This window comes from Manacus candei, unplaced genomic scaffold (genome assembly GCF_025592945.1).
Source record: "Manacus candei isolate 608988 ecotype Guabito, Panama unplaced genomic scaffold, ASM2559294v1 h1tg000022l, whole genome shotgun sequence".
In the NCBI taxonomy this organism is placed as follows: Eukaryota; Metazoa; Chordata; class Aves; order Passeriformes; family Pipridae; genus Manacus; species Manacus candei.
This window is the reverse complement of record NW_026138070.1, coordinates 3,374,345-3,649,383: the sequence shown is the minus strand read 5'-3', so window position 1 is coordinate 3,649,383 and position 275,039 is coordinate 3,374,345. Positions and strand designations below refer to the sequence as shown.

The 275,039-nt window shown below is 48.8% G+C and overlaps 10 protein-coding genes and 3 long non-coding RNA genes across 36 annotated transcripts in view; 8 read left to right on the top strand and 5 right to left on the bottom strand.

Moving 5' to 3' along the window:
• Positions 1–48,240: 48,240 nt before the first annotated feature.
• LOC127470590 (uncharacterized) lies at positions 48,241–74,846 on the bottom strand. The gene is made up of 3 exons (XR_007904335.1): positions 72,104–74,846; positions 70,409–70,480; positions 48,241–48,336 (listed from the first exon to the last, which is right to left on the bottom strand). It is a non-coding gene; the product is annotated as an uncharacterized LOC127470590 (long non-coding RNA).
• A 43-nt stretch (positions 74,847–74,889) lies between these two features.
• LOC127470587 (uncharacterized) lies at positions 74,890–84,964 on the top strand. The gene is made up of 3 exons (XR_007904331.1): positions 74,890–83,560; positions 83,640–83,698; positions 84,378–84,964. It is a non-coding gene; the product is annotated as an uncharacterized LOC127470587 (long non-coding RNA).
• Positions 84,965–86,049: 1,085 nt separating this feature from the next.
• DISP3 (dispatched RND transporter family member 3) lies at positions 86,050–125,012 on the top strand. Of its 7 annotated transcripts, none has more exons than XM_051786212.1 (23): positions 86,221–86,327; positions 86,749–86,975; positions 90,933–90,995; positions 103,092–104,031; positions 105,297–105,516; positions 107,017–107,153; positions 107,573–107,707; positions 107,935–108,095; positions 108,483–108,622; positions 109,350–109,495; positions 110,913–111,074; positions 111,471–111,632; positions 112,046–112,168; positions 112,770–112,906; positions 113,392–113,573; positions 114,016–114,146; positions 114,239–114,417; positions 115,369–115,495; positions 116,349–116,494; positions 116,830–116,989; positions 117,341–117,454; positions 118,431–118,597; positions 119,597–125,012. In XM_051786212.1, exons 4-23 carry the CDS (start codon positions 103,101–103,103, stop codon positions 119,957–119,959), a joined length of 4,023 nt encoding a protein of 1,340 aa, XP_051642172.1. In that variant the 5' UTR covers positions 86,221–86,327; positions 86,749–86,975; positions 90,933–90,995; positions 103,092–103,100; the 3' UTR covers positions 119,960–125,012. The 7 variants fall into 7 exon arrangements, with proteins under 7 accessions (XP_051642177.1, XP_051642175.1, XP_051642172.1 ...); XM_051786214.1 differs by having other exon boundaries at positions 86,234–86,327; positions 86,752–86,975; XM_051786217.1 differs by lacking the exon at positions 86,749–86,975 and having other exon boundaries at positions 86,050–86,327.
• A 707-nt stretch (positions 125,013–125,719) lies between these two features.
• LOC127470586 (uncharacterized) lies at positions 125,720–179,417 on the top strand. Its single transcript, XR_007904330.1, has 3 exons — positions 125,720–125,922; positions 129,324–129,458; positions 179,270–179,417. It is a non-coding gene; the product is annotated as an uncharacterized LOC127470586 (long non-coding RNA).
• FBXO2 (F-box protein 2) lies at positions 174,590–179,473 on the bottom strand. Its single transcript, XM_051786246.1, has 5 exons — positions 179,224–179,473; positions 178,024–178,150; positions 177,832–177,927; positions 177,371–177,506; positions 174,590–176,982 (listed from the first exon to the last, which is right to left on the bottom strand). Exons 1-5 carry the CDS (start codon positions 179,471–179,473, stop codon positions 176,848–176,850), a joined length of 744 nt encoding a protein of 247 aa, XP_051642206.1. The 3' UTR covers positions 174,590–176,847.
• A 1,813-nt stretch (positions 179,474–181,286) lies between these two features.
• On the top strand, positions 181,287–184,594 carry FBXO6 (F-box protein 6). Its single transcript, XM_051786245.1, has 5 exons — positions 181,287–181,730; positions 182,358–182,484; positions 183,181–183,276; positions 183,591–183,726; positions 184,409–184,594. The coding sequence occupies exons 1-5, from the start codon at positions 181,472–181,474 to the stop codon at positions 184,553–184,555; spliced, it is 765 nt and encodes a 254-aa protein (XP_051642205.1). The 5' UTR covers positions 181,287–181,471; the 3' UTR covers positions 184,556–184,594.
• A 362-nt stretch (positions 184,595–184,956) lies between these two features.
• MAD2L2 (mitotic arrest deficient 2 like 2) lies at positions 184,957–191,599 on the bottom strand. 9 transcript variants are annotated; one of them, XM_051786256.1, is made up of 9 exons: positions 191,524–191,599; positions 189,110–189,161; positions 188,756–188,874; positions 188,135–188,206; positions 187,221–187,321; positions 187,010–187,104; positions 186,832–186,905; positions 185,746–185,838; positions 184,957–185,454 (listed from the first exon to the last, which is right to left on the bottom strand). In XM_051786256.1, exons 2-9 carry the CDS (start codon positions 189,147–189,149, stop codon positions 185,413–185,415), a joined length of 636 nt encoding a protein of 211 aa, XP_051642216.1. In that variant the 5' UTR covers positions 189,150–189,161; positions 191,524–191,599; the 3' UTR covers positions 184,957–185,412. The 9 variants fall into 9 exon arrangements, with proteins under 9 accessions (XP_051642216.1, XP_051642213.1, XP_051642209.1 ...); XM_051786253.1 differs by lacking the exon at positions 191,524–191,599 and adding an exon at positions 191,496–191,515; XM_051786249.1 differs by lacking the exon at positions 191,524–191,599 and adding an exon at positions 191,460–191,505.
• Positions 191,600–192,105: 506 nt separating this feature from the next.
• DRAXIN (dorsal inhibitory axon guidance protein) lies at positions 192,106–204,774 on the top strand. The gene is made up of 7 exons (XM_051786237.1): positions 192,106–192,341; positions 198,618–199,099; positions 200,388–200,575; positions 200,945–201,056; positions 201,414–201,503; positions 201,724–201,813; positions 203,748–204,774. Exons 2-7 carry the CDS (start codon positions 198,640–198,642, stop codon positions 203,858–203,860), a joined length of 1,053 nt encoding a protein of 350 aa, XP_051642197.1. The 5' UTR covers positions 192,106–192,341; positions 198,618–198,639; the 3' UTR covers positions 203,861–204,774.
• A 6,041-nt stretch (positions 204,775–210,815) lies between these two features.
• Positions 210,816–220,342, top strand: AGTRAP (angiotensin II receptor associated protein). Of its 2 annotated transcripts, XM_051786259.1 has the most exons (6): positions 210,818–210,941; positions 216,184–216,218; positions 216,428–216,539; positions 217,148–217,346; positions 217,568–217,606; positions 219,451–220,342. In XM_051786259.1, exons 1-6 carry the CDS (start codon positions 210,915–210,917, stop codon positions 219,555–219,557), a joined length of 519 nt encoding a protein of 172 aa, XP_051642219.1. In that variant the 5' UTR covers positions 210,818–210,914; the 3' UTR covers positions 219,558–220,342. The 2 variants fall into 2 exon arrangements, with proteins under 2 accessions (XP_051642220.1, XP_051642219.1); XM_051786260.1 differs by lacking the exon at positions 217,568–217,606 and having other exon boundaries at positions 210,816–210,941.
• A 111-nt stretch (positions 220,343–220,453) lies between these two features.
• CUNH1orf167 (chromosome unknown C1orf167 homolog) lies at positions 220,454–239,782 on the top strand. Of its 5 annotated transcripts, none has more exons than XM_051786206.1 (20): positions 220,454–221,199; positions 227,151–227,194; positions 227,733–227,952; positions 228,130–228,305; positions 228,854–228,948; positions 229,310–229,496; positions 229,933–230,114; positions 230,436–230,622; positions 230,775–230,997; positions 231,563–231,741; positions 231,907–232,003; positions 232,286–232,428; positions 232,950–233,158; positions 233,884–234,028; positions 236,228–236,495; positions 237,062–237,170; positions 237,412–237,634; positions 237,743–237,878; positions 238,555–238,665; positions 239,394–239,782. In XM_051786206.1, exons 1-20 carry the CDS (start codon positions 221,182–221,184, stop codon positions 239,451–239,453), a joined length of 3,012 nt encoding a protein of 1,003 aa, XP_051642166.1. In that variant the 5' UTR covers positions 220,454–221,181; the 3' UTR covers positions 239,454–239,782. The 5 variants fall into 5 exon arrangements, with proteins under 5 accessions (XP_051642166.1, XP_051642165.1, XP_051642161.1 ...); XM_051786205.1 differs by lacking the exon at positions 220,454–221,199 and adding an exon at positions 221,893–221,940; XM_051786201.1 differs by lacking the exon at positions 220,454–221,199 and adding an exon at positions 222,322–226,602 and having other exon boundaries at positions 229,313–229,496.
• Positions 239,783–240,772: 990 nt separating this feature from the next.
• MTHFR (methylenetetrahydrofolate reductase) lies at positions 240,773–251,440 on the bottom strand. 3 transcript variants are annotated; one of them, XM_051786225.1, is made up of 12 exons: positions 251,277–251,440; positions 248,625–248,876; positions 247,288–247,526; positions 246,884–246,994; positions 246,529–246,722; positions 245,791–246,041; positions 244,919–245,053; positions 244,455–244,635; positions 243,878–244,060; positions 242,450–242,551; positions 242,088–242,207; positions 240,773–241,605 (listed from the first exon to the last, which is right to left on the bottom strand). In XM_051786225.1, the coding sequence occupies exons 2-12, from the start codon at positions 248,864–248,866 to the stop codon at positions 241,408–241,410; spliced, it is 1,956 nt and encodes a 651-aa protein (XP_051642185.1). In that variant the 5' UTR covers positions 248,867–248,876; positions 251,277–251,440; the 3' UTR covers positions 240,773–241,407. The 3 variants fall into 3 exon arrangements, with proteins under 3 accessions (XP_051642185.1, XP_051642187.1, XP_051642186.1); XM_051786227.1 differs by lacking the exon at positions 251,277–251,440 and adding an exon at positions 250,946–250,970; XM_051786226.1 differs by lacking the exon at positions 251,277–251,440 and adding an exon at positions 248,472–248,528 and having other exon boundaries at positions 248,625–248,756.
• Positions 251,441–251,517: 77 nt separating this feature from the next.
• Positions 251,518–268,296, top strand: CLCN6 (chloride voltage-gated channel 6). 2 transcript variants are annotated; one of them, XM_051786222.1, is made up of 23 exons: positions 251,518–251,726; positions 252,456–252,515; positions 253,539–253,604; positions 254,152–254,217; positions 254,901–254,967; positions 255,366–255,472; positions 255,703–255,829; positions 256,340–256,407; positions 256,504–256,562; positions 257,231–257,363; positions 257,720–257,833; positions 258,111–258,277; positions 259,155–259,281; positions 259,401–259,527; positions 259,840–259,993; positions 260,094–260,253; positions 260,391–260,497; positions 261,070–261,256; positions 261,673–261,830; positions 262,609–262,765; positions 263,361–263,468; positions 263,871–263,996; positions 265,342–268,296. In XM_051786222.1, the coding sequence occupies exons 1-23, from the start codon at positions 251,649–251,651 to the stop codon at positions 265,420–265,422; spliced, it is 2,604 nt and encodes an 867-aa protein (XP_051642182.1). In that variant the 5' UTR covers positions 251,518–251,648; the 3' UTR covers positions 265,423–268,296. The 2 variants fall into 2 exon arrangements, with proteins under 2 accessions (XP_051642182.1, XP_051642184.1); XM_051786224.1 differs by lacking the exon at positions 251,518–251,726 and adding an exon at positions 251,755–251,918.
• A 4,710-nt stretch (positions 268,297–273,006) lies between these two features.
• The window catches only part of LOC127470581 (natriuretic peptides A-like), a 3,101-nt gene continuing 1,068 nt past the window's right edge, over positions 273,007–275,039 (bottom strand). Inside the window, exons 2-3 of one of the 2 annotated variants that reach the window (XM_051786262.1) lie at positions 273,642–273,927; positions 273,007–273,447 (exon numbers count right to left, since the gene is read on the bottom strand). In XM_051786262.1, coding sequence (XP_051642222.1) covers positions 273,431–273,447; positions 273,642–273,927 — 303 coding nt within the window. In that variant the 3' untranslated portion in view covers positions 273,007–273,430. The other variant, XM_051786261.1, reaches the window with a different exon arrangement.

Here is a 275,039-nt window from a genome sequence, read left to right as displayed (position 1 = left end):
TCCGAGTGTCCACAGATGGCAGCATTGCTCTTCCATCACTCCTGCAGCACCTCGTCCCTGCAGGAAGGAACACATCAGCTGTGTTTGCAAGATTTTCGAGTATTTGGTTGTACCTCATTGGGTCTCCTCTGGTGTAAGGAATCTTGGAAGATAAATGGCTGCAGATGAATTTCTGATGTGCAGGTTATGGCTGGACAGATGCTCCTGGCCCAGGCAGGTACAGGCAGAAAGGGGCATTAGAAGAAAGCCAGTCAGCTCTTAAGTTTTAAAGCCTTTGCTGATGGCTTTGTAAGCTCATTCTGGTCAGATGGTGAGGGCTGAGCTTTCAAAAGTGTGGGCAAGCTGTGCATGAGGGGCAGCACACTCATGGGGGGAGGAATGCAGTGTCTGCACACTCTGTGAGATGGACTGTTCAGTCAAGTGCTTTTAACACATCTTGGATCCCCAGTGGAAAACCTTAATACTTTCATAGTGTTTTTAGGAGCCTGGACTATATTCTCCCCATTACTTGGGTGAGTGGACTGTGTCACTGCTGCTTAATCAAGGTCATGCTCCTTGGAGGAGAATACAGTCTGGTACTTTAATAACTAGTCCTTTTCCCTCACATCTTGGTTTGTCTTTTAGGTCACTGGTAGATTATTTTTTATTTAAATCACCTTCAGTCACTTTATACTTGGAGTTTGAGCCTGCTGAATTACATTTTTAAGGAATGAAATGCTGCTCTGGCTTCTTAAAGCTATTTTTCATTTTAAGGGGGAGTTAAATATCTAGCCAAGATAAAATCTATAGCTCCCAGCACTGCCTAAAATGTGTAACATTCAATAAAGCTCAGCAGGGCCAGCTTATTGCAGCTGTATGTCTACAGGAAGAGGCCCAGGGCTGGACAGGATAATTCCCGTGTTTTACTGTCTGAAATAAGGTCTTCGTGCTTCTGTGGAGCTCAGAGGAGGACACAAAATGAACACATTTGTCAGGGGGTTTTTTACATCTTCTTCTGACAATAAATAAGTGGTCAATGCTCAGTATTGTCAGTGCTTACCCTTGCTACAGAATTAGATCACAGGGAAGCCCATGTTCTAATCCAGCTGTTTCAGTGGCCACAGGGGTTTGTCTGAATGGCAGCTGCTTGAAGGACATAGCTGAGCATTGCTCTGGGGTCAGCTGAGAGAGAGAGACCTGCTGCAACATTCATCTCACTGATCTGCAGGCACAGTGGGTTATCAGCCAAGTGTATCCATTCCCTTGGAAAGAAACCCGTGTTTGGGCATCTGTCCCAGGTTTCCTGCATGCACTGTCCTGAGAGAGTTCACACACCACAGTTCACAACCTCTGCACGTGAAGACTCAAATGGTTTTTAAAAACCAGAACAAATCCAAAAAAAACTATAAGCCATGACTGTCCTCTGCTGACTTCCCATCAGCCTGCCAGGGCCTGAGTGATTTGAAGAATTAAAAATCTATGCTGCTGCTTTCTCATGGAACAACAAGGAGGAGAATTTGCTCATTAATCAGATGGCTCTGTCAATAATGGATCAAGATGAACGTGCTGGCTGAGAGATGTGTCACAGGCAGTTTGTCAGGGAGCAGGGAAAGCAGGGAGAACCTCACTAGGACACAGGATCTGGATGCTGCTCTAAGAGCTTGGAAGTGTTGAGAGCTCAGCAGCAGGAGAGGTTGGGGTCTGCCTCCTCCAGTCTTACTCATGGGTGGCCTCTCTCAGATGTCTTGTCCTAGGCTAGACAAGCACTGGTCAGCTCTGCTGTTCTGGCAGTGATTTTAGGTGCTAATTGAGGTGGGAGATCCTGGCACCTGCTCTTTGTTCTGCTGCTACATCCATGGCCAGTTTGTTAACTGGGGAATGCAGAATAGCCCAGCAATTTTAATAAAGCCTGGTCTTCCTCAGAATGGATAGAACACCACGTTCTTTTAGGGAGGGGTTTGGTTTGTGTGCCTTGTCAGTGATTTAGCACAAAGAATAAAGATGCATGTTTTTAGGTGTCCCAGTAAGCCAAGAAACAAAGCCTGCGCCCCAAATCATCTGACTTACAGTGGTAAGGGAATAAACAAAATGCCTGCTTGATATAAAGGGCAAATTCAGACAATTTACATCTCATGCAGTGTTTGCAAATACATCTGCAGACATAATCTGCACAAATCATCCTGCCCTGGGAAATAAGCAGTTTCTCAGACTTTGACCTAATGGAAAGAGGGTCTAATAAACCATCTTCCCGGTCTCGTTAGCCATTGTCCCAAAGGTTGATGAAATGACTTCAGATAGAGCATAAATTACTTTCTGTATGGCATAAGGCCACTGTTATGCCACAATTGAGTCATATTTTAACCTGGGGGGGATAGCTCTACTACTGTATAAACCTGAGCTCCAGTCAATATAAATAAAGGGGAGGTTGGGAATAACATGCTAGAGATTCGTGTGCTGTTTTGTGTGTGTGTTCTAGAGCTCAGTAAAGCCTTAAGAGTACTCTTGATGCTGTGCCATACCACTCTTCATCTGGTCTTTCTTCCTTAAATTAGTTCTTAAGTAGAATTTAATTAGCCACTCAGAAACACAAGGCTCCCTCCCCAGTGATGTGCTGCAGGCTTTCTGTAAAGCTCCTTTCTCAGTGAATCCCCTGTTTTTCCAAACCTTTGTAGCTGAGGTTTCCAGAGAAAGTGGAACAACATTTGCACATGTATGGGGAGAGAAGAATTAAGGGCAAAGATCAATAAGGGAGTTGGAGAGGACAGATATATATGAAAGAAATTCAGAAGCTGAAATCCTGGTTACTTTATGTCAAAAGATTTTTCTCACAAGGCAGGAATCACCTGCTGTTCTGTGAGCAATAATGGGTCATTGTGGCACACAGAGCTTCCCTGCCTCTGTCCTCCTGGGTTCTAAAATCCATATCCCAAATTACCTAGTTTTTGAGGATCCCAGGATTTTAACTTATTGAAATGCAGGAGAAAGGATGAGCTGGGGAAGCTGAACCTAAGCCACTCCAGGTTTAGTAGTGGCTCTGTCAGTATTCCTGCATAAGATACACAGAAATTCAGGTGTTCTAGAGAAAAAAATAATCTCATATATGTAGGGTATTTTAGCATTGTTTTAAAGTGCTGCTTCATCCAGAGATATTCAGCATTTTCACAAAGCTGATGGTGTGACTCCTATGACTGGAGAGCCTGCGGTTGGGAGAAGGAGGTGACTTGGTGTATGAATTTGGCACGTGGCTCTGAGATTACAAGTCCCATGTATTTGTCTACTGTCCTGCTCCTTGTCTTCTGATGTCCTGGGAAACCCTTAAGCAGGAAATTGGTCTGTTCCCAGTGTCTGTGTGTAGGAACCTCCAGTTTTGAACAATGTTCATGGGCAGAAACAACCGAGTCCTAAATTCCTCTGGCCTTTTCTGCAGCCTCTGTAGATCACAGATGTGGGGTAACCCATGGAAGAGGAGTGCTGGGCCAGGAAGGGTTGAGTGCAGGTACACACCTGAGAGTGGGGAACGCTCCCACTGAGAGTTAACTCGTCTCCAGATGGTGAAGAAACAAATTTAAGTAATTTAGGAGCCCTAAATGTCTCCTGAGGATTGAGACATAAAAAGAATATCAATCTCTCTAGCAAGCTAACCCACAGGAGAAAAAAAATGGTTGTTTTCTAGAGATCCATATGTTTTTTGTGTGTGGGAGAGAACATGTGTTGCATTCTGACTTGTATGAAAAGGCATCTTCTGGAGGAAAAGTTAAAGGGAAGAAATGTTTTCAGTATTTATTGAAGTAAGGCTTTGCACTTTTTAGGGAAAATGGAATTTAATGTACATTGTTTCTCTTACATTGAAAACCTGACCATCCCAGTCACAATTCTCCTGCTGACAGTTTTGGGGGGAAAACTGAGATTCTGTGAATCCCTGTCTGTCTATGGGGAAGAGACAGGGAACAGTTTGAGTCCCAGGGAGGCAGAGCTGTAGCAATGTCTGTGCTACAATGGGAACAGTGGAATTGGACTGTTCAATTTTCCTGTCCAGAAAAAGAGTTTTAACAGCAAAGTTGTTCCAGATTGTCAGGGTATGAGGGGTGCTTACAGAAATGTGGCATTTGGAGCTCGTGTAGCTTTAAGCAGTTTGCCTGAAATAGTATCACAAAGCACTTTGGGACTGGGGCTGACATTGATGGAAAGGGCCACTATCAAATGGTGCCAATCCAGGTGTGAATGTCAGAAACTGGCTCCTGTGACAGGAGAACTGTTCACAAAACCAGCACAGGCATTTGTAAAATGTCAGCAGCCAAAGAAGCCTGGGCCCCATTTTTTTGTCCTTGATGGGAGACAGCTGTGCAAAGAGAATATGGTGTTCCATGGTTCCAGCAGGCACTGCTTCCCCTTCCCTGGGGTGACAGCCCACTTGGACAGGAAAGGACGTGGGAGTGCTGGGAGCTGGGAGCTGTGCAGGGGATACCTGGCTGTGCAGGATGCAGACAGCTGTGTTACTGTGTCCTTGTGGCAATGAATCAGGAGGAGTCGTTTACAGTAACAAAGCTGATGGGGGTGGGCACAGAAGTAAAGGCATAAAGGTGAAGGCAGTGCCTGGTGAAAGTCTGATGGTCTCACAATGTATTTCCAGAGCCCACTCCTGGCTGCAGTTTTACAGGTGGCAGCTGAATCAGAGGTGGAAATGAAATAGTTTCATTATCAAGCCCTTACCCTTCAATTTGCTATAAATTGTTCCAGTCACTGCCAAGTGAGTGACAGTGAAGAGAGTCCCCTGGCTTGATGCCTGGCCCATGAATATAATTTCAGTCAGTACTGAGCATTCACATCCTGGATGGGCAGAACAGCACTTATATGTGGTTACAAGACAGGACTGAAGGGAGCTGTACATGGGGAACCAAGCCTGGAACTGGAATAGGGCTGAGGGGATCTGGCAGAGGTGCTGAGCCCTGGCTGGGATGTGTCAGGGGCCCTGATCAGAGGGAGCTGGCTGGCAGCAATCCACTGAGCTCAGCCCTGACCCCTGTCACCTCACTGCATCACCAGTGTCCCTGTGCTCTGTCCTGGAGCAGGGCGTTGGGGCTGATGCTGCAGTTTGTCTTACTGCCTCACAAATTGGGATTCTGCACTTGCTAGAGTTCAAGGCTGGGCTATAAAAATCTGTTGAAGCCTGAATTCTGCCATAAAACTTGTTACACACGAATGGATGTATTTACCAGGCTGCAGGGGGAAATGAGCTCAGCCACTGATGGAGGAGAAAGTCTTGGTTTCTGACAGAGTTTTTTGTTTTGTTCCAGTATAACCTTAAAACGTCTCCATAATTTTCTCATGCAAGCTGTTAGCACACTTAATAGAAATTCTTTTCACCTAATGGAGTGCACATTTTCGTGGTCTGCAATGAAGGGAAAAAAACCAGCAAAATGTCATCCCTGAGACAGCACTGGTATGTGAGAGGATTCAGACAAGAAGTAGTTAACAATTTGCAAAATCACCTGGGTGCAGTAACCCTTACCCACATTAACAAACCAGTGGGTTTGGTCTATCTCCAGAAACTACAAGGGTTGAATTTTCTTTTTACAGTGTCCCATGTGCTGCCACAACCACTATAGGTGGCCGAAAGGTGACATCATTTTGTCTGGTTGTCCATGATCTTTATTCCTCTCTTGGCACCAGTGTCTGTCCAGTGTCTCATTCCTCATCCATTGGTAGAGCCCTTGCATGGAACATTCAGTGGTTGCTGAAAACATGACTACTACAACGAACACACCAGGTATAATCTGGGCTATGAACATCATGGACTTCTGTGAGGTGATGCTTACACACCATTGCTGATTTTGACTCATATTTTTGTTTGTTTAGGCCTAGATTTAAGCCCACTGATGGTTCCTGTAATTTCCTGCAGATTTGGGGATAGTGTTTGACTTGCTCTCTACGTTTTGTTCTGCACTTGTGAAGATGTTTTACAAGAGCTTTGTTCCACTGTATTTACAAGCTCCTCTGTGCTGCAGCCAAATGCTTCACAGCCCTTGAGAGATTCTTTTGTGATTTAATATGGGTTCTCTGTAAAGAATAGAACACCTCCCCTTCCCCCTGCTAATACTGTTGCCTTGCACTGCCATAACCTTGGAAAAAAGCTGACACCACAGAGCAACAGTGCCCAGCCCAGGTGGGCTGCCAGCTCTGGGCTGCAGAGGTTTGTGCCTGGCTCTGTTTAGCCTGGAGCAGCTCTTGCACACCAGCCTGCCCGCCAGCACCCTCTGGAAAATGGTCTCCTTGTGTTTGTGGATGTTGTGAGCTGTTGTTTTACACTGGGAGAAAGGTGTATCCCACTTTCTGTTCCAGTGGGAAGCACAAGGCAGATGATCTATCAAAGCCTGACTTCCTTGTGTCTGCAACATCTTTATTTTTTTCCCTGCTGTGATGATTTGCAAACTGTCTCTCGCAGGCAATGCCAAAGCCTGCACTGGATCATGTGGTAAAAGACTAATTGGGCACCTTCTGTCCCAGCAGAAAAAACTGAGATCGTGACCTTTCAGGGATTAGGAATCCAATTACCTGGAGAAACAGCTCCCAGATTGAACTACCCTTCTAACCTCTTATTGCTTAGTATTCCAAACCTGTACCACCTCTCTGTACTGGAAGTTTCAAAAGTCATCTAATAACAAAGATTGGAATTACCTTAAATAGCTTCCATAAAGGTTATTATTATCCAGTGATAATTCCATTTCTGAGCCTGTCTTGAGTACTTTCTGGATACAGTTAAGCCAAAGAGTGCTGATGATTTTAAAAGACCACTGGCCCTTTATTTATAGGCCCTCTAGGATGGGGCAGTGTGGGACCAACACATTCAGGTGCCTGAATTCGCTTCCTCCAGGAATTGTTGTTTTCTTTAAGTTTTTAGAGAACAACACAGAGAAATGTTTTTATTTTGTTTGCAAGACAGAAAATATTAGCACAACAGGCAGTGTACAGTGAATTGTTCCTTAACCTGGCCACTGCTGGTTCTCTGTAGGATACTGGTACCTAGTGGGGAGTTTACCACCAGAAGAGTTAGGAATATACACAGTTTGTTCTTGTCTGGGTTTTGAGTACAGAGGTTGTTATGATGGTTGTTTTTTATTAGTTTAATATATGTTGAAGTCTACAAATATATGCTGGGACCCAGGTGGGACAGATGAAATGTGACTAAGTTCTTGGATGATTGATAATGAGCAGGGACTGGAAAATCAATTGTGTTAATTCCTGGCTTGTCACTGGGACGGAGAATTAATGAGAAAATCCGTCTAACTTAATGGTATTTACACATTATACAGACTGTGATAAAATGGTCTTCAGCCACTGCTTGGCATCACAATTATGGGATTATTGTAGATCCAGAGGCAGGAGCAGAAATCCACGAGCACAAAAACTCCCTTCATGAACAGCCACTGAGTGATGACATGGAGCAGCTACGAGGCCTGAAGAGAAAACAAAGAGGAATCATCTTTTGCTTCTTGTACTGTGAGCTTAGAACTTACTGTAGGAGTTGTGGCACTGGGGTGTGAGGATTCATATTGTGTGTGGTGCTGTGACTGTGCTAAACTCTGTGGCCCATGGGAATCCTTCCCTCCAGGAGTCTTCCAGCACTCTGCAGGAGCAGGGGGGCTGCTCATCTTGCTGTGCAGTGGTTTCTAGGAAGCTGTTGAAAACACTTGAAAGACTTTAGTCCCCATCTTCCTCTAAGCTGGGGATTGGTCTGTAATTATGCCCACTGAGCATGAAGTTTGTGTCAGAGCAGCAGCAGTGTTATGGCACTGAGGGGGAAGCAGTGGTGCTGCCTTCCCCAGCAGGTCAGCAGGGAAAGAGCACAACAGAGCACTCATGTACCTGCCTGGGCGGGTGGGGAGCGCTGCTCTTGATCATGACTGACAGAAAAGCAGATCCATCTCCCCAGCTGCCTCCTGTCTGCCAGGAGCTGGCCCAGCTGAGGCAGCAGCAGTGCCGTTGATGGTGTGTGACTGAGTCAGTCATCCATAAACCCTGTGTGCTCCCAACACCTGCATCCCTCCCGCTTTCCTCCTCAGCCTCCCTGTCCTTGCTGCTGTGCTTCACGTGCCCTCCCCTCCTCCCACCTACACTGAAGGATGCTGAGTGCCTCAAATCCCAGCAGCTCCCAGGGCTGTCAGAAAGGGGAGCAAAAGGAGGTGCTGTACAGACAGTGACACTAAATTTGTTTTGTGTTTTCTCTCTGAAGATTTGGTGCGAGTCCTTTTCTTTCCATCTCAGTGTGTCAAGGTTTTAGTTGCGATGGAAAGTTTTGGTAGTGAATGATTAAAAGTTCCCTTTTCTGACAGGCAGACAACTACAGGGATGGGAGTCAGAGGAATAGGCCAGACCTCAAATGCCCCCAGAGCTGAACTCTACAGGTTCTGGAGCTGCCTAGGTTGCCTCTATATAGCTGCCTCTATAGTCTAGAGCTCCCAATTTGCAAATCTACCCTTTTTAGGAGAATTCCTACAGGACAAATCCTAATTATATCCTATCATTTATGTTATCCCCAGGTTTTCTTAAAGAATCCCTGAACTTCCAGTGCCTTTTTTTTTTTTATTAGCCAGATCCTATTACTACCAAGAGATGTAAGGAGCATCTTTCTACTACAGCCTACTCAGCAAGAAAGGTCCCAGTTTTTCCACAGTTCCCAGACTGCTCTAGCAAAAATTCCCAGGTTGTCTTCTCTCTTTGCAGGTTTTGAAATTACAGCTGGGTTGGATGCACTGTGAGAGCTGTGTGATAGTGGTTATTTCAGGGATCACACGTGGACATATCCAACGTACTGGTGAGCAATGAGCAGGGACAGGCTTCACAGAGCTCTGCTCTGCATAATCTCCTATGAAAGGAGAGAATAACATCCAGAATGAAACAATGTGGGACTTTTTGAGATACAAAGGGGTGATCTTTGTTGAGATTCAAATTAAACTGAATTTTCTCACAGGTGCTCAGTAAAATCCTGGACTCAGGCAGAGACAACCTGTGCTCTAACTGTGTTTAAATGCTGGAAAGGAAGGACCATGGTGCCATGAAGAAAAGCAGCTGAGAGCTCCCAAATTTGATTTCTGTCTCATGCACAGTTGCATTTCTTTCTCTGTGTGTTGCCTACCTGGGAGGAATAGATAAAACTGCAAACCAGTATTTCTAGGCTGTGATTATGTTACGCTTGGCAAGAGATGTAAAATTAATTTCTTGCAGCTCTTAAAACATCTAGGAGAATCTCTCTTAAATGCCACTATAAATGCACTTGTAATACATGGCTTGACTTGTTCTGATTCTCTCCAGTGGAGGATAAGGGCTTGTCTGCAGCCTCTCAGCTTCACTGCACATTCCACAGAGCCAGCAGGGAAATTCAGGAGCAGTGGGCTGGAGCAGAGGGTTTTGGGTGTCACAGATAAAAGAACCAAAAAGTGAAACTATTTGATGGTCCTTTACTTTTTTTGGTTGTTTTAAGATGGGCTCTGAGGTAAGGAGAGCAATAAAGGATCATTCTTTGCCAAAATGCACTGAGAAATCTCCAATCCCAAAGGTGTTTGTTGCTACACTATTCCTGGGAATTCCTCACAAAAGAAGCAGCTGTCCAGAGTTGCTCTGAATGTGTGTCCAAGGTGATTTGATTTAAGGAAGGTATGTTGTTTCCCCTTCTGAATGTAATTGAGTTCGACCCTGACAAAGCCAAACAAGGTGGTCACTGTGGCTGCCAACTGTAATTAGGAACAGAATGCTCTCTGAGTGAAAAGAAAGTGAAACCCCAAGCGTTCCTAATTCTCATGATTTCTGACAAGTTTGTGGAAAGCTGGCTCCTTAATCCCCAGGATGTGTTCTGCTTGGAGTGCCCCTGCTTTCATGAGCCCCTGCTATGCCTGGGTCACACAAACATCAGGCAGGAGGATGAGTGAGCAGATTGTGCTGTGCCTTCATGCTCTGGCATCCAGGTGAGCTGCCTCACAGTGCTTAAATACACCTCTGGATGGCCCCAGGCTGGGTCACTTGGGTGCAGAGAAGGCAGGAATCATGAGGCTGTGAGATCAATCCGTAATGATTCGTGTTCTGCTTGGCTGATGATGCCACCACCTGTCAAAATGACACTGATGCGTTGTGGGAGAGGATTCTCAGCACTGAAAGCCTCAAACACAAAAACTCAGTGCAAATCTGTGCCCACTGCAGTGACCTGTCCTGGGAAGGGGAGCAAAGTGTTACTGAGGGAGAAGATTTGCTGCCTGCTGAGGTTTAGGATGTAGAGGAGGAGCCAGTGGTTAAGGCATCAGTCTGCAGCTTGTAAGTCAAGCTAAATTCTTTGCTCAGGAACAGGTTTTGCGTCTAATAGTGGATCAGATGTTTCCCTTTCCTGGTCTCATCTGTAAAATAGGAATAATTATCCTCATCTTGCCAGAGCCCTGTCATGGCAGGTCTGTTAAGACTCTGAGGTACACAGACACTGTTGTGATGAAAGCTTCTGTCAGTAATTAAGGTGGCAGTTTAGATGTTTTCCTCGGTGATCTCCCCAGGCCTGGTTCTAGGAAGGACTTGCTGACAAGAGGCTGAATCAGAACTTCCTTTCTTTTGTTCTGCTCTCATCTGCAGGGGAATTTTACCTCCTTCTATTTTGGGCTTAATCACTGGAAATGCTGCAGTGCATGATAAGGCTGTGAGGAAAAAGAGATTTAAAAGCAAAAGGATTAAAATCTAAAGGGCTTATCCACTGTGTGCTCTGGAGAATCTGCTCAAACTGAAGCCTCTTGGAGAAGCTGCACATATCTCTATATTAGTTCTGACAGGGAGAATGTCTCTGTATCTCTATTACTAAGGCTGAGCAGCTGTGTTCTGGACCCTGGACAGCTCTTCAGACAATGCCTGGAGGGAACATTGAAGATATAGCATGGAAAGCTGGAAGCTTAAAATCTAGATTGTGGGTAATGGAATGTATTTGATAGGGTTAACTTAGTTTTATATTTTCCTGGGAAACCATGGCCAGAGCTCCTCTGATTTGTTGTTTGTTTCCTTTTGAAAATATCTTAAACACTGTGGAGTGATGATAAGCCTGTCTTGTGGCTGAATGAGGGCAGCTCCATCCTCTGGGAAGTGAGTAGGACTCAGATCAAGCACTGCATCTCAGCTCTGAGAGTCTGGAGAAGAAGGAAGCCTCTGGTCTGCCAAGGGTAGAGTTTGTGGCTTATCCACAACCCTTGAGAGATTTCCTTGAGATCAGCAGTATGAATTGCTAAGGAATTGAGAATGAGTGGTGACAGGGGGAAAGGAGGGTGTGGAAACAGGTCCAGGAAGAGACTCTTGTCTTTGAGAACAGTCAGTAGTCAAATCTCAGCATTCTTACACTTGGATGTCTCCTCAAAAGCCTGTGAAGACTTTTATTTGGCAGAACTGAGTGCTGGCAGTGCATCAATAAGTCATTTGTGGTGAGAATAGTCCTTAATTTACTCTCAGGAAAAGCTACCTTTGCTGAATTCTTTAAGGGCTGCAGCACTTGTAGAGATTCATTGTCTGGTTTCAGAGGTTCCCTTCATCCAACTCCACTCCTGTCTTGAGGAGGGATTAATGTGCCTGGCTCCTAAGTTATGATGGGAAAGTGGAAAATGATGAATATGATGGAATGGAACAACTTGATGTTCATCTTCGCAAAGCAGATATTAAAATACTTCGACAAAAAAGAATCTCTCTATGCTTCAAAAGCCTGAAATGGCTGATGAGATGTAACAATAGGAATAAGGGGAAAGTTTATTAACAATATCCCAGGAACTCAGAGTAGCTGAATAACTCGTGAATCTTTCATGCATTTTACAAAAATGAGGGATGAAATCCTAAACACTGTGATAGATATATGGAGAGATATATTTCTTTTGCCTGAGAATATCTTGGTAAATTATTTTCTCTGGAAATTAAGGAACTATCTGGTTCAGGCTTATATTATTCTTCTGCAGCCTGAGAATCTATTGAACACTTTGTCTCAGAGTACTGTGGTCTCCCTCAATAGAAGGAATGGGGAGGAAGAACATTTTAAATACTAAACAACAGATTTGACTGTGAAATTGCTACTCCAAAGTGGGAATGGGCTAAAGCAGGTAAATGACGTTGCACTCCAATTTATTGTGGAACTTCTGTGATTTCAGCTCGCAGTAAATAGTCTCATTTACACTCCTTATTCCCTGCTGATGGCACATTAGAATGTCTTCAGGAAGCCAAATTTGCCAGTTTCCCAAAGAGGGAGAGACTGGGGAAGAGCAGCTGGAGGACACCTAATGTGCATTTCTCTTTGTATCTGCATTCTTATGCTACAGTTGTCATTTTAAAGCAGTCTGAGCCAGATCTCACTGAAGTCTGTGCTCAGAACTGAGTCCTCTGATGGACTGGGACCTGGCCAAAAAGAGAGGAGAGGCAATGAGGCAGGACAGGATAACTCCATGGAAACCACAGGCTGAGGGTTTAGTGGAGAAGGACCATTAAAGAAAGGAAGCTATTTGGAGATTTGCAGGCCTACAGGAAAGTTCTGTCTTATTCCAAGGAGTTACATTTCATCCCCTCCTGGGAATCTGATCCTCCTTGAAATTCAGAGCTTTGCCTGTGACTCCAAAAGTGTGTCAGCCTCAATGCCAGCTTGCTAGAAGTGTGGAGGGGCAAGTGGTCAGAAGTCAGAATGAGATATGGTACAGCAGCCCTGTGGCACCCACAGCAGTTTGAGAGCCTCCACCAAATCCTGGTCCCACTGGAACTGTCCTCTCAGGGCTGTGCCTTGCACAGCAGTGTTACAAGCAGTTATGAAGGCAGCCAGATATGCAGGGAAAAAACTGCTTTATTCTTCTCTGGCATCTTTTTATTGACCTCTAATGCTCAGTTTTAATGAGTGCTGATGGAAAGCTTTGCTCTGGCAGCAGAGGAAGCCCAAGAGCTGCTGCACGAGATGACTGGAAACAACAGTTCCCCTCAGGCTGCTCAGTCCCTGGGGTTCAACCAAATCCACAAGCTCGTTCTGCAGCACCAGGATCCAGCCCATTCTGAGTGGGACTGCTGAAAATGTGCTGCTCCAAAAGGATTAGCTCCTGACAGATGCAGCAGGAAGCTGGGGTGGGAGATCTGTCTCACTGCAGACAGCTGCCAGGATCTGTCCATGCTGGATATGGAGGCAGCCCTTGTTTTCCTCTAGATTTCTGCCTGGCTCCCCAGCTGGCTGCACTGCCTGTGCCACACAGCAGCTCTTGGAGTGATCTGTGCAGAGAAATTCCACCAGGCAGAAAGGCTTTTTATCCCTGTGCTGTCCAATCCCGGATCCCTCGTGCCCAGCACGCTGTGCCTTGTGTGCAGGGTCAGGACTGGCTGGAGATAAGGCTCCGGGTACATCACTAGATGGAGCTCACAACATAAGAAATACTTCAGAGAACCAAATGCTGTCGTTGACTAAACTGGCTGGTTTAGGAGAAGCTGGTGTGGGAGGGTGGCAAATTTAGGTGTGGTGGAAAGATGTGATGTGAGGAGAATGGATGGAGCACGTGTTAGAGGAAGGGGGGTACTGAAGAGCAGGGGATGAGGAAGCACGAAGGTGAGAGCTGTTGCTTTGGGGTGAAGATTTAAACTGCAGTTCAGTGAGACACATTGTCCTCTGAGGATCTGCTGTATCCCATATTTGTGGGCAGTCTGGGCACCTCTCCTAAGAGCATGTTGTGAGAGTATGACAGGTGAGGACAATTGCTACAGGACAATGACATCTTCTCAAGCACAGGTGTATGTGAGTACATTGTGAGTACATTGTCTCTTCAGGCATATGCCCATCACAGAATAAAAGGACAAATAGTCATCTGTTTGCATCTGTTTTGGCCTTTCTCACACCCCAGGCAAGTTGTCTCACTGACATCACTGGGAGGAACATACTTTCTTTATGAGGGAGGTGTCCAGATTGATTCCTTTGTGTTCACTTTCTATAACATCCAATCACACTAGGCAGGAGGAAATGAAATTTTATATTCAATTTCTGTCAGCATCAACATCAGAATCAATCAAGGAACTCATCTTTTGTCGAGTCATGGAGCAAAAATAATTCCAAATGACAATTGTAACTAAGCAACCCGGCGTGACTGGTGAGTGGGAATGAAAATGAAATTAGTGAAACATTTTACTAACTGATTTCAAGTAACAAGTCTGTTTGGTAAAAAAAAAATAATAATCTCCCTCTCTCCAGAGACATTTTGCAAAAGAAGGAAAAGAAACTTGCTGTGATTTAAATGGTGAGCAGGGTCTTTGGGGCAGGGATCATCAGGGGCCTCTTTTTCCGTGGTTGGATTGCACTGAGCACATGAGCTTCCCTCTGCCATTGGGAATATGCCTTTAACTACATCCAAACAAATAAAAATGGACTACAGCCAGATTAAGGTACTGGATAAACAGGTTGTAAGGGCTCAGCTGTGACTCTGTAACATGTCTAGTGTCTGAGTATTACATCTGCAGGGTTGGTATAAGGCACTTGCATCATGATAAAAGTAGATCAAAATCTGCCACTCATTGATTAATAGATAGATCTTGGTAATCACATTATTAATGCAGTTCCAATATAAACTCCACAGGCAACCCAGGCTATGTGACTGGAGTTCTCTTCACATTTGAATAATGCTGGCTTTTCTAGGTATAAATCAAGATGGAAACCTCGTGGGCCGAAATAATTCCTGCCATGCTTGAACTGAATCATACTAAGGATGAATTTGTTCTTTTCTGCTATTTCTCAGCATCCCAGGGGCTTTAAAGCCAGCATGGTATCTCTTGCTGCCCTCACATCTCTTTGAAGTTGGTGTCTTTCTTAAGCCTTGGGCATTAACATCCTCCTCCACAGCCAGACAGTGACAGCAGCACCATGTAGTGGCTGTAGTATCATTCTTTAGCTTCTTTATAGCAGAGTATAATGACTAGCTCTGTTACCATATCACTGACACAGAGCGTTACTAATTATGATGATTAATGGGTTTAATTTACTTAGAAAGAATAATGTGCAATAATTCCATTGTCAAAGCTGAAAATCTGGAGTTCCAGCTTCAGATCCTGTCAGCAATGTTGTTACAAACCCTTTTGTGCCAGGGAAAAGTCATTGAGGGATGTTATTTCCCACATGTTGTAGAACACAGGCTGCCTTGGGAATTTTCCTTTCCACTGATAAGCCTGCTTTGCCATGAAAAAGGCTTTTAGGAGAAATCCTGCCTTGCTTTTTCTTTACTGCACTTAAAATTTTCTCTAATGATGCTTTTATAAACAGGAAGAAATATTTATTACCTATTGTGTGGAGGTAAAGGAGTCTGTGGGGGGTTTTTGTAGTGGTAGCTGAGAGACAGCTCTTGGTGGTAAGGAATATGAGTGGCATTGTTCCATTTGAGCTGGACAGGCCCTGTAGTGCTGCTTTTTCTGGCTCCCAGGCTAACTGGTGCTGCCTAGAGCAGGTCTGCCTGGGTCCAAACTGGAAGGAGCAGTATTGGAAGGGATTCCTTGCACCAGGGCAGCTTTATGCTATCTCTGTCCATGTGCAGTTTGAAAAAATCATTACAATTTTTTGCAGTGTCGGAGCCTCCTCAGATGATTTGGGCTCCAGCTGAGCTGTCTCAGAGGTGGTGTAGTCCCTGCACACCTCACACCTCTCCAGGACAGCTTGGCTGCTTTTCCAGCTTCTTCCCACCACCCAGGTTTGGCTGGCTGTGATTTCCATGCACCAGTTAAGCTTCTTAGATCAGCAAGATCAGCTCTGCACTCCCAAAGCAAGGCAGGAGAGGTCAGGTACAATGCAGCATTGTCTGTGATTCAGGAATCTTTATGGCTTTAATTGTTGATTTAATTATCTCTTCCTGTGAGCAAGAAACATCCCCCAGAGGTAAAATAATAAAAACTCCACATTTCCTCTCCCTGCTGTCATTCTGAGATCCAGGGACTTTGTGCTCACAGCAGCTATAAATAAACTGTGCTTTAAGCCCTGGTGACTATTATGATCTAGTGAGTCACCCAAGCTTTATTCTGTGTGTCTCTGCCTCTTCCCATTACTACCCAGCATCACATTTTGGTGTGATCTGTGCTCGTGTCAGTATTTTGCATCAGGAAATAGCCAAAGAAGCAGCTCCCATGCCCACAGCATTGCCTGTTAAACCTCAGTGCTGCAGAAGCATTAACAAATTAATTGCCCTGTGATTGAGGGGAAACTGAGGCAGGGAAAGGTCACCCAAGGCTTCCCAGCTGATTGTTGGCAGGAACAGCAGCAGGGCCCCCTCAGTCACTGAATGCTGCTTTTTAACTTAGGTCTTGTCTCATCTGTGCTGCACATGACATAGGTGTTCAACCTGTCTTCCAAAATCTCCTCTTAAGCTGCTGTCCAGAGCAGTTGCCCTTTAATATTGATGCACATGAAGGTCACAGTTGCTTGATCATGATCCTTGAGAGGAGAATGGTATTTTTCAGGTACAGCAGAGGAAGGCAATCTGAGTTATTTACAATATTTAGCATGGAGTTGTCAAAAATCTGTGATTTTTCCAGCCAAGCTCAAGTCTAGTTGAAGCCTATACTTACATTTTTCTGGCTTCAACAAAGTTATATGAAGCCATTATGATGCCAGCCATGGTGTGGTGAGGTGCTTAATGCATTTAAACAGATTGTGTTGCTCCCTGTTCCTGCCCCTCACTGGACCAGCATCAGAGGCTTGTTGAGGTGGAGGCTGAGAATCAGAAATGAGCAAAAAGGTGCCTGATGTCCTTTGTAAGGCACCTCCCCATTTTTTAATTCACTTTATAGGTAAGTCTCTGAAGTGTTGACACAGAGTAGTGCAGAGGGGCCCTGATTTCATCTGAGCTCTTTAAGAATGCTGTAATATCCAAGGGGATATTTCACGGCAGAAAAGAAGATGATGTTGAACTCCATGTGGTTTCTTACTGGCTCAGCTCTTATTTAAGTATCCATTAAATCTGTCTCCCATCAAATGAAACAGAATCTTCAGTATCCTCTCCCTCACGCTCCACTGAAACAGTTAATAGCTGATGTTCCTGTTTGTAGTCCTGCCAGGATATTTTTAATTACCTGCATGGTTTTATTACATAACGGTGATGTTTGCTCCGTCGGGCTATTGGCATCTTTGCAGGAAGCAAACAAAGCTACTGGCATCCATCACGTTGACTAATTACAGAGAGTTTGTTTACTTTTCCCAGGTTTCCTGATCAATACTGGCAGTGGCTCTGCAGCCCAGACTCCCAGCCTGGCTGCTCACACAGCTTATCCTGCCACCCTCCCAGGCTGGCTGGGGCATGGTGAGGGTTTGATCATCCTGAAAGAACAGCAAGGGGATGACAAATGATATAGAGGATCATCCTCGAGGGCCTAGGCACAGGAAATGTCCTGATCTCTTCCTGTAGGATTTTCCAGCTAGAAGGTAGACTTTTGTACCACAGGGAGCTGGGAAGTGCCTTTGGCTGGTTGTGTTTAGTGGTATCTGTGGTGAGGCCTTCTGGCTCAAACATCTGTTTCACTCACACTCTCCGTTGTAGGAGGCTGGGTCCACTCAGGCCTGTGTTTAGAGGAAAAAACTAAAAAATGAGAGCCTGAGTGTGTTCCCCTTCATCCCCTCACGTGCTCAATTACACTTGTCCAAACGAGGTGTGAAATGCTGCCTGGCAGAAGGGAAGCTTTTTGCACTGCAGTAGCAATAAGGTGCAAGGTGGGAACAGCCTAACCCAAGGCATGGACACAGTGTCACTCTGTTTGTCATTGCAGTGGGATTCGTGCCAGCCTGTCACCTTTAACAATTAAACACTTCAGTGACAGAGCAAATACATCCATAATAGTGAAAGCATTAGACATCCTTGTGGTAGAAGTGGCATCTCGTGCACTCAAGCCCCTTTCATGGCTTGTTCAGACCTCAGAGTGGGTCACTGCCGGGTTGTGGAGATCAGGAAAGGCAGAAGACCCTATTCAGCAGGAGATGGAAGAAGTTAGGGAGAGCAGAAGGTTCTGACTCCTCTTCTAGTGAGTGCAGAAGGGAAAAGAATGGACCAGACATTGAACTAAGTGGTTTCCATTGCAGAAAGAAACAAATTCTGTGCGCAGAGACAGAAATCCATCTGTGTTAGGATTTAAGTGGCAGGGCTTGGTGATGTGGAAGGATTGTGTGGCCTGACCCTCATCAAGTGGAATGTGCTCATTATTGAGAGAGTGCAGTGTCATCACTGTCTGAGCAGAGAGATGTGGTCTGATAGCAATGATTTCCTCAAGAGAAAGGAGGGCGCAGAGAGCTCTGAGAGGAGCTGGGGAGACTGAGCAAGGATGGCAGAGGAGGTGAATAATTCATATAAATGGCAGTGCTTTAACCCTCCTCTCCAAGGTGTGATGAGGCCAATGTCCCAATACAGGAACACGTCTGTGGAGATAACTACAAAAAGTCATATATTCCCCCTCTCAGTGCCTGTTGCATTTCCTCCCCACAATGAGAGCCTGTGGGAAGTGGAACAGGGCTTTGTGTGCTGACTTGCTGTTGATCTGAAAAGTGCTGTGTCGTGGAAAGTCAGAGCAAAGGCTCATAATTGAATCCAGCAGGCTCAGGAACCCAACTCGAAGGCTGATTGGTATTCAGCTCTGGTGCAAAGTGCTTAAGAAAAAACTTATTAATTTCCCCTTCCACAAAGAGCAGGAGTGCGACAGTAATCACAGTATCAAGTCATAATAATAAAAAAAACTCCATTGAAAATAGCTGTTAAGACTCTGGAGGGTTCAGCAGGGGAAGATTGTATTAAGATAAAGTAGATTATAACACCGGTGGACATTAAAGGTTGTCATTGTATGGTAAATCACATCAGGAAGTCACAAAAGCTGCTCTTTACACAGTCAGGGATAGAACACTCTGATATAGCACCTGATTTATTCTCTGCCCCTGTTACACCACCCCCAGCAAACACACAGGTAGAGAGAGGAGAGGAAGAAGAAGGAGACTTGCCAGCTGGACTGGATTTCTGGGCTCTGGGTTTGGGGAAGATGGGTGTGACTGGGGTGGAGCCAGACACATCCATCCCTTCCCCTTGTGCCAGGTGCTGGGGCTCTGCACAGGTTCTGCATTGCAGAGACATGGATTGGTGCTTCCCCCAAACCCCTTCTCTCCTGTGGAGTGATCTGAGCAGTGATCTGAGTAGGATCCACGCAGTTCTGAGCTGTACAGTGGAGGCTCCCTCACTGTTCACACTGCCTCATTGCCACCACAGAGGCAGCAGCACACCAGCAGTCCCCAGTCCCAAGTATGTGTATATCCAGCACAACCCAATCCATGGCATCCCTGAAGTGTCCCAAGCACACCTACCTACCTTTCAGCTGTCCAAACCCTTTTGAAAGCTGCCCTCTCCCTTCTCTGCCCAAAATAAATTGCCAGAATCTCTTTACTTGTTGCAGTTACAACCCAGGAACAATGCAAGAACACACTTAAACCTGCCAGACACCTCCTGATGGGACTTCACACTTTACATAGCTTTAGAAAAGCTTTTTCACAGTTAGAAGTGTGCTGGTAAATGAGACAAAGGCTACTGTCTCCCTCCTCCCTGGCCAGTGCTTTGTGAGCATCTTCCCAGGAGTGCGACCCAATTCTGTCTCAGATATGGATTAAACTAATGCCTAAAATCACCCCGGTCCCATTTTACAGCTGAGTGCATTCAAACTCTTGCCTGTCATCGTTCTGTGTCCTTGACAGATATGCAGTTGAAAGTCACTTTGTATTCTGCCCCAGATCTAGAGTGTTTACCAGACAATCTTACCAGGAAGAGATGTGAAAAATCACGGACAGATCCCGTTGTTTTCTTCTGTAGAGACACTACTGACACCTGCAAAAGTGTCTTTTGCTGGTGCAGCTTGTGTTGGTTTTGCAGGTGGTTTAACCATAGCAGCACTGAATTCCTCCCAGTGGTCAGAGCAAGCATTTTACCCTCCAGGAGCCTTGGCAAAGGCTGGAGTGCTGTTGTCTTCCTTGCACACCAGCAGTGACCTGCTCTGTCACCATCCTGGACACCCAAGGTGTTGTCCTGTTAAACTCAGTGTCCTGTTAAACTCAGCAAGGTCTGTTAGAATCTCCAGGCTGGTCCTCAGGTGAGGCAGAGCATGACAGACTTGGCTTTTTTGGGGTGCAGTTATATAAAAAACTTACCCCAAACCACCAGTTTTTTTTTCAGCTTGCTCTAGTTCCAGGTAAAGAGTCAGTCTGCTGGTTTCATTAGTGCTTCTGGCTGTCACAATCCTGAGAAATGAAGGAGAAGGCACATTAAATATAATAGGCTTTTGCTGAGATGAATGTTAGCTTGTGTAGATTAGCAGAGTAAGTTGTTTCACCACCTAATATGCACATTTAGAAACAATTTTGGAGTGTGAAAACATTTAAAGGGAATGCTAATTTCAAGCTGAGGGAGGTATGTTTGTTTAGAGAATAAGAAAGCCGAGAATGGCCAGCCAAGAACTGAACTAATTCTGATTTTTCTGGTTCAGCTGCATTGCTCTATTTGTTAAAGTATTTCAGATCTTTTGCCTGTCGTGCTGCTTTATGAGCTCTCGTGTGGTAGAGGGGAAAGGGAAATAAGTCTCCACGTTCCTGAAGGATGTCAGGGGAAAACATGTGAAGAATAAAATGAAAGCTGTAACAACAGCTGGAATGAGGATAGAGTGCAGGCTGCATATTGCAAACAAGCACTATGATTAAACTGCATGATTTCAGGGAACCTGCTAGTGCATGGTTTCCCAAAGAGCAGCCTGGATTCACCCAGGTGCTGAGCTCTGAAAGCTGTTGTGGGCACCGAGTGTTTGCATGTCCTGCCAAAATCGTATTGCCCCTCCTGTTCGAAGCAGAAGAATATTAGGGAAAACCTGACTCTGATTTTGCCCCAATACTTCTTTTCCCAAATATTTAAGCAGGTGCATTTTGCTGGCATAGAGGTTTTTTGAAGTAATTTGAAGCTTCATGCACAAGCACTCAGAGGAGTCAACTTGAACATTTACACACTTGCATGCCTTTCAATTGAAACTGTTCTATCTGACTTGGCCAACAGCAAAGGAATAACTGCTCAAGCCAGTGAATTTTTATCAAAATTTTATGTCCAGTACAGATAAACCCAGTGAACAGCTCTGAATAATGGCTGCACTTGTGGAAATTCTGTCTTTCATCATGTTAGGATCACAACTTGTGTATATTTATCCTCATACATCTCTGTGATATGTGACAATGCCAAGAAGTTGCATCTGGTTTATACAAAGGAAGCTAAAGAGGTGACTTGATCATGGTCTGTAAGTACAAGGAAGAGATTTCTGATAACAGAAAGCTCATTAATCTGGCAGACAGTGGCCACAGTGAGATCCAGTGCCTGGAAGCTGAATAGCTGGAAGTGTGTCTGACTTTCTTAGGCTGGGAATAAAACATAAACAATGTGATAATTAGGTATTGGAGCAACTTGCCCAGGACTGTGATGGGATGACTGTTGGTAGGAGTCTTTGAATCAGGATGGGGGGAGGGTTTCCAGAAGGTGTGTGATCTCTTAGATGGCCTGGCTTGCTGCAGAAACATGTTGGTCTGTTTTGACCCTGTGATCCATCAGAGGCTGCTTTGGGCTGTAACAGCTGGAGCCTTGCTCTTGCTTCCACACAACCTCTGCCTCCCTCTGGCATTATACAGGGCGTGCAGAGGGGCTGTGGGTAGTGTCCCACAACTCCTTAAAATCAGTGGTGGGTTGGTCACCAGCTTCAAAGGGATCAGGATTTTAGTCCTTGTTGTTTTATTGGGGGATTTGGTCTGTGGCATAATGGTCCTGACAGGAGAGCTGTGCCCTCTGTCCTTGTTGTCTTCTGCTGCTTGGTGGAGGGACTGGTCTTTCCTCGTGTGAAAACCACTTCTAAGCTTGCAGCTATTGAGATGCTTTGGATGAAACTGCAGCATGTCCCTAACTGCACTCTGGCTGTCCACTGGGGCTCTGCTCTCCATGAATGTTTGTATTTGAAGCAACAGAGAAGCCTCAGAGTCAAGACTCTGGGATAAGAAGAGAGAAGTTATAATGCAGGATAGAACATCTGGAAGTGGATGTTTTGGAGTTTCCCTGACAGAACTGAGCTCTGGCTGCTTTCCTGACCTTGGGAAGCCAAAGAAACTGTCTGATCTAGGTCACCACTGCCTGCTTCATGTAAACTATTTCCCAAACAGTTTTCTGACCATTCTGTCTTGTTCCCTCAGGGGGATTTCTATATGGTTTTCCCAGGAAATTGCCCTCTGAATCTTGTGCCAGACACGTATTCCTCACATGCTGGAAGTATAGCATACCCAGCCTAAAACTGCACATGCAGGTAGACTCATGAGGGTGTATGTTTGAGGCCTTAGTTCCATCATCTCCTGTTGTCAGAAGCCTAATGAGCTGTGTTATTAAATGGCTCTACATTGTTACCTTGTGCTGGTGACGAACGTGGCCAGCAGGCAGTGGTGTTGATGGCCAGCTTCCCAAGGCTATTGATTTCTCCAGTGCTCACAAACCTGGACTGCATCACTGGCAGGGGTTGGTTTCAGGGACTGTCCAGAGCCTCATCCCACCCAGGCAAGGCAAACGTGACCTACACAAGTTGCTACAAATTAGGCCGAGGAAGGAGCTCAGCACATCTGTCTCAGGAGAGAAAGTACTTGGTGTGTTCTGGTCCAGCCTCAGAACCCCCTAAGGTGCGAATTTCTCTGAAGATGGTCCCCTTGCTCTTGTTTTGCCAGGATTTGAGGCTAAGTTATTGCTGTGATTTCTGCTGTGACTCCCAAAGGGCAGATTCCTGTTCTGTTGGACACTGGGAGACATTGTCCCTTCCCCAGAGCGTGTGTGGTTGAGGTGAGGGAGGAGAGGCAGTGAAATAGAGGTGTACACTGGCTTGCTTGTCCATTTTATCTCACCTTGGTTGGCTGGAAGGTGATTATTCCAGCTCAGCTGTTGCATGTTGTATTGCTAAGCCCCAGTTCATAACTCCCTCACGTGTCTGAATGCCAGGGAATTCTGTGAGGGTTTGACTGGGAACCTGAGGCTGGTGAGGTGGTCACAGTAACACCCAGGCATGCACCAGCTTATTGCAGCCCTCCAGAGAGACAGCCAGTGTCCCATGGAAGGACATGTGAGATCCTGCTCAGGGGGCAGAAGGTGTGTCAGCACTTGGACACAGAAAAACAAACTAGGAGAGAGTTTGCCTCATTTCTGAGCAGCCAAGTTGTTGATAACTCCCATTCCTGCTGGCTCAGAGGGAAGGAGACAGTGTCCAAGTATTTCTCTCTGCTAAGGGCAGTTTTGATTTAGGAGGAAGGAAATAACCGTGGTATGAGACACAGGTAATGCCATTATGATGATATAAAACTAGCAACAGGCACATCCTGAGTGACAGAATGAGGTTGAACAGTGTCTGGAGTGTGGCAGAATGCTGCCTAACTTTCCATCTGCCTCTGTCTCATAGTGGGATGTGCTGTAGGGAACTGGAGCACCAGCAAGGGGGTGACAGGGCTGTGAAGGAAATAAATGTACCTGTACAGAGTGCTGCCCCCGGGAATGGCTGGCTATTAATAACAGTAATAACATATGCCAGGATGTGGAAGAAGCATCTTTTGTAAAGTGCTGATCACCGCCGCATTCTGGGGTAGAAACAAATTGAAAAAAACCTGGTTTCATTATTTTACAATGCACAGTAATGCCTCTTTTGTATTTTTTATTGTTTCCTTGTGTTTAAATTTTGCCTGCAGGAGAGCTGTTTGTTTTTCCTGGGCCGTGCTGCAGACTGGCAGGTCAGTGGAGGTGCTGTGTGAGGGGGGGCTCAGCGGCCCCACACTGCCACCACTGGAGTGGCCAGGACACAAAGGTCCCAGAAACTTGCTGCTCTGGAGGCTTATCCACTGAGACATGGCACGGTCAACTTGTCCTCCCTCTGCCCCAGATATGCTGCAAATGGAACAATTTGGAATGCAGCCCAAATCCCACTGGAACCATCGGGATGCAGATGGCGAGGAAAGCTGAAGGTGATTTCCTCCTCCCTTTCTGCCATACTAAATAGAGAGGGTGCAAAGAGAAAAACCTTCCCTATGAAAAGGAAGGAGGGGCAGGGAAAGAGATTCACAGAACTGAGACAGTTCTAGGACCAAGGGCCATGCTGGAAGTGAGCTGCCTGCAAGATCAAGGGATGTCCATCCATGGGATTAAAGCACATGTGGATACAGTGAATTTCCTAATAATCCCAAGCAAGTCACAGTGCCCTCTGCTATGGCACTTTGGCTCTACCACAGGTGAGCAGTGCCCTGAGAGCCCATTACAGGTATGAGATGTCAAAGGAGATACCAAGCAACTTAATAAGGTTTCCTGTCTCTGCTCTTCTCTCAGGCAGCAGCTGAATTAGCTCTGCTTTTTCCTACTGTGCTGCACCCACCAGAGCTGAAAAGGTCCCCTTACCTGTGTTATCCATGTGGACATATGGAAGTAGCAGCAAGAGACAAACAAGAGGGAGTTTCTCCATTTTCCTGGGGCTGAGACAGACACAAGGCTCTGTGTGTGCTTTTCTCTTTTCTCTTTTTTTTTTTTTTTTTTATTTTTTAAAACTCTTTTATTTTAAATGATATGCACAATGAAAGGAGAAAAGGCAAATTTAATTATAAAGCCATGCCTCCCTCCCCTCTCAGTCTTTCCGGCCTGGGAAGTGCAGTTATCTCCCCTTTGACGCAAGAATGAATTCAGCAGCATACATTGTTAAATTATTATTTATTTAAAATGAAAGGAAATTACTTTCAGTTCAGTGCCAGTTTCTAGCTCAGTGAGGACAGCAAGGGGAGGAAATAAAACAGCAGCACTTTCAGAGGCAATACCACATACATGTATATGTACAGCTGGTAAAGGGGTTGGGGCAACTGCACTGAGGGGTCACATACTGCCCCAGACATGGATTCCCTCTTGCTAACACACAGCTGCTAAAAAGGCAGAGGAAGGACTCTCTTTTTTAACCCTCTAGAGCCCCCTTTACATGCTGAGTTGCACCATTCTGGCACTTAGACCATTTAAAATAATCCACTCTAATTGTAAGACTCCATTTTGCAGAGGAGGAAAGAAATGCAAAGACAAGTGAAGAAATATGCTCAAATAGGAAATATTAGTAAATAGGCTGTGGGTCAGTGCAAGAGCTAGGAGCAGAATTCAGTAGCCACAGCCTGCCATCGTTATAGCCTGCAAGTGCCTCACATCTTTAAAACACTGAGAACATTGGATGTGTTCCCTGGGATGGGAATCCTCTTGGTATGTCTTTGAACAGCACTGAGGAGTCTTGGCTCACCAGGTAACGCTGCTGCTGCTCCCACAGTGGGAATAGCAGTATTTCACCAAACCAGAACCAGTCTTGATTGTCAGAGCATCACATTTCAGAGCAAACGTGGGTCTGAGGGAAGGGTAAGTGTCAATGCTGCATTTCTCTTGAGCCATCATTTAATTTTCCTGGTTGTGAGCCGGACATCCCCTCATCCTTGCAGTGCACTGTTAAGAAGGGGGACAAGGCCATCCAGCCTTCAGTGCCTCTGTCCCACTTTATTTCTCTAAGCTGTGAGCAGCCTGGGACTTCGTGTAAGGCCTTAATGAGGCCCAAGCAAAGGTTGACTTAAAAAATAAAAAATTCCTTTATGATCTGTGCTGCAGATGAAGCAACAAATGGATAATAAAAGGACTGGAGACTGAAGGCAAATCCTCCCCTTAGATTAAGGGAAATTAAGTCCCTTGGGGGATGTGTGATGTATGAGGCTTCATTATTCTTCTTGGGACAAGCAGCGTATGATCCCCTGGTCAGAGAGATAAAAGGATCATAAACTCAAATGGCTCCACGCAGTCCGTGTGACTCAGATGGCACCAGGGAATCCTGGAGGTAACTGGATGCAGCTCAGCCTGCCTTGTGCTGGAAAAGCAGCTCCCCTGGCACTGGAAGTCGTGTTGTGCCCACGCTCTCCTGTGTTCTCAGGGCAGGCAGGCACACAGTGCATGGATGGCTTAGCTGGGGACAGGGTCTTCTGGAGGCAAGTAAAGGACCCCAGAAGAGACATATATCAGAAACAAGCCTGGGTCAGGGGGTCTGTAACCCCTCCTTCACAGTCCCAGGTACCTGCTCTTCTCCTGAGCTGCTCCAGCTCATGCCCACCTCTGCTTGCTTCCCACAGAGGCTCTCCCTGATCCCCCCATCTCACTTGCACCTACTGAATGTTATCCACTTCGTGATGTCCAAATACATTTGTTGTCCCTACTTCCATCTTCTGAACCCTTTTGTTCATCTAATATTATTTTTTTGTCACATTTTCAGCTGATTTATGCTGCTCTGACAGGTCCCAATACACCCTCCTCCTCTCCTGAGCTTTGGGAGCACATGTTTAACCTGTAATCAGCATGACTCAGAATAACAACGGTGTCTGTCCCTGGAGCAAAAAGAAATAATGTGCTTTGTTCTGCTGCTCCCTATTCAAAGGTAAATTGCTTTTCTCTCCTCCAAGAACAGATGCTCTCTTCTTTTCTTTACCTCTCTCCCTGGTGCCTAACACAGATTTAGGAGAAATCATGCTCTCTGGGTTTTTTTTTTTTATGGACTTTGGGGATGGAGAGAAGTTGTGTTGATGGAGAACTTGATATATCTTGTATTATTGAGTTGTAGATCAAAGACAGGACACTGTGCTCTTGTGCTCATCATGGCACAGCACAGGGGGTGTTCTGTGCATCTTCTGTATTCCTGCCACACCTGTAGATTCCAGAGACTTATATTTCTGTGTCTGCCCCTTTCCTTGGTGTGCGCTGACCTGTTGTACATAAATTTTCCTGAACTTTGGTGTCTATATGGGGTTTTTGTAAGTATCCTGTGTGTTTTTGTGATTTGGTCCATGCCTGTGGCCCCGTTGGCCTGGGGTATGTGTATCTGTGTACCTGCTTTTCTTGGAGGAGCAGGTTGGCTCCTGCTGAGGAGGCACCACTAAGTTAAAATACAAACTCCAGTGCCACACAGCAAACTGCTGCAGCTTGCTTTATACTTCTTGAAGTACAGGCATCACCTTTCTCCCCTGTAGTGAAGCTGGGGTTGATTACTGAGCAATAAAATGCCCTTACCTTCAAACCCATCCACTCATCATACCTGGGAATGAGTAATACCTACCAGCAAATGGGAAAGCAATTCCTGATTGCTGCTGACAGCAGAAAGCCCTGCTCAGCTCTGTGAGGCGTTGCAATTTGTGGCTTTAAACCAGGACCACCTCAATTGCTACAAGCACAAAAAATGTGTTTCATGTTGCTTTACCGCTGTGTCTCTGGAGTTCTGAGAAATCCTGGGTGGATTTTCCACTCTGGGCTCAATCTGTCTCCGTCTTTTCCCTTTATTCCTCCTTCTGCCTCTGCGAAGATGTCACCATGATGAAGCTGCTGATGGATTCCTGGGTGACTGTGGCCCGGTGCTGATGGATGGCTGCTCTTTGCTGCACGCTCCAGCTGTCTGTGCAGCTCAGTCTGCTGGACTGACAGGGCCCATAAATCACTCCTGGAAGGCAAAGTGCTCCCAGAGCTCCGGCCCCATTTGGGATGTGCTGGTGCGACACAGCCTTGCCCACCCCCATTGCACGTGGACAGCAGCAGGTTGAGGGGGATGTGGATCTCAGATCTGGCTGCCAGGCTCTCATATGCCCCAATTTGGGTTGGAGGAGGCTGTGTTGGAAGGGTTGGGACCATGCTGTTTCTCCTGCTGCTGTTTCCCTGCTGTGCATGCAGTGCTTCACAGAATTGGAAAAGGAACTGTGATCTAAAGAAATTGTAGAGGAGAATTGGGACAGTGGCTTGTGCAGCTGTGGAGCCTCCTCACAGAAGATGTGGATGGCAAACAGGGAAAGGGAACAGTTTGGATAGTGCTGCTGCCTTTTGCTTAGTCCTCACGTTGCCTTTTTCTGTGTGTGTGGAATAGAAGGAGCTGAAAGGCACAGTAAAGAAAGAGCCTTGGGGGGAAAAGGGGGAATCCTAGCAAGGCAAGCAAGTGAAGCTGCACATTTGACTATCCTGGGATTCAAGAGATCATTGACTGTGTCAGGAACTTGCCAAAGTTGTCCTTGGGAGCCTCTGCAGCAGCAGCACTTCATCCTCCTGCTGACATGCCCCCTTGTGCACCACAGGGATGGCTCAGACACCATCAATCCCTCCTGTAAAGCATCCAAACAGCTTCCTTGCAAATCCTGAAGTTATTGAACGGAAATTCCCTGACTTCTTTACCTCTGGGTCTCACCGGGACAACGGCAGCCTCCCATAGCTCTTTGACCACCACACCAGCTGTGGCCTTGGGAACATCTGGAGCGGTCCCCAGCACTTGGGGGCCGCCGTTTTCCACAGGGTGGCAGCAGCACGCTTCCATTTTCCATGAGGGCCATCCCACCCGGGCGCTTCTCCGGCGAGGCTCTGGCTGGGATGAAACCTGAAAAGAGAAATGTTTCCAGGAGGGAGAGAAGGAATTTGCATGAACTCGGTGCAGGCAGCGTTCATCCCCAGATGAAGCGTCCTGACAGCGCTGAGAGACGGCAGGCAGAGCTCCAAGGCGGGATGTTCCCACTTCTTCCCTTCCAGATTAACCCTCCTGGTTTGTGTCCCCCCTGCACAGAAAGCCCTCAGGGTGGGAGAGAGATTGAGTTTCCCAGAGGTCGAAACCGTGAAATGACAGATGAAATTTTTATTATGATGGTTTTTATTTTCGTGTCTGGGTTTGAAACGATGGTGAAAATTCTCAACAAAAATACCTCATGAATATTCAATTACAGTGCCAGCAACACTTTGCAGTCATGGATTATTTATATACGAAATAACCAAAGCTTCATAAATAATGAAATAGCAGCAATCTCCGCTGTGTTTTATGTTCCCCATAGCCAGCACGGGGGCGGGGAGGATGTGTCTGTAGCACATTTACATGCTGTCTCAGCCCCTCGCAGGCTGGGAGGGGCGGGGAGGACGGAGCCAGCAGAACAAAGTGTGCAGGTGAAGGCACTGGAGGCGTGGATGTGCACAGGGAAATGTTTCCTTTGCTCCAGCCCTTGGGGGTGCAGCCGGTGCAGAGGATTTGTGGTGTAGCGTGAAGCAGGGCTGGGTTTGAGGACAGAGGTTGAGCACGTGCAGAGGGGTTGTGGCAAGGGGAGAAAACTTTCAGCAGGACATGTTGCTTGTGGGCAAGGAGATGGAAACACTTTGGCTTGGTGTAGCTTGATAGCAGCTGTCCCTGTGGCCATAAGCATATGGGATATGTCCATAAAGGACTGCTATTACTGTCAAGGCATCAAGGTTTTTAAGGAAGGGAAGCCCTCACTTCTCAGACTTTGCCCTAATTGTTCCATGCTTGGAGGTTTTAGATCATCCAAAAAGCCCTGTGTTGGCAGAGCTAATGATCCCCTCTTGGAAAGGTTTGAGTTGGCCTAAGGGGGCACATGTAAAGGACAGGGCAGTGGACTTTCCCTCTAGCCAGAGCAGCAGCCACTTGCAGGCTCCTCTCCTTTAAGCAAAGCTGTGCTTTAATTCCCAGGACAAATCTCTCACTCCCATTTCCCAACTGAACAACAGGCATGTGCTACTCAACTGGTTATACCAGAAAGAAGCATGATTTTGGGGAATGTGTAACAGGGCTCCCCTCCTTCAGTCTAATCACACTGTTCAGTCAATAATAAAGCAGAATGACACTCATCTCCTTATCACCAGACAGCAACGTGAACACATGATCTTTGCAGACTCCACTGCTCTCAGGAGAAAGGTTCTCCTGCCCAGATGGCTTTGCTGGGTACTTCCCAATCCTATGGGGATGAACAGGGAGAACTGAGCCCTCCATTACCCATGGTCTTCCCTCCTTTCCTGGAGACTTGTGTTGATGTCCCTGTCCCTACCACTTCCACTGGGAAGGACTACATGCCAAATCAGTGAAAGTGTCATCTGAGGGATGATTCATCACTCCAGTTTGGTGGCAGCATGTTTATCCCCCCACCAGCCCACCCGGCAAGAGAAGAGAGATAAATTGCTGTCATCTCTTTTTATGGAACATATAATCAGGTGGTAACATGGAGCGTTGCCTCGGCTCAAAGTCATTCAGGATGAATTATTCATTTGCTTAAAATGTCTCACAAAGGAAGGGGGACTGTCTCCCTGACACAGCAGCTCTTCCTGGCATTGCTGCAGGTGGGCTTTGCTTGAGGAGCCCCCTTCCAAAGAGGTGTGGAGAGTTCCCCACCAGGTCCCAGGCCCTTCTGCAGCTCTCTGAAGGCTGACACAGCACTTCTGCTCCCAGGGATGAAGACAAATCTCCCTGCTCAAGGTTTGGGCACAGGCTCAAATGTTTCTCAGCATCCTCCTGAGGGTTTGTCAAGGGGGCTTGGAGTGCACCTAGGCCTTCCTGGGCTGGATCTTTGCACATGGGAGAATTTTAACTCCTCTTTAGGGTCCTCACTGAAGGATTCTCTCTTTTAGTCCCCTGGGATGATCTGTACCATGAAAGCTGTCCCCTCCTCACAGTGAGCTTGACAAGGCCAAGGTTCTCTGAGAGAAAAGACTGATGAAAGCTCTTCTGAAAGAGCTTCAGAAGCAACTGTCCAACCACAACTGTACCTCTGTCCTGCAGGAACAGGGAACCAGCTTTTTAGGGATTGCGTTCTTGCTGCTTCCCGCTCTGTGTATGAGGACAAGGGATAGTCTCTGATACCTTGAATTCTAATGTCCTTGTTCTGGATTCCTCAGTCGGAACGGACAAAAACCTTGACTATTTTTCTTCCCCTAAACCATCTTCCATAGTGAAAAGTTTCTTGAAGAGGGAAAAGTTTATATAATAGTCCTGGAAGAACAAGCAGCAGCTTGGAAGTGTGTCTGGGGCTGCTGAGTCACTGGAGCGGAATTGTACATCTCCCATGGAACAGGTTTTCTACTTGTCTTGCCAAAAATTTTACCCAAGACTCTTTCTCAGTATTTTTAGCATTTTGCTGGGAAGTATGGTGGTTTTACCCACTGGAAATTTGGTTTTAATTAAAAATTTCCTGGAAAATGTTAGTAATTGACAAAGATGGACTTTTCCGTGATTCTCCATCTGGTTGTTTGGAATAATAACAACCAGAGTTTTATATTTACCAAAACAGAACTTTTCAGGGTAAAACATGGGTTTGTTTGTCTGTGTATTGAAAAATATTGATTGTGGTTCTGTGAAAAGAACTGTAAATCAGCTCTTTCATTTCCCATCTCAGCTGACAAGGAAGAGGAAAAATGCTCTTGATACAGAGAAAATTCCTCTGTACCACTTTGTCCATGTAGCCAATTTGATGGTCATCTTTTTCCAGAGGAATAGTGTTGGGAAACAGAAGTTTCTGTATCTTTATTACTGGAGAAGGAAGAGAAAAAGATTCTCTGCATATTCCAGTGCTTTCAGGAGGTACATCACATAGTACAGGTGGTTTGGGGTGGTTTGGTTGTGCTGTTCACTCTTTTGGGGAAGGGAGTCTTTTTTATTCGCTTTCCACTAATTTATCTTCACTTTAAATCAAATAAGAGGGAAAAAAAAAATTCTCTCTGCTAAGAGCAGGGCCACGTGTCTGAGCTCCACTCAGGAGCCAGGAGAACTAGGGCAGTTTCCCCTTTGCCACACAGGTAATTCAATTTACAAGGAGTTTGTGAGGAAATGGTGAGTGAAGCATGAACTTGTTACGTCCGTGGAGAAATTAGTTCTCGAAAAAACACTGCTGAAAGAAATTGGGAAGGAAAAATGAGCAAAACAAAATGAGAAAAGTTATAAACACATTCAACTGGGCTTCCCTAACTCAGTGTTTGGAGCTGTCTCTGCTACAAATTGTATTGATTAAGAAACTTATTGGAGCTACCTGCTGCTATCAATTACTTTCCACTTACTGCTTTCTTTACCTGCTGGGCAGTTGATGGTCTGACAGAACTGAAGCCCCAAATCTTCTTAACCCAGAGCTCACGAGAGCTGGAAAACAGAAGGAACTAATTTCCCCTGCTGCTGTTTCCTATTGGAAAGACAAGCAACCCACCTGGTTCCTATGGCTGGGCTTTTTCTGGTCTCTGGAACTGGGATGGGAGAAGTCTGTAGCCTGTAATTCTTGACCCTTCCTTCAGGCTCTCTGATGCTGAAGGAAATGATCAACTGCTTTTTCTGATTCTTTATATAGATCTCTCTTTCTCTCTAAAAGATAAAAAAATAAAGCAAAGTCTAGCTTCTCTTTTCCGAATTCAGACCTCCAGAATCAGAGCAGCCCACAGGATTTTCTTGGCTACAATCCAATAAAATGGAAATGAACAGCCTAGTTGTTGAAAAGGCTTTGAAAACCTCAGTCTAAGCCTTTAAAAGTCTATTTACTTTCTCATTGCCGTGACTCCAGGTCAGCCTGGGCTCTTGACTTCACTAACTGCCTTCAAACTACCTTGAAATTCTCATCTCTTTTATCCTATGGGATTTTTCTTTCTCTACCTTTTTCCTCTGGCCCTCACAAATCCTTTTTTTTTTGCCCTTCTTGCACAGACCTGGGCAGGCAGAGGTGCAGGGTGGGGGCAAGTGAGGGTGTGCCTGGTTCAGAAAGGTGGCCCTGGTGTGCCCCACGGCCACATCACCTCAGGCTGTTGTCAGGTCCTGCCTGCTAAGCACAACTGGGCTGGATGAGAGGTGCTGAAAAAACTTGATTTTATAGGAGACACTGTCCCTATTCTCTGTTGGGAATCTGTCAGCTTTGTCTGCACAAGGCTCTTAATGTGACACCAACTGGTTTGGTCCCAGTGTTGCCACATGTTATGGGGAATCAGTTGAAGAACCAGTGATTTTGCTCAAACATTGACCCTTTCTGTGGTATTTACTGTGAACTCAGCATTATTTCATCTTCTTTTTCCAACCCTGCAGATCCTAGAGGAGCATCATGCCACGAGCTATTTTGGTGTGTCCAAAAGTCAGTGCAGCCTTTCACAGTCGCAGTGAAGAGCCTGAACATTTGACCCAGGTGCACTTCTAAAAGTTTCCTGTTTTCTAAGCCAATTTCATGAGTTATAAAATTTTCAACTTAAATTTGAATTCAAGGGACTTAAAAAAGTTTTCCTTTAGGGGCACTGTTTTTAATTTCCTGTGTTGTGACCATGGTTCAATACAGTGCAAAGGCACTGGAAGTTCATCCAAAGTCTTCCCCTTGCACTTTTATCTCAATATGTGGGTCTTTAGTTTTTTACTGGTCTTTTGTACCAAGGGCTCTTGTGCTGTTTTCTGCTGAAGAGACAACTGCACTCTATTTATGTGGATAAAAAGCGACTTTTTAATGTAAAAAGCTTATAATGACTATATATTGCAAAGAGATGTTATTTAACATGAAAAAAAAAAAGCCAGTCTTATTCTGGGGTGGTGGCAATTTGTTTTCACTTGTTAAAATGCAGTATGAACTTGTTAATTTGATAGAGTATATAAGTGTTATCTTCCTGTTTAGAATTGTGACAAATTCACACAGTTACTGCTCAGCCTCAAATCTTTGCATCTTGAAAAGTCACTGTGGCAAAGGAGATTGGGCGCAGATCTGCCTGGTCCAGAATTAATCACACTTCACACGTGAGCTAAAGGAATTTGCTGAGGTCCTTTATGAGCAAGACAGAGGTAGGGACTGAGGCACAGATTAATATCTCTGATATTAATATCTCTGTTAGAGAGCAATGAAATGCTCTTGTGGAATACACTGGCACATGCACAGGGCCCCTGCCAGTTCATCTGCCTGGGGTGTATATCTCTCAACTGCCACATTAAAATTGTAATGCCTGTAACAAGGCCTGAAATTACAGCCACGAGCTGTATCCCTTTGACCTTCTCTGTGTTCTGTTTGGATTCACTCCCTCTGCCAATGCAGTCAGACAGCCAGAATGTAAATAAATACTCCCCACCTGGCAGGTGCAGAAAGGTTAGATTTGCATAAAGTGGACAGTGTAAATTCCTCCTGTTTGTTGTCACCTCTTCTCTCCAACTGGGAATTCCAAGGCAGAGACAAATGTCAGTTGGAAATAGCACTTTAGTGTCAGCAGTAAATCTCTTCCTGCTATTTCCCTGTAGCCACTTTGTGCTGCTCTTTACCACATGGATCAGCCAATCTCCTCTTGCGTGAACCTCTCATTACTGGGCTCTTCTGTTATTGCCTTGTTTACAGTCTTTTCTTCCCTTTTATGTTTTCTGTTTGTAAATTAAATTCTTCTCAACTGGTAAATCACTCTGCTGAAATGGTTGTGTGAAACAGCCTGCTACCAGTTTCAGTCCCTGAATGGTTCAGTGTGTCTCTACCCTGTGTTCCTGAGCCTGGGTGGGTGAAGAATCACAGAGATTCTCTTTTATGTGTTCATCATGCAGCAATCTTGCTCAGGAACTGTTGGCTCATGGGGATGTTGCTGCTGAAAAGAAGGAGAATGAGAGCCTTGTGAGTGAGGCCAGGTTTTCAGGTCTTTGATTTGGACACTCATTCAAGGACCTGCTGCTGGTGCCCCCTGTGACACGTTAGGCTATAATGGTTGGAAACACTTCACTTGATGAGAGCTGGGACTCCCAACTCCTGCTTCCCCGTTTCCTCTGCTTTTAACTCTCTGGCTGTCAGTGCCCTTTAGGAGGCAGAGGTCTCTTTAATGACCCTTTACTCTGGTACCATCTCTCTGACATTTTTTCAAGTTTCACGTGCTTATTCTGATTCTTCCCAGTGATCTGCTCCAGCTCTGGTTATTCTTTTTTCTTCATCTTTTTCTCTTCCCTGTTTCTCTTTCACACACACACAGAGCCATTAGCCTACAGCAAAGCCATGTAGCAGCTCAGCTCAGCTCAACCCTCGTCCTTGTTCCTCCATTGCTTCAGTTTGTACCACATGAAGAGACACAGAAGTGTTCTTTGATTCGCCTGACTCAGAGACAGCTGCTCTTCCCACTGCTTCCAAAGGGATTTAACCCAGCCCACAACCACCAGGTCCATGCTGCCACCTCCCTTCTGCTCTGCCCATGTGCCACAGCCATCCTGTCTTCCAAACCCCCACCCGCCCTGTGTTTTTCCCTCCATCTGTTCTCAGTGGAGTCCCCAACTCCTTAAGAGCCTCCTCCACACCCTTGAAATAAACTTGTACAATTGTTTTGGCCCTTCCCCAAGAACAGTCTGGCCCCTTCCTGTTGGCCTGTGCTGGGGGGTGGCTTCCTGCTCTGTCTCCCCTTCTGGAATGTGTTAAAAACACTCAGTTTTAGGCGGCCTCTCCGGGGCTGCTATTGCTGCTCTCAGTGAGAGGGAGGAGATGAAAGGAATAGATCAGTAATTTGGTTCTAAATCACTTCCCCAACAAAGCTGGAGCTGAAGGTCACTGGTAATGAAGCTGTCACACGGGTGAGGCCTCACCGTCGGGGAGAAAAGGAGAAAAAGGAAAATGAGGCTGGAGATGAGTTCCTGGCAATCTTGACTCAATTTCGTTGGGATGTGGCTGTTTGGATTGGGGTGATAACAGGAAGGTCAGGAGAGAGAAACTGCTTGTCTGGAGCTTCTCTGCCACGGTAGGAAGGACTGCAGAGCCCTTTGGTGCTGCTCAGCCCTGACTGCATGGAAACCCATGAGCAGGGTCCCATCCCTGAGCTCTCTGGGGGAAGGAAAGGATGAGGTGGAACCATTGTGCCCCTGCCTGCATTCCTACAAAGTGACCAGGCATAGATTCACACCCTCTGAGGAGGGTTTGCATGGAGGTTTGGAGCCCTAGTTTGGAGACCCCAAATCCCTTCCCATATCAGAGTGTGAGTGTGCAGAAAAGGAGTCCTGACTTGCAGGAAAAGGAACAAATAGTATTTCTTAACGAAAAAAAATCATAAATTGTTGAAAATACGTCTTTTTTTACATTTAGAATTTATGCTTTCAAACACGAAATTTTTTTGCCAAAAATAGTAAGCACGTCTTTTAAAGGTTGACATAAAATGACTCAATGTAAAACTATTGCAAGGAAATCTGTGAATTGACCCAGCTTGAATTTTTTTTAGATGGGAAGTTTAGGTTCAGGAATATTTTTTGTGGTATTTGATTTTCCATCTGGCTTCAGGATGGAAATCACTGTTTGCCAAGTCTGACATTCTCTGGCTCCCATCTGAGGCTAGCACTGTGTCTGGCTGTGGGCTGCCTACAGCTTTGGAGTCCTGATCAAATTTGTTGCCTCTTTTCCAGAATTATTTCCCCCAGGGTTTCCCAGAAAAGCACTGCAGTAGGGAGGAGTGGGAGTGAGGAAAGGAAGAACAAACAAGGTTCCCTCCCTGACATGCAGCCTAGAGAGCTACAGAGATGTTCAAGGGATGGATCTGCCTTTATGGTGACCCTGCAGGGTGCATCACTGTAACTGTTCACTGAAACCCAGGGGAGGAGGTGTGAAATTTAGTGTGAAAATATTCCCAGTTGGTGTTCCTGGATCAAACTTCCTCCCTCCTCCTCACCCACCATGACAGATTCCTTGTGATCTCTGGAGAACCCAGACCCCCAGCCCAAAGAGAGCATTATTTTAACTTGGCACTGAGCCCCTAACTCAGGGTGATATTTATACTGGCAGTGGTGGGAAGAAGAAGAGAAATGGTGAACATGCTGAGTTTTACAATGCCTGTTTGTCATAACTGAAGTTCTTTGGGAAAAGACTTCAGGAAAGAGAAGCAAGAAGTAAATGTCTTTGTTCTCTGGGGAGAAGAATTTGTTTTGTTTTGTGAAAGATTTCCATGGCAAAGTTCAGGAGGAACTTTTTGAGCTGCCAGACAGGGGAGTTTTATAGTATAACCATGGGATTCAGACAGTTTCCTCAAAAAACAGTAGTGTATCTCTTGGGTGCAGTGCCCTCTGGAGAGGGTGTGGGCCACTGATGATGAAAAGACATTGGTCACCCTTTCTGTCAGTGTTTGGCAGTTGCTAAACCGTGGTGTGAGAAACTGCATGAGGAACCAGGCATGAACTAGACCTCTTAAGTGTCTTTCAGGGCTTCTGGAATTAACCCTAAAAGGAAAAGTCTTGAGGGTGTTTTGTCTGTCGTGGGCTTTTGGTGAGGAATGATCTCAAGTGCCCCTGCTCTGGACATCACAAAGGCAGTTCCTTGGAGAGCTTGTTATCACAACTCCTTCAACAACAGGCCACTCCCAGAGGGCTGCAGGTAGGATAATGTAATGAAGAACTGCTTGCTAGAGCTTTTCTACATCACCCCCTGCCTCTGTGTAGAGCTCTGGATGTGTGGCCTTTGTTTGGCTAATGAAGCTGTCTGGGGCTTTGAAAGCCCAAGCAGCTCCTGGTGCTCATTCCCAGGCAGCAGCCTCACAGAAATACCTGCTACTGCACAGGAAACAAAAGGGTCGCTGCAACTGGGAAAGTGAGCTTGGAGATGCAAAGTGATTTCATGGGGAAAACAGCAAAGGCAATTAGACTTGACAAAACCAGCTTTGGAAGGGAAGGTGATCTCCTTCCCCAGGCATCATGTCTATACCCTGGTGGGTGTCCCTTGTGCATGTACAGACCCAGTGGCCCTCGTACATTTGCCTTGAGCACATGGCAATGTATGTGCAGTAAACACAGCTGATATACAGTGTCATGCAAGAAACATCATTCTTGGTCATAATTCTACACAACATTGCCCTCATGCATAAGGTGAGGTGGACACTCGTGACAGAAGTTTGGAAATGATAGAGAAGTAGTTAATAACTCCCATGCTTTGCTTGCATTTTCTGCAGTCACAAAATATGCTGTAGCCAAAAGCCTTGGTTTATTTGCTGGAATTTTCCGTCAGCACCCCTTTGTCTCAGTGTTTGTTTTTATTTCACTTATTTATTTGCCTGTCACACCTATGACAATGCCTTTGTCAGCAATCCAAAAAAAGCCTGCCAGTGTAGTGGACAAATAAATAAGCCTTCAAGATCTAACTTTGCACGTTCAGATAAACAATCTCCCCAAAGCCTACTTCTGAGTGGTGTTGCCTGGTGTGGCACAGCAGTGAAAGTGGATCTCTTCCAATATTTTTTTTTTTAAATCTGAAATTTTTCTGCAGAGTTTTTGTGTCAGAAAATCGTGTCCTTGGTTGCAGGCTCATCTCTTAGACAATGCACCTTGACGTCATATATACCCTCAGCCAAGCTGTGGTCCCTCTTTTCCTGCTAGAACACATAATTGGGCTGCGGAGCAAAAAGCAGTTGTGGGATCCAAACCCAACTCTCCACGGGACTCTTTACAAAGATTTTTCACAGTGGGAGCTGGCCACGTTCCCCTGAGCTGCACAGATGCTTAAAAGGGAGGCTTGAATTTCCATGGCAACAGGCTGCATTCTGCTGACTCCGGGAGTCTGTCACTCTCCGGATCTGTCTGTCACCCCTGGTGCTCTGAGTTTCAAGGCCAACAATGTGTGATGGACAAAGACTGGAGTGGAGTTGTGCTGGAGCTCAGACATCCTGGCCAAGGGAATGCCCCCCAAACACGCCGGGGGAGAGGCACTGCGGGGTTCAGAGACACCGGCGCGTCCCCGACCCGGCTCACACATCACTGACAACAGGCTCGTGCTAGTTAGGCCGTTGTCTGGTTAGCAGGAAGCTCAAAGGCATCCTGTCACAGTGTGATTGCGTCCTTGTCTGGCTCCTCTCATCTGAAGAGCTCAGTTTTTTGTGTGTCAGACAATTAAGTCTCACAGTGTCTCTGTGAGGAAGAAACAGTGGGGAAACTGAGGCAGCCCTGGGCAGCAGCTACTTGTACAGAAAATGCCAGAGCCAGGGGCAGGATCAAGAGCTTCTTGTGTCCTTTGTTGCCTTTACTTCCCCACCTCACGGTGAGGAGCTGTTGCCTCTCATGGAACTGGTAAAATATAAGGACATTCCTGGTTATTTCTTGAACCACTTCTATGAAGAAAAAGCTTTTAATGTGCACATACTCAAAATAGGAGGCAGAAATGTTATAGTGGGATAGAGGGCAGCAGATCTGGACAAATCCAGGAAGTGTGTGCTCAGGGAAAAGGGTGGGGTGGGTTGAGGAATTTAGTGTTTCTGGGTGCAGAGGAGGAGGGGAAGGTGCACCAACAGCAGTGTGAGGCTGAGCATAAACCCAGAGGGGAAGGAAAGGGTCTGTCCATGGAGTTTATCCTGAGTTCAGTGCAAGCTCAAGGGCTGGCCCAAAGTTTGTTTCCTGTGCCCAGCTGCAGGAATGACATGGGTTACAGCCTGAAGGGGAGTATTTCCTGAAAGGGCTGTGCATGGCTGGAGCCAGAACTGAGGGAGAGGGCAGAGAGGCTCCTGAAGAGGGTTCTGTGATGATCCTGGAGGTCTTTGCCAAGCTGAAAATGTCTTCTTTTGACATGTATATGAGGAGCCTCCTATATTGTCACAGAAGCCATTCCAGCCACCTGTGGCAGGCTGGGCTGGGAGGAGGAGCTGAGGGAAGGGATGGTGTGGTGTCCTATTCCATCCTGGGGGAACATATTGGTGTGGCTGTGCTGCAAAATGGAGGGGGCTGGCAGAGCACCAGCCTCAGCTAAGGAAGAGATATGCAATGAAGACATCACTTCTGTCTGCAAATGGGAGAAGAGTGGGATGGAGAGACCTGCAGCCCTTGGAGAAGTGGGTTATCCTTAGTGCACTGGCAATCAGGGAGGCTGAGCAGCTGGAGGCTGGCAGGCAGCCTTTGCCTCCGCTGAGCAAGTGGGTTTATCTCTAGAGTTCTCAGAAATGTTTATGGCTGAGGAAGAGTGTAAATCTCACTGGATTCAAGTCCTTGGTGGATAATCATTCCCTCCTCTTCTGCCCCCTCTTCCCATGCCCTCCTGCCCTGCTTATGAGACTCTGCTCACAGGCTGTAAGTGGATGCAATGCTATGCCTAATGTGGAGAGACACCTCATAATCAGGTGAGGCACAGAGGGGGAGGTGAGGCACAGGGTGGGAGGCAACTTGCCAATTCCTGCTCCTTCTTGCTGTAGTCAGTCCCTGAGCCTCCTATCACGCTCATCTGTGGGAAGCTCATTTCTTCCATTTCCCCTTAAAATGACTTGTAGCCTATAAAGCCTGGAGCAGGGCAGCTGCGTGCTCAGAATCCTAAGGTGCTGTTCCTAACAGGAGAAGGTGGTGGGATGCAGGGAGGGAGCCTGTGCCACTCTAATTCCACATCAGGACTCTGGTTTGGCTCTTGCTGCTTATGAGGCTATCAAAGCTCTCACTTAATTACAGCCTTAGCAATCAATCTTTCCTCCTGTTCATTATGCTCCCAGCCAGGGTTAGCAGTATTTTTATTCTTGAGGCCTCAGGAGAATTTTCAGCTCTTCAGGAATCATAGCCAACCCATAGTGACTGGTGCAGGTCGTGTCTGTGGGAACTGGCTGGAGGAAAAGCGAGGGGCAGCAAAGCTCGGGATGCCTGGCACTGGGAGATTGGCGTCTGTTTTGCAGGATGAAGGTCCACTGAATGGTCCCTCTGCCTGGAGGGGCAGAGAGGGCTTTGCATTGCCTGGCCATGACTGGCTGAGTTGGCAGAGCCCTGCAGTGGCACTGAGTTGTTCCAAGGCATTACGGCGGGGCTGAGCGTGACATACCAAGTCATTATGGCATTATCTCTTCATTACCACAAAGTGCTCTGGGAGCCCGGGGAGGAGCACAGGGACAAAGATGGAGAGGAGGGAAGCAGCTCATTAACTGCCCAAAGGGATCAGAATGAACATCTCTTTTTCTCAGGGAGAGGCTCTGTCAGCACCCAAAAAGGACAAGTGTATTAGGAACTGGGGCTTGGCTCGGGGACAGCTGTGTATCAGTGCTAGGACACAAGCAGAGCCTGTCACCTACATACGCCCCTGGCCCTGCCCCAGCTAACACACATGCAATGCACATCTTGGATGCTCCCTCAGTGCAAGGACAATCATCTTCCCTTCCATCATTGCCCACTTAAATTGAGAAACACGTGTTCCAAAACATGCTCTTGCATCTCCACACCTGTTCATCTGCTCTGTAGGGACTGCTTACAGCCACGTCCAACACAGTTACATCCACCAGTCCCACATGGGTTTACCCTCCTACCAGAGAGCAGGCACAGCAACTGCACCCAGCCTGCTCCTCGTGGACAGGGAGTTGTGCCTCCCCCATATTCTTTGCTCTCTGCTCACACTGTTCTGTCCCTTCAGCTGTGAAATCTGCTCCTATGCACGTGCATTCACAAGTATGTTCTTGCCTTTGTCTTCCTCTCAATTACCCTTTTTCCTGGTTTCCATGAGTTCTGGCATGCACTGGGGCTCCGGCAGGTTTCCCCCCAGTCATGGTTCCCTGTGAGAACCAGCCAGAGCTCTTGCAGCAAACAATGACTGGCAGAGTGGGCTGGCAGGCGAGTTTTGTGGAGTAAGACCTCGTTCTTGGGGGCCAGGAAGTTTTGCAACTTGCATGTTACTCTGGATAACAAATGTGAAACATGTGGTCTCTCAGCTCACCCCCCAGCTGCTGGACTCTGTCTGCAGTGACTTTGCAGCACTCCTTATCCCTGCTGCTCTCCCTCTTCGGACATGGATCAGGGAACCATTACCTTGTTTACTCCACACAGGCCCCAGCCCCACAGACTTCTTGCCGGACAATATATCAACAAAAAGCATTTGGCAAGATTTATGGGGCTGTTGCTGCCAACTGTGGACTGTGGAAAGTAAAAAATGTCCTTTCTTAGGTAATAAAATATAAAACGGGACCCAATTTCTCTCCAGGGTAGGAATCATTATGTTTGACAATGCTGTAAAACACATGGTGCTACAGCAGGGGGGGAGAGCCAGAGCGAATGCTGCCTTTGGAAAGCTCATTCATTGCAAAACTGGGATGTGTGAGTCACTGCACAACAAGATAGGAAGGGTCTGGGGTGGAGACAGTCTCCCTCCAGCCTTTCTCTCCTCTGAAAGAACCGGAAATCCCTCCAAGAGCTTTGCACAGATTTTCTGAAACTGAATTTAAATTCATTCAGTTAAATTGGAGCAAGTACTCTGGGTATACACAGCAAGACTGGTTTGCTCTTTTATTAGATCAGTTTAGTTTAATTGGCTCACAGAATTATTAACCTGATGAGGGAGTTTTCACTAGTTAAATGTACCAATTAGAAACCGGGCCTGATAGACCTGAATCCTCTCTGTGCCAGAGACTCTGGGCTTTGTACAAAGGCATTGTCTAGGGGAGAAAATAAGTACCAGGTCTCAGATGATGAATTTCCCCTTGTGTGTCTGCCTGTTTATCCTTAATTTTGTCTATACCAATTACTGTGCTGGTCTGTGTATGCTGTGCATCTCTGGCAATGTCACCGTGGTGAAAGCCTGGCTGCAACACTGTGATTTAAGTTACACCGTGCTAGGCAAGACCTATATTTCTAAAATCCATCTGAGGCGAGGGAAAGAGGAGGTGTTATGTCAGGCAGGAATAGCAAACGAAGGAGGGATGAGAGAGATGTAGCTGTAGGGCTCAGTCGTTCCCCTGGGTGTGGATGGGAAAGAGATGTTCACACCAGAAGCACAGTGCAAAGTGCATTGTCTCCTCCCCTGTGTGCTGTGCTCACAGAGTGTGTGTGCTCAGCAAAGCTGTGCCAGCCCACGGGGAGAAGCATCTTCTCCAGGTCCTTTTAGCCTCGTGTCAACATTTGTGATTCTTAAGAAAATCAGATTGCCTCAGGACTGAAAACTCTTGATGTTCAGTTCTAGGAGGGCAAAAATGAAAAGAAAACCCTCTGAGAGGAAGAAAAAATTATCCTGGGCAAGTCTGAGATTTCTGTCCTTTTTTTCTAAGCTGACTTCTCCAGGAAATACAGCCTGTTCTTGCTCTGGGAGCACTGAGCACTGGCTCTGCAATAGTAGAGTTGTCCCAACAGCCTTGTGTTTGGCTGAGCTTGATGCTGGATGGCCCTTGGTAGCAGGAAGTTGTTTTACAAAGGGGGCTGGAGAAAACAAAGGGGGTCTGCCCTTCCCACTCTATCTCAGGACATTCAGTGTAAATGCAAAAGGCTGTGAGATCAACTTAGGTCAAGACGGAGGGGAGGGGGGGGGCTTTTGGCTTGACTTACCTTGTACAAGTAGAAGAGGGAACATTCCAATAAGTGGTTCATTTGACTGCACTGGTGGATGCAGATGTTTACCCAGTTTGGGGCCCTGTAATCACTGACAGCTCCCAATGGCACAGGAATCAAATTTGGAACAAATGCTATTCTGGATTAATGCCTTTGGGTAGCACCACTGCCAAGGCCAAGACTCCTCTGATCCTCAGCAGTGCACTTTATTGTTAGGTTTTTCTTTCTTCAGTGGCTCCTTCTTCGATAAATAAGTTTCTTTTATGAAATATTCTTATACTCTGTTTATCTGGTGTCAAATGCTTTGTATCCAGCTAGGGCATAATTTACACCAGTGCTGAACACACCATATAGCCTGTAGCATTTGTCCCATTATATCCTAATAAATCTCTGGAATATGGACTATATGGGCTAAATTTTCACATGGTCACAAGCTAAGGCCAGACTATTTGAAAGAGGAAAGCACTCCCTTGATATCTCAAATGCTGAGCTATTGGGGAATTCTGATCCATGTGGTAATAAACTGCATCTCCCTGCTACAGCCTCCCCTTGCTTCTCCCCAGCTCCCTCCTCAGTCTGCGTTTTGCAGGTCACAGGCACTCTGGTAAACATGCAACAGGACCAGTCCCCACTGGCTCTAAAACACTCTGAACATTTTCACACAGCGACTGCAGCAGAATAGGTAAGTGTGTTACATAAGGCACACTCAGGGGGTGTGAAAGAGAAAGCCAAGAACCCTTAAAAACTAAGGGAAAAGAGGTGAAGAGGCCACTCTGAGGGCAGCAGCTTCTTGTTTGGACAAAACCCACTTTCAGTGAAGGACCCTCCTTTTATTTCCCCTGGTTCTCCCAACACAGTATCTCCCTCTTCCATCAGGAACCTGCTCTGAGGTTTATTCTTTCCTATGCAAGCTTGTCATGTCTGTGTTTAATGAAGTTTAATTATCTTCTGAGATTCAATGAATAATTATAAATCTCTTCAAGATGCAATCACAAGCACTTCACGGTTCATTAACAGTGGAAAATCAATTGTAATTCAGGTAATCCCTCTCTCCTGACCAGCCATATGCTTGTCCCCCTGTGCACCTTGTTGTTCCTCCCTCATTTCAACACCAGGGAATACGTTAATCTATTTTCCTTGGACACAAGGTAGGGTTTAGGGCAGGGTGAAAGAATTGTGGAGTGCAGCAAGAGGGAAATGGGAGGCTAGACAGGAGGTTAGATAAGCCCACAGGTGAACTCTGAGGGTGGTTTGGAGATGTCACAAGGTCCAGATTCCCAGTTTGGAGACTCTCAGTGCAGTGGCCTCCCCTTGGGCATTGCCTGTGACCTGTTACATGTCTTGTCTCCCTCTTGATCCGGTGTTCAGTTTGAACTCAAGTTACAGTTCTCCCTGTTGAAAGTCTCCTGAGATCTGTGAGTCTTTGCACTATTTGAAGAGTGAGGCCTGAAAGTTTATTTTTGTTGGGACTGAAGAAGCTGGAGATGTCAGCCCTGGCACAGGAAGCAGCTCAGTGCTATCTTTATCTTTCCAAATGCAGGCAGCATGTGAATCCAGCTGCACAATCATCCTGGAGTGACCTTTCTAATTGAAACTCTTTAACCTTTCTGCACAGTTATAGCTGAAAATTTTTACTGAATGCAGAAAAGACAGTTGTTTTTTAATTTTTTTATAAAGGTTAAAAGATTGAAAAATAAAAGAGAAAGTGAGACAGAGAAAGAGGGAGAGAAATTAATGCAGTTGAATTGCAGTTTCCAGCAGCCCCAGGAGAGCTCTGCAATGAAGATGACATTTCCATACAATTGACATTTCCCGGCTGGAGCAGTCCTCTGATTTGCAGCTGCTTGTGTGCAGAGACCATCATGAAGAGGATCATTTAGTTTCTCATATTCATCAAATGGGATTTAATTTTCCCCCATCCCCACACACCCCACATCTCCTTCCCAGAACTGGCACAAGCTCTGAACTTTGCCCTTCCTTCACCTTCTGTAGGGGTGACCTTTGCCAGACCTTCTGCTTTTTCAGCTCTCTGTGGAGCACAGTGGAAGTGAGAACGTGATTTTTACTGGAAAGATGGAGCAATGGCTCTTCTGATTCCAGCTTCCAGTTTGGGGAGTGAGATTTGTTTGTTTTCCCATTTATTTGTATGTTTATTATTTGTGGTTTTGAGTACAGCTCATCTTGGCAGAAGCTGTTGTACATCACCAGGAGGACTCCTGGCAGAGCAAGGCTTTGTGGCTTTCAGGGTCTGCAGGCTTGTGCACAGGCTTCCAGCATCCTACACACAAGTCCTTCATGGGTGACACTTCCTCCTGGGCCCAGGTTTTTGTGGAACAGAGCAGCTTGTCTTCCAGATTGCAGGAATTCTTCCAAAGTGCATGTACCAAACAGGAGATGGATGCTCCACGACACTTCATCGCTTTGAATCTGCCTGATTCAATTTAGATGAGTAGGATATGCATCTTCAGCTGAATTATTCCTCTTCAATAAATATGTTGCTGCACTAATCAATTGGCACGTAATTAACAAACAATAACTATCTTATTAAATCTAAATGAAGTGCAAATGCAACCCGGATTTGTTTAGATCCTCGGTGATGAGTTCTGTGCTTCCCCCTCAGCCACCGCTCCTGTCGAGCTGCTGCCGTGGCTGTCCCGGGGTACAATTGACCCTCTAATCCTCATGTTTTCCTTTGGGGGCGCTTCAGACAGCACAGAGCTCAGAGACAGCCCTTTCTTTTCACTCCTTGCCACCAGTGCTGTGTCTTCTGCGTTTGCCCCAAAGCGTGGCTGTTCCCAGACTCAGCCCCAGTCCCTTTCCGTGCCGCTGCAGCTGCAGCCCTTCCCTGGACTGAAGGCACAGCTGCTCTGGGTGTGCTGCCTCCTGTCCTGTCAGCCCCCTGTCCCCTCCTGCAGCTGCTCCCCTCCTGCCTCTCCAAACTGGGATCTCCAAACCCTCCTGCTCGGGGCAGATCAGCGCAGTTCCTGGCTGGGAGCTGCTGGGAGCCCTGAGGGATTGGCGGATGGATGAGTGTGAACGAGAAATCCCTGTGAAAGTGGCTTTGCCAGCAATCAAATGATGTTATTGTCCTGATCAGGTGTACTGCAGAGTAGGATGTGGAATTGGATAACAGAAATTAGAGACCACATCTAAGTGCCAGCTGTCCTGAATTGCTGTGTAACATTGACAAGCAGGGCTCAGGTTCAGCTGAGAACTGATTATGTTCAGTAGTGAATGAGCTGATCTTTACCTGGTGTCATCCAGGGCATTGAAGCAACACTTGAGGCACTTGAATTTGCTTCTGGCTTGGCCAGTAATCTGCTCTAATACCTTTAGCAAGTCATTTGATCTCTCTGTGCTTTCGTTTTCCTGTTTATAAGTGGCTATAATGATACACACTTTCTGCATAAAAAGCTTCAATACCTTTTGCTGAAAGGAGCTGTGCAAGACTAGATGTTCTGTTTAATATCCTCTAGTTTGATGTTTTGCTAAAATAAAAGACATAAAGATGAGATGATTAGATACAAGTTTGATAAGTGTTGACAGATTGTTATGAGCAAGAAAGCCACTGGAAAGCATTGCTTGCAGATTTTGACCATCAGGGGTAAATTCTTTCCTATAAATGTACCACCCAAATCTTACTTGAGCACAGGTTGCCTTTTGACCCTGCTTACACTGAGAGACTTGATGACTGACAAAGAACTTAATCATTTAGGAGGGAAGCTGATGATGGGAGTGGTAAATTGGTAGATAATTGTGCTCTGTTACACAGAGTAACAAAGACTTTGATGAGTGGTATTCCTGTTGTCTTAACCGTGTCTGCAAAAGAAGGTAAAACTAAATTGCCTCTGAACTTCTGTCAGAGCAGAGACAGACATTCGTGGAATGACAGGAACTCTTAGATATCTTTTAGAGAAGAAGTGCCAAGCAAAATGGAAACTTCTGCCTTAAATTTCCAGACTAGGATCTCCAGGCTGTATTCACAAAGCTTTTAATTAATTGAAGGTTCAGTTTTTGGCATCTTCCAGGTGCAAGGTAAGAGAGTCCAAAAGAACATCTCAGCTGTTCCTCTATTTCTGGCCATACCAGGAGCAGGTGTATTTTTCCCATGTATGAGGGTAGAAAGAGAGAGGGAGAGGTCACCTTCCTTCCCTGTAATCTGGATGACACCCTGGAATGTGTCCCACCAAGGGGAGCAGCCCCTGGGCCCATTTCTTTATTGCTTTTTACCCACTTTCCCCATTTTTAGCAGGATGAGGTAAGTGTAACACAGTCTCACTCCCGTGGTGACAGTTCCCACCTGCTTTGCCCTGATATAAACTGGGATATGGGAACAAGGTGAAGAGCACACAAGGGCAGTGCCTGGTAGGAGTTTGCTGTACATCCTGGAAGTTCCCTGTCCTGCAGGCTCCCACCCTGCTCTTCTGTGGGATGGGGGGTGAGGGATGGCTTGTGTGAAGTGAGGGAGCTGCTGTTTGGGAATCTTCTCTATTACAGAGCCATTAGATAGATGTTCCTGAAATAGCAGCAGATCAATTGATTCATAAGTAATTAATGCATCCCCCTCCCCTTGGGCAACTCAAAATCTATAGCTCAGGAATTAGATAACACAGCTCAGCTCTGTTCAGCTGAGAAAACATTGACACTTGTGTTCCTCCTGGCCCTGCACATACTACTGGGAGCACCATCTCTTTTACTGCAGAGACCTTCCCTTCTCGTGCTGGGAGCCCTGGCAATTAACTTCTGTGTGAAATGGAGCATCTCCTTCTGTAGTTACTGGAGAATCCTGGTTTGAGCTGTTTAAATGGATGAATCACCAGCCCCCTCAAATGCTGCAGTGTCTCACCTTCTCCCTTTTGCCTGGCAGAGTCACTCTCAGTGTGTTGCCTGTAGTGTGCAGAGGGAGACAACAAGAGATGCTTCTCATCACCACCAGTGCCGGTGAGATCAGAATCAGATCCTTTGCAGTGCTGCAGCAAAAGCTTTGCAGAACTTTAAAAGGGAACAAACTGGTGCATCCCTCCATGGAGGCTGGGGCACAGCATCAGAGGTGGGCTCCAGCTCTGCCTGGGTTTCTGTAGCTCTCAGTGGAGCCCCAGATGTGCATCCAGGAACAGCATTTCCCAGGCTATATTGCTTCTGGTATCAGAATTCTTTTAATTCCTGATCATAAACAACCTGTTTGTGGCAGTGGTTCTTGTATGAGAGCAGATGAGCAGCATGAAACAGTGACCCTGCAGTGTGACCCGTCTGGGTGGATCTTGGGAATTCCAGTGGTGTTCTCTCTGCTGGCAAGGACTGCTGGGAAACCAAGACATTTAAAGACTTAGTCTGAGTTACTACAGCTTTCTAATTTTCTCAGATACTCTGTTTAAACTATCTGGGCATGCACTGGACAGAAAGGACTGAGAGTCCTACAATTTCTAAGGCTTACAGGAATATTATTGTTTTTATTTATTATTAGCAGTCACCACAAACACTAATTAGCAGCTTCCCAGGGGCATCTGCTAGCTGTGTATCCTGCTGGGCTTGATAGCTACAGCATTCATTTTGTGTTTAAGTTGATGTTTTAATTAAACTGCCCCCTAATTATCTTAACTAGCTTTTAAATAATAACTTTCCACGGAACCGTTCACATCAGCTGCTAATTGGCTGCCTTCTGTTTACATGGGTCTGGCTGGCTCAGACAAATGTGGCCATGGGATGGCAGGTAGGTTTGGGAAGGGGGCTCCCTTTCTTACACTGTGCTTCTCTGTGTTTGCCCTCAGGCTGATGAATCAGATGCCAGGGTGAGATGGCTGGCAAGTGCTCCACCATTTATTCATGAGCTGTGTGGGATGAGGGTACTATATGCTCATGTTTCCAGGAGCTACTCCCATCTTCTGATCACTGGCCCTGTGGCAAATTTTTCTCTTTCTGTGTTCACCCAGTTTGAACTAATTCACAGGGCATAATCAATGGACCCTGACCCTGGCTGGGAGCAGGGTCAGTCCCTGGCACAGGCAGTGCTGTTAATAATGTAGGCAGTGGTTGCTGCAAATGGTAGAGGTCACCACATGGGTTCAATAGCTCAGGGTTTGCTCTGCCTTGTGCTCAGCAGGACTGGAAGGAGAAGCAATATATCCATAACTCCAGCCACCCCTCATCATGCTGACGTTGTGCCTCCCCTGGGGCTGTATTTCCTGTGCTGGTGTTGCCTGACTCTCTCCCACTGCAGCTTTCTCCCTGTAACCCACAACAACAGTTGTAGCTGAGTTGAGAAGAGCCTGGACTGTGGATGTGACACCAGCTGCAGTGGCACAGCACATGTGCCTTTGGCTGAAGGTGTGTGCTGGGCCTTGGGGCTGTCTGTGTGTGTGCTGTGGGATCACTGCCTGCAGGATTGGAGGGGGGGTGGGTTCACACTCGGTGAGTGGTGCCTTTATGTGCACCACAGACAGACCTGGGTGTTTCTGTGAGCAATACAGACTGCACACAGGCATCACACTTGATTCAGAGCTCTGTAGCCCTGTGTTATTTAAATGTTCTCTGCTGGACTGCATTCCCAAGGTTCTGATCTATGTATTATATCTCATGCAGTTCATCAACCTGCTTTTCCCTTCTTGTTTTCTTGTGTTTATTTAAAACCTCTACCACAAACCCAAGAAAACGTGGTGAGAAGAAAAGCAGATGAATGTGTGTCATCCTTCATTGCTTGTCACCATTGCAGAGCCATCCTACAGTGGCATCAGCTCACTGAGAGAGATGGGTGCTAATTAGACTTTTATTACAATGTGTATTTGAAAACAATTAGCGTTTCAGTGCCAGCATGTGGCTGATTCAACCTCACAGTGTTGATTCAGTGCAGTCAGCAAGTGGTGACTTGGTTTGATTGCCAGAGGGGGGGTGTGAGTAGCCTTTGCTCAGGTGCCACTGCAGCCCCCTGCCCTCAGAGAGGGACACACAGTGCTCTTCAGTGCTCCTTTGCATCAGGCAGGGTCCTGTCTAGATTTTGGAGGCATAGCTGTCCCAGTGCTGTTGCACTTCTGTGTTTGGCCATGAGAAGACAGTGTTTATGGTGGGGGGCTGTCCTTGACCTTGCCACAACCAGCATTTCCTCTGGGAACAGCGGGGCTGCTGGTGGTGTTGGCACCGTGTGCTCCAGGCTGTGGGGCACAGATCATCCACACATCTCTGCCACCTTTCTTTGGAGCCAAATCTCCAGAAGTGCTTTAGAAGGCACAGCCCTGGAATTACTGCTGTGAGCTTGTTTCTGTGGTTCCCTTTAGCATTTTGGAACAAGACAGGACTGAGACAACCGGCTTGTCTGACCTGAGGCCATCGACAGACCTTGGGGCAGTGATCACTGCTGGCCAACCAGAACTATTACCTGGAAGAGAAAGGTTTTCCCTTCATTGCTATTCCACTGATTAATCTGCCATTGCTCCAAAGATGTCCCTTGCCAGAGGATGCCGAGTGGAACATGTTCTTGGAGATAAGTGATTCTTCCCCCCCCACCCCGAGGAATTTTTATTCAGCAATCCTCATCTACTCATTAATTTCCATGTCACAAGGCAAAATAAAGACCTTCATGTTCTACATTTCCAAACAGCACAGAGTTTTGCTTGCCTTATAGGAGAAGGCTCTTTTTGCCATCATCACCATCTGTTTTCAAATAAACTGTCTGGAAATCAGGTTTTGTTTTAGTTTAACAGAGAAGTCTTGCTGTTTGTCTGTAAATCCTTTTATCTGTCTAAAGGTAGCCCTGTTTCACATCATAATAGTGACAGGTTTAAGCTCTGCAGCTGTACTTTCATGCTTTACATCCTATATGTGCTTTTTCTAACCTGTGGCTGTTAATTCTGGAGCTCTGGAAATGTGGGAACAGAGGGGAAAAAAAGGCCATGTGTAGCTAGAATCTATGTGCATGGTCTCCCCAACCTCCTCCTTTGGGTGCATTGGCAGTGCCACCTTTGGCAGCCCCTGGCTGGCTTCCAGGCTCTGTGTGGATTAATGCAGTGGTACTGCAGGTTTTAAGCACCTTGCATGCACATCAGTGGCTGTAATTGCCAGTTAAAATTTGCTACTGGAATAATTGAAGGTGTAAAAAACTAAAGCTGGAGATAAGGAGCTGCTTTATATTGACTTTCATTCCAGAGACTGGAAGAAGAACATTGTTTTTTTTGTCATCTGAGCAAAGCCTTTATGCACCAAAAAGGACAAAAAAGCAGAGGAAGATATGGAGATTGATGGATGAACCAGAGGAGAGTGGGGAGGGTGCACAGAAAATAGATTGGTGAAAGGGATGGTTTCCTGTGATTTCAATTCTATATTAACAGACATTAAGTTGCTTCTTCTAAGGGCACCTTCACAATTCCAGAGCAGTGCAGATGTGAGCACAATGGCCCTTCAGCATTTTGCTGGCACCTAAGGGGAGCTTGTGGGGCTTGTTTAACAACACACACAGATGTCTGATGAGAGAACTACCAATTTTGGCATGCAGGCAAGAAAATGAACGGCATGAGCTTTGTTCCCCCTTTGTGCATCTTCAGCAGAGCACAGTGAGCCGTGCCTTTTTCAATGGGGTCTTTTTGTCAAGGATATGAGGAAAGCTGAGGCTCTGATGTGCTCAGTGCCCACCCTGGTGAGCTGTCCTGACTGATCCCAGTGCACAGAGCACAGCCCAGAGCCGGCAGTGGAGAACTAGGGTACAGTTCTTTTGCTGGAAGTCAGTAAATCAAGACTCAAGCATAAGTTCTGCACTGAAATTACTGAACGTTTTGGCAGCAGGTTCAATAGAGTCGGGGTTTCACCTTAGCAGTCTCTCTGAAAGGCACACTCTAAGCTAAGCACAGGCTCTTGGACTCTGTGCAGCAATGTCTGGCTGAAGTGCTGATCACTGTCTTCCCCACGTTAGATTATTGCAGGGTTTTAGAGCTGATAGCACCTCAAAATAGCCCAGACCATACCTCCTTCCTTTTTATCAAAATGCCACCTCATTATTCTCAAGTATCTGTGCCAGTGGATTTGAAAGTGCAATGGGAATTGCATTGCACCATCAGCTGGGCCCTATGATTTCCTTCCCTCCCTCACTCTACCTGCCTATTTTAACTCTTGCTTTGGCTGGAAGCCAGAACGTCCTGAGAGCCTCATTTTTCTAGACCACAGCCTCACGTTCTCCCTGCTTTTTCAGGGCAGCCAACAGAACTGAATTATACTGTCCAACTTCCTTACCTTTATTTCAGACAAGCTGTGCTCGTTTTCTCTGTTAATCAGTTTGAGATTAAACACCACAATACAGAAACTGTGGGACTCTGTGCCTGGACAGGAGTCAATTAATGAGTGCACTGGAGCTATAACACAAACGAACTTTGCCATGAACACAAATCTTCTAAGCTCATGTGAGTGCCAGGTGTTATCCAGTGCTCTGCTATCCTGGAATGATGGAGGTGGAGAAGACTCACTGGATTTTGCTGTAATGGAGAAGTGGGTCTTTGGGGAGGGTTTGATCTCTTTACAGCTCTAATGCTGGCAGAATTTACTCATTTTGGCCTGACTGTTACACTCCTTGTACAGCCCAGCTTCCTTGTTAAAATGTTTTAACTGAGAAAAAATGGAGAAAGGAAAAGATTGGGTTTTCTTGGTCACATAATTTTCTCTTAAAACAAACAAACCATTTCCAGCTGACAGAATTTATGGAGGTGCTTAGTCTGGAGCCAGTCATGATCTCCAAAAATGCATCTTCCTGGGAGCTGGTTTGCTGTAATACCTAAAGTTTCTAGAATTGGTGCAGCCAGTCTGGGACCCTCAGAGAATTTTATCACCCCAGTTCCTTCTGCTGAGAGAAGCAGCTTGTTTCTTTTTATGACGTTCTCCCACCCTTTCAGCTCCCTTGATTACTGTTTTCTTGAAATTATCTCCTTAAAATTCTTACAGCCAATCTCCCAGACCTCCCAGCTGACACATCTATCTTGTGCTGCTCTTCTCCTCCTTCATAAAAATTCACACAGAGCATGTGAAGCACTCCACACTTTGTTTGCTAATAAAGACCACGGAGGGATGTTAAATGAATAGAAACCACCTTACGACAAGATGGGTTGAAAAAGATTATACGGTCATATCCTCCCTTTGATTCATAAGCTCAACTCCCAGTCTGGCAAGGGCTTAAAGCTCCGTGTTCCTAAGAAAAACAAGGAGGAAAACAAGGAGAAAAACAAAAGAAACACAAGCAATAGAAGGCACTGTGGTTTGATGGTGAATGCACCAGCTGCCAACACTGCCACCCGCTCAGCTCTGTGCCTTCAAACCACGCAGTGTCTTTGTGTGGTTTTGTTTTCCTGTGTGTGAAAAAAAACAGTGATATACTGCTTTTTTCCTTCCCTCTCTTGTGGTAATCCCTTCTCCAAAGTACTTCTGGTATTTTACTCAGTGCACTTTAGTAAAGCTGTAGCGTGCAGACCTGCTTTAAAACTTGAACTGCTGTGGAGATGATTTGGTAATGTCTTGCAGTTTTTTTATCTTTTATTTAGGACTCCAGGGTGAAGCATCTGCCATTCCCTCTGCCACACTCTTGTCTTTTCATTTGGTTTAGTAATTAAATATTTCTTTCTTTACTACTTCAGATTTTTAGTTGTCTCTCACATCTAGAGGAACTGAGAGAAATATTTAATTCATTGCCTCCTGCATGTGCTGTTTCTTGGGGAATTCCTTCTGAAAGTGCTGGGCTCCTTTGGTGCTTTGTTGAGTAGCCATTTCTGAGGAGTTTTATATTTACTCTGTGAGGCAAAAGTGATTATTTATTCAGCCAGAAGAGAACAAAACCCTCCTAAGCAGCTGGGAAGCTTTATTTGTACTTGTGTTTTTGGTCTCAAATCTGCCGTTGTTAAAAACCTGCTGTATGAGTATTTAACAATCATTTTTTCCCTCATGCATCCCTATTTATGTGAGGAAAAATAGACACTGATTGCATGGTGCAGCTGATTAGTTCAACAAATGCTCTGCAAGCCTCAGCCATACTGGAGCTTTCCACAGTGACCCCATATACTATTCCTGTGCACAAAACACACACCAGAGTGCTCTGTGTTCACACTTGGCATAAATTGGCACAGCAAGTGATGCTGATTTATGCCACCTAAAGATGTATTTACCCTGCTAATAATGATGGATTTTGCCAAAACTCCTGATGCCAGTAGCAGAGCAGACTGTAATGAGAACAGGATGGGCTGGGATCAATAGCATTTTGATTCCCTTAGGTCTGCAGTCCTGTAGCAAGCACATTTTTTTCCATTATTATTCTTTCAGAACCATGGCTGGCAGCCAGAGTGCTTCCACACAGTGCACTGAGCTCTCTGAGGTATTAAGCTGTGTCTCCTGGTTACTGACAATGGCATGTGAGTCTCTGGTGGGGCTGCACAAACTCACTGCAGGCCTGAAAAACGAAGAAATGACTCCCTGAATACATTTTCCTATTTCAGAAACGCAGCAGAGCCAGAAGCACCAAAAGAAAACGGGTTCTGCCCTTGCTCTAACAAAGTTCTGCCTTCCCTGTGTCCCTGGGGATGTGGTATTCCCAAAACCCCGAAGTGGTGGCAGCAGGAGCTGATGGCAGCAGGAGGTTGATGGGGGTGCTGGTGTGTTCTCACCCAGGAGATGAGCAGGCAGGGAAGATGCAATGCTGCCACCCCCAACTGCTGCAGCTTGTAGACACAGCTTTAAAAGATGTTCCCAAGTCACAGCCAGGGAGGTAATTAAATAATCCTGTCAAGAACATCCTGGTAGCCAAGTACGTTGTAGGTAAGGAGCTGAAAAAGTAACTTCTGTCCGTGGCAGGGGGTGGGCATGAAATATGTCTGTTGTCCTCTCTACCACGGCAACAATTTGTAAAGTCCAAACAGAACTAAACCAAGGAGAAAGAATCGTGTTGATATCATTAAATATCATTACTGACTCATCTAAGGAAACTTGCAAATGACCATGTAGTTACACAGTGTTTGCAGCACAAACACCAATTAACATTGTAGCTGTAGCTGTTTGTGCTCAGTAGATTCTATCATCAGGGAATCCCACAGAGTGGGAAGGAGTGTCAAATGATCTAAGACAGGAGCAAACGGTGATAATAAGAATCTGATCATTAAGGAAATTCTTGGTCTTCCCTGTGATGCATCTGCTAAAGCAATAGGGATGCTCAGGAGTCATATGCAGAAACCTGGAAAGCAATGTGTATGTGTCTATATATACAGCCATCCATCTGTCCCTACCAAATTAGGCAAGATAAAGGAATTACTATGGCAGTTTGCTCAAGGAATTTTGCTTTAGCTTTACCTGCAGAGCCTGTATTCTTGGAGTTTAATGCTTGGGACTCTGGATTTTGCTCTCAGTGATTTATACAGTAATTGCCTGCAGCATGCAGCATATTTATTTCAACAGGAAGCTGGAATGTGCTCTAGTGCAAAGATACCTCTGGACTCTTTCCAGAGCTCCCAGTGAAGGCCAGTGAGTCTGTCACAGTCAGAAGCCACTGTGCCCTGGGAGCACCACAATGACACACCAGCTCATCAATTCCAGCAGAATTCTCTCTGTCCCATGCCCTTGTCATCTACTGGGTTTTTGTCACTCTCATGAAAAGGGAGAAGGCAGCCAGTTAGCCAGGGTTGGCTTCACAAGGAAGATTGGGAAGAAGAGTTTGTATTTCATTGCAGTCAGAAATTGCTGATGCTGTTTCTTTCCCCTTCCCTTGGCTATAAATGAGACCCAGAGAGAGGGACGGAGAGAACAAGGAAAAAGAATTGATAAAGTGCTGTGCTGATCTTTGGTCAATAATCCTGTTGCTAATGAGGAGCTGCAGCAGCAGCAGGTGCAGGGTGGATGTGCCTCTGCAGGTTCTCGTCCTGACACATTTTAATATTTGCATCAGCATGAATGTGAGGTAATCCCAGTGAAATCGTGGTGTTTATCCTGGATTTGTACCAGTATCAAAGGAAGCAAAATCTTCCTGATTTATGTCAAGGACCTTCTTTACTGTAATGATTGAAACAGCCCTGTGTTGCAGCTTCCCTTTCTGCAGGCTTAAGGATGCTCATCTTTTCTTTAGCACAGGGTTTGGGGATTTCATTTCTTGGCCCAGTGGTAAACACTCTGTCCTTCCCTTCAGAGATGGTGGCCACTTTCCTGATTGGAATTCTTGACTTCCTGTTCAGTCCTAGTGTATGTAGGAGTAACTCCACCACAGGTGCTGGAGGTAACATCTTTTATACCTGCCTGGGTTTCTCTGTTTCCCACTGAGGTCAGCAGTAATCAGGCATTTGTATCTGAAAGAAAGAAGTTGTCAAAGGAATAAACAAGTAGAATGGTGGAGTGAGGGTTGCAAGTTGTATGGAAGAGGCAGCAAAAAGAAGAGAAGAAAGATGCAGGGGAAAATTGAAGTGACGGGGTGGGGCATGAGGTGATGCAGGTGAGCATCTGGATCCCTTCCAAATCACATCAGAAGAGGCCCTGTCCCAGAAGTCCCACCTCAGTGACTGGTACATTAAAAATCTGTCTGGTGAATCTATCTCAAGTGAACACTGTCAGCAAAAGTCATGTTGTAAGGTAGAGTCAAAAGACCTGGATCGATAGATGTGAATATCAAATGCACATAAGAGCTGGAAAAAGGCTCTCAGTGTGGGGACAAGGACATGAGCTGGAGAGCAGTACAAGGGAGAGCAGTACAAGGGAGAGCAGCACAGACAGCACTGCACTCTCTCCCTGTGTCAGTCCCAGGTGACAGCTGTCAAGGCAGATGACAGTCTGAGAGATTGTCACCTGCACTGACAGACAAATCGGCTCTGCTTATTATGTAAGATTTTATTTTAATGTTGTGCTGCTTTTTTCATGTTTTCCAGAATCAGAGAGCTGGTTTGAATTCTGATCTCTGTTAGATGCTGTTAGTGGTTTCCACTGAAACTGAAAAGCCTTTTGTGTCTCATCAGAAGCACAATTTGGCTCCAGCTCCAACGCTCACTGGAGCTGCTCTTCTCTGAGTGGAGTTAGAAGGATCCTTTAGGCACAAATGCTCACAGAACCTGGGGATTAAGTTAGTGTAACCCTGCAGTTTGGAGAATCCACTCATTTTTGCTTCTCTCTTTTGTCCTTTCTCCCCTGTGGAGCCGAAGTTTAACTGCAAAGCTGACCACTAACCCAGCACACATTACCAACACCTCTGCTTTAATAAGCTATTCAGTTCTGCATAAGGATTAAACAACTATCTCTGCCAAAACATGCCTGTTCCACTCAGTGTGAGGGCTGACAGACAAGAGCAAAGAGCCTTGGGAATGTCTTGGTCATCACCAGACAGGCACTGAGACACCTCCTGTCCCCAGCACTTTCTGGAGCAGATCAGAGGGACACCAGTGACATGTTGATGTTGTTGTGTCTTTTTTCCTGCTAGAGAAATTACAGCTGAAATATATAGGTGATTGTTTAGTTCTGTCCCAGTTAGGAAGGGAGCAGAGCCATACTTCAGTCTTCTTTCATTATTTTAAGCTCACTGAGCTCATTGTTGTAGTATGTTTATTTTTGTGTGTGCATTTAGCCCTCCATAAGCATCAGCAAACATTTCTGCACACCTGCAGGGTCAGTTGAGTGCGAGTAGCTCCTTAACCAGGTCTTGGTTCTGTCCTGGAGAGGTGTTCTGTAGCAGGAAGGATTCAGGGTTTACACCTGACCCATTCCCTCCTCAGCCCTGCCATCTCTGCAGGCAGCTCCAGGTGCCATCTGCAGCTGTAATTCCACAAGCACTGAACGAGATCAGCACAATCCCGGCTCATCTGGCAGGACAAATTTGATTTTTGCTCTGTGTTACACATGGCTGCATTTCAGTTGGATTAGCCCATGCACGGAGCTCAGACTTTATCCAGGTTACACTTTTTTTGTCAGCTTACACTGCCCGTGGGAGGACAAGCAATTCCAGCATGAAATCAGAGCAGGGCAGGCAGACAGTGCACACGTTCCTTGGCAATGGGATACTTTGTCCAGGACTGGCCTCCCAGCTGGGATAATACAGAGTTTGAACAGAAGGGACATTGTGGAAGATACCTGGAAAGGGAGAGGGAGACTGGCTAAGCGGGAAAATGGCAGGAGGAACTGGAGAAAAAAAGTAGGTGGGATCTAATCCTGTACTGTCCTGAGTTGCCTTTAAGAAGCAATGACTGCCCCAGCTCCCAGCAACTGCAGTATTTATATCACTTTTTATTATTCTCACTCCACAGTTACAGACAGGATTGGGATGGAGGCAGGAAATGCTCAGTGCCAGGCAGGACCTGACCCTTGGGGCAAGGGAACAATAAGGGCACAGCTCAGGGGCTGTGAAGAGTCAGGGTCTGGGGAAGGGCAGGAAATCTACTTTATCATTTATCATTCCTGCTCCATGGCCTCTTACCAAACATCAGCAAAAATCCCTTGCTCTCTCCAGAGAGCAGGAAGCCATTTAACAGGAGGGGAAACAGAGGCAGGGAGAGAGGAAGGCTCTGTGTTCCAAACGAGGGTTTGGATCCATTTTGGATCACTCTGTTTCCTCCTAAAACATGCACCAGGTTTGTGTGAATGTTGCCAGATGACAGCCAGAAATAGAACCCAGGAGACCAGACTGTCTTAATAGGGATGCATTGTCCCATCCCAAAGCAGCTGAAGATAATGATCCCTCCATTGAAGGCAGGGAGGAATCTGCAGCTGGAGTGGCAGCTGAAATAGTTAATGGCAGACAATATTCACCTAACCCTTAATTATTTAGAGCCAGAGTTAATTTTGCAGTTCCTCTGGCAGGTTTCTGGTCATTAGGGCACTGGCAATGAGTCTTTCCCAGCAATCCAGCTATCGATCACTCTGGGAAGGCTGATGTGTCACTGGGAGGTTGGAGGCAGCTGTGTCTCAGGGCTGAAGCTGAGCAAGGCAGAATTTACCCATGCTCTTAAACTTTTCTTTCTTTCCTTCCCCTTGTCTCAGAGAGATGATAAAAACAAAGGCATATAAACTCAAAAAGAAAGAATAATGGCTTCATCCTGCAGAGGGACTGTATTTGGAGATTTTGGCTAGTTTTCGTCCTAAGTGCTGTTGACTTGAAGAAATTCTTTTGATCATCTAAGCCTTGGCTGGAGTAAATTGCTAAATCCCATTAGATTCCTTGGGATTTACAACAGATGCTGGATGAAAGATTTATCTGTGGCCCACCAGGCCTTCATGGCCATTCAGAGCTCTGCTCTCCCCAGAGGCAAAGGGCAGTGTTGAAGGAATCATCTTTAACCCCTCATCTATTGTGCAGAGGGCTGAGAAGGTGTAGGGATCACCTGATCCTACCCAAGGCACAAGGATAACTTCTAATGGAAGGAGATCCTGAACAGGGACATTTCAGCATTCCTTGGAGAGAGAAAATCTTCCCTGGAGGGTCAGGGTAGCTGTGTATAGGAAAAAGGAATTAATTCTGGGCAATACTCTGCAAGATTTGCTTGCATTACTTTCTTGCTTTCTCCTTCTATCCACACTTGGTTTGGGAGTAGTGGGAATAGTTTATGTGTTATTAATGCTTGTAACCAGTGGCCGGGCTAGCCCAGCCATTACAGAGTCAGCTCCATTTCATGCCCTCTTTCCATTTTCCCTGCCTTGACTTTTCTGCTCTATTTGTCTGAAACGAACAGACATGAAGTGAAATGACTTACAGCCTCTCCCTCTTTCATGCTGGAGACCCAGAGGGAGAGTGGACTGTTGCTGTGTCTGGCTCACAATTTGTGGCTCCACTGCAGCACAGCCTTTCCCTAACAAGTGCCAGCATGCCCAGAATCCCCCTCTCCCACTCCAAACCTAATATGCATTCACCACCACCCTCCTTCCTGCTCTTGCTATCCCTATGCTCTGCACACTCTTCTACCACAGGCTCGAATCTGCCAGATGTTGAATGTTCCCTGGGAATTCCAGCAGTGCGCCAGACTTCACAGGGAGCCCAGATGTGATAAGTGAACTAATAGTTTCGTGCCCCCTCACTCAGACCCAGAGGGAACTTGGGAACTCAGGGGGATCCTTGCTCAGCCTCCAGGGAATAAGCAAACAGGCTACAAGGAGAGAAGGACAGTGACATTCAGTTTGATGAGGCTTTTCCCTCTGGGATGCAGCCGTAGCTTGAACTGCCATGGTGAGGCAGACACAGCACCCCTGCCCTCCCCTGGGAGGAGGTGTTAGAGCATTGCTGCCGTTGAGGTTTCTGCCTCACCGTTTTCAGTGAAGGAGGTGGGAGCTGTGCCCGGAGTCACCAGCAGTGGGAAGCCACCACCCACTGGGATTGCACTGAGAACACCCACCAAGCGTGTCTCCTGTCTCCTCCTGCGCTCTGCCGGTGGAGAAATTGTTCCGGCTCTTAAGTTTTAATCCTTTTGGTGTAGAAGCTTCCAGCTGCTACGGCTCATTCTTCCTGCTCAGCTCACTGTGTTTTCAGACACCAGCCTGAAACTTAGCGGATGGTAATTACACTTTGACATTAATATTTAAACCACAAACACAGTTAGCACGCTAATACCATCCCCAAAGGCTACTGCTCATTTAAGTTTCCTCCTTATGAGACTTAATTATTGTCAGGGATGAATCCTAAAAGGCAAGAAATATTACAGCTCAAAGACTAAACATTCCCTTGATTATTGGAGCTACAGGATTGGGGCACAGAGTATGCAAACGGCCTTGGCTATGGTGGCAGCACTAAGACTGTTACTAAAATCCACTGAGTTTTTAAATCCTAAAGCCTGATTTTAAATAGCTGCTGAGATTTGTTTGTAATTACAGTTATACAGAGATCTCAGTGTTCAGTTGGTTTAGCCAAAGAACGACTTTGCAAAACTTGGGTGTCATTACCTGTTGCACAGATGGAGGCACAGCAGTGCTTTGAGGGCCTGACCCAAGGCAGCATCAGGACTCTGTGGTCTGAGCTGGTAAGAACAGCAAGTGCCTGATGCTTCCAGCCTGTAACTTAACTATTCTTCAAGCTGTTTCTCCAACCTAACCTCTTTATAGACCTTTTCTAAGCAAGAACCCCAGGATCACACATTTTCAAATCAATTTGTGCAGCTGCAGTGAAGTTCCCGGGGTACAAAGAGCTGGACAGCCATTTTGGGTGCTTCCCAGCATTCTGAAACACACTGTATTGTGTACAGCACAATAGCACAGTCTGTCACAGAAACACCAGGAAAAAAAGTTGGATTTTCTGCTGGTGTAGCTGCAGGAGTATCAAGAAAACTGAGCTGCGAGTTTGATCCTCAGGCAAAAGCCAGTCTGTTCAATCACCCTGCAGTTGTCTCCTGTCCCTGAGATAAAAGCTGGGGGAGAGAACAGTGAGCTGGAGCAGGGAGAAGAATTCCTTGTGTGTCCCTCCACTGACAGGGAGCCCTGGCAGACACCACCCAGCACTGGATGCCAACTGGTGTGGAGGAGCCAGGCTGCTGCTGACAAAAGCTCCTGCTCCCAGGCTCATCACAGGGAAAGTATGAACTCCAGCAAGTTCTGCCCTGAAAATCAGACACTTTGAGAGGACTTTCTCAATCAATGGTCAGGGTTTGTCCTCCTTAGCAGGCTTCAGATGAAGACCAAAATCAGAGCCAAATCAGGTGCAGGTTTCTGTCCTGCTGCATTAAAGGAGTCGCTGTGGTCGGACTGGTTCATGGATGGAGAGTATCAGGATCAGGGCAGGTGGGCAGAGGTGACTCTCCTTCGGTTCTCCTCCAGCTGCACTTTGCTGAGGATCTCCCCATTTTTTTTTTTTTGAGTGCAAACAGATAATTAGCTGAAATTGCCAATTCCACCTGGCTTAGCAGCAGCTGTTGTAGAATGGCTTGTTTCCAGTCTTCTGAAGGGAAATCATGAATTTCCAGAGGTCTGATCAGAACTGATGCCAGGTTTAAATTTGCCACCTTCTGTTTGAAATTGGATCTTGGACGATGTTGCACTGGACCCAATCATCCTTCAAATTTTTGCAAGTCTTGTCAAACCCCTGGCTCAGCCTGGGATGAATTTCAAACCCGAGGCTGTACCCTGAAGTATGTGAGCTTTCCTATTCTTAAGTTATGTATGATTCTAATAAAAACCAGAGCCAGGAAGCCGAAGTTTGTTTTTTCTTGACACGCAGAACCCACAGAGGGAAAGAAATCTTTTGACACACATCTTTAGATTAATTACTAGTTTCTTTAACGTCTCGAAGCCTTTAAAGAAGGGTGGTGCAGCCTGTACCACTTGTGGCCAAGAAGAGGCAAGTCTGCTGCCATCTGTTCCCTCAGCCTAAAACTAATGAGTGCATTAAGTTCAGAGAGAGATTCATAAGCTCCCACTGCCCGAGGATGCCATGAGCTGTTGATGTTTAAAGAGTGGCCTCCAAAGATTTCTTTAGCCACCTGTGCTCTGTTTTATTTAGAGAAATCCATCAGAAGGCTCCCGTTATTCACAAAAAGGTGTGTGATTTTTCCAGGGGTGATGGCTGGGTTGTGGTAGATTAAATCCATCATTTACATTGCTCTGGAAGCAGGGCCGGTAAACTCACTGTGACCTTTCTGGCAGATTTAAAAAATAACAAATATGGGCACAGTGGATGTGGAATCTGTGTCTCCCTGCACAACTGGGGTGTGTGTAGGATGCTGGAGCACCAGGGGCTATTTGCATACTGGTGTAAATGATGACCCAAGGAGCAGAGAAGCCAGGAGGGTGCAAAGGACAGGTCATGTTCTGCTTCTGCTTTAACCAGCACAAAAGGCTCCTTTCCCTACTGCCACAGCACTGCATTGATTTCTCCATATCCTTCTAGTCAAATTAGATTTGTCCTCTCTTTGAGTGTCTAATTAGTCTCTATTTATCATGCAAGTGCAATGTTTTGAACGAGATGCCTTGATTTGTGGAAGGGGGCATTGGCGTTCCATCTGTATTTCTATTCATGGACTCAGACACAACCTGACAGAGCCACTGAAGTCCCCAAGGAGGCTGACACTGAGGGCCTGAGTCACTGGGGTGTTCACCCCATAAAATCATGGTTTAAATGCAGGTTCATCCAGGGGTGACTCAGACTCTCTGTCTTTAACCCCTGTGGTTTGGCTGGTGTAGAGGGGAGGTGCACAGTGTCTCCCTTGGGTGTCCAGCTGGCTTTGCCTCATGTCCTATTTGAGCCTTCAGGCCTTCCAGTACCTGAAGGGAACTTACAGGAAAGATGGGGCAAGACTATTTACAAGGGCATGTAGGGACAGGGCGAGGGGGAATGGGTTCAGATTGAAAGAGAGTAGGTTTAGATTAGATATTAGGAAAAACTCTTCCCTGTGAGAGTGGTGAGGCCCTGGCATTTGCCATTTGTCCAGAAACTGAGGTTGCCCAGGGAAATTATGGTTGCCCTACACCTGAAAGTGTTCAAGGCCAGGTTGGACAGGGCTTCAAGCAACTTGGTCTAGTGGAAGGTGTCCCTGCCCATGGTCTTCAAGGTCCACTTCTAACCCACACTGTTCTGTGATTCTGTGGTTCTATGAATGGTGCCCTGAACAGTTTCATGTACATTTTTTCTCATGTTTAAACACCAAGCCTCACCATTTTCCAAACATCTCTTGGGAGCTTTAGCCATGTGACTCCCACTAAGGGCAACAAGCAGTCACGTTCCACATCCTCGTGTGCACATTTATCCCAAAGCACCCAGGATGAGCTGTGGGGAACCATCCTGCTCCTTGGCTGTTGACAGTCAGGGAAAGGTGGGGAATTTCTCTGTTGTGTTGTCTGGTGAAATGTTGTGCTGTGTGAAGTTGTTGAGCACCTGCTTCTTCACACAGGGAGAAGGTCGAAGCTGCTCTCTGGTGCCCTGCAGATGCTGCTAAAAAGATAAAGAGGGAGTTGGGGTCAGATGGGTAATTGCTAAAATGAGCAATATGCTCAGTGCATTGGAGCTTTATGCACACTGAGTTGAAATTAAAAAAGGAGGGAAAGGGAGGTTCTGCTGTTGCTGTTGCTGGAGCTGGTGTGCTCACAGAGGGTGTGATGTCAAGCACTAAGCAGAGCAGAGACCATTTGCTCTGCACAGTCTCTCTCATCTGTTATACACAACTTTCCAAGGCTGCTCTACTGGCCCCTTGTCTGTCAACCAGCTGCGTGTCAGCAGATGTGTGGGGAGCATTTTGGTAACATTTGAGATGCTGCTGACCCAGTGGTGGTTGGTGCAGGAGTCTGGACAAGGACACAGCCTGTCAAAATGAGAACGATACGGCGCGGTTTTAAATCTCATTTTGTGAGAGACACGGCACATTTCTGAGGGGCAAAGGTTAGTTTTTTCCCCTTGGATGAGTGTGCCTGGTGCTTTAAAGAAAATAGTGAGCATTTCCCAAGACCTGTTTCTTCTGTATGTGGGTGAGAGGTGCCCTGGGAATACTGATGATCAGACCAGCTCAGTGGGGGCCCAGTTCTGTCATAGCACCCGACTCTATTTGAGCAGCTAGATTTGTTGTGACATAAAATCCTATTGATGACTCCGAGAGAGACTTGCCAAGAGATAATAAAGAATAAAAGTGGAAGAGTGTTCATCTGCAATTACCTTAGATGCTTTTAGTAACAAAAGAATGAATAATTTTGCATGCAAGTGAAGCTACACAGAGATTAATTTGGCCTACAGTTATATTTTTTTGAGTTCTCTGTACATTTTTCTTTTCAAAGTCTATTTTTCTGCTCACTGTGTGCAAAAAGAGATTGACCATGACACGGAATGAGCACATGGTAGTTTTATGAGTAGGCTGACATGGCCTGTTTATCCCTTGATTTCAAAAGCACACCAGATAGAACTATCTCATCCTCCTTCTGTAATTCTCTCCTTTTCCTGCCTTTTTTCCTCTTCTTGGAAATTGTAATAGCAAAATTGTATGGGAGCTCAGATCTCCTTGGCCAAATTGCAGCCCATGAGTAAGCTTTCTGTGCCAAGACATGTAAAAGAAAACCTCAGAGGGAAGGATACAAGGAGTTAAGATGGAAGTGCTGATATGACCTTAACTCCCGTGTCATCCACAGCAGTGCTTTAATTTATTCAATCAATTGCAGGGCCCTTAGGCTGGGAGAGGATAACGCTGGGATATTAAATCTGTCCCTCTCTCCAATCTGTCTCTGGTGTGTCAGAATACATTGATTCCCCTAGTCCTGCTTTTATTAACTGTCTCCTCGGCGTGGCCTCTCGGTCCATCACACACTAACCTGCAATTGCTTGCTGAGTGCAAGACCCCTGGAAAACCTCTGGATTTTCTGCTGACCCCATTTTCTAGCACTGTCAGTGCAGATGTAATGACCTGCTCTTACTGTATGTCATTCACCCCCACATACCTGGGGATTGCCATGGGAGACTGGACTGGAAGTCTGTTCCGCCTTCTGCTCCCTCCCAGGGTAGTGATACCACAAAAGATGTACCACAACCTGTGCTGGAAACCCCTTGGCATAGGAGAGGGTGGTGTGAGGGATCCAGATCCTCCCAGATCCACACTGGTGGTGGTGTCTGGGCTGCAGGTGGGAGCTGATCACCCTGTATTTTGTCTGCAGCTCAGTTCCTTTAACTGCACTTGCCATTCCTGCAGATGGCATTTCCAGCTCCCAGCTGAACTGGGCCCTGGGGCAATCTCTGGCAGGCAAGTGGTTGCCCAGGGCAGAAAAAGGTTTAATAGTTGCTCACTGTGCAAATAGCTTGGAGCTGAAGGGCTGGCATTTCCCAGTCTGACTGAAGTGTTAGAGCACCTAAAGGCTGGCCTGTCTCTGAATTAACACTGTGCTTAAGAGTATTATAAAAGGGGCTAAACTCATCCCTCCTGTAGCTTGCTTAGCATGGATTCAAGTCCTTTTTAAAGGCTAAGGCTACTTGTGAGCATCCTGTGGATTGGTTTCCAAATGTTCTGGTGGTTGGTGTCACTAGTTTTACGGATGATCACCACATTGATGCCTCTGCCCAGCTTTTCCTTAGTGATTACTGACCCCTAATAGCACAGTGAAGCACAAACATTAAAGCTGGAAGCCCTGTTTTGGTCACCCTGGCCTTTTGCCTAACACAATCTCAGGACTAACCCTCTCTGCCTGTCTTCTCAGTTTGGACTGACTTATTAATTTTGGGTTTAGAAACTGGCAGAGCTGGAAAATCTACAAAGTGTCTTCTGTACAAGTCGAAATGACTCCGATTAATCAGAGGAGCAAATTGCCCTGGAGCTCAGCAGGGTGTGGGAGCTCCGTGTGCTGCACACCCCCTGTCACAGCACGAGACAGAGCCTGGGGAAATCCTGCCTAACACCCTTTGCCACGATGCCTTCATGTGGCCCTGATGCTCCTGCAGGATTTGGAGAGAGGTTGTTTAAGGCTCCCATCATCTCCTTCCCAGCTGCAGCATCCAAATCCACTCGCAGCTTTGAAAATGTCAGCCTTTTGACTGTCTCTTGATTACAGGATATACTGCTTTAGAGACTGTCCCAGAGTTTTAAACACTGCAAAGCAGTGGGCTGCTTTGAAAAGTGATGAATTTTTAACTTTACTGAAAAGCCTCTGTTGTAAAAAGAAGTACATTCCCCTCTGTAGTCTGAGTAATTGAGACACTTCTCTTTCTTGATTTATTTGCCCATAAAAATCCAGGTGGTTTTGGCACTGTCTCTTTCCCCAGTAACATGAGCAAATATTTAGCAGCAAATCTTCATCCTTAATTTCATTAATTATCTGCTAGGGCTGGAAGCCTCTGAAATAATGTCTGATTTTAATAGAGGTCTCACAAGCAAAGTAAGCTCCCAGTGCCTCCACTTCTTTCAAAGGTCTTTTTCTCCTTTTACTTTGAATCTGGTTTTAATTCCCTCTCCTTCACCTTCCGAGGACTTTCAGGCTTCTTTGTTCTCATCTGAGATGGAGAAGAATAGGTAATTGTGCTTCATTACCATGTGCAATACAGTCTGCTCCACAGTAAGTTTCTCACTCCCACAAATAAACAATGAAATAAAGTCTCTAATTCATCCAAGTGATTTTTCTTTTTAGTGCCTGCATGCATAATTATTCCCTGTGTCTGTCTGTGAAGATCAGGTTGGAAAGGAAGGAGCCATCTTGCTGCACTGTTCACATCCCAGCATGAATAATACAGGGTGAGGAAAGGAGGTGGAGGAGAAACAGCTGATGAAAGTCTTCTGAAATGATCCTATTCGAGATGCAGACTCCTATTAGCTGAAGTTCTGGCCAGGGACCCTAAAACAGCTGAGAAATCAAGGTTTCTTTTTACTAGAGAGATCCTTGCTGCCTGGGATCCTTCTGAAGCTGAATCTCCCTTTGATAATCTGGGCAAGCCCTGATGTGTTCTGCTGCCCCTCACTTCCCTCCTGCTGCTGCAGGGAGGAAACTGGCACAATAAAAAGGCTCCCAATTGTTTCATTAAAAATTAAATATTCATGGCCTGGGGGATGGTGCTGAGTGTCCAGATCCCCTCTGGCTCACTGAAAGAAACACCCATGGACCCAACTAACAGGCACAGAGGTGAGCTGGGTTTCCTGCTGGTTTATTCCCCAGGGTGAGGAACAGTGCTCTGTGTTTACAGGCATCCTTTGGGTAGGAATAGGAGGCTGTTCAGGGCACTGCTGGGTTTCCAGATAGAGAAGCTGGTGGCTGCTACAGAAAATCAATCTCTTGCACATAAAATATGACAATAAAGAGGGAACACATCTTGTCAGTCTTTCTTCTGGGACAAGTGGGCAGATCAGAAGTCCCAGGGAAATGAAATACATGTTGCAGAGGGCAGATCGATGTGCTCGTTTCTGGGGAGGAGCAGAGGGTGGGCTGTGTGCAGGTGTAAAGGTCTGACAGCTGCTATCAAATGCCTTCCAAATCCTGTCAGAAATGTTGCACCAAAGAGTTGGTGGGTAAGGCTCTGTGAGAAGAGGGATGAGGGAGCCAGAGAAAGGGAGGAAAGCAGGTTTCATTGAGCAAATTTTCTTATTATCACTCCTGAGAGCAGTGTGTGATATGTATGAAGATGTGGTAGATCGGTGTGTTAGTGAATCTTAAGTGGGAAAAATCACTTTTGCAGGAAATGCTCTAAGACAGGATTTCAGTCACTGTGAGCATGGAGAGCACAGCTATTTGCAGAGCATTTGTAACTAGTTAAATATGCAGAGGAAGGAGAGTTTATCAGCCAGGACTGTAATCCCAGAATGAGGAGAACTCAATTTAAGGAAAAATCATTTAGAGGATCCCCCAGAATAGTTAAGCACTGTCTCTCATCTTCACTCCTAAATGTATTTGTTGGTTTGTCTCTTTTTTTATCTGAATCTCATTTTCCCATACAGGGGATATTAGCAGGGAGCCTTTGGAGACTAAATATATCAGGCACTAACACAGCCCACAAACGTCCTGGCTGGAAGGGCACGAGTGGGTGAGTAGGGAGTGGTTGGTAGATGGGGAGATAAATGAATAGCCAGGCAAACAAATCACTCTGTGCTGCCTGGTTTGCTTCTACAGCTTATCTGAGACTCCCTGTGGCAAGTCAGTTCCTGAATTCCTGCTCTCCTTGGAAAATGAGCCTGTGGTTTGGGACCCAGACACCATCACACTGATGTTTAAAGGCCAGAGTGAAACTGGGTGTTTGCCTGTTTAGTGCTTGGTTGGAAATTCCTTCCAAACTTGGTGGCTCTATCAAGTTAAAAGGAGAATTGCAGCAATTGTTGCAATCAAGTGATAGCAGCACAGATTTCTGAAGAAGCACATTCCTTGGGTGGAAAAATAAGGGCTAACATCTGTTTCTAGGCCTTGAAGTGTATGGCATGGGAGAGAAGGGTGCAGCTCCCACGAATAACTTTGCAGGCACTCACCAGCACACATCCACAGTCTAGAACATGTCCCTAATTGTCCCTCATCTGAACAGTCACAGCCCCAAATTGAATTCCTAGTTAGGTCATCCTCTGTGTCTCCTAATCATGTGTGACATTAAACACTTATTCAATGAAACTCTTTTCTCTGCACTAATTATTAAGCATGAAAAGTTGATATTGAGCGAGGCCATTGAGCCAAGACGATTCAATAACTAGCAGGGAGGAGAGATTATTTCAATAAAATAAGTTCACTTGAGCCAGATGGAGTTCCCAGGATGCTCTGGGACAATATGACACATGAAATTGTCCTCTGGCTTGTGTGACAATTCTAACTGTGCTATTAAAAAGCCATCAACTAGCTGGAGTGAGGTGTTGCAAGAAAGGACACAATGAGGGGGAAATTGAGGGCTTTTTAGACAAAATGTGGGTAAGTGGCGGATATAAAATGCAGCAAGGCATGGCTGGGAGACTTGGAATGCCCCTGTGATCCTCAGTGACAGAGATCAGAGAAAACTGCTGTATTTCTGCAGGATCCACAGGCAGATGTTATGTGACCTGCTCCTGCTCAGGAGGACAGGCTTGTCTCCCCCGTGAATTTGTAGCTAAGAGACCTCTGCGTCCCAGCTCCCAATTTAAGGAGAAAATGCTTTGTGTTTGTGCTGGGGAAAAATCTCCAAGTAATCAGCCCTCCCTACTCTTTCTCCTTCCTCTCCTTTTAGATTTGTTCCCTTTCAGCTCTTCGTCTCGTTCTTGCTCCTGTCCTGTTTTTCACCCTCTCTGTTACTAACCCGACCCTGAGAGATCCCGTTTGGAACCAGGACTGCTTGGAGCCAACACCAACTCCTCACTTTCCACCCCCCCCCGGGACCTGTGCCTCGTGCTCTCTGTCCTGGGATGCTGCTGATACCCTCCCTAGGGAAGGAGATGCCACCCCATAACAAGTCTGGTGGTATATGACATCCAATTATCCAAACAGAATATAATGTAATTTCACCCATGGGCAGCGCTGAAAGGAATGAATTTCCTCTGAGTGTGATGTATGAAGCTGCCTCTGCTATCTCTGTTTGCTGAGCCTCTTGCTTCATTCCCAGCTCCCCGGCAAATCTCTAAAGCTCAGAAGACACTGGAGCACAGCACGTTTCACAGCTGAGGAACCAAGATAAACCAGAGACATTGCAGCTTGTTGTTTAAATCCCACAGCAAACAGAGGCAAATTAATGGGTCTATCTATATCCCTCCCTTTCACTCTTCTGTTTGTCTTTTCCTTTCTTGTTTTCTCTCCTCTTTCCCTTTTCCTTTGTTCTCTTCCTTCTTTGTTTCTTGTTATGATAAACATGATTCATGCCACAGTGAGACTTTGCTTTACATCAGGGGAACTGCTAAGGGCAAGGCAGGCCAGTTCAGGGCATTCAGAAACTTGTATCTGACCTGCTTTTTACTGGGATGAGGTGCTGGTTGGGGAAAATAGAGCTATATCAAGTTAAATCCCAAAGAGAAGGGCCAGAAAAAGTGCTGAGCTTCTTCCAACCTAACATCTCACAGATTATTAGGATATTATTAGTACCTACCCTCCAGTGAGGAATTCTGTAGCATTCCTGACTGACCATGGTTTGGGACAAAATTCAAAGATACAAGGGCATCTGTAGGAAGAGAAACACATCCAGCAACTTGTTCAAAGCACCCAAGCAGTTTGGGTGTCTGACTGTGAATAGGAAGGGTCTCTCAGCTCTTTGGATGCTTTTGGGGTCTTGCTGCCTGAGCAGCTGCACCATCAGCTGCCCCCAGTAACTCTGGCTGTGTGTTTGAGCTCTGGCAGGGGGATGCAGGAGCCTGTTGTGTTCCCTCAGCACTTGCACCATGGCTCTGCCTGCACTAAGCACCACAGTGCTGCTCCTGGGTTAGAAACACAGAGCAAATTGTATTCCCAAGAGTGCAGTCCCTCAGGAAGCTTTGGGAGAGGTAAACAGAGACCTGGGTGCTATATTAACATGGTACCCTGAGCATTTAAACCTTCCCTCTTAGCAGAGAATGGCCCAGGTGTGATGAGCAGATTATGCTGTGATTAGTGAAAAGAGAAGGAGGGAAGGAGAGAGGGGTTGCTGTGAAGGAACACGGGGCTGTGTGGCTGATCCCTGGGCCCAGCTCTGCCCCCAGACCAGCTAAGTCCTGCCCCAGGGGCTGCTGTGGATTCCTCAGGCCAAGAGTGGGCCCAGCTATGGGACAGCTTCCAATCCTCCTGATGAAATGCCCTGTTGCAGAATGGAATTAGTGGACTATGGGTTCATTTTTGTCTTTGGATAAGCTGTGCTCTTGGATAAGCTTTAGGACTTTGTGGGCTGTCACTACTTTTGTGAGCTGAAGGTGGTGTCATACATGGCAGTACCAGGTTAGAGCCACTCAGACACCCAAGCAGAGGAGTTGCTTTGAATGTGCTCTGGTGTGTCTGAGATCAGCTGAGGGGGTACCAGAGTGTAACAGGGGGATGGTTTGTCCAGTCCAGGGCGGTGCCACTGCCAAAGGACAGTGCTATGAACTTCAGAGGGAAACACAAACTGTGTACACTGCACAGCACCCATCATGGGAAGGCATGCAAGTGGAAGGCTGAGGACTGTTTGCAGGACACTTTCAGTGGGAAACTGCTTTGATGAATGCCTGTGTCTCCTCTTGGGCATTCCGGGATTGGCACTGGCTCTGTGTATGCTGATAAATGGGCACAGACACCTCTCTGCCCCACACCAGGTCATTGGTAGGGCTTTTTTTCCTTTTGAAAGTTTGGAAGGGGGTGAGAGGAGAGTCTGCTCTTTGCAACACTGGTGGGAGATTTAGGAAAGGCTGTGCAGGAGTGAAAGGAGCACCAAGCAATAGCCTGCACAGTCAGGAAACATGAAAGGAAAAGTTGTGTTAACCCTTCTGGGCTGGACTGTGATGAGCCTTTAATTGTAGGATCACACACAACCTCCTGCATCATGGAACACATCAAACAGCATGTCTGCAAACTCCAGCTGCATTCTACTCAGCTGCTGCCTTCATGTTTATTTAAAAGAGCCGACTGTGAAGCTTGTTTAAAAGTACATCCAATGGAAAATGACAGCAAATGGTGCTGAGAGCAATTGTGCAGATCCCAAAGGCCTGAACTTAAGGGAAACCCCTTTCCTATGGGAACAGCACGGAGAGGATTCAGGAGAGCCGGTTCTGCCAGCCCTTTTGATGTTTCTCTTCTCCTCCCCTCCTCTGCCTCTCTCCTTGCTGTCTAAGGTAAATACCAACCGGTTGCTGCAGGCGTCGCTGGCCCTCTGAAGTGGTGCTGCCCGTTTGATCTGCCGTTTGAAAGGACGCTGTAGCGGTTTGGCGTGTGAACGCCTTTCCTGCTTCCTTGCTGTGTCTTTGTCAGGGGTATAATTTGGGACTAATTAGTTCTCAGCTCTCAGGCCTCACAAAGGAGCATCGGCACCTGGTGGACTCTATTTGCTGAAGCCCTTATGAAATGGGAACACGTTGCTCTTTCATCTTACTGCACAAATAATTAGAATAACTTAGCCAGAGTCCCCTGGGATGCAGTTTGTGTTGAAAACACTTCCCTGCAGTGACTGGCTACTTTGGCAGCCAGTACAGAGGAGCTGGAGGGGCTGAGACCTCTCTTGCCTGTGGACAGTGCCAGCCTTTCCTCTGTGTCCCTGTGGGCTCCAATCCTTTCTAATCCAATCCCTCTAATCCTTCCCTGTGTTTCAGAATTGTGTCTCTCCCAGAGATCAGCTGAAAAGAAGGGTGGCACAGGATGTTTGTGAATGCAGCAGCTCCTCTGATGACCCTTCCAGCTCTGTGGTGTGGCACATGGTGCGTGCCCTGGCCTGGGGGACACGGGAGCCTCTCGCCTTTGTCAGACCCTTCCGCTCTGGGTGGTTCTGGGTCACCCCAAAAGCTCTGCACGACAGAGTGCCCAGTGCACTCACTTTGCTCTGGGGGACCTCAGCATCTCTGAGGCCAGTGGAGTTCAACAGTAAAGGTAACACCACCTGAGTCAAGTGATTCTGCACACTACGAGGTTGAATCCCATTTTTGTCCATAAAGAGCAAGATCTTTGAGACCTCTTACTTATTTTCGGTGTGACATCTTGTCACAAACAGACGAGGAATGTTTCACATCTCTGGGATTTCAACCAGTAGCAGAATCCCCTCACACCCATTCGATTGCTGCCTTGGGTGATAATTTCCCTGCTTTTAATGGATGTGCACATTAAGGTTGAGTTACGGTTGCTGTGGGAACTATAACTTTGAGTTTTACGATTCAAAAAGAAGGGAAAGAGTGTATTTATATACTTTATTTTGCTTATGAATCAACATGTTAATATTGATGCAATGGGAGAAGAAAGAGAAACAAACTTCTAAACAAAAAGCGTAACATCAAACACTGATCTGTTTATTTTCCCTTCTGCAGTGTTCCTCTAACAGGCAGAATGCCCACAACAAAAAGGAACAATTATAAACTAGGAAGCACACAAAGTGGAAGAAAGAAAGCAACAGACAGCTGAGAGGTTAAATGAAGTTGTTAAGAGATAAAATGTTTGCACTTACCAGTCATAGGCTGCCACATGCCAGGAACCTCAGTGTAAAACCAGCCAATAACTTGAGACACTGAGATTGGCGAGTCCAGGACTTACTGTGGGCAATTCAAGTCACGCTGCTGATGTTCAGGGGAGTTGTGGGGATGCAGGGAAACAAAACAGACACTGAAAAGCACATCAGGGAGACCTAAACTCTGTTTATGGTGCCTCTCCCACTGCCCTGGGGGAGCTCACAGGTTTGTGAATTCAAAGCAGAAAGGTTCATTCCTCACAGGCTCAGAGGAGCTGGAACATGTTTGTGGGAGGCTCAGGCAGAAGACTGCATTACATTCCCATTTTCCATGTCTCAGAATGAGGAATCTGGGCTTGGTCTCGTACTGGTGTTAAGTCAGGAGGAACTTTCTTCAAGTTAATGGTGTTAGATGGAATAAATCAGGAGTAATGGGAGAGAACCAGGCTGTGCAGTGCACTACACAGTGGAACCAATACTGTGTCCTAGTCACGGGCTGATATGATGTAGAATCTCGAGCACATTCCGTGTACACCTGGCACCTTCCTAGCATGGCTACTTCTGATGGAGCCACAAAGTTATCTTTTTTCAATTTATCTCTAATTTTAAAAAATACAAACCCTTCCCCCCCTTACAGCCTGCAGCTACTCCTTCACTGGTCACGCTGCCTCCTGTGATTTAATTTGTTATTGATTTTCACTGAGGCGGTGTCCGTAACGGAAGCGAAGCAACCCAAAGCACAAATCACTTATGAAAATTGTGACCAGCCTCTTATCAGCCTGCAAAGATGATGATTAAAAATGACTGGAAAGGCAAAATCAATCAGGCCCCTTCAGAAAGTTGTTTGGGTACACAAAAACAAAAAGCAAAGATTAGCAATATTAAAATCAGATTCTGTCAAAAGCTTCAGCTGGTCTCCCGTGTGACAGAAATAGCTTTGTTTCCCAAACACAGAGCAGGGATTTATTTCCTCAGCAGACAGTGATGGCTGAGGAGGAGTCACTCCAGTGTGTCAGATAAATAATGTGTGTTTCCAGCATTATTTTGCACTCCAAAGCTCACAAAAGTCCTGACAGCCCTCGAGACAATAAATCCAGAGAGCGGGTTATGGATTTAACATTTTAGCTCCTGGATGGCTGCTGTGGGAGAGATGTCAGCTGTGCACTCTGGTGCATCAGTGGGTACCCAAACATGTCCCTGCTCGGCTGGGCTTGGACCCCGCTGTGCTGGAGCCTCTCAGAACTCTGTGTGAAGCTCAGTGACAGCCTTGGGCCTCATCCCAGCACAGCTCCTGCTGGGCTCAAGCATGGTTCCAGTGGAGGATTTCCAGGGTTGCTATTTTCCCAAGAGCACAGCACGTGGATATTGATAGATGTAACTTCAGAGAAACCTTAGGAAGCAGTGGAATTAGCACACACATGGGCATCTGACTTGTGCCAGCATTTAGTGTCTCACTCAGAACTCACTGTCAAGGTCCTCCGTGGGGATAAACTGGTCTAAATCCACCAGATTCACTGGAAACGCACTGGCCACACTGATCTACATCATGAGAGCTGGGAACTGTGCTCTGAGATGGAGCTGGGGGGCTGCTGACTGGGAGATATATCCCTCATCCAGCTCCTGTGGATGTGCTGTGGTTGACAGAGCGGGTGACTGCGGGGGGAGACGTCCAGCGAGATCTCTGCATCTCCTCCTGTAAGGAATGAGCGAGTTTTGGGCAGGCCTCTTCTGTTCTTCCCTGTCAGATGTGCTAGTTCTGCATTTCCATTACATCGATTATGGGCACTGCAAATATTTGATTTCAGGGAAACGTGAAAGGAAAGGAAACTACTCCCCTCTGGCTCAGGGTGGGCTGGATGCGAGTCGGAGTAAAGGAGATGGGCCGAGAGCTGGGGAAGCAGCTCTCCTGGTTTGTGGATGAAATTCCATGAATATGTACAAGACTGTAATTGGCTCCCACACGTCACCGAGGTGCCTGAAGGCCCAGGCATCCTGGCTAATTGTTGTAGACAATTAATAACTCAGATTCTACTAATTCCATATCACGCCGTGCACCTCGTTACAGGAGCAGAGAGGGAGATTCTCTGCAAAAGCTGCTGGGAGAGAGGGAGGGTTGGAGGACTCAGGCACAGGGGCAGAGAAGGTCACAACTGGGCTGGCACCACTCTTGGCTCAAACAGCAGAAAGTCACAGCCACAGCAGGGGACAGTGACAGTCTGTCCATCAGCCTTTGGCTGAGCTCTGGACTCACAGTGAGGGAGAGCTCTCACCCTGGAAACAGGAGCTGGATAATGAGTCTGTGGGTTCAGTAAAGCACACAGCAGACCAAAACACACCCTTGTCCTGTGACTCAGCTTACACAGAGACTTTTCTTGTGGTGGCCTGAATCCCATAAGTCAAAAACATAATTTGACTCCATCATGCCCCACTCACAGGGCGACTGCTGGTGATGGGATGAGACTTCCTGAAGCTTTCATGACAACCTGCCACTAAACACAAGGAGGAAACACCAGGAGTTGCAAGAGGGGGATGTGGCAGCTACCCAGTTTGCTCTGTGTTGCAGGGCCTGGAACAGATGTGGACTATAAGTGGGAGGACTCGTGCTGGCATCCACCAGGCCTCCCTGCGTGCTCTGGGAACGCTGGAACCTCTCTCGAGCCAGACTGGTGTATAAGTACTCTGAGCAGTGATGGACCCTGGTTTTCAGAGCCTAATAAACCTCACTTTTGCTGGGTTTAATGCACTAGTCACAGCAGCATCCATCAAAAGTGAACAGCACCTGGTAGAGTGCAGCTCCCTGGTGCTTGAGTGCCCAGGAAATGGATGGTGCTCCAAGCCAAGACTTTGCAGGGCTACATTACATCTGGAAGGAACTGATTTTTTTTATGGAGTTCCAACAAACTCCTCCAGTAGCTATCTCTCCCTTCCCCTTCCTCCAGCATTCCTGTACTTGGCCTTGCTGGGGCTGTAACTGCTCAACTTCAGGGACTTCTGTCTCTGACTCCTATTTTATCTTTCTCCTTTTTCTTTCTATTAGTATTTTTCCTTCCTAAGCAAGTTTCTTCTCTGCAGCTTTTCTATCCATTTTGCAGAACTTCTATAGCACTGATTATAGGTACCAGTCCTGTGCTGTAGTTTTCATCTTCTGTGGCACCATTTTTAATTCCCTCAGCTGTATCCTTTACACTTTTCCTCTTTTGATTGTTCTCATTCCTGTACCCACATATTCCCCTGCTTTTTTTCTTTCCTTCCCGTTCTTTTGGACAGCCTGATCATGGCAGAAGAGGTTCTGCAGGACCACAGCCAGTCCTGTCTCTGTGGGCTGCAAGGGGCTCAGTGTCCAATACCTGATGCCTGGGCTTGGATTACAAGGGGGATCCTGGAAGAGATCCTGGATGCCCTGCTTTGGGTCAGGGTCATGTGAGCTACACTGGATGGTTATAGACATCCAAATAACTGCAATTCTAAAAGATAACTGCAGCAAGAATAATGGGAAATAATTATAAATGAATGAATGTAACAGACTGCTGATGGGCACTGGTGGAACTTTAATCTCTGGGCCTTATTAAAGCAAACACATCCTTGCCACCCACCAGCTCTGGCCATTCTCACTGCTTTGCCATCTGCTGCAGGATGGATGGATGAACAAAATTTCCATAATTTGCAGAATGTCCTCATGCAAAGCGCTGTAGGGATTCTGCTGGTAGTTTCTGGTCTTATGGCTCTGAGGAGACAAAGCTGGACATTCACTACGTGGAGGAGGCCAAACCACTTCCCACGTAACTTTTTCTCCTTGGAGTTTTGGAACTTGCAGAACATTTCCAGAATTTTGTGAAAATCTCCTCGTTTTTCCCCAGGGACAATGAATTTCCAAAACATCCCATGGACTGCAACTTCAACAAGACAATTCTCTGCCAGCACCTGAGGCAGTCAGGGAAGCAAAACAAACAAGTAAAACCCAAGCCACACACACTCCTTGAGCGTAATGCAAATAAATCACGGAAGTATTAAGTTCAGTTCTAAATCTCTCTCTCCATCTTCCTGTCTTTCAGGCTGTCTGTTTCTTGCCTAAGAATATTTTATCAATCTGCCAATCTGGGTTTATGTGCAGTTTAGCTTTTTCCTATGGTTTGTGTGTCTGCTTCCCTGCTTATGCTTCTTACTTTACCTTTCTACCGGTAACACTGTGTTGGTAAACGGGGGCACACCACCAAAAGCAACTGCAAAAGATACTTTTCCAGCCCCACCTTTTCTCCATTTTGAGGGCTGTTTTGCAGTGATGGTTCTAGTTCTCAGCTACAGCTGCACTGGTCCCCACCTCCACGCTGGAGGCAGCACAGCTGGGTCTGTCCCTACACACCCATGGCTGCATTCCACAGCCTTCCAGTGGGACACAAACCCACTGACTGTGGCATGAAGGGCTCTGGTGAATGATGTGGAGCCACCACGACAGGCAGAGCTGGCCTGTCAGAGGCTGAAGCACCTGCTTTGCAAAAGGCAACCCCATCTCCTGCCTGCCTGGGCTGCTCAGACACACACGGGGCCCCTTCTCGCGCTCCCTCAGAGAGAACCAGCCCAGTTGTTTGGCTTCCTCACCGAGGCAGATCAGCCTTTCCCCCACATCAGCAGTTCAAGCATCATGTTCAGACGGAAATTTCTGCACAGGGCAAAATACAAAGCTTGCCTGAGAGGAGATGGAGGGTTTCAATTACGCTCCGTTTGCTCGGGGTATGAAAACAGCACAGGCTTTTATTCTGTTTCATCATCTAAGGCAGGATGCTTGTCTTGGCTCGGTGGAAGGACCCTGAGATGAAAGGCACACTTAGCTGCCTAGCTCCCCAGTAGAGAGCTGCTGCTGAGATACCTCTGTGCATGCTGGTTTAGAGGGGGGACAAAAGATTAATTTGCCAAGCAGGTACCATATAGAACTCCCTGCCACGGGCTGTTTGAATAGACAGGTAATAATGAGTCATATGCTCCACTGCTCGGAACTGGCCAACCTTTCTGAGGTCAAAATGGCTCAGGATTGATTTATAGCACCAATGAATTTCGTAATTTCCCCCCCATAGTTAATTTTTTTCCACAGTGGTAACATTAACAGGAAAAATACCTGATATAAATGTGTGGAATTTGAATGACATCTTTTCTTGCATTAATCATTAGGCTGGAATGTGCCCTGAGTTTGCTGTGTGCACTCTGGAACATTTCCCATGTATTGTTCAGGGCAATCTACACCAAGAGAGGAGGATTTGATTTCAGATTTGCTTGCAAGGACTTTCTGACCTAGATCCTTCCTAGGTATTTTCTGTTTTATAGGAATTCTTTGCTCTCTGGTTATTTTATGACCCAGACTCACTTCTACAAGCTCTCCTTGTTCTCTAACAAGAGAGAAGCTGAAGAGATGGGTAACAATTCCTTTGTTTCCAAAGTGGTAGTGGGTGTGCACCTTTCCTTCAGTGTGTGAATGGGTTAGTTTGACTTCTTGTCCTTCTCCTTTTTTTCCTAATTCTTATTCTGTTCTGCCTTCCTGGAACAGGCATTTCTCCCCCCTGACTCTCAGAAGCACTTTTCTACTGCCACTACCAATGTGCAGAACTTTCTGCACAGCTGGTGGAAAAGGAGTCAGAAATGATGCGTTGCTTAAGTATATTTTAATTACTTCAAAAAAAGGAATATCTTAAACCATAAATATTTCAGCTTAAACTAATGTATTTTGGTTCCAGTCAGTGCCTCTTAAAGATTTGTTTCCAGTGAAGAGCTGAAATGTTCTGCTGGTACAGTAGAGCGTTTTTTAAGAAGCTCTTTATTCCTATTTACATATCTGGAAATAAATGGCCAATTATGAAAAGCCTTGAGTACTCACAGATTTTCCTGCATGTAATGGGAGCTTCAGGTCTGATGCTTAGGGGTTTAAACATAGATTTTGGCACCTGGATTTGAACTTCTTGGCTTTTTATGACTGGAGTGCCCTGACTTTTCCCCAGCGTGACTGCTTCTCCTTGTGGTGTGTTCCTCCTTTGGGATCTTGCCTTCATCAGAGAAATAATTTCTGAAATGCATCAGAAGGCTCTGAGTGATTTCTGTCTGCGACACACAGCAACTGAGAGGACCTGAGGCTTCTGCTACATGAAGGTCAGGCAGCTGCTGGGGCATTTCTGCCAGTGAAAATGCAGTTGAAGAGCTCAGTTAACAGCTCTCACTCCACGGTGTTGAGGGGGAGCTCAGGGGACTGGTAATGGAATATGGCACTCTTTGCCTCTGCTTTACCAGTTAATATTCTCTCTGGTGGGTGATAAGTGAAGGCTACTGCTGGCTGACTGTGATTTTTGGCCTCCTTGATGTGACCTTGTGGAGCGAACTTAGTTTCTAAACGCCAGATTCTGCAGCCTTCCTTCAGTGCTGTACCTGGGGATGAGCTGGGAGGAGGGATGTGCAGGCTGTGGCTGGCAGGAGACAGCTTTGAAAGGTGATTTAGAAATCACCAATTAACCCTTCTGAGTTCACCAGCACTGGGGGCTGAGTGGGGGGAAGGCAGATGACAAGAAGAGGCAACAGTGGACAAACAAATGGCAGCTCAAACGCCTCCCACCACCTGTGTGGACAGAAGGGAGCAGAGGGCTAGAGGAAAGACCAGGTGGAGATAATCAGAGTCATTCAAGATCCCAGAGTGAACCCTGGAGTTCCAGGAACAGAGGAACAGAGGTGTCCTCCAGACTGTGAGGTGCCTTAGACTGTCCCCCCTCAATAGACTGTTACTGTTTATGTTTCTACCACCAATAATTTCAAGAAAATCAATCTATACTAAAAAAATCACTTATTCTGCCTCCCCTTTTATGTTCAACTCTACTATGAGCTGTGGAGTAGAGTCTGTTTGGGGACAGCTCTTTAGCTGGAGGGCAGGGAAAATGGTATTAGATGCTCTACAGGTGGAGGTGAATCAGAAGAGTTGAACAGTTGCAGAGGGGTTTCTACAGATGCTGGGGCTCAGTGAGGGGACCAGCTCTGCAGAAAGACACAAGGGAGACACAAGGCCAAAGTTGAACTGTGGAATAGGAACAGGAAAAAGAGTTTGAAGGGTTGAGCAGTATCTGCCACAGAAAGACCATTAAGAGCAAGGCAACACTAGCCCGGTTCATCGATCCCTGCAGGAAAACAGCTGCTGTATTAGTTCTGCTGCCTCCCACCTCAGAGTGGCCTGTAATGTGCAGTCTCACCAGGAGGCACAGAAATGGCCTCATCTCTCTCCCCTCCCCGTGTCCTGTGATGAGAACACTGAGATGGAGGAAGGAATGTCTCGTTCAAGGTCGCACAGTGAGTTAGTGGCAGAACTGGCTGGGGACAAGCCCCAGGGCTTCCCGAGTCCCTGCCCTGCATCCACTGTGCATTCACTGGCATGAGGCAGCTCTGCAAATCCCACATTCATTACAATACAATAAAGCTCTGCTGCATGGGTCTGTTGGGGTTTTTTTTGTTGGTTTTTTTTTTCCCAATGTCTCTCTCAAAAACCCAAGACTGATTTGCATTTTAAAACCACCAGTTACAGCTCAGGATTCAGTAGTTCCCGGAGCTCAGGAGTAGGGATGCTCTCTCAGTTTTTCTCTCCCAGTTCCTTTGCCTGAAATATATTTTTGTCCAAATTGCACAATACTTACTGCTAATGTTTATGCCACGAATATTCATCACATCCTGGGGCTCCAAGACTCCAGTGGGAAGGAGAGAACAGGAGGCACAGCAGCCCTGATCCTCCTACACTCCATACACACAGGGTGGAGGCATCAGGGTGAGAAGGATTGTTTGGTTAGGGTGTGAGCTGTGGGATACTAATGCAGTCTGCAAGCCTTTGGGGAATGCTGGTGAAACTCCATTAAACAGTGCAGTGGAGGCCTTTTGAACAAACAGCTTCCATAAAACCATTAGCTTCCCTTAATTGCAGGGAAAAGGCCTCACACGCAGCAGGGGTTTAGAACTTCAGAACACTCTCTGTCTTCTCTTTACATCTGTTTCTTTTTCTCTGGCAATCTGCAGACGGACCTTCCTTTTCCAGAGAGCCTCAGGACTGGGGAAACTCTTCCTGCCCACAAAACTGTGGGGTTTTGCCTGTCAGCAGTGGTGATTTAGGTTTCCACGTGTGAATTTACGCAGAAGAGCTTTGGTGTGCTGTGCCCTGTGCCCGAGCAGGGGCAGCTGCCCACAGCAGGGCTGGGACACGCTTCCCTTTCCCTGATGTGGCTGGAGGCTCCCGGGCTCACTGCTGTTCAGATGGTGCCATCTGGCTCTCACAAAATATATGAGAAATGTTATCCAATAAAAGAGGGGGCTGGCTGGCTGCGTGCCTTCACCTCTTGCTCTTTGGGGAAGCGATTGTTTCTGCATCTGGGAAATGTTTAACATAATTTTTGAGTACTAGTGTTGCCTGAGTAAGGAATAATAGGCTGGCAATTTGAATTCAGGCCCGAATCAGTGGTAACTAGAAGCTATTTTGCTTGGTCAGGGCAGGGCTGAGGTTTATAAACACACAACACATAGAAATAGCTTGTGATATGGCTCTGTTAGTTTTATGGACAGATAGGAAATATCCCTCTCCATGCTGTTCTGTCAAACAGGATGTTTGGGTTAGGAAAGATAAGGAGAAAAGGTCTCAGTTCTCTGACAGGAAGACACTGAGGAAAAAAGAGCACAACTTCAAAAAGGCTGAGGGAAGTTTCTCTACAGATAATTTTGTCCCCACTCCCCATTCTTTTAATATGAAAATATGCTTTATCTGCAGCTCAGCATCCTATAGGGATTGCCCCTGGGAGCTGAGGGGTGTTGGATGTACCTGCAGATTCTCCTGGGACATTTTGCTGGCAGTTGATAAAAAACCTCTCTGGCTTTGGGGGCTATTGCCCTTTCTTCCTGTGTTTCTCTATTATTTTCTCTCTTCTTTATTAAGCTTACTGGTGTGTTCAGCCTTCCTTTGAGCCCTGGCTGAGATCAGGCCCACAGACACAGGTCCTTGGCCCTTTTCCTTGCACCCACAGTCACTCATGGACAGCATCACCCTTCGATCCAGACTCTTCTAATGCCAAGCACAGGCTCATATCCATGTACACAAATCCTGGTAGCCCTGTGTGTGCTCCAGGGCTGTGCTGACAGACTCTGCATGTGCTCATCCAGACACACTCACGTGGAGGCATTTCTCCACCCCAAGCCATGGTGTTTGACAGGAGCTCAGTGCTCAGCTCTTGCCCAGCCCTCACTGTGGCTGACTGGGACAAACTCAAAAGCCTTTCGGGCAATCAGGCAATAATAGACCTTGTGGAAGCTGAAAGTCTCCCAGATAAAATTTACAAGGCCTAAGAGAGCCTTCCTGGCATAATTTAACACTTTAGTAATGAGCACCTGGACAGGAAGGATTGCTTGGGTAGTTTTATTCTGCATAGATGAGCAGTCAGAATTTCAAAGAGGGGCCATAAATACAAGCGAGCGGAATGGCGACGGAGCCTGGGTTTGGTGTGGAAGGCAGTCCTGCTGAGGCTGTGAGGGCATGAATAAAGGGGAAGGAGTTTTCATTCAGCTTCCCAGCTCCAAAAGGCATCCTTTAGCCAGGAATGGCTTTAGGGAGAGCAGCAATCCTTTTCCAGCCTGCCTGTGACTGTGCCTCAGCGCCTGTGGCCCGGCATTTGTGGATGTGCAGCTGCTCCCCGAGGCTGCAGTACAGTGCTGATGTCTGTTGGTGTCACACGTGTGTTTGTACCTGTGTGGCTGAGGACAGCAGTGTGCACCCCTCAGCCTCTGTGCTGTTTGCCTGGGCACGTGCACTGCTGATAAAAGCCACCAATAATGCTAATTCCTTGTGGATGCATTTGCATTGCTAGTGGAGTCTGCATTAACACACTGAAACCTTTGTGTACAAGTCTGTGCAAGTAATACAGGTACACCTGGATACAGTTTGTGTTTATGTGCTGCTCATACAGACAGTTCTAACTTGTATCTGAGTAAAACATGCTCAGTGTTGCTGATTTAAACTAGTAATGAACTATGTCTTCCTTTTGGCAGCACATGCTGTGTGGTTGCACACTTTTGTGAGGCCTCAGGGAGGGAAGTCATAGCAGTCAGGGGCTGATGCTCTCTGAGCACAGAGGGGCATGGAAGAAAATGTTAAGCCATGTATGAAGATCTCCCCTGGGCACCATCCTGCCTCTCCCATTCCCAAATATTTGAAATGTTTTATTTCTTTCCAATGCAGAATGAAAGGAGACTGAAATCATAGAAGTTGCCATGGAGCAGTTACCCCTTCCCATCCAGGTGAGTATCCCTTTACAGAGCTTTCTGAGTGCTGTGCAGACCCCTCTGTGTTCATGGAGGGATATTTAGTGCTGAATGTGGCAGTCTGAGCATCTCTGTGTTGACAGGGAAAGGCATGTTCTTCATGTATACATTGTAGGTGCCAACACAGCAAGAGAAAATTCTAGTTCAGCTGCGGGCTAATGCAGCTCTGCGGGGTGTGTGTGAAGGGAGGTGAAGGAAAACCATGTACAAGTTTTAAAAGCCGAAGCTGTCAGGTTGATGTACTTGTGTGTGCAGAGAAGGGATGGGAGCAGCTCGTCTGGGAGCAGTTGTGGCAGCAGCACTGTGTGTCTGTTTGCCCCTGCGTGCTGTTTGCCCCCCTCTGTGCAAAGAGGCGACTGGGGGGCTCCCAGGGGGGGTGTGTGTGTGTGTCTGTCTGTCTGCCTGTCTGCGCCTGGAGGGCTGTCAGAATCGCTGCTGAGGAGAATCCTGTCACTGTCTGAGTGCTTGTATCAGCGCTGGTGATAACTCCTGCAGTTTGCTGGGCTCTGCTGAGTGATTGATTGAGCACTGTCCCTCACATCAGCGTGGGCTTCGCTCCCAACACCAGCAAAGTTAGAAAAAGCAATTTTTCCCTTTACTGTATGCTGCAGTTTTCAACAGAATTGCTAACCCCTCACCATTACCTTCTCTGCAGAGACCTCCATCACTGGCAGGCGTGGTGAAAGCCGGTGGAATGCAGCTTTACTTCAGGAGCCTCATTAAATTTGCATTCCTTGGAGCCCCACAAGGAAGATGATGGTCTGGCTTTGTCTGCCTGGCTTCCTGTTCTCTTTGAGTGATGCATCAGAGAGAGCTGCTGTGCCTTTGACACAGTTGCCTGCCTACAGACACTCTCAGGTGATGGGCCTGTTTTATTGTGCTTTCTCTTTCTTATTGACTTGACAAATCCATCTGAAAACTGGGATGAGGGATATTTTTCATAAGCAATAACCATCAACAGTCAAATAAATGAGAATATAGGACAAAGAATGTAGCTTAGGCTACATTAACTCCGTAATGCAGCCTGATTAAAAGCCATTCCCACCAGGTAGTTGTTTAGCAACAATCCTGCTCTTGCAGAAGTCCACATCATAGTAAGTGGTCACCCTGGTAAATAGGCCAAGGATGGGGGGAATGTTTTCTCTTCCTGCCTCCAAAGCCAGAGTGAGTCACAGGAGAGCATACAATAAATGAATGCAAGACCGTTGTATCCAGCACACTAATTAAGAGACCGTCTGTCAACACTAAGTAAAGCCCCTGTACTCAGGGATGTCTTTATCAGAGACGTCCCTCCTGAAAGCCCAGGCAAGGGCAAGGCAAGCTCGATGACCAGCTGTGCAGAATGCCTTGCTGCACGAGGGGCAAGCATGAATGTATAAAAGATTGTCTGTACCACTCTAATTAACACGTCTTGCTACCTCCCATTTAACGACTCCTACTTAATTCAGGGGTTGTTGCCGCATACCTCTGCAACTGAACGCATAGAGATGTCTCCTGTATAGAGCACTTATCTAGTGGTGAGGGTACCAGCGAATACCTGATGAGTCCTTCTCAGAGCCCCGGCTCTAACAGGGGCTGCACCCGCAGTACCAGCCAGGTGCTGCGAAAGTTTCTGGCGGTTTCTGTCCCAAGACGCGCCCGGTCCCGGCGCGGTGGCAGAGCCGGGACACTCCCACGCTTGTCACACGGGGCACCCCCATCCCTCTCCAAACGGCAGCCCGCAAACCCAGCGCTCCCTGCGCGGGCGGGCAGGGCAGTCCCGGGATGGGCCCGTGTGGCGGAGGGGCCACGGGCAGCACCCGCAGCTCCCGGTCCCGGCGGTCACTCCGGTACCCGCCCCCTCCGCCGGGGAGTGCGCAGGGGCCGGGCGGGCACCGGGGGCCGTTCCCAAGCGCCGTGCCCGTGCCCCCCCTGCCCGGCGGCGGCCGAGCCCCGCCGCGGAGCTGCCCTTCCACGGGGGCTGCCTTCCCACGGGGGCTGCCCTTTCTCCCCACCGGGGCTGCCCGTCCGGCGCCGCCGCACCGGGGCCGGCGGGGCGGGGGCCGCGCACGGGGCACGGTTTATAGCGCGGTTTTATAGCGCGGCCGCAGCGCCGCCCGCAGCCCGGCGGGGCGGCGGCAGCCCCGGAGCTCCGCACCCCTCCGCTCCTCATCCCTCCGCTCCTCATCCCTCCGCTCCTCATCCCTCCGCTCCGCATCCCGCGGCACCGCGGCGGGGGCTGTCGGCCGCCCCCGGGGGCCGGCGGGACGGGCCGTGCCAGCAGCGGCCGCGGCGCTCGGCGGAGCGGCGTTAAAAGGCGGCGGCGGGGCCGGGGGAGGGCTGCGGGACCGGGACCGGGACCGGGACCGCCGCTCGCCGCTGCCGCCGGCGCTGCAGAGGCTCCGGTACCGCTCTGCCCCGGTGCCGCGGGACCGGCTGTGCCCCGGCGTCGGTACCGCTGTGTCCGGCACCGGTACCGCTCTGCCCCGGTACCGCGGGACCGGCTGTGCCCCGGCATCGGTACCGCTGTGTCCGGCTCCGGTACCGCTCTGCCCCGGTACCGCGGGACCGGCTGTGCCCCGGCATCGCTGCGAGCCCTCGGCTGCTGCCGCCCGGCCGGGCGGAGGTGAGTGATGCGCTCCGCGGCCCCGAGGTGGAAGGGGGTTGTGTTTTGGGGGTCTGTGGGCACAGCCGTCTCCCGTGACACCGTCTCCTCGGTGCCCGCCACCGGCCCTCAGCGCTCGGGAGGTGACGCAGGGGTCGGTCGGGCTCCTGGGTCCCGCGGTGCTTAGGGCAGCACCGCTGCAGTCGCTCCGCTAGTCACTTTTTTTTTTTTAAAACCCTTTGCTCCTTCCTCGCCCTCCTTTCCTTCCCCCCCCCCCCTTTTTTTTTTTTTTTTTTTTTTTCTGGGAATCCAACAGCTAAATCCCTCAGTTGTGTGTTTAGCCAACTCTCCCTGGAAGCTCTGGAGAGTTCATGAATATGCACAGGGAGAGCGTTTCTCGGGAGGCTGCCTCTATAATGAGCTGATTGAGCTGCGCCTGCAGCAGGGCTGTTCTCCTGGGGGAAAAGTTGGGCGCCAGAACTGAGCAGCTTTGTGTCCCCGGCTCCACGGAGGCTTGGCCGGCCTCCCTGAGGAGGAGCAGAGCCAGCGGAGCGCTCGCCACGCTCAGGGATGGCAGCAGGTCCAGCCAGGAGGGATCCTCGTCTATGACAGCAGCTGGTGTCCGGTGCTGGTCCAAAAGCTGTAAAGAGCATACCTGGCACACGTAAGGTAACCTTTCTGTTTTATACTGGCTTGTGTAGAAACGGACTTTTCCTGCCTAAAAACCTCATGCCACTTAATAAGGACATTACATTGCTTAGCAACAGTCCCGAGCGCAGCCTGGCCCTGGGCCCTCGCTGTTCCAGGTGGTCTCCAAGGACGTGACAGCAAAACACCCGGACTCCTGGAGAAAATGAACTCTTTTCTGTTCTCTCCGATTTGGTGATGAGATGACCAAACCAAAAGACTGTGGGGCTGTTTGCTACTGCCCGGGTGTTTAAAAGCACTTGAGGGGGCAGAAGCTGAATAGAACTGAAAAACTTTGGGACAGACGGAGTGAGCTGGAGGTGGCCGGTCCCTCGGGGATCTGCCTCGCTGCTGCATCCTGTGTCACTTGAGCCTTTGTTTTGTGCACAGGCATAGCAGTGTGCTGGTTAGCAACCTTCCCTCATGCAATTATTAGGATAGTATTTTGACAGCAGTGCAGAGTCTGTTGGGATTTAATGTAATATGCAACAAATAAGTTCCTCTAAAAACAAGGCTGATGCGTGCCCTCGTCTGCTGCTGCAAGACAGGCTTTAGTTAAGTGGGGTGAGGACTTGTGTGTTGAAAGGGAAGTACTTTTACAATTCAAATGACGGAATAAACACACAGACTTCTTGCTCACAAAGCCACATGCTGATACACATAAAATCTACTGCCCTAAGAGCTCAGTTTTTTTAAAAAACAATTTTCCCATGAAAATTTGGGCGAGCTTTTGAAACTAGCTGTCTATTCTCATCGGAACAACTTTGCTCGGGGGCAATATTTTTCCCCTCTTCCTCCCCAACAACCTTGTGAAGTGTTGATAAAGATATTATCCACAGCATCAGCTTCCTTTGATTGCTCTTTTAGGCTGCGTGTCTAGATGGAAACCTAGCAACACAATAACTGTATTGAAGGGAGATGTTTCAATAGCTACACTTCTTTTATCATCCTGGATGCATCTTCAGAGGTTAGACTCATCAAGACAGCCTCTTTACCCCTTGGAGCCTTATAGTGTGATTCCCTAAGCCTGGAATAAAACAGACCTGAGCTACAGAAAAGACAATAAAGATGGAATGGAAATGCTTAATATGATAAAAGATCCATTCCTCCTTTCTTCCTGCTGCCCCTATGAATACCTGCTGTATTCCCATGGGGAAGATACTCCTGTATGGAAGGAGAATGCTTGTCTGATAGGAAAATGATTCAAGGGGAAACTACCCATCAGCACTTGTGACCGTTTCACCTCGAGGCACAAGGGGAAGGGGACAAATGGCCCAGAGCAATGTGTAACAGTGTAATATGTGAGAGCCAGACTGGCATTTGGGAAGTAGCATCAGCACCGTGCCAGTCGCCCACGGTGGCGAAGAGTGATTCAGTTTCTGCAACGTTCAGGGCAAATTCCTCCTCAGGGGCAGGAAAAAACCCAAACCACAACCCCAAACACCAGCTGAAGTCACTGATACTCTAACTAGATTTCTCTCCCTGGCTATAGTCTGGTGTTTTTAGCTATATTGACAAACACCCTTGTGGTGCGTGGTCTCCTTACCACAGAGTGGGGCACTGGTAGGGAGCCAAGGTGACAATATCCGACTATAATTTGGGGCACAGGAATGAGGGAGTTCACAGCGGTGAAATTGCTGTCAGTTTTCAGGTGTTTGGGGAGAATGTGTTTGCTAGGTGCTAAAAATTCTCTCAATTTTTTTTTTTTAAGCCCTTTGCTCCTTCCTTACCCCCCTTGGGGGGGGGCATGTCCTTGGCTGCATCTCCCAAGATCTTGTGCTTTTTCAGAATTAACGAACTAAACATCACAAATGTGTTTGTCAGGCCAATAGAAGAAGCGGTGAAGTTACAGGAGAACTTTGACTCCTTTAAGAACCTGTCAGTTGTGTTTTTAACAAGCTGTGTTGTGCAGGAGTTTATGGGGGTAGCTGTGGGGTGTGTGCATGTAACAGCAGGAGGGTGACAGGATGTGTGTGCTTCGGTTTGGCACTGGGGGAGGGATGCACACGGTGTTAACATTTTGCATCCAAAAAGCCACAGCACATCTGAAATCCTCTTGTGATGCCAGTGCTCCGAGATAAGTGCTGCTTATACAAAGACTTGCCTGTTGGGTACAAGTACTTAATAAGCAAGCTTGAGTGAAACTGGAGAGGGATAGGAGTTCGTACCCTGGCGGCATATGGAAAGACTGGATAAGCTCTGATTTTTATTTCAGAAGTTTGAACGGGTCCTTCTGCGAGTCCCAGGGTCTCTGGGTGATGCTGTGTGGTCTCTGTACATGCCAACATGCAGTAAATCTCAGCAGGACTCTCTCCAGCACAGAGCATTTAGCATTCAGTTGGTTTAATCCTCTAATCTTATCAAGAAGTGACATAAATGAGAACTGAACAGATAAATTCCTTTTTAAAAAATCAAACCCCCTTATATATTCCTCAATGTAGTGCACAAGATTTCTCCCTTTGCTTACCTGATTGGCTTATTTATTTCCTGATCCATTGTTTGTACAGAGGTATCAGACTATAGGTTTGGGCTCAGTGGTGAAAGGCACAGCTAATCGGCTCTGCTGTGATGAGAGTTTATCTGCTGTTTGAGCAGCCTGAGGGGATTTCAGGATCAGAGCCAGTAGTGTGGTCTGGGAGCTTGGTTAGTGGGAGCTGTGAGCTTGGCAGAGGAGGGAGTTGCTGGTAAATGTGGGTACTTGTTACCTCCTCGGTGGCAGCAGTCCTGTTCACTTTTTATTCCTTTTGTGCCCGTCAGGAGGAGCAGAACAAATCCTTTGCCTTCTTCCTTTCCACACACCTCGCTGTTTCTCTCTGGAGGGACAAAGCAGCCCTCACAAGGCTCTGTGAATGTGGGGCCAGGGGCAGTGGAATGTGTTTCCAGACATTGATGAAGTTGAACAATGAAATATTAGTTTCTAGAACTCCCTTAGTCTCTCCCCTGCAATACCACAGAACAGGTTATCTCTTTAAATGATTGATTTCACACAGATTTACTTGAGTTCAGACATCTCGATGCAGCTTTACCAGGGTGAATTTTCTCTCAGTTCTCTCCTTACTGATGCCTTTGCTGAGAGCTGGATCTGCCTCCTTGCAGAGCAGCACCTTATTTCATGAATAGCTCTGCTGCATTCAGTGAGACTGTTAAGGAGGAAGGTGCTGTGGTGCCTGTGACTCAGACTAATGCAAGTCAATTTAAAGGACAGATTAAGTGCAGTGTGAGTATGGATTGCAGTGTCTGGCCCTCAATGAATAATTCAGGAATATGGAGGAGACAATGTAAGAGTTAAGTGCTTAATCCAGCTCTAGGTGAAGTCAGCAAGACACTTTCCATTGACCCCAGTCCAGGATATGTTTCAGCAACACTTAACTATGTGTGAGTTTGTAAATTGTCCCATTGATGGCAGTGAGCTACAACAACTGTCTGAATTAGCACCCAGCAGAATGTTATTTATGACCCTCTTGCCTGTCATACTGTCGTTAACCATCCTCTGCAGCACCTGGGGGAAGCTTTCTGAGGTCTCAGCACTGCTATTGAGTCATGCTTTCATGGTACTGAAAACCAGAAAATATTAATAACTGGAGTGCCACACCACTAATGGGAGGAAATACAGACACAAAAAGGCTGGCAAAGCAAGCTTCAAAGGCTTGATTTTGGTTGCTCAGAGCTGGGGATGGTGCCTTATTCTGCAAGAACAAGGCAACTGCCTGTGATACGGATTCCACCAGAACTGGACACTCAGCTCTTCACAGCTCAGGAGTCCAACTGTGCCTGTTCCTGCCAGTGCCTGAGTGTGATCCACCTTCATGGGGTGAATGTTCCCCAGGCACTGGAACTGCTCCTGGGGGACCTGCAGTGGTGGGGATGGCAGAGCAGCTGCGTCCTGCTGGTGGGAAGCAGAGGATGCTCTGCAACCACAGCTCTTGCTTTTTGTTGCAGGTCTGCAGTAACTGGGAATCCTGTCCTTCCAGCTGCTCCAGAGGGATTTACTTTCCCATAAAGGTACAGTTCAGCACCAGTCATTAGCAGTGCTGATTTCCCTTCATGATAGCAGCATCTTGGAGGGAGGCAGAGCATCTCCTCTTTCTTGTTGTAACTCCGGAAGTATAAAAATTCCAGTGAAACCTGTGCCCTTGCTCTGAGCCTGTGGATCCTGATGGTGCCACCGGCTTTGCTTGCCCGTGGGGTGACAAGCACAGCCATGGCAGAGCAGGGCACCCCACACACAGGCTGTCTCCTGCACTGAAATTAGGGCTTTGCAGATGTCTGACCCTTTTTTCCTGTTTTTGAGTTATCTCTGCTTGCTGGGAGAAGAGGTTTGGGGAACAAGGCTGGGATACTTTCCCTGCCATCTGCCTTAAGGCAGCAGGCTTGAAAGTTGGCACAGTTGATTCCTGATCTTTGCCAAGCTCTGTTAATAGAGAACAGCTCCTCCTGAATAGAAGGCAGTTCATGTAACATAAATAGTGGAGAAGGGGGAGAGGCCAATGTGTTTGCAGGGGGGGAAAGACATACTGGCAGTCGTCTGGTTCTTAAACTGCTGCTGGCCTTGACTCTCTGCTGCTTTATGGGGGGAGAGTCAGGGGTGAGCATCATTTTTTTGCCTGGACTCCAGGCTGTAGGTGCTGTTGCTCCTGGGGCCTGGTTCTGCAGCTGTAATCTCACTCAGTCACGGCAGGGAAGTCACTTTGGATTTGTTGCTGGGAATGTTAACCCGGGATCCACCTGCTGAGATAACTACAGGGATGAGCTTGTTTGGGCTTCAGGGCATCCTGTCTGATGCTGCCACAGACTTTCTTCCCATCTCATTTTTGCATAGCAGAAATTTCTTTGACTCGAACACAGAGGAGGGTTCTGAGAGATCTCTGAGCTCACTTGGCTGTCTGAGGTTGGGTAGCAGGACACAGAGTCTCTGTGTCACTGTTAACTGCAGTTGTAGGGTACCACTGCTGCTCCCCAAATGGCAGCTAAAGCTGAACAACATTAGCTGTAGCTTGCTTGGTCTGTATTTAGCTTCTGTTAAAGTCAGCAAAAATAATGGCTGAATTTCAGCAGAGCTGGAGCTAGACTGTGGAATCCTGCTTAATTCATTTGTGAACTTGCATATAATCCTATCTATTTCCCTAGAGGAACAGGAAATTGGATCTGATAGGTGTTTGCAAAGGGTTTATGCAGTTTCTCATATATGATGCACAAAGTGCTCTTTGCTCCTAAAGGGATGTGCTATATGTTGACTGGTTTCTTGGCTCTATGTTACACCCAGGAGCTGAGAATAAACTCCTTTTGAGTGCTTATTAAGGTCTGTGGAGACAATTTGGAAAAAAACCCCACAAAACAGCACCTAATCCTTTCTACTGCTTGGGGTACTGCTGAACATGCAGCACACTTGATTCCCTGAATCCAACCACTTCTCTTTGTTCCTCCTTTTAACAAGGCAAATGAAATCCTGCAGAAGACGGGGCTGCAAACTCAGGTTTGAACTAGAGCCCAACAGGGCATTTTAAATATGTCTGAGATGTTCCCAAAGCAACCCTGGCTCCTGCTTGTAAATCAAACCTGGCCAAATCCTCTGTCTTCATATTTCCACTGCTGCCTCTTTCCTTCCACCTCTCCCCTCGCACACCCTCCCACTTGCTCTCCAGTGAACAACTCAGGCAGCAGGTTTAATCTCCAGGCCAATTTTTATGGCTGAGTTGAAATGGGAAGGTGGGCAGTCCCACAAGGGCATGAAAGTGCCTCAATAAAACAGCAGGCTCTGTCTAAACTGAGGGTTGGGAGTCTGGACAATATAGACAACTGCTTGTTTTGAAAGTTAAATCTATTGTACTGCAAAGCTCGGGCCATGGAGAAAGCTGCTCCTTCTGGAGCTTCCTGCCAACAGCTGCCATTTCCAAACTCTGGGCATTGCAAGCTGTGCTTCTTCAGGACCCACAGAGCACCTGCCAGTGCCTTGGACTCACCCGAGTGTCAAATCCGTGGATGTGCTTCCAAACGGAGTGTCTCACAGCCCGATGTGTGTGCTGCAAGCCATTTCCTTCCACAGCCAAACTGAATTGTACTTGCAAGGCCATCCCTTCTCTTCCTCCCAATCCTAACCCCTGCATCTCAGCCCTGTCACTTCACACAGGGCTCTGACAGGCAGCGAGTGGCAGCTGAGCAGTGGGCTGGGCTGGGCTGGGCTGGGCTGGGCTGGGGTCCATTCACTGCTGTCACTGGTGTCTTGTGCACAGAGCGTGGCAGAAACGCTGCAGCATCATAGGCAGCTATAAAACATCAGCCTATGACAACTAAGAAACAAGATGTATCAGCAGGTAAATGTTTCATCCCCTGTGGCACCACTTAAGCCAAAGAAAAGAATCTTCATTCCTGTGAATCCGCTGTGTGGAACCAGTTCCTTGGTGCAGGTTTCCTTGCAGTAACTGCAGAGTTCATAGCATGGGTTTGTGTGTAAGTGGCACAGGAAAGCAGCTGACCTTATTTAGATGCCAATAACAGAGAGCTCTACCGTGAGTAGCAGAGACAGATTAGATTTGGATGACATTTCCTTTACAGACCTCTTGCAGTTTCTTGTATTTCTGGTGTGTTGTGGGGGAGGTCAGTCCTTCTGGATCCAAATCTTGGCACACACGCAGCTAAATTCATTCCTGCGTGTGCACCACCTGCCTACATGCCCTTCTATTCTGTTATGCTGCTGATTCTGGTACTGTTTGCATTTCCATTCCTCTGGCTGATTTGGGAAGTGCCTGCAGGGAGTCTGCTTCCTTACTCAGCCAACAGTCTGGTTTCCAGAGGGCCAGACACAGTTCCACGTCAGCATAGGGCAGTGGAGTGAGTCGCTTTGAAAATCAATTTACAAATGTCTGTGCAAAAATAGCCTGCATTTGCTTGTGGAGGGGAATCCCAGGAGGCTTTGGAACAAGGCATGTTGTGAAAGGATGGAAGATAGGGTTTCAGACTCCAGAATATGAGAGCAATTCAGAGCAGATGATGTGATTTGCCCCGGGAAAGCTGGAAAAACTAATAGTAGAGCCACAAACGTTTTCTTCTTTTTTTGTGTGTGTTTTAACTGCAGGACTTGGTCCTAACAGTTAACACAAGTAGCATCTCAGCCTGTGAAGCCTGGCTGGAAGTGTGGGATGCAGTAAGGAACTGGGAACAATTGCCTGAAACGCTTTGATCCTTTGCCAGGTGGCAGTCCCTTGTCCCTTTGGGTTGGATGACTGCCACTCATGAGCTGAGCTCCTGCAGCTCCCATGGCTGTGAATCCCTGCACCTTTGGTGGCAGAGGAGCAACAGGGACAGGGGTGATCTCTGCCTCTTTCTGAACTGCTTCAGATCACAGACCTCTGGGTCTGTGCTGGGAGGGCGGAGAAGAAGGGAGAGAAGGGACATGGCTGCTGTCTCAGCTCAGCCTGGTGGCCTAAACCTGCATCCTGGAGACAGGGCTGCACTGGCAGCTTCTGGGAGCTGCTGCCAGCAACATTTCCCCCCCTTGCACAGGGACTAACAGGAATCAGCTCGAGGTGTCTCTTGTCTGTGCTGGGAAGCACCCTGGACTCTCCCTGAGACAAATGTGTCATTAAAGGCTGTTTGCTTATTCTGAGACCCTGCCCCCTCCTCTGCTAATGGTCTGCAGGCTGTGCTCATTGAGCTGTGGGCACATTTAATGCGAGTTTCTGCATGGCTGGTGCAGCTGGCAGTGAGCTTTAAGTCCTTGTACTGGCAGGGGATCTGCCGACAGACATTGAGGCAGCTTGTCTCCTCTCCACATCCTCCCCTTCCCCTCAGGAAGTTTTCCTTCTGTTCTGAAAAACCTTGTGCTTGCCCAGGTCCTGCTCTGGAGCAGTGAGCCATGGCACTAGAGGCTCTTCAGCTTCTGGGTTTTTACACCTCTGCTTCCAGATTTCTCACTGATCCCGAGAAGATGAAATAGCAGTGCTAATTAATCCGATTCCAGAAGCAGCAGGTTTCCATGGGAGGAGGGCAGCTAGCTGCATCTGTGTCAGAGAGAGAGGAGTGTGGGAGGTAAGAAAGACATACCTGCTCAGATCCCACTTCTTAGGCTGCTGAGAGCCAGCCAGCTACAAGCTGCTTTGTGAGTCCCTCCTGATCCAGCAGTAAGATTTCCATGCATTCTCAGGAAAAAGAGGCCATGTCTATGCCACAGACAAGCTCAGCTCAGTGCGTGGAGCTGGAATGGGTATTTCTGCTGCTCCCTCATTTAGGAGAGGGCTACAGCATCACCCACTCCTCTCTCATGCTGGTGAGTGGAAAGCCCTGCTGAAGAACTGAGTGTGACTGAAATGCTGTGGGAGCTGTGTCCCCATCAGAGATTGCAGCCTTACAGCCTTCCTGTTGTGAATCTGGCATTTTCTGATGTCAGTAAATTATAGCAGTGAAAAAGCAAGACCTTTAGATCCATCAGAGTGATGCTGGGTAGCACCTGGAGCGAGACACTGTGACCTGTGTGACTGACACGTGTGTAGATGGGACTTTGTGCCTCTGCCTCCTCTTCCTGAAGGTCAGAGCACCATGGGCAGAGCTGGCTGAATACAGGCACTTCACCTGGAGCACTTGTAACATTTTTTTTTTTAACCTTAATTGTACTTCTTTATGCTGGAGTGGGAAGAAGTGGAGACAAAACAGCTGCCTGTGTTTGGCAAGAAGGCCTGGCAGCACAGGCTGGCATTGCTGGGTTACCTTTCATATTGCTGCCCACAGAACCACAACCAGCAAAGAACCACAACTGCTGCTTGGGCTGCTGAGAAAGCAGCTCGTGCACCGTGGGGAAGAAATTGTCCTCCTCCTTCTCAGTGATGAACTGGCAGCTTATGGGGAGACTCTGGAGAGGGGCCTCAAGGAGAGTGTGTTTAGATCAGTCCCAGGAGCAGTGTGCACACAAACATGCTATTTTTGAGCTGCAGATGGAGGAGACAGCACAGCCAGCCCTTGTCTGTGTCCTTCCTCCTGCTCCAAGGAGCAGGTGTGGGGAGCAGAGCTGGAATCTGCATGGGAATCCTGCAGCTGAGCACAGTACCAGTGCCCACAGTGACGTAAACTGGGGAGCCTGAGCACAGGGTGCAATAATAAAGGACTGGCAGGCACTGACAGCAGGACTTGGCTTTCCTTTCCAGGGTGACAGTGATGTGGGAAGCTGGAGTTTATCTATAAAAGAGCAGCACACAAGCCTTGGGGATGGCAGTTTATTCCATTCCTTGGGAACTGTTGATTCCTCTCAGTGGTCTGAGATTCCTTCCTGCAGTGATGCTCCTTGGAATAATAACACAAGGCCCCGGTTTGTGGCAGCCATCTGCATTAATGATCTGCAAAGGCTTTGCTCTGAGCACAGGTGGGAATCCACACACCTTTAACAAGCTTGTTCCTTTGGGCCCCTGGCAGGTGGGATCCAGGGGGCTTTTGAAGTCGGTGTCAAGGCACCCAAAGGCACCCAGCCAACACTTTATTTAGCAACAGCAGCTGGCTGGGGCTCAGACAAAATCTAAGTCATTTTTGTAGTGGTTAGGTAAGTCATGTCAGAAGCATATCAGAGCCTCAGCATGCTTGTGTGCAGAAACCTGTAAGTGCCACATGCCTGAGTGACAGCAGAGCTTATCACCAGCACAAGCAAGTAGCTTGAGTGGTGAACATGGCAGAGGGCTGCAAGGCATGTTTCGTGAGATTATAACCAAGAAACTGTCTTCTGACACCTACAGTCATTAGCTACAATAACCAGGAGCAAATTATTTTATCAGGAAATTAATTTTCTTTGGCAGTGATGGGCGTGTTAGCGAAGTGCTCGTGCAGGTTTACCTCTGCAGCAATCCTGGGATGACAGGGCGCTGAACATGCATGGTTTGATGCCAGCAAACCCCAGTGACCTTCCCCTTTGAAAAGTGCCAGTTTCAGTACTTTTAAAGCAAGTATTTTGGGGCAATTTATTGTGTCCTTTTGGTAGCATAGATGGTGTGAAATTGGTTGTCATTGTGGAGGTTGGATGTCCCTCACCAGCATAAAGGTTATGTTGCACAGTGATGGTTATGCTTGATGTTACAGCTTGAATTATGCTCACAGAACACAGCAGAGTTTGTAGTTTGGTGCACACAGCCCCCATCTTTGTCCCCCAAGAGATTTGGCACCTCGTGTGTCAAACTAGGCGCCCAAAATAAGTTCCTACTTCTTTCTTCTCATCCCCTGAGCTCCTGCATCTGTCAGACACAGAGTACACCACCCCCTCCTTCTCGGAGATGCTGGGAGAAGATTCAGTTCAGCCCTGTTTGTTCAGCCCTCAGACTCTGTCGTGACAGGCAGCATTGAAAAGCTCACGAGGAAATTAATAATTCTGCCTGTGAGCCAGGCATGAGCGGCGTGCAGGAAATGAGGCATGAGACCACACGCTGAATGATGAGCAGAGAACAGGGGAGCCAATTGCTGCTGGCTTTGGGGAGCATCATCCCCTGCATGCACTGATGGAGGCCAGAGTCCTTGCCTTGGACATCGGGCTTGGAAGCAAAACTGCACTGCAAAGCATTTACAGAAGGGGGACAAATCAAGGATGCTGTGCCGGCCCTGAATCTGGCATTTCCTGACTGGTGAGTGCTTGACTTTGCAGCTAATCTTTCCACACTGTTTTTGGCACGCAATTATGAGTAGATCTAATCAGTGTTTGTCAGAGTCTGGAACAGCAGGCAGGTGCAGGCAGGAGATCCTGGATGTCACAGGCTGAGAGTGCTCCAAGCGCTTTGCCCCATCTGAAAGCTGGTCAAGAGACAGTAGAATGATTTAGGTTGGAAAAGACCTTTAAGGTCATTAAGTCTGACTGGTTCCTTCTGTTTCCAGCTGCTTTTATCTTAACCAGGGTGTAAAAGTGCCTGTAGGGGGGAAGAGGGGTGAGACAGTCAGCAGTGGAAGAGGACACCTCAGTTAGAACTGTGTGTGCAGGTCCTTGATTTCATAAAGCTTGGGAAATCAGATAATCCTCCATCCTCTGTACAACCCTATATTGTCTTGCTTCCTGTGGGCAAGTGGAATTACAGACTGTAGAGCTTTAAATATATACCTTTTAAATTGTTTTGTTGAACTTCTCCCCCAGCAAACACGTATTTATATCATTACACTGTAATTCCAAGAGCACCGTGCCACTGGAGCATTCTGATGTCATTCTGATCTGCAAAGTGCCTGAGGTCTGGCAGTGTTTTTGTGCATCTTACCAAAGGATTTAAAGCAAGTGGAGAGGGAAATGCAAAGCATACAGAAAGAAAATAGATTAAACCCTTGTTGCTGTGTTGTGCTTGCAGCTGGAAAAGTGAACCTGCTTAACTAATAAAGGTGGAGCCAGCCCAGCCAGCAGATCAAACCAGTGCCTTTGAGCAGCATGTGCATCTCTGGGCTTGTATCCCACTGAAACAGGTTCTGGGTTGTATCCTCAGGCACAGGTTCTGGTTCATGGTTGAATTAAACCAATGTTTTGAGAAGTATTTTAGGAGATTCTGGCTCAAGTGTCCAGGGCCTGCTTTGCTTTTCCAGGAGTGCAACACCTCTGGAAGTCAGACATCCAATTAGAGGAAAATCATATCTAATTCTCCTTTCTGTTTCATTTTCCCAGTCATGAAAGGCAGTCTGCCCTGGGAAAGGGCAACACTCCATGCACAGTTGCAGCACTCCGTGCAGTTACAGCTGTATTGATAAAGGGAGAGCAGGGACCTGAGAAGGCCCTTTCTGGTTGTGTTTTAAAATTATACTTCTAGATTAGTCTTAGTGATTTAAGTGCAGAGCCAGACTCTGATGCTGAGCCTTGCTGTCCCTGTGGAATCCTGCTTTAGTGTGGGTACATTAATGATGCCCTCCAGTTGTTCCACACAGCCAGAGCTCTGTCCAGTGTCCCCCAGCACCACAGGGCCTGGGAGGCACCAGCAACTCTGAGTGGACACACAGAAGTGGCTTTTGGCAGGACCTGGATGCTCTCAGGGTGATTTGGAAGCACAAAGGCCACTTCTCTCCCTCTCAGCAGAACTTTCTGTAGCTAACAAAGGGACCTAAAGCTGCCTTTTGTAGAAACTCCAGGAGTTTTCAGGAATACAAATAGGACCACAAAACCACTCTGCTCTGAAAGCTCTGCCCATGGGAGAAACCAGTGTGAAGTTTAATTATTTTGTCGATGAGAATCTCTCATATTATAGAAATTGTCTTTCCTTCCCCTTCTAGCCTGGTGCTTTCTTTCCTTTTTTCTTTCTGGCTCGCTGATGCACGAGGCCCCCTTTCTCCCCTAAGAAGGAAAAACTGAGTAATTGAAATGGAACACTAGTGAGGATTTTTTAATCTGAAAGTCAGCATTAATTAGTCAGGTCGGTTGTAATTAGCTTCCTCATCTGTCACTGCCTCTCTCCAACTTGCCAACGACTTTCTTCTATCCTAGATGTCACTGAAAAAGAACTGTCATGTGGGAGCTGCTTGGGTGTTTTTCCTGGTTGAGGTGCAAGTGAGTGACTGTCCCTGTGGGGCTGTTGGGGCTTGAGCTGGGTCCTGTCTGGAGGAAACCTGTTTGCTTTGGAAAGGGCAGAGGGAAGCCCAAGAAATCCAAATGCTTACCTCCTAACCAGCTGAATCAGTGCCTCTTCTCTAAAGAGATGGATCCAGGGCTCCTAGGAGTGCTCTTATCCTCTGCTCCTTTCATCCTGGCACAGGCTAAGCTTGCTCAGAGGCGAGGCAGGGCTGCAGGATTAAGTCCACTGCATATCTGGGAGTTGAAAAAGTAACTGGGCCACAATTCAGTGCTGGGAGTGCCTGGATAGTATGGGAGGTGGTGGAGGGAAAACAGGCCAAGCCCTCAAGTACAATTCAAGCAGAAAAAATGCACTTCAATCCCCTTCTGGCTGATTTCAGGGTTTATCTCTGCTGCCGATTCCGTTTGCTCTGTTTTGGGTTGGATGAGCTTTCATCCTGACCCAGGCAGGATCTGAGGAAGGCAGCAAAGCCAGACGAGTCCCAAAGGCAGTGCCAAGTGTGCTGTGTTTGGCTTCGGAGCCGACTCATGTGGTAAAGCCCCATGAAGGGGGTTCAGAGCTGTGGATTCAGGCACACACACACCCCATGGGCAGAGGGAGGCTTCACTGCCAGGGACAGTGCAGCCCAGGTGCCTCCTGTCCTGCCCTTGCCTCTCTCCCAGACCAAATCTTGATCCTTCCCTGACTCAGTTCTCATGTGTTTATAGTCTTGGGGCTTTCCCAGCATTTGCTGTGCTGGGTTTACACCAGTGTCAGAGTTTGTACCAGTCTGCAGCCAGGGGGTGACAGGGGTTGGTCATCAGACATTGTAGCTGCCCATCTGTTATACTGCAGTCCCTGGGAGAGTGGATGGAAGAGCCAGAGGGAGATGCCTGAGGTCTAATCCCATCCTTGAGTTGAGGATTTAGCTCTTGGTTAAGAAAGAAGAGGGTGTGATCCCTTTTCTGCCTTATTATTATCTCGCTAGCTCTCATTTCCCTTTCTTGTCACGTGCAGGCTCTTCTGTCTCAGGATTAGAATCTTTTCCCTCTTTCTCCTCAGTAGCTCAATCAATGGGAAATTATTATGGCTCTTTACCTCTCTTTCTAAAGAGAGAACACGTGCACTTGTTCAGGTCTCGCAGTAACTCTGTTGTGTTGAAGGAGAGCCCAGGCCAGCGAGAGAAAGGGCAGGAGTGGAGGGGGCGTAACTGCAGGTCCTCACCAACCTGCCCAGGTGGGATGAGTGAGGTTTGCACCTGCCTGTGTTCATGCAGCACCACCTGCACTAATGTGGGCTGAGGTTGTAGCTTGGCTGTCCCTCAGAGGCTGAAGGGTGACAGTACCTGTCAGCCGAGCGATGGATGGGGGTCACACACAGGCCAAGGGTGTGCTGAGGGTGCCTGACTGCAAAGGTGAGCAGTTTGGGGTGACTTGTGAGCTGTGGCTGACATGCTAGCAGGCTATGGACACATCTTGGGTAGGACTATGGCTGTGTTTGGGAGTGTAGAGTGTGAGAGAGAAGGCAGGACTGCCTTAAGAAGCAAATGGGAGAGGATTTATTTGCCCTGTCATGACACAAGTAAGAGCATGTGGGTCTGTGTGCCCACACAGCTGAGCAGCACCTGCAGGCCAGTGCCTGTCCTGGGCACCACCATTCATGTGCTCTTGGCTCTACCCCAGTGCCCAGGGCTCACACAGTGATCCAGGGATCTTCAGGGAAACTTTCAGACACTCCCTGGCTGTTTAGGATTATGCTTCCTGAATATTAAAGAAATCTCAGTGGAACCCAAAACCAGATAGATTTCTCCTGACCTTTCCAGAGGCTTGAAATGATCCCCCTTTGCCTTATTCTTGCTGTCTAACAGCCCTGCATGTGAGGGGGGAAACAGCACAGCAGGGTTTTGTGAGCCATCCTCTCCTCACCCTGTTTCTTAGCCTGCTGAGGGTTGGAGGCCTGGCAGGAGAGGAGCTGTGGCCATGTGCCAGCAGTGGTGCCCATTCTGGCACTGTGGGGTGGCAGAGCAGGAGAGCTGTGCCCTCCTGCACAGCTCCACAGCCTGGCTGGGGTGGGTGAGCCACTGCAGGAGAGGGGCTGGGAGAGCCCCTGCCCTCACTCTGACAGGAGGGGTGGGATGTTTTGGGACAGGAGCAGCTGCAGATTAAATTCACCTATGTGTGGGCAGGAACAGGGGGGCTGGAGCTCAGAGGTTCCCTGTTCTCCACAGGCTCTGTGGTGCTGGGAGCACTCTGCTGTCCAGACCAGACTGAATCCCATGGGAGCTGCTGGAGCTCCCGTGAACTCTCTGTGAGCAAAGCCACTGGCATTGCCCAGGCTGAGCAGAGCCAGGGGGATTGCTGTGACCCTTGCTCCTTTGCACAGCCCTCTCCTGCCAGGGGGCATTTCTGCCCCATTGCTTTTCCTCTTGGTCCAAGTTCATGCAGCTCCCAGGTCTTCTGAGGACCTACAGTTAAGAGGTGCAAGGAATTTATCTTCCTGCTGATATAAAGCCTGTTAAAATAAAAACACTGGTTAGGATCAAAGCTCGTAAATTGTTTCTGGCCTGTGTGTAAATTGCTTTCAACTCCCAGGGTCAGGTAACAAAGTGAACCTGTTCATTCATTCATGCAGTGAGTGGGGACTGCTGGCTTTGCTGCCCAGGGCTGGGAAAGGAAGGGACGCTTACAGGGTCTGGGCTTTGCTCTCAGGGACCACCACTTGTGGATCCTTGGCTTGGGAGGCTTCCCTGAGACACCCAGGGAAAGTCTGGGAACCTGTGTGTGCTGGCAAACCCCTGCAAAGGAGAGCACCTCCCAGGGATTATCCCTTTCTTCCTTGCCCAAGTGATCAGGGAGAGTTTCCTCCTGCATTCCATGGGAGCAGTAACTGCTCTTGCTTCCTGGTTATTCCATAGGAACAGGGAAAACACACTCCACGAATAATATCCCACAGGGGTGGAAAGGAAAGCAGGGGTGTTCAGCCCTTTCCCTTCCCACCCTGGAGGTGGATATCCCTTGAGGGACTGGAGCAGGGTCACAGCCAGTTCAGGGGGGGTTCAGTCTGTGTGGGTGCCTGTGCTTCTGGCTCTGGGTGCACACACATGCACACCTTGTGGGAAAGATGAATACAGCTATAAATAGTTGGGGAAAACCTATTGTCTGTTTTAAGGAGAGGAAGATACACTCCCTTGCATTTTTTATCTGATAGCATGAACCATTCCTGGGTGTGAGAACCAGGTTAGCTAATTAAATGTTCCTGCTGCTGCAGTCAGAGCAGCTCAATGTGAATCCCTGCAGTCTCTGTGCCTGGTGCTCCTAGAGCCCTGCAGAGCCCTCCACTGCCTCAGCACTGAGCTCTGGGACTGTCGTTTGAACTTCTGCCTCTCTGGTTCCTCTGCCCAGCACGATGTGGGACACCCCATGGCAAGGCTGCTTTTTCAGCAGCTGTAGCCAGCCTGTGGGGTTTGGAAGGAGGGATGCTTTGCTCCCGAGGGAGCTGGAATGTGCCTCCCTCCCAGCTCTGCTGCTGAGACCCTTGGGCAGCTGCTGTGGGTTCATGGCTGTGCCTGGGCCACCACTGCTGGGCCTTGCTGACTGCTTTTCTCTGCCCCTGTGTGCAGGTGCTGGACATGGACACAGAGGATGACCCCTTGTTGCAGGACGCCTGGCTGGAGGAGGAGGAGGATGAAGAGGTGGCCTTCAGCTCCCGCAAGAGGCGAGAGGGTGCTGTGTTGTGTGGGAAAAGCCCGTGCAGGGTCAGGCCCCTGCGTGTCACCCTGCCCGTGTCTGGCTTCTGGAATATTGTTGGCTGGGTGTTTACCAACCCCTACTGCGCTGGCTTCATCCTTTTCCTGGGCTGTGCCATCCCTGCTGTGCTGGCTGTTGTCATGTTCCTGCACTACCCGGCCCTGGATATCGACATCTCCTACAACGCCTTCGAGATCCGCAACCACGAGTCCTCGCAGCGCTTCGACGCTCTCGCCCTGGCCCTCAAATCCCAGTTTGGGTCCTGGGGGAGGAACCGCCGGGACCTGGCTGACTTCACCTCCGAGACCCTGCAGAGACTCATCTTCGAGCAGCTCCAGCAGCTTCACCTCAATGCCTCCCACCTCGGGGTCAGCGCGCGGGTCAGGCGCAGCCCCCCCGAGGGCAGGACGAGCTCCCCCGAGCCCCGTGTCCACCCCAGCCCAGGGAACAGGACGGCCCGGGTCGGGAGGGGAGCCCCACGCTGGGACTACTCCAGCACGTACATCAGTGCCAACACGCAGGCTCACGCCCACTGGCGCATCGAGCTCATCTTCCTGGCGCGGGGGGACTCGGAGAACAACATCTTCACCACCGAGCGCCTGGTCACCATCCACGAGGTCGAGCGCAAGATCATGGACCACCCTCGCTTCCGGGAGTTCTGCTGGAAGCCCCATGAGGTCCTGAAGGACCTGCCCCTGGGCTCCTACTCCTACTGCTCCCCTCCCAGCTCCCTCATGACCTACTTCTTCCCCACTGAGAGAGGAGGGAAGATTTACTATGATGGCATGGGACAAGACCTTGCTGACATCCAAGGTGAGCTGAGGGCCGTGGGCGAGGGCTGGTGTGTTCAAGGAAAGGACCTCCTCAAGTTCAGGCAGTCCCTGGTGTGCAGCTGAGAGGGGTGAGACTGCCTCGTACAGAGAGGAAGAGCCTGCTGGGCTGTGCCCTGAGGAATTGTCTTTTCTGTACTGGGGCCCCTTTCCAACCCTTTCATCAACTCCAATCACTGGTCACATGGGCCCCCCCAGCTGAGTGAGAGGGACAAGTGAGGGGCATGGTACAGGCCTCTTCTACTGACCCTTTGTCCCCTGTGAATGGCTGTGGGTAACTAGAGCAATGTCAGGGCTTGGACAGACAATAGGGATGAGCCCCCCTGCACCACAGAGCAGATGAAAGAGGTCTGTGGGCTGCTCTGGAGCTTGAAAGGCAGCTTGTGAGTCACCAGCTGGAAAGTCTCCTATAAGGAGAGGAGGAGGAAGGGCCTGCCTCCTCCTCCCAGCTCTGTACCCTGTTCTGTGCACCTCTAGCAGAGCAGAGGCTCTGGATGGTGCAAAAGAGGTGACTCATGAGGAGTCTGTGGGTGTGATGTGGCTGTGGGATGAAACCTCCATCTGTCTCCCAAGCCAGGCTCAGCTGAGAGCTGTCCAGGAGCCATACAGGGAGCAGGGAAAGAATTAACTCCATCTGCTCCAGTGTGAGTAATACTTCTGTTACCAAAACAGGAAAGAGCATAGTTTCTGGGTCTTTATGGTGTGAACTCAAGGAAACTGGATTTTGGGGGTAGACAGACAGTGCCTCTCACTCAGAACTGGCTGAGTGCTTCCATCTCTACATCCCTCACACCATCAGATGGCAGAGGTACCATGTCGGAGCAGAGCCAGGACTTCTCCTCTTCCCTGGGCATTGTTTAGTTCTTGTGCTTCCCAGTGTGATGGAGCAAATATTGTCCCAGTGTAGAGGAAGGAAGTGCATCCAGCAGCAGGAGTGAGGATGGGGATGTTGTGTGCATTGCTGGCTGAGGGAGCTGTGGTTCAGGTCAGTCAGGTGAAAGATGTCCCTGATGGGGGAACTGCGTGTAGGCAGCATCAGAAGCAGAGTCACAAAGCAGAAGTAGAAGGTGAGTCTTTGCAATCCAGCTTTCCCCCAGCCCTCCTTGCTCTCTGCAAGGCAGCAGCAGTCAGCATCCCTCTGATGAAGAACCTGGATCACTCCTAATTTCCCTTTGTCAGACCAGATCCCGTGCCTTGCTAAAACAATCAATCAGGGTCTAAAAAAGGTGGTGCTGCCTTGTCCTGCAGGGTCCCTGGAGCTGGCCATGACCCACCCTGAGTTCTACTGGTATGTGGATGAGGGCTTGTCTGCTGAGAACATGAAGAGCTCCCTGCTGAGGAGCGAAATCCTCTTTGGGGCACCCCTGCCCAACTACTACTCGGTGGAGGATCGCTGGGAGGAGCAGCGCCGCAAGTTCCAGAACTTCGTCATCACCTACGTGGCCATGCTGGCCAAGCAGTCCACGAGGTGAGGGTGTGTGCAGGCAGGGCAGGTGCCTGGCTGGGAGCAGGGAAGGGCAGAGGGTGGAACCAGGCCTCTGAGGGTGTAAAAGCTCTGCCTGAAGGTTCACACAGGGCAGATGTGTCTGTTCCGCTCCGACAGCCCTGTTCTGTTCAGCCTCACTGGGAGGGCACCAGGCACAGAAGGCTTGGCATGCCAGCTCAGACTGCTGGTCAGCCTTGGACAGTGGCCATGGCATAATGCTCCAGAAGAGGAGAAAAAGCATCTCCTTTGAAGCTGGGCTCATGCATGGAGCTGTGAATGAGGGTGGGGAGCATATGGCAGAAACCCACTGCTTCCCTTTGACGCCACTTCTGAGGCAGCAACATTCCAGAGACACCAGCAGAGACAATGAAAAGGGACTGAAGGTTAAAACCAGTGCCTGCCCTTCCACTGAGCCCTTGTCTGGCATTGGATCTCTTTGCTTGCCTCCACCACACAAATCCAGTGCCACTGGCTCAAACAGAGCTGCCTTCCTGCTCTGAATTTGTCCCCAGCTGTTCTGATGCAGGAGGTGAAATGGTCTTTATGCAGGTCGTCAACCTGCAGGTCCAATTCTGCTTTTGCTTTTTGTGCAGAGGGATAGGGAGGGGAGTTTCAGGGCAGGATAAGTTTCAGGAAATGCAGACTTTTTCCACCACCATGTCTGTATGACTTTGTTGAATAGAGCTTTACTCAATGCCTGTGAGAGAGAGATGGTAAAACAGAGCTACAAGAACACCTCAGTACCCAGACAGCTGAGGGAAGGCAGTGAGTTCCAGTGTTTGTACCTTCTTAGGCTCCAGCTCTACTGCTCTGTGTCTCAGTAGCTCCCAGAACGAAGGGATACTGATCCTCAAAAGCAGTTTGGAATGCAGGCAGCCCCTGTCAGCCCTGAGAACAGGCAACCACAGAGCACTCTCAGATATGGGCTGGCAGAGCAGGTTGTAGTTATGAGAACCCGAAAGGGAATTGGGGCCAAGGCTCAGTTCTGAGGCTCAGACCCCCGTTAGTCTCCCATGGTGCAGCATTATTGTACTCCTGGCTAAATTATCTCAGATTACTTCTGCTCAGAGCCCACTTCCAGAGGCAGAAGCTGGTAAATCATATGGTTTCTGATAAGCTCTCACGTTGCCTGCATCCGCTGTGCTAATATAATAAGCAATGATTAGGATTCCAGATGGAATTGGCTTCGGAGGCTTCAAGAGCTGTCTGTTATTGCCAAAGACCCACCATGCACTGGAGGAATTTTTAAAATATTAGACCTGCTCTTTATTTTTCTCCCTTCTTGTGTGAACTTCACCTCCAGCAGCAACCTCATTCAACCTGATCTCGCCACTCAGAGCAGTTTCCTCAGAGAACTACCAGGTTATTAGAGCAGTGACCTCCTTTGGCTCTGGAGGAGACACTGTGCTTTAAATCACCTGGCTCTGCTCCTTTTGCACTCAGCTCTGCCTGTTCCTCTTCTTTCCTGTCTTCCCACCCTAGCAAGGTCCAGGTGCTGTACGGAGGGACGGATTTGTTTGACTATGAGGTGAGGAGGACTTTCAACAACGACATGTTGCTGGCCTTCATCAGCAGTAGCTGCATAGCTGTCTTGGTCTACATCCTCACCTCCTGCTCAGGTAGGCTGTGGTCACAGCTGCCCTGCTCTCACACAAATCCAAATGTGCTGTGATTCCCCCTGCCTGAGCCCCGGGAGAGGCTCTGATGCCCTGGCACCAGCCTGGCTGTGTGCCACAGCAGCGTGCAAGAAGAGCACACAAGTCTTATTCTCCAGAGATATGTGGGCAGGGTGAGGGGAAGGCTCCCAGGAAATCAAAAATAAGATGCAAATTCCCATCTTGCTAACACTGCTGTAAATCTGATATCATTTCCTGGGTGGGCCTGACGGGAAGGAGTCTGCAAGCAATATTCTTGCACCTGAGCTATTCTCTCTCACCAACACTTTCATGGGGGTATTCCAACAGGGCAGGTGGGGGGTGCCTGTTCTCCTGGGAGTGGCCAGAGATACTATTTTTTCCATGTTTCTTTTCTGCTGTAGTGTTCCTGTCATTCTTTGGCATCGCCAGCATCGGGCTGAGCTGCCTGGTGGCTCTGTTCCTGTACCACGTCGTATTTGGGATCCAGTACCTGGGTATACTCAATGGTGTGGCTGCCTTTGTCATTGTGGGGATTGGTAAGCATGTCTTTTCTCAAAGCCTCCCTGTGCTGCCTTGCCCCAGCTCCTGCCTGCGGGGGAGAGGAAGGTGATGGTGGCAAACGCAGATTGAATTTCCAGGCCTTTTCCCTCCATTACCTCCAAGTGTAATATCTGCAGGTCAAATGTCGAGGGGGAAATGAGATGTTTAGCATGTGTCACCACTGTGGGAGTGAAGTATCAGCAGCTCTGCCCTGTTTTTCCAGGGGTTGACGATGTCTTTGTTTTCATCAACACCTACCGCCAAGCCACCCACCTCAAGGACCTGCGGCTGCGCATGATCCACACGATCCAGACAGCAGGGAAGGCCACCTTCTTCACCTCCCTCACCACGGCTGCAGCATATGCTGCCAACATCTTCTCTCAGGTACCCTGCACCCGTGGGATTTGGGGTTTTCCATGTCTGCCAGAGGGCCTAAGACAGTGGGGACCTGCCAGCACCATCTGTCCTCTCCTCCAGCGCAGGGGGATCCTGACCTGCTTACCCTGCAGGGCTGTCCCCACCTGCTGTAAGGCACTGGACACTCTCCCTGTATCAGCATTCAAGACAATATTTCCTGTGCCACTGGCCAAACAGGATCCAGTGGTTTTCAGGCTCTGTCTCAGTGCTTTACCTACCAGGCTTGCTGACGACCGTGGCTGAGGTCAGCGTGTGCTGCTCTCAGGTTCCTCCAGACATCTGTTTCTTGCCTGCTGTCTTTCCAGCTCTCCTGCCCCAGTTGATCCCAACTCCATGTTCTCTCTCTTCCTGTAGATCCCAGCTGTGCATGACTTCGGGCTCTTCATGTCACTGATTGTGTCCTGCTGCTGGGTAGCTGTGCTCTTCACCATGCCAGCTGCTCTTGGAATATGGACCCTTTATGTGTCCCCACTAGAGAGCTCCTGCCAAACCAGGTGAGGCCTGCAGCCTGTGGAACTCAAGGCAGTGTGCAAATTCCTGCCCTATCATCTCAGTTATCTTCAGTCCCCTCAGGCAGCTTGGCTTTCCCTCCATCAGAAGGGAAATTTAAATTCTGCCATTCCAGATTGGAGCAAAATGGAAGCATCAGGTCCTAGTCTCATAGCCTGGGTCTCACTAATCTCCCCTGGCATGTTCATAGGTGCCTCCCAAGATCCAGACTCAGCAGTGCCAATCCTCTGGGTTGAATCCCATGGGGTGTGGGAGCCATTTTTGTCCTCAGAGCACTTAATGCACAGCTAAACCTCCAAGCTGTGGAGCCACAGACCCTGCAAGGCAGACAGATCACCACTGCTCCTGCCTGTGAGCACAAGCAGGACATGCAGATTTGTGTTTGAAGCCAGCACATTTCCCCCTCCCCTGCTCTTTAGCCCCGCAGATGACCTGGCCTGATTTAATTCATTAGCAGGGAGATGAACTGCTGAAACTCCTGTCACTCAGCACCCAGTGGCCACAGCTCAGCCCTGCTCTGTGCATTCAGCCCAGCCCTGACCTCTCAGCACTTAGCAATGGAAATTGCTCGTGGCAGTGCCTGTTGTCTTTCCAAGTAATTAGAGCAGGCTGTTGCTGCTCTCCTTGTCACTGAAGGAGCACACTGGGAACTCTTTGCAGGGTATGTGCCTTAAAACTCTTGCCTCTGTCTCCTTTCCTGCTCCAATCCAGCTGTAGTCAGAAGTGCACCAAAAAGAGAGCCTTGCACCTGGCTGAAGATCTCTTCATTGCCCCAGAGGCCACCCCCAGGGCAGGCAGAGAGACCCTTCCCTACCTTGACGATGACATCCCACTGCTCAGCGTGGAGGAGGAGCCTGGTATGTGCCTGTGGTGTGGTGCCTTCAGGGGGACCACACTGCCCTGTTCATCCTGTTCTCCCTGGCCCTGCCTCAGTTCTCCTAATTGTGAGTTCGAGATGGTGCTGGCACAGGGGGTTGTAGGAGTCACAACTCACTCACAGTTATAAAGTTGCTTTGAGATCTTCAGAGGGTGTCAATACAATGCTTTCTAACTACCTTGCTAATTCTCCTGGGTCCAATGTGATCTGCTTCCTGGGAGCTCTGATTGTGACATGGATGAAGCCACAGTACCTTATCCATAGCACCAGGACAGCTCACCTTTGAGCAGAGTTTTCCTCTCTTCCCTGCCATTTGGAGCACTGCATTTGGGAAGCAGGAGAGAGAACACTTGGTTGTTCTCTGGCATCACCTCTCCAGAGCAGCTCCTCTGTCACAGCACGAAAAGGGCAGTGACTTGCCTGAGAGCACATAAACAATCTAGAAAAAAAGCCCAGAAATTCCCTATCTGTTGTTGGCAGGAGATAATCCTTCTAGCCCTGATCTGAAGATAAAGGTGCTTACAGGGTCATACTTTCTTGTATTTGGCTTTTAAAACTTGCTGGAAACTCTTCATTTTAAAACCCCAATGGCAATGGTGTGGGCAGTGAGTGACTTTCAGGCCTGGGAGCAAACTGGAGCTGGAGGCAAATGGATCAATGCCACAGCACAGGCAGACCCTGGCTGCAGAGGGGGCTTTGAGCTGCCTGTGACAGGCAGGCAGAGAAGCTCTGGCTCTGTGCTGCAAGAGCTCTCCTCAGTATGCCAGAGCCACATGCACTGGTGATGTATGGAAATAATCCCTCCCAGCAGGATCCCTTCCTCCAGGGCCCCTGGCATCAGGTAATTCATGAAGAAGCAAAGCAGCTTGTTCCAGTCAGTGCCCAAGTGTGGTCTGTGGGGCAGCTGTACAGAGTGCCAGGCTTGGTCCCACCACAGCCAGTGCCCACTTCTCACGTGTAGAGAAGAAGGCAGTTCCCTTGGCATCCCTGAGCTGGAGAGAAGAGATCAGAGAGGAGCCAGGCTGCAGTCAGGAAGAGGTCAGCTGTGTGTAATTAGCAGTAAGACATATTTAGTGGGACAGGGACAAATTCTGTTTGGCCCAAGCAGCATGCAGTGTCCCTGTGACCTTATGGACAATGTCTGTGGGATCTGGCAGAGGAGGAACAGCCTGAAGCATAGATTTGGACTGAGCCATGGTTTCAAAAGTGAAGCTGTTGCACGGCAGTGACTTGACAAAGAAGCTTCCTGTGACATCCTGGAAGTCACTGCCTCTGCCTGGGTCTTACTCCATCTTTAGCTTGAGTTGTACAGCACCTTGCAGAAGATTTGGTAAAGGAGAGCAGAGAGGTCTGAGAGACACTCATGACACTGAGACCGCCTTTGATTTCTCTTGTAGTCTCGTTGGAAATGGGGGATGTCCCCTTGGTGTCTGTGATGCCAGAAAATCTGCAGCTCCCTGCAGAGAAGAGCAACAGGGGGCACTTGATAACCCGCCTGCAGGAGCTGCTGGAACACTGGGTGCTGTGGTCTGCAGTGAAGAGCAGATGGGTGATTGTGGGTAAGGAAGGAGGGCTCATGTTCCATCTGCATGGATTTTAGAGGGTTTGACTGCACCTCAGTCAGTCCCCAAGCCTTGATTATTAGTGACAAGAGATGGGAAAAGGGACATGGTAAATGGCTTCTATCATAGTGGAAGAGTGTTCCCAGAACAGTCAGTCCCTAAGGGGAACTTTTCCATCCCTTTCCTTTCACTCAGATCTAAAATGGCAAGCCCTGATGGGGTTTTCCAGGCATGGGGCTCATTACAAGAATACCCAGCTGCCAGTGTGCTTTAGAGGTTGTTCTTTTTCCAGCTGAAAACACCATCTTTCCACTACATGCCTGCTCCCTGACTATGTCTTAAGTGCAAGGTGCATGTAGGGTCCCACACACTCACCTGGGCTTCTCTTTGCAGGGCTCTTCCTCCTTGTTTTGCTCCTGTCCATATTCTTTGCCAGCCGCCTCCACCCCGCCAGCCGTGCTCCTGTCTTGTTCCGGCCTGACACCAACATCCAGGTGCTGCTGGACCTGAAATACAACCTGAGTGCTGAAGGCATCTCCTGCATTACCTGCTCAGGTGAGAGTGCTGCTCCCCAGACCATGGTGGGAGCAGCCCAGCCTACACCCTGGGCTGGAGGAGCTGAGGCAGAGGCCTACGGTGTTCAGATATCTCACTGGATGGACCCTGCTGAAGGGAGGCACACCTTGGGAGTGGGATGGCTGAGTTACCTGTAAGAGTGGAATATTTTGAATAGTATTTCCTGTTTTAGCCAGGAACTGTCTGAGTGTTTCTGCTGGAGCAATTCCCTCATAGTCCACAAAAACTGACTACTTTTATTCATAAGTGCTGCTCTCGTGTCAGTGCCCAGCTGGGGCTCTGTGTTGCCTTCTCAGGGTCTGGAGTTCAGCAGCAGTGTCTGTGGTGTGCACAGGGCTGGTAGGTCTCTTGTGCCCTTCACTCTTTCCTCCCTGACTAACCTTGTGGGACAGGTTTGTTTCAGGAAAAGCCCCACAGTTTGCAGAACAACATCCGAACCTCCTTGGAAAAAAAGAAGAGGGGCTCAGGGTCACCCTGGGGAAGCAAAGGCAGCATAAGTGATACAGGGCAGCAAGGTGAGTGGGGCATGATGACTGACCACCTTTGGGGCCAGGGCCCAAGGATTCACTTGGGTAGAAACTAAACCATATGCTCACTAAATAGCTGATGGGGAATAATTCTCCTCAGAGCCTGCCCCACTGAGCCCTAGTGCTGGATATAAAGGGTGTCTTTACAATCCCACTTCCTCTGAATGCCTCCTGCTCTCCAGGACAGGGTCCTGTAACCCAGGTGGCAGTACAGCCTAGTGACAGATCCCTCTGATCTGAGTACAGGGCTGGGAACTCCAAGCTTTTGCATCCTGGGCCTGTGTCACAACCTTGTTGGCAGGTTGCAAGGAGAGTAAATTCAGCCTGTTTTGCAGGGATTTTGACGATAAAAGAGTTATTGGGCCAGGTCCTGAGATGACATGAATCAATAAGCCATCAGGAATCACTGCAGCTCAGGACATATTTGTGACAGCCTTGGAAAGTGTGTTGTGCTGCCAGAAGGCAGAGGCTGTGCCTGCTGTCCCAGAGGAGAGAGCAGATCAGAAGAACCCTCCTGTGCCCTGTCCACATCTGTAGGATTTGCTGATTGAGAAGTACCACCAGCCCTCATGCCCTCTGTTTTCTTCAGATCTCCAGGGGACTGTGTACATCTCCAAGTCCAGGAGCAAGGGAAGACCAGCCATCTACAGATTCTCACTCAATGCCAGTGTCCCTGCACCCTGGCAGACGGTGGCACCGGGAGACGGGGAGGTGCCTTCATTCCAGGTGAGTCAGTCCAGGAGGTTGGACCCCTCTACCAAGAGTGCAGCACTCAGCAGGTGAGCACAAGAGCCTCCTCCTGTCTCTCCATGGGGGTCCTAGGTAGCTCTGGGTGACAGTGGCAGTAAGGTAGTTAGAAAGGAAGGCATTGTGCCTGGCATTGTTAAAGATTATGCCTTGTAGTGCCACAATACTCCCCTGTCGCTGTTGTGATGTGACTGTCAGCAATGGAAGCAGAAGCGTGGGTGTCACTGAGCAGATGTCAGCCACCATTCAGCCCAGGCCACTGGGATTTGGGGTGCTGAGGGGCCCCATCACACGCTGGCCAAGCCTGGGAAGGGGAGGGCCGGGGGGTGGCTGGGGTCGTGCCTGCAGTGCTCATCTGTGTGGCTGTGCCAGTGCTCAGGGAGGAGGGGAGTGTGTGATGCTAATGTGCAACAGGCTGCAACCCTGTGGAGTTAAGTGTCTGTTTTCATTAATCCATTGCTTAGGTGTATAGAGTGCCTTTCGGTAACTTCACCAGGAAGCTGACAGCTTGTGTGTCCACAGTAGGGCTGCTTAAGCAGACGAGCCCCAGGAAGTGGATGATGACCACCTTGTCCTGTGACACCAAGAGGGGCTGGAAGTTCGACTTCAGCTTCTACGTGGCCTCCAAGGAGCAGCAGCGAACACGGTAAGCTCCCAAACCCCTCCTGGCCAGGCAGCAGAGACAGCACAGCTGAGAGGCTGATCCTAATGCCCAGTGCCAGTCCTGCTCTCAGTCGGTGACATCCGTGACCCCAGAACTTGCTTTGCTGCACATGTGCCCCATCTCTGCAGTCATTCTGCAGGCCCATAGCATCACCAACGTGCCAAAGGCCTCACAGGGGCAGGGCTGTGACTGGGGATTTCACTGGGTGGCAAAAAGACGTTGCTGATCTTGTTCTTGTCCTTGCCCACCTGAACTCTTGGGCTGCATGGGCAGCACACAATATGCAATGGCCAGGAATCCAGGCCTGGAGATGCTCACCTTTCCCTTTCCTTCTGCCCCTGAGAATGCCTGTTTCCACCTAATGCTTTGGCAAATCATCCTCACTACCTCTGGTCCCCCTTAACAAACTTTCTCTGCTGCACAGGAAGCTGTACTTTGCTCAGTCTCACAAGCCCCCCTACCACGGCCGAGTGTGTGTGGCACCCCCGGGCTGCCTGCTCAGCTCAAGCCCGGATGGACCCACCAAAGGCATCCTGTACGTTCCCAGTGAGAAAGGTGAGCTGATGATTCCCTCCTGGCTGTCAGATCCAGGGAGTCGGAGCTCTTTGGCCAATCCAACGTAACCAACCTTTCCTTGTGTTTGGCAGCAGCAGCACCCAGGGGGAAGCCGTCGGCCACGTCGGGGTTTAACCCCTGCATGAACACGGGCTGTGGGAAGCCGGCGGTGCGGCCGCTGGTGGACACGGGAGCCATGGTGTTCGTGGTGTTCGGGATCAGGGGCGTCAACCGCACCAGGCGCCCCGACAACCACGTCATCGGAGACATGGTACACCCAGCCCAGGGGTGGGACAGCCCCTCTGGGTGGGGTCTGGTTAATCCCCACAGCCCAGGCAGGTGGCCCAGCCATCCAGGCAGGTAGAGGAGCAGAGTTGGCAGCGCTGGGATGAGCCAAAAGCACACTTCTGTTCTAGCAAATTGACAAATAATGGAGGTCAAGAAGCCCTTACTGAAAACACCTCAGACTTTTCAGAAAAGCTCTTTGAGTGCAATATATACCCTTTTAATTTTGAGTCTAAATCTGGCTTTCCTGAGGACTTTAGAAATAAACCCATCTTGAGCTCAGTATGAAATCTCACCTCAAATTCAAGACCGAGGGAACTGGTGTTTTTCTATAATTGTTTATCTTGCTATGAGATACTAACGTGAAAGAATAAAAATAAATTACTCTAGAGAACGGTTACTAAATGTGACTTTTCTTGGAACAGCTTTATCTCCCAGATCTGATAGCTTGACACATTCACGGCCTTTCCCCAGGAAAATTATGCTTAGCTCTGGTCCCTTGGCTGATGCACTTCAGCTTTCTGCTGTTCTTTCTGCCCTCTGATTCTGTGCAGAATCAGCCTTTGCCTGTTCCCTTTGGAAGGGGCAGTGAGAAATGTAGGCAGTGGGATGGGCAGAAAGGTGGAGTTTTGTGCTGGGCACTTCTAGGGATTCAGAGCTGCTGCTTAGGCAGACCCTAATGGCTTTGGGCATGGCATGGGGGCTGTTCATTTATGTGTTTCTGTTGTACTGCCTGACTTCTGTGGGGTGGGCAGGACATGTAGCTTCTTCCGGGGTTATCTGGTAAGGCAAAGATGTCTGGTGGGTTTCCTGTGGTCTGTACAAGCTGGGCCCAGGCTGTGTAGCCAGGAGAGGACTTGGCTTCTGCCTCCTCATGCCAGTGGCTGTGTGTGTGCCTCACGTGTGGTGCTCTTGCTGTTGTGTCTCCTTGTGAAAGGGCAGCGTTATCTACGATGACAGCTTCGACCTCTTCAAAGAGATTGGCAACCTGTGCCGCCTCTGCAAAGCCATCGCCAGCAACGAGGAGCTGGTGAAGCCTGGAGGGGCTCAGTGCCTGCCCTCGGGTAGGTTGGACTAACTCCTGCCTAGAGCAGGGCTTGCTTGAGCTGGGCTCCTCAACTGCAAACCACAGAGGGTGGCTGCTGCTTGCTGCCTCCTTTTCTTCCCAAGGCAGCTTGGCCCTTCTAGAACATGCCCTTGGTTGTGCTTTTGGGGACATGAGAGAGAAAAACGGCCTCTTTGACACCAAAGACACCACAAAGGCATGTTTTTTGGGATTTAATCCAGGCAGATAAGAACAGAATTGCGTCTGTTCTTTCCAGTCATGGGTATTGCTTGTGATACACTTTAATCTTTCGAATCAGTAAATATCTTCTTGGTAGCCCCTGAGTAACCATCAAATCACACCTGATCTCACTGCAGTGAGGTTACTGTGTCTATGGCTTTGCATACCTGACCAATGCCCAGATTTCCCAACTTAAAGAGGTCACCAGGTTGTGGAGCTGAGCCTAGGAAGTGCATGTTGGCTTCAGGCCAAAAGCCAGTCTCATGTCTGGAAAAAAATCCCTGCAGACAGCCCTCAGCACTTGCTGTTTGTGCTGCTTCCTGACAGCTGGGGACAGACAGCAGTGGCAGTGTCCTGTCCCATGCTGATAGCATGGAATGTCCCTTCAAAATACAGCAGCTGAGGGCTCTGGTGCTGAGACCTCCAGGGCTTTGGCAAACCAGAGTGGCAAGGGGAAGCAAAAGCTGACAAATGGGGCCTGCAGCTTCCTCTTGGGGTTCTCTTTTTGGGTTGTTGGTTGTGGGTTTTGGTTTGGTGGTTTTTGGTTTTGTTTTTTTTTTTTTATCCCCTTGCTCCAGTGTGCTTCCATTCCCTGTGCTGCTCTCCATCCCTTGCTCTTTCTTTCTCTCCAGGTTACAGCATCTCCTCCTTTCTGCAGATGTTGCACCCTGAGTGCAAGAACATCCCAGAGCCAAACCTGCTGCCTGGACAGCTCTCTCATGGGGCAGTGGGGGTGAAGGATGGGAAGGTGCAGTGGATCTCCATGGCATTTGAATCGGTGAGCACATGGCATCGCCATCTGTCCTGGTGACAGTTTATTCTTGTGACTTCTGGGGGTTTAGCTCTGCTCTTTCTGCACTGGCCACTTTCATTTGCAGCCATAACTTAGAGTTTATCAGTGCCTGTGCCTTGTTGCAGACAGATACCTGCACTCACAAGTTGTAAGAAGTGGCTGTTTGTGCCACAATTGGCTCAGGCAAAAAACTGGTGGCAGATTTGCGCAGATGCCACTGCCAGTTCTGCCTGGTGCTGCCACTCCAGCTGGCTTGTTCTGCCTCTCCCCTTGCCACACAAGAAGAACAGGGCACCAGTAACAAGTTCTTCTTGTTACAGACAACCTACAAGGGGAAGTCGTCCTTCCAGACCTATGCTGACTACCTGAAATGGGAGACATTCCTGCAGCAGCAACTCCAGCTCTTCCCAGAGGGCTCTGCTCTCCGGCACGGCTTCCAGACCTGTGAGCACTGGAAGCAGATTTTCATGGAGATTATAGGCAAGTGACTGCCATGTTTCTCTCCTTGGGAACCCACTCTCTGATACATCTTCACAGCACACTCTGTCCCATCTGGTGGGCCTGGGTTATATCTTCAGTCCCTTGCCATTGCTGTGCAAAACCCTAAAGCCTGTTCCTGCCCCAAGCAATGTGTACTGTCAAAATCCTAGTCAGAGCCCAGGAAAATCAGTCCTGCTGATGTGAGATCCAAGAAGCTGATAACCTTCTTTCCACTCTCATTCTCTCCCCCCCCATCTCCCCCACTGTGAGTCCCTTGCCAGCAGGGACATGGTGCCTTTCTCATGCAGCTGTCACCTTCCAGGATCCAAACAGCTGGCTCTTCTCTTCCAGGAGTGCAGAGTGCCCTGTATGGTCTTGTCCTCTCTCTGGTCATCTGTGTGGCTGCAGTGGCTGTGTTCACCACACACATCCTCCTCCTGCTGCCAGTGCTGCTCAGCATCTTAGGTAAAAATGCCAATTCCAATGTGCCAGGCTTTCACTCAGTCTGCAGTTGGTGCGTTGTGGCCCTGCTGAGTCTCAGGTGACTTGAAGTGAATTGTTCTTACGCTGTGAAAACCCTTCTGGCTTTCCAGGAGTCAGTCCTGGAGAATGGACTTGCTAAGTGAACAGAAGAAACTCTCAACAAATGCACAGGAACCTCATTGGGAAAGTAGATTTGTGTGCCTAATTCCCAGTGTGTTTTATCTACACAATCCCTTCTATTTGTTTAAATAAGGGTTTTAGCTACACAAATGCCATCCCTGCCTGTTATGTATAATAATGTGATTAAGTCCCACATGCTTTGAATAACAATTGCATTACTTCCCAAGAATCTGCACCATGGCTGCTGTTTCCAAGCAGTGGGAGATGTTAAAAGCTGAATATTTTAGTAGTTTTGTTAGTATTTGAAGCAAATTTGTAAATAGTTCCCTCTCCCTGACTGGTGATTTGGCGACATTGTGGTCTAAGTCTGTTGCTAAACTTCTCAGTTTAAAAATCAAATCTATCATTTTGAAACCACTTACTCTCCCACACATGACTCACAAACAAACACCATTCTTGCCTTTAAAAAAGTAACAGTGTGTGTAACTCCAGCAGGCAAAACAAGGGGCTCACTTCCCTGTAGTGCCTGTGCACACACATGCCTGCCTGGGCTTGGATTCATTTAGCAAGAATTAGTCTAGATTGGCATCAGTCTGATTTATCTGGGTGCTCCACTAGCCCCAGCAGGTCTGATTGCCTTATGGAATGGTCCCTGTGGCAAGGGAAGGTGAGGGAAGTGTTTGCCTCTGTGGCAGGAGTGAGTGTGTACAGGACTCTGGCCAGCACGCAGACCTGTGGGATACAATCCCAAACTCCCTGGGGATTGACTGGTATCAGTGGGCCTGGCCAGCAGTCCTGGAGTCCTTGACATTTGCCTGACATCACCTTCTTCACACAGGGGTCGTCTGCTTGGTGGTGACCATCATGTACTGGTCTGGCTGGGAAATGGGAGCTGTGGAGGCCATTTCCCTCTCCATCCTCGTTGGCTCCTCTGTGGATTACTGTGTGCACTTGGTGGAGGGCTACCTGCTGGCAGGGGAGAACCTGCCACTGCACCAGGCAGAGGTGAGTTCTGCTCTTCCTAGAGCCTTGCCTTGGTTCCTCTCGTGCCCTCTGTGCCACTTGCCTGGGATGCAGGACCCACCACAGGCAAGGGGGGACATGTCCCACCACCCTCACAGCGCCCTGAGGGTGTTTGCTGCTTGTCCAGCTGACTGCTCAGACTGTGAGATTGTGTGCCTGAGTACAGTAAACCCAGCTGAGGGTCCTTTTCTTGCTGGCCACAGCTGTGCCCAAAGCAACCCCTTTTCATGTCCAAGTGAAGACAGTCTGTGCTGGAACAGCCCTACACTCCTTCTATAACCTCTGCAAATTGCTATGCTGTGCTGTGCTGGACCTTAAGCTTTTTTATGGCCTCCCTTCTTTGGGAGGATGGAGACCACACAAAAGCTTGGGATCCCTGATGCCAGGTCTGGTGCCTGCATGCAGCACCTGTGTCGTGCAGGCCCAGCAATCAGCCTGATGTGGTGCAAAGGAGGCACAAAATCCAACAGGCTTTACTGGATTGTTGACAAACAATCCTGTGGCTGTTTGTCCAGTGGGCTCAGAGACTGAATGAACTGTCCAAGGTGTGCTTTGTTGTGACTGGGATTTCATGAGCTAAGCCACCTCTACAACTCTCTGACAGGATGGGGGAACCAGGCAGGGGTCGGGCTCTTCTCCCAGGGAACCAGCAGTAGGACAAGAGGGCACAGTCTTAAGCTGCACCAGGGGAGGTTTAGGTTGGACATTAAGAAGAAATTCTTTACAGAGAGAGTGATCTGACACTGGAATGGGCTGCCCAGGGAGGTGGTGGAGTCACCATCCCTGGAGGCGTTTAAGCAGAGCCTGGATGTGGCACTTGGTGTTGGTGCCGTGGTCGAGCTGACAAGGCGGTGTCGGGTCAAAGGTTGGACTCGATGCCCTCAGAGGTCTTTTCCAGCCTGGCTGATCCTGTGATTCAAAGCCCAAGCTGTGAGTGCAGCCCCGTGTTGCTGTGCCCTCACACCGCTCTCCCTCCCCCAGGACCCCCGGGCGTGCCGGCAGTGGAGGACCGTGGAGGCCGTGCGGCACGTGGGGGTGGCCATCGTGTCCAGCGCCGTCACCACCGTCATCGCCACCGTCCCGCTCTTCTTCTGCATCATCGCCCCCTTCGCCAAGTTCGGGAAGATCGTGGCCCTCAACACGGGGGTGTCCATCGTGTACACGCTGACTGTGAGCACGGCCCTGCTCAGCATCATGGGCCCCGGCACCTTCACCCGCAGCAGGACTTCCTGCCTCAAGGCCGTGCTGGGGGTGCTCCTGGCCGGCCTGCTGGGCCTCTGCGTCTGCCTCGCCCTGCTCAAGAGCGGGTTTAAGATCCCTCTCCCCAACGGGACAGCCCTGTAGAACCCAGGCCAGGAGCCTCTGTCCTCTTGCTCTCCCTTTCTTTTTTTCTTTTCTTTTTAAAGGATATTTTTTGTAAAGAAAACAAAAGAGGAAAAAAATCCCCTTTTTTTCCCAGAAGTTTTTCAACTCCAGATGCACTTTATTTTCTAATGAGTTTTGCTCTAAACTTGTATTTATTTTGGGTAGTGACGGATGGATGACGGACAGTGAGGGCTGCCCAGGGAATACCTCAGCCCGTGAGTAGGAGGGGAAGAGGTCTCCTTCTCTCAGTTTTCTTTCTGCTTTTCTTTTCTTTTTTTCTTATCTTGTTCTTTTAAATTTCTTTTTTTTTTTTTTTTTAACCAACAGAGCTTTCTGGAACCGCAAAGCTAAAAGGGGAGAAGTTGGGAAGGCCATCTGATCCTTTAAAAAACACTTCCCTCTGTCTCTTCCCTCCCCTTGTCCAGGGTCAGCATTGCAACGATGGCTCTTGAGGTGATGTCCTACCCCCAACTCCAAGCCTGTGCCTCTCTACCTGAGCCTTCAAGAACAGCAGTGAGCTGTTGGAAAGGCCTGGAGAACAGCATTATCTGGTTCTTTACCTGTACTCAAGCCAGACCAGCAGTGAACTCACTGCACAGGAGCTCTCATGGGTGTCATTGTGGGATCCAAACTAGAGGTGCTGGGTGGCACCACCTTCTTTCATCATTCAGGGAGGGTGTTGGGACACATGGCTTTCCCCTTCTTTCTGAGGGGACAGAGCACCTTTTGCTGGAGTCTCTTGGGTCTGTGAACAGCCATCAAAAGCCTGCCCTCCCCTCCTTCCTCTCAGTAGTGAGGCCAAGGCAACATCAATGCCCAGTCCCTCCTGGTCACCTCACCAGTCACTGCCTCTGCCCTTCATGGTGGAGAGGAAACAGCCCTTTGGTCACTGCAGTCAGCTCTTACTCTGAGGACCAGGAAACCCCTGGGTTACCCAGGTGGAGCCCATACCTGGTGCCATGCACAGCATCCTCTGTGGCAGCTCAGAGACACCCTCCTGTGTGGGGACACGAGGGCAGAGGAGCTGCAGCTGCCGCTGCTCCGAGCAGATGGTTTATATTAAAGTAAAATGAAATCGCAAACTGGTGCCATTAACAAGTACATTTTAAGCATCACTGGTTCTATCATATTTTAAAAATTGAAATAGCTAAGTGTACATTGATATGCAGCACAGCTGGTCCTCAGCAGAAGGGAAGGGTCGGGCCCACAGGGAGATACATTAACCATTATCTGAGGGACGTGGCCAGGAAGGAGCCTGACTCCATTTCTTTGCAGATTCCATGTCCCTGGTGGCTTTGTGTTCTCTGTCTGGATCAAACCCCCTTTCTAAGATGGAAATTCCAGGAAGCCCATTTCCAGCCAAGTTTTGGGGCCTTTGCTGCCTGAGAGACCAGCAGCTGCTTCTGCTTGGCTCAGTGCATCCCTGCTCTAATCCCTGCTAATCTTACACCTTCACATCATGTCACCTCTGGGGAACTGGGTCAAATGCCTGTTTCTAAAGTAGGTTCCCCAAGGCGTCAGCTGGAGAGAGGAGTGACAGGACAGGACTTTTGTTGATTCCAGGGGGAAGCCAGAGATTGCCAGAGCAATCCTGCTGCAGGCAGTGAGGTTGGTGAGACCGTGAGCAGAGCAGACCTGGTTTCTCCTCACTATCCCATGGTGCAGCTGAGTCACCCCTTTCTGCAAAGTGTTAAGTGTTCCCTGGCACCTACCTCTGATCTGCACCAGCTCCTGCATAATGAACCCCGTGCCCATGAATAAATGGTTCTGGGAAGGATTTTCGACTGTGCTTAAGCTGTGCTGCTTTGATGGCTGCTGTGCACGGTCCAGCCCAATCCTTGACCTGCAAGCCATGCCTTTCCCTACATCTGGGCTCCAGGTTTAACTCCTGGTGGTGCCCTGAGCACTCCTGAGTGGCAGTGAGCAGAGAGGGCAGGGTGCTGATGATACACAGCCCCCTGGGACACGTGTGGCTGTGCAGGTGCTGCAGGGGAGAGCGAGGTAGCCCTGCTGCTGCTGCTGCGGATGCTCTGGCTGGTGGCCTGACCTGAACTTGGCAAAGACTTCAACCTCATTGGGGTGATTAAAGCTGCTGGATATTTCCAGGTCACCAGAGAAGAGAATAAGGTGCTGAGGGCACCCTTAAAGGAAGTTTCTCCTTCTATGAGCCTGAGGAAACTTGAAAGGCCTTTAGGACAAGGCATAGATGTGCTTTGAATCCTGCAAAGTTGAAAGCTCATTTCAGCCCCTGGTGTCCTACATTTATGCTCACTATAAAGAAGCTACATAAGCCCCCCACCTCCAGCAGGACTCTGGACACACCATGCTGAGAACATTCACTCAGCCACTCTTGGAAGGCAAAGATTAATTTCAAAGTAGTGGGAAACCTTTTATGTCTCCTGGGTCTGATCTGGCAGTGTCTGATCTGCAGACGAAAATAACAGAGTTCTTGGCACATGACAGGGTCCATCCTGTTTTCTGGAGCAGGCAGGGAAAAGGACAAGCTCTGATTTTGCCTCCTCTTCTCTGGCCAGCCCAGCTCCCTCCATGCAGAAGGGCTGGCTGGCACTGGCAGGAGCAGGGCATCACCTTGCCCTTGACTGTTCAAGGTAATACTGGGAAAGCAATGGCTGGAATGACTCAGAAAGGAGCAGGAGACACCAAGATAAGTGCAGAGCTGCAAGCAGATGATTCACAAAGGCACACTGAGGAGACTGTGCCTCCCCAGCAAGGAAACTGAGGCAAGGAGAGGAAGAGGAGCTTACACCAGGTTGTAGCAGGATGGCAGAAAAGTCAGGAGATGATCTTAGGTGACGTTTTTCGCTGCAAGGACTCATTGGATGTTGGTAGTGACTAAACACAGTCATGGCACTTGTCTTAAGATCTAACCAGTCATTTGCCCCATCACCACTTCCCTCTGCACACCTCTGTGGTCAGGGTGGCTGGTGCTTTCTCCACGTGCAGTGGAGTGAAAGAGGCTTAGAGGTGGGGCCCAGCCTCCCCCAAAACACTTACAACATCCAGATCTTCCCAAGCATCTGTGGAGATGATAAATCAGGAGCAGATGTATACATCCATTTCCTCGTAGGCAGTGTCCTCCCTGTGATTACAAAATATCCATAAAATTATAGAGGTAAGAAAAGGGATGGCTTTATCTGAGCAAATGTGGAGGTGGGACTGACAGCCCTGCTGGGAATTGGTGCTCTGAGGCAGATGCTTGTAGCAATAAAAAACAAGGCCTCACCTGTCTGGTACTGTTCCAGGAGCAGATGCTCAGCCTAAATCGATTCCTCCCACATTTCTGCCTATCTTCTTCCTCTGATAACTCCTCTGTTTCCCAGACCATCTCTTGGGCCCCCTTGTCTTGCTGAGCAAGGATCAGTCTGCTCCGTGGTAGCAGCTCTTGCCTAAGGTGCTCACAGAGTCTGGACTGAAAGTGGATGGAGAAGTCTCAGGGAAAATTTCTCAGACAGAGGAAGCCAGGGAGTTGAACTGCTTCACACAAACCTGCCAGTTTTGATGTTTTTAAACAGTAGAACACATCAGACCAGCCCTACTTGGAAGAGAGTGCTCTGATTTTCCATTTCAAAACAATCTTGCTGCAATTAAAAGGAACCATAGGTGAGTTCTCAGTTAGAGCACATGGCAGGGGAATGTGCCTGTTAACTGCCCACTCCTTTATTTCTAGTAAATGGTGTTTTGAGGGTTAAGTTCTGAAAAGTTAATGTTTCAGGAGGGGAGTCATTGCAGTCTCCTGCAGAACAGAGCAGGTCCTGTCCTGCCCAGGAGTTCTCTCCCCAGTGCTGAAGCTCTGTGATTCATGCACAGAGCTGGGGTGGCTGCTCTTTATCTTCAGTGGAGCTGCTGAGTGAGTTCAGGGCTCCTTGTGGCTGTGGACACTTGGGGAGAGAGTCCCTGCTCTCAACAGCCATGTCCACATCAGCTTTGGAGCAAGGTGGAACAGAGCTGCTGTGATGTGCAAAGATCAGTGTCAGAGGAAGGAACAGACCCAGGACTCCTCACTCTGTTTGTTTCTTTATGTTGTGGTGCCTCTTGAGGGTTTGGGCAACTGGGCCATCAGGTTTGGCCACAGAACTCAGCAATTGCCAAGGCTGCAGGTTCTGAAAGGGATCAGTGGCTGAGCTGGGCTGTGTTTCTCAATCCCTGCTGGACCTGAAACTGTGTCAGAGCAAAGGCAGCCTGAGAAATATCACGAAGGAGAAGGACACGTGGCATGTTTAGAGAGCTACTGGGACCACTGACACAGTAGTCTGGATGCAATGGTTCTCCAGAGACCCTGGCTTTGTCTCTGCTGGAGCAAACTGGGATGTTGCTTTATGTCACAGTGTCTAATTCTTTTAGCTTGTCCTCCACTGAATTTTCATACCAGAGCAGCCTGCCCTCCTGCAAGGTTACAAAAGGCCTTTTATTTAACCCCATGACACACATAAATCCTCCCACACTGTCCACTGTGCAGATTGATTTGCAGCCAGGGAAGACAAATTCACAGTCTCTTGGCTATTTCTTCTGAAATCACTGCTCACCCCAGATAGCACACAGGCCATAGTTCAGAGATTTTTCAAAGGCCTCTGCTAACTGCTCTGCCCTGGTTTAGCACCCAGGGTCCCAGAGCTAACAGGCTTTCAAGGCCTGTCTCCATCCTGAGGACAGAGTTGTTTGGCTTTCTCCTCTCCACTCCTCCTTTGGGCAGGGGAGGGAAGGGGGGGGCGATGGCCAGGAACAGAGCAACAAGAGGATGAGCAGAAAGGTTTGCAGGGGCCAGCAGAACAAATGGGAGGGAAGATGGTCCAAAATCCAAGGGGAGAAGAGGTGTGAGCACCCCGAGGACAGAGGCAGGGAGGGCACTGCCGTTTCACCACGTCGTGTGCAGACCTTAGAGTGTCAGTCCTCAGAGTGATGTAGCACAATTCCTGATGTACGCGTGTTCCTTTTGTAAGTCGTCTCCTACCCTCACTATTTTCAGTGTTCCTTGATTTTTGGAGACTGTTGTAAATAAAAGATTTTGACATTCTCACGTTTGGATCCCTCACTTGTCCCTGTGTCACTGTTCACGCAGTGACAGCCAGAGTGGCGCTGGCAGGATCTGTGCTGGGCGTGAGGAAGGCAGTGGGAAGGAGGCCACAGAACCAGTTCCCAACAGGCACAAGATTGGCTGCTCCTACTGCTGAAATCGAGCCTCTGGAAGCCAATTTATCACATCCAGAAGAGCTGGCAGTCTGGAAAAGGCAGCTCAGGATCCCTCACAGGTCTGCAAGAGGACTGGATCAAACAGGAGCGTTAGCCAAGGTTTGTGGAGCCTTTTTACTCCTCCACTCCATGCTGTGCTTCTTCCAGAGCATGAAGATTGTCCTGTGCCGACTCCAAGAGAAGGGGATTCACCTGCCTGCTCCTGCAGCACTGCAGCTTCTCAAAGCACATCGTGCCTGGCACAAACTTCTGGTCGTGGTTTCTCTCTGTGCTGCAGCACCAAAGGGCTGTCCTGCACCTCCCAGGACCCCTGCACCCCCTCGTTTGGATGTGCCCACAGGGCACCCAGGTACAACACTGCTGGGAAGGACAGCACTGACAGCACAAACCTCCCTCGATTTCCAGCCCTCACGTCTTCAGTGAGGCCAAAGTTTCTGGTGAAACCTCTGTTAATAAATACCAGGAAGGCTCAGATCAGTACCCACAGGAAGGAGGAATGTGTTCCCTTTAATGAGAAGTTGGAGGTTGCCAGTAGGGGAGGGTTTATACTCAACCTTGCCATTGGGAAATCACCAGGAAAGCCTGGAAGGGGGTTGGTTTTGGCTGTGAATTCACTCTTTGCCCCAAGAGCAGGTGTGACAGGCACTGCCTGGCACACGGGCAGGGAGCTGTGTGCAGGCTGTGGACCACAGAGGAGGCACAGGTTTTCCTTTGCAGGACTGAAGGACCACCTGGTGAGTGCCCAGGTCTGCCAAATGTGGGGATGGGGACCCAGGAAAGGGGTGGGACAGCTGCAGGCACAGGCAGAGATGGACAGTTTCCATGGCTCCTCAGAAAACGGCTGCTGGGCTGAGGAAGGGTTTGGGACAGGGGAAGGGGCTGGGAGGAGGGATCACACAGGGTGACAGCTGCTTGCTATTCATTTCAAGCTGGCAGAGGAGGGAAGGAACTGTGTTTCCATCTGCAGGAGCCTGTCCATGCAGGCTGCTGGCTCAGCCCCCGTGCTAATGCTGATGGTCCACACTCCAAAACCTGCTGCCTGCCACTTGGCAGAGCCCCATCTCTCCCCCCAGGTGAGCGAGTCTGGTGTGAAGTCTTTATCACACACAGCAAATTCCCCTTGGTCTTCTGTCAGCCCCTGGCACAGCGAGGTCTCCATTACCTCCACAGCAGCATTTGAGGGCTCTACCTGTGCTCCCCGTGCCCCTTCTCACACAGGCTCCTTCCCACCCCAAAACCAACCCCACTGCAGGTGGCTTAGCACAGAAACAGGGAGCTTTTTAAACCTGACTCAGCCACGCTGATAGGAAAAAAGAAAGAAAGAAAAAAGAATATTTTCAGTTTTTTATTTATTTTTACTCCTTTGTGTTTTTCTCCCCCCTGCTGTGCTCGGTGCCTCCCCCTCTCTCTCAGACGGTGCCTATGAGGGCATTGCCCTGCATTGAGCTCGGCCCCCGGCTGGTTCCTGAGAGCCCCACAAGGCTCGTTATCCATTTCTGAGCAGCTCGGGAACAGCCTGCCCGCTCTGACAGCTGACACAGGGGTCAGTCAAAGAGGATGACTCACCCTCTTGCCTTCCCCGGTAATTTGTCACCCCGCAGATGACACATCTTAGTGGCTCCTCCAGAGCTCTGGCAGCCCCGTGGGGAGCAGTGCCTCGGGGATGCTCTTTTTTTATCCTTGTTGGCTGTTTATTCAGTTATTATGTGCTCCCCAAACCCTGAGGATGGTGATGAGCCAGAGAGGCTGGGTGCCAGGCTCTCCTTTCTGTAAGCCAGGGCAGGAGCTCAAGTGAGCCCAAAACAGTGGGTACCTGGGAGGTTTGTGGCTCATGTTTTTTTGTGTGTTGACCCACAATGCCTATTTCTTGTTGCCTTTTTTTTTTCCTCAAGTTAGAGCAAGTTTATTGACTGCAACAGGCAGGGACATGAAGCCTTGTAGCACCATGATGGGTGTTTTGACAGGGAGAAAAGCAGTGAAGGAGCCTGGATAGGAGTAAAGCCTGAAGTGGCTTGAGCTGGGGTGAGAGAAATTGCCAAAGACTTGGTTTCAACCCCAGATCTGAAGCAGAGAAGCTGCTTTGCTGGCTGGGGTTGTGTGTGCATCAGTCTGGATTAACCTGGCAGTGTAAATCCAGCCACGGCTGGGCTGGAAGGCAGCAGCTGGCACCAGCCTCTGGTGGTGGGACAGGGAGGAGGCTAAATTAAATTACAAACACATTTCTACTGCCTGCCTGAATCACAGCCTGCCTTAAACATGGAAGGTTCTGCTTGTGGAAAAGGAGGTTGTGAGGCAGCAGTGAGGGGTGACTTTGGGCAGGAAGGAGGTGTGGATAGCCAAGAGGGGGTAAGTCTGAGAGGAAGGGCTGTGGTGCTGCTTTGGGTAGCCCATGTGAGAGCATGTGGGCAGGGAGGACAGGTCATGTCCTCTTCCAGTGGAAGACGTGCCAGCCTCACAGTCCCAGGATGAGGGTGGGGGTGAGGACACCCAGTCACTGAAGGGCTCAGCTGAAAAGTGGCACTGAGAGCATTGGGGCTTGCCTGGGTTTGGCAGGAAGACAAGCAGCTTGTGCTCTGTGTTGGGCTCATCCTATCCACAGGTGTGGGCACTGATGTCTCATTCACTGACACCAGGGAGCTCTGCAGCCTCCTTGGAGCGTGATGGGCATTGGGTGATGAGGAACCTCCCATGTGAAATGAGGTGCTCTGAGATTATTTCTCTAACCAGGCTGAACCCCGGGAGTGGGGCAGGGCAAACTCAGGGTGAGCTTTTAAAACGGCTGTGCAGAGGTTGTTTGAGTGTGGAAAAAGTTTGCCTCGGCGTTGAGCACTGCCTGTCAGAACAGCTCCATGCTCAGGGCAGAGATGAGAGGTATGAGCTGCCCCTTGGTGGCATTCAAGAGCATGATGAGTTTGCAGCCGCCTGCCACGGCTGCTCTGCTTCGCTTGAAGGGGTTTGTGTTTGATGGATAAGGTAGTTTTGTCACGGGAGGGTGAGGAGTGATGGTTCATTGCCTTGAGTGTCACCTGGACCCGTGGTTGTTTCCTAAATGAGAGGCAGCCCAAGAAGTGCTGCCTGTGGGATTTTCTTTACAGCTCTTTGTTTGGAGAGGGGGAAGCTTCTCACAAGAGAAACTCCTTAAGCTGCCAGACTGCTCAAGGGGAGGGTAGGGGAGATGTGCTGCTTGGGTCATATTTGCTACTTTTACCTGTTCTGTCTTTAGACTCAGTCTATGTCCTCTGGCACAGAGACACAGCACTGCTTGCAGACAGCTGAAACAGTCTGGGGGGCTGGCTGAATTCTGGGAAAGCTAGACCAGCTTTTTATTTTGCTTTCAAATGCTACTGAGCTAGCTCTGCACAGTGCTCCTATGTATGCTCTTTGGGGGTCAACTGCTGCAGAGGCTGGTGGCTGATCTCTTAAGTTTGCTTTTTTTTTTTTTTTTTTAACCCTTGCAGTCTTCCTGAGGGTTTTAGTTTGTCAGAAGCATAGGTGTGAATAAGCAGACTTGCCCTCTGCCCCCATTGTCGTGTATCTCTCAAAGGAGCTGCTGTAAGGGAGCCAAAGGACAAACCCAGGCTGTTGTGAGTGCCTGGAATGACAGTGACGATAAACCAGGAGATGTCACGAGTGCTTTGTGTCTGTATGTCTTGAAGCTTTATTTTTCCTGATGTAAAAATGGAAGTGACATCTGTGTCTAATGTGTGAGGCTCTGACCTCAGTGAAATGTGCTGATGGATGCTGCTGGAAGGCTCCTGTGCATCATCCAGGACTGCCCTTGCTGAGCTGGCTCTTGTGTAGCACCCTTGCCATGTCCCAGGGCTCTTGGCACTGGGAATATGGGAAGGCTGCTGTTTCCTTGGGGCCTGGATTTTACATGGGGAGAGAAATCACACTCTGAACTCCCCCAGTGCGTGTTTAGGCATCTGGTGTGGTGACAGATCTCACCCTCCAGTATGCAGTTACCATCTTCCAGCTGCTGCCAGAGGCTCAGGTTTGCTGGGCCTTTGCTGCTCTGGAGCTTTATGGCTGAGCAGCCTGGTGATAAACCTGAGAGAAGAGCATGCCTTAACCCTGGAAAGCACAAAGGCCAGGTCAGAGACCCCCAACTAAGCACTAATTTTGTCCTCCACAGGTTATCACCGTGTGCTACCAGAGAAGACCCCCCAGTGCTCTCCAGAAAGCCTCTCTGTCTGCTCTCCTGGGGCTGCTTCTAATAAGGCCAACTACAGAAAAACAGATTCAGCTTCCTCCAGATGCATGGAGACAAGTAAGTTTTTCCTCCAGCACTGCTGCTCTGAGCCCATTCCTTCGAGCTGAGAAAGCTCCTTACCCAGCTGACTCATAACAAACCCTCCCTGCCCACTCACAGCTGGATTTTGGGGATGCTCTGTGCTGATGGCTGTGCTGTGGCAGCTCCCAGCAGGGTTAACCGGCTGCTGGGACAGCTCAGCAGGCAGAGCCACGCTCCCTGTGCTGTGTTTGAAGGGGGCCAGTGGCTGCAGCCCTGGCCTGGAGCTGCTGCAAGAGCCTGGCTGGGGAAGGCGGATGGTGACCAGCCTCTCACCTCACGTGTGCTCGCAGCCTGTCCCATTTATTAGCAGTTAAAACTCCCTGTCTCTGCTCCAAACAGAGTGTTTACAGCATTGACGTGAACAGCTGTCCCAGTCAGCCAGATCATAACAAATGGGAGCTCTGGCTGGAGTGTTATTTTGCTGCAAGGGGGCAATACATCTTATTACTAAACAATGAAGCTGGTGATGGATGGTGACGAGTCACTTTGCTGTCTTGCTTGATGATCACACTGAAAAATAAACATAGAACTGAGGCTGTTCACAGGGATCCAGGCAGGGCCTTGCACTGTACCTGGGAAGAGACAGCACTGAGGTTCTCTGGTGTCTTATCTGCAACAGCTTTTGCATCAGGCTATTGGTTATGCTCCCTCCTCTCCCAGAGGGGTGTGGTGGCTGGGGGAGAAAATTTGAGGGGAGAGAGGGGAGGGTGGCTGGTCAAAAACATGGGGTGTAGCAAGAGCTAAGGACAACTGGTTTCTTCCCTGCAGAGTTCTTGTCCTTGGTAACGTTGTCTCTTTATGAGGCAGTGTGGGTTGCCCGGTGCTGTTTGGATCCAGCCAGGAGGGCTGTGCTATTGCAGGAGCTTAGGGCTCAAAGCACGGGGGGAGTGGGAACAAGGTACTGCAGAAGGCCATGGAGGAAAATGATGGTTTTGTGGGGATGAGGTCCCCTCCTGAGGGCCAGGCATGTCACCCTGCTGCTTCAGGTGACCTGCATGGAGGACTGTAAGCCACAGCCTCTCTGAGCAGAAAGCTGGAACAAATGAAATGCTCATTTAGTGCCAGCACAAAATTGGAGGAATTCTGTTTGACGGACAGAGGTGGGTGAGTCTGATCAGCCCCCTCTGGGTCCCTGCAGCTGCAGCAGCCAAGCTCAAGCCTGTGCAGGTACATTACCCACAACTGCAGAGACTCTGCTGGGCTCTTGGACCGGGCTCAGCAGGAGCTGCAGAGGGGGGAGAGCGGCCGGCTGAGGGTGGGGTGTGACTCACTGATCTCTGCATTACCTTCACCCACGCACCCTTCCCTGCTGCTTCCAAGAGCAGACAGCACAAGGACCTGGATTTTTCTTATCGGCTCTCCCCCGCCCTAAGGGTGTTTTCTTTTAAATGGGAGCTGTGAAATGATCAGAACAGGCGGTGCTGTGATTTCACTCCAGATTAAAGACATTCGGAGCACAAGTGGGACAGGCAGAAGAGCCCCATGGGAAGCAGCATCTCCTCTGTTTGGGTGGTGGTGCAGGTGTGGCACAGCAGGGCTGACAGCAGTGAGGGCTGGGGCGGGTGTCTGAGTGGCACGGGCAGTGTCGGGAAACCAATTAAAGCTCATTTAAACTATTAGCATATCAGCAGGCAGGAATTCTTCCGACTGGATTGGTTTCACTAGGGGATTGGGGAATAGGGCCAGCGTTCATCTGGCAGCTCTTCTTTCAACACGCTCGTATTCATCACCTGCCCTGCCCGGGCATGGCTGGATCTGCTGGAGGAGAGCAGCAGAGGGGCTTGGTGTATCCCTGAGGAAGGGCATTCCCAGCATTTCACTGTGCAGCAGGAGCCGTGCAGGGACGAGCTCTCGGTTGGGAGCCCTGAAAACAAACAACAAAGCACCTCTGTTTTGGTCTGTGTGTTTGTCGAGTAGATGAAGGACGGGGAAGCTTTTTAAAAAATCCCAGTCCTCTTTTTCCCAACACATTCTCCAGGGTATATATTTATATTTAGTATCTACTTAGCGGAGGGGAGGGGAGGGCTGTCTGGGAACGGGGTTTGCTGAGAGAGGATGGGTTTGTAATCCAGACAGACTCAAAGACTAACTTAAATAGAGCATTAATGGAAGAGGGAAAGCTTTGAGACTGCAGCTTTCTATTTTGGCAAAAAAAATAGGAGCTGTCTGTGCGTGCTGGCTGCTGCTGGAGTGCAGGGGGGCTGGTCCCTGCATGGAGCTGTCATTTCTGTGCACACAGGAGCTCTTGAGGGCATTCGTGCTGGTTGGGGGGATTTGGGGGTCAAGTCCTAAAGAGGTCAGGAAGAGAGTGAGTGGGGCTGGCTTACCCCATGTGTGTGTGTGCACCGTGCTGGAATGAGCAGTGATGCTGCCAGCTTTGGGGCTCCCTTGCCTTTCTCCAGACACAGCTGAAAGCAGCCTGGCCTGGTGGCCTGCAAGCCACTGCTGGACACATCTGGGAAAGACCCTGTGGCTTTGTCTTTCTTCCCAGGTGGAAACTGGGGCTCTGAAGCACTGCTGAGCAGTGCCTCTCCCTGCTGCCTGACTGTCTTCCTGCTGGCTCTGCTGAGCTCCCATTACCTCGCTCCTGTAACTGTCTTTTCCCTTAAAATCGTACTGAAATTGGAAAACCCAGGGCTGAAAGATTTGCTGGACATCAGACTGCAGCTGAAATCATTACGCTCCCTTCTTTTGTTCTTGTCAAGGTCACTGTGCATCTGGAGATTTTATTTCTGACTGTTCAGTAAAGATGAGTGCTGGGACCAAGCAATTCCTGTGCAGTGGATCCATGCCCAGGGACTGTCTGGGACCAAGCTGTGGGTTCCTCAGGTGTATTTGCTCTTTGGGTCAGTCAAACCCCTGATTTCTTTGCACTGGTTATTTTTGTGGGTAAATATCAATATTTGAAAATTACAGCCCTGTTGCCTGGTTACCATGGGGTAGAGAAATCACATGGACTTGATTTCTGTGGGTGGCTGTGGATGGTGTGTGAGCAGTGCCCAAGCAGCTGTCTGGGGTAGGAAGGAAGTTCAGGACCTGGAGAATGGCATGGGACATGAAGGATGCAGATCCAACTGGAGTCAGAGATTGAAACAGGAGTTAAGTGATGAGATACTTAACTTTTGTGGAGCTGGGTACATGGAATAACAAGAAAATAATCTGAAGAAGGTCTCTGCCCTCCTGCACTAGGAATAGGCAGGAAAAGTTAGTCTCCAATGCCACCATATCAGCAAGGAAATCACACTGTGGTCCCTGGACACAGGCTCTGACAACCATTTCCTGCAAATGCTTTGGCCAGCGAGTCAGTCACTCAAATATTTGCTGAGAGGTGGGTTCCCAGCTCAGCCTGTGCCTGGCTGAGCCCTTGCCAAGGAGGCACGAGGATGATGGGAGAGGTGACCTGGGCTGCTGTTGGTTTCTGCACTCGGAGGAATTTTGCTTCTGAAAAATGCAAATGTGGTTGGAACCAATTTTGTTCACGAACGTGAACAGACACTCAAAGGACCTTTTTTTCAATCTCCCTATGACTTCTCCTTCTCTAATTGCTAGGATGAATGCATAAACCCTTATACTGAAGTGCTCACAAGAGCTGGTTTACTCATTTTACTCTATTTCTTGGCATAAAAGTTGTCTTATTAAGCAGGTTTTAATGTTTGCTCACCAAGAGACATGGATTATAAAGCTTTAGGAATAACTTGCATCTGGAAAAGCCAATTAATAAAACAAAAATTCTGATGTCATTTTCTCATAAATTAACAATTTATAGGTAATTTACAGTGCTCATGTCATTAGGCAAATGGACTTTAAATTGATTTCAAATTAGTGGGTTAATGATTTCCCACAGGTGCCATTCCAAGGGGCAGCACTTGCAGGGTGTTTCTTCGATGAAGGGGTAGGTGTGCAGGAGTAATTGAGGCAGTAATTGGAGTGGTGGTCACATTCACGTGCAGTATTGATCTGCAGAAAATGTGCTGACTGTCTCCATCACTGTGGCAAAGAGGGGGCAGGAAAGGACTCTGGGAAAGACTGCAGTCTTTGCATATTCCTCCTCTCATGACTTCCTTTTGGTACATGTTTAACTCCAGGTGGAACGCTGAGGAAGCCGATTGATTTGGTCTTGTTAAATAACCTCGGAGTTCATAGTGCTGGAAAAAGATATTCAGCCTAGCTCTAATTATAGTTGTAAGGGAGCAATATGTCCCCAGATTGATTAAAATTGGGGTGATGATTGCGTGGAACCCGAGCCCAGCCTGAGGAGGAGGTGCAGTGCTCCTGTCACTGCTGCACCGAGCAGGCTCTGTGCTGCAAGCCCAGCCCAGGAGCCAGAATCCAGCCTGGCCACCACTCTGGTGTCAGCTTCGTCTCTGTGGGACTTTTTTACTCCTTGTTTTTGTTCTTCTGTCATTTCATCGTGCCTGCAAAGGCTGTGAGTACTTTAAGGGACAGCCCGACCCGGCTCGTGTGTGTTGGCACAGGGAGCAAAGGTTGGAGCCCTGAGGTACCAGCAGAAGGTCAGGGATTGACAGCCCACCTTGGGCAGTGCTTGGTTGCCAGGAGGTCCAGACTGGAGTCATATTGGAGCAACTCCACTGGCTTGGGTAGCATTTCTGGAGGCTTGTGCTGGCATTAATAATTTGATTACCTGGGCTTTTTGTGTCGCTTCACCCAAATGCATGAGGCATAAGAAATGGTAATGAGCTCCCCCAGGGATGAGGAGCTATCATCCCTACCCCACCTGAGTACCTGGGGTGAGGAGGGAGGGAGAGGTGCCCACCTGAGGCCAGGAGAGGGAAGAAGGGGCTTCCCTCCCATGGCTGGGGTGCAGCTTTCCACAAGCCCCACGTCGTGCAGGTTTGGAGGCTGTGGAGGCAGGAGGGTGCTGTGCAGAGAACACCATCCAAACTGGCACCACCCTGAGCAGTGCCCTGGGCATTGTCAGTCAGTGCCACAGCTGGGCAGGCAGGGAGCTGGGCAGGATTATGCTCTGAGCACAAGGGGCAGTGACTCGTGAATGGGAGGGCCGTGGAGATGGATTTTGTTGGCAGTGCATGTTTGTGGAGCGCAGTCTCCCTGTGGCTGGCTGTTTACACAAACTCGAGTGCCTTCCCAGCTTTGTACTGCAAAAAATGAAATTCCTCCTGCATTAAAAATTTATGTTGGGCGAAAAGATCAGAGTGTGGAAGCTTGGTGAGAATATTCCCCCTCCCTGCACCACACATACCTCATTTAGGGGTAGCTTTCCTGTGAATGCCAGCTGATGACTCAAATCATGCAAGCTAAGGTTATAATTACCTTCCATCAAGGCTCTTTAGGAAGTGGAAATGTGCCCTTAAATATTGGGTGATCCCTATCAAGATGAAATTTATACCAACCGAGAAGTTATTACATCCCTTAGCATCACCTGTGCTTCCAGAGGTGTTGAAAAGAACCCAGAGAGAGATTTATGAGAAAGCATCTTTCCACAATATGTTATTTTGGATTCAAGGACACTGAAATTATGTCGTTTATTGCACAGAGCTACTTGTGTCAGTACACAATTCAGCTCATAATTATAGCCTTTCATCTTATTAGCATATGGAAGAGTTTATATAAGTTTTATCCAAACATTTTTTAATTCATTAGGTGTTCTCCTTCTATCTGCTGTGCCCTGGGGCTGAGAAACACTCTGCACTTGTTTTTTATGGAAATTAGACCTTAAAGATGCACATAAATCTGTAGACATGCTTCTACCATTTAAAAATGATGCCTTAAGATGCATACAATGAAGGGAATAAGGATTTAAATCCCCAGCCCTGTAGAATACACTTTATTTTGTATATATTTTGCAGGGAAGCAGGTACAGCAGCACATCTTGAGAGGAGTTTGGGAAGACAAGGGGGAATGAGGGGTGGGAAAGGAAAGGGGAAGTGGGCTGATGGTGATAGTGGGGGTGAGCAGCAGCTTGAGGTAAAGACTGAAAACTGGGCAGGGATGGGATGGTGGCAAAAGAGGACCAGGCTGGCAAGACTCTGGGGTGAGGTTTTTTTTGGTATCACAGCATATGTGGTTTTCCTGATATTGCCACCACAGAGTGCTGTGTGTTCTGCATGGGGCAGGAGGGGTGCAGGACTCAGCACAGGCTTGGTGCTGCTGCTGGAGGAGTCTGTCACAAGCCAGGAGCAGTGGTGATGCCCTCGAGGTGTGGAGGGAGCCCCGACCCTCCTTGCAGTTGGTGCCAACTGTCTCTGGTGGTGCCTTGTGACTCCAGGTTTTCTGTGCCCAGACAGGGCTCAGCCTCTCCTGTACAAAATCCCTTTTTCCCATCAAATCCCATGCTGTTTATGTGATTCTTGCCTTTGGCTGCACACTCTCAGTCTGGAGGAGCCATGACCTGAAGGGACCATCTGTTTCTGTGGGTGCAGCCTGCTGGCAGGGGCTGGGAACAAGGGCTCCAGCTCCATATCCTGCTGTTCCATGTGCCTCCTTGCTTGGTACTTGGAAGGAAAGAAAAAAAACCCAACCCCAAAAAAGCTGTGGTGGAACCAGCCTGATAACTCCTCCCTGCAGATGGAGGCTGGGAATTGTGACTTGTTTCCTCCCTGCACTGGAAACTCTTCCCTCAGTCACAGGAGGGACCTGGCAGGCAGCACTTGGGGGTGATGGACCTGGGAGCACCTGGCTTCAGGAGGGCTGATAACAGGCTGTTTCTAGGGGTCAGAACTCCAGTCATCACCTTCAGAGTCTCACAGAAAGGCTTTGGGTCTAGACCCACAAAAGCACTGAGGAACCCCAAGAGGAGTTTGATGCTTTAGCTGGGGACAGGCTGTGAATGAAAGCCCCTGGCCCGAGGTGTTATCTGTAAGGATCTGTCACTTGCTCAGTGAGAGTGGGAGATAAAACCTCTGATTAATGCCTCCAGGGAGTTCCTGCAATATTGTTTTGCAAGAAATTGTCATTTAACATTAAGGTAAATACCTTGCAGCTGTAAATTAGGAAGCCTTTTCCCTCCCATCCTTTTGCAAACGGCCTCTTGGCTTGCCAAGCTCTCCAGCCAAAAAGTTAAAACTGCCTTTTTGACCTGCCAGTGCTGCAGCCAACCTGCTGGAACCCCTGAGCAGTGTGTGGTCACCTCACCAGGTGGGGTCCTGGGCAGAGCAGCTCCCTGCTGGAATGGCTGGGAGTGGGGAATGGCTGAGAATGGCTGGAATGGGGCAGAGAGGGGGAAATGGAAAGCAAACTTGGCACTTATGCATGGTTTGCCCCTTGGAGGAGGAGGAAGATGCTGGTTAGTTGGTGCTGAGTGGCTGGGTATGTAAACGAGTTCACTTCCAGTAGAGATCTTGGCTACATGAAAAATCCAGGCTCATATCTTAATACCTGTGTTTCCCCTGGAGAAGTTTCCCCCCTAAGCTTCTAAGGTAATAATTCCTTACCAGACTCTGGTGACTTTTACTTAAGAAAGGATGGGGGAGACACCACTCCTAATGTCTTTCCTTTGTGTCTGAATTATGTGAAGTCTTTTAATTACTACTGCCTCTGGAAAGTTTAGCTTCTAGCTTTCCTTGGTCCTTTTTGCCTCATCTGCTTCTTGCTGATGTAACCAAGGTGATGGGGTAGCCAGAACCTGCAACCCAATCCTTCCCACCACTCTGTGTGGTGGAAATCAGATGGTTTTGGGGTGGTCAGTGCATCACTGCAGGTGTGCCCCGTGCCCCTGTGAAGGTGGTGGCAGTTTCAACAGCATCTCCCTTTTCCAGCAGTCCCCAGAAAGCCACAGTGTGCCTTGTTCTGGCTCCTTCACAGCAGTGCAAACAATTACCACTGCGTGAAAGCCACGGCTGCCCGTGCTCTAACAGCATTGCAAATTACACTCATAAATTCAGAGTGCAGCTAATTGTTGTTTTATGGAGTAGATGTTCTTCAGGAAAAAAAAAAAATTAATCTGTAAACACTCTGATGCCCTGCTGAGCAGAGGGCTATTTATCTTGGGTGAGGAATGGCCTTCCAAAGGGATGTAAGGTGGATCACAGGCTTTTCAAGGGCAGTCATGTTTCCCTGGTGTGGTTCTGGGCAAGGGTGATCTGCAAGAGGTTTTTTTTTTTTAATGTGGGGATTCACCTGCTGCTGGAGTGATGTGCCTTGTGATTATGGTATTATTGCTGCTTCTGGCCTGGCTGAGATCAGGGCTCCCCTGTGCCACCCACTGCCCTTGGGAAGGGGAGGGATGCAGTTGGTTTGAAGGATTACACTCCAAGTGGATGTGACTGGCAGGGGACAGAGGCATCGACCTCACTGTGCAGGGGAAGGGAGATGCTGGGCAGGCTCTGTTTGTTTGCCAAGGTACTGTTGTGTGGTATTTGTCACCATAAGGAGGTGCCATGAGAAGGCTTCTGCCCTTCATCTATCTTAAACCTGTCCTGAGGATTGATGGGAGAGCCAGGAATGAGCTGCTCTGGAGACTTGGCCCAGAGCCCTGACCTGGAGTGGCCTCATCCTGCACCTGGGGAAATCAGTGGGGAAGGAGCCCCCTGTTTGCCTGGGAGCCAGCCACGCTTCCACCACTGGAATGACCCCCCTTAGGTTTCAGCTCCCCACCTTCAGACCTTGGCACTGGTAGATCAGCCAAAACCTGCCAGTTCTTTTGGTGACAGACCCACCCTCAGGCAGTGGCCCCTGTCCTGCCAGTACCATGCTCTGTGTGCAAATGTAGCCCTTTAAAAGGCCACTTTGCTGCCTTAAGTGCTATAATTTTCCTGAGTCTTCCTCTCTATTCCTAATTGGATCTTCTATACTCAATTTTCTTCATCTGTGGAAATGTTATAAGGGTGAGGTTTCAGCGCTTTCTCTTACAGTAGTTTATTTTACTTTAATTCTGGTCTCAGTGTGCAGTGACTTGGCAGGATATGTGACTTGCCAGGAGGCAGAGAGTGGGAGGCTTTATAAATAAAAACCCTGCATCTGTTCCATCCCTCTTCACAACCTGGGGCTGATCTTTGTTGCACCAGGGCAAACCTGGAAGCTTTTCACTAAAATTTAGGGTGGCACCAGCATGGTGGGGGTGTAACAGAGATGAGAATCTGAGTGTGTGTGAATTTTCAAGGCTGTGGCTTTCAGTGCTCTAAAGACCTAATGTATATGTATTTTAATAACTGTAACCTTCACAGCAAATGCAGTTTCTGCTGAATGGGCAGAATGTAAACCTGCAGTATAATAGCTGGAAAGGTTGTTTGTGGTAGATCTTGATAGGCTGTTTGGACTGAGCTTTGCCTTGCTCCAGGAGGCTCTAGTGAGACCTGGGAAGGGAATGATGTGCTAATTGAGAATTCAACAAATAACAGCTTTTAAAAGGTTCTTGTTTGGTAGAGTAAGACACCTCTAAAAACACACTTTTACTGCTTAGAAGCTGAGTGGACTGTAATTACAGGCAATAACAATGCACTGAGCTTTGCAAATGCTCTGTATAATCAAAATGCTTTTCTCCCTTCCTTGTAGTGCTGAGGTGAAGCAGGCAAGGACAGGAAGTTTTCCCTTTCAGTGCATGGAGAGGGAGCTGTGCTGAAAGTGCTGTCTCTTGTCGAGGTCCAGCTCCAGAAAAGGACTTGGATGCTGTGAAGAGCTTTGGGGGGTAACAGCCAAGACTGGCCTACAACGAGTGCTACAGTGAATGGTGGTGGAAAACCAGTCTGAGACCCCAAGTGGGAATCAGACCCTCAAGCCCACAACCTGCTTTGTGGGGCTCTGTGTGGCCTGGGGGGCTCAGGCTGTAACACTGCTCCTTTAAAGGGGAAGAACTTTGCAGCCTGTGGGAAGTGAGCAAAAGCATTTGCAATGCAAGGGTTTGAGCCAGGCTTCCATGTGAACAATGTGCCTTTTCCCTTCTGTGGTGTGGAGGCTTGTCTGGAGTGTCCCCTTGGCTGACAGCCCTGGAAGAGCTGTGGTGACCTCTCCTAGGAGGGGACAGGGAAGGTCTTCCCAGGAGCTGTAGTGGTGTCTCACTGCTGCTGCTGGAGGAGCAGGGGCCAAGAGGGGTGACAACAGTAGTGGAGCACACGAGTGTTTTCAGAGTGTGGGCTTGGCTCTTGGCTGTGCTGCTGGAGGACCTGGGGCCTGACCTGCTCTCCGAGGAGCTAAGCTGGAGCTCCTCATCTCTGCTGCTGAATCCAGGGTTGCTCTGACACGGGGTGAAGGAGGCAAAGGCTTCAATCTGCTGTGGTTGCCAGGCTGGAGCATTTGTGCATGTTAACTGTGAAAACTGTGGTGCTGGCTCTTGGCTATTGGTCAGAGCGACCTGAAGGGGGAAAAAATCATCTGCTCCAATGCCAGCCATTGTTTAAAGGAGTCAGTTTTTGCTCCTGCTCTGAAGGTGATCTTACTCTAAATGCTGAGTGTCACAGTGAACATGCTCAGCTAAGTTTGTGTATGGCCCCTCTTCCTGCTGTACTGGAGCCCCTCAGACCTCCCCTGCTAACCCTAACCCTAACCCTGCAGCTGAAATGTCTCAGCTGTAACCTATTTTGCTTTCCTGGCAGAAGTTTTCTAGTATAGCACAAGGCTTTGCAAGGAGTGTGTGGGTGAATGTGAGAAAAGCCAGCAAGGTGTTCAAATTCAAGTAGGTCAGAAGTGGGAAAGAGAATTTCACAGGAAACACTGAGACGTATTTTAAGAGAATTTGTTCCAAACGGAAGCCAAATCACCTTTTATTTTCTTTGAAACTCAGGTTTTCTGGAATTGAAATAAATCCCTTCCACCTTGCAAATAATCACTCAAACCTTCAATTAAATCAAAACCTTTATCTTCAGTGGGTTGGGTGGGAGCTGTTCCAAACCCGTGCGGTTCAAGCTCACTTCTAAATAGCAACGCACGTGATCGCTCAGCAGAGCATTCGAAAAGTTACTCGCGTTTAATTTGCATTTCAGCCCCGCTGCCCTCAGCAGCTAAGAAGGAATGCAAGTCAATCATTTCAGGAACGAGTGCCGTGCTGTGTCCTTGGTAATGGTGCAGCCAGCCTGGCATTCATCCCCAATGCCACGCTGCTTCCAAACACACGGCACGTGGCCCGGGTGCTTTCTGAGCCGCAGCCCAATGTACAAACCCCTCGGCGAAGTTTATCTGCGGGAACAAAAGGCTCTTTTTCCATCCACTGTCACTGCAGCTGCTGCGTGGGAGTGTTACAGTGGTGCGGGGAGAGGGAGGGAGGGAGGGAGGGGGAATGTGCTTCTCTGTGATCGCGGGATTGAATTCTTCCTGTGTGTTTATGTAGCAAGTGTCATTTTCTTTGCACAAAAGGGAAGGTTCAAGAAATAAGAGGTTTAACTGAAGTCATCAATACAAAAGAAATGCCTCGGGTGGTACCACTGTAAACAAATTAGGCTGGATGTCTGTCTAAACAACCCATAGCTCGCAGGCAAGTAAATAAAACTCGCTGAGGATGTGACATTTCTTCAAGGGGAGCTGAACGTTTTGATTTACCTTCACTAAGGAGCAGAACGTGCTTGCCCCAGCCCTGAACTTTTCTGGCTCCAGCCTGTTCATGTGAGCACAGAGCTCACTGGTTCCTGGGAAAAGGGACTTGGCTGGAGCTGGCTGGTGATGGGGCTGCTGTTCAAGTTGCTGCAGAGCTGGTTCTGCTTCTGCCCGGCTCCTTCCACCCGTGTGCACCCTTCCTGAGGCCTCCCAGGTTCTGGCAAGTTCCCGGGGATGCTGTGGCACTGCAGGCAGTTTGCAGTGCAGGGGTGTGTCGCCTCTGTCCGGTCTGTCTGCAGAGGGGAGCAGCTGTGGGTGATGCTGAACATCAGCACAGGGGTGTGATGTGCCCAGCAGGGCGGTGGGAGTGAGGCACAGGCAGGCACAGGAGGTGGAGAGCTGCAAACCATGTGCTGGGAACCCCGGACTGGATTCCTCCTTGGCAGCACTCTGGTCACCTTGTGGAAGAAGCTTTTGGCTGAGTATCTGGGAATGCAGACGTGAACAGGATTGTCAGGGCACTGTCTGCCCCCTCCACGGAGCAGGGCTTGGCAAGTGCAGGGAAAACACCAAGAGCCTCCTTGACATTTCCTTGTCGCCCCTTCTCACCACCCAAGCTGCTGGTTTATGGCTGTGAGCAGCAGGAAACATGGGAACTATTTCTCCTTTGACATTTAAATTACAGGCAACATTTCCAATTAAATTTCCCCCTTTTTTACTAGATGTTGGTTCAGATATATTAGCCTCTTTATTTTATTAGGGTTATTATCTGTTGTGGAGGCTGCAAGCGGTGCAGAATTTGCTGACATTTTTGCAGAAAGACTTTGGAAGGCATTGTCTGCTCTTAACCTTTGGGAATGTGTGGGGCTCTGCTGCTGGGCATTTGCCAAAGCCGTGGCTGTCTTAAAATCTCTGCAAAGGATCTGCAACTCCAGCAAATCCAGCACTGCTGAGAGTCCCAGGGCATCTCTAACTACCTACCCTTTGCCTGCAGCCTGTAGGTTCTCTGCCCAGGTAGAAGGTGGTGTGGCCTTTGAGAAGGATGCACAGGGAGAACCCAGACTCGCCCCTGGAATTGTCTCCCTGAAAGGCACAGAGCTGAGCCCGGATATTTCCTGGTGCTTTAGCTCCTCATGTGTTTCGTTCTGCTGGCCAGATAAAGGTTTCCTTGTCGTGAGGAGAGATGTTCTTTGCCAGGGCTCTTAATCTCTGAGGTTGGGCAGATAAACCCCCAGGCCTGGAAAGGCAGGAGAGGAGGAGGATGTGGCTGGTCAGGCAGGGGGAAGGAGGCAGAAGAAAGAGCAGTGGGAGGGAAGTGGGGAGGGAGAGAGAGGTTAGGAGAGGGTAAGTCATGTCACATTTTTCGTTTGTGTTACTTGTCCTGTTCTCCCAAGCTGTTGTGAATTAGAGCAAACTGAGTCAGCAGGAACTTGGTCTCCCAGCAGAAGCATGAAAAGATGGTGTACAGGGATTTAGACATGATTTTTTTTTTAAAGTAATTTTATTTTCCAGTGCACTGTAGCCGGGGTTTAGCTTGGAATAGCTTTATTGAGAGACCTGCAAGGCAGTTGTAGCATTACCCAGAGTGAGCAGGAGCTGCTGTGTGGCTGTGTCAGGCTTTACAAGTATGTTGGAGGGATTTTGCTTTGTGCAGAGCTGTGTAGTTAAATCCTCTTCAGCTGCTTTGACTGGTGCTGCTCCTGTAAGTGACTTTCTGTGCTCCTGGTGTGATAGGGGAGAATGTCCTTTGGCTCCCAGGCTGTTGAGGGCTGACACAGCTGCCTTTGCAGGTTATTCTGAAGGCATTTGGGCTGCAGGATGAAGTGGCCTTGCAGCCTCTTACCCGGTGGTGGTGGTGGTGGTCTGGATCTGAACTGGAAGAGCTGGTTTCCAGTCCCTGGCAGGTCCAGGGGCTGTGGGCTGGGTGGGTCCCTGGGAAGATGCCTTTGGAGGCCCCTCACCCACACTCACTCCTGACTGACACGGGATGAGGAGTAACTGAGAGGAGCTCTGCTCCCTGAGCAGGGCACGGGGCTGACTGAACAGGAGAAGTTTGGGGCTCGAGATGTGCAGCAGGAATGAAATGCAATTTGTGAGGGCACAGATTTAAATGCATCGGTTCATTTATAAAATCAACTTCTCCAGGCTACATAGCTTTTTGATGTCTCACCAGTATTTAATTGTCTTAACTTGGTCTTAATGGAATTATTAGGTTTTTTATCTCTGTAGATCTTGATTTATTTCCCAGCTCTCAGTCTATTGGCCTGTGGCAACACTTCTGCTTAGCTTTGATTTGTAGGGGTGGGGGGGAAGTTATTAGACCAGCAAGTTTGTTCTGCATTGGCAAAGGGGACAGTTCTTAACCAAATCATATATGTTTTGTGATGTAGGTTAAGTGAAGCTGTGGCAATACTTACCACACTGGATGCACTGGATATTACCTTGATGAATTAATTATTCTTCTTTACCATCTTGGAATGGCCTTGTGTCCCTCCACATTGCATTTCTGAGTCTGAGGGAAAAAATCTTTTCCAGTCAGAGCCGTGAAATGAAGTTTTGAACCAAAGCTGGTGACTGGAGTCACCCCTCCAGGGTGAAGTGAGGCAGAAAGATAAATATTTTAAGTTTCAGAATTGGTGTTTTTCTGAAACGCTTAAGTATGTTTTGAAACAAAGTCTTTGTTTTTGTTTGGTTTGAAACAAACCCACTTTTTCTGGACTTGAACCAAGATGAAATTTCACTTTTCACATCTTTCTTGGTCAATTACTAAGCTAAAGCAAACAAAGGAATGAACTCAGTGAATCGAGTCCTTCCCCAGGCTGCCAAGGCTTTGGCTGAGAAAGGAGAGATTGGCCCCATATCCTTGGGGATCCTGGTTTTTAGAGGAGAAGGTGGCCAGCAGCAGACCGGGGGAGGCATCTTGGGACACCAGTGGATTTAGCTCGTAATAACAGCTGGGTCAGTGACAGCTCTGTCTGTGGCTGATAAGTAAAAGAACAAGCTCAGAACTGCAGGTCAAGAAACAGCAGCTGTCATTACCCTCGAAGCCCTGATAACATAATCCTTTAATAATTCCAACATAACACCAGCAGCTGAGGGCAGGGAGGGGACAGCTGGAAAACCTGGCCCTGCTGTTGGCGTGGACTGACTTGGGAGAGGAGGGTGTGTGCCCAGGTGTTGGGGGCACAGCGAGGTGAGGGTGGGTGTCTCTGAGCACAGGAGGTGGCTTTGCTAGGAAGGATGCTCTGCTTCAGGCCCAGATGAATTTTTGGGTTTTTTTCCTAAATTTTCTTTTTGCTGTTGTTTTTAACTTTCGCGAAGGGAGCAGTGGGACCTGTGCTCCTGTTTGTGCCCTGAACTAATGCTGCAGATCCCTGCTAGGAGGAGGAATCCCCTTTGGGGCTGGGAATCCTCATGCTTGAAGATGCTGGGACGACAGGGCTGTGATCAGCCTCTGCAGAGGAGGTCCATGTCCTCAGGCTGTGCAGCTCTTCAGAACTGGGGAGTGCACTGAAAATAATACAAGAAGTATTGGCTCTTACTGGATATGATGTCCCTCTGCCCCCACTTAAGAAAATATTGCCCTCCAGATTCAATCCTGTAGCCCATTATTCATGAGGTCATTACTGTTTAATTTAATCACCAAATGTCAGCTGAATCCCATTTATTCTGCCAGCTCGCTTGAGATTTACCTATTTATTTTACATTTCAAATGAATTGCTCATTATTCTGTCATTCCGGGATTTTATTCTGTAATTTATTTTGTGGGCCCTGACAAGTTGAAAATGAGCCCTGGTTCTCTCCTGTCTTGCATGTTAATTGTCAGGTCCATGGTTCAACTGTCTGCTTGCAGGACCGAGGGACCTGACCCAGTATTCAGGGAGGGAGGGGAGCCAGGCTGTGTAATCCCACAGCTGCTGTTGCTGATTCAACTGTGACAAGAAGGAAATACTTTTTCTCTTTTCTCCCTCCCACGCCTCTTGGGTCGCTGTCAAAGGACAAATTACCCCGTGCCACTTGCTGCTGAGATACATCACAGAGCTGTGTGGTGTCCCTTGTGGGGTGTGGGTGTGTGGTTGGAGTCCTGAGAGCAAAGGCTGTAAAACAGAGCTGCTGGACAGAACACACTGTTTGGGGGATAAATCAGCCCTCTGTTTTAATGGGGTTAGGATGAAATGGCCCTCGGTGAGGCACTGTCCTTACATTGCCTATTTCTAGCTCCGATTTTCTCTTCTTTTGCACTTGTTTGTCCTGTGCTGGACAAGACAGACCAGTGCTCTGTTCCAGGGATGATGTCCCGAGGTGTCCCTTCACCTGGGTGAGCTCTTGCTGTCCCCTGTGGGTCCAGGGGGCTGAGCTCACAGACAGGTTGTTGTGCCTGTGTGTTTGCCTGGCTGCCACCATCCCCATGTGTGATCTGAGCCCTGTCCAGCCTCTTTCTCTTTCCTTTTGCAGAGCCCACAATATTATGGAAAACCAATTTTCTGTCAGGATTAGTTCTTTATCTGCCAGTTGAGCGCTCTGTGCTTTTTCTCAGCTGCTGAGACCCCTGGGCCCTGCAATTTGCCCCTTTATTATCCAGTTGAAGAGCAGCTCTTCTGTGCCGGAGAGGAGACTTGTTAAGGAAATTCATGAAAGGCCAAGGACACTGGCAGGCACTAGAAAGAGCAAGAGGAGGAATTCTGAGGGTAGGAAGAGGGATTTCAATCTTCAGGGCTCGTTTTTTGGTGGAATACAAACCGAGCATGCTCTCAGCTCAATTTGAGCAAAAAAAAAAAAGATCAGCTGGGTTTGTCTTTGATGCTTTCCCTGTCTCTGACACAAATCCAAAGCACCTCATTGATTTTCTGCTTTGCCCAGCCCTTATCAGCAGTATGAGGTTACTCCTGTTTGCTGGGCTTGAGTTACTGCCTGCTGCTCCTGGTGAGATTCCCTGGCAGGTGTGAGAGTTGGATGGAGCAAACCTGCTCGGCTGTTTTTCTGAGATCTTCTTGGACACTGTATTTTCCCACCCTACTCAGCCCAGGCGATTAAGGGCGTGTTTTGGAAGTCAGTCTTTTGTAGGACTGGGAAAAATCTTTCATGGATCTGCCTCGCTGTCTCTGGGGAGTGGGAGCTTGGTCTGGCCCTGTTGAGGAACCCCATGTGCTGTTTGCCAAACTGTGCTCCCTTGTCTGCATGTCCCCACTTCTCTGTCTTGTCTGACATTCCAGCATCCAGGGCAGTGGCTAATGGATGTTATGGGGTGCTACTCTGTGTGCTGGGAGGAACAGGGTCTTTTGGACATGGCTCCACTGTGAGCAATTGCAAAAGCACCTGAAACATTAGCAACTCACTCGGCTGCTGCTCCCTGGGCCTCCTTCCTCTTCCTGCTCTCTGGTTTGATCTTCTGTGCCCTCACTGAGGTTGAAACCTCCCAGCTGATGGAGAAGGATTTGCCTGGTTTGCACTTGCTCATTGCAGAGAGGAAAGGGGTGGCCAAGTGCTCAGTACTCGTTCTGGTGAACAATGGCTCATAAAGTGTAATTTTCCATGCGGATGTCAGGCGGGTTTATTTCTGGGTACTTAAGTACTCTTGACTTGGCCCTAACCGAATTTGTGTCCTAGTATTTTTCTTAATTAGGCTCTCTGATTCCTCTGTGCCAGTGTTTAATTGGAGAGTAATTGGGAAAAGCAGTGGTATGCATCCTGCTAGAGGAAATGGATCATCTGCCTGTCTCCTCCACGTTCCTGGCAGGCTCTCGGGAGGGGCCTAGTTAAATTTTGGCCTGTGACACCCCCCCCTTGCAAGGTCATAGTCTCCTCTGCTTCCCCCTCCGCTGCCTTGCTGACACCAGGGAGGATTGCTGAGCCCTGGAGCAGCAGGGTGGCTGTGCTGAGAGATGTGATGGGCTGAGCAGGCTCTCCCATGGGTGTCCCTGCTGTCCCTGCTCTCTGGGGTGTGATGCAGAGGAGTGTCAGACCAGCAGTAGGTGTTTGGTGGGGGATTAAGCCCTGCCTGGGTTAGATCTTGCCAGAGGAAAGGCTCTGGAGCCCAGCTGAGCACTTCTGGCTCTGCCTTCAGCTGAACATGGGATGACAAATAGAGGTTATTGCTGCAAATGCTCCTTCCACCCATTAACGAGCAGTTAATGGTACAGAGATCCAATAACAATCCCTCAGACTGGCTCCAGAGGTGTGGTCTGCCAAGCAGCCTCTCTTGCGTTGTCCTGTGTCTGGGGGAGCAGTGAAGGGGATGAGGGAACCAGGAGGGGAATCCTGAGCTCCTCCCTGTCCCCCCTAAGGTGAGTGTAACCGTGACTGGCACAGACCCAGGACTGGTGTCCCTCTGATGCCCGGGGGGTGCAGGTCTCAGTCACTGACAGTGCTGCAGGCAAACACTTGCTTTAGGCTCATTTTCCCCCCAGTTCTGTGTTCCCAGGCAGTTCAGGAGGCGAGGAGCAGCCTTTGCTCTGTTCAGCAGGCTATGTGAGGGTTGGGGTGGCTGTTTGATGTTGCAAAGCTCCTTGTACCTCTTAACTGTAAAAACTCTGCTCCTTTTGAAGCTGCCTAAGCAGTCCTATTACTGAGAGCACTAAGTAGAAAATAGAGCCCCTCCAACATCTTCCCTGCTGGTAACACATTGTGAAAAGCTTCCTTTCCTTTTAAAAAGAGCAAAGAGCCTTGCTTTGCTGTCAATAGAAGATGCATTTCTCTGGCAAACAGCATAAAATAAATCTATTTAAATAGAGGTAATTTGGTGCAAAGGAATTGATTTTGCTATCACGCTATGTTGGATAACAGTAGTTTGTTTCTTTAGGAAAAAAAAAAAGGAGGTGGGGGCAGGTCCAAAGCTTGGTCCTGTGCACAGCTGTGTAGCTGTTTCCCTCTGTGTTTTTGTAATCTGTCTCAGAGGGAAGTTGCTGTGTATCCCCCCCTCCCTCACTAGGTTTAGTTTTGCTGACCCATTTAGCATGAAAAATGCCTGGCTCTGTTAGTCCAGCCCCACACTCAGTTAATCTTGAATGATCCCACTTCTAGAGGAGTTGGGGGTTGGCAAAAATACAGCAACAGTAAGGCTTTAGGCTCCTCTGAGCTCTGGTAGAAGTGCAGGGGCTTAGAGCAGCTGGTAATTGCACCATTGTTTACCTGCAGCTGGGCACTAAAAATGAGGTGTCTAAGGAAAATGGATATTTGGTCAGTTTAGGCTGTCGAGCTGTAGAGCTGGCTTGCTTTGTCTCAGCCCTTTCCCTCTTTATCAGCACGGTGCTCTCATGGTTTAAGCCCAGCTGGCACATGAGCACCACACAGCCAGTCACTCATCATCCCCAGGAAAAGGTAAAACCTGGGGGCTGAGATAAGAACAGTGTAATAATTGAAATAAAGTAAAATATCATTATAATTGAAGTTAAAAGAGAGAAAATAATAATACTGAGTGTGACAGAGAGAGGAGTAAACCCCAAGAAAACCAAGTGATGCACAATACAACTTCTCACCACCCACTGACCCCTTCCCAGGCCATCTCTGGGCAGCAATTGGCCCTTCCCAGCTTGGGGAAAAGGCTTTGCCTTTTCCTCCAGAGGACACTGTCTGGAGTGGGGATGTGGAGAGCAGAGCCCTGGCAATGGGGACAGTGGGTAGGGATGGAGCTGACTCCAGACATCTCTCCTTGGTGCCTGTCAGTCACAGCAACTGTCAAACTTTTGAGGATGGGGGTAAGATGTGAAGGGGAGGAATTAATTATGGCAGGAAAAACACCAGATTCCTTGGTTTTTATCAGGAAGCCTTTCAAATTTACCTTCATGGCCTGGCTAGTCTAATAATGAATTGATTTCTCTGTGCCTTGGCACGTTTTGCAGAAGGCCTGTCAATATAAGGCACTTGATTTAGTCAATAAGAAATGGGCTGGGGACTTCAGGCTGGGATTTAATCATTGCAGCATCACTGGTGACATTTCAAGTGACAGATTTCCCATTAACCTGGGGTACCCTGTTTGCCTTGTTCTGATCAGCTGATGTGTGAGGGGAAAGCCCTGCACTGACACTGCTCTTTGGGGCTGCAGGACCAGTGTGGTGGATTGACCTTGGCTGGATTCTGGGCACCTGCTGAAGTCACTCTGAGCTGGGACAGGTCACCCAGGCAAACCAAAAACTCAACGTGGAGTTAATACTGAAATTTGTTACTAACTTCTCATCCATCTCTTCTGCACTGTGACAAGCTGGGGTTTGGGGTGCAGGGCTCTTTTAAGAGAAACTTCAGAATCTTGGAGTTTATTTAAGATACCTTATCCTTGAGGATTATTTTTAGCTTGCTATGGCAGTGACATGAAAGCTTCTTCCAAGCCTCTCTAAATGAGGAGCTACTAGCAGGATAAGATCTAAAGAGTGAGAAATAAATCAGTCTTAAACACACTTTCCACCCACCCCTCCTTCCTTCCATGTTCCCCCTCCTCCCCCCCCCCCCCCCCCCGTAGTAGTGCAGGGGGACAAGTCCATCCCTCAGGCAACAGGTCTTCCAAATCTGCTGTCCCGAGGGTCACCTCTCCATGGGGTGCAAGGGGGGGGTCTCTGCACCCCGATGGTCCTTCTAGGATTCAGTCCTTCACAGGGTGAGCTGTACCCATGTGGATCCCCCACAGGGCCGTGAGTCCTACCCGGGAATGACCTGCTCCTTTGTGGATTTTCCTCTCCACAGGCCACAAGTCTCTTAAAGGACTCTGCTCCATCCTGGCCTGGGTGCTGGGATGCCCAGGCTGGGCTGGCAGGGGAGGCAGTGGGGCCACCCTGGAGCTCCAGTCAGCTCCCCCCGGCTTGAAAAAAAATTCTTCTGTGCAACAAACTCGTTCTTAAATATGTTATCACAGAGGTGCAATTATTGGCTCTCCCTTTTGAAGCAGCAGGAAGTCCCTCCTGTAGCCAGCTATCATTGGCTTCACTGGGGGAAAACTTCTGGCAGCTTCTAACTGAAGCCACCCTGTGTAATACCCCCACCCTGCTACCAGAAAAAAAAACCCAGCCACCTCAACCCATGACAACCAGGGAGCAGTGAAGGGGAGGGAAAGAGTGAGACTTCAGCCTGGGATGGAGCTGCTGCCTCAGCAGATGTGCTGCTGGCTCCATACTCACATCCCACTGTCACGCTGCAAACTTAATAATGTTTGGCAGCAGCTAATTAACACAGTAACAACCTTCTTCTGCGAGGAAATCGCACAGACCCTGCAGATCAGGATGCTCTGCCCTGCTGAGGAGAGGCTGGGGCAAAGGTGGTCCCTTTGACTCCAGAATCCAGTGAGTAAAAGCGATGCTGTCCTGCAGCACCAAAGGTCGGGAAGGAGCTCTCCTTGGTTCTGAGGAAAGATTATCACTTGTAGAGGGTGCAGCCTGTGGGCACAATGGGGACATGCCAGACATGGAAAAGAAAAGTGGACTGCCCCTGTCCCTTGCTCCAGCTGGGGAATCACATTCTCCAGGAGCACAGCGTTGTGAGACACTTGTCTCACTGCTGGGTGGCAGGAATTCAGTGTATTCCCTTTGTGTGTGCCTTGTGTGCTGCCTGAGGTGGCTCTGACCTGTCCAGCTGCATCTTAGTGCTGGTGGAAATGCTGTGTAGGCAGAGGTTGATTTGCACTTGGAGGCAGGACAATGGTTCTGCAGGGTTAGTAGCTGTGCTGCAGTGGTGGCTCTCCTGCCAAGCCACCAGAGCCTGTGGAAACCTGAGACTACAGCAGGCTCTGGAATACAGGGATGTCCAGGAAACCACATTTCTCCATCTCCCATCCCAGCTAATTGGATTTAAGGCATTGAGGTTCTCCCTGCCAAGACATGTGCTGCCCTTGCTATGTCATCTGGGTATGAGCTGTCACTTCACCAGTGGCATTTCCCCCCAGAGCTCTGTGAGCTCTGTCCAGACCCCATTCCCCACACTGCCACTGTGGGAAGAGGTCTCTCTTCCTTGCTCCGGTGGAGCTGAGATGCTGCCAGCTCCTCCTGGGCATGGAGCAGCAGCTGCTGACAGTGAGGTGCTGCCAGCTCTGTCTTCCACAAGAGCCCTTTCTTCTCAGCAGGGCAAATGGAAAACCCATGACCCCCTCTGCTGGCAGTCATCTCCCGTTGAAATGCTGTTGCAAGCCACGACAAAATTATTCATTCACATCAGCAGTGTGAAACGAGGAGGCAAGGGTTTTCCTTGCTTTTCCCATTAGGAATAAAGGGAGACAGGCTGCTTACATCCCTTAATGAGTCCCAACTGTCTGGAGCCAGATCACTGCTGGCTCTGCAGGGTGAGCTGGGCTTGCTGAGCACCCCCTTGGTGTAGAGAGTCAATAACTATGATGATCCCAGCAGAGGCAGAAAACTGGAATACTTTACTGGACTCACAAGTTCATATTTAAAGGGTTTAGGGTCTACATATTCAACAGAGGGATGTAACTATTACTATTTATTACAAAGAGGGGGTTTCAGGGGATGGCATAAGGGAAAAACATGACTTACACATTTTGGGGTTTTCACAGGGATGACATGAGGAGAAAATCCAAGTTACACTTCTTAGGGTCTTAGGAATTACCTCATGGGGAAAACCTATTTATCTTTGGGGATTTCCATGGGGGGAAGACATTCAAATTTGCACAATTTGTACCCATCTGCAGGGTACAGAGAGCAACAATAGGACATGTGATAACATCGTGCAAAGGGTCTCCTCACATTCTGCTGGAGAAGGCAGGAAGAATCCACAGTGATGAGTTCAATGCAGAGGGTTTTTCCCAGCTTCTGTAGCTCGAGGTTTATGTTTAAACTCAGCAGAAAAAAATCCTTTTTTCTGGTATCCAAATTTTGGAATCCAACACCTTGGTGTGCTGCTCCTCCTGCTGTAGGGCTGCTGGGGGTCCTGGCTGTTCTTCAGCTCTGCTGCTGCCACTGGGGGTTTTGTTTGGCTGGGGCAGGCAGGTGATGCCAGGACACAGTGTAGAGATGAGTGAGACTTCAGAAAGAGTTGCTGTTGTTGTTATTTTAGTGAAGGAGGTTATTCTGCTAATTTAACTTGGGGCTCTCCAGGCTGTGGATTGGACTAATTTAGCTGAGGAGGAGGAAGGAGAGGTGAAGTCTGACCTGGGAGCACTTGCATGGGACAGGCTGCAGGACAGTAAAACACTTCTCATCCATCTCTTCTGCACTGTGACAAGCTGGGGTGTGGGGTGCAGGGCTCTTTTAAGAGGAACTTCAGAATCCTGGAGTTTATTTAAGATACCTTATCCTTGAGGATTATTTTTAGCTTGCTATGGCAGTGACATGAAAGCTTCTTCCAAGCCTCTCTAAATGAGGAGCTGCTTCCCTCTCCTCACTGGGTCTGTTTTATAGCTGAAGGAAGAGAGTAATAGAGCCTGAAATGTAATTATATCTCTGGCAGCGTGGGGCTGTTCCACAGCAAGACCTTTGCTCTGTGCCTAGTGCTGAGGAGCAGTGCTCAGCTGCAGGGTTTCCACAAAAGAAATGATGCTGCTCTGGGCTCCCTGCCCCAGATTGGGAGGTTCTGAGTGAAGAGAGGGTGATGCCATGGACCCTTCCTTGGGCCAAGGCTCGGAGGTGCTGTGGTTTGGGCTGGGCTGGCACAGGCAGTGTTCAGCCAAGAGCCTACTTGGCTTGCCTGTGATGGGCTCTTTTGTAAGGCAGAACAAACTGCCTGCCCTGCTGGGAAGGACTTAGACTTGAGAAACCAGAGATGGTCCGAATTGCCTCTTCCCTGCCTCACCTCTGCTGGAGGGAGGCTCTGCAGAGCTTGGTGTGCTGCAAACTGACAGTCAGGGACCAGATTTGCAGTCTGTGCCTGCCCAGGGTATTCCCTGAGGGAGCAGGTGAGTGCTGTCAGCCCTGCCATAGCCCAGGGTCCTGGGTGGCTTTCTGTGGCCAACAGGAACAAGCCACTCTGTGCTTACACTCCCATAACAGCGTTGAAGGAAACCACTTCACTTGCCAAGGGGGTTTTTTCCAAGTGTGCTCTGTGGTCAGTGGGTCTGGCCAGTCCTTATCCCCTCCTGTCAACAGTGAGCTGAAGTTTCCCGGGTTTGAAAACTGTTTCTAGTCTGTTCGTGCTCCTTGGCACTATCAGGGGAGCAAAGGCCTTGTGTTGAACTGATTTAGCTCAGAAAAGTTGTCTCATCTTTGCTCTGTGCTGTGTTCTCCCTTTAAACCAGTTCCCCGAGACTGGGAATTAACTGCTCGCTGATTAGATGGGCTGTGCAGACTTTCCTTTCTTTACAAGCACCCAGAGGTGCTGTTTGTCACAGCCAAGCCCAGCAAGAGGCAGAGGATACCTGTAGGTAACTGGTGGAGCTGGAAATGGGGATCTGGGTGTGCAACTCCATGTGCTGGGGTGATTGTCACCCTGTCCTCAGCTCAGAGCTGGAGGGGACAAAGGAGCAAAAGGCTCTGCTCAGCTCATTCCTGGGTAAAAACAGGCTACATTTTGCTGTTGATGGAGACTGGATAATATCCTGAGCTGGCACTGCTTGGCTGCAAAACACTCTTCTCCTCTTCCTTGGCCTGGATTATGGAGAAGGGCTATGCATGTTTACACCAGCTGCAGTGCTGACCTAGTAACTAGGAAATAGGGTATGGGTTTTTTTTTTTTTTTGTCAAAGGATGGAATTGGTCCAATTTGGGCTGTACAAAGCAGCTTTTTAAAGCTGCTCCTGCTGTGCAAGTTGAAAAACAGTGTTGAAGTTGAAAAAAAAAAAAAAACCACCTTCATAAAGGGGAGATCTTGAAGACTTTATCCTAATCTATGAATGCTTTCTGCATTAAAGCACTGCTGTAATGAAAATGTGTCAAAGGCTTTGCTGGAAAAGCCATTAAAACAGATTAGTGCATCTATCTGCACCATAAAAAGGTCCTTTTATTAGGTCTGCCCATAATTCCAGCTGTCACAAAACAAGGGACTCCTGAAATGCCCTATGAGCAGCCATTAAAACTGGGGAAGACTCAGCCACATGGTCTTGCTTTGATTGTTTTCAGTGCAAAAAGTACTGTGACCTTTGGGCTGTCATTGCTCAGGGAACCTCTGCCTGGAGGAATTAATGAACCCTCATTATACCAAGATAATAATCACCTCAATTCCCAGCCAGCTGCGGGGAGGAGGATGAAGGCAGTGCTGTGGGATGTGCTGTGTCATGTGGCTTTCCCTTGGTCCCCAGAGCTGTCCCCACCTCCCCCAACACAAATGTGAGCTGGTCAGACAAAGGCTGGTGTGATCCAGGGCCTGAGAAGCTCCAGCAAAGCTGGGGAAAAGGAGTTTGAAGAGATCCACATGTAGGCAGGGACACTAGCCAAAGTGGGATGAGAAACTTCGGGGCTGTAACAATCAGAACATGATCTTTTCACCGGAAAAACTTTGATTTTTATCCACATCCCCTCCTCTAGCGAACAGATGTGGTTTTTAAAAAAACAAAATCCCCCCCCCATCTCTGAGACTTTAGCTTAGCTGAAATGACATTTTCCCATGGAAACTAAGAGGAGGAGAAATTTCCAGCCACCTTGGTCATGATTTCCCCCTCATCCCCAGTGAAGTAGTGGAGATACAAGGACAGATGCACAGGGCTGAAGGACCTGGGGAGTATCTGAGAGAGAACAGAGGCAGGATCAGATTAGCATCAATGCTTTTGGGTTTCTGTCCTAGTGACAATGCAGGCACCAGTCCCCAGATCCTTGTTTTGATCCTTTCGAGCTGGGAATATAAAAGGAGTGCTCTTCCATATTCAACAGATGCATCTGAAGAAGGAACAAAAGAGAGAGAAAGTGCCAGATCCTCTAACTTCTTTGAAAAACTTATTTTAATGGGGGGGAAGAGAGAGGGAGGGAATTAGCAGTGTTTAAAAATACAAAAAAGAAAGGGAGGAAAACCGTAATTTTAACCCATAACTGTCCTTTCCCCATTCACTTTGTTACTCCAGAGGCCATTCCTTGTGCTGTGACTCTCCACAGGTTTTCTCATGGTTTTGCCCTTCCTAAATGCAGCCTGTGGGGATGATGCTGCATTCCCTCCTCTCCTCACCTCCCTGTTTTATTCCCTGCTGAAGGGTGAGGTGCAGCCCTGGGAGGAGCCCTGGCCTTGCTGTTCCACCCCTGTGGTTTGGTTCGTGCCAGCACAAAGCTGAGCTGCCTCCGTGGGCTTTGGCTTTGGGGTTTTTTTTCCCTGCCATGTGTCTTTAGCCACCTCTTTGTGCTGTGATGGTTCTGCTCCAGCCTGGAGTGAACAAACATGGTGAGCACTGTGTGAAGTGTCCCCTCTGGTCCCACAACTGAGCTTGTTTAGACAAAGACCTTGGCACATGCAGAGGTTTCTCTGCTGCCTTCACCTCTGGTGTTTTCACCCTGAACATCGTGCTCTTAATGCATCCTCCTGTGCTTGGAGTAATTTGTTTTGCAGTCTCCACCTTTGCTGACAGCCCCAGGTTGTGTGTCAGATAAAGGCATTTGGGGTGGTGTCTGTCTCTCCATCCTTTAACAGACATTTATGCCATCTGAAGGATCCACACCACATCCCCAAGCAAATATCCATGGCTCTTGGTGGGTGAAGAGAGGAAACCGTGCTCAGATTTGAGGGCACTTATGAACTTGTGATAACAGCTGCTGGTTTAGCAGTGAGACTGTATTTTTCTGCAGTGCTTTGGTTGTATATATAAATTATAGTAAGTTTTTCTCCATCAAGATCTGTTGGAAAATCCTGTTTTTGTTTATCAGTTCTTGTAATGACTGTGTAGGAAGGTGAGTACCTCAACAGCAAGTGCAGCTCGAGAAGTGGTCACTTGGCAGCAGCAGGGCTTGCAAGGGGTCAGGTTGTTTTAACAGAGAGGCAAATTAGCGTTGCTCTTGTGTTGAATCCCAAAGCAGGTGGAGTCCTTCCTCTAGAGAAAATGCCAGGACAAGCCACACCATGGCTTTGCTATTACTGCAGAGCACTGAGCAGTGACTGTAAAGTGCTGTTGCATTTTATTTGCTTCCATTTACAGTCAATTGACTGACCTGAACTGTGCACAGACAGCCGTGTGATTGGAGCTTAATGAGTCAGTGGCAGGGGGGACAGACAGGTGGCTCCTCCAAGCATGGGTGAAAGGCCCATTTATGTGTCTTATGAATTATGTTAAAATTGATGGGAGCAGAAAACACCCAAAGTACACTGGCATTTAAAAACACTCTGCAGCTGTGGCTGTTAGTGCTCACCCACACAGGCATCTTGGAGCAGCAGGACCCTCTGGGGCTGCTGTGTGTCTCCTGAGGGCTCACTCCCAGTGGATGTTGCTGTCCTGGGAGAGGTGGGAGAGGCAGCTGCTTGGTTTTGTCCAGTTTCTGTACCAAAACAGCCTGTGCATGTGCTGTGGAGTGACTCCAGAGGGGCTGTTCCAGGGGCAGAAGGCACTGCCACAGGCATATCACATGTGGTTTATTCCCATGCCAGCTTCAGTTGTGAAGGGTGGAGCTGTGGGTTACTTCCAGGCTGCCTCTGTTGGGGGAAAAGCACCAGGACCCAGCCCTTCAGAGGCAGTTCACTGTCACAGGGCATCCTGCTCAGGCACAGTGCCAGGCTGAGGGCTCAGAGCACCCCCATCCCATCATTGCCAGAACCAGCCTAGTGAGGACCAGCACAGCCCAGACCTGGAACTGGTGAAGGATCTCCTTGCTGGTACTGCTTTGTAACATGAAAATAAACCATTTTCTAGGTATGAAAGCCTGCAAGGTAATTAATATCCTAGCCATTAAATTCCACTGCAGTATACTCAGTGTTAATAAGCTAGCTAAGAGCTCTGCTTGAAATTAATAAGTTGCAAATGACCCAAGGGCCGCTGCTTCATGCTTGCTTTTTTTCCCATGTACCCACCCAAAATTACAGAATTTAAATAGAAAGACAATTTTCATTTATGAGCTAGTATCATTATTCATAACTGGAGAATTGTAAGGAATAAAAAGCCTTTCTGCTTAATTAGAAACTTCGGCATCTCAGGGAAATTAGGGAGGGAATAAAATCTGGGCTTGACTGAGGTGCACAAATATAAAGCACAAATCAAACGGAAGGGTAATGTAATTTCTGCAGAAATTTCTAAATGTGTGATCCTAAGGGTCCAGCTGTCTGTGCAGGGAGCACAGAGAATGCCAGCAGGTACAGCTGCACCATGCCCAGAGTATTTCCCCAACTCCTGGCTGCTCTCAGGAGGGGAAAATAGATGGACCTGCTCTAAGAAGGAAGGGGAGACAGGAATGTCCTGATCAGCTTCTGATCTGAAAGATCAAGGCCCCTTTTGCCAGTCGAGCCATAAACTCTGGAGCTCTCCTGGCACTGATTTCCTTGGTCTGCCTTTGGTTGAGCTGCCTGGGAGATGTGAGAGAGGTGCTTGGAAGGAAGCAGGAGCAGAACTGGGCAGCTCCCCTTGGAGTCAAAGAGCTGAGACCACTGGGCCAAAATCCCCTCTATCCTTTGAAAAAGGAGAAACCTGGAATGCTTTTGTGTATAACTATGGCTTTTTTTTTTTTCCTTGCTCTCAGGGCTGTCAGTCTGCTATCACCCACCACCAGCAGAATCTCTAATTAAAACAAATTAGGACAAGAAGACCTAGAAGTATAGAAATGCTCTGCTAATTATGTGGTTTGTCTGGCAGGAGAGCTGGGCTGTGGATTTGTTCGTGTCTGTTCTAAGAGGAGGTGGCACTGCTCAGAGATGCTGAGGAGAGAGAGGGAGAGAACAGCCTGGGAAACTTGGGTTACTTGCATCCCTTGTCTGTGTGTGGATTGTACCTCTGCCAATCTATCAGCCTGATTCCTGTTTTCCTGTATCTCTGCAGTTCTTTCCACCCTCTCTGAAAACCGGGTACTTCTACTGAGCTGCTGTTTCAGAAGCATCACTAATCTTGTGTACAATCTCCCTGTAGCTCCAGATGCTCATCTTTTCTTCCACCCTTACCCCATCCCTTAGGGACAATTAGGGAAGAGCTTGTAAATTCATAATTGTGGACCTTTTCAAACCTAGATTAGTTCCTCCAGTCTATGAGGTGAATACATATTTATAAGTGTTCTTAAAAATGCACCATCCTTCACTCAATGAGGTGTAATGAATCCATCATGTAAATACATGCTCAGGTGCAGAATGGAAAAATCCTTAGGGTATTTTTTAGGATTAATAGAAGGATGTTTCTTGAGTAGCTTGGCTTCTTTCAAAAGTGATGATAAAAGTGATTTCGCTATATGCAATGCACAGTAGTAAATTAAAAGCTTAAGGAATAACTCACCTATGCTGCTGAGATCAGACTCTGAAGAGCACATCTTCCAAGAGTGCTTCTTTCGGATATAAAACCAAAAAAATCAGTTATTGATACAAGAACTGTGTTTGGCATACCTGAATCTGAAATTTCTTGCTGTCTAGTCCCTTTGCTGCTCTGGTATGTTTTAACCAGCTTTGCATTTCTGGTTTGCTCTGGAACATGGAACAAAAGAGTTTCTGAAGATGCTGGTCCAGTAGAAGTTGTCTGATAAGGGGCAGGAATACCTGAAGCCACAGCCTTTGGTGTCTGAGGTGGTGCTTGAGGTGTGTTCAGCTGCCTGGTGACCTGCAGAGGTGATCTGGTGGTGGCAGGTAAGAGGAGGAATGTCATGTGTGCATGGTGGCAGCTGTGCCCTGGAGGGATGAAGGAGGAGTTGTGATTCCAGAGTACTTTTTACTCATCTGAGCTCCACAAGTCAGGTATTGGGTGACTGGGGGGAAACTGCTCCTTCTCTGTGCCTCAGTTCCTCTGGCAGAAACCCAGGTCCTTGAGCCAGACAGGGAGTACTGGCTGTGGAGTCTTACTGGGCTCCCATAAGTGCACTCTGGGCAGCACTGTTGACCTCCCTGTAGTGCCCTGATTTGTGCCACTGCCCCAGTGGTTCTGTGGTGTTCCTGTGTTTGGGGAAGCTGGTTCTTGAGGGGGCTGGGGGCTCTGGAGGAGAGTCTGTAACAATTGCTGTAGAGGAGGGTGTGCAGTGAGGTTTGGGGTTTGTGACTGTTCCCCTGGTCAGTCAGACTCCTTTCTTCTTCCATGTGAGCCCTTCTGAGCTCTGCCATGGGAGGTGACAATGGGTGAGTCACCTCTCTCCCAGGGCAGGTGTTGGGTCTGGTGGGATTTTGGGAACAGGCAGATTTGTGTGCCCACCCTTGGCACACAAACTGGTGCTGACTCATGGGTTGCCCTGAACAACCACGTCTGTTTTCCTTCTTTGTATTACAGTTTCTCTGACTGCAGAACCTTTGTGGTTTTGGTTTAGCATTTTCCTACTCACAAATATTACCAGTGAATCTTAAAATACCACCAGGATATGTCTCTGGGACATACCTGTGATTACAGTTAATCAGGGCTGTAAGTGCTTTATTGGACTGATGCCAGGGTGCTCAGGCACACTCAAATCCTGCCTCTCAAATCCTCCTGCTGCTGGGCAGGAGAGTACACTTCCTCCTGGTTACTGTGTGCCAGGGGAGGGAATACTCAGTACTACAGCTGGAAGTGAGCCCTTCTCATCTCTAAGCCAAGTTAAGAAAACTTGCAGACTCCTATCCTGCTCCTAATTAATAGAATCTATTCTACTTTCATTGCATGCCACTACTTAACTTCTTAGAAAGGAGGAGACAATTATCTTGGAGCGCTAACAACTATCCTAATTTAATGTTGCATGGAATAGCTGATGCAGAAAGAAATCTGAGATTTTATGGCTACAACTCTCCAGAGTCTGCCTACCCACAGGGAAAGGACTTTTTTACCCAGAACAAAGGGAGTATGTTTTGTAAAGAAATAAGTCAAGAAAGAGTAGAAAAGGGGCAAATCATCTTTTTCCCACAGATTCATTAATTGCTGTGTGCCAGGAGACTGCAGTTGCTCCTTGTCAAACAGGCAGGGGGGAAATTGTATCCTCAGCACAGGTATTTGCAGGTGAATCCTGTGTGGGATAGTCTTTGTGATGTTAAATTACCTTTCTGCCTTGATGTCATTTACTACAAACCTAGAGATGCAAGAGACAAAAAGCTCTGTGTATACTGGAGAAACTTTGCAGTTCTAGTCCAGACTGAGCTCATGTGAACACCACTGTCATTAAATCCATGAGTGAGTGCATGCTACACCTCACCAGTTGCCACCAGCCATAGGTCCCCAGGCTTAAAAATAAAAATCCAGGTGATATATCCGAGCATGGGACTGTAGATCAGCATGCAGGGAGGCACCTCCTTTCTTCCTGGCACCCTTTTTCTCCTAAACAATATACCTGTGTGTGGGTGCTCTGTTTTAAGCAGCCTGATGGTGCCATGGTTCTCTTACAAGGCTCTCCAGTTCCCCCAGCAATTCTCTGATCCAGAGCACTGCTTTTGAGAGCCCTTCTACACCCTGATGGCTTGTACTGGAAGGTGTGGGGCTGTGTATTTGGGATGCCAATGCTGGGCACTGCCAGGTTCTGGCTGTTCAGGTGGGACCCTTCCAAGGGCTCTGTGACTGCTTGGTGAGACTGGTGTGCCAAGCATGTGTGGAAGGTCCTGCCCCTGCCCTCCTTGTGCTCCTGGGAGACTGCCAAGACTATCACTGGTGACTGGCACATTGCTGATGGATGAGATCAGCTCCTTGGCTCTGACTGCCAGCAGATCCTTCCCCAGTGTTCTCTTTCTCCTTCTGTAGTGTCCTGTTAGGTTTGTCTTTAAAAGTCACCGTTTCTAATATGAAGATGTTGTTGAAAAGTTTCATTAATTCTTACAGCTCATTATGGCTTTGATTACTGCATTTTTTTTTAATGTGGACTGAGCTTTCTGTAATGTGAGTCTGTTTGTGCTCCTTTTTTTTTTTTTTGTTAGGTAAAGCAGAGTGTTTTACCATCTAATTACAGTGGACTTCGCAGAGGTAGCTGAGGGGCAATATTAATTACCCTTTGTCCCAGCTCTTCTCTTGATACATTTCCTAATTTCTCAATTATTTCCTTTTTTTTTACGTTCTTTGCATTGTGAAGCGAAGGAGTAAATTAAAAACAACCAGCAAGGTCAAGGTTTGGGGTGGGGAAAGTTGTGTGCAAAACCTCATTGACTGCAGTTCTGTACTGTTGGTCTGTGCTGGATGAGGCAGGGAATCCAGGGCTGGGGCACAGTGCTCTTGGCACTGATTTCCCTGCTCCCTGTTCTCTCCCTGCTCACATATCAGAGTGATGGATTTCACCCCCTAACCCCAATCCAGACTGAACCTAATGGTAAAGTGAGCGAGGTGGGGAGATGGAAAGAGGCAGCTGGCAATAGTGCTGTGGCCAGGTACTCATTAAAGCCTCCTCCAACTTTCACAATGACTATTAATGGCTAATTAGTTGAACTCCCAGTGCCTCCACTGCAGCACTTTAACGAGCCTCACTCTGCAGTACACAGAGAAAAGGGGAGTCTGCATGGCATGCAGGTGCCCTGCTGGCACTGGGGCACCCCCAGCCTGGCCAGTGGCCCAGGAGGCAGCTCTGCTGTTGAGCCCAAGGGTGGTGATGGGTTTGGGTGCCTGTGAATCCAGCCCTGCTGTGACAAGTCTCCTCCCTGTCAGTGAGCAGGGGGGGATGCTGGTGGCTCTGCTGCCCCAGGAGGGCAGGAGCAGGCAGGGGATGACTTGCAGCCTGTGCTGATGGTGGCCTGCACGCTCCTCTGGCTCCTCCTGTAATTTATGGAAGCCCCATGGTTTATAAACTGTGGTGTTGGAATGATGGATGGCGCTTGTTTAATGCAAGTCTGCCTTTGGTGCTGCTACTCCAGCAGCTGCTGATTTGTTTTCTTCCCTCCCCTGCACCAGAGCCAGCACTGAGCTGGCTGGGATCAGGACAAGGTACTGATTTCTCTGACCTTGGTATGGGCATGAGCTCGTTCCTTTTCCTCCTGCTCCACCAGCCCCCTGCTCTCCCCTTTGCCTCGGGAAGAGCTGGGAACAGGGTGGAGAGCAGAGCACTCAGGAGGAAGGCCCTGGGGACAACAGGACAGCATCCCTGGAGTGCCAGTGGGTTTGCTGGGGGCAGGAGAGGGAGCAGGCAGCACAGAGCACATGCCTGGCAGCTGGACAGAGCCAGTGCAGGACACAGAGCTGCCTCTCTGCTCTGCAGCTGGACCTCTGGAGGGGACTCCACTCTGCCCAGTGTTCCAAGGGCTTCCTGCCTGCTGGGCCTGGAAGACATTAATGCATTCCCAGCTGCTCTGCCTGGCTGTCCTGAGCATCATCCTCCAAGAGAAAAGAGGATCTGCTGCCCTCCCAGCAGCTTGGTGCCAGGCAGAGGCAAGAGCCAGCCTTGCCATGGGGGACGAGGAGAGAAGGAGCCATGGCAGTGGGGCAGGACTGAGCTGGCTCGGTCCCACTGGTTTGTCAGGGAGGCTTATTCATTGCTTGGTGGTGCTGTGTTACATGACCCATTTGAAGCTTTTTCTTGTCTGTTTTGAAACTGTGAAATGAGGCGCGGTAATCAAGGAGGGTTTTAATAACCATCCCAGCTCTGACATTTAAATTACAGATGGCATTTTCAATTAAACAAGCACTCTCAGCAGGTTTAATTTAGCTATCAGTTCTGCTTTGTTCTTTAAGTGTTTCCTTTAAAACAGTGATGAATTTAAAACTGGCTCCAAAGGGAGAAGGAGCCAAGAAGGGATTGGAGCTGGCTGGAGATGGGGAAGCCCCTTCAGGGGATGCTGAGTGTGCAAAGGGAAGCCAGAGACTGAGGAGATGAGATGTTAAACTCCCCCAGCACAGATCTGTGCACATGCTGCTGTTCTCAAGTGTCCTTTTGTGTGCCTACACGTGTGTGCATACAGTCACAACTCCGTGCTTCCAAATGCAGTGACAGCCAGACTTGAGCACCCCATCTCTTCTGTGGCTGATCAGCTCCCTGTGTGCCTGCTTGCATTCCTCTGCTCCTTTGAAGGCCCACTCTTGTCCTTTCTATCTCTTTACACATCCGTGCTCCCATTTTACCAGGGCACCCCAAATCCCCCTCCATACATGAGCTCTCACTGTTCATTGCTTGCTTCTTCCAAGCAGGGCTGGGGCTGATTCCACCTCTGCATAAAAACAAACCTAACAAGACCATAAAGGACACGGTGGGAATTATCTGTTTGGCTCAAACTTAATAGTCTCCCTGATGGCTCTGGCTTGCTTTCTCCATTAGTTCCTGGATGTGCTGGTTTCTGATACACTGAGCTTGGTTTGCAAGTCCTTGTGAGCCCTGGGAGCTGCTGCTGCTCGGGGCTGCCTGTGCTGAGAAGTCCCTGCCTCCAGGTCTCTCCCAAGAGGAGGTGAGAGCAGCAGAGAAAGGGAAACAGCATCCTAGTTGTGTCCTCGAGCAGGGGGAAATGCTGTTCTCCACAGCCTGGGTTGCCTGGCACTCTGCAGGGGAATGACACCCAGCTGGAACTTCCTCTGTGACTGAGGCAGGGGTGGAGCTGGGGCAGCCTCGACCTGTGTGTGCCTGAGGCTGCTCTGCTGCCTTGCTTGTGGGGTGGACACAGCTGTTCTTTCTCCTTGCCTGGCCCTCTGCACTCAGTGCTCAAATCTCCAGCTCCTTGTGGTTCCACATGCTCAGGTCCTGCTGTTCTCCTCTTGGTGCATGGCCAGTCTGGGCACCTGGTGCTTTCACACTGCAAGGCCACAGGGCTGCAGCTTCCAGATCACTTCCCGATCTCCAGGGATGAAACCCTGCCTGATTTTTCTTGAGATGTGTGTGTTTCCAGTCTTCCATGGCAGAGCTCACAATCCCCTAGATCAGAAATATCTCCTGTTACCTGCTCACCTGGGTGAAGCAGCTGGAGCTCTGCCCAGCACAACTGCAGGTCAGGGATCACTTGTGACACTGATGAAGGAAACTCAATTTGAGTCATACACAATGGGAAAGTTCTGCCTGGGCCAGAGCTCAAAAATGGAATGGGATTAGGAACTGTAGTGTCAATACCTGGCTCTGTGTGAAGGTGGAGTTCAGGACAACTTGGCCATTGTGTGCTTACGGTCCCCAGCTGGTGACTTCAGTGACAGAAGGGTCACATAAATTAAGGCCAACGGTCCTGGCCCTTCCTTTGGGGGAGCTGCTGTGGCACTTGGAGAAGAGCCTTTCCCCTGGTGCCAAGGAGACCCCCTGCTCCCTGTGGTGAGGAGCCTGCTGTGCTTCCTCCCAGTGTAAAACAGGGCTGGATAATTTCATCACCGCTAATAACATTCCTAGCGAGGCAGGCTACAATAATGATAAGGGTAATTGAATCTCATGCTTCAGGGATAAGCCTCACTCAGGAGGGGGATCAGGGAGGAATTCATTTCCCCCTTCCCTGTGGAAACTGCTTTGCACAGTTGATCATTTGCATTGAAAGGCTGATGCTTCCCCTGGCACAGGGGCTGGGCTGACCCTGACAGTGGGGATCCAGCACGTTCCTGCTGCCTGCTGTCTGTCCTGCCTCTCTGATCCGTGGCAAAAGGTGAGCCTTTGCCTGCAGTCATTCCAGGAGAAAGTGGAGAGGGTGATGAGGGCAGGTGAGGCACTGCCTGCCCGAGTCCATCAGTCCTTCCAGCCTGCAGGTTGTGCTGAGGGTTGTATGAGTAGACAAGGGTGCCAAGGAGGAGCAGGAGCAACCTAAAGTTATCTCCCATGAGTTGTGTTCCTGTGCAGCTTGCTCAGTGCAGAAAAACATGTGAACAAGTTTGATAGTGGCAAATTTTAGTATGTCCAGAGCCCTGGTTTGATTATTAACATTGGGGGGGGATGAGCAAACCTACAGGGACAGGCAATGAAGTGAAGAATGTGAAGGCAGGATGTCCTGAGGAGAGAATACCAGCTCTACTGTCAGCCAACATCTCTTGGCTGTGGTGAATATAAATCCCAGGACTTAGAAAGTCTCTTCTTACCTGTCATCAAAATAGCAAAGAGTTCTAATTCCTCCAGTCACATTAGAAAAATGGTTCACAGTATTTATGGTGGCAACTTAATTTCAAATACCATAATTTGAGAAAGTCCTGGCTGAGTCAAAACTTAGAGGAGTCCTAGGAAGCAAAATGTATCTGCATAACTTTTTTGTTAAACTCCCAGCTCCTAATCCATCTAGAAGTGGATGCATTTCACTGGGGTCTGAGGGGATCTCTTAATAGCCTTCTCTTACCTCAGAGGAGGAATGTCATTTAATTACCTCGTTTATGCTTGTTGGGAAGCTTAAAGTGTTCTGGGCCCTGGGAATGAAAGGAGCTATAATTTGTTATTATTTGTTAAGAATGAGCCACAGAGTGATGCAGCTCAGCTAAAAGGAGCTTTCAGACCTGTCTGACAGGGTGGGAGCTCTCACTGGAAAGACCTGGCTGGCCAAGCTGGAGAGAGACATCTGGCACACAGTGGGAGAAAGATGTCAGCATCCAGCCATCTGCCCTGGTGCCCTTGCTCTGCTGCATGACCACCATCCTTTAAATGGATTTATTTCCCCCAGCTCATGGTCTGGGTTGGAGCGGGTGGTGGAGTTGTCTCCAGGTCTGTACGTGGGCACCTGAGACTTTGAAAATGAAATTACATGTTCAAGGGAAACCATGCAGAGCAACATATCGAATCCAGCAGCCCAGAGGTGTTCAGGAGTCTTTTTCTTAACTTCTAGGAGGAAAAAACTCCATGCTCAGCTGTGCTAGTCCTGGAGGGAGGGCCCAGGAGGCAGGAAAGCATTTCTATTCATTTTTTTTCACCTTAGCAGCTGTGAATTATTCATGGAGCTCCACTGACTTAGTGCAGGGGGAAAGATTTCCTGTTCATTATTTACTGATCTCTTCAAGAGCATTACACTTTTTTCTTTTCTTTTTTTTTTTTTTCTTTTTTTTTTTTCCTTTTTTTTTTTTTAATCTAGGATCTCTTTAGGAGCAGGAGAAGTTTCTTCCCCTGGACTTTCAAGGAGTCCTTTGCCATGTACCTTTGTTATTTATTCTTTATAATGAAGCTGCTGGAATTAATTCCTGAGAAAGACAGTGTAAAGAAACATCCCTGTCATTATACAGTCTTCAGAATTGTGGTTAAAAGATTTCCAGGTGGCAAAGGAATGCCCCAGTGGAGTCTGTGTCAATTGACTCCAGATGTGATTGATGGTTGTGGTCTGGTACTGAAGCTGTCCTTGATGTCTATCATGTGCTTCCTTCCCTGGCTGGGAGCAGGGGGTGAGAAAACTGCTGTGGGATGCACAAAAGCCCCGGTGACCAGGCTGGGAAGAAGTCCTGGCCTGGGACTGGGTCTCTCTTGGGGATACCAGTCCCCAAAGCACCCAGGATATTGAGGCAGTACCATCAGATTCTTTGGTCAGAGCTGTGGTGTGTGGGATCCCTGCCCTGCCACAGTGTCAGGGATCCTCAGGCACAGTCTGGGCCGTGTTCCTGCCCACTCTGGGCTCTCTGATAGTCACAGGCTGGTCTGTGCCACCATGTCCTGCCTGCTCTGGGCTGGGGTGCCTGAATGAGACAGTGACCTGTCTCCGTGTGTGTCCCATTCACTCACATCCCTGCACATGCCAGGAGAACACTGAGTTTGCTTCTCACTGGAGTTTTGCTCTTTTATCTCCCTCTCTCCAGCCCTGGCACTCTGTACAAACACAGGTGCCTGCTGGGTTTTTTTAAGGGGCATTTGCTGTTTCCTGAAGGTGCTGTTCATCCTTATCTAGTGATTTGCAGGTACACACAGGGTAATTTCTCCAGGGCTGCTTCTGGGGGGGGCTGTGATAGTGTCAAGTATTTAATTGGGCTCTGTGGTCTCTGAGCCCAACCTCAGACTCCTGATTACCTGTGTGGATGAGCCAGGGAATTGCTGCTGTGAATTTTGATGAAGACCAGCGTTCTGTGGGAGCCTGCCAGGCTGGGGGGTGATGAACAGGGCCGAAGGTAAGACCCAGAGAGGGGAATGACCACTGCTGTGGGGGGCAGAGTGGATCAGAGGGTGTGAGTTGCACAGCAGGCATCGCTGTGGAACAACACCCTGTGGCATTGCCCTTGCAAGCAGGGCAGTGTCTGGAGCAGAGCCTTTTCTCCGGGACACTAAGGACAGAGAGGAGACACTGTGGCCCTTTGTGTGGGTCTCTGTGTATGTGTCCCTGTGGACATGCTCAGGCTGTCATACATTACATCCCATTGTTGTGCTCTGTCTGCTCTGGTTCGTGCTTGCTGTGCAAGCTCTGCCTGTGCACAGCCCAGCAGGGCTCGTTCCCAGGAAAGCTTCCTGAACACTTCTGAAACACCAGAGCAGCAAAGTGAATTGAGGCATGGAGCATATATTCACAGTCCAAAGGAAGGCAGCAGTTCATCTGGGCAGGAATTGCTCCCAGCCTGACTATCCCACCTCCCCATACACAAGATCATGGCACTTAGGAAGGAGCAAATGTGAAGGAAGGGTTTGAAAGCAGCCTGGAAGAGCTTGGCTGGGGTTTCTGGTCATGGCTTACAAGCCATTAGGAAAACAGCAGCACCTCTGCCTCTCGCTCTAACACCCTCTGGAGACTCAGGTTACCTGCAGCGTGGGGAGACAGGGAAATGGGAATGATTAAATTATTCAGGCAGTTCAGAGGTCTCTTCAGGCAGCTGCTCCTCGTGTGTGTGTAAGGGAGGGTTGAGGCATTGCTGATGAGTGTCACCCATAAGGGAGGAGAGCCAGAGTGTGTGGCTGAAGCTGAAGCCTGGCAGTTCTGGGCTCAGGGTGTTCACTGGCACTGACCCAAGGGCAGGGCAGGACAGGATGGGCTTCAGTGCCTTGACAGGTATCACTGTCAGCACTGCACCACTCTCTGACAGCGTGGGCCTTTTTTTAGCCTCACACGTCAGACACTCTCTGGGCACCCCAGGGTATTTCCTGGCTGTTTCTCTGCCTGGTGGATGTAACAACCCTTCCAGCACTTTCTGCCCCTCAGGTGTGCAGCAGGACGTGCTGGGGAGGGAGAGCTCCTGTGCCTCCCCGTCTGACACCAGCTGGGTAGTGTTGTTGAGGGAGGTAGACCTTGACACTGCAAATGTCATGGAAGTGACTTGGAAATGAGATGAAATGTCATTCATTTTGCATGCAGGCAAAAAGCACAGTAAATGAAAGGATTAGATGGAGTATGCTTGAAGGGAGAGCTCTTGTCCTGATCAATAATTTAAAAATTCCCAGGCAAGTGAGCGTTAGGGCTGCATGTACAAACCAGTTGTACAGCCCTTCCAAGAAGTTATTAAAAAGACTAGTTTGCTCAGATTTACTGGTTGCAATTGAGCTGAAGGTCACAGTTAAATGTAACTGAAACTTATGCGTGTGTAGTAATTCCTAGTTCCTTCTGTTCAAAGTGCCTAAAACTCTGTCCTTACTGTGATAGTATGAGGGAGAATAAAAACCTGAGTTAGCCCTGTCTGCTTAGAGGAATGGCTTTGTCTTACTGAAGTCGTAACAGTTGAAGTACTTTTTCTGAATGTGTGCTGACTGTGTCCAAACTTTTATTCCAAGCAGCCATGGCTGTGTTGGAGGCTGTACAAAGCAGGGAGTGAGGCTTGGATGGGGAGGCAGTGGCAGTGTGGTTCAGGAAATGTGGGCTTGGAGTTCCTGGCTGTGCTCACAGGCTGCCTCAGGGACTCCAAGGCAAGCTTATGTCTTTGCCATCTCTGTGCTAAAATAGCAATAATGGCTCATGGAAGACAATAAAATCTGCTAATAGTGCATAAGCACGTGGGTGTATCATGGCTCATGTTCCTGGAGCAAGCACTGTCTAGATATAGGTCAGGAATTAATGCATCCTATGCTTTTTCTGTGTGTAAATATGATCTTGCCTTTTAGGCTTACCAGAGCCCCTTTCCCCCACCTCTTTTCCATCCATACTGAATCCCAAACTCTCTGCTAAGAACAGAAGCACTGACCTTCATGACTGTCTGTGAGCAGCATCTCCTTTCCTGTGAGGAGCATGTCAAACCATTACAGCAGCCTCTCATTTCTTCCAGCTGAAACACCCAGTGGCAACAAAACAGGATCATTTCCTTTGTTTTATCTGGTTTTCCTCATAAAACCTGCTAACACTGGAATGTCTAGAGAAGTCCTGTACTTCTTCAAATGTGCCACGTTTTCAGCCCAGGCCGTGACAAACGGTGGCACCAGCAAGGGTTGGTGTTCCTTGCTCTCTGTGAAGGGCTGGTTTGAGGGGTCTCACCTCAGACATTCCAGTAAACAGCCCCCCGAGGTGTCACAGAGGAGCTGGTGTTGCCTCTGGGGATCCCCAGAACCGGGTGTCCAGTGAACCCCCCTGAGCAAAGTGTCAGAGCCTCGACAGTGAGACAGGAGGGGCAGTTTGTGTGTGCTGGTCCAAACCCCTCCCAGACAGGGCAGCAGGCTTGTCCCAGGGCAGGGTACAAGGGGTGTTTTCATAAGTATTTCAGTGGGTTGGGATCAGTGAGTCCTCCCCCTGCCTCTGTGCCCTTCTACCTGGCTCTCCCACACCCCAGTGCTGTGTTCCATGACTTTGAGGCCACGGTGTTGTTTGCTCACCTTGCTGCCTTGCACAGGTCACTGCTGGCTGCACTTGAACCTGATTTGGTCCCCACTGATGGTGGGTACCCGAGTGTGTGCTGTGCAGGATGGGGGACACAAACATCTGAGAAGGGTGGTTGGGGCTGCTGCCTGATTTCTTAAAATGTTGCTTAGAAACCAAACTCGATATTGCCGAACTCCACCAGATCTGCAGTGCAGAACTCTCTGCACAGGGAAAAGGATTTCTTATTTTTATTATTATTTTCTACTTTTTCCCCTCCCCTCTTACAAGAAGTAACTCACTTTTCAGCTGTTGGAGAAGGTGGTAATTGATCTAGAGCTTTGCAGCTTGCCTTCCGGAATGGTTTTATTCTTAATGTAGGAATAAAATTCTGTTAGGTCAAATACACAGCAATAAATACAAGAAGCACATTAACTTTAATATATTGGATTATTCCACTTGGTGGTGACGGGGAAAAAAACAAGATTTAATTCCCCTGGCAATGCAGGCAAAGAAAATCACTTTCCCTGCCCATTTTTTTTTCTCTTAAGTCATTTTTGTCTGTCAATGCCAGTGCTGCAGGCTTTGACAGGGTTTAATTTTACTTCTTATTTTTTTTTAACCTGGTGTGAAAGTAAGAAGTGTTTTCTCCAAGTAAATTGTTCACAAATTCACTCAATGCCTTTTATTTCTGGCTGGTAGAGATTCCTCCCCTGGTGGGATGTGTGGAGCTCTTGGTGCCATCACAAAAGTGGGGATTGCCTGGAGCTGGCAGGGTAGGGTGGCTTTTAGCTTCACTTTTGGGGTGGGGCAGTGAGTTCAACACAGCTGTTCTCCTTTTTCCAGACGTGCTGGTGTTGGTTTCTGTTCCTACCCTGGAGCTTCCCAGCTAGAACTAGGATCTGCTGCTCCATGCCAACTGTTTCTGTGATGTACCAGCACCCTTCAGGGCTCAGGGCTCCCACACAGTGGTGACTGTGCCCAGCAGGGCATGGGTGTCTCTCCAGTGCCATGCCTTGCAGTGCTGAAGTCTTTCATCAAGTCCCATAGTCAGTCCTTGTGCCAAGCCTTCCCTCATTTTTCTGGGGGAGTGATGACATTGGATCCTTTCCCTACAGTCCTTGACTTTCCCCAAACTTCTATTTTATATGGGAAAAAGGACAGATGAAAAGAGGCAGGAACAATCCCTTTGCTTGTCATCATGGCAGACAGATGGGTAGAAGGTGGCTCTGCTGGGGACCAGGCAAGTGGCAGAGAGACTGGAGCAGGGATTTTGTGTGGATAACAGAGAGGAAACATCTCAGCACGGTCAAGGACTGCAGAAAGGATTTGCAGATGGTAAAGCCTTCGGAGCCAGAAAGCTTTGAAAGAAGTCTGGGTGAATCTGTGTTAGGAGTGCTGGGAGGGTGGGGAGGGGTCTTGAACAGGAGAGGGGGAATTAGAGCAGACAAGCCTGGGGGGTGTGGTTGAAGGTGTGTGTTGGTTCTAAAGCATCTCTCTCTGTGCAAATTGGCAAGAGAGGCTGGAGGAAAAGCAAGGCAGGAGTGTCCATGTGGTTAACTGAGTGTTTGCAGTGTTTTCCTCCGTCCAGGCAGAGTTATCGCTCCAATAAGCAGAGCTCCTGCACCAGCACCCAGACTCCACCTGACTGTGTTTGTCTGAGACGAGAAAGACTTCACCATAATCCTGCTGGCAATTAATTGGCTTTTGTTCAGCAAGAGTGAACAAGATCTCATCTTAATCTGTTTCATTATTTCTCCTTGTATAGCACAAGTCAACACAAGATTAGGTTTAATTTACAAAAAAATGCAAAGTCATTACTCATATCTGGATCAGGATTTTATCTGCTTCGTTTTGCAACACTTTGTGTGTCAATATGAATGGGAGGAGCTGCACGGTGTGTGGTGAGGTGGAAACAGCACTGCTTGACTTCAGGACCTTTTGCAGGGATTGCAGGTGTCAGAGCTCTGGTATCACCCTTCCTCTACAGAGAAGGAGCTCTGTGCTCAGGGAAACCAGGGTTTGTGTACCCTGATGCATTTCAGTGCTTCTGGACGTGGTACCTACATCCTCAAGGTGCTCAGTGGGAGGCTCCTCGCTGCCAAAGCTGCTCCCCTCCCTGTCAGTGCCCCCGTTCCTGCTGCAGGGAGATGTTTCCCCACCATCCATCAGTCCAATGAGCTCTCCTATGACTTTATTGCAGCCTCTCTGCCGCTCTGGGAGCACTGATTGCACTGTGGTTAATGGGTCTGCACAGGCACCAGCTCCAGATGAGCTGCTCTGAGTGCCTGCAGGGGAGGTCAGCCAAGGGCATGTGGGATGTCCCTGGGACTCCTGACTCCCTGGGAAGGGCTGCCCAGCTCCGTGTGCAGGGAGGGTGGCAGGAGACCCTGTGTGCCTGGGCACGGTGCACGTGGGGACACAGCCCTGCTGCTCTGGGTGACTCTGCTGAGACTCGTGGCTGGATTAAGGTTAGAGATACTCTGCAGGGAGAGGTATGTTACTGATTTGAGTGATACTGATAATAAATCAATGCTTTAGGATAGTGTTGAGCAAGTTGTGCTGCTTCCAATGGAATTTGAAAGGCCTTCATCTGCATTCAGGCAGCTTTCACTGCTCTGATCAGTCATTACAGCCGAAAACGCTGCCAGCATCCAAGAGAGGTGTGCTGTGTCTGCTGCCCAGGGGGCAACCGTACTTCCAAAATGTGTGTGGGGCGTCCCCGATGGCAGGGATAAGCATTAGGGTCTGCGCAGCAAAGGCTGCTCTGCAAACCGTGCCAGGCACTGCAACAGGACGAGGACAAAACGCTCCCTTCGTGCCTGAGCTGCCGCCAGAAGAAGAAACAAGGTGCAAGAGCTCAGACACAGACCCAGGGCGGTCCCTCTCCATCCCCCGTGCATCTCTCTCGGCACGGAGGGAGCCCCGCGGGCTCCTGCCTGCAGCCCGAGTGCCCTCTGCTGTCCCCGCCGCGGGACCGCGCTGCTGCCCTGCCTGCCCTGCCTGCCCGGCTGTGCCCGGCTGTGCCCGGCTGTGCCCGGCTCTCCTGCTCCTGGGACATCCCTCCCGCACTCACCCACCGGCACCGTGCCTGTCTGGCTCTGGGTGTCCGTGACCCTTCGCTTTGCTCCCAGGCTGCTGCGTCAGGAGCTCGGCTCTCTCGGGCTGTCCTTGTGCTTTGCCAGCTTCTGTGAGGCTTCCCGGCTGAACTCCTGCTCCCCCCGTAATTCCAAAGGGATTCCCCGGCAGGAAAGCACCTTCTTTCCCTGTTAGGTAAGGAGACCGAGGGCAGGGCAGTCGCTGCCCAAGGCCGTCGGGAGGAGCCAGCTGGATGGAAGGAGAAGCAGGGATCAGGTCAGCTCAGAGCCCAGGCTGCTCACACGGGCACTCTTTTGCCCCCAGGTGTGTGTGTGGTGTGGGACAGCAGTGGAGGAGGTGAGGGAGTGGCTGTGCCCGAACCGCAGAGGGAGGTGTGTGCCCCAGGGAACACCAGCCCGGCGCTTTCCAGTTCTTGAGGGGAGTTCTACTCTTGTCAGGCAAGGATAAGTCCTTGGTTTTCCGTCCCTTTTGTGACCCTACTCATCTCAGCTGCAGCTTTAGGCCAAATGTCTCTGCTGCAGGAGTGACTGATGCTCTGCTGTCCTGTCTTTCAGGAAGTGCCATTCCCAGCTTCTACAAGCTGTTTGATTTAGAGGGAATCAAGCTCCTAAGCCATCCTCCCTTTTACAACTGGCTAAAACAGCTGGGCTGCAAGCAACAGGGAACTGTCAGATAGATTATTTTTATTTTCTCCCCCATCTCTCCCATCCCATCTTGAATTGCCTGGTGGGGGAGAAAACTCCTCCATCTGTCCACAGCCCCCCAGGTGGGCAATAATAGATGCTTCATATAGAAAAATTCAATTAGACTTGACAAGAGATATATGATAGTACTTCCTTGCCAGGGCCCCATCTTGCTCTGTTCTGTTCCTCTGCAAGAAACTTGCTATAGAAGCTGTTGAGAATAAAAAACCCAAAAGCAACCACTTTTTAAGTATTTTTGGCCGTATTATAATGACATTTATAGCCAGGATCAGCTGTGGTGGGCTATGTAGAAAAGAAAAATTACAGTGGCATCTCATACAACTGCAGCCACCAAGGTGCAGGTGGCTACCCAGGACTGGTGAGAGCAGGACAGGGCTGTGTGTTGTGCTCTACTAGGGCTTCTCTTGGTGCCTCTGAGTACTGGAGCAGCCAAGGTAAGAGGTGTGTTCATGTGGTGTCTTGGCCAAGAGTGAAGGGTTCGTGTCTTAAACTCTCCAGTTCTCTTCATCCAGCTGGTCCATTCCAGTGTGGGGTGTTTGGAGGACAGTTCCATTCTGTCTTTGGTGTAGTTCAGCAGTGCTGGGGTGCACTGTGGCTTTGATGTGCAAAGGGAACAGGAGCCCTTTCTGCAGCTCCTGTTGCTGTAACTGGGACTGGGAGGGGACCCTTTTGTGTGGTTTCAGTTTGGTTGTTTTTTGGGGTTTTTTTTCCTACAACATGAATGCTCCAGCAGCACTCAGTTTTTGTGTTTTAATGCTCAGATTTCTAAATACTCTGAATCTGGGGGTTGAGAATACCTGTTGTAAATTACTTGGGGTCAGAGATCTTCCTGTCTGTACAGCATGTGTCTGCATTGGTCACCAGTGTTCCCAAAAGCTGCTGTGCAGTGTCACACAGCTGCCTGCTGGTGTTGGCACAGCAGAAAGCAGAAAGAACTGGCATTGAAGCTGTAACAGAGCCCTGCAGTGGCTGGGAGATTTAATACATCCAAGCCCTTTTGTCACAGTTGCACTGACTTTCTGTAATCCCATGAAATTGTATCATCTCAATTTCCATGAAGTCTGGAACATGTGAGAGCCCATTACCCATCTCTGACAGGTGAATGGGCAGTTTGGAATTGGATGTATGTGTGCAATGCAGATCTCAGTGTGTTCACACTTCTGGTATTTGATCAAAATTCAAAAGGCATTTGGAACAAAATATTTATAATGTGAGCAGGATTTTTTTCCCCATGTGCCCAGATACTCACTTGCTTTGGGATTCTGACTGATGTGGCTGAATGCAAGGGGTAATGGCTCCCTTGAGGTCAGCAGTGACTTTGGGGAGCAGCCCTGGGGGGCAGAGGTGGCTGTTCTCTGCAGGGAGGCTGCAGGCACTGAGTTCCTTGGAAAGCACCTCTCTGAGGGAGTGGGAAGGTCAGGACAGCTTTGCAAGATGCCCCTGACAGCCAACATGAACAGCATGAGGAGGGTAAGCCCCCAGGCAGCTGTTCATGGTAACAGAGCTGCTGGGGAGGCTTTGTGTGTTTAGTGTGTGTTTAGTGGCTCAGCCTAGATAAACCCAAAGTGGGGACCACGGCCCTACCCTCTGAGTACAAGGGCCACAATATCCAAAGGCTTAATCCTGAGGTTTATCCTGACTCTGAGATGGTGGATTAAGAAAGGTTCAGTTTAACAATTGCATCAAGATGTGGAATATTGATCCCCTCGCTGCACTGATTCCTTAGGGACAGATGGAGGGCTGGCTTCTTCTGTGGGGCAGAAAGTTGGGAGCAAGTTGAAGATTAACCAGTCAGCTGCACTAAAGGCTGTGGTGAATAAAGCAGCAGTTGTGTGAACGTGTGTGCAGGGGGGATGCAGGGGAAAGAGGTAAATTGTGAACTGGTTCTGGTGCCTCCTGGGTCAGAGCTAAGGCTGAGCTCACAGAAGAGCCAGTGACTGTTGACCTGGAGGGTGTCTGGCAGGACTGGGCTTTGTAGGAGCCCTCCTGGGCCTTCTCTGTGCCTTGCATGAATTCTCACTGTGCTTTAAGTTCACTTCTGCTTGCTGTTGCACTGCAGCCCTGCTGCACGTGGAGCATTTCTAATGGGTCCAGGCTGCTGGATTGAGGAACAGAGCAGTTCCTCTTCCAGGGACACTCGTGGTACCACACAAGGTACAATGACTCCTGGTTTTGGGTAGGACTGGCTGATGTGGCTCCACATAACTAAACAGAGAACATGTGCTTGAACACAGGACACAGACACCCAGCACACAAGGGAAGATCCACACACAGCTGTGTCACTTTATTAGGTTTGCCTGGGCTCTGGCACAGCGTGGCCATGGTTTGGGAGCCCTGTGTGCCCGGGGCACCCAGGGGCAGCCCTGCAGGAGCCCAGGGAAGCAGCGTGCACAGTGCCCAGGGGGAAGTTCTCCTTTGGCTGCAGGCAGGAGCAGTCACTGCTCAGGTAAAGGGGCACTTGGATGCAAAGTGGCAGCCCGGGGAGGGAAGACAGACAGAGACACAAAAATACAAGTGCCTTCTCTAGGCAACAGCAGCTCTGTTAGGGGATGCTCTTCTGAGGGGAATAACTACAGGGACAGGCTTGGCTCAGGAGAGCTTAGGGGTCTGTTCAGAATGGGGATTCACAGCCCTGAGTGATATCAAGAGGCACAAGTGGGAGAGTGAAGTGCTGTCTTGTCAGTGAACACATGGAGGAGGCAGACAGGTACTTCTTGCAGAGATGGAGTGAGGCAAAACAGCTTTGTGTGTGCAGGGTATCTCCTCCCTGCAGGGTCAGACTGGGTGACCAAACACTTGCACAAAGCATGCAGAGGCCAGGGAGGGGCACGTTAGTTTGTTTTCATTTGTTCCTGGACCCCACCCCCAATTTTTCCTAACCTATTTCCCTAAGTTGTTGTCATATCTCTCTCTCTCCCAGCAATTACTGTCAGTTGTCATCTGTCTGAGGGAGCCAAATGAAGCCCCAGGGTTGGACACCAGACAGATTTCTGTTCCCAACACTTGCCTCGATAAATGGATACTGGGAACAGTTTAAGGGAAAAGGATCCAATCCCTCTTGTTTTGCATTATCACTAAAAATTAAACTAATAGCACTTGACAGCCAAGCTAGAGCCCCTCTGTGGTAAGCAATGACATCTATTGTTTGTAAATGGGAGAAGCCAAGGTTCTCACTGCAGGCCATGGAAGCAGTTGGTGACAGAGCTTGTGACAGGGCTCTGGGTTTCCCTGGTACGTTCTCAGGCACAAGGTCTATGTTTTTCTTTCCTACTTTCTTCCACTCTTCACCTTCCAGAAAATATGCCTTAAGTGCCCCTCTAAGTTAAGGAGTGCCCAAGTCTGGGAGCAGGCAGGAGGGGTGTCTGGCTTGGGGTTAATGGCTCAGGAGAGAAGGTCTGCAGGACTTTTAGGTCATCTCCCGTCTGATGGAGAACATCAGTGCAAGTGGTGAGGCTGAGCCTTGTGGTGCAACCTCAGATCCATCCCCACTCTTTGCACAGTCCCCCTGAGGAAGGCTGGGCGCTGGCTCTGGCGTCTTGCAGGCGCGTTCCTACGCAGAAGGGCCCAATGCTCTACAGCCAGAAGCAGCACCATGCAGAGACCATCCAGAGGCCGTGGGATGCCCTGAGGGAAGTCAGCTCCAGCATGCAGGCCCCAGCTGAGCGTGGCTACGGCTCCACTGTCACGCTGCTGTTGGTGACGCGGGCGCCGTACCAGCCCTTCCAGAACAGCGTGTCCTGGCCGCCGTGCTCGAAGCGCACGAAGCGCACCCCGGGCCCGTACTTGGAAAAGGTGTGGGAGATCTTTGGGACAAGAGACAAAAGGGTTGTTGGTAAGCATCAAACCACCCTGAACCTACAGTGCACAGAGCCTTCAGCCCCACACCTGCCATGCTAGGTAACAATGGGGACATTTACAGTGGAAGGAGCTTTGATCCCATTATTTTTTTCAGAACCTCTCCCACTTGGACATCTCCTTCACTTTACACCTGCAGTGGTAACTCAGCAAGTTTCCAAGTTTCCTGCAAGGCAGCCTCCCAGTATAATCCCTTTGTTTAATCACAGGGTCATGGCTCCAGAGAACACGTGACAGAGCCTTCTCCTCCTGCAGGAGAACTTTCCTGCTTCCCTCTGCTTCAAAATATTCCCGATTCATGCAGGTTGGGTGTCACCCGCTGAGGCTGCAACTCACCTCAGTCCAGCTGCCATCGTTGTCCTGTGGGATGGTAACAGTCTCACTTTTGTACTCAGCCAGCACATCCTCGTTCTCCGAGAGCAGCTTCACGCAGAGCTCGTAGAGGCAGCCGGCGTCGCGGCGCCCCGCGTACCTGCAGGGACAGCCCGCTGCTGGCACCGCCTGGCAGCTCTGCAGAGAGCCACAACACGGGCTCTCCACTCCCACCAAGGGCCTTGCTTTGAGGTGGAAATGGTTCTTGCCCCAGCCCACCACCTCCCCTCATTCACAACACTTTGGAGTTCACGTGCACCGACACTTTGAAGCTTGTGGGAGCTGCCTGTGAGCCCTGTTCCACTTCCAGGGCATCCTGGCAGCTGAGGTTTTAAGGCCCAGTATATATGAGGGACGTGTCTTCCCTGCCCTTCCTTTTCTTTCTCAGCTCTCTGCCTGCCTTCTGAGGCATCCTTGCTACTTACCAGTCTCTTACCACAATTTTAGGCTGGGTTGTGTCCATCAGCTCTTCCCAGTAGCCCTCAGCCCTAAGGTCAATGACCTGAGCCTTTCGACACCACCTGAAAGACAAGATGTTATTGGTATCATGGTCTCTCCTGGGACTGGGGGAACCAAAAATGTTCCCTTCCCTAAATAAGAGAAGAAAGCAGCCTTACTCATAAGATGTAACAAAGTATTTATGGACTTCTTCACTAGGGAATTCTTTTCCAAAGTCCCCTGGGAGCTCTTCAATTTTCCAGCCATCACCTCCATTCTCTACCTCTCCCCAGTGCTCCAAGTCTTCTGCAAATGGCAGAGAAGAGACTTGGATGAGTCTTAGTTTCTGTGGGCCTGGGGAACCTGACCATCTCCCACTGGAACCTTCTTTTGGCTTGTGAAGGCTCAGTGTTAGACACAGCACTAATTTTGTATGTAGACTATGGATATGTTAAGTAGAGGTCAGGCAAAAACCTTTAGTCTGGCTGAGCTTAGTACTACCAAACTTTAACATTCCCCAGCAAAATGGCTGTGTAGTTGTAGGTTTGTCTAAGGAAGTACTCCAGGGAAAGGATTTAGGTATTCTGAACAGTGTATCAGCACTTCCAGTGGTCACAAGACAGAAACAGCCTGGGGAGAGATGCTGATTGCTTTATTTCTGTTTTCTAAATCTCTAAGTGGTATTTTCAGATGCAGTAAGGCCTTAAACATAGGGCTTTTCTGGTCTTAGCCAGAGGGAGCCTGGATGTTGGAAAAGCTTGCAGAGTCAAATGGAGAAGCTGTGTTGATATTGCTTTGGTCTGTGATGTGTGAAATTGTTGCTGCTTGGGTTGTGAGGCTTGTTTACTGCTGCTTATTGCTACTACAGCCCTGGGAAGTGAAGCTCATGGATCCAGAATAATGGCACGTGGGGTATGTGGGCTGTGTGGGGAGGGGAAAAACATGATTTGCCTGTGCTGCTCCAAGGAAAGAAGCCTGAAGGGCTGGTGAGCTGAGGGCAGACAGGCCCCTGAGCAGGGAAAGGCTTCCTCTCTCCTGTCATGGTTTGGCAAGAAGCAATACAGAACAGATGCCATGACCATTATGGCACTGGACGGGTTCTGCAAAGGACATTTTTGTCTCTCAGACTTGATTTGGATCCCTGCAGAGGTTATATAAACCTAATGTGAAGTAAAGCCCTTTGCAAAGACTGATTATCAAAGGCCTTTGTGCCCATTAAATGATTTGGCTGCGTGCAATGAGTGATTTGACTCCTGGGCAAGGAGAAAATTCTGCAACCTGACAGCAGCTAAGATCTGCTTTCAAAGAGTGGAAATGCCCAATTCTCTGTGACTGGTTATCTCTCTGAAATCTCGGGGCAGGTTGTGCTTGTCTCTCACCTTCACCACATGGGTTCTTGATGAGGTTCTTCCTTTTCTTACTCAGGAAGTAGAAGTTTTGCCAGTTCTCTGCATCCTCCTCTGACTCTGCCCCAGTGAGCCCTTCCTGCTGGCACTTCAGGATCCACAGTGCAGCTCCATCGACCAGGTTCTTCCACTGGCAGCAGACCAGGCGACACACAAGCACCAGATCCACTGCAGGTATGGCAGCCAGGATTCGGATCAGGACTGCTTCAGGGAGGGACTCCATCCCTGGGCTCAGCAGCGTCAGACACTGAGGCAGTAGGAAAAAAGAGAAAGTAAGTGTGTTATTTGAAGGCTTGATTTTGGGGCCATAGATTTCTCCCTGACTTCAGGGCCTCCTGACACCCATCAATATGCTGAAGCAGATGAATATTTTATGTCATAAGTGAAAGCCCTGAGTTAAATCCCCCCACAAAATGGAAGTACTTGACATCTGCAGCTGTGGGCAGCTTGTTTGTTTCCCAGACTGGCATCAGTCCTTCCAGAATGTCTGCTGCTGCAAAAATCAGCTTTTTAGTAATTATTTCCTCTGCAGAGGGAGGCAGAGGGGGTGTTTGTTCTGCCTTTAGGAACATCCCTGATAACAAATGCTGCAGAGCAGTACCCAAATATCAGCAGTGAGCATCTTGCCAGCCACCCTTGCAGTGGTTCATTCTGTGTCTGATAGGCTTTACCTCAGGGGGCTGGCACTTAATCCCCTTAGTCACGAGCTCATATAAAGTACATGTCTGAGCATAGCTGAAAATAACTCAGTTGATATTTTCTAATATTCCATTTTCTATGGCCTCATAACCTGAGCCATTAAGTCAGAAGTGTGTGCTAATTCTGGCCTCCAAACAGCTCTCTGCTGCCCTGAGGCCCAGGTGCTGCAGGACTAAGGAAAGATGATTGTGCAGTTTCAGAGCCCCTGTCACCAGTGACGGATGCACTGTGACACTGCTGTTGTGTCAGCTGAGTCCTGGGGCTGGGGAGCTGCTAAGACTGCAGTGAACTGCATGGATGCAGCCAAACTCCTTGGGAACGAGTCATTAAGCCTGGGAGAGCACCAGGAACAGAGGGCAAATATCCTGACATGTGACTTGAAGAAATACAGCAGTGCCAAACCTGGCAAGGGAGGGAAGAAATAAAGAGTCACTGCTGTAACAGCATCCTAAATCTAGATGTTCAGGTGCAGAGCATCGTGTGTTCTCTATCTGCACTGCAGCCAGCACGGACAAACTGTCATTTAAAATTCCCTGGCTTTTCTGGGGATAGCATCAATGATTTCCCATTCTCCCTGCTTCCAACCCTCCAGCACAGTCCTGAAGGCTAAAATGTAATTTAAAATGTAATTAAAAAAAAACCAACAAAACAAAACAAACCAGAAACATGAGCAGTCTCGCTGGTTTGATCTCTTACAGGAATTTCAGAGGCCCCGCCTGCTGATGGAGCACCGCCGCCGTCCTCGTTAGCGAGGATCCCCCGCTCTCGGGAGAGGGACGGAGGTACCTTCCCTTTCCCACCGCAGTTCACAGCATCCTCCCCCAGGACCGGTCCGCATCCCCTCCGGGACCGGTCCGCATCCCCTCCGGGACCGGTCCGCATCCCCTCCGGGACCGGTCCGCATCACCCTCCGGGACCGGTCTGCATCCCCTCCGGGACCGGTCCGCATCCCCCAACGGGACCGGCCCGCATCCCCCTCCGGGACCGGTCCGCATCACCCTCCGGGACCGGTCCGCATCCCCCTCCGGGACCGGTCCGCATCACCCTCCGGGACCGGTCCGCGTCCCGGCATCGCGGGCAGCGCCCACCCCGTGCCGTGTCGCCGTGTCCCCATCTGTCCCCGGAGACAGCCCGGGACACCCGCAGGGGCTCGGGGGGACACGGAGCGCTCTTACCTGGGCAGGAGCGCCGGGGCCGGGCGGGCCGGGGCCGGGCTTGGGGCCGGGCTGGGCTGTCCCGACACAAGGCTGCGGTTCGGGGAGGGCGGTCCGGGCCGCTCTGATAAAGCCCGGCGGCCCCGCCCGCGCTCCTCCCTCCCCCGCCCCGCGGAAGGGCCGCGCCCGCACATCCGGGGCCGGAGGGCGCAGGTCGGTACCGGAGCGGGGCCGGGGCCCTGACTCGCAGCTGCTCGGCCCCGGCCCGCCGGGCTGCCCGTGGCTCTGCCCTGCCTTAGGCAGAGCCTGTGTGTGCCTGTGTGTGCCTGTGTGTGCCCCGGGGCTGTGGTTCCCCCCCGCCCTCAGCCATGACAACCATCGGCGACCTCCCCGAGGACGTGCTGGTGCAGCTGCTGTCGCTGCTGCCCGCCCGGGACCTGCTCCGCAGCTGCCGCCTGGTGTGCGCGCAGTGGCGGTACGTGGTGGACCTCAACACCCTCTGGAAGAGAAAGTGCCAGCGCGACGGGTTTTATCAGCAGAGCCTGGACAGGAACATCTCTGACTGGAGGGTCTTCTATATGCTCTGCCACTTGAAGAGAAACTTAATCAAAAACCCCTGCGCTGAAGGTTGGTCTCGTTGTTTTAGCAGTTAAAGAGTTTCCGAGAAGTCAGAGTGAGTCAGTATATCCTGCATGACTCAACTGCTCGTGCTGCAGGACTGTCCAGCTGCTGGTGGAGCTCTGCTGGGTCAGATCCAGCTCAACACCAGCAATAGAACTGCTGTAGGTAGACGGGTGTGTATTTACCAGTGCTTTGTGGTTGCAACCAGAAAAATCTGGAGTCGCAAGGCCCCAGCACTGCAGACGGTGACAATTAATTTGCACAGCAAGTACAAGGTGGTAATGAAACCATCGGGTATTGGCAGTAAACGTTTGGGCAGCTGGAGAACTTTGAGTTATCAAAGACTTGACTAATAGGACTACAGTAATTCTACTTTATTGCTGATGATGAGTTTGTGATGTGGTCAGATGGTTTGTGATGTGGCACAGCTACCTGCTGTGCCAGCTGCTGACAGCCCCATGAAAAGCAACCTAATGACAGGGGTCACTTCCAGGTTGTAGGAAAAATAGTGGATCTGAAAACTCCATGTAGCTTAATAGAATTCTCCTGTAGCTGACTCTTTAATGAAAGCAGAGCTCCTGCTGGTAGCTGAAGTGAGGTCCTAACCCTCATCTTGGACACCTGTGTTTGTAGAGAAATTCCAGCACTGGACAATTGACCACAACGGTGGAAATCAATGGCAAATTGAGGATCTGCCTGGAGATCATGGAAATTTGATGCCAGACCCCACAGTACACAAATACTTTGTCACTTCATTTGGGTAAGAACTGGATTGCAGTAATCTGGAGCTGGGAAACCTCCTTTCCCCTGTGTGTCTGCACAGGCACCATGGTTAGAAGGCTTGAGGCAGGTCACTGAACCTTAGCCCAGCTGTGGGAAAAGGAAGGAGCTTAATTAAGCCTTTATGCCAATTAGTCTAAAGAGACAGGGTACTGCTGAGAGAATTGGTCACAGTATATGTCAAGTTTTTCTGTCTCTACCAGGAACCTCCTGTAATTTTTATAGTTAAAATCATCCACGTGGATTTTATAGTTACAATAATTCTCCTCTGCCAGAGTTGATGGGCAAAGGTGAAGGCTCTGGCAAACGTAATCAGCTGCACTTACCTGACAGGGCTCTGGAACCTCCAGGAGTGGTAGGTGTGTCATGCAGAGTGTAAGCAGAGGAGGATTAGCTGCTTTTACATGCACTAGGCAGTGGTTTCCTGTTCCAGTACACAAGTGCAGGGACCCCTCTTAATCCAACTTGCAGGTAACTATTCCTTTTATCTGGGGGTGAAGCTAATTCAGTTCATTTCCTTATCCAGTTCTGGCTATGGAAAAGGCAGGCCTTAGCCAGGTCAGGTTTGTGGGCCTTCAATGCCTGGGCAGGCAGTAAATCTGTCAGGGAAAGGACACGGACAGTGAGAGGGAAGAGATGTTTTGAGGAACTGTGAGTATTTCTGTGGCTGTTTCAGGCTATGCCTCAAGTCTCAGCTCATTACTCTGAAGAACGAAGGATACCAAGATCAGCTGATGGATGAGATACGGCCTGAAATTGTAGTCAAGGACTGGTAAGAGGATGCACTGAAAACTAGAATTTCTGGTATTGGCCTAGAATTAAGCTAGGCCTGTGGAGCTTTTCATGCTATAAAATCAGTTCTTTAACCTATGGGAGTTGTAGCTCTCAAGTAAAGCATAAGCTACATCTGAGCTTATTAAAGGAGAGCAAGGAGCTGGCAATCCTGGAAAGTTACAGAACTTCTCCACAGCTATGGGGATGACAGTCCTTTCCGTGTACAGACAGGGATCTTCTTGGAGACTGTTTCTGAACCCCAGGGGGAAGTGAAGGCTGTACACACAGCCCTGGGTTCCTCTCCCTCCCCAGGTATGCTGCCAGGTCCGACTGCGGGTGCCGCTACGAGCTCCGGGTGCGGCTGCTCTCGGCTGATTACATCGTCCTGGACGAGTTCGAGCCCGAGCATGTGATCATCGAGCAGTGGAGTGATGCCAAGTGGAGAGAGGTGAGCAGCAACCCCGGGGGCAGGAGCTTTAGATCAGTTTTGTGGCACTTGAGTCTTGCCAGTCTTACTTGGCCAAAAGTCCCAGTGGACCTTTCTCTGCTCTCCAGCCTCCTGAGTCAGTCCTTGCTGTTGATGATGCCAAAGAAGCAGTGGTGCCCTGATCAAGTCAAGTTCCTTTTTAGGTGCCCAGGATTTTCTAGATGATATCCCCCGGGCTTCTGTGTACTCAGTCTTTTTAATTGTTTCTGGGTTTTACCTAGTTTTTGTCTAAATAACTAAGTCACAAGAGCAGATTGCTGTTTTTCCAGATCAAAAACCTTTGTTTCAAAACTACTGTGCAAGGATGGCCAACTATTGCAGACTTAACTTTTCTTAAACTGTTAAAGGTGTTTAACTGGTTTGATTTTCTGTAACAACCACATAAGTAACATTCACATTAGATGTTACTTATGTGACAAATGCACCTAAGAATTGAGCTTAATGTTAGTTTGACTCAGAGAACATTTCAGGGCAGAAGGCTGAGTGAGAGGGTTTTTCTGCCCCATCCCCTAAAAAGGGGGTATTGCACTTTCAGTGAAAGGTATCTTGGTCTCAGGAAAAGCTCAATGACTCACAGACTGTAGTTGTCTGAGTTTCAGGTCTAGTTAGGCAAATTAAGAGGAACTCTCTTATTTCTCTCCAGATTTCCCACACATTCCGGGATTACCCAGCAGGAGTTCGCCACATCTTGTTCCAGCATGGAGGGCAGGACACCCAGTTCTGGGCAGGATGGTATGGGGTCCGTGTGACAAACAGCAGCATCACCATTGGGCCCCACACATTGTTATGAAGGCACAATAAAACGGTTTGCTTTACCTCAGGACTGTAACCAGGTGGCCTCAGGTGCACTTTTTGTCTGTACTCCCTGGGTGAGTGTCCTTTGTCCTGCCAAGCAGCTTGTTTTTCTTGTTCACAGCAGAGCTTGTTTTGTATTGAACTGTGTAACCCAATATAAAATGTTAAAGCAACGCCCAGCCTCAATCTGCAGTGTTCTTGTACTTGTTACCTGCAGGCTCTTGCACCAAACTCCACCCTGCTAATGCCACCTGTGGGTGAGAGATCTCCCATGGAAAGGGGAGAGACCAGGGTACAGCCTTTCCTAGGAACTGACAGAGTCCACATATGTGCCAGAAAAGTGGTGAAAGCTCCACAGAAAAAGTACTTCCTCATTTAAGAAGGGGGCTGGTTTGAACAGGACTCAGCCCAGTTCAACTGGGGTAAAACTTCATATTTATTGAAGACTACTTGGGACAGTCACAGTGGACAGACACTACATAAGGCCTCACTCCCCCTTAGCACGAGTCCATTGCTCTCGTGGAACAGCTCCTTGCTGTCCATCCCTGCCCCTGTGCAAGGGAGCTGCCCCATCAGGTGAGAACTGGATTGGTACAAAGCACTGACTCCCCAGGGATGCACTGTAACAACACCTGTACTCACTCTCACACGAGTCAACATGGGAACAGGCTCTGGCTCCACATTCCAAGTCAGTTCTATATACAGTGGTAAGAGCACTTGAAATAAAGAGGCAGCAGCTGCTCTACATTCACCAGAAGGCTGGCTGAAGAGATGGTTCTCAAGGTATGGTTTGTGACAGATCTTACTCCACTGGAAGATCACATGAGGCTCGAAGGCAAGGAAAAGTGGAAATCAGGTGCCTTTGTGGGCTCGCTCCTCTACATAGAGCTGCATCTGGAGGAGAGAAACCAGCATCAGTCCTGTTTGGTCTACAGGTAGGTGAAAGGGGAAAAGCCTACAACAGGCTGAATAGGAAAGGTTTGTACCTTCCCCCATAACCAGGAGGTTATTTTATTATGAGGAGTCTTGCCCTGTTTTGATTACTGGCACAGACACCTGCAAGGCTAAGCTACTGCTCAGCAGTATTAAAGTTGTCACCCCACAGCAAACTGCAGAGCTGGTGTGAGAGCAGACAAAGCTCAGAACTACAGCAGGTTCAGCCACCTCTTGGTCAGATCTGCTCACCTTTAAGATGTCAGATGTCATGGTTTTCAGGGGGATGAGCCGGGGGTCGTGCATGTGCACGTCCTGCTCGTCAGCGAGGATCCACGGGAAGTCCTGGGGGCAGGAACACAAGGTGTGTTACTGGCAGAGCCTGGCAGTGCTGCAAGGTGAGCTCTTCCTCAGTGTTAAGTGAATGAGAGAGTGAATGGCTGAGGAAGGAACAGGTCACTCAAACCTTCCACAACAGCAAAACTTAACACTTGCACACTTGGCCCTGAGACTCAGCATAACTGTCTCCAGTTACAGCATCAAACTGTGATGTCAACCCTCTGCTTACTGCAAAGGGGACACCTCACTTCTTTAAAAGATACACTCTCAGCTGTCATGAGCTATCATGTTCTTCTGTCCCTTATACCAGCGTTTAACTGCAACTCCTGAATGCCTGGGGCATGGATTTCCATCCTGCCTTGGAAGTTTAAAGCTTGGCCTACTACACTCCCAGTTTCCATTACTAAGCAGTACAGAGCCATTGAAATAATTTTATACTTGGTTAGCTTTATTTATTGTGCCTTAGGACACATAATATAACTTGGCTCAGGAAAAAAGTTTCCCTGTATCTGTGCAAGGATTCTTAAAAAATAAATAAATAAATCTTGGTTTAGAAAGTGATCTGTACACACTTTGATATTTATTTGTGCCCCCAAACCTACTAGTTACTCGAATCTTAGTCTGCCTTGCTCCTTATGCAGAATCAGGAGGATCATCAGGGGATGAGAGCTGCTTTTTATTGATTAAATTCAAATACCTGTTCTACATGTCTGAGCACTTCTAAGTGCCTGACCAGGCACTGGGCAGTGAGTGCTGTTACACTCTGTTTCAGGGTCTGAAGCAGCCGTTGTCTGCAGCTGTGGCTGTGTGTGGTGGATGTGCTCCCACCTCACCAGCACAAACCATTTTAACCCACTTCAAGAGCAGCTGTGAAGTGCCTCACATGACACATGTGTGCATGTTCAAAACATCTGTCAGCCTTAACCTCAGAGAGAACAAAACTCTGCTCTGCCCAGTCTTTGCTCTGCAGCTTCCCACACAGAGTCAGGTGTCACTCACCTTTATCACCTGGATCTTTTCCATGTTCCGTGTGGCAGCCTCCCGTGTGTGAACCAGAACTGTGAAGGTGCAACCTGAGAGAGAAAGGGCAGGTTCCAGCTCGGGGGACAGCTCCCAGGGGATGGGCCAAGCCAAGCAATGCCAGGCATGAGGCTGTTTGGATCTGAGGGACGTTTACCTGGGGGGTTGTTGTCCAGCACAGCGTCGCACACGCTGATTTTCAGGATGAAGGCACGGAGTAACTGCTCCACGTGGGACAGCAGGGACTCAGAACTGTGGAGGACACAGCAGTTGTTACTGGCACGCAGCAAAGGCCTGGAGCTGCTCCCAGAACAGCCCTCAGAGGCAGATGTTGGATGCCATGGGCAAGGCAGGAGTGGAAACCTCACCTAATGGAAAGCAGAGGCGGCTGGGTGATCTCAAAGACAAATCTCTCCACCGGGTGGTGCTCTTTATCCAGGATTACAACCACGACTTTCTCCACATCGTTCTGCAAGAACAAAGATTAGAAAAATCCCTTCCTTAAAACAAGCTGTGTACTGCCCCCAGTGTGCTCTGATATAGTGGGAGTGCACTCCCACTATATTTGTTGGGGCTCACAGCACAAGCAGTTATCCAAAGCTTGAGCTCAGATTATCCTTAGCAATCAGAAAAATTGCTTTTGTAAAGCCATTTCTTGCTGGATTTTAAACTGACAGTTTGTGGCTAAGGCTGAGACAGATGGGTGTGCTAAATTGTGTGTTTCTCTAGATCCTGTTTTGGGACAAAGGAGGAGATGCAGCCATCTCACTGCATCCCTCAGGGATGGACACTGAGGGAGGTAAGAAACACTCAGACCATTGGCCAAACAGAGCAGCTTTGTACAGCCACAGTGTACAGCTGATCTAATTCTGTTTTCTGAATATGCATTATGATTGTCTGTGAAGAGCAAGGAATACAAAACCTGCCAGCAGCCTCCTGGAATGTTTCACAGGTCACACCCTTCTCTTACAAAAGCAACTGAACTGTTCTGCCAGGACAGGTGCTTCAACTGGGATGGATTCAAAAGCAGAATGTTAAAGTGCAGGATGCTGTAACTGGAAATACACACACACATGTCCTCAGGTGCAAGTAGGAGATGCAGCAAAGCCTCAACTGCCAGAAAAGGTTACGGGTGTTGGTTTTAGTTTTGTCAGGAACTTTATCAGCTAATGTAGTGTATATGGTAAATTAGTAAATAAAGGTTGCAATTAAGAGAGTATTTATGTTCTCTTACTTTCTGTCAGAGCCACTTGCAGTACTTTGGTCCCTGACTTGCTCTCACCTTCTCCAGCAGTGGCTTCACACAGTGCAGCGTGTCCTGGATGTACTGGTTCAGCTCTGGGTGGCAGGACATCTGTAGCAAACACAGGGAACAGTCAGAGCTGTGTTTGATGTGAAGCAGGGCAATGCTAAAAGGGGAGATTTAAACAGAAGCACCAGTGTGTACAAGGCACTCCAGTCATGCTTCAAATACTGGTGAAAAATGCTGAGTTGCCCATTCAAACCAGCAATTCTTTCAGGGAAGGGTTAATCAGCTGAGGCAGACCACTGCACCCACACAGGTGTTGTCTATCAGGAATATACAGCCACAACAGCATATGGGGAACAGCATATTCCAACCATCCCTATTTCCTAGGAAACATGCTTTCCTGTTACCTCACTGCACAGAGCTGGGGAAGCCTTCTACTACTGCTGTCCATGACCTGCTTGTTCCATGAGCACTGCTGTATCCTCAGCTACAGGGCTGCTCTCCCTTATGACAGGAACTAATTTCCCTTCAAAAATGAGTTTGCACATTAAAACAATCACTTCCAGAGTACAAGTTTTTGTTCTAGTGACTGTTGACTGATCCTTGCTATTTTGCTTGTCCATGTGGCTGTCAGCTTCTGGGAAAATCTCCTACCTGGACAGGTACATTGTATTTTTTCCTCTTCTGAAAGATCCCAATGGGGTAAACTTCTCTGACGTACAAGATGAGGTGAACAGCCACTTCCAGGAATTCTGAAAGAACATCTGCAACAACTGGAAAACAGAAGTAAAGAATGCTGAAGAGGGGAGGGGGAAGGGGGGGGAAGCAGAGCAATACCACAGACTCAGAGGAATTTTTTTTAAAGGTATAATTTTTTTGTACCTAAATTTCGCCTGCATCCCCTTATTAGCTGCAGGAAGTTTAGGGACAGACCAACCCTCCAACAACATTTAGTGCCAAGGAGAAGGCTCACAGGGGCATCAGCTGCAGCTCAGCACAACAGTTTACCTTGCCCAAAGTTCAGGTCCTGCCGTGTGAGGGTTGTCATCTTCCCCAGGCCCTGGAAGTAACAACGAAAGGAATGCTTATCCTTTGGCTGCTGTATTATGAACACAGTCAGCCCACAGAACCATCCACCTCTCCCATGCCCCTGCTGGCCTGCAGACAGAGGTGTGAGCACCCTCTGCAACCACAGCCCTCAGGGATCACCAGCAGTGCACAAACCACAGTGTTCTGGCTCACACCTCCAACTGAGAGATCACCCAGAATTTAATTCCTGCTTTTTTTCCACTCTCTCCCTCTCTTTTTGGGACACAGGTAAGTTCAGACCAATACTTTTTAGTAGCCCAAGAAACACTGGTTTTTTAGTTTCATATTCCTTTCCTTTTCTAGCCCCCACTTCCTACTCTAACACAAAAAATTCTCAGTTTTATGGGTTTATTCCCACACCACCATCATGAACCAACACTCGTCCAGGCTTGGAGCTGCATCTTCCACTGACACATCACCACACAGGTTCTCATCTGCTGCCATTGCAACAGCTTCAGAGTCTGTCTCTCCAGTCCCAAGGAATCCAAACCCAAATTAAGTCAACATGGACTCTGTCACACAGGATTACGGAATATCTCAAGTTGGAAGAGACCCATAAGGATCATGGAGTTCAACTCTCTGCTCCTCTCAGGACTACCCAAAACTAAACCATGTGACTCAGGGCATCATCCAGATGCCCCTTGAACTCTGACAGGCTTGGTGCCATGACCACTTTCCTGGGGAGCCTGAAATTTGTGACACTTATAAAGGCCAGCACATTATTGTGCCAAATTGAGTATCATTGCCAACAGTCAAACAGCACACACTGGGGTTCAGCTTTCCAACAGCTTTCCCTACAGGGTGGAATCTGTGCCTTACACAATTTAAGCCACAGTGTACACAATTACCTACTAGAAATTTTAATTTGTTTCGCTATTTTATCCACACTCTCTGCGTGCACGAAAACTAACCACCAATAGCAGCACCACTGTTGATGAGCTGTGTATGTCTTTAAATGCCTCTGGAGCACCCTGGCTCCTCCAGTGTCCTACACAGACCTCTGCTGAACCAAAACCATTCCAATCAGTTCTTTAGACACCGATTTTCAAGCTGTTTCAGCTGCAACAAACCACATTTTTCAGACTCACAAAGAATTAGTTTAACCTTCACAAAATAGGGAGCTACCCTCATTTCCCTTTTTTTAAATCAGAATCCTACGACTGTATACAAAGACTTCCTGGAATATCAATGATCTGCTACACTAAATAAAATTAAGATATCTAAGTATCTCTCTAGCCCTCCAGCCACAGTGACTATCACATTTGTACAAAAGATCTGTATCAGAGTAGCATAAACAATCTGTGTTTTCAGAGGTTTAGGTTCACGTCCTCATCTAAACATCATCTCTCCTTAAAGAGAGGCCCCAGTGAGGGAAGAGCATCCCAAGAGATCCACCCTTCCCTGCAGTCACAAGGTTGGAACTGGGTACCACACACTCAGCAACTGTGCAGGCAGGGAGATCGTGGAATCACAGAACAGTCTGGGCTGGAAGGGACCTTTAGGCTCATCTCGTTCAGCCCCCTACCGCGGGCAGGGACACTTTCCACTAGAGAGGTTGCTCCAAGCCCTGTCCCACCTCCTTGGACACTTGCAGGGATGGGGATATCACGTAACTCTAATTCATCACGTCCAACCTCCCCGTGTCTATACCCCGGGCCCCCAGGACAGCTGGCCCTGGCCCCAGCCGTGCCCTGCCCGCGGCTCGGCTCCCAGGGCAGGACGGAGCTGCCCGGCCCGTTCGGGTGTCCGTGACCCCGGGCAGGGGGGCTGGACCCCCGGGGCGCCCCGGCCCCGCTCCGCGCACAGCACCGCCTTTCCCCGGCATTCCCGGGCCCCGGACGGGGCTCCCGCATCGGCACCATCCCCCCGACCCGGTGTCCCCCCACAACCCCGCTGTCCCCACGCTGTCCCTATGCCCAGTGTCCCGCCACCCCACCCCGCTGTCTCCCCCCTGTCCCTGCTGTCCCTGTCCCAGCTGTCACCCCCGTTACCCCCTGGTCTCTCCGGTCCGTACCAGCCCCGCTGTTTCCTCCCCGTTCCCGCTGTCCCCCCGGTCCGTACCGGCCCTCCTGTCCCCGCTGTCCCCCCGGTCCGTACCGTCCCCGCTGTCCCCCCGGTCCGTACCGTCCCCGCTGTCCCCCCGGTCCGTACCGTTCCCCCTGTCCCCGCTGTCCCCCCGGTCCGTACCGTTCCCCCTGTCTCCCCCGGTCCGTGCCGTCCCCGCTGTCCCCCCGGTCCGTACCGTCCCCGCTGTCCCCCCGGTCCGTACCGTTCCCCCTGTCCCCGCTGTCCCCCCGGTCCGTACCGTTCCCCCTGTCTCCCCCGGTCCGTACCGTCCCCGCTGTCCCCGCTGTCCCCCCGGTCCGTGCCGTTCCCTCCGCCCGTTTCTCTCCCGCCCAGCGCGGCGGGGGCGGTGGCGGCGCGCGCGGGTGACGTCACGCGCTTGTGCCGAGCGCCCCCCAGCGGGCGGGAGGAGCGGGCGCGGGGCCGGCGCTGCTCCCCGAGGCCCCCGCGGGTCCCGGTGCCCCCCGTCCGCCCCCGCGGCTCCCCCGGCACGGCGGGGCCGGGCGGGGAGCGAGGGGAGCGCTGCGCCCCCGATGGGTCGCTAACCCGCTCCGCGGCTGTAACGCCGGGGAGTCCCTGCGGGGAGCGGGGGCGCGGCGGGCGGACCCCGCTCACCTGCGCGGCGGGGCGGGCTCCGCGCCCCCTTCACCCCCCCCCGCCCCGGGGCTGCCCCGCCTTTGTCTCCGTCCTTTGTCTGCCCCGTCCGTGCCCGGGGCAGGCACTGCTGCTGCCACCAGCACCCTGCGCTCCCGCACCTCCTCCTCCTCGGCGCTGGGCACCCCCGCGCCCTGCAGCCCCCCCTGCACCCTCCCGCAGCCCCCCGCACGCCCGGAGCCCCTCCCAGCCCCACCTCCTCCCGCACCATGCACCCCAGTCCCCCGGGATTCCCGGCGTCCCCGGTTCCTCTCCACATTCCCCCACTGCCTTCCCCCTGTCTCCTCCTCCTCTTGCTCCTGCTCCTCCTGCTCTCGGGTTTGAACACCCGCTGCCCCCGGCAGAACTGCCTCCCCTCCGCTGCTCGCACAGCCCTGCCCTGCCCTGCCCTGCCCTGCCTGCCGGGCTCCGCCAGCCCCGGACCTGCGGACAGGTAAGGCAGCGCTGCCCGCGCCGCGCTCCCCGAGCCCCGGGGCCGGCGGGGGATGCTCCGCCGAAACCGATCCCCTTCTGCCTTCGCGGGGGCTGCGAAGCAGTGCGGGGGCACTTTCCCACTTTCCGTGCGCCCCGGAGGAGACAAAGAGCGGGGTTTTCGGGGACCGCCGGTGCTGCCGCCGCCGGGACGCGCGCGGTGCCCCGGTCGTGGCGGCATCGCCCGGCGGTGCGAGCGAGCACCGATCCCGGACAGCGCCGGTGCCGGGGCGCGGTGCCTCTGGCCAGCCCTATTGTCACCGTGCCGGGAGCGGGCTCCGGGCTCTCCCGCTGCCGCCCGGGTCCCTCAGCGCCCGGTGCAGCGCAGGGTCACTGCTACTTCGGGGAGTCCTGCAAGCCCCCTCCCGAGATGGCTCTGCCCTTCCCTGGGAGCGAAGTCGCCTCGGACAGAGGCACCGTCCCTCTCGCAGGGGCTGAGCCCCTCGCACACGCCACGGGCATGTCCCGGCTCCGGCCAGAGCTGCCGAGGGGCGAAGGAAGCTTTTCCCACGGAGTCATTGTACTTGCGGAGCCGTGCGCTGCCAGGCACCGAGCCCCTGGGCACCCGCGGGTTGTTCTCTGCTCTTCCTCTGTTGATAAAAGTGAGATCTCATTTCTGAATTAAATCAGTTTGGCACCAGTTAATGGCTTATTACAGTTGGTAATTCATCACGTAGGATTTAAGTGACACTTATCCAATTCACACCTGAAGTCTTCCGTCAACTGGAGGGTTTAATGGAAGTGGTTTTGTATTCCCATCTCCTCTCCCTTGCAGAAGGAGGTATTAATTCTACACATTTGTTTCAAAGTGAGAATGTTCATGCAAGGAAAAACGTTGAAAGCACAGCCCAACTGTTCTGCCAGTCAGGACACATCCACGTCTCCCCCCAGAGAAGATCAGGGCAAATCTGCCCCCATTCTTCCCTGTCACACTGGCAGGGGCTTTCCGGCCGGGTGAGCAATGACCTTTGCTATTGATTGTGTCCCATTTGTCACCAGGCATTGTGCATGAAACTGGAGAGTCTTCTCTGCCGTGCTGACAGCCAGCGACTATATCTTGGATGCTAATCTCAGGCTCATTGCTATTTTAATCTCATTATTGGGTAGAGTAGACTCTGATAGCAGGTCGCCTGTGATGGCTATGTCAGCCACTCCTTGGAGTCCCAGAGGAAGCAGAGCAGAGGGTACTGCATATTCATTCATGTGCCCCTCTTCCCCTTCAATGCAGTGGCTTGCTGGGCTGCTCTGTCCCTGGAGGATGTTGTGCTGGGAAGCTCTCAGGGCAGGTTGGGAAGAGGCTCGGGAGAAGGGGTGGCACGGCTGTGGTTGAAGGTGAGGGGCACCTGAAGGTGCCCAGTGTCCATCAGAGCCGGGGTGCTGGAGCTCAGCAGTGACTTAGTGACTAGCTCACAAGCTGAGCTGCAGGAGAGGGAGTTCCCTGGGCCGTGCTGTGTGAACAAGTCACTTCTGTCCTGATTAGGAGGGCAGAGAGCCAGAGCTGACCAGTGAGGGGAGTCCCAGCTCCAGCCCTTCAACTGATGTTGAGTGAATCACATTTCAAGTGGTCATGGATATGAATGACCCCAGGGAGATTTTTCTGAAGGCACAAGGGCACCTACAGCTACCCCTTAACCACCTGCAAGCCCGAATCTCTCTGTTCTGTCTCTTGTACCAGTAGTGTGTTAGTGAATTGGCCCCTTTCTACAATGGAGTGCTGTTTGGGGATGGCAGGAAGGGAGGGAAAACAACACAGGCAAAGGAAAGCAGATGTTTCAAAGGGTGGGGACAATATTCAAGTAACCTAAATATCAGCAGAGGGGAAATCTCTCACACTACAGTCATGAAGGACAAAGAAACTGCGGAGTCAGGCAAATATGAAAGGCAAAGTAAGGAGGAAAGGTGACAATAGATACAGGAAACCTAAGAAAGGAGGGCAGCTCTGAAGAGGAACCCAAAAGGACTGGAGATCTGTGAGCAGGGAATTCTGCAGTTCTGACATCCCAACGATGTCTGTACCAGCAGGGGAAAAAAATTCCCTATAATTGAGTATGCAAGAAGTGTTGGAGAGAATAAAAGTGTTACTACTTTTGCCCTGGGGAGGAAAAGAGAAGGGTGAATGTAAGATTACCTGCCTACTTTGGGGGAGCCTAGAAAGCTGGAAGGGAGCCTTTAGAAAATGGGAAGGTCTCTTGGCAGATTGTTTATGAAGCTTCCCAGCATTTGCCTCCAGAAACAGAAAAACAGATGGAAAGAGACCCAGCAGGGAAGTGAAATCTCATTTATCTGCACAATGCCATCCTCCTGGCTCCAGCCAGCTCTCTGCATGTCAGCTACCATAGAGCCTACCCCGTCCATTCTGCTCCAGGCCTTCCCAAGCCCATCCATCACCCTTTGGCTTCTTGTTTACAGGCAGCCTGGCACACGAAGCTGGGTTTATTGTCTGTCATCCCTGCCACACAGGCACATACACGCAACACCCATGTAGATGCACACACACTCAGTCTATTGCTGCAGCTTGGGATTGTCTGGAGTCCAGGAAATCTTTATGCACGTCTGCCAAAGACTGAGCTTATCGGAGCCAAAAAGAAATCTGGCCCAGCATACGTGCTTGGGTCTAGCTTGGTTCAGCCCTTGAGCATACAAACTGCATCATTTGCAGTCTGGGGTGCTAAAGGATCTTGACAGTCTCTCAGTTCAAGGGTTTTGTTCCTCTTGGCTGTGACATGAAGAACATATGTGAGAAGTTAAAGCTATGGCTGTCAGGTATAACGTGAGATACATGAATGAAGGTGGATCATCTGATGTTGCTGCTTTGTGAAATACAGAACAAATGCAGCAGGGGCAGTTTCAGAGCCTATTTCAGAGCCAAGGTGACACAACTGTATTTATAGGGAGAAAACATGCCTGAGTTTCTTTGTACCTTCTCAGTACATGACTGCCTTGCAGGATTATGAGCAGAGGGCAGAGGAATAGCAATGGTATCAGTGAGTCCAGAGAAAGACTTCCCACAGAGAAAGTTACTCAATATGCAAAAAAAGCCCCTTATTTCCCTTACAGGATTGTAACCATCCACTACTAACCCAAAATGGATCAGAAATAGTGGCTGAGACAGCACTGCAACTCAGTCCTGAGCCTGCACCCTGGACAGCTCTAAGGCCTTATCTTTGCTGTACAGGTGTTCTTGTGAGAAGGCAGATTTGCTGCCTCAGGTGGATTGTAATCCTGAGGGTCTATAAAAGAAGTGCAGGCATGGGGTAGAGCAAGGGAGATGTAGGTCTGGTGTAAAGAGCTATGGGGCAGTTTAACTTGGCAAGTACTTCAGCTATTTCCTTTACTAACATGTGAACCCTAAGAATAGGATGGGTTTTGGGCTTGTTGTAACGTGTCTCTTTGTTTATAGCAATTTAGGAAAGGCATCTCCTTACAAGGCCAGGCTTCTTTCTGCCTGACAGAATTTCACCTTTGCAGAAAAGGTGCACCACAGTGTGCTGTCACCTACATCAGCAAGCCCAGGGCTAGGTGGTCCTGCCAGAGGAGAGGGTGAACTTAACTTTGGTGCTCAGACATTAAGGACCCTCAGCACTGAAAACTAGGGATGCTGTTGTGTTATCTATCTGTGCCTGGAAGTGTGAATTTTACAGCCTTGGTAGGGTAAGAAAAATGAAGGAGGTAGGAAGAGGTTTCTGAAGTTAAAGGTAGATCATGGCATGGAAACAAGTGATTAAGGAGAGGGCCGAGACTCATTTGCCTTTAGCACAGCAGTGTTGCATTAACCCAAGGTACCCAAACTTAGCCATGCACCAGTTTGGTTTAGCAAACAGCTCAGATCTCCCCTGACAACAGTGTAATACAGGTATTTGTCTGCATTATTAATGCAAGATTCCCAGTGACAGAAACACAGCATGTCAACCTGCCCCTCTGCCAGTGCAGAGATGAGGCAATCCGTGTGCTCTAGCTGCACTTTCATCCTGTGTCATGCCAACAAGACAGCTGGGCAGCTTAAATAAATGCCCCCTACACTTGGAAACAGACCTTCTGTTTAACTGCCCTGCAGCATTAAGCTGCCTCCAAGCTCCTGCTGAAAACCAGAATGTGCAGCTTGTGTGTGTCAGGTTCACCATCAAAGGGCCCATGTCTGTGAGAGCGAGATTGGAGACACCCTCACCCTCTCTTTGCACTTGTTCTCTCCTCCTGGTATTTTGCCTGCAGATGAAAAGCTAAGATGCTCTTTCTGGCTCTTTGAGTTGTTCTGAGTGATGCCTTAATCCAGCTGGTTTGCTCTGGTTTTTAAAGAGAAAATCCTAGGAAAAGAAATGAAGACCCCATGGTCTGGAGAAAAAACAAATGACCCCATGCAGAGCCTGCATGTGGCTGGGTTGCTGTTTTTTCCATTGGTTTTGAAGCAGGACTTGATGTGCTTTGTTAATAGATTTAGCTGTCAGTCTGGTTTTCCTTTGTTCCAGGTAGCTGCCAATAAAATACTATTTCATAGTGTTATGCCTTCAGCAAATGAGCTTCCCAGCACCTCCTAAATCAAGCAGCAGTTTGTTGTCCTTTGTGACCAGTAGAAGAACCTGCTTTTCGGACACTGCATAAAGAAAAGGCCCCTGTCCTGCCTACCTCTTTCCAGGGGAGGACTGAACTGAAAACTTGCTCCCAGGCTCTGAGCAACAACAGAGAGGAATCTTGGAAAGGCAGAATTGGCTGGTGAATGTGTGAACAGGCTTTTTTTCAGTTAACAGGATAAAGGCATCTCCCTCTAAACTCACAAGATGCTCGCTGGGGCTGCTATCATGGCAGAGCTTTCACTCACAAAAGACTCAAAACACTCCACACCTGTCTCAGAGGTGCAAAGGAAGAGCCCAGGCTATTCTTAGGGTGTCTCCTGTCAGCTCCACAAAACGGCTCAGAGATTGGCCTCAGAGGTTGTTACCTGCCCTTCCCAGGTGACAATGGCTGATCAAACAGCCAAGCACCTGGAGAGGGAGTGCAAACCCTTGAAATTAAGCAGCAAAGTGGTTCACTGGGTGAACAGATGGAAATCGGGTGCAGGAAGGAAGGGGAGGAGGTTGAGTGAAAAACCATGGCTGTAACTCTGACAGTATTTCTCAAGTGTAAGCATGGGCCTGGTTTTTTGGCAGTCAGTGTTGCAGGGAACTTTGGCTTTAAGCATGTCTTCCTGCTGCCCAGAGTGAGAGGGACAGTCTGAGAAAGCTGCCCCAAAAGCAAAAGGCTGCCCTGGAAATGCTGCAAATCCCTTTCCCCTTTCTGTGGGAAATAACAGAGGAGAATGACTTAATTAGGGAATGCTCTGACTTGTGCAATGTCCCAAAGCCATGTCTTGTAACACAAACACAGGGATGAAGGAAGACCTTCAAAAATATGACAGTGAGAACAGTCTGCAGACACAGTGCTGAGGGACTTGGTCTCAATATTCTTTGGATTTAAATTACCCTCCCAGTGACAGCCTTGTCTGGTGGGGTGAAGTGTGACCTGTGCAGGGTCAAGGAGGGAAAGTGGGACAAACTAGAGAAACCTCAGTCTGCCTCCCTGCCTCTTGATCTTTAGACCAGCATTCCCTGCTCTGCTGACAGCAGATTTATTTCTCTGCTATGCCTTGAAGTATCAGCACAGAATTTTCAGCGCTTTTTCTTCCCTTGACCAATTTCAGCCACCCTGAAGCAGTGTGTGAGTGTGTGTGAATGTCTTTGGCTTGAGCTGCTCAGGGCTGTTGCTGGTCCTGCGAGGCCATCATCTGCCCCCAGTTTTGTTCATCTTGACATCTTCATTGCAAGGAAACCAGCTGTGAGGAGGGGCCAGTGCCAGCCAGGCCCAGGATGCCAACCTGGCAGCAAACAGCCCTGGCCAGACAGCTAATGCTGTGCCTGGGCTCAGGGACTGTGGCCAGCAGGAGCCAGCCCCCCCCAGCCCCTCAGATGGTGGGCTGTGAATGGGAGGGTAGGGGGGCTCGTGAGGAATCAAAGGGAAATGTCCTGCTGATTGATGGCCTCATTTGCACATGAAACTGGGACCTCTCAGCCCTGCAGGGCCTGCACGTGTGTCTCAGCTGCTGCAGCCATGGCTGGGAGAGAAGGGTAACCAAGGAGGGAATAACTCACTTCCAGCTCTGGATATATATAGTGTTTTTCATCTAAGTGTCCTAGGACTGAATCTTGATGGCCTTTACCCTTCCTAAACGTTGGTTGCTTATTTTTTTCCTTTTTTTTTTAAATTGCAGGTGAGGCAGAGCACCCAGGATTATGGCAACTTCTTCCACCTTCTTCTCTCCTTTCCTCTTCCTGTCCGCGCTGGTTCTTTCTGACATCAGTCTTGCAGTCTCCCTGAACCCTGGCACAAAGCTCAGAAATGTTCCAGAGAGCAACAACCACCTTCAAAACCAAGAGATGTGGCTGCAGCAGCCCAAAATTGGGCACCACCACAAGCATGGCCTGGCTAAGAAGGAGAGGGTCCATGCCATGCCTTCGAGAGGGCGACTGGCCGGGGAAGAGACCCTCAGGATGGGCAGTGGAGCGTCAGCAGTGGAGGAGCTGGTGACAGAGGGACAGCCAGCAGCCCTGAAACAGAACAAGGATGTGTTCCTGGGCTTTGAGTTGCCATATCCTGAGAGGGAGAACCAGTCCCCGGGCTCGGAGAGGGGGAAGAAGCAGAACCGGGAGCACCGGCGGAACAGCCGCAGGGACAGGCTGAAACACCACCGAGGTGTGTGAGCTCCGGGGGCTGGGGGGCACTGGGAGTGAGTGTCACTGCTGTGAGGGCAAGGACATGCAGCTGTGGCTGAGCCACATGGCTGTGTGGAGGGTGTGGGGTGTGTGCCTGCTCTGGGGAGAAATCTGCCAGACAAAAGAGGCACAAGAAAAAAGGAGAACTCCAGAACCAGAGGGTTTTAGTGCTGGCTGGTTTGCCTCACAGGGAGAGGACTCAGAGAGTCCCTGGGTCTCTCACTCAGAGAGTCCCTGGGTCTTGAGGGGTTGTTTTGGGGTGGCCTGCTTTGTTGGTTTTTTAATTTTTCTTTTTTAGTAAATGGTTCAAACATGTCCAAGCCGTGCTCAGTCTCTCCACTGACTTCAAAACATGACCAGAACTAGAAATAACACAATCCCCCCATTTCACTTGAAGACCAGTTTCTTCCCATCAGAGCTTGTATTCTTCTATGTTTATGCTGAAAAAAAAAATATAAATTTTGCCCATGTAAAATTGCACTAATGACTTTGAAATGTTGTTTGGTTTTGGCTGGGACTGCTTTCCTTTGCAGGTCAGGTTGTGGGTGTGTGTCTCTGTGGTATGCTCTGCTCAGTGTGGTAAATCTTGAGTTCAGTTAAAGCCAGGCAATTTATGTCAGTCTACACTGTGTGACAAGCTGGGTGTCACATCCCTGAGTTCCAGCTATCACTCCTCCCTACCTCAGTAAGAAGAGCTCTCTTGTTTTCTCAGGGGACTGACTAAATGACTCATGTTAAGCAATAAAGAGGAGTATGCAACAAAGCTGGTTTGAAGCAATATTTGCAGACTACAAACAGGTCTTGTTTCTTGGGTTTAACTTAAGGTCTGTATTTAAATTAATACTTATGAAAAACAGGGATAGGAGATAGGAATTTCAATTTAGGAGCTAAAATAACTCACTACTAACATCAAATAAGAACATATTCACAGGTATTTGCAGCAGCTTAATCCATTAGTTTAAAAATGGTGAAACAGGTACATTTTGCACTCTTGAGACCAGATGAAGACATCTTTTTCTTCTTAAGCAGGAGACAGACATGCTTTCAAGAAGGTGTGATTACATATGTCTTAAATGTATGAAAGTCAAGCTGCATATACTCTGGACCTGATCTATCACTTTAATAGCTCAGTACTCTGTTTTACACTGGCCTAAAGAGCAGCTCAGGGTTGTGGATGGATGAAATCTGAATTCCTTTGGCTCAAACCTATGGCACTCAGAGAAAAGGGATGAGAAAGCCAATGCTGCTGTGCCTGTTGCCCTCTGCAGGGAAGACTCCTGATGCTGGGCCGAGCTCCCTGTACAAGAAACCTGAAAGCTTTGAAGAACAGTTTCAGAACCTCCAGGCAGAGGAAGCTACAAGTCTGACTCCCACCGTGCTCCTCATCACTGCCCTGGACCAAGCTGTTTCCACGGAAGAGCCTCCTGTTCTTCCAGCCACCTCACCACGGTCACAGGTACAGCTGGTAACTGCTCTGTCCCTCCAAGCCCTGTCTGTCCCTCATCTCTCCATGTCCCTTGAGCTTCATGGACCAGAGAGGCCCTAGGAGCCCTTGGCTGCAGAGCCACCATATCCTGATGCTCCTTGATCGCCTTTTGTCCTCACAGAGAAGCAGTGGAAACTTCCCTCTTGGCTTCAGCTGCAGCAAGGGAGAGCTCTTCCCTTTTGAAAATGAGATGCCAAGAATTCCCGATGGACAAGGCAGGGGTGGAGGGGGAATCATAAGGCCTTTATAATGTCTAAAAGCACCACAAAAATCTGCAAAGACTTCAGTGTCACTCCAGAATTGTAACCCGTTGTCTGTCTGGTTTCTTGCGGTTTGCAGGCCCGCCTCAGGCAAGATGGGGATGTGATGCCCACCCTAGATATGGCACTCTTTGACTGGACAGATTATGAGGATCTCAAACCAGAAATGTGGCCATCTGCTAAAAAGAAAGGTGCTAAACCTCCCCATCCTCTTTCCCAAAAGTCACCCTTGTAAGGCTTGTCCCATGGTTAGTGTTCCCAGATGTGCTGAAGGACATGAGATCATAGTGGTGGGGAAAGAGAGAAGCAGCATAATGCTGATTGTGTTTTATGCTCAGTTTCAGAATGTTTCTCATTTTGGATGCATAGTTTGAGGGCAGAGGAAAAATGATAGATGGAGGGTTGAGAAAGAGGGAGGAGATTAGACTATGAAGGTTTAGAGTTCAAACTCTAGAAGTTTGAGGCTGTTTTTACCCTGGAACAATATACTCTCCAGAATGAAAACACCAGCGTGAAATTTTCTGTCAGCATCTGTTTCTTTTCCATAGAAAAGCGCCGCAGTAAGAGCCCCAGCAGTGGAAATGAAACTGTGACAGCTGAAGGGGAGCCATGTGATCACCACCTCGACTGCCTCCCAGGTCAGGATCGGCTTGGCAGAGGCATTTCTCCAAACATGGGATTGTTTGAAATGTATCCTGATTCCTGCTGCTGATGGGAAGTGTCACCAAGGGAAGGGCAGGGCTCTCCAGGCCGTTGTAGGAACAGATGATGCCTGTGTGATGGAGCTGTCAGGGGTGTCAGTACTCCCACAGGGAAGGGGGTACATGAGCTGTGCTGACCCTTGTCCCTGTGTTGCAGGCTCTTGCTGTGACCTGCGTGAGCACCTCTGCAAACCCCACAATCGAGGCCTTAACAACAAGTGTTACGATGACTGTATGTGCACTGAAGGTGAGTCCAGCTCTTTGCTCTCCCCCGTTGTAGTTGACAGCATTGACTTGGAATAATGGTTTGTATGTGAAAATAGGAGCTAAGCTCTGCTGCTCTTAGCTTAGCCTTTCCCTGCCACTGACTCACAGTGTGGCTGTTGAGTCATCTTGTTTTCCCTCATGAAAACAAAAATTAATCATATCTACAAACCTAACAGAAGCGGCCACAATACATTAACACTTCAGTGGTGCTTTCAAGTATCACAGGCTATAAAACCAGACTGTTTTGCATGACTTTGTGCCTAACGTGTCTTTCCCGAGATAATTTCAGCTGAGCTTGTAGCAATTTAGTAGATGTGGGAAGGACACAGGTGTTTGTTTCTTAAAGCTGTTTCTGAAGAACCCACAGCAGCCCTTGTTAGACAGGTGCATTACAAAGATGTTGAAAGGCACTCTTCTAGACTGAACATGGTTGAGGCAGCTCCAGGCACTGCGTCTTGTCTGCCAGGACAAAACTCTGGTTGCCAAGTTTTGTGACCAGTGATTTGACCAGGTCATTCACCTGTTTTTACCCAGTTAAACAGGCAGCTTCCCTGGAGCTGCAGTGTTAAATAGTCTTCACCTTGGCTGTGTTGTGTGACACCTGAAGGTCCTCGTCAGAGGTGCCCTTCTGATAGATTAGCCTGGAAAAGTGTTTCTGCAAGCCTAATGAGGGCTGCCCCAGGCCCTGCTTTATCCTTAAGCTAGTTATAAGTTGATGCCAAATGTGCATCCTCTGTAGCATTAAAAAGATCCCGAGAGATGGAAGATCCAGATAAGATAAGACAAGAGGCTTAGATAAGAACAGAGCTCTGATCTTGTGTGCTCTCCTTCTGGGAGGCCACACTGCCCTGGGGGGATTGGTAATGAGGGGCACAAACCCAACTTTGAGGTAGCTGGTCTCAGTGTAGCCCAGGGACATGCACTCCAAAAGGCTGCTCTGTGACCTGTGACATCCTCTGGCTCTCTGGTGTACAGCTGAGGACAGTTTTGGGCTGTCTCATTATACAAGCTATAAATCCCCAGCCTGCCCTGCTCTGGGGGTGCTGGCACTGTTGCTATCTGCTGCCTGCTCTGGAAGGTAAAAGAGCTGCAGTTTCAGCTCCTGCCAAGCCAAATGTCCAGATCCTGGGCTACTGAAAATCAGGGCTTTTGTGAGAATTATTTACCCACAGGCTGTACCCCTGTCTGGCCTAACTAGCTATGCATTCTGGTGTAACAAAGTCAGACAATAGACACCAAAAAATATATCTATTGGTGCCAGCAACCAATTAGTTACCCTGACCAGAGTCTTCCATTGCCTTCCACTGCCATGGGAGAATATGTACTCATGGTTTTTGCAAATAAAATGCCTTTTTTCCCCCTAGGATTCATCAATGCTATATCAGATAGCTTCCTTCAAACCCTGCACTTTGAGTCCAAACCAGACAAATTGAAGGAGATGAGCAGTGAGCTTTGGCTCAGACCTCCCAGTAATAGCACTTCAAAGTCTTTTCCCTCCTCTTTTGAAGCTTCAGGGAAATAAATAGCAAGGGGAGGTCCCAAGCTGTTGCTGCTGCACATTAAGTCTATAGTAATTTCCCAATGGAGAGATCACTTAGACAGTAATGGGAAGTAATAGGGGGAAACCAAGCAGGGCTTCCATAAAATCACTGGAAACAATTGGAATAATTCATTGGTATTTCAAGAAGCCAGTGAAACCTGCCTGAACCAATGAATCCCAAACCAGAACAGGGAGCCAAGCAGAATGCCAGGGCCCGGAGAGCAGTGCCCTGCCCGTGTGAGGCATTTCTCTGCCACCCCATCTGAGACAGCCCGGGGCCTGGCCCCAGTGCAGCAGGGTCTGTCAGAGGGCTGGTTGTGTGCTGTTCCTGCTGTATGAGCCCTGGTCCCTCTTCATTTGTGTCTTTTCCACAGGGCTCCGCTGTTACGCCAAATTCCACCGGAACCGAAGAGTGACCCGGAGGAAAGGGCGCTGTGTGGAGCCCGAGTCGGCCAACGGAGAGCAGGGATCTTTCATCAATGTTTAGGAGGGTGGGACTCCTGCCCGGAGGGTCGGGAGCTGGGCTCAAACTGTTCATACCTAGCAATGGGAATTAGAGGGAAAAGTTGAACAAATGACTGGAGCTGCAGGCTCTGGACATGCCAGGTTCCAGCTGGGCTGAAACTCGTGTTATTTATAAATAGAGTGGCCTCAGCCTTTTCCATAGCAGACTGCATTCCCCCTGCCTTCCCTCAGCACATTCGTGCCACTGAGTTGGGTCCCCCTCTCCCAGCTGGTAAGAAATGATCATTACTCCCGTTCTGATGGTCCTGGCAGGAACAGGCTCTGCAGTTTCCTCTCTTCCTCTCAAAGGAGTTAAGATGTGGAAGATTCTTCATGGCAAAAGAAATATGAGCTTAAACTTTACCCCTTAATTATTACTTGAGAATAAAGGTAGGTTGCCCTTAAGGATTGGAGGTTCCTAGAGGAGAGGAAACTTGTAGCCTCCAGATGGAATCAAAGATGGGAAATGGATGAGCAGGAACCTGGCTGTCTAGATGAGAGAGGATCCTCTGACAGAGCTCTTGCTCTCTCCCTTTTTCACTGCTTTAGACATATTCCCCAGCTGTTACACACTGCCACTTCCTACCTGTCATCTTTGGGACCATCCAGTCCCACTCCATCCTTCCTTCCTTTCTTGCTTCCAGAGAACCACCTGGTTTCTGCAAGGATGTGGCAAGACATCCCAGCCTGCAGCTCTCACTCATTTAGTTATCCTGCCAAGTCTGTTATTTTTAATTATTATTTTTAGGAGCTTTCTGGGGAAGTGATAGTTTTCCTAGTGAGCCAAAAATAAAGTTTTTGGTAACAGGAGATAGGGACAGGCTGTTCCATTGTAGTAAATCCTGTGACATGTTGCATGTGTGTTTCCATGATATGTAAATAAAGATATGATAGATATCCTTTGTGCAACTCTTTTGCTTCTTTGACTGCACACAAGGATGTGGCAGAAAAGCCAGTAAGGGAGCTGGTCAGCAGGTAGCACTGATGATATTAAGTAACCACAGAGCAATTGTGCTACTTGATAGAAAAATTTCTCTACCCAAGGTGGGGATCCAAGCTTCCCTCTGTCCTCACTCAAATTGCAGCTAACAGTTTCTGCCTGCTGTAGGCATCCAGATGTTTAAAACTTCTTTATATTAATACTTAATCGCTGACTTCAGTGATATATTGGAGCAACACAGGCTACCTGTGTTAAACTGCAGTAGTGTTAGTTGGTAAAAATGTTCTTTTCTACTGCTAACACTGCACTACCCTGACTTCTGGGGGGACACAGCTCTGTCATCTTCCATATTGAAGAACCTGGAGATGTACAGCACTTTCTGTAAGAATAGAAATATTAGTCCTGGTGCTGAACCCTCTTTACATAGCCTTCCTAAACCCCTCTGTGTTCCATTTAGGTAGGCAAACCTCCATTTTGCACTCCTGTTTATGCTGTAGTGTCACTCTGCATTGTGTATTCACTCAAAGGCTGCTAACATAATACTTTGCATCTCTAATGTAATGAGTGCCCAGTCATGGCTACAGAGAGGTGCTGTGAATACAACATCAGTTCTGACCTGCACTGCTAAAGGAGGAATTTGTACAGGAGCATTTGGGCAAAACCTACCACAGGGTTGCTTGTAGCTATTTAGATTTCTGCTTCCAGCACGACACTCAGCCCAAAAGGCACGAGTTACAAAAGGTAGTTTGGCTCCGGCTCGATGCCACGGCAGCAAGGATTCAATTTGTTAACCCAGAGAGAGCAGTGCAGCCCCTCCCTCAGCCCAGATGCAGAATAGTGGGTGGTGCTGCCAGTGCCATTGTCAGTGGAAGCATAAAGGGAAAAAAGGCTCCTAATTGATCACAGTCAATTGCAGAGCTCTCAGCCCCTCGTCTCTTGTGACACCGATGAAAACCACATGCACAGCCATTGTCAAAAGCAGGTTTGATATCACAGTGTGGTGCTTTCCAGGGTAGGAGCCGAGATCTGGGTGGAACAGAGCAACTGAAAGGAAGCAGGAAATTTTGCAGGGTCTTTATCCTTGGTGATTCAGGTATTCCTCGCCCCTTACACTACACACTGAATCCTTGTAGGATCATGGACAGTGTTTTGGTCAAGACTTTGGTGCAAATCCAACTACAAGCAGGCTTAAACAGCAATTCTGAATTTTAAGCCAGAGCTTTTAGATGCCAAAAGGAGGCTTGTTCCGTCCGCTCTTGCTTTTTCAGCTTTCAGTCTGCTATTAACTCTGAATATAAAGAACAGATTATTCTTAATTGGTGGGATTAGTTAAATGTGTAAGGTCAGTGAAAATTGAGTTAGTTATTGCCCATCAAATCATGGGATTACCGGATTTATTGCTCACGGTGGAGTTTCAGAAAGAGAGCCGGTGACCAAACCTCATTCCCTGTGAATGAAGCTGTGGTGTTGCAGAGGTGGGGTGGGGAGGGTGAGCAGGGGGCCAGGCACGTGCTGCACAGCCACAGCAGCGTGAAAAGAATCAGCCTGAATTATGTATCAGCCACATCAACCACTGACTTGGCAATTGCAGAGCAAAGGAAAGCTGTTGAGTAAATAACATGCCAAGGTGTGGAATGCAAGAGCAGCCTGTGATGTAAAACCACAGGGCAACATTTGAACAAGTTCAACCCACTTGTGAGTGTAGCAAAGCTTTTTAGTGCCGCTCTGTGCTGTCTCAAGGGCACGACAGCAGCTGCAGAGCGATACTATCTCTGGGTTATGCTCAGCAACTTTCCCCTTCTTTCCCAGTATGTCCCAGTCACACTGCAGTCAGTGACAGTTCTGCCTGTGGGGAGCACTAGGTTTGAACGAGAGAGGGACACAAATACGAAGCAAGTCTTGATTTATATGTTCTTCTCAACTGATTGTTTGAGAAACTCAAATTAGGAATTCACACAAGCCCAACTTCTCTACTGCCCCCAGAGATTTTAAGACAGAGCTCTTGCAAGATTTTCTATTGTCTTGAAAGGACTTTGGATTGGGCCCAGACCAGCCATAGCAGGGCTCTGTGCAATAATTTTTAAAGCTAATTGCAGAGCATGCAAGAGAGAGGAGTGACAGAGTACCACACAAACTCCTGCTCTACAGCTACTGCTGTTACCAAGCCAGTCCAAGGGTTACACATCATTTTAAATCACTTCTCCAAGGGTGACAATCAGACATGGAAAAGAGGGGACAGCGTGCAGATTTGACATAATTGTCTCAGCAGCTGCCTGCTCTGCAAATGCTGTTGAATCTTGGGGATGTTGCTGGCAGTTCTCAAAATTATGACTGCAAGAGAGACAAGAAGTGGAAGCACAAATTAAAACACTTGGGAATCATTCTGTCTCAGGTCTGTAAGAGTCTGCATTCATTTTAGCTTGGGGGTGTTTTATTGAAACCCTCTCTCCTCCTTTCCTCCCTCAGTAATTACCCTGTTGTCAATCCACAGTGTGTGAAAGTGCTTCAATTTCAAACCCATGCTACACCAAATTGTTCACGTCCATGCCAGTCACTCCCTGCTACATAAAGCCTGGAAAAAACATTGCTTGCATTCTTTTTATCAGAAAAAATACGAGGGCTGTTGTTTTCTTGGAATGTACTGAGTGAGCATATGCACTCCATAAACCCACTTCTGGTGTGTCAGTTCATTTTCTAGAGTGTCAGTGAATCTTGAAGAGTAGTCCCTCAGTGATACCTTAAAGCTCTACTTAGATTTTAGAAAATCAGAGGAGCAACTTCTCACTGCTGAGATTGGAAAGGACTTTCAAGTGTGGTTGTCAAGATACCACATTAGTGTGACCCTCTCCACTCCCCAAATCACCTTGCTATAGCCTCATTTGCAGTGAAGTTGCAGGAGGAGGCTCCCCACCAGCATTACAAAATGCCTTCAGTCTCCCCTCCAATCCAGGTAATGTTTCTACTTGCCTATTGTCCACTGGGATTTAAAAGGGAGTTCATAGAGCCAGGCAAATTCTATGTGCCCTTCCTCACTGCTTATTCAGAAAGGCTCCATGGCTAACATGTGTATTTGTGCTGAGCTGGTGCCTTCACTGCTCTCAGCTCCATAGCCAGGGGCACAACTGAGACACTGTTGTCAGCTGCAGCCTTTAGTTGCCTTCAGAGCAGACCCCAAGAGAGGGGTGAGAAGGGCAGAACTATGAGGGGTGAGCTTGTCTCTATTCCCATGGGCCAGGTAAGGACAGCAGGAGCAACTGTATCAACTCCTTTACTTCCCTGTGGAATTGCTTCACCTTACCCACCAAGGGTAGAGTGTCCTGAAAATGCAAAGGAAGGCATTTCTGCCTTATTAGCCTCACTTTTATGCTGTCAGGAAGGGAGCCAGCTGTATATTAGGCTTTCACTCAGTCTGCACAAGGCATATCACCAATTGGCATAAAGCAGCTAATTGCTGGATATTAGTTGCAGTGAGCTGAACTCACCTGGATGAGTCTTCTAGTCACAAAAATCTCCATATCCTGTTTCCAATCTCCTGGATTGCCTGCTTCTCCCCGCAGCTCTTCTTTAACTTGCTGGCTTGTCTTTCTCTCCATGTTTGTGTTGCTTTATCAAGCCTGGGGAAGGGAACAGAGATAATTTACAAGGTACAAGCAGCACAAGGCAGAGATAAAAACCAACCAGCCCCCAGATCTCCTAGGTGTGAGAGACGTGCAAATGCATAATGTCTGTCATAGCCCTCATTGTTTTCACATCCACGAGATCATTAAGACATTTCTGAGTCCCTTGAGTGCATGACATGCAAGCCCAAGATATAATAAGCAGGGCTGAATTAATTGCACGATACAGTGATGAACAAAATGAAGTAAAGTGCTTTTATTCTACAAGGGGAAAGGAATGCTTTGCGTTAAACAGCGGTCACATCAATCCCAATTATGGCTCAGGCTGCATAAATGATAATGAGACTGTCTCACTCAGACTGAGTGAGAATGCTGAAGGGAGCAAAGACACCCACACACTGCTGCATCCAAACAGTGCTTATCATTCAGCTGGGACAGTGGGATTTGCCTTTATAGCAAACAGTTCTCCTTTGACAGATACCTGTCCTGGCAGAAGGGCATCCCAGTGCACTTCACACCCAATACTAAGCCAGCAAAATGGCTATTCAGTCTCTCTTTATCTTTGCCCCCACTCCAGGTGTCCAATCTTTTTTTAGGGTAAACACCATCTTTTTTTTAGGGTAAACCTTGTCCTTGACATTACTGGAACCACTAGCAATGATCACATTTGATGCCACTACTTCTGTGAATAGAGGCAAGACTTCCCTACAAGACACAGAAACGTGTCCCTGAAAGACACAGTAATGGAAATGAAGTCACAGCTGATGTGTCATGTGGCAATAGATGAATTATATTTCAATCTTTCATTTGAAAGTGACACATTCAGAGATTCCTCAGGGGACTTTTGGTTTTTTACTGCTGTTCTGAGCTATGCAGACAGTCAGTTTTGTTCTGATGCTTCCTCTGGTTAGCATCTTCTAGGTTGTTTCATTTTGGCAATTAATGCCTTGGGAGATCTGGAAGCATGCTGCACACAAGCAGTCAGCAGCATTCAGGGCATGGTGAAGGACAAGCTGGATAGAGCTACAGTTGTGGCTTGCTTAAGAATGTCTGAGGGCAAGTTCAGCACTGCATGATTCTCATGCATGCTCTTGCTTGAACTGGAAATGGGACTGAAGGATGACTCATGAATTTCCACATACAGCCCTGCAATGAACCCCTGACCCTGCTCATCCCTTAGAGGCCCCATCTTTTCCTTAAGAAATGACAAGAAAGGAACTGACCTAGTCAGACATTGCAGTCTTACACTGCAGACAAGTAAAGCACATATTGGGCAAGGAAGGGAGGGTTTGAGAGGTGTCATCCTGGCTTTTGGGTTCTGTTAGTTCATCTGCCATACTTAGGGCTGCTAGTATGAACTGGACAAGGAATGGGAAGTTATACTTGAACTGTGTGGGGTTGGGTTGGTCACTTACCAACTCCCCTAGCTTTGAAATGGAACAAGTTTTCTTTCAGAATGAGAAATGAAGAACTTGCAATTTGTACTAGACCTTCATGCAAAGAGTTCAGTCACCTAGTTCTAGAAAAAAATCTAGGGCCAAAGGAAGCCACTAAGTACCTGCCAGCCATTCTAGGCACCTGGCACAACCCTGAACACTGACCTGAACTTGGCTTGGCTATTAGGTGACACAGCTGAGCACATTCAGCACCCCGAAATTGCCTTTTTATTGGTGTCTATCAATAGGTTTTTTGGCACTCCTCGCTTTTTGGTCACAGCACTGATGTGTGCACAAAAGTCTTCTCTTCCTGCAGAAAGCTGTTAAGTTCTATGCAGGCCTTAGGCCTCCTGGACACTGATTACAGCCCAAGTGTAATGTCAAACCTTCCCTCACTGTATGGTGCGTGTGAGCAGCAGGAAGAGTTTGGCTGAGTGTTTGGAGTCAACAAACTAATCTGTGCACCCTTTTAACTTAGTGGTGGCTTTGGAAACAGAATCACAGAATTGTTGGGGTTGGAAGAGACTTCTGGAGATCATCCAGTCCATCTCCCTGCCAAGGCCGGGTCATCTGGAGCAGGTGACACAGGAACGTGTCCAGGTGAGTTTGAATGTCTCCAGGGAGGGAAACTCCACGACCTCCCTGGGCAGCTGTTCCAGTGCTCTGCCACCCTGCACGTAAAGAAGTTGAGGTGTTGAGGTGAAACTCGTTGTGTTTTAATTTATGGCCATTGCTTCTCGTTCCGTCGCCGGGCACCACTGGAAAGAGTCTGGCACCATCCTCTGACACGCCTTTGAGATATTTCTACGCATTAACGAGGTCAGAAGCTGTGCGGTACACATCAGGCAGGCAGAGCCCCCCGACCAGCTCCTCGGCTGGAACCCGCCTGACAAGAGGCACCAGTCGGCCCCCAGGCCGGCCGGGCCCGGCCGCTGTGACCGAGGGCAGGGCGGGGGCGGTGTCCCGGCTCCGCCCGCCCCTCGCCCTCCCGGCCCGGCCCAGCCCCACGTGAGCGGCCCCGCCGGCGGTCCCGGGGCCGCTGCCATGGAGCTGCCGGCCGTCAGCCTCAAGGTAGGGGCTGCTCCGGCGGGGAGGGTCCGCTCCCCGGGGCCGGGAGGAGCGGGGGGATTGCCGGGGGGCTGCCGGGGGGGGCCGAGCCGCGGGGCGCGGCGGCATCCCGGGGACGGGGCGCTTGGCGCGGTCCGCCCTCTCCTCTGCCGTGATCTCCAGCCTTGCGCCTGGTCCAGAGCCCGGCCGAGGGCCTGCTCGGAGCTGTGGAGGCCTCTGAGGAGGAAGAAGTGCTGTTTGGAGGCTTTTTTTCATCGCGTGGGCAAACGCAGCAGAAGTTCTGAACGGCACGAAGCTGAGTCAGGGCAGGGTCGGGTTGGATCTCAGGAAAAAGTTCTTCCCCCGGAGGGTGGTTGGGCGCTGAACAGGCTCCCCAGGGCAGTGGGCACGGCCCTCAGCCTAAGAGAGCTCAACAGAGTGTTTGGACAACGCTCTCAGGGACAGGGTGGGATTGTTGGGGTGTCCTGGGCAGGGCCAGGAGTTGGACTCGATCCTGATGGGTCCTTTCCAGCTCGGGATATTCTGTGAGTCTTGGTCACTAAACCCGTCAGGTGATGATTCCAAGGTTCACTCGGACTTCAGGGACATTGTCAGAGTGGCAACAACAGCTCTTAACCAGTGTCCCTCGAGGTTTCCAGCTCAGCTGACCAGAGTTAAGCCACTGTAGGAGATCCTGAGCAGGCAAAGTTTTTGCTTGTCAGGCAAAGTATCTTAGAAAGATGAGCCTGCTTACTTTGGGGTTATCATCTTGTAGATAACTGAAATTGCTTCTCTGTTGGGGAGGGGAGGCTCCAGTTGAGGGCAATTTGGAAATTTCAGGGAATATCTGATAACCAGAGAAAGGAGAAATAAGAGACTTAACCACGGTTACGTTACATTTTTCACTGTGGGGAGAAGCACATCCTTCAGGACAAGCTGGAGGATGCTAAAATCACACTTTTTTTGCTTTTGTTGTGGGTGTTTGATATCAAAGCCTTCCGTGCTACCAGACAGGTGACATTTTCCTCTATTTTTTTTTTTGTCTTTCACATTTTCAAAGCTCTGAGATTTCTAGGTGTGTGTGCCCTTTTCCAGCTTCACTACTTTGTGTAACTTGTTTAGTACAGCAAGTTTGAGATCCTTTCTATGGTTAAAGCTTTGCCCAGAGAGTGAAAGCTGATCACATCAGGTTTTTTTAAGCTGTGAGCAGTGGCCATGGAGCAGGCTGCCTACGGGTTGGGTGTGGGGAGAGTATTATCTCAGCTACCATTATGAATTCAGCTTTGGACAGGAGGGCTTTCATGTGGCTCTGATAAATAAAAGCTTGGTGTTCATATAATGATGTTTTCTCCCCCCTCTTACTAGTTCACCAAGAAAAGCAACTTCCCTTGTTAGAGGCAAGTAAGCAAATGGATTTTTCGAGGCCTGGCATGTGGATTATATTACATTCTGGGGACTTGCTGATACTTTGCTCTGACAAGTTTGGACTATTGTGTGATTCCCAGGGCACTAGGAAGATGAAAGATCTTGCCTTCTGCTTTGTCTTTTAACTTGGCTTGATTATTTTTTTCCCAGGCTAAAACAACAGTGAAAAGTAAGGACATTGCATTTAAAAGGTTTGCCAACACAAAATAGATGTTCTACCATGGGAGGTGGAGATAGGGGAGCTGCCTTTCAATTAGTGAGTCACTGAGACAACACAACTAAAATGTTGCCTTTCTTCTCTGGTTTCAGGCAAGCATTTCCCAATCTCTGACTAGATAAGAGTGAGCTTCTCCTGGGCAAACTGTTTTCAGCATTAAGAAATTCCTTGTTGTTGAATCTGGCAACTCTGGAGCTGAAGAGCTGGGGAATAGGGAGTTAATAATCTTACCTGCATCTCTGTACTGTTCCTGAGTTAGGGCCTGATTCCCTGAAAAACACCACGAAGGTGGGAAAGATTCTTACTAAGAAAGGGCCTGGAAATAACACACACTGCTACTATTCATTGGCATGATCTGCTTACGGGTTCTGGGAGATTAGAAAGATGAGCCTCGTGATAGAAGTAGCTCCAAGAAAACTGCATGACCGGGCTGTGTTTGTGCCAGAATGTAGCAATATCTCAGCCTTGAGGCCTCTCTTTAAGCTACTTGCAGAGCTATAAAATTAACGTAGCAGGCTTTGCCCTAGAGTGGATGAGGAACATGCTCTGTTCTAACTAACGCTCAGCAAAACATGTGGGAAGCAGCACAGCCCTACTTTTGCCGTGAAAACTTGACACCTGGGATCATTGCAATAATTATGGAGAGCCTCAAAATACAAAGTTCGACTTTGATCAAGCCTGGACAATGCCCTACAATCTATGTGCCTGGAAACACACATTTTGTGCTTAGGCATTTTTAAATGCTAGGTCACAGAATCACAGAATAATAAGAGACCTCTGTTCAACCTCCTGCTCAAAGCAAAGCGAACTGCAAAGTTAGATCAAATAGCTCAACTCAAAATTCAGCTGAGTTTTAAAACTCTCTAAGAACAGAGCCACAACAACCCTGTTGGATGGCCTGTCCCACTGCCTAACCACTCTCATTATCCCTCTGGTATAATAATGAGCAGCATCCTCACAGGTGGCCACTCATACCTATATTTTGGGTAGTATGTTCTCAGGTGAATATGTCACTCACAGGGTAGATGAGCTCACTCTAAAATAAAAAAAAAAAGTAAAATAAAAATTTAGATACAACAAGAAAATAATTATAATTTGGAACCATGTAAATTTTAACTTAGTCAAAATTCAACGTTGTGCTATGGTCTATGCTGAAGCATGTTTAAAAGAATTCCTGTTCCAAAGAGTTTCCCATCTAATGAGACCCAGGCAGACCCAGTCTCTTTTTATGCTTGGCAATTAGTTCCATCACATGCTGGGATTTGCAGAGGAGCTAGGAATTCCCCTTAGTTCTCCCCACTTTCCAATGGGATGCTTTTAATCACATTGTCATCCTTCTGCACAGAAGGGATGTGGACAAAGGACCCACCTTTCTTATTTTCTGCTCTCAGCCCTAGTTCAAGTCTTAGGAATTATTTTCTCAAAAGAAGAAATGTATGTCTGTCTTAGGTACAGACTTAAGTCCTTGAACAGATGGAAAAAAATTAAATTCTCTTGCTGTCTTATCAGGAGACTGCCTACAAATTATCTAATCTCACATGGTGACTGTGGCTTTTCATTAACACTATATTTTCTATGTAAAAGCATACCAAGACCACCAGCTAATTCCAGCTGTCATGTAAATTGGACTAATAACCAGGAAGGGAATATCTTGTTTTTATTTCAGCAGTCCCTCATACTATCAGCCTTAGATTACCTGACTTCATGCTGATGACTAAACATACTTCATAATTTAATAACTGCAATATTGATCTAGACAGCTTTAAAGAAAAAAACCACCTTGCCTAATTATGTTAACTGGTGAGCCTTGAGGGGTCTTCTGGGTATGAGACATGCAATTAAATACTACCTAATTAAGAATTTCCCTGATGTTGTGATAGTCTCTTGAGTAAATGCTATTTGCATGTCTCCATTCTTATCCAAGAACATCTTGTATTTTACTGATTAGCAGCTTCTCCGTGGTCTCCGTGGTGCAATTTGGGAGAAGGGGAAGTGGGGGGTGGTGGTGAAGCATTTTGTAAGCTTTCATGAACAATTAAAAAAATTAATTAATAAAAATCTGCCTGAGCCGCGTTTGAAGTTACAGCAAAGTCTGGTGAGTGCTCAGCAGCTGTGCTGGGGCACTGCAGGGAAGGAAGAGCAGAAGACAGAGATTTGCATTGTGTTGTGGCAGAGCAGTGTGAGCCACAGCAATGGGGTCACCCCCAGAGGTTTCCTGGCTGGGCTTCACTTGTGTCCCAACTTCTCAGATCACTCTCTCCTCGAGCAGCTAGTTTTGTTGTCAGGTGGAGCATGCGTAGATGTTTTAAGTCAAGGGATGTGGCAGGATGTCAGTAGATCTTAATTATTTTTTTTTAGTGTCTCAATGCTCCTATCTGCCTACAGCTTTCCTGTGTCCACTGAGTAACTTAGGCTTTTGTCACTTCCTCATTTCAAGCTTTCTTTTTCACCTTTTTTGGTGGGAGTGTGCTTCAGAGGGGTTTTGTTACTGTGGGGTTTTTTTTTTACACCAAGGTCAGTATAAATGCCAATTGGAGCCTTTCTCACAACTAGAAAAAATGGAAGATTCTCTGTATCCCATGGGTCCTCTGATTTGTCCAGGCTTCAGCCTTTCTTTGTTGAGAGCTGCTAACAGAGCTCATGTTCCATATTGTTGTTTTCAGAAATGTTTAGAGAGTGAATATGAGAGACCTCCCTTTGCTGGATTGGCCAGCAGGCTCTGAAGGAGTGAGCACATGGATATAGATACAGAAAAAGCCTGAAGTGATATAATGTTGTTCCCATTTGCTGTCTGAATAAACATGAGTTTGTTTATCCAGAGTATGTCTCTTTGGTTACAGAAATGGAAGAGTATGTCTCCTTGGTTACAGAAATGGAAGGTGCTGGTGAAGAGAATCCTTGTGTCACTTATTACAGTATAGTCCTTTCTTCTTGGATTTGTCCCCTTGAGCACAAGGATCAGGATCATTAGGGACATGTGCAAAGTACAGAATTTGTGACAGCATTATCTTACTGCTGTTTAGAGCACTGTTGGCATTTGGGCCTGGTGGCTTCATCAGGAGTGAGAAGAGCTGTGTGCTGTGGCAGGATCAGGTTCTCGGAGTCCTGGAAGATACCTTCAGGTCTGTTAACACGGCAGTGAGGTTGAACCACTGCTCTGAACAGACTGGAAGGAGGTAAAAGGAGGATTTACTGAGGAGTGGAGTGAAATTCTGGGAGCTGCAGGCTCAACTATCCATGGACTTCTTGGTGAAGGGATGCCAGATTGGTCATGTATAAACTGTGCTAGCGTAGTGAGTCAGATTGCCTGGCTGTCTGTGCAAACTCTTCTGGAGTTCCAAAATCAATAACCCATTTAGAAAAAGACTAAGTGGGCCCTGAATCGGCTGTCAGCAGACATGACAACAAGAATGAACGACTGCAGTGCAGCGCCACAGGAAATTCTCAGCAACAGAAGTGGAGAAAAATGGGTTTGTCTTCACTGTCCCAGTTGCCTCACCGGCTTTCTGCACTGGTTCATGGCTCCAGGGCTCTCTTCCAGACAAGATTGTGTCATTTCATGTGGATCCTCCCAGGGTTCCCCCAACTTACTGACCTGTCTTCCTCTCTGTTTTTTTTCCATAGGCCATCATTCTGGTGCACTGGCTGCTCACAGTGTGGTGAGTGATTGGTGCCTGGCCTGGGTGAGAAGAGGGTATTCCTTCAAACTAGGAATGGGACATTCTTGGGGAATCAACATTCTGTGTCTGCCTGTGTGCAAGAACATCCTAAACCTATGAGTGAAGTGTTTGTATGGGAACAGAAATGAACACAGACTGTTGCAGGCTAATTGTGAATTTGGTCTGGGTTTTTTTGTCTTGTTTGGCAGGGGATGCATGAATCACATCTTACCAGCCTCCTATGCCTGGGGAAATTTCAGTGTCCTTGCAGTGGGGATCTGGGCCATTGTGCAGCGAGATTCCCTCGATGCCATTGCAATGGTGAGTGTGAGGGTATTGGCCTCCCCCAGGCTGCTCAGGGAGAGGGTGGAGGGCAGAGTCTTTGAGCCAGTGATAATTTTCAGCTGTTCCCAGTACAGCAGTGAACAAGTCAATTCCCTGTTTGGGTGGGTTTGTTTTTTTTTAAGAGTGTATAAATCTATAAGCTCTGTAAACCATGGTGAGAAGCATTCAGTATCAATTATTTTTCTCCTCAGAGATGAACATACACGATTCTTGCTTTTTTTACCTGCTGTTGTGACTTGTAATGCCAGAGGAGGATTCAAAGTGTTTAATATGCTTGAGTGGAGGGGCTTTATAAAACCCTTCTCTGAACATTAAAGAGATTGGCAAACAAAATTAGACAATTCTGGAATACCTTATGAGAAGCTGTATGACAGATGTGAAGAAAATGCACAAAATACAAGACCATTCATGTAGGAGTATCTCTCTACCTGGGGCAGTGTCAAGGAGTTAGCCATGTGTGATACTGGGGTGAGGGATGATTGTGTGAACACAGATCTCACAGGAGATAGATTCTGGCACTGACTGTTACTAATAGTGGTTAAACCCCTGTTCAGCTCGTGTCCCATTCTCTCTCCTTGTTCCAGTTCCTGACTGGCCTGCTGCTCACAGTGCTCACAGACATCATTCACATCTCTGTCTTCTACCCCGCCCATGACCATCTCGGCGATACGACCCGTTTCAGTGTGGGCATGGCCATCTTCAGCCTCCTCCTCAAACCCCTGGCCTGCTATTTGGTGTATCGGATGTACCGGGAGCGTGGAGGGGAGTACACCTTTAACATAGGTAGGATGTTTCCTCTGCTCCCCTGTCAGCGTGCGCTGTCTCTTCAGGTGCTGAGGGCTCTGCCTTGCTCTCTGGGCCCTTCAGCCTGAGCCCTGTGCAGCAGGATTCTGCCCCTCTTTCAGTGGGGTGCTTACTCTCTCTTGCTCGTGTCTGTTCTCCCATTTTGTGGTTCTGGTGTGTCTTTGGCCTTAAATTTATATTCTTTCTCTCTTCCCATGCAGACCTGGAGTCCTTGTCTGGCAGCCACTTTGCCCACAATGGTATTGTGAGAGGCCTTTCCTCTCTTCCTCCTCTTACGTTGTGTGTGCATGTTGGAAGCCTTTGGGTGTCCTTTCTTTGCCAACCCTTTCTTTTCCTTCTGGGGAAAAGTAGAGGGAGTATCTCCTCTAGCTGGATTATGCACCAGAGGGAAAGCAGCTGGATTTCTAACTCCAAGCTTTCTGTGGGCCTCACATGTCCTTGATTTGGTTTGGACCTCCATCTCCTCCCCTGGAAAATGGGACTGATGTTTATCTTGTGGGGCTTTGCCTGGAGACACTAATTATTCTCTTGGTTGCACTTGTTAATGATAGTGTGGCAGCCTTGCCAGAGATCATGGGCTGTGGCTGGATGTTCTGGGTCTTAGCTTTACTAAGCGTGCCTGGTGCTAGTTCATGCCTGGGCAGCTGCCAGGGATTGTTTGTTGTGTGGGAATTCATGCTGGCAAAACCAGCAGCCTGGCACAGCTCTGTTTGCCATGGCTGTGCAGGACAAAGGGAGGTGTCACTGCATTACAATGTTTGGAAGCTGCCACTTGTGCTGCTTTGGGTGTTAGCAAAGATCACACTGCTGTGAAAAGAGGTGGATACCTGCAGAGGAGGAGAAGCCATGGAGGGAAATCATGGCTTGGGGCACTGTGTGCTCTTTGCCTCTCTCTGCTAGTGCAGTGTGGGTGTCTTCTCTGCTTGTGAAAATCCAGACAGATGTGTCTTACCTGGGTCAGGAGGCCTGTGAGTCACCTGCAGTGCCTTGCTATGGGCCATGTTTGTGCCAGTTTTTATTAGCTGCTCACTGTGCTCCTCACTGGGATTTGATGTGTGTATCCCATGGAAAGTGTAAGTGTCATTGAGGAGTTCACCCCTTTGCTTGGAGTTTGGGAGGACTCTTTTTCAACCACACTATCCCAAACCAGGCATGGTACTGTCTGAGAGTCTCCTCCCAGGCACAGGGGGGAATTCAGACACTTTGTAGTTGCGCATCCTCTCCTGAACTGTCTTTCTCTCACAAGATTTTCAAGATTTTTTCAAACTGTGTGCTGTTTTGTGTTGAATGTGCTTGACAAATTTCCTCTCATTTCCCTGCTATCGGCATTTTCCTTCTGAACCCAGCAATGCTGTGTTTTTCCTAGTCTTCTGTGGCTCATTTTCTTTCTGCACAAAATCCCTTTTTGTTGCTTGGCAGCATCCTTGCTGCTTAGAACAAACCCCTCATATGGTTTGGTGCCTACCTGTGATTCTCCCCATGACAGGTGCCTGGTCCATAGATAAAGAGCTGTCCATGCACACTCTCTCTTCTTTCCCTGCTCATCCCCTGGACAGTAACATGATTTTGTACAGACAAATTGTTCACAGTGCAGTTGGGAGCACTGCTGGGTTCAAATTTAGTGCCGCGGTGTGCAGACTGCATTGTTGGGAGGAGTGGTTCAGGGATGAATCATGCCTTTAAATCCATGCTGTCAGCTGGCCGTGGTTCCTGCTGCTTCTGGCTATGTCTGTTCATTTTCCCATGAGCTCCCATACACTGCTCTTGCTGAAATATGCTGTTACAGGAACCTGTTATGCTGCAATGGGGTATTGTGGGTCTTGCTTTGCACACAGCCATGTGGCTACTAAGAGAGCAGTTGGCAAGGAATGAAGAGACATGCTCAAAAGCAGTGAGTTTCCCTTTGTTGGAAGGATGAGTTTTTTACCTCCTGCCTGTGCAGTGAGGATCACAGAGGGCAGGTGCTGTGAAGCTGGTAGGGCAGCTAACGTGGTGTGCTCCTGAGCTGTTGGCTTCTCCTAGAGGATACAGTTTTTGTGCTTTTTTGTTGTTCCCAAGCTTGTTCTCTTCCATCTCCATGCAGGTGTCACCAGTGCGAGCCAGGATCGCAGCACCTATGAGCCCATTGATCAGTCAGAAGCGCCTCCCCAGTGGCCTCCCCCGGGCAAGGCAGCCCAGCCTCCCTACTGAGGCACCTGGAGCCCTGAACGGACACTGCCCTCGCCCAGCCAAGGCTTCTGCTCTTCCTCTCTCTGTTCTCATGGAGCCACACCTGCTGCTGAGCAAACGGGACAGGATCTGATACTTCTTTTGCCCCCCTGAAGGTTGGGCAGATGGGTTCCTGCAGTAAGTCCAGAAGATCTCGGAGGTGTCACGTCAAGCACTGTGACTCATTGTAATCCCAGTACTTTCCTCCTCAATCCCTCCTCAGTATGTGTGACTGGTGCACCTCCTGCAGTCTTCCAGGTCTTGCACTGTGCATCCTCTTTGATGTAAGGGAACCACTAAAAGTACCCCTGGACAAACTGTCTTTAAAAGCCTTATGGACTGCCCTTAAACAATACAGTTAGCCTGCTTTTATGCAGATATATTCCCAGGAAACATCTGGGAGTTCTCAAGAGCTGTTTTTGATGGCGTTATTTAACTAAGATTTATGACCTCCTAAGATTTATAACTCCCTGTGTTAGCTGTGGTGGTTTGCACAAAGCTGGGCTTGGTATAAAATGTTCTTAACTGGGCCAGGGAGGCGTTTGTGCTCCCAGTGTCTGGTCTTGGGTTTTATTGACTGATGCTTTTATGCAAGTTGAATGTCCTTCAGGATACTTAAAATGACTGTTGAATGTAGGGTATAGATACTTTGTGCCTTGAAATGTCCTTTTGCCTTCAGCCGCCTGTCTTAACAGAATTTGAAATGTTACATTTTTCTAAGAAAACTATAAAATGAACACAGTTTTCCTGTGTTAGAAAAAGTTAAACTGGTCACTTATGTCTCATTTGAAAATATACGTCTGTCTGTCTGAGGGTTTGAGGCTGTAGCCAGGCAGTTTGGGAGGGTCATTATGGGGAAAGCTCTACAGGGCTTTGATGGCTTTTAGTCTAAGCTTTATTACAACAAGTAGAAGGTACTGCTTGTAAATATGTGGGTGGGAAGGTGGGCTAGTAAAATGGGGATTGGGGAAGGGAAAAGATGGATTTATTTACACTGAAGAGGTGAGCTCCACAGTGTGTGACAAACCATAAACTCTAATGTTCTGCACAATAAATCTGCCTTGCTGTAGCTTTCAGGTAAATTTCTAAAACAAACAAAATCCCAGAAACAAATAAACAAACCAATTTCAACAGGATTCTTTTAGAGAAGAAAAAGAGTATGTCAGCTTTGGCAGAATTCTAGTTCTAGGAAGATCTGTGTTTTTCTGAAGCAGGTTCATTTTCTAAGTTTGTATCTATTCTATTGTTGCATTTCTCTTGACAAGACTTGCTGCTGTGTTGGTTCTTCAGTGACCAAGAGACCTGTTAACTTTGCTCTAACCTGCAGAACCATGCCATTTGTATTTTTAAAACCAAGCAGTTTTCTCCCAACTTTGATCACTTTAAACATAAGCAGATGCTTCCTCCACTCTGCTGCACAAGCACTACAGCAACCTGCTGGTGTACCTGGACCTTCATCATTGATACTTGGACCAAGAACATGGTAAATGCCACAAAAGTGTGATATTTGTGTTTACTCTCACAGGATGAGTGTTGTGCATTCATTCTTTTCAAGCTGCCATGCCACAGAGCACAGGAATAGGAATCTGTCTGTTCTTGTGATCAAATGGGGAAGGAAGAACAGGTAGGCAGAAACTTCTGGGGCTTGTGGAGTTGCACAGCCTTTATGTTAGTGGTTTTTTTCAGCTCTTTAGAACTGTATAGTGTCAGCACAGATCCCCGAATAACACATTTAAATGCTCAGGCTTTTTCTTCCCTAGACCAATGAACCACAAACAGAAAATCACTGCTTTAAATGCAGTGTTTTTTGCGTGTTTGCACGATGAGTTATATTTAGTGAGGCCTTCCCAGCCATTCTCCACTGGAAATGCCCATCTAGCTGACCTGCTGTGTGCTTTTCTGTGGAGAATTTGGCACATCTGGGAGCTCAGGGGAGCAGAGCAAGGCAGGATTCACACGAGGTTTGCAGCGCCTCAAGGATACCTACTTTGAGGAGTAAAGCAGAGAGGTGGTGATAAAACCAGGTCCCTCTCCTGGCTTTGGAGGAGGAGGAGAGTGTTTGTACTTGGTTTAGCAGGGTGTGAGGGGATTCACGGAGCTGCTGTGCCAGAGGATGGCCTCGCTGATCCCGGGGCTCTCAGAGTTTCTCAGCGGCGTCTCCTCACCCAGAGAGGCGCAACGCTCCATTCGGGTGGTTTTGCTTTGTTTCTTAAAATCTTCAGGTCCTGCTGTGCCCTGAGGCAACTCCTCAGGATCACCGGGGCAAGTTCCTCCCTCACTCCCTCAGGGGTGGCGGGTTCGGGGTGAGGAGGAGGAGGAGAAGGGGGAGGAGATGGCGCCTGCCCTGAGGCGCTGCCCGGGACAGGTACAGCCTCACCCCGGGCTGAGCCGCCCTCACCCCGGCCGGGTCCCGGCTTTAATTAGCCGTGGGGTAGAGCGGCTTTCCCGCGGCCATCTGCAGCCCCGGTGACCGGCAGCGTTGCTAATCGCCGGGATAAGCTGCTTACAGAGCCCCAGCTGGAGCGGGCGCGGGGTCCGGGCGCTGAGGGGGACGAGGCGGGCTGTCCCTGCGCGGGAGGTGCTGACACGGAGGTGCCCGGCCGGTCCCCCAGGTCCTGGCGGGGCCCCGCAGTGGCGGCTCTCAGAGCGGGTAAGTGCCCACGAGGAGCGCGGAGCCGTCGGGGGTGCCGAGGGGGGCTTGGGGATGGGCTTCCCGCTCCCACCGCCGCATCCCGGGACAGCGCTGGCGCTTGGATGGAGGCGCAGCTGGTGAGGGGGCACCGCTTGTGTTTGTGCCTGGTGGGAGAAATCTGGCAGCGACAGCCGCGGTTTGGTTTGTAAGGCTGAGCGGTGGGGAAAAGCCTTGTTTCCAAGGCACGTGAAGTGTGGTCTCCTTCTAATCACCGGTCCCAACTCGGAATGTGAATGGATCAGCCTTGGTGTGCAGGGATGGGAAAACGGGCATTATGACAGCGCTTATGTGTTTATTATGGGTCTGGCATTGTTATCGTACTGCAGAAATGGCATTCACTTCAAAGAGCTTGATTTCCTTTTCGTGATCTGTGCTATTTACTTCCTTTTGCTTATAACAACAGAAAGAACTTGATCATCTTTTATTTGCTTAATTGGATTTGTTTCAGGTTTTAAAGCATTAGTGTGTTTCTGTGAAGTGTTTATATAGTAAGCATGTGTTAAATGTTTTCGTTGGAAACATAAAAACTGATATGAAATCCATTGGTCATGGATTTTGCACTTCACAAAATGTGGAGTTTGCCTTAAGTATCTCTTTTGGCCATTGGAGAAGTTTTAAAAAAGCACTTCATAATATCTTGTTGTCTTTTGAGTAAGATTAAGTACTGCTTAGAAGTGGTTATGTTAAAGTCCTGAGTGGCAATTTTGGGAAGGCAGACGAACATGATTTTTAAAGGATGCTATTTCTTCCAAATCTCTATGAGACTGAAATTAGGAATGAGTGAGGTGAAGGACATACCCTAAAATAACCATAGCAATGTGTTGAGGACCTGGTACCTGACAGAAAGAACTGAAACGGAGAGCCAAGAAAACCAAATGAGTTGTCAAGAAAATAGATTATGTCCAGGTTCTTGAGCATAAAGTAGTCCAGGGGTGGGTGTTCACAGACTAAAACAGCACCCATAAACATGGTGGTTTCAGTCCTTTCACAATTTAAATCCTTTGTAACACCCTTTTGTGATACATTGCTTGTTGGCTGAATATTCCTGGGATGCAAAGAGTGCTTCCATGGAACACCAGTCCACTGCATTTTGTGGTTATACTTCATGCAGTGATGGGCACCCTAGGGAAGGCAGCTGTGCTTTGTCTGTTCACTCTGTAGTTGCCAACTTCAACTTAGCTGGAGAAAATAATGGGATCTTTCCGTTCATGGCACCCTCGGTGATGTATGAAAGGCAGTAACCGCAGTTCCCAGGGATAATTGCAACCCTGCCTGACTGTCTCCTGCTGCTTTAGAAGCTGAGTTTGTTCCCCAGTTTGTGGTGATTACTGAAGGAGTTTGCATGTGAGAGGGACAAGTGGGCTGTTACAAACAGGGATAACTGAGGCTAAAACGCTTCCTTAGAGGAGAATGAGAAAAACACAGTTTGGAAACAGAGTGCAATTTGACAGGAAGCTTTCTGGGATTAGAGTGTGCTTGAAAAAGACAATGGGCATTGATTTCATAGGCTGTGCTGTCTCTTTTCAGATTGACTAGGGGTTTTAACATGATAGAGGTGTGTGTGTCTTTATACAATACCATTTTCACTTTTCAAAAGAGAGGTGGAAAAGAATGGTAGTTAGAATGACAGTGATTGACAACTTGCTTTTAGAATTTGAGGGAATGAAAGCACAGTCCCCTCAAATTGCACTTACCTGTTAGCAACAACTTGGGAATCTGTTCTCAGCATGAGTGTTATATGTATAACCATTAGACTTAGTGGCTAGACTGCAAATTAGATCTCCCAGCTGTGCTATAACTGTTCCAGGTTAGGGGACAATGTTGGTTCTGTGGATGTGTAAACGTGGTTTCATCCTTAAGCGCGGACAAGAAGAAATTAGTCTGTAGAGGCTTGAACCTTTGCAGGGCTGTAGCATGAGACTTGGACAAATTTTCACTTGCTAAGCAGTGAAAGAGAACCTTAAGTTGAGGCCCTACCTCTCCTATCAGCCCTGGAGGAAATACGAGTGTGGAGGAGATTGGAGCTGAATTTCCAGTCAATGAAGAGGGGTAAGCATTGTACTCCATTGAACCACGTTGCTCTGACTTCTGTGAAAACATTTTCTTTCAGACCTGTTCTTGACTGGTGTCACGTAGATCTGGTGAGATGTAAAGCATTCAAGAAAAGCTGCTTTTTGTCATGGCAGCAGGATAATTCTGCCTTGCTAGCAACAAGTTCTTTTTGAGGCTGCAGGTGCATAATGCTGGAAGTCTTTGTTTTCCAGGTTTTTTTGTTGAGAGCTGAATCTGTCCCTTTCAGTCATTCCTGCTCTGCCAGACATGATTGTCTGCTGAGAAAAGGAAGAGAGTAGTGTCTGTAACACTTTGAGGACTGAGGCTGGTGGATTAGAGACGAGGAATTCATAAGGAAAGTACCGAAAGCCTTTGGCAAACTAGGCAAGATGTGACGGGAAATACACATGCTCCTTTGTTTATATTTCTTCTTCTTTTTCTTCAGAGCAAAGAAACGTTCAGAAGAACCTGAATTTTGATCTGTATTTTGGCACTAGAAGTCGAGTAGACATTTCTCATCCCTGGCTTGAGGCTGCAGCGTTCAGCGTAAGCCCAGGCAGACAGCAGCACAAGGCTGGTTGTGTTCCACACCTCTCACCTGGGAAGAGACATCCCAGTCTGAGACAGACTAATCTCTCCTGCCCTTCTCAGCTGTTCCAGGACACTGCCACTCAGTTCTCCAGTTTCTGCTTCCTGCAGCAGAATAGTCTGTGCTCTAGGCTGCAGCACAACAAGTGTGTGGCTCACAGAGTCCCCATCTTGATTTGTCAGTGCTCCCTGCTGAGAATCTCCCTTGCACCTTGAGGCTTGTGGTTTAGAAGGGAGAAGGAGCGAGAGTATTGACTTTCCTCAACACCATCAGGAAGCAAAGGCAGCTGGTCCCTGCTCCACACACACTCCTTGTCATCACTATTTCCAAAACAGGAACAAGAATAGTGACTATCCAGTGGAAAACCCAACAGCATCAGCCTCCTGGCTGCTTCTTGTATGGATCCTGTGAACCCTTCCCTGATCAATGCACATTTGTCATCTCACACTGCAGATTTCTCTCTTAGGCCTGAGGTAGGGGTGTGTCCCTCTTCAAAGAGCTCAGGTGAAAGTGTGAACGCTTGTGGTAGTTCAGCCCTGACCTTGGGGGATCTCGATCCATCTGATTTGGACTCCTTTCAGTCTCTTTTGCAATCCTCACAGATTTCTGCTAGCCTGTACTGTTCAATCCAGAGGCTTAAGCAACAAAGTGCTTCGATGGGGATACGGGGCTCCCTCCCTCTGGAGCCCAGGTCTTCTCCAGTCAGTGGCCGTTTGTACTTAGCTGCTGATGATGCAGCTCCCAGTATCCTGACCATGGGAGAACATCTAGCTGCAGCAAGGACCAGTGCTGCCCAGGCAAGATTGAAGTGGGGTGTCCCCTTTGCTAAAGACTGGAGCCTTAGTGCAGTGGCAAGGGAATTCAGTCATGCAGAACCTCTCTCTGTCTCTCACAGATATGGATACATGGACTCAAACACATGGAGAATAAAAATTTCAGGTGTCATCCAACCACAAGCCCTTGCTTTTGGAGTGGGCTCTGGCAGGCTAGTGGATACAGAAACAGAATCCTCCTACAGTTGGTCCCCCTATTTCAGATTGCAGCCCCCGGCAAAGCCAACTCTGGAAGCTGCTAGTCTTTATGTTCACACAAAAAGTCATTCCCCAAAAGAGGTTCTTAAAGGAGAAGAGACATCTAATGGGGCATCTCTGTGTGCTGAATCTTGGAAGGAAAACCTTCCAGCCAGTCTGTATCCAGAGGGTCTGCAGGTGTCACTGGAGACAGATTTCAGAGGGGGTCAGATGAACGTTGGTGTAGCCATGTATGGAACTCCAGGGGAAGTGTGTGTGAGGGTAGATTCTCCTCCTGGAGATAAAGAGTTTAGCCCAGGCCAGCAGCTTAGTGTTAAATCTGTAGAAGTCAACAACTCTGAACCTAGTGTTAAGTGCATCAAAGAGTCAGAAGATGTGTGTGACCCCAGATCAGGAGCAGCCAGAAGGATGGCTGTGGTGGGCAGCAGCCAGTCCAGCCCTTTGGGTATTCAGGGTGAAGAAGGCTTTGGTGAATATTCTCATGTAGATTGTATGAATGTGAGCAGAGAAGAAACAAACAAATACTCCTACCAAGGCAGCTGGAGGAATTTGGAAGATGATGCCAGTCTCAACCAGTCTGAAGACCATTCTGTGGAGAGGAATGCCAAAGAACCACGGTGCTGTGAAGAAGGGAGCCAGACACAGGGAACTGTGTCCAGAGAGGTGAGGGTGTGCTCACTGCGAAGCATCCCTGGTCACAGGTACTGCTTGTGCTTGTTTCTGCCACTTGCTAGAGGGGCAGAGCTGAGGTACAAGTGATGGGGATGCTTGTCCTGTAGTTTTTTCCTGGTACTGAATGGCCAGAATCTTCTCTCCTACAGTCCTGCTCCATCCCAACAGATGCATCTTTCCATCTCATTTCCTTCTTTCTAAAGACCAGCTTTTTCACTTGGTTTTTCTTGGGAATGTAAACACCTGTTTATGTTCTCTGGATCCGCATGCTGAGGGAAAGCATTAAACTGGTTTCTACTCTGTGCGTGGTTGCAGGGCCCTAAGATTTCAGTTCTGCTGCACTCTTCCACGTCTGGAGTATGTAAGAGCATTCCCAGAGCGATGGTGGGGCAGTGTCCAAGGCATCTGACACAACACCTGACTCCGAGGCAGCACTGCTCTGGTCTCCATCCAGAATGACTTGTGCCCCAAAGACAAATTCTTCAACAGAGTGGAGTAGTGGGAATAATTGTGTGTTACTGTCTTTTGTCTGTTTGCAGGCCTCTGAAAACAGCCTCTGGTCGTTGAAGGTGAATGAACAAAGGTAAAAAACCTGTGTTCATGTGTGAATGTGCTGGTAGTTAACAGAGGAGGAGAATTGCTGCAGAGGGCTGAGGAGCATTTGGTTTTAGGACTTAACCTACATTATTCTGCTGTGTTTGGCTGAGGGCCTGCATCCCTTTCTTTTCAAAGAGTTGTCTCTAGAATTGAGTATGATCTAAAAAAATAATTTATGTATCTTTTAAATTCTGTCTTCTAAATTTAGCCTTGGTTGTTGCTAGCAACAGAAAGCATTGGTACCCATCAGTGCTGTTCTTCGGTGCAGCAAATTCCAGCCTGCTCACTGCAGAGTTAGGGAAGGTCACGAGATCAGATTCAAATTTGTGACCTGTGTGTGAGGTTGCTACCAGTTTAATGGTTCCTTAATTTGAAGAGAGACTGCAGGTTTTTCACTCTTTAGAGAGAATGATTTGAAACAATTTCTTTACAGCCTGATGGCTGAACTCTGATTGCCACCTCCTGGCTGGTTTAACTTCCCTTTCGGTTAGCTGGAGCTCACTTTTGTTTTATTTCTTTTTAAGTTTCCAGCACTTGTGTGACAGAGAAATCCTAAGAAGGTGTTTCCAGGCCTGGAGGAGACACGTCCTTTGGAAAAGGGCTGCAGCCAGGCAGCTCTACAGTGAGCAGCTGCTTCGGAAGGGCCTTGGTGCTCTGCAGTGGGCTGTGCACTGGAGGAGGGCGCAGCTGGAGGTGGCCCGGAGGAGACATGCTAACACTCTGCTGGCTGCCAGCTTCCACAGGGTGAGGATGGGCTAGGGGCAGTGGGATGGTGCCATGAGCTTTCTGTTGTGCAGTCAGAGAGGGCAGAAATCTTCTTTGGATAGGGAGGAGGAAGGGGTACCCCGTGTGAAACTCAGCGATGGGGACACTGATCCCAGTACTCTGCAGTTTGTTCTAATCACACGGTTTCTTCTTCAGTGGAAGGAAGCTGTGGCAAAACGGAGCAAGAAGGAAGCTCTGCGGCCTGAGCCATATTCTTATACCCAAAGTTCATCAGCAGGGGGTTTTGGAGTAGGAAGATTAGCAACTATGACAACCTCAGCTCAGCATCAGCTTACAACAGGATACTCAAAGGAAGCAGAGCAGGCTCGTAGGTAAGCCAAGAGCATTCTCTTTCTGTTATCTTGGACAAGGTGAGAGCTTTACAAACACAGGGAAATTTTTTTCTCAGATGATGGCAAACTTGTTTCCCTGTCCTTGGATGTATTGCTGTAGATAAACACTGCAAGAATTCGTAACTCAGTTTTAAGAACTAAACAATCTTATTTCAGAGCTTCTGTGTACTGGTGTTTGAGTGTCTGACAGAAATACTCCTGTACTAATTCTTGGCTTCAGCTGTTACCTGCATATGTGATACAGATGTAAACAAGATTGGAATGAGGCAATACTACAGTACTCTAGCAGTTATAGTGTCTCTACTGTGTGTGGAGTGAGGCAATACTGAAGTCTCTTGTGATAGTTTGACAGTATGGGGGTCAAAAGAAAAACCTTTTGTTGAGCCTTCTGATTCTGAAGGCAGAATAACAAGTCCAGAAAAAAGAGAAGTCCAAAAAGAGAAGTCCAGACAAGAAAGCTCTGGATTCTGTTCTGTGAGTACCTTTTTGGGCAGCTGGATGTTAAAGTATGTTTGTGCCTCTTTCAGGGTGGAGGGAGAGCTGTGGACACAGCTTCGTCATAGTAAGAGAAATGAGTTCTGCTGGAGAGCTGAAGCCATCAGAGACATGAGACGCCTGGCTGGTAAGTACACACTGCATGGCCTTGGAACAGCTTGGAGAACTGTTTCACCATGTTTTTTGGTTTATGTGTAGTTGTTGCTTTGACCTGACTCTTTCAGAACCTGATTCTGCAAACAGGTGGGCCAGTGTCTGTGGCGGTGGAGCGTGGCCTCTCACCGTGTCACACCCCTTTTGCCTTGTCCCTTGTATGAATTCAGCTGCAGCAGGTGCTCTTGCTCCAGCAGCGTGAGCTGCCTCCCTTAAGTTCCCTTTCCCAGGCAGCTGGAGTTCAGCCAGGGGATGTTTTCTGTGTGACACTAAACTGTTGGAAGTTCTTCTAAGTTATTTTCCTTCCTGTGATCTCTTCCTGCCCTGCGACGCAGCAGCTTTCAGACTGTGGCGCCTGCAGAAGGAGGTGCTGAGCAAAGAGGAAACCAGGCTCTCGGAAGCCCGTGCCCTGCTGGAAAGGAAGAAGCTACGAAACCTTCTCTGGATGTGGCGTTCCCGATGCTTGGAAGTGAAACAGATTTTAGCACTGACAACTCAAATCCAAAGAGCCTCAATCTCCCGGTGAGTTGAGGGGGGTCTATTTTTCATGTGAAAAGCCTGTTCACTGTGAAGATCCAAGGAATGGCAGAGCCAACCCAGATGTGTTGTTCCATCTTAAAGCCACATATCCTTTTGTTTTAGGAGTTAATAAGGATGAAAGTAGGGATCGAAACATGAAAAGGAACTACTGTGGCCAGAGATGTTACAACTTGCCTCCTGTGCACTGCCAAAGCTTTTTGGTCCTGAGCTTTGATGTTCTGAGAGACCAAACCTGAGAGCAGCCAGTGTGCTGCTGTGCTTTGAGCATGACTGTGGCTTTTTGCTGAAATAAACAAATAGAAGCTCAGGAGATGACAGCTTCTGTTTGTCTTTCCTGAACTAAACCCACTCTCAGAAAGAGACACAAACTTGTACACATTTTTTTTAACGTGTTTTTATTTGCCTTTTGTATTCTCAGGTGCTTCAGTGCATGGAAGGAGGCTGCAGAGCAGAAGGCACTTAACAGGTGCAACCTGGCCCGTCTCAGAGCAGTATCATTGAGGAAGCATTTCCATCTGTGGGTTGAGATGCTGCAGGTCAGAGAAGGTGATAAGCAGGCAGTGGTGAACCTCTTCCTCCTACAATGGAGGCAGCATCATGGTGAGCAGCTTGAGGTCTGTGCAGAATCTAAGACTTGGAGGTGCTTAGGCACCTTCTTCCTCTTCTTGTACAGTGAAAACCAGCTGAAAACAGCCTGATAACAGAGGGGCTCAGATGATACAGGATATGAACAAACCAGAGTGGGCAGAGCACTAGTTCTGGATGTGTCAGTGAAGCTACAGGGAGATTAGTTGATCTGCATCATAAAGCTAGCAGGAAGTCTTAAACCTCACTGAGAAGAAGCAGTTTGGGGGCTGGGCTGGTCTAAGTTGGGAATGCCATCTGACAAATGATTCTTGTTCCTTTATGTATCTGGTTAAGGAGCAGTTATAAGCTCAGAAGCTGACAAGAGAGTGACAAAGAGGCCTGAAGATCAGCCATTGTGGACTGTGGAGAGACAGTTTCTGGAGAAAACAGACTGCTCTTTTGATGACTTCTGCCAAAAGCTGAAGCTGCAGAGGGTGTATCTGCTGTGGAAAGCAAGGCTGTGCGAGCATCACAAAGCTGAGTGAGTGCAGAAGAGCCAGTTCCTGGAGCCCTGCCCTCATTAGTAGTGTCCCCTTGACTTTCTGATCCTTTTGGAAGAACTCCTTTTACCCCATTGATCATCCATAGTATCCCTTTTCTGTCACTTTGCTGTCTCAATATCTTCTGTCTCAGTTATTTCTCTCAGACTTTGGAGCAGTGTAGACTCAGAAAAGCTCTGAAACTGTGGCACCAAAAGTACCTCACGCTGAAGACAACTGAACAAAGTTCTAAGCACTCGCACAAAGCTGTTGATGAGGAACCTCTTGCCATGCTGTTTTCTGAGGACCTCTCAATATCATCTGGCTTTGACAGCAGTGCTGCAGCTACTCTGAACTCTCAAAGCTCATTGGAAAAGGTGAGGAGGCCTTGAGACATCCAGGCTGCTCTGAAGTATTAAATTGCTGAGCTTTTTCAGGTGAAAATTTCTGCTTCAACATGATGTTGTCATCAGCAAACTGTGCTTAAAATTTAATGCTGAGGAGCACTGAATCTGTGGGGTCCTGGAGTTGAAATGGAATCAGAAAGTGTAAAGTCAGCGCTCTCTGTGCCCTTTTCTGGTTCATCATCTAATGATGTTGGAAGATGCTGAGCTGGTGAGGTTCCCTTGCACACTTGCTTCTGTTTGTGGCTGCAAGGTGGAAGGGATGAGGTATAAAGAGCCTCCTCACTGTGACAGTGTATATGCTCTTTCCTCAGTAGAGAAATATCTGTATTTCTCCATTCAGTATAGAAATAACTTTCCCGTCATGACATGTGTGCACTCCAGAGCTGTACTTGCTAGCCTGCAGTTCCTTTGGATGCATTCTGGATTTCCCTGAATCCTTGTTAGAAAGAGGAGTAAATGGCCTGGTCAGAACTGTTACCTGAGTGCTTCCCCACGAGAACACTCCCCTCAAGTGGTCCTCCCTTCACACCCACAGGAGTGCAGTCTCAGTGACAGCAGCCAGCACGGCTTCTCCCTTCTGATCTCTGAGGATGTCACACACCTGCCATGTCACAGTTCTTTCCTGCAACTCCACCAGTGCACAGAGCTGCCAGCTGAGCTGGGTGGGGAGCTGTGCTTGCAGACCTCCTTTCCTCTACAGAGCACTGGATCTGGGTGAGTTGGAGACTGGTTCTTTGGGATGCTGGTGGCAGTGGCCCTTTGTTTGGTCTGGCTGAATTCTTTCCTGCTGGATATCCCCTCACATCACCTCACACCATTTTCCCAGATACTTTATCCTTTTGTTTCTTTCTCTTTTCCCCCAACACTTTTGTCTTGCAGAAGAAATTGGTTTGTGGGAGATGAGTTCCAGACTTTGGTGCTGCAGAGTCCAGACGATAATAACCAGCTTCTCACCAGTTACTCTGCATGGGAAGAGGTGAGGCCAGAAAGTGGTGCATAAAATGTGAATGTACAAGTGTTTTCTGCATAACCCAATTTAGCAAAGAGCCTTTGGGTTTCAAAATCAGCATATGGAAGGTCTCACTGCTGTTTTGTCTTTGTTCTTTTCTCTCAGACATAAGATTTGGGAGATTGAAGCTTTGCTCAGGGTCACTCTTGCAATCATAGAAGTCACAGCAGCAAGAGAAAGGGCTGAGCTGCACGGAATAACTGTGGTATAACAGCAATTCAAGGTCTTTTTTGCCTTTCTGGTTTACAGGACTACAGTTCTGACAAGGAGGTGAAGAGTTGCTGGCAGCAGGCAGAGAAATGCTGCCTGCAGAGGTACTTCATTGTTTGGTCAGCTCGGACTCAACAGCTTGTGAAGGTCCAGCAATACTTCAGGCACGTTCAGCTGTCTCGGTAGGGATTGTGCTTTCCAGAAGTTTCCTAAAGCTCTCTGTTTTGAAAGCTTTACACTTGCTTTAAAAATAAGAAAAAAAAAATTCTTCGTCCAGCTGTGTTTTTCTGTCTTCAGTGGGAGTTTTGCAGCCCATTATTTTCTGGTTTTACCCACTTCAAAATTATTATATCTGAACACAATAATTTCTGGTTGGATGGGATGACCTACAAATTAGAGGAAGGCCAGCACTGCTGATAACAAGCCCTGGTAACTTCCTAATCCACTAAACTGGCCTTGCTCTCTACTGATTCCAGAGTTGAAGAGCACAACAGGCTTGGCACCACCAGGACAGAACACCTTACTCCCAACAACTTGCCCTGTCCATTTTTTCCCCTGATATTTAATGGGAAAAGGATGTTAACAGATCAGATGTGTTTCTAAAACTGCCTCGTGTATGTTTGTTGTTAAAGTTTCAGTTACAAGGGTGGGAATCTGTGTGAGTTGTTCCTACGGTCGGTGCAGTGACCTTTGTCTTTCTCAGAGCCTTTCTCAGCTGGCACCAGTGGGTCGTGGAAAATAAGAACAGAAAAGCAGCAGCAGCCCTAAAACATGGAGATCATTGCTGCCAGATGGCTTTCAGCCTGTGGAAAAAGAGAATGGCCCAGAAAGTGGAGGTGGACCGGAGATTCATGTGTCACGTGCACCAGGTCACTGCTGATGCTCTGAAGCGTTGGCATTCCTGCTGGCAAAGTGAGTGACCCCACCCCACAGCAGCACCCATGTCTTTGGGAGAGGGATGCTGTGGGAATGGCTGGGATGGAGAAAGCCCCACTCTTGGCTGTAATTCTGTGCACTGCTCCTCTGGAAAGGTGCATACTAGTCCAGGGGTCAGTAAGTGCCTGTGTCACTGCATTTTTCTGGCTATCAGCAGGACAGGGGCCCTGCTGTTTTGCAGTGCTTTGGTAGGGAAGATGCTCCTTTGGCACCTCTACGTCCACTACCAAAGGAGCCCTCAAGCAGTGCATTTCAGCAGCTGGGGAGTTAAATGGAGTTCAGTGCAGCATTCCACGTGTGAACATGCCTCCTCAGACCCAAGAGTCAGGTTGTACTTCAGCAGGAACAGGGTGTGTCTTTGGGGTGGCTTGACAGTCCTGATCCTGTCTCTCAAGGGATTCCATGTGCTCTAAGTGCTACTTGCACTGTGGTGGTGAAGGAACACTCCCAGTTTTTGATGGAAAACTGCCTTGCAGATAAGAGTGGAAGTGATCTGTGATCTCTTGCAGGGAAAACTAAAAAGAAGGTCTGACTGCCTTGCAGACAGAAAACTACAGGCTGAATTGAAAAGTCTCTTTAGCTGCTAAAGGGAGTCTGGTTCCATTTGGTGTTTACAGCAGATGTGTTCTTTGCTCTTGTCTGGGCTCTGTGATGGAAAAATCATTGGACTGAGCTCAGCAAGGTGGTGTGTTCTCTCCCAGGGAATCGTGCTCTGAGGGAGCTGCAGCAGCAGTGGGCTCAGCACAGCTGCCAGGAGAAGAAGAGGCTGGTCCTGCAGACGTGGTATTACCAAACAATGAAGCAGAAATATGCTGCTTTATTCTGGGAACGTCTTCTCCTGCACAGGTTTGTTTCCTGACCTCAAAGCATTTCTGAGGGAAGCTTTGAGTGAAGAGCAATTTATGTAGGAGAGAATCCATTGTGTTCAGAGCAGAGCTTGGGTTTGAAAGTGCAGATAACTTGTGTGTAAATGGAGCTTCTGTAGGAGCACTTCCCTGGGGATGCTTCTATGTTGGAGAGTCTCTTATCCTTAGCCTCACACTCCCCATCTCATTCTTCTCATTCAAAACTTCTTTCCAGAACTTGTGCTCAGTCGTAGTTATGCAGTGTTGTATTTGTACCCTAATCAAGGGAGATGCAAACAAATTTGTGTAGTTTAAAAAATTGAAAGCCTTGTTTTCACAGGAATTAGTCAGTATTTGCTGAAAGGAATAGAGGGCAGAGGTTTACAGAGATCTGATGTTTACAGACTTGAGTCTTTTAGGATTCTGGACACAGTGTGTTGATTTTAATTTAATGTGAAAAATTGAGTTCAATATATTCCTGCAGCAAAGCAATATCCAGTAAAGCCTCTGAAGAACCATGATATTCAATTCATCTTGGTGTTAGTTACAATATAGCTGAAGCTGTAGTATGGTTTGCAATCTTATGTTATGTTGCAAATCCCGAAAACATAAGAATTTAATTTCTTTTCTCTCTTAGCTGTGTTCAGTGGCTTTCTCACTGAAAACAGTTTTGTTTGTGGTTTATGTTGTGTGAGGCTGGTGCCTGGCTGAAGTGCAGTGAAGTGTCCAGCTTCAGTGAACCAGGAATTGTTCAGGTGTTTCTCTTTGAAATAACTCAGGAGGATAAGAACAATAAGATTATTTATGCTGAGGGTTCATTTAAGGCATGAGAAGTGCAGGTTTGGCCCTAGCAGGTTTCCTTTTGAATTGCAGGGTCAGGGTGAGAGGAGACAAAGATCTGCAGAGGAAAGAGCAACTAAAAACCCAGTGAAACTTTGGTGGCTGTGATGCTACACTCACCCCACCCAACTGCATTTTCCTCTGCAAATCCATCTCTGTGGTGGCTCCCTGGTGGGGGTTGTGTTTGGGAGAAGTCCTTAGTGTTGCTCCTTCCTGTTGAGTGTGTCACCACCATTAATCTTCCTTCTGAGTCTGCTTTGATGAGGCAGCATTTCTAATTTCTCACCTGGATATGGTACAGGCTGAGCCCTGTCTCTTCTGAGGGGGGCATTTTTCATGCTAGGATAACCTGCAATAGATTCTCTTGATCTTCCAGGAAGCCTGCCAGGCAGAGGATATTTACACCTCTGCCCTATACTGCAGTGGGGTGATTTGCATAATGAAAGTCCAAGTGGAACAAGGAACCAAAAGGATAAGCCAGGAGTTAAAAGCAGATTGGATTCTAGGGTGGCCTCCTGTGCATCAGCCTGTAAGATAGAGAGAGATTACTGTGGGTGCAGATTTGGAGTGCTGTTAATAGTAACTCCCATAGACATTGATTTTTTTGGAATAAAATTGTCTCCATAAAGATTCGAGTTGTACATCCCACGAGCACAGGCCCTGAGTTTGTGACAGCCAAGAAAAAAACTAAAATCTGAGTCTTGACAACAAGCTGCTGTCTTAAATTCAGCAAACAGACTTCAGGAGTCTGCTGGGTTCCATGCTGAAGGAGATTTTAGCAGTTTTGTTCTCATCCCATAAAGAAAAAGCCTTCATCAAACATCACCCTTAAGGTCAGCTGCTGGCACAGAAGATGATTGAAGACTGACTAATTTAATTCCTTTTTTTTTTCTTTTGAGAGATCCACTGTGTGTAGTGGCAGGGCAGCCTAGGAAAAGTGTTTATTTTGTAGACAAAGGAAGAGTGTAGTGTAATATTGGATTCACTTTCCTTTGAAGAGGAGGAAATGCTAAAACGGCCAAAGGGAAGCAAACATCCTCCTGGGCTTTGAGTAGCTGGGAGGTAACAGTGTTGGGAACCCAAAGTAAAATGAGGGCAAGTTTTCAGCAGAAAGACACTATAGTTGATGAGTCTGAACTTGAACCTCCCAAAGATGAGGCACTGGAGAAATAAGTAGTGTGGAGAAAGATCCATAAATGTCGATTGCATAAGGAATAATAGGAACAGCCTTTTTTCATGCTGGCTTGCTTTGACCGTTTATGTGGGACGCTGCAGGCTGGGTGAGAACGTGGGATTTGGTCTAAAATGGAAATGTGACTTCAGGCATCTACCACTTTTCTATGCTTGTGCTGTTTTTCAGGTGCCTCATCACCTGGGCCCAGGTCACTGAGTGTAGTCTGAGGCAGCGCGAAGCCCTCTCTGAGTTTAAAAGGGTCAGAGAGCACCGTCTCTTACTTGTGAGCTTTACTGAGTGGAGGAACAAACTCTTGAGAGCTAAACAGAGAGTGCCAGGAGAGAGAAACCACAAGTGGCAGGCCCCCTCTCCAGGTAAAGCCTGTCACCGCTGGCGAGTGGCTGCACGAGGACAGCAAGCCCTGCGCCTGGGATCTGTGGCCACTGTCAAACAGGTAAGAGAAGGTGGAGATCCCTGTGAGACAGTTATTCTTAACTGCCTGTTCCCTCGTGAAGGCTCAGTGAGTCACGAGGCACTGAGAATTCAGTGACAAGGCTTGTATAAAAATTTGATTTGTGGTGACTGCTTAGTCCCTGCTTTGAAATTCTTTACAGACTGTGCATGCAACTTCATCACCATGATCTGGCACTTGCAGGAACCATCTGGAGCACAGTAATAAGGAAAGGGGACATTTTGACCAGAGAGATGAGAGCACTCCTTTCCCTCTGCTCGAAAGATGAGATGGGATAATCACTGTCCCTGCAGAGCAGAGTGAGCTGTCAGAGTTGCAGCTTTTTTCAAAGGGCTCACAGCTCACAAACCACAAAGAGGTCGATTGATTTGGAAGGGCTGAGTCAGTCCTGCTGGGAGCTCATCTGTGCAGTTTCCAGCCTGGGGTCTAGCACATTAAAGTACCTGCAGGGCTGTGGCATAAGTGTGTCTCTAAGGCTGGTTTGTGTGAGTGCTGTCTGTGTGCACTGTGTTTACTCTTGGCTGCAGCTGTGTTATTTCTGTTTGCAGGCCTGCAACTACTGGACCAAAGCAGCTGCCTTTTCCCAGTGCTTACGGCAGCGCAGTACCCTCATAGGGGCTAGGAAAAGCAGGAAGATGGCTCTGTCCTGGCCCCTGAGTAAGAAAATGCTTCCTCCTCTCTTCCTGTCGTGGGGCCATGTGGGGAGTGTGTGAGGAGGGAAGGGAAATAGTGCCAGCCAAATTGACTGGGATTTCTCTGTGGAGTAGAACCTCATGGCAGTCAAACTCTGTGGGTTGCTTCCATATTGAGCCAAAGGACTAAGGACTCATGGCAGCTCTGCTCTCTCCCTGTCTAGCTCCAAAGTTAGCTCCTGTGTGACTCCTCTTTCCTTTCCTAGAAAGCAGAAGAGGCAGAGAAGAGGGTTCAGCTTCATCTGGACTTTTTCCCAGTGCCATTCAGCGCTGGCTGGTGATCTACAGAAACCAGAATAGGGCTGAAAGGTTGCAGCTCCCTCACCTGGTGGAGAAACCTGATGTGGTGGGACCCTCTCATGCACATGCAAGGATCGAGGAGAACAAAGCCAAGGTGGACTTGGAGGAGTGGGATGAGGAGCGTCTCGGGTAAGTGGAGTGGAGGGCTCTGGGCTTCCTCTTGCTGCTGCCATCGGGGAAGGGCTCCCTCGTAGGGCTGTTGGGCTGGTAAAGCTTATTTTTCTCCCTTGCCTGCAGGAGGAAATATCTGAGGTGGTGGCATCGCACAGTGGTCCTTTGCCGGCACCAGCGCGAAAGGAGACTGCTCTGTCTGGCAAGGGGGTGGCACCAGTGGAAGGAAGCCAGCAGGGTGGTGATACTGGCTCAGGTGTTGGTGAGTGTCTGCTGCCACCAGTGTGGCAGGGGTGGGTGTTACTGGGCAAGCCTGCTCTGCTTGCAGCCTGGGAAATGAGACTTGGGGGTTTAACAAGTACCAGTGTGCACCAGAAATCCTGCTCTGCTGCTGTGGATCGTTTTTCCATCGTTCTTTTTTAAATGCCAGCCTGGCACACTGCCATATCTACAGATTTAGTTGTGCTTTGCCCCATCTTACAAATGGGAAGCTGAGACAGGATGATTTGTGTAGATTGTCTGTGGCTTATGCAAAAAGTTCACAGCAAGTATTACGGTCTGTGTTCCTGATACATCCCACTGGCGACCACAACCTACCAAGGGCTGTCATTTGGTTTCCTCTTCTTCTCAGCCCATGCTCTACCTGACTTCCTGGGCTTTAGCTGTGTGAGATGTGCTCTGACCTGCCCAGGGGACAAGATGACGCCTGTGTATAGTCCATATTCACTGGAGCTCCCCAGGGTATCGGGACTTAATTAGCCACAGGATTTGCAGGAGACAGTAAGAGCTTTGTTATTAGTCAGCTCTGTTTGTTACCAATGCAAAGTCATTCAAGAGGGACCAGGGAAGGCAACTGGGAAGCAAGGTGGGACTCAAGGGAAGGGAGGTAATTTGCTTGCCAGAGCCCAATTAATCTGTGCACTGTCTGTTCCTGGCAGGACCGGCAGCGGCTCATAGAAAAGACCTGGAGGGTGTGGAGGCGAAGATATTTGCAGAGCTATGTGGTACAGAATTTTTTGGAGGAGGAAGCCAGGAGCCTCCTGTCCCAGGTAAGCATTTATGAATTCAGTGCTTCAATTCTGTGGGCCTCAGTGGACCAAAAAGCACCCCCAAGGGACAACTGGTGTTCTCTGTATCTCTCCCCATGCACAAAGCACTTGCTTGAGGAGAAGTTGAATACATCAAGGAATGGGACTTGCCAATAACAAAGGGAAATAGCTTCCAGCCTTACATGGGTTCATCTTTGGGTGTTTTTCAAAGCTTTGTGTCAGCAGGCAATTTCCCTGACGTGTGCCCCCTTCCCCACTGTTATTAGTGATGTTAATCCACTAATCCCCTGCCTCTGGAGAGCCCACTCAGGGAAGAAACAGGCTGCACATTGGTGCAGGAGGACTGTGCTGACTTGCACCCAGGGGCAGGCAAATCACTATGAATTTGAGTGAGCAAGCAAAGCCCTAGAACTCATACCCAGATACTCCTCTGCCTGCCTCCCAAAGATCCATGCAGGATTAGGTCCTGCTTTAAGGAGATGGGAGCAGGTACTGAAATTAGAGGGCAGGAGGGACATTGTTCTTTATATTGTTCTTTTTTTCTCTCACGTTGATTTGTGCTTTGCATGTCATTTATTGGCTACAGGACAGGCAGGGAAGGGCTCTGAGTGGTGAGGCAGCTGCAGAGCCATTGCTAGAGGGAAAGCTGTGTTTATGGGTTCTATGAGAGTGGCTGCAACCCCTTAAGGGTCACCAGAGTATTTGATTTGTCCACTTCCCTCTCTCAGGCCTTTGGAAGGTGGCAGCAGCTCACAGCATTCCAGCTCAAGGACAAAGGACTCTGCTGAATGGAAGGGGACTGCCTGCAGCTGCTGCTCATTTCAGGACACGTGGAGGATGTGGCTCCTGTCACAACAAAGAGCTGGTCCTGTGCAGTTGAGAAAGAGAACACTGCTCTTGTGATAAAAGCAGTGCTGCAGGCCAGAAGGGTGACAGCCAAAGGACAACCAGGAAGAGATGGTATACCTAGTCAAAGGTCCTCTTTAAAGGACTTGTATCCTACCTCCTTAGCAGCATAAATGGAGAAGTTACTCCCCATTGTTGTGAGGTTTCACTCCCTTCTCCTCTGGACCCTGCTTTTGCTGCAGTTCTGATTAAAGGTCAAAAAACCGTCTTATAGGCTCTCCCTTTACTCAGTGTTTTTGTCATGGACAGGAGTTTGGTGTCAAGCAGGGGAGTAAGCAAATACATCAGTCTCAGAGATGAGCAAGAGTTTACCTGTGCTAGATCCTGTTGATTCCAAAGTTTGGACTGTCCTGGGTAGGTGCAAACACAGGTCTTTATTTTCAGATTTGGCTCTTCCCCTGGTGGGAGATTCCCACATGGCTCCCACCTCCTCCCCCTGTCTAGGTCCATCAGCTCTTCATTAAGCCTTTCAGTGGGTGGCCAACCTCCTGACTGCTTCCTGCTGGTTCCTTTCTGTGTTGAATGGGCAAGGGATGGAGAAACCTGCTGGGAACAGCTGAGCACCAAAAGCTTTGCTGAGGCGAGACAGGCGTGTCTGATCCCCAACCTTCCCATTACTTGCCTCTGTGATTGATGCCCTGTAATTACCCTGGATATATGAGCCTGGCCTCAGACAGCTGTAACAAGAGGGTCTGAAGAATCTGGAAAAGGCTTTTCTTCCTTGCTTGTTTGAAAGAGATGCTCACAGCATGGTGGGGATCTCAAAATCCCACTGGGAACTGCCCCGAGGTCTTGTTTTCCTAGCCTGTGGTAGCTTGGCAGGATTATTAAGTACACAAAGCAGCCTCAGTAGCTCCACACACCCCTTATTCCAATGCTGTGGGGCCTAAGGCTGTTAAGAGTCATTAGGTCAGGAAGGATAGGCTGTCTTTCCCTACAGGCACTGGAAAAGGACCACCACAACTCCTTCGACATTGCAGCTCTGGGCCAAAGATTGTAGCTGGTTACTTTTGGTAAATTCCAGGATTTAAGCTTTCTCTGCTCTGCCATGGAGCTTTGGCCATACTCAGGGCATGTACTAAAAGTGAAGGCAGAACTGCCCCAGAAACAATTGGTTTTCTTAAAATTTTCCCTTGTGCCACGCTGACTAGTTTGCAAACAACGTGAGTCTCTGCCAGAGTATAGCCTAGGACAAGGGACATTTGTATTCATGTAATTTATTATACATAATTGAAGAAATAGTGTGATTCCTAAGTAGCTTAATCCAGAATTGGAATTCACATAGTCCTATTAAAAAGAAAACAGGGAATACAATAAAAGGAGAAAAGTTAAGGAGAAATATTGAACCTTCTTCTGGAGTGAGTGCAAAATAGCCTGATATGAGCAATTATGAAGAAATACATTTCAGGAGTGCAATATAAAAGCAATTTGACCTTCTTTTCCGGGTTGGTAACAGCTGAAATAATCCCCTTACATAGGCACAGCTGACAGGAGTGTTTCTGCCCCCAAGGCAGCATTTCTGTCATGGGAAAGTTACCAGAATCCCATGGAGTTTTATCACACTGATGCACAAGAGTTCTCTGTTCTTGTAATCAGCACGGCCATTAGCAGCTCTTCATCCCGCAGAGCTGGCCTTCAGGCTCAGTCTGGAGCCTCAGCTCAGAGGTTCAGGTAGTTCTGGCTCTTGTTCAGTGAGAAGGGCTCAGGGAGCCTTTTTGCTGGGGACAGAAGAGCACATACTGTGGGTTTGGGAGTGTGTTGCCCATCACCAGCACAAGAGCTGCTGCTGCTTCTCAATGGATGGACGGAGGAAGTAAGGGATTGTAACAGGGATTTTCACTGCTGAGTTGGAGAGTTCAACAGCTCAAAAGTGTCATCCACAACCTGCCAGAGGCAGTTTTCGAGGGGGAAGTCGTTGTCCACCAGGTTGACCAAGTAATAGTTGTCATGGATGTACTGGATGATCATGCGAGAGGGTGACTCCTCCTCGTAGAGCTTGGCCCACTGCTCGATCCACAGGGCAAAGGCTTCGTCCTGGCAGGGGAAAAAAGCGTTGGCAGCTGTGTAACATTTTCATGTTACTTAATTTAGGACACCCAGTGTCACATGTGGCTGGGCCAGCCTGTGGCTTGCTTCTTCTCAGTAAAAATGGCAGGAGTTGAGCAAGGAGCCTCATGCTTTCCAGTCAGGGGGAAGTGCCCAGAGCTGAAAGGAGACACGGTTTGCAGTGCAATGAATGGCTCAGTGCTGCCCCTGCGTGTGTGTAAGAGGGGAGGGAGAGCCACTGTCCAGCACTCTGGGGCCCACTACAGTGACACTGGTAGTTCCCAAGTTACTGTGCACTTGGTGTTTGAGAAGAGCTTTTGCCACAGCAAAGTTCTCCTTACACAGAGGGAGCAGGAGAAGCAGTACCTGGACCTCTGCAAGCCAGTATTGCAACAGCCCTCAACTGTGAGAAGTGTCACAGACTAAAACCTAACCAGACACTGAATTTCACAGTAGGAGGGAGGACTCACCTTCCAGTAGAGGAAGCTCACAGGATCCACTACAGTAGGCTGGATGATCTCCCTGCCTGGGAAGATGCCCCAGGTGACAGCGTTGGGTTGCAGATCTGGAGCATTGGTGATATTCTGGCCCTGCCAAAGGAAGGAAAACCTTTTTGAAGCAACTGCTGGAGGAGGAGCTGAGTGAGTTGGAACAAGTGCATTTACCCTCTCCTTGTTAATTCAACAGCTGCTGCATGGCACAACTGACTTGCTTTACTTTCCCTTCCCTTCAGCCCTCATGTCTGGCTTTGTTCATAGTGATATCTGAATCTTGGATATTTGCCTCTCTCCCCAGGTGGTGAAAGGGACGTGTCCTGTGCCCCACAGCCCACCTTGACGTTGACAATGTGGTAGTTCACCCTCAGCTCGTACTTCTTCAGCACCTTGAGCAGCGCCGTGACGATCTCGCTGGAGGCAAAGAACTCCAGGTAAGCCTGCAGGGAGGGATGGGGAAGGGGGAGGAGAGTCAGAGCCTTAAATCATGGCAGGACAGATAAATACAGGCAAACGAGGACAGAGCTGTGGAGTCTGGGCTGCCTTGCCTGGCTCATCCCCAGAAATATGTAGTACAGAGGAGGGTTGAGCAAAGGGCAGAGCAAATTCATAAGAGAGCTGGGGAAAAAAAATAAATAACTGGGGAGAGCAGATATAACAGGCCAGAACAGTGAGCTCAGGAAAGCTACATCCTGCCTGTTTTGCACCCATGCAAGCAGACAGGCTGGAATGAACTCCAGTGTAACCACAACTGCTGCACCAGGAAGCAGCCTGTGCCAGAGTGCTTGACCTCTATTCTACAGCAGTGTCTTGCCAAGGCAGCCCAGCCTGGTGAGAGCAGAACTCGGGGGTCTCAGCTGGGCTCTCCTAAGCACCACTCCCTGTCCTCATCTTTTGTTCACAATTCTCCCCGTGTGCTTATACAACCCAATTCTGTACTTGCTCTGTGCTTGGCTGCTCCCAACAACTGCTTCCCCTCCCCCCATTTCCTGGCTATTGTGTGAGATGATGGATTTCCCTCACCTCGGGGGAATCTTTTCCTTTGAAAACATAACTGCATTTGCCATCTGCTGGTCTCTGGCTTTGGCGGTTTGGATCCCTTTTGAACGAGGCTGCTTTGTTTCCCAGTATGAGCCACTTGCCTGGCATTTACCTTGATGGGAGATTCCTATCACAGCCATTAGTGGCAAGGCTCTAGGGCCTGAAATGCCTGACAGTGGGAGGCAGGACTGCTGGCAGGCCAGGGAAGGAACCTGGCAGTTGTGTGAACAGCACAGCACAGTGCTGTGGGCTGAGGGTAATTGTGGAGAACTCTGCCTTAGTGAAGGACAGACAGGGGAATTTACAAATGCCCAGTTATCACCATGAGAAGCTGGGTGGTAGAGATACTATCCCGTTGATTCCCATTTTATGAAAGACCCGGGTGCTTTCTGCATCACTGAATGGGAGCAGATGCAGCAGGTAAAATGCATCTAAAACTTCACAGCCTTGCTCTAGAAAGAAGTCACCAATAATTACTTGCTGAGAGTAGAAACAAAAAACAATACATGATCTGAGGTGGGAGGAAACAGCCCTGAAGTCAGCCACAGAGATGACACAGCCTGGCTCTTAGGACACCAAAGGAGCTTTGCCTCATCTCACCAACAAGGCATTAAGATAAGGAGCAGGCAGAAAGATTATCTGGATGAAAGCCTGGGACCTCCCAACTTAACAGAGGCCAAACAGGGTCATAACTCTTTGCTGCCTAGCCTAGAATAGCACTGTACCTTTTGGAAAACATAGCCCCCACTGGGCCCCCAGCCTACAATGGGGTCTGTGGATGGTTTGCCATTGATGTTTGGCTGGGAGTTGATGGTCAGGATTCCTCGTCTGTTGACCTTCTCCAGCTGGTCCTTCAGAAGGTTGGTCTCAGTAGCCAGAGGGTCATCGTTCCAAGGCATGCATGTGACCTGCCATGGGGAGAAAGGGTGGCTCACAGTAGGTGTAACAAACCCTTCATTGCCATCTGGGTGTTGAAGGAACTCAGAAGTGCCCTAATGGCCTCAAACACACCTGCTTCAGGAGAGAACTCCCAGGTTTGGTTCACAGGGCAGGATATGCTCAACTCTAAGAACGACTGCTGAAGTCTATAGATACCAGTCCTGTCATACTGTAGCAGCTTTCCTTTTATTTTGAGCCCTAGCTCTGGCTGCTGGATCCCCTTCCAAACACTGTCTCAGAAAATCCTTTTGGATAGGGAAATGCCAATTCTTGTTTAGAAGAATGATGTAGTACCAGGAGCAAGGGGAAACATGCACTGTTGTCTGTGCCACACCAACCATCCCTTCCTGGGCCATCACTCACCCTGTGCCCATTCCTGTTGGGTTCTCCAGTGATGTAACACGTGAACACCTCAAAGACACTTTCCTCACCAGTCAGCTCTTCTCCCCACATCTTCAGAAGCTCCTCCCGGGGAGACTTGCTCTTCAGGTAGAAGAGGTAATAGTCCTTCAGTTCCCCAAAGGCTGGAGAGGAGGAGTTACCCCTGCAAGGGGAGCAGACACAGACTTAACAGGCCACTGAGGAAGGTGAGCTGATTTGGTGGTGCAGGGAGGCAGCCATCCAGGAAGAGAAGTATCCAACAAAACCCACCTAGACACCAAAAACCTCAAGATCTTGGTGCCATTCTCCTCACCTCATTCAATCCGAGCAACTGGGGGCCACTTTGTTAGGAAGCCACCCGTTCAGTGAAGCCCAAAGTGTGCCCAGGACACCCCTTAACAGAGACCAACTGTGCACCAGGCTTTGCTACTGCAGGGGACACTTACCACCGGCCATTGGGGAAGTCATCCCACTCCTGGGTCCTATAAATGTAACTCTTGGGCCTGGAGGCCCAGAAGATGGGCCGAACATCTTCCACTCTTCTCTTGGGGTGGGCACTGACTGCCCAGGGCAGGGGCCGCCTGCATGGGAGGAGCAGACATTAACACACTTCCTCTGCTGACTCTCCACTAGAGCCTGGAGGCCCTTCCCCTGGAGAGAGCAATAACAGAGGCTGAGAAGAGTTCTGCTTGCCAAGAAGTAGGACAGGAAAGTCTTCTTCCTTTATGGAAAGTATTTCTCACCGCAGTTCCCTTACAAGATTCTCAGTAGGGGTCTGTTTAATGTTAAGAGTACAGCACTGACACCTGAAATTGGAAAAGGTAAGGCAAAGCACTATGGGAAGCTACTGTAAGGAAAAAAAACAGCTGAGAATTGCCTTTGCTTCCTCTTGTCTGTGCTGAAGCCTGTGGACTCAGAGAGAATTCCACATTCCCTTTATCAGCTGCAGAGAACCCCAGAAATCCACAGTGGGAGCTTACATAGCACCCAGCCTGTAAGAGGGGTTGTGACAGGCATCAAAAACTTATTTCTTCCAAGTGGCAGCTCTAAGAGTCTGGATTTTTAAAGTTCCAGAACAGCTCTTTCAAAGCTACTTTACTAAACCAACCACCCAAACTCCTCCTTCAGCTGTTCCCTCTATTCCTCCCAGCTCTTGTTGGAGAGCTACAGGAAGGGCGAACTTCTAAATGCAGAAAGGTGCTAAAAGGAAAAAAAAAACAAAAAAAGGCAAAAAAGCAGAGTTTGTTTCCTTTCAGAAGGTGGGATGGCTGGATGGCTGTGAAAGTGGAACTCACAGAAACCAGTACATTCTGCTCACCTGGGGTCCTCCTTCCATAAGCCCAAGCGCTTCAGGACTTCAGTGGTGGCCACTTCCCGGTTGAGGGTGTAGAAGTGGAGCCCGTGCACCATCCCACTGTCCAGCAGCTCCCGGCACATGGACACTGCCAGCTCCACCCCGTAGTTCCGGATGGCTGCATCGTTGTCCTTGATGGGTTCAATCACATCTTTGATCTCCTGAGGCACCTCCAGCTTGGAGAGCTTCACCAGCTGGCGCAGGGAGTGGTAACCCTGGAGGAGGATGCAGGGGATTTATATTTTTCCGAGGCCCTTTTCTGACATCCCGGTAGCACAGGCACTTGGTCTCAATTTTGTGGCAGATTTAGAACTGGGTCTCCTGGATTCTGCTCCCAGGCCCCATCTCCAGGATGGTAACACAGTCCAGGTCATGTCTTTTTAGGTGATTTTTAGGTCTTTGTCCAAGCCCTGCATGCTGACAGTGAAAACTAACACCTCAGGACTGGTTAGTTAGGACTAGTGACATTGTCCTTTACACCCCTTTTTGCCATATGGGCACAGAAAACCTTTTCAGCTTGTTATTACCTGCCTCTTTAATTTAGCAAACCACCTACAGATTTATCACATGTTTAGCACTCTCACTTCCCAGAAATTTTGTGGAGGATATTTACAGACCTCTCTCTCTCTCAGGCCCTGACCCACAAACACTTAACATCCTGGATCCTTATTCCCGCCCCAAACCCAAATTACTGGATTTCACCTGTATGGGGAAGATGCCAGGAATAATGGGGCAGGTGATGCCAATGGCTTGACAGTCCTTCATGAACTTGAGAAAGGTTTCTGGTCGGAAGAAAAGCTGTGTAATGATGAAGTCTGCTCCAGCAAAGACCTTCTCCTTCAGGTGCCTCAGGTCTGTCTCATAGCTCTCTGCTTCAGGGTGACCCTTGGGGTAGCCTTTGGGAGGAAGAGGGGTGAAAAAAATGAAACCTTGGTGGTTAGGGCAAGTTGCTAGAAATTAGGAAGTATTGTACTGTCACAGCAATCCAGGGAGGGACTGCTGAGCTGATTTCTCTGTCTCAGACCCTACCCCCCACTCTGCAGTGGAAGACATTTACCTGCCACACAGATGTCAAAGTAATCATCAAATTCACTGCGAATGTGCTTAACCAGGTCAGCAGCATGGTTGAAACCATCTACCTCTTCCTCCCATTCCTCACCAGCAGGATCTGAAAAGAGAACAAATCCACAGCTCTCTCCAACTGTTTGCTGGACTCAGATCTTCAGTAAAAACCTGCTATCAAAAGGAAGACAAAGATGAAACCCCCAAGTCTGCAGTTTCAGCCATGGACTGGTTTTGTCTACCCTTGAGCTGGAGGGACTAACAAAGGGCTCAGGTGAAATGCTCGGTCTCAACATTTAATTCTTGCAGAAGGAGCCTCTAAATCTTATTTCTCTGCTTTTACCCTGGAATTGAACACAAGAGCAGCACAGGCTGAGCCCTGCACACCACAGGACTCACCTCCACGCAGTGCCATGATGTTCTTCAACCCAAGCCTCTTGGCCTTCTGCAGATGCCCCGTGATGTCATCCTTGGTCTGGTTGCAGCATGTCATGTGCAGGATGGTCTCCAGGCCACAGTAGTTGACTGCAGTGTTGGCAATAATCATGGAAGAGGTTTCCTTGTCAGATCCTGGGTCCCCTGCGGGGTGCCACGTCACATCAATGAAGAGTGGGCCACCTGCTCCCATGCGGTCAAACCTGTGGGTTTTAGAGCTGTGTCAGCCTACACCAGGTAGGCAAATCCCCTCCCTAGGCCTGGGGTATCTTGCTCACTGCTGGAATGTCAGCAACAGGCAGAGAGAGCTTGGGTGACAGCAGCAGGAGACCACAAAAGTGCTGCACTAAGAGTTAAGCAAGTGGCCAGTGTGAATAAGGAAAGCCATCCTTTAAGGCTCTCTGGGGAAGAGCTTACAATCTCTTTGAAGAGGCAACTGAGGTGTTCTCTGTACAATACACTTCCTCCCTGCATGTTCTATTAGACTGACATGGCTTCTGCTAGAGAGCAGTGCAAGTCCCATTCCTTTTGAGATGGGAGACCATGCTGCAACCCCCTGCTCCCAGCTTTAACTGTAGAGGCCACAAATATGAAAAGATGGACCAGAACTCTGTTGTGTTCCCCAGTGTGTCTAAGAGAAGAGACAAGGGCTCACTTAACTTGTCTCTCTCCTGCTCTGAGTTGGAACAGGCCCTTCTGTTTAACATATGGCGTTGGCATACAGCAGTTATAAAGAGAATTATGAAACACCCTCTTCTCCAGGTGAGTACATGGTGGCTCCTGGGGCTCCAGAAGAACTTCTAGCTCCACTGAGAACTATCACTTTTCATTTAAAGTTTAGATGGGGACACCTATCTCAGAGGCTGAAACTCTAGTCCTCAATAATGCAGAGGCACAAACCATAGCAGCTGGATGATTCTGAAAGCAAGTGGGAGTCTGTTCCAGGGACTTTGGCACACAGCCCTTCAAGGAGGATTCTCTGCTTTCAATAGGTACTTTTCTGCCCCAGCATTGTGCTTCAGCCCCAGAGCATGACAGTGGGGTTGCTCCAAATTCCCAGAGCGTGGGAGCAAGTAAACAGCCTGGCCCCTCACAGTAATCCCAACACAGCACTTAACTCTTCAGGGCCTCCAAGGAAGACAAGTTACCTGGTGTCCATTACCCTCCTCAGCAGGAAAGGACAGCCCCATTACCTGCTTCGTCACCTGGAAGGGGAGACAGAGCATGGGGCAGAGCCTGCCTCATTAGCTATTCCCCAGCCCTCCACCACAGACACTCCTCTCCCACCCTGCAGCGCTCACCTGGAGATGAGGTTGACAGCAGCATTGGCTGTACGTGGGGGGAAGAACTCCAGGGAGAACCACTTGTCCCCGGCCTCCTGCCGCCGGCGCATCTTCTCGCGCAGCCGCTCGTGCCGGTCGGCGTCGAGCACCGGGGTGGAGCAGCGCGAGTTGTCCTTGGAGCTCTCGCTCCCGCTGCTGCTGCCGCCATCCGACCTGGAGCTGGAGCTGGCACTGCAGCTCTGCTGGGTCTCATTGACCATGGTGGGAGCTCTGGAGAGGGGAGCAGAGGGAGCACGGTGAGTACAGGGGTCTCAGCATGGAGCAGTTACTGCTGGGGTGGGCAGATGATGATTAAATGAGCCCATGTCAAGACCCAACATTCATCATCATCATCAAGGAGTCCCTTCTGCTAGCCCTCACTGTAAGCTGTAGTGAAAACACAATAAAAAGCATGTGTTTAGATAGTGCTGAGAGAAATAACACAGCAGTTGGCTTTGTGCCGCTTTGATGAGGCTCTTCTGTGCCTGCTGGGCCAAATTTGGCTCTCAAAAGAGTCAGGTCAACCTCACTTTTGCCCTGACTACAAATCAGCAAGGCAGGATGCCCAATGTGAACCAGGTGATGGCCTCTGTGATCTCATGGCCTTGGGCTGGGCATGCCAGCAGATTTTTTTTTTGTCTACAGCAGGTGCTTCTTGGACTGTCTCCATCCTCAGAATTTCCATTCTGTCTGTTCCCAAAAGCCAGAGCTGCTCTACACTGTAGGTAGGAGAGCCAGTGCTAATGGAGCAGGGACACAAGAATGCATAAATTATTCCTATGTCAGAAACAAAGGACAGAATCCCCTCTGATCAGGCCACCCCCAAAAACTCAGGCCTTTGTTTTCTTTGTTGGATCAGACAGCTGCATTTCCAAGCACTGGCCTTTTCCACAAGACACACCATCTCCACAGACAGCAGTCCCCTGGGCCAGCCCACTGCACCCACTCAGCTCTTTAGCAGATACTCTGTTCCTTTCCTCACCAAGTGTGGCTGCTTGGAAACAAAGTCAGCAGAGACCATCCTCTTCTCCCTGCCTTGCACAACACCACCAGCTGTGCTTGCCTGGCTTCACAGAAAGCAAAACAGCAACTCAGAGGTGCCAGCGGGTCTAGGATGCCCAACTCCACTTATCTCCCCACAATGCTCCATCCTGTGCCTTTAAAATGAGGTAATGAGCACACAGAGTTACAGAAGAGCTGCCACAAAACTGGGATCTGCATTATTTGCTTAGGTACCTGCCAAAACTTTAAATTATCACCGGGAAGCAGCACGTTGTCCAAGCATTACGTAACTCTGGAGCCTGTTTTGGAGGGAATGGTTGCTCGAGCCAGCACACGCTCTCTGTCCTTATGTAAACTCCGTCGTGGCTTTAGGTCAGCCAAGAGGACTTTGAACTTTTCTTCTACTTTTTATGCTTGAGTTGCCAATCAGGCAAAAGTCTTTGGGAGAAAGTCTGCTTTTACCACCTGAGGAACCTCTCCAGCTGGCAGGAGATGTGAGGAAGGAGCGCAGGCCTCCTGCTGCCAAGAGGAACCGGGAGCCTCAGATCTCTTGTGTACCAACACAGCAGCTGTGGCAAAAGCAGCAGCTCAGACTTACTGACGAGTGTAGCAAAAACTACCCACTGCACAGGCACAGCCCTGACCAGGCTCTCCCACAGGACTTTGCCTGACATCCACGTGCACTAATCTGGGAGAATTATTCCAAAGCATGTGTTGGTGATCAAGCTGGCAGCTCAAAACCACATGTTGTCAACTCCTAATATCTCACTCCTAGCAAGCATGGCACAGCACTGTAGGCAAATTAAAGGATGTCTGTCTTCCCACTAAAACCCATCACAAGGGGAAAGGGTTTGTGTATTAACGTCTCTGTAGGATGAAAAAAAGGTCCTTATCTTGCTGGAAATATCGAATCACAAAGACAGGAGAAAGGTTCACTTAGATTCTGTCTGCAGGCAGCACGTAGAGCAGTCTCTTCACTGTCAGATGCATCACAGACTTGCTGGCAGAAGCTTGCCGTTATTGCAAAGAGAAACAAGATAAGCCTAAACAACAAAGCCAGCAGCAAAACAAGACAATCTTAAGCACCTCTCAGCACTCCTGCTCCTGTCTCTGCCGCGCTGCAGAGCTCAGAGATCCGTGGCTCAGCACACCAGGATGCTCAGCATGGATGCACCTGTTGTGTTTGTATGATGCCGGTGCTATTCCAACTCCTCCCAGCCCTGAGCTGACACCCAGACACGCAGGGTGGAGACCTGCACTCCCCGAAAGCTCAGCTTTACCACGCGGGCTAAACTCACTGCACAGATGCACCGTTCACACGCCGCAAGGAGCTGCTCCGGGCCTCGCTGTCCCGGGCCGCGGCATCGGGCTGAGAGCCCTGCGGGGAGGTGAAGGGGCCCGCGGTTGGATCCACCGCCAGGACAGCGGGACAGCGGCCACGGGAAGGCCAAGGGGAGCAGCACCGGGGTGCCGGGGGGTCCCTGCCGCGCTCGGGGCCAGGCGAGCATCCCGCTGCAGCCCGATGGCCCCTTCACCTCAGCTGACCCCGCCGGGCAGACCCGCAGCGGGGGAGGGCGGTGCTCCCCAGCGCTGGGGCAGCCATCGGGTCCCCATCCCGGTCCCGCTCACCTGCGGCCGGTGCCGGGCGCTGCACGGGCCGCCCGCCCGCAGCGCTTTAAGGGCGGCCGCGGCCGTGCGGGTCACGTGGGGGCCCGCGGGTGCCCTCACCCGACATGGCGCCGCGGGGGCGGGCCCGGACTGGGATGGGGAGGGACCAGACCGGGATGGGGCAGGAGCGGGAGCGGCAGCGGGAGCAGGAGCGGGCCCAGGAGCAGGCGGAGCCGGGCGGGACCGCGGGGGCGGGGCCGGACAGGGTTTTCGTGGGCGTGGCCAGACCGTGCTCCGGGGGCGTGGCTGCGCGCGGTCTCGGGCGGGGCGGGGCCAGCCGTGGGCGGGGCCGGCGCGCGGCGTGACGCGGGCGGGGCGGGCCCCGCGGCGAAGATGGCGCGGTGCGGGTGCGGGGCCGGGCTGTGCTGCTGCTGCTGCGGCGAGCGGGAGAGCCGCACCCCCGAGGAGCTGGTACGGCCGCGCCCCCCGCGCCCTTCCCCCCGGCCGGCCCCGCGCCGCCCCCCGAACTCGTCCGTGCCGCCGGAGACCCCTCGCGCCGGGCCTCGGCGCGGCCCCGCCCCGCCCGGCGCTGGGAGCGCCTGAGGGCGGGCGGTGAGGGGGCGGGAGTGGGGCTGTGATGCTGGGCCGGGTGCCTTGTCCCGGGTACCTCACCCCGCGCTCGGCCCAGCCCCTCGGGCACGCTCGGCCCGGCGCCTCTGCCCCTTCCCGTGCGTTTCACTGCCGGGCCCGGCACCTCACGCTGTCCCTGCCCCGCACTCTTTGTGTGGGCCTCGTACCCCACCCCTGGGGCCGGTGCTGCCCCTCCCTCGTGCGGGACGGGGGTGCTGGCAGGGGCTGTCTCTGACCCCAGCATTACAGGGCGCTGTGTCTGCAAGCTGCTTGTCCTGTGCTCCCCTGGAACCTGTTGCTGTGAAGGGAAGTGGGATGTGGGGTAGGACTTTGCTGTGGGGAGCTCCTGTATAGAAGGGATGTGGGGCATTCTGGCTCTAAGGTAACACCCTGTAGAGTTGCCCTAAAGTAGGTGATAGTCTGGTAACCCACACTCTCAATTCACAGGCAACAGTGGTGTAGGCCTTCTGTGATTTTAGCCTTGCTGGCAGTGTTCACGAGTGCCTGTACATGCGTCCCTTCCCCTCGTGGTTTTCCTTTCCCACGTTTGTTTGTTTGTTTGTTTTGCAGACAATCCTTGGAGAAACTCACGAAGAGGAGGATGAGATCCTTCCCCGCAAAGACTATGAGGTGGGAAATTAACTGAGAGCAGCTCCTGAAATTAACCTGAAAAGAACTGCAGATGGGTTTCGATCTGTTTGAGTTTATGATGGGGCAGGTACTCAGAATGTATCTGTCATTAGGCTGCATTGGCATCAGTGGACATACCAAGAGATGCTGTGCTTGCAAAGAACTGCTCCTCATTTCTGGGGTAAAGCCCTTTGAGCTTGAACAGCTGCTGTTCATGTCAGACTCTTGCTGGGAAAATTTGTTTTTAGAGTCTGCTGCATTGTTCCACTTCTTTAATGTGAGATTTTCAGGCTCTAGTGCCCTTGTTTCCTTGTGACTCTAGAAAGTGTCTGTAGCTACTTGGTCCCAGTTGCCTTCCTGCTGTCTCTGTTGTCATGCTGCCTCACAGCAGATCTTCCCATGCATCACATCCTGCTTATTACAGGAGATTTTTGGGTTCTGCATGGCTGTATGGTGGCCCTGAATGGGTGTCACAAGCCAAGCCTGTTACTGCTTGGCTTGAAAAGGTGAAGATGTGGGTAGAACTAGTGGTGTTTTTGTGAATACAACTGGAAAACTATATTGCTGTTAACTCCCTGCTGTGATAAACTGAGGAATTGATGCTGTTCAGCTGGGGGAGAATTCCCATCTAGTGTTCCTGTAGTAGTAAAAGGGTAAATATAAAGATCCAGTGTTATCCCCTGCACTGTCAAAGTGGAGACACTTCAAGAAGTAAAGTATAAATCTGTACAGTGTGGCTTCTTTAATTTAAAGTCATATTACTCAGTTGAGCTTCTGTTTGATTCCCTGTCTCTCAGCCTGGGCAGTGAAATTCATCTGTTCTTTCACTCCCTGATTCTCAGGGTCTGACTCTGCTAGAAATAGTTAATTTGTTTCCAGGAGTTTTTTCTCCTACTGTTGTTTGCAAAATCTGCTGTGCAGGTAGAAATGACTTCTGTAGTCTTTAACAAGGCCTTCTAGCCATATTTTGTTTGCACAATCTGTTGTAGTTGGTTCTCTTAAATGGACCTTTTGGCGTTTCAGAGCTTGGATTATGATCGCTGTATCAACGACCCGTACTTGGAAGTTCTGGAGGGCATGGACAATAAGGTAGGATCTTGTTCTTTCTTTTTCCTAAGCTTGAGAGCTAAAACTGTGGAAATTGCTCAGAGAACCTGTGAATGCCCTATCACTGGAAGTGTCCAAGGCCTTGTTGGATGTGGCTTTGAGCAACCTGGTCTAGTGGAAGGTGTCCCTGCCCGTGGCAGGGGGTGGAATGAGATGAGCTTTAAGGTCCCTTCCAACCCAAACCATCCTGTGATTCTAAAAATGCTCCACTGCAGGAAGTTCTGTGGGATTTTTCTTCTTTATGAAAGAAATTATATGTGTTATCTTGCTTTCCCTACCAAAAGAATAAAGATCTGTGTGGAGATGATAGGTCAGCATCTGTTCTGATCTGCCCAGGTTTAAAGTGAGTGAGATGCTCAGCACTTCAGTTCCCTATTTTCAGTTTGCTGTTGTCACCATCTTCTGTTGATTTATCCCTCTGGCTGTACTTGAGCTGTCGAGCCCCAAAACACCTTTTTCCAATCCCTGTTTTTGTGTTGCTTTGACTTGACATTTTTTTCTTTCCCTTTTTTATCCTCTTCCTAAACAGAAAGCCCAGAGATACGAAGCCGTGAAGTGGGTGCTGGTTTTTGCCATTGGAGTCTGCACAGGACTGGTAAGGGTCATGCTGTTTGGGGAATGAGGAAAATTCAGGAGACTAAGCAGGAATAATTTAAGAGTCAATGGCCAAGGAGTAAAGAGGAGGAAACATTCTCTTTCATGGAGTGGAGAGCTTAGAAGCTGGAGTTGTCCTTTGGGAATTACAGCATGTTGTTGCTAGCTGATTTTCCAAGAAGTCTTTTTTTGCTTTTAGAACTTGCTGTGTTTTCTTTGTAAAGTATTCTGGCAAATCCTTTGGTTTTTCATACGGGAAAACTTGTCCAAAGTGAGCACTTAATAAATAGGTTGCAAATTTATAGCTGAACTGTATTGTGCATGTTTGGCAGTATTAGTGTCACTGCACGTGCTTTGAAAATTAGCTCAGCTGACTGTATGCTTCAGTTAAACACCAGCTTTCTTCTGTGCCCTGAAGTATGTTGAGGGTGTTAAAAGTGCTGCCAGATTAGTACTCTGAAATACAGCTCTTCAGGAATAATTCTAGGCTGGATCTGTCCTAGTGGGAAAGAGGGAGGGAGGAAATCTGACCTTTCAGAGTTACTTTACTCTGACTGATGATTCTTTTGGCTTCTCCATCCTCTGTCTTCCCACGTGTGCATACTTCTGGTAGGGCTTACCAGAGGGTGGTCTTTGTTATTGTGGGTGGTAATTGCTGATGGCAATCCTGCCTTCTTTTCCCAGGTGGGCCTGTTTGTGGATTTCTTCGTGCGGCTCTTTACGCAGCTCAAGTTCCGGCTGGTGCAAAGCTGTATCTTTAAACTCATGTGGGGGGCCCTGGTAGACTCGAGTGACCTTTTCCTTTCTGTTCCCCTGTCTTGCTCAGAACAGCTGACTCTCACACTTCTGCCACTGGTCATGTTGTTCATGATTAAGCAAGTTTTCAACTCGCTTATGTAATTCAGCCCTTGAAACTAAGGAATGTTTCCAGCATTGGGTGCATAGGCAGAGGCTGAAAGAATTAGTGGTTTCCCTTCCTCATAACTCAGTTTTGAGCTCTGGAAATGAAGCCTGGCTTCCTGATGGGTTGTGTCAGCTGGATTAGGGAGCACAGGCCTGGCTCCTGATGCTGGTGGGACGCCCAGACATTATCAAGTGATTGTGTGTTGGTGTGGGGAATGCTGTTGTTTTCCTTGACCATCCCTGCAGCGGTGGAGGAATGCTCTGAGAAAGGCTGCCTTGCACTGTCCTTGCTGGAGCTGCTGGGGTTCAACCTGACCTTTGTTTTCCTTGCCAGTCTTCTGGTCCTGATCCAAGTAAGACTTGACTCATTGCTGCTCCTCACACAGCCTCCCTTTCCTCTCACACGGGCCCTGGGTATGAAATATCCTTGCGAGAAGCACTTTCTGCCCCAAGACATCAAACTAACTCCACAGTGCTCATTGATTTAGCTATGCAGGGCCTCTTGGTCCCTTGCTCTCTGCTGAGATGTTGTTGGTCAGGTATGAAATCAGTGCAGCACAGTGTCAGTGTTTCTTTCCTGCAGCCTGTAGCAGCTGGATCAGGAATTCCTGAAATTAAGTGCTACCTCAACGGGGTGAAGGTGCCAGGGGTGGTGCGTCTGCGGACGGTGGTGTGCAAAGCCATGGGAGTGCTCTTCAGTGTGGCTGGAGGTAAGGAGGGCACACAAGGCTTATCCTCCCTGTACAGTAAAATTATTTTGGTGGGCTGGAGCAGAGTCATGAGCCCTGAATGCATTTATAGAGTAGAAAATAGCCAGGAGGATCAGGACTATGAGGAGAACAGGGGGTTTTCTGAGTGGGCTTGTCAGACATGACTGTCTAAGAGGATGTCCTGAGAATTTTCCAGGACATGCTGTCTGGAGCAGTCAGAAGGCAGCTGTGTTCTAGGCAGCAGGGCAGAATAACCTGGAGAGTTCAGAGTCCTTGTAGCAGTTGTCTTTCAATGATTCCACCCACTTGGAATGCAAAGTCTGTGCAAGTCTTCACAAACATTTGGAGGGTCGAGGGGTCAGGGGGTCAGCATCTCCTTGTGAGGCGCTGCAGGCTTGGCACAGGGATCTGTGCCATGGCATGGAAGTGGGGAGATGATCTCTTCTGATGTTGTCAGCAAGGGAGGGTGGTGATGAGGAAAGTGTTGCCTCATTAATTCTGTTTTTCCAGGTCTTTTTGTTGGGAAGGAGGGTCCAATGATTCACAGTGGTGCTGTCGTGGGTGCAGGCTTGCCACAGGTTAGTGCTGGCCTGGGTCACTGTCCTGGTCACGCCACTGCTTTGTAAGAGTAAGTTTCCATCTCCTGTGTTTCTAAATCTTTACTTTGTTTGTAGTTCCAGAGCATCTCTTTGAGGAAGATCCAATTTAACTTTCCCTATTTCCGCAGTGACAGGTACTGTACCCAGGCTGTGGAGGAGGGGAGAGGAGGAGGAGTGAGCAGACTTCCCTGGGAGAAGGGTGGTGGGCTGGGCTGAAACAGTCAGTGGTTTTCTCAGTCTCTCTCTAGTGTCCTGCAGTTTCATTCTGCAGCAAGACAACACCAGGACGTGACTCTTCCCTGCTGCTCTGGTCTCCATAGATGTTCTCTTGTACTACTTAGCAAATCTCTACTGATTTGAAACCTTTAATCTGTTAAAACCTTTAATCTGGGTGGTTAAATGGCTTCACTGTTGGGAGCAAGCTCAGTTACTCACCCCTCATGGCCAGGATATACTACAGAGAAGGTTGGTTCACCTGAATGTGAACAAATTCTTGCCTTCTTCTCTCTGTAATTCTTTCAAGTGATGCTGGAGTCCTGTGGTTTGGGATGGTTCCTCATGGACTAGACAATTGGGTAATGCCAGAATTTGATCTGTGTTGGTGCCCTACAGAAAGAGCATCATGCTGCAACAACTTAATGAACAAATGGTGGTGTCTGCCATGGCCAGCACTTCTCCCAGCTGTCACTCCTGTATCCCTGGGATATATCCATAAATGGGAATGGTCTCTTTAAGCTGCAGAACCTAAGCATCCTGAGAGCTCTAATTTGCTAAACTGGGATTGTTTTCCTCTTCATTTCAGGGATAAAAGGGATTTTGTATCTGCTGGAGCGGCTGCAGGGGTTGCAGCTGCCTTTGGAGCCCCAATTGGAGGCACTCTTTTCAGCTTGGAAGAAGGTTCCTCTTTCTGGAACCAGGGGCTTACATGGAAAGTGGTGAGTGATGATTCTTTCTGTGTGTCTCTTCCTTGGGAAGAGGGCTCCCCTTGGGAGGGCTCGTCCGTGAGGGCATCCAGATTATCCTGTCCTCTTCTGAGCTCTCCTGGCAGGAGGGAGAGTGCTTGCTCTGTCAGTGCTCCAGAGCTGCTCAAATCAAGAGCAGAGATGAGCCTGGTACTGTCTGGAATCGTGGGACAACTCTAGGCAGCAGATTTAATGTACTTGGGAGAAAGGGCTTTTGTGCCTTTGCAGTCTGATGCCTTCCCCAGGCATGAGTCTCCAGAAAGAGCTACCAGTCTTAATTTTGTAAGTCTTTTCTTCTTCCTTTTTTTATTTTTTTTTTACTTCGACAGCTTTTCTGTTCCATGGCTGCCACCTTCACCCTGAATTTTTTCCGCTCTGGGATTCAGTTTGGAAGTTGGGGGTCTTTCCAGCTCCCGGGGCTGCTGAACTTTGGCGAGTTCAAGGTAAGATTTAGCATTGTTATTTCTGTTATTTTCTTGATCGTTCAGTGTTTTCTTTCTGTTAGTTTGAGTTTGGGGATTTTTTGATACATGCTTGTCTTTCAGTGCAGGGCAATTGATTCTCAATCATTGTATTGTGTCAGTGCACTGATATCATATCCTCAGACAGAATTGCTCCCCTTTGGTCACAGCTGCTCGAAGTCTGCTATGGAGACAGAAGTGTTGGTAGGAAATTGCAGCAACTACTGTAATGCCTTTTTTTGTGCTTTTCTGCACGTAGTGCTCTGAGTCTGATAAGAAATGCCACCTCTGGACAGCTGTGGACTTGGGCTTCTTCATTCTGATGGGGATTGTAGGAGGCCTTCTCGGAGCCACCTTTAACTGCCTGAACAAGAGACTGGCCAGATACCGCATGCGGAACGTGCATCCCAAGCCAAAGCTGGTCAGGTATTTGTTCTCTCTTGGGTTTGTACAGGGATCTCTCATCTGTGTTCAGGGTCCCAAAGCACAAGCATCAATATAGGAGACTCAGTGAGTAGGATTGGAGGAAATCCCAGACATGTTATTTTAAAAATCACAAGACAAAGTCTCCATAGAACTTAAAGTGAACCCAGAAACCAGATGTTACAGTCCCTGTGCATTTTTGTACTTACTCTGGGAGAGCTGCAGCCCCTGTTACAGGGGCAGTGAAGGGAGCTCTTTATAATGGAGCTTTGTCTCCCTGCAGGATTTTTTTTATGTCACGTCCAAACAGATGTGAAAGGAATAGCTGATCTCACTTTTTTTTTTTTAAACTATCTTCATTAATTAAATCCACAACTGAGCTAATATCTGTGCTATTTAGAGAGGGAATTGCCATGTTGTTCTGGAAAGTAGCTGTTTGTTTGCTCTAGACAATTCCTAAATAAGGAGCTCAGGTTTAAAAAGAAAAAGAAGTGTATTTCAGCAGTTAGAAGAGAGATTATGAGACTATGCATCATCCTGTCCAGCCCTGTCTGTCCTTTTGCCCTGTAAGGATGTACAGAACATTGTTTCCATGTGAACAGCCTCTTCACTGAGCCTTTCCCTGGGGCTTTTTATGTGTGCCTGCTATGTGTTTCTCTGGGCAGAAATAGCTCCTTTTTGGGGCAAGCAATTAAAAAGGGGAGTTAAGGCAATTCCTGGGAGCCAAGTCATAATTCAACTTGACGTGCTGTGTCCCCTGTTCTGCTGCTAAGCTGTGGTGACTGCTGCTTCTTGCAGCCTTGTCAGAGTCATGTCCAGGGCTGGGACTGGCTTATAGTGCTGACTGTGGCTTAAATGTGGTTTCTCTTGTGTCTTTCAGGGTCTTGGAGAGCCTGCTGGTGTCACTGACCACCACGGTCGTGGTCTTTGTAGCCTCCATGGTCCTGGGGGAATGCAGGCAGATGTCTTCCAGCAGTCACAGTGGCAACGACACCCTGAGCCTGCAGGTGAGGGATCTCATGTGAAGATTACATTCCCTGTCATAGGGTTACTCCCAGTCTGCCCAAAGGCTAATGGTAGGAGACAGTGGCGTTTAAGTCTTCTTGTCTTGTGTGTCCTGCATTAGGATATGTCAGAGGATATAAATTCAAGCATCAAAACATTTTTCTGCCCGAATGAGACCTACAATGACATGGCCACGCTGTTCTTCAACCCTCAGGAGTCAGCTATCCTGCAGCTCTTCCACCAGGACGGTGAGTAGTAAGGGGACAGTACCCCATCCCATGCTTAGGCTTCAGAGCTTCATCTTGCCTGGAACAACCTTGTCATAAGCACCACAAGGTGGCCTTCGTGGCTCTAGTGCAACTGGTGAAAGTGTCCTTCATGGGAAGAAAGGCCTGCTTTTCCTCTCTTTTCACTTACTCATTGTCTGCATGTGTTTGGACTGGAGGACTCAGTAGCTGTCGTGAGATGAGCCTGCTGTGAGCTGTGGGGTGGATGGTGCAAGACTGTGTTTGTCTGACACACCCGTACCTCTTTAGTCATGGTTCTTCTTGTGTTTGCAGGTACTTTCAGCCCAGTCACCCTGTCCCTGTTCTTCCTTCTCTATTTCTTACTCTCCTGCTGGACATATGGGATCTCTGTGCCCAGTGGTCTGTTTGTACCATCACTGCTTTGTGGGGCTGCCTTCGGACGCCTGGTCGCCAACCTCCTCAAAAGGTGCATCGAGTGTGTGTGTGTGTGTGAGGGACATGCTGCAGGTGCACCCTGGGCTCTCAGGCAGGCTTTTCTGACCTTTGGGCTCTGTGCTCTGCCCTAGTTACATCGGCCTGGATCACATCTACTCGGGAACCTTCGCGCTGATCGGGGCCGCGGCGTTCCTGGGAGGAGTGGTCCGCATGACCATCAGCCTGACCGTCATCCTCATCGAGTCCACCAACGAGATCACCTACGGGCTCCCCATCATGATCACCCTCATGGTGAGTGCAGGGCCTTAACTCTGCCTTCCTGCAGGCTGCTTGAACATCTGCTGGCCCTGAATCTCTGTTCCTTCTGGGGCTGTCATAAGCCAAGGAGTCTGGTACTTGGAGCAACAAGCCTTCTGTTTGCTCTGCAGGTAGCCAAGTGGACAGGAGACTTTTTCAACAAAGGCATCTATGACATCCATGTGAACCTGCGAGGAGTGCCTCTTCTGGAATGGGAAACAGAGGTGGAAATGGATAAGTAAGGCTGCTCCTCTTGACAAGGCTGTGGGTTAGAGTTCAGAAAAGCTTTAGTTCAGGGGGATGATGCTTCACCTCCAACAAACCTGGCTGCTCTGAGGAGCAGCTGTGAGGGCTGCTGTGAACAAAGCTGGGAGTTCATCAGGAAGGAGATGCTGAAGACCTTTCTGAGGAGGGGTGGATGAGTGGAGATCTGAGGGGTGGATTTGTGAGGTTCAGCAAGAACTCAGTGAAAATGTTCCACTGACTTTGCTTCTTGCAGAATGTTATCTTCCCACCTGTCTTCTTTTCCCAATAGCATTTAAACACTTCCTATGTTATAAGTTGGAACATTTTCCCTTTCCTATATTGCATTATTGATGCAATGTTCTGTTAAAATAAGTTTTAAAAAATGGATTGTGCCATCACTGCTGATACCACAGCGAAGGTGAGCACACGGGTACAAGGAGCTGGCAGAACTCAACTGCAGCAGACTCCTTCAGGATCTCATTTTGGGATTGGCTTGTTGTCTTGTTTGTCCATCACTGTCACTGATGTGATGCATGCAGCAGCCTTGGATTTCTGTTATTTCAGGCTACGAGCCAGTGACATCATGGAACCCAACCTGACCTACGTGTACCCTCACACCCGGATCCAGTCCCTCGTGAGCATCCTGCGCACGACTGTCCATCACGCCTTCCCCGTGGTCACTGAGAACAGGGGCAACGAGAGGGAGTTCATGAAGGGAAATCAGCTCATAAGTAACAACATCAAATTCAAGGTAAAAAGTTGCTCGTTTGATAAGTTGAAGGGTACGGAGCTTTGTTTTGCAGAGGGAAGGGCCTTGCTTTAGTTATCTAGGCTGTTGTGCAGAACTCAGGTCAGAGATAAGCACTTACTGTAACACAAAATTTTTGAGAACTCAATTTCATCCCATTCTCTGGGTCATGATAAAGGCAGAAGAGTGGGCTGTGTTCCTAGAGGCAGAAGTTAAGAGGACAAAATGACCTGTTTTAGGTTAAGGGGAAGCAGAATTTGGCACCACAGTACAGTCTATTGGCTGTTCCTACAAGTCCTGCAGCGCTGGTTCGGGAATATCTTATCTGGTGGCATAAAGTTGTGATCAGATAGTTCACAGTCACTCTTGGATACCTGGACTTGGTTAGTGAGCATCTGAAAAGTGTTTGTTGTATCCAGAAATCCAGCATCCTGACCCGAGCCGGGGAGCAGCGCAAGCGCAGCCAGTCCATGAAGTCCTACCCCTCGAGCGAGCTGCGGAACATGTGTGACGAGCACATAGCCACGGAGGAGCCTCCCGAGAAGGAGGATCTGCTGCAGCAGATGCTGGAGAGGAGGTGAGATCCTGGTGTTTCCATATGTTGAGATGTGTTCTAGTGCTTCGTACAGTCCCTGTCATTCCATATGTCAGAGGAAACAGTGCTGTTGGGAGTGTGTTTTAGAAGTGACTTGTCAGGTCTCGTCACCCTGTACTGGGGCTCACGCCTGTGAGTGAGTCCCAGGCTAATGGCTTATGTCCAGCCTGTTAAATTCCCAGAAATATTTCCTGGAGAGGATGGAATACCTGGGGAGATCTCTTCTCTGTAGAAATCGATGTCCTCTTGTCTGCAAAAACCTGAGGGCTCTGCAAAGCTCACTTATCCCAGCTGATGACCTGGTTCCATGATACTGATACCACCGTTCTGGTAACTGGGCTGAGTCACCAGGCTTATGTTGCAGTTGCTTCCAAGAAGAAGCCCAGTCATTTTCTAAGTTAGTGATGGTGACTCTCATGAGTGGCATCCTGACCCTGACATTTTGCCAGATGCTTCAGCTTTTATTAGAATCTGAATAATTTGGCAACGAAAATTGCTTTAGTAGCAAATGATTAGAAATTGAGAGTTAGGAGACTCTCCATTCTGCTGCTGTGGTGATACTCTGACTACATAATGGCTCTTGACCCCCCTCTGCTGTTTTGCTTTGTGGAGTAAAGGCTTGCTTGCCCCTATCGAGAGTCCCTGAAATGTTCAGGAGAAGGTTGCAAATTGCTGAAATAGCTTCTGTTTTGGAAGCAGGGGTGTATGGCTCTCCTTAAGTTCATGCAGCTTATAACATGTGGTGTTAAATCCCTCACAGGTACACTCCCTACCCCAACCTGTACCCTGACCAGTCTCCCAGTGAGGAGTGGACCATGGAGGAACGATTCAGACCCTTGACCTTCCATGGCTTGATCCTGCGCTCACAGCTGGTCACCCTCCTTGACAGGGGGGTTTGTTACTCCGAGAGCCAATCTGTGAGTATTCCTAGCTGGGAATCGTAGCAGAGACATCCCTGCCCTCTCAGCTGAGGAGGTTGGGAACTATATTTATGGACTCCCCAAAAGAATTTACCTATTTTTACACTTTAAGGAATGCCTGTGTGTTTTAAAAGCTGCAGACAGGTACTGCAAATTCTCCCTTGCAGCTCTTAGAATAAAAGGAATTGAATTTCTGTTTAAATATCCCCAGGAAAAGTGGACAGCTGTTGTTAAAAAAATAAACCAGCAGACCCATTTGTTGCATTAAAGATGCCATCCTGTCAGAACTGGAGAATGGGAGGCAGATATCAAATACAAACAGAGCACCCAGCAGTGCATACTGTTTGTTTTTATGCTGTGTGCCAGGGTCTTACCAGAGGAGTGTCAGATGTGTCACTGAGATCAGTGTGAGCTCAGAGGCCCAGCTCCCACAAGGCTGATCTCCTGCTGCCCTCCAGTGTCGAGTGTAGGTCTGTCAGAGGTTGGGGAGCAGGGCTGTTCTCTGCCTGTATAGGTTTGGGTTTGCACTGAGAGGTACCTGTGTGGGATGGTGGCACCTGGGGGATTTCAGAGGGGTTTGTTTCCTCGGCAGAGTGCGAGTCAGCCCCGTCTGTCCCACGCAGAGATGTCGGAGGATTACCCTCGCTACCCAGACATCCATGACCTGGACCTCACTCTGCTGAACCCTCGCATGATAGTGGTAAGATAGGCTCTGCAGTGTGACAGTGTCTCCTGACTTATATTTATGACTGTTCCCAAGCCTTTAAAAGCCACTGAGAGCACGTTTAACTCCACCCTTGGGTTTAGTGACCAGCATCTCGTGCCCCTCATGCACTCAGCCTTCTCTGCCTGTGGAAATCAAGCCATGAGGTAACAGCTTCCACAGGTGCTTTTGAATAAGGTGTTGCCTGTCCAGTTTAACTTCCTTCCAAACCAAAGCAAAATAATTTCATCTTGTGCAGAAATAGAAGATGCTCACGGTCCCATACCCTGTCCAGAGATCGGTGCATTACAGACAGGACTTGTAGGAGTTGCTTGTTGGTGATTCCCAGAGATAGTGAAAATGCCTCTTGCAAATAACATGATTGCTTTTCTTCCTTAGGATGTCACCCCATACATGAACCCATCACCCTTTACTGTCTCTCCAAATACTCACGTGTCACAAGTCTTCAACCTGTTCAGGACGATGGGGCTCCGGCATTTACCGGTTGTGAACGCGGTTGGAGAGGTGGGTCCTTATCTCCATCTTGTCTTAGCTGAGCAAGGAAGCCTCTGTGTTTGTGTTTTTCTGCGTTTGGAACACTTAAGATCTCTTTTAACATTAAACAAATGCTCTAAAGAAGTCGGAATGTGATCTTCTTAGGGTCCTGAGGTGTTGTCAGTTACTGTGATTTTTTTTTTTTTTTTACTGCATTTTGTGCCCCAGCCTGCTTCCCCTTTACCTGCAAAAGGCAGGACATGCATCTCCTCTCTCAGATTTGCAGCATGTGGAAGCTCTTACAATCTTTTATCTGTTGAGGAGCCTTAAGCTCATCAACAGCCACTAATTTACCTTCCTCTTTGACAGCTTAATTCAAGGCCAGGAGTAAAGTTTCCTGTGTGTTGGGGCAGGAGGGTTTTCTTCAGGAAACTTTCGTTCTGTTCTACTCATGGCAGCAGCAAAGTAAAGGAGTATTTAAATGGTTTGTGCTTGATTCATGTTTGTCCTTGTCTCTGCCATCTACGATGCTCAGGACCAGTCAGTAGATGTCAGCAGCCTCCTAGAAACATAAGGAGAAACTGTTTCCCTTAAGCCTGAACTGGTCTGTGTGAGGCAGCACTGCTTCTTCTGCCTCTTGGGGTTCCCCATAGCTACTCTGCAGAATCTGTGAGTTGGACAAGAGATGTTGGCTGGTTCCACATTTAATACCTGATGCTCCTGCAGTACTAGAGAACAGCCTAGTTCTAAACTCTTCCAGTGTGTAAAATCAGTGAGGTGTTTCATCAGCTGAAATGTGTGATTTGACTGCTTCAGCAGCAGGCTGGGAGAAGGTCCCTTTTGCCACCTGCCAGTGTGCAGCCACCACTTACCCAATCTCACCCATTTCTCTGTTTGGCCTTTAGAGCTTCCTAGGATGTGTGTGATAGGAGCTATCTGTAATCATGTCATGTGGGATACCAGAAATGTCTTGAATGAAGCCATAAAAGACAGCTTTGTTATTTCCAATTGCAGTTTTCACTTCTCAAAGGATTTAGTTCCATCTGTAGGCTGTCTGACATGAACAGGATTTCCCTTCCTAGGCAGGAGTAATTACTGCTGTGTGCTGACATGACAGCAATGGTTAAGCTGTCTGTTCAGGTGTAGTTAAAACAGTGTCTTGCCTGGAAATAAGTGCTGGGAGAGGGAGGGGGGCATTGTTTCTATGAGGCTTGAACTCGAACCCACCCTAACTCAGCATTGGTCAAGAACTACTTACAGGTTTCCCCTTTCTGGGGGGTTGTAAAGAAGAACAGCTCTGCCATGCAACATCTCAGTGGCATGTCTCTGACACTGACTTTTGCATCTCTTTTTCCTCTTTTTCTCCCTCTTTAAGATTGTTGGGATAATCACTCGGCACAACCTGACCCACGAGTTCCTGCAGGCAAGGCTGAGGCAGCACTACCAGACCATCTGAAGCCCCTGCCCCACTGTTGGTGTGGCCTCCTCCCCGCACACGCTCTCGCATCCTGCTGGGACCCCAAAGGCCCAAGCCCTGCCCTTTGGCTTCTCACGTGCATACCAAGCCTGGGGAACTGGAAAACATCTTGCTAGCCAGAGAATTAGAGGAGCTGCCTGAGCCCAGGGCTGTTGATTGGTCTCAGGCACTTGGTTTGACCAGTCTTTATCCAGGTGTTTTCTTTCCCTGTCCCCCAGTTATCTCCTTCCATCGGATGTTGTCCTGGCATTGTGTGTTCTGCCTTTTTGGTTTGGGGTTTTTTTAAGAGTTGGAAGGAAGAACCATCAAACTCCCCCATGTCCTGTGCAGAGAACTGCAGCATCGTTCCCTTCCTCCTGTATGACTCCCTTTTCCTCTTCCTCCCTTGTTCCTGCAACTGTTGCCTTATTTGTGTGAGGAGGGGGTTGCTGTCAAGGCTGAGAGGGGATACTGAGATTTGCAGATATCCAAGAGCTACTCTGCAGGATGGCTTTTCTCAAAGGCAGTATTAAAAAATCCAGCTTTTTGGACATATACCTCTCTTTGCAAGTGCTCCCAGTTGCCCATGTTTTTCCACACTAGCTTCATTTGTTCTTAATTTCTCTACTTCTTTCATGGGGAAATGTCCCTGCTGTGACGTTTTTGACAGAGATGACTTCTGAGAGCAGCTCAACAAATCAGGAGCTCAAAAATTGTTAAATTTCACTGTTTGGGTTTATAAGTATTTAATACATTTGCAATGCATCTCAGAGAAGGGAGATCTCTGTTAGCTCTTGCTATTGTCTCCCTGTCAGAGACTCTTCCAAGGCACTTTGTGGCACTCCACTTTGTCACTGACACCCCTGCATTTCTTGGGCATTTGTAGGCACTTTGTCCTTGTCCTGGTCTAGCAGTGAGAGCCTGGGACACCTTCCCAGCTGGAGTTACAGACCAGGGAACTCCATGTCCTCAGAGCATGGAGAGGTGTTGCTTTCTGGAGGCAAATAGAGCTGATGGTCTCGAGGCTTGGTTGGATATCTGTCATGAGAGGAGCTGCTGTAGCTTCAGGCTGCCCTACAGGAGAGATACTTGGTGCTGGTGGATAAGGCAGGACTTCTGCAGGTGATAAGTGCTCTAAAAATGCTTGGGATAATGTTTGCAACTGCAGCAATCAGCATTAGGAGCCAGTTGCAGCCAGTTCAGTGCTTTAGCAGGTACCATCCTGGCCAGCACCTGCATTGTTCCAGCAGGCACCTGCCCTCCTGAGTTTGTGTGCAGATAACCCTCAGTGGGAAGCCAGCCTTGTGCCTCCAGGGGCTGCAGAGCTGATTGGCCTGATAAAGCACAGAGCATTCATTCCCTCAGCCAAGAGGCTGGGCCAAGGAACATGGGGAATGTATCCCAGAAAAGCTTCTACAAGGCCTCTGAACCCTCCAGTTAACCTGTTGTCTGCCATGAGGAACTGGCTGGGTGGGAGTTGGGACAGAAGGAAGTCAGACATTACTGATTTTCTGTATTTCCTTAGAGCATAGGAGTTGGCACCAGCTATTACTCTTGATTTGCAAGTTCTTTCCCTGTAAGTAGAGTGAGGATGTTTGTTCTCTCTGGATAGTCTCTGCAGGTGGTGTCTAAAATATCTGTATTCCCTGAGCTCTGGTCTTGCACTGAGCTATCCCAAGAAACTTCCAGCACCCTTTTGCACTCCCTGAAGCTGGGCTGTAGGTTTGAAATGTGCTTCCATTAGCCTGCCTGTCATTCAGAGGATTTGTGCTCCTGAGTGGTTACAAATCACAGGAATCCTGTTTCTGTGGGATTTCAGATCACTCTGATGTGGAATTAGCAATCCTGTCCTCTTAGAGCACCTGTGTCTCTCTAAGACAAATGTTCTCCCTCTTCCTCAGGTTGAGTTGAGTGTGTGTGGAAGGTTCCTTCTCTTCACATGAATAGAGCTCCTTAGATTGTTGGCCCTGAGGTGGTCCTGCTTTATTTCTGTACACAAACTGCAGGATATTTTGCTGCAGGATACCTTGTCATCACTACTGAGGCTGGAGTTGGGCAATCCAGACAAGGCAAGGTGGAGAATCTTGTCAGGGTTCTTCTGAGCACCAGCTGCTTCCCCATGAGAAGGCACTTGCCTCCAGCCTGCTGTCAGCTCTGTCTGCTCTGCCTGGCCATCTTATTCGAAAGCTTCAGCTGGAAAACACACCCTTTCATTCTTTCAGTATGAAAGTTTTAAATGAGGCTGGTGGGTGACCCTGTCAGCTGCTTTAAAGGGAAATCTCAGTGTGCAGTTACTGTTCTGTGGCCTGCAGAGAGGGAATTACAAGTTCACCTGACGTTTGAGATGCAGCATTTCCCTTCTGCCGAGGCTGATGCCAAGGGGCTTGTGTTGGATCAGTCTCAGTTCTCACACTTTGGTCATTTAATTCCTTTCTTACAACACACTAACTGCTTCCACTCTGGCTCTGGTTGCTTAGTGATTTACCAAGAAACTCTAACATAGGTGCCTGTAACCTTTTACTCAGAGCAACACTAAAGGAATAATAACCCAGAACTGGATTAGTTCTGATGGCAGGGTTAGAGGGTTAGTCTGGGGCCTTCTCCCCTGCCTCGTGGTCTCCTGTGCAGTGTTAATGATGCAGTTTTGAATTGTTAATTACTGTGAGCCATTCCAATGGTAGCAACTTACCTTTCCATTTGGTTTTTTTGCACTGTTTTTTCGTTATGAAACGATGTAAGCTAATTCCATGGTGTATATAAATTGTATTTTTTTTAAATTTGTATGAATATATTTTTATTTGAACTATGGCACTTGGGAAGTATTCATGTGAACCATAACATGTCTGAGAGTAAAATGTTTGTGTGTCTCCTTCAGCACTTTCAAGGCCTTTTGATGTTTCTAGTATTGTTTTATTTTTGCCCTTTTGATGTTTCTAGCACTGTTTTATTTTTGCCCTTTATGATAATAAAACTAGTAGAACATGGCAACATCCAAGAGCTTGATTTGAGGGAGTTGAGTAGTTGCTATTTATGAGCTGTCTGGATCTACAGTTTGTGCAGAGGGTGCTCTGGGGGTGGGCAGAGAGGGATGTGTGATCCTTTAGGTTGTGACCACTGTAATTCCACGTTCTCCCACAACAGCTGTATCAAAGGAGGGAATTCCCAGTGTTTGATAAGGAGCTGAATTGTGCACGTGGTGCTGCTTTCCTTACCTGAGAACTCACCTTCCTCCCAGTAAGTTAATGAAAGAGGCTCAGAGTGCAGTGTGGCACCTCTTGGTTTTTCAGGTGGCTTCTCCAGGATGTGAAAAATCTTAATTTAAACTTTTGTTTAGTTTATGGCTATCTTTCCTGCTTTTGTCCTGCTGTCTGCCTTACAGAAAAGTATTTTGTGACACTTTTTGAGTTCTCATCACGCGCTTGCAGGCCAAAGATGTAAGTAAATGCAGTCTTTGAGCACTGCAGAAATACCTGACCCCAAAATCTCACAACCTTTCCATGTTTTTCTGGATCAAGGGCCATGTTGCACAGGATGCACATAACTGATGCAGTCTAACACCCCACAGCTTGTGTGGCTCCTGCCCTCTGGCTCTCCCCTGTATCTGTGTAGTGCCAGGGAAAGCCTGAAATGGGTAAAACCTTCTCTTGGGAGGGGATGGCAGAAAGGCTGTGCTTGGGAGCTGAACAAGTGCCACAGTGGTTTTAACTGAGCTGTGCTTCTGGCAAGGGGTAGGAGGGATAGCCTGGTGAGGGTAGGAGGGGGGGATCATCAGGAGAAAGGAGTGGGGGAACTCTGCTTCAGCTCTACGCTGCCTTTGGTCATAAATGCAGGGATGTAGGAGGGAATGAGAGAGGTTTATAGACTCATTAAATCCATGTGTGTTCCTGTACCTGCACACCAGAGCTCTAACAGAAAAATTTCCAGAATCACAGAATATTCTGAGTTGGAAGGGACCCACAAAGATCATTGAGTCCAGCTCTTAAATGAATGGCCCATTCAGTGAGATTATTATTTTTTCAATTTTTGCTTTACTTCCACTTGTGTACATACCCATACAGGTGTGTGGTGTGTGCATTCCCATAGGGGTGTGGATCATGCAGCACACACAGGAAGGAACAGGGATGGCTGCCCTGAGCTTTGGCTCTGTGTATGTGTGTGAGGAGAGAGTGAAGCTCCTCTTCTTGTCCAGGGTGCTGAAGTGCTTTCCAGCAATGGTGGGATACACTCGGCCTCTTCTGCACCCACTGTTTGTTCACATGCAGTGTGTGGAAAGGGCTTGCTGGGAACTGGAATGGGACATCAGTGAGTTCCACCATCTGGGAAGGGAGGGGTATCAGTCTGTGAGGTTTGGATGTTGAGATCACTGTTAAAAAGTGAACAGGGTGTCCCTTCTCTGGGGACACGTGCAGGAATGAAGGCACAAATCCCTGTGTGGGCTGGGTATGGTTTGACACACATTTTAAGGATTCCTTAAGCATTTTGGAGCAGACACTGGACCCCACATGTACCAGTTTCAGTAGACAAACTTAGGAAACAATACTGTGTTGACAGCTCACAACTGTAACAGGTAAGACAGGACAACCCTGAGCCCCTTGCTGACTCCCCCAGCAGCTCCTTGATGCCTGCACTAGAGAATATCTCTTGGGATGGCTGAACTTACACACTGGTTTTGTCTTTCCTTTGCTTCCTCCCAATTGCCAGCATAGCAGGCCTGACTGTAGCTGCCTTCCCACCACCCTCTGTTTTCTTAAAACTTCCCCTACTCCCAAGTCTGCTTCTGTCTCTGTTCAGCATTGTGCTGGTTTTCCCAGAGAGCAGGCAGGAGATGGTAAGGGAGGGGGAAGGTCTTACAAATCATCCTTCCTTCCCACATAAAAGTGTGGGACACACTTATCAAGCAGATGTCAATCAGCAAATGCCTTTGGGGCCCAAGATTCAGGGAAAGTAAATCAAGCAAGCTGGCTGTGGCCAGCCTGGGATGTGAGCTGGCACAGCTCCACGTCTCCCTGCAGCAGTGGAGAGTGTGTGCCCTGTGCTCCACACATGATTTCTTAGAGAAACAAAGCAGTGCTGACAGCTCCTCTTGGCATTCTTGTCTGCAGACTTGGATTCCAGTGAAGCATTTCATCTAGTGGGGAGCTGGAAAGGGATAGTGCAGTGTCTGAGGGGCAAAGAAACCATCATATCCAGTTTGCAATTAAAGCCCACGCCGAGCAAACCGCTTTTCCAGCCAAAGCTTATGCCTTACAGAGTTCATGGAGCATGCTGGTGGAATTGCTGGGTTTCAGAGCTCAAAGGACAGAAAGCTGCTGAATTATGCACTGCTCATCAGGGATTCTGCCAGGAGCTGTTGAGAAGTGAGAATGAAGTTCTGGCATGGCAGGAGGTGGCAAATGTCATCAGAGCTGGGTGGAGGGTGTGAGCCTGGTCCTTCTCTGATCCCACTGGGATATTTTTTTGTTTGCAGGTGGCTGTTCCCAAGACTGTTCCCTGCTCTCTCTGATCCAGCCCTCACATCAGCAGTGGTGGCTTTGCCCGTCCTTGGGGTGATGCTCTTTGCCTGCAGAGCCCATCAGTGCCAGGTTCCCCTCATTCAGCTTTTCCCTGTGCCTGTTCCAGTGTGCAGCCCTGTTCTGACCTGGCTGTGGGATTTCCCTGAGGGAGCTTTACAGCTCAGTGTGTTTATGAGAGCAGCAGTAAAAATCCAGTCAGAGGTGCTTTTTTCCTCGATTGCTTACCCTCAATGAGGTTCTCCCAGACCCCAGGGTCCATTAACTTACTGTCTGCCAGCCAATACAGACTTGTTCCACCAGGAACTGGCTTGCTGTTAATACTGGACCCACCTGCCTTTGGGTCAGGCAGCATCGACTCTTCTTGCCATTTTTAGCACATTCCACTGAACTAATTAGAGTTTTGTGCCCTGAGGGGCTGACAGGGAGGGACAATTTACAGTGTCTGTGCAAGTTTTGCTTGACTGGGTAAAATTCAGTTCCAGCAAGAGTTGTTATTGTTAGAATAAGTGGATTGTTTTTACTTCCCCTTATAGCAGCACATGGGAAGTCCGGGCTGTTGCCCATTGCTGGTGTGGAGGGATCCACCTGTGTGTTCCCATCTTGCTGCAGTGGGAAACAGGTGTGTTTGGAAAGCCTGTTTGAGAGGACAAAGCCCCATTGTCCCCACAAAGGCTCCCCAAAGGGTGACTTCACACCCCCTTGATCTGTGAAACTGCCTCTGAGTAAATGCTAAGTCACTGTAGCTTTCACTGCAGAGATGTCTCATGGAAGCTGCTGGGAATTCATTCTCCTGACAGTGAAACCTGTGTGGACACTGTTGCACAGATGTTTTGCCTTTAGCTGCCATTGCTGGAAGGAGGGGCTCTGATGTGTGATTTCTATCACACTAGGTGTGGTTTCCTGCTGGAGTGGAGCAAAATGATCCCCCTCAGATTAGACTTCTATTCTTCTTCCCTAGGGAAGAATCACAAGGCCTAACGTGGCAGGGAGCACCCAGGTCCCTCCCAGAGGCTGTGCCAGCAGGGCAGGGAGGGACTGGCAGGGTGGCTTGTCAGAAACGTGTGTGGCACGAGCCCTGTTCAAGCCTTAGCTGTGACAGGGGTGGTGTGCACTCAGATTTACCCTTTCCCTGGAGCTGTGGTCCCTGAGAGCCTTTGTGAGCAGCTGTCCCAGCCCTGGAACACCTTCCTCCCACAGCCTGTCCTGGCCAGGTGTTGTTCCTCTCTCCCTGTGCATTTGCAGGAGCAAAGTCAGAATGGGACTGTTCCAGTTGAGTCTGTCCTGGTGCTCCTTTCTCAGGGCCCTGAACAAGCTTCCCAGGGTACACCAGTACCTGGGAATGGACTGAGATTCGGGGAATGAGACTCATGAGGTGCTCAAAATAGCCCAGTTCCCAGCCGTGTGTGCAGTCACAGGACAGTTGTGTTGGGCTGGGCTTGATGCCATTGTTGGGGCTGGTGGGATTCTGAGCTGTTTGGTCCTTGGGATGGTGACTGAACGTGCACTTGGCAATATCACCTTCTTTGTTGGAGGGGAGAATATATTTTGGGTCAAATTCAGCTCCTAAGTGTGAAATCTCACTCAACAAAGGTTAAACAAAACCTTGGTCAGCCTTGCAGTGTTCCCATCAGCCCTGTCAGAACAGCTTTGTGAGGGCCCGTTCCCAAAAAGTGATAAAGTTCTGTACGAGCTGCTTTGTAATTGGAGTGATCCCACCTGCCCTCTCATGAGGAATATTCAAGGATTATTCAAAGAATCCTTCAAGAAATGCTGGGAATCAGCATCTCAGCCACGTGCAGAGTGAGACAAGACACAGTTACTGATGTATCTTTCTGTTGATGCTCGTAACCTTTATTTGGCCAGTGCTAGAAAGCAAATACAATGAATTCCCTTTCCTCCCTCTGGTTATTTTGGAACTCGTGGAGTGTTATAATTTTTCTTATTTTTTTCCATGTAAATTTTGCTTAGGTGGGGGATTTGTGGCAGTTCCTGTGACTGAATAATCTAAACCAGCAAAAGGACTCTCTTGTTACTGAAACCCTGTCTATGTATGTTGGTCTTTCAATGTTGAACAAGCTTTTTTTCCCTGCTAATCTGTTAGAATTTTTTAGTGCAGATGGAAAAGCTCTAGTGAAAAACTCAGTTTCTACCAAGTTCATACTTTCTCTATCTCATGTAAGTAAGATCCAGCCTTGTGGGTACCAGAATACCAATAAAAATTAGGATTTTGACTTTAGGAATATACAAGAAAATTTAATGCAACAGACAGGAGAGAGGTCCAGCATAGATGTCTAATGTGTTAGTTTTATTTAAAGATGGTCTCTTGGTGCTAGAGCAAGAAATGTTCTTTAAAAAAACATCAAATAAATAAATAAATAAATAAATAAAAATAGGAATAACTTTCTGTTGAGGAGCTTGGAAAGCATCTGGCTTTCATCTTGGGAGGAACAGGTACTGTAAAGCATTCTTCAGAGCAGGGAATAGGGAGGTTGATCCTAATTCCTCCGGGAACCTGCAAACCAAACATGAAATAAATGTTACTAAAATCTGTTTCTGTTTCAGTCTGGGGCACCGTCGTCAACAGTGCTTTTGAAAAAACAGTACTGGCTTAAATACTCGGCTAAAATCAACTCCTTTCTCAGACTGTGTCTTCTTAAAGATTTAAAGGGCTGCTCCTCCCCCGGGGTGGCCCAGACAGTGACTCACCGTTGCAGCCCATCCCGCTGAGGGAGCCGATCCGATCGATCCTCCTCCCGAAGCACCCGGAGTCTCTCATCATCCTGGGCATCTGCAGCCCCCTCAGCCTCTTGAGGAGGGGGTCCCTGAAGGACAGGGGCGGGTTGGGTGCCAGCCTGGGCTCAGCCTTCTGGTCCTCGCTGTCATCGTCGAGTTCTGGGCGGATCTCCTCCTGGGGTTTGGGTTCTGGCAGGTCAGGGTTGGACTCCAGGGCTTCAATCATTGCAAACTTATCCTCCAGCCTCTCCAACAGAGCCTGTAAGAGAAGGATTAAGTTCATGAAACTCCTAGTTTTGTGCTCATTTGCTAAGTCTTCCAGTCATCCCGTTCTGCATTCATCAGTAGTCCCATGGGAGACTGTCAGGTTGGATCCCAGGTCCTTGAGCTCTGTCCTCTGCACTAAATCCCTGTTCACAGCAATTCCATCTATAGGAATTTACAGCTGTGAGCTGAATGAAGCTGCTTGACACCAAGTGTGTCTTACTGGCAAGGTTACAACTCTTGACGGAGGAACAAAAGCCCAAGGTCTGAGTTGCATAGGGAGCTACCACTCAGCCCAGCAGTGGTACAGCCTCAGAGAACCTTTGGATCCATAACCATGTTCTCAGAAGCTGCTGCTCTGTCACCCCTGGCTATTTCAATGGACACCACTTGGAGAAGCTCTTGGTGTTTTCACTGATCTCTGCCCTGGGGGTTACAGGGTTGCTGCTCCTTAAAGCAACCAAAAATACCCCTGTGCTAAATTATTGCCTGCTGAGTGATTTCTTCCTGAGTACCATTCTGTGTAATTTGTACAGCTTTGTGTGACAGGGGTCAGATAACCTTCTCAAGGGCAGCTCAACCAATTAGGGGATCCTAATTGCCCATCTCTGGAAGAGGAGTGAGCCTCATGGCTTGCCTGACAATGCATTTGGAAGCCGCTCTTCTTGGCTGCTGCAAACAGCCCAGAGGCACAGGGTGGTTTTAGCTACAGCTGACACTGTCCCAGTATCTCAGGAAGTTTGTTCTCAGGCCCTGAGAACAGCTGTGAGAAGCTGGTCACTGGTACCAGACCAAGGAAAGGTTTGAGCTTTCAAATTTCATCTTGCGAGGCTGAGTCTTAAGCTTGTGTTGTGCTGCAACAATGGATGTTCCCTGTCACTCATTAGAGTTTGCACTTGGTAATTTCATAGCTCTGGAAGCTTTCCTGGGTGAGCCACACTAAATGATTATAGTATTCCTCTAGAAACATTTATAAAATTTGACTTTGGGTGCTCCACTTTACCTCCTCATCTCCCATCCATACACAAATCTCTCAAATTCACAAAACCAGTGCCCTGCTTCACTGTTCCTGCCCTTTAGTGGGATAGAGAGAAGCCACCTCAAAGT

Excerpts from the sequence above, each read along its gene's own strand:
- DISP3 (XM_051786217.1), top strand. The coding sequence starts at position 103,101 with ATGGACACAGAGGATGACCCCTTGTTGCAGGACGCCTGGCTGGAGGAG. Across the intron at positions 108,623-109,349 it reads GAGAGCTCCTGCCAAACCAG|CTGTAGTCAGAAGTGCACCA; the intron begins GTGAGGCCTGCA and ends GCTCCAATCCAG. Across the intron at positions 112,169-112,769 it reads AAGTGATACAGGGCAGCAAG|ATCTCCAGGGGACTGTGTAC; the intron begins GTGAGTGGGGCA and ends TGTTTTCTTCAG.
- FBXO2 (XM_051786246.1), bottom strand. The coding sequence starts at position 179,473 with ATGGAGTCCCTCCCTGAAGCAGTCCTGATCCGAATCCTGGCTGCCATA. Across the intron at positions 177,928-178,023 it reads TACTTTGTTACATCTTATGA|GTGGTGTCGAAAGGCTCAGG; the intron begins GTAAGGCTGCTT and ends CTTGTCTTTCAG. Across the intron at positions 176,983-177,370 it reads ACGATGGCAGCTGGACTGAG|ATCTCCCACACCTTTTCCAA; the intron begins GTGAGTTGCAGC and ends CTTGTCCCAAAG.
- FBXO6 (XM_051786245.1), top strand. The coding sequence starts at position 181,472 with ATGACAACCATCGGCGACCTCCCCGAGGACGTGCTGGTGCAGCTGCTG. Across the intron at positions 181,731-182,357 it reads CAAAAACCCCTGCGCTGAAG|AGAAATTCCAGCACTGGACA; the intron begins GTTGGTCTCGTT and ends CTGTGTTTGTAG. Across the intron at positions 182,485-183,180 it reads TACTTTGTCACTTCATTTGG|GCTATGCCTCAAGTCTCAGC; the intron begins GTAAGAACTGGA and ends TGGCTGTTTCAG.
- MAD2L2 (XM_051786256.1), bottom strand. The coding sequence starts at position 189,149 with ATGACAACCCTCACACGGCAGGACCTGAACTTTGGGCAAG. Across the intron at positions 187,322-188,134 it reads TGAAGCCACTGCTGGAGAAG|AACGATGTGGAGAAAGTCGT; the intron begins GTGAGAGCAAGT and ends TTGTTCTTGCAG. Across the intron at positions 185,839-186,831 it reads AAAAGATCCAGGTGATAAAG|GACTTCCCGTGGATCCTCGC; the intron begins GTGAGTGACACC and ends TCCTGCCCCCAG.
- DRAXIN (XM_051786237.1), top strand. The coding sequence starts at position 198,640 with ATGGCAACTTCTTCCACCTTCTTCTCTCCTTTCCTCTTCCTGTCCGCG. Across the intron at positions 199,100-200,387 it reads CAGGCTGAAACACCACCGAG|GGAAGACTCCTGATGCTGGG; the intron begins GTGTGTGAGCTC and ends TGCCCTCTGCAG. Across the intron at positions 201,504-201,723 it reads CCACCTCGACTGCCTCCCAG|GCTCTTGCTGTGACCTGCGT; the intron begins GTCAGGATCGGC and ends CCTGTGTTGCAG.
- AGTRAP (XM_051786259.1), top strand. The coding sequence starts at position 210,915 with ATGGAGCTGCCGGCCGTCAGCCTCAAG. Across the intron at positions 210,942-216,183 it reads TGCCGGCCGTCAGCCTCAAG|GCCATCATTCTGGTGCACTG; the intron begins GTAGGGGCTGCT and ends TTTTTTCCATAG. Across the intron at positions 216,219-216,427 it reads CACTGGCTGCTCACAGTGTG|GGGATGCATGAATCACATCT; the intron begins GTGAGTGATTGG and ends CTTGTTTGGCAG.
- CUNH1orf167 (XM_051786200.1), top strand. The coding sequence starts at position 225,307 with ATGGATCCTGTGAACCCTTCCCTGATCAATGCACATTTGTCATCTCAC. Across the intron at positions 236,496-237,061 it reads CTGTGGCCACTGTCAAACAG|GCCTGCAACTACTGGACCAA; the intron begins GTAAGAGAAGGT and ends TTCTGTTTGCAG. Across the intron at positions 237,879-238,554 it reads TGATACTGGCTCAGGTGTTG|GACCGGCAGCGGCTCATAGA; the intron begins GTGAGTGTCTGC and ends TGTTCCTGGCAG.
- MTHFR (XM_051786225.1), bottom strand. The coding sequence starts at position 248,866 with ATGGTCAATGAGACCCAGCAGAGCTGCAGTGCCAGCTCCAGCTCCAGG. Across the intron at positions 247,527-248,624 it reads GCTGTCAACCTCATCTCCAG|GTTTGACCGCATGGGAGCAG; the intron begins GTGAGCGCTGCA and ends TAAAACCCACAG. Across the intron at positions 244,636-244,918 it reads GACTTCCCCAATGGCCGGTG|GGGTAACTCCTCCTCTCCAG; the intron begins GTAAGTGTCCCC and ends CTCCCCTTGCAG.
- CLCN6 (XM_051786222.1), top strand. The coding sequence starts at position 251,649 with ATGGCGCGGTGCGGGTGCGGGGCCGGGCTGTGCTGCTGCTGCTGCGGC. Across the intron at positions 252,516-253,538 it reads TTCCCCGCAAAGACTATGAG|AGCTTGGATTATGATCGCTG; the intron begins GTGGGAAATTAA and ends TTGGCGTTTCAG. Across the intron at positions 253,605-254,151 it reads TGGAGGGCATGGACAATAAG|AAAGCCCAGAGATACGAAGC; the intron begins GTAGGATCTTGT and ends CTTCCTAAACAG.